The sequence below is a fragment of the Marmota flaviventris genome, chromosome 11 (assembly GCF_047511675.1).
Source record: "Marmota flaviventris isolate mMarFla1 chromosome 11, mMarFla1.hap1, whole genome shotgun sequence".
NCBI classification, from domain to species: domain Eukaryota; kingdom Metazoa; phylum Chordata; class Mammalia; order Rodentia; family Sciuridae; genus Marmota; species Marmota flaviventris.
The window spans coordinates 38,370,389-38,658,746 of NC_092508.1; the positions used below are offsets into that span (position 1 = coordinate 38,370,389).

At 37.2% G+C, this 288,358-nt stretch overlaps 1 protein-coding gene and 1 pseudogene across 1 annotated transcript; both read right to left on the bottom strand.

The window, feature by feature from the left end:
• Window positions 1-1,312: 1,312 nt before the first annotated feature.
• On the bottom strand, window positions 1,313-137,060 carry Ccdc150 (coiled-coil domain containing 150). Its single transcript, XM_027925000.2, has 27 exons — window positions 136,950-137,060; window positions 130,389-130,552; window positions 126,105-126,325; window positions 125,809-125,987; window positions 123,796-123,864; window positions 110,319-110,435; window positions 108,972-109,101; window positions 105,676-105,719; window positions 103,571-103,663; window positions 101,635-101,742; window positions 101,010-101,134; window positions 100,578-100,755; window positions 99,956-100,024; window positions 65,663-65,776; window positions 54,258-54,341; window positions 42,009-42,116; window positions 36,668-36,796; window positions 35,135-35,304; window positions 33,853-33,946; window positions 32,908-33,077; window positions 29,188-29,314; window positions 9,881-10,075; window positions 9,365-9,433; window positions 9,117-9,278; window positions 8,293-8,379; window positions 2,478-2,597; window positions 1,313-1,782 (listed from the first exon to the last, which is right to left on the bottom strand). The coding sequence occupies exons 1-27, from the start codon at window positions 136,959-136,961 to the stop codon at window positions 1,669-1,671; spliced, it is 3,252 nt and encodes a 1,083-aa protein (XP_027780801.2). The 5' UTR covers window positions 136,962-137,060; the 3' UTR covers window positions 1,313-1,668.
• An 8,697-nt stretch (window positions 137,061-145,757) lies between these two features.
• On the bottom strand, window positions 145,758-146,608 carry LOC114083735 (RAF proto-oncogene serine/threonine-protein kinase-like; annotated as a pseudogene).
• Between the last annotated feature and the right edge of the window lie 141,750 nt (window positions 146,609-288,358).

Below are 288,358 nucleotides of genomic sequence, written 5' to 3' on the forward strand. Positions count from 1 at the left end.
GGCAGGTTAGGCATCTGGTAAGAATCCTATTCCCTGCTTCCAAGATGGTGCCTTGTTGCTGATGTCCTCTGTAAGGGCTCAATGCTCTGTCATTATATGGGGGAAGGTAGAAAGGCAAAAAAGAACTATGCTAATTACCTCCAGCCTTTTCATGAGGGTTCTGCCCTCATTACTTAACCATTTTCCCAAAGGCCCCATCTCTTAATACCACCCCAATGAGGATTAAATTGCAACATGAATTATGGAGGGGACACATTCACACCATAGTATCAAAGTAATTATAAATAATTAAATAGTCACAATTTTTTTTCTAACCAGAGAGGTTAGAAAATAGTTGTTTAATGTTTGTTGTTCAGTCTGAAATGCTTCTATGGAGCTGCTGTCCTGGGATACGAAGACCAAAAGGGAGAACAAAGAATAAAATGTTCCCACCTTCTGGGAAGAGATTGATTGTTTGAAAGCCATGGTAACAAGCAGTTATCAACACCAATTTTAAACTTGTCCATTAGATCAGTGACAACTTGCTCTAGTGTATATGCTTTTACATGGCTGAACAATGACAGTCTCTCACTTCTGAAAGTCAGACAAACATGGCTCTGAATGCCCATTCAATGAACAATAGTATCACCTAACCAAGTATACACTACAGATAGTAGAACCTACCCAAGCTTCTGAAAGTCTTCAAATCCTTGAATTCCATGTTCCTCCCAATCCTGTATGAGATAAACAGTGTGCTCTGCTCTGGGAGGAAATAGGCCTGAATAACATAGTTCTCTCTTTTACTATACAGTAAACAGTACATTAAGTTTTACCCTTTTGTTTCAGGTAGTGAGTGGTGGGCTCTTCAACCTTTGACAGTCTTACATTTGATATTTCCATCAAATATATAATTGTATTATATAACAAACTAATTTCCACCAAATTACATAATCATAAACTTCATTTAGGTCTTCATATCAGCAGCTACCATTACTTAAATATTAAAATAGGCATTATACCAACTCATTTATATACCTTAGGTCTGCATCACCTAATCCAGCACTCAATATCTGACAAAGTTCAACTTATTAATTAATACTGTAAGGGAAATCTACATTGATCAGGCAGTTTCCTTAAATGGAGCATACTGACATGCTTTTAAAAAAGCTTTCTTTTAATGATCTAGGAAGTTGTAAATATAAACTTTGAGATATGTTATTTAAGAACATAGGTATTAGTCTTATTAAAGACAACACTGGTGATTACTCAGTATAGAAATGTACATGTTTATAAAGCAATGGAAGAGTTTTTATCATTTTCCAGGTGACTTTTTCCAGGAATGATCTACTGGATATGAGACTAGTACTGACTCAAAGTATTATATCATTTAACACCTCACTAAATACTTTTTGATAGAATGTAATAAGAAATAGCCAAATATCATGCAATGGCATTTCCTATTATACAATAAACTGAATTTATTGGGTGGAAAATAGGGAAAGGGACAAAGATAGGGTGGTTCTGTAGTGATTATAAAGGTTTGTAAAACATTAACTAAGGTCCAAAATCTTCAGCCCACATCAAAGACTTCACATTCTTATGACTGTACAAACAGGCCAGCCCTAGTTGTGTGGCTTGCAGAATCATGGAGGTGTAGCTGCACATGAAGAAGTTCCTTTGTCAAGGACATCACTTCCTCTCTACCTCAGAATGACACTTCTTGGGCATGAATCCAAGATTCTGTTTAGCCTCCCATCGATGCAGAGCAGATTGATTAGAAAAATCATGTCTTGTATCTTGATCCTGTTGAAAAGAAAGTACATTTGTCTGTTCTGAGTACAGTGCTTAGCACCTAATGGCCTCTGTGAATGTCATTTAATTCATCTGGTAAGGTGGTCCTAACCTAGACATTAGAAATAAGGTATAACTTATTTTTTTAAATACTTATTTTTTAGTTTTAGGTGGACACAATATCTTACTTACATTTATGTGGTGCTAAGGATCAAACCCAGTGCCTCATGCATGGTAGGTGAGCACTCTACCGTTGAGTCACAATCCTAGCCCCTAACTTATTTTTATTATCATTGTAGTTATATATAATATTGGGGTTCATTTTTATATAATTATAAAACATGGAATATAATTTATTCCACATCAGTCCCCAGTACATCCCCTGTCTGCCTCCCTCCTCCCTCTCCCTGTTCCCTTTCCTCTACTCTACTAGGCTTTCTTCTATTTATTTATAGCTTGTTTTAAATTAGTACATTATAGATACACATAAAGGTGAAATTCACTATGGTATATTCATACAGGAGAGTTTGGTCAGACTTATTCCACCATTCCTCTCTTTGGAGAAAAAAATCAGTTCGTTGGTTTATTAGAAGTAGTTTAAAGAAATCTAAAGATTAATAAAAGAGTAGCTAGATGATATAAGACTTCTGTAATTTGAAGTTTGAGAAGGTATAAACTTGAAATTGTTTAAGGCATCTTAACCTTACCTCTTCTAGCCATATGTCTTCCCGGGGAAGCCTCTGCAACCGATTTTTTGTCAATTCAAGTTGCAGGCCATCAAACTTGCACTGAAACCAGCGGTGAGCTTCTTGCAGGTTAGCTGTTATCTGAATACAGGTTTTTTTTTTTTTTTCTATTAGTTTTACAGACTTTTACCTAGATAAAGACCTAAGTTCTGACTGCAAGGTCCTTGTAAACTATTCATACATACAATACGCTTAACAACCGATTAAATAAGAGTAATTTCTAAATGAGGGCTAAAGGAATGCATACAGGCTCACTGCTCTTCATGCACTTGTTAATGATTCCAGGACATCCCTCACCTGAATCTGGATTTCCCTCATCTAGCAAGGTATCTGACACAGAGTAAGTCCTCAAGAAGTATGCACTGCTGTCTACCTATCGCAGATTAGTTAGGTCAATATAGGGGGCACACTATAGGAAGCTAAGAAAACTGAACTCAGTGTTATTTAACTTTTAGAAACTACAAAGCTAAGATGTCTTCCAGGTCCATTTGTGCATCTTGATAACAACTATAATTCCACTTTTCCCAAACCAAACTTCTCTTTCTCTAGCATCTACCAGGAATGGAAGAAAAGGTACTCGAAATAGCTTTGTATAAGACATCTATTGTATGATGAATGAGAAGGAGCTAACACTCAGAGATATCTATTAGAATAAAATAATTATTGTGTGGATGTGGTAACTGATAGGGAAGTTACCTAAGTGCACATAGTCAGTGTCATAGTTGGCACTCAAACTCGGGTCTCTCAGAGTACATACTATTCCTAATATACCATTCTACAAATCATGTTGTGATTCAGTGGCTACAAAAGGAACAATGATAAAATGACAGCAGTGATACTTTAAAAATGTCTGTTTTCTAAATCTAGAAAATAAAGGGTGGTTGTGGGAGAACTATAACCTCAAAGAGCCTTCCTAGATCTAAAAATGTATGATTTAAAACACTTTCAAATAGGCCAATTTAAGTTTATTTTTAATTTGTTCTTTTTAGTTATATGTGACAATAGAATTTATTTTTATATAGTTACACAAGCATAGAATAATATCTTATTCTAAATAGGATGTATACAATGTTCAGATTCACTGTGGTGTATTTACATATGAACATAGGAAAGTTATGTCAGATTCATTTCACTGTCTTCTCTATTCCTATCTACCCTCCTTCTCTTCATTCCCCTTTATCTAATCCAATGAACTTCATTCATTCTTTCCCTACCCACCCACCATATTGTGGTTAGCACCCATATATAACAGAGACCATTCAATCTTTGATTTTTTGAGATTGTCTTATTTCATTTAGCATGATAGTATCCAGATTCATCCACTTACTGGCAAATGCAATAATTTAATTCTTCTTTATGGCTGAGTAATATTCTATTGTATATACACTATAATTTCTTTATCCATTCATCTGTTGATGGGCATCTAGGTTGGTTCCATAACACAGCTATTGTAAATTGAGCTGCTACAAATGTTGATATGGCTGTGTCACTATAGTATGCTGATTTTAACTCCTTTGTATTTATACTAAGGAGTGAGATAACTGGGTCAAAAGGTGGTTCCATTCAAAGTTGAGGAATCTCCATACTGCTTTCCAGAGTGGTTGTACTAATTTACAGACTCTCCAACAATTTATGAGTGTATCCTTTCCACCAAATCCTCACCAACATTTATTGTTACTTGTATTCTTGAAAATTGCTGTTCTGATTGGAGTTAAGGTTAAAACAGGATAGTTTTACTTTACATTGCTAGAGATGTTGAACATCTCTTGTTTACATACGTTTGTTGACTATATTTCTTCTTTTGAGAAGTGTCTATCATCCATTCATCATTCAATAGCATATTTTTTAGTATCAAGGTGTTTGAGTAGCTTCTTTTTTATTTTATCGTTGATTTCTAATTTTATTCTATTATGATTTGATAGAATGCAAGGTATTTTGTGTGTGCGTGTGTGTGTCCGTGTGTGTGTTTATTAAGAGTTGCTCTGTGGCCTAAGATAGTCTATTTTAGAGAATGATCCATGTTCTGCTGAGAAGTATGGTCAGTCACTGATGAATGAATATATGTCTTGTAAGTCTAAATTATTAATTGAATTATTCAGTTCTCTAGCTTCTTTATTACTTTTTAAAAATAATATCTATTTAGTGATGAGAGAGGCCTGCTAATGTCATTAAGCATTGTGTTGTTGTCTATTTGATTCTTGATATTGAGAAGAGTTTGATGTATACAGATGTTCCATTGTTTGGGGCATAAATATTTATGACTGGTATGTCTTACTGATGTGTAATTTCATTAAGCAGTATGAAATGACCTTCTTTGTGGCTTCTGATTAATTTTGGCTTGAAGTCTTCTTTAACTGATATGAGAATAGAAACCTCTATTTGTTTATAAGATCCATGTGAATGATATGTTTTTTCCCATCCTTTCGCCTTCAGTCTGTGGATGTCTTTGCTTATGAAGTCATTCTCTTGGAGACAGCATACTGCTGAGTCTTATTTTTTAATCCAATCTTCCAGCTTACGTCTTTTGATTGATGAGCTTAGGCCATTTACATTCAATGTTATTATTGAGGGATGATTTTTACTCCTGTAATTTTATTTCTAATTTTTAATTGTATTAGTTTCCTCCTTGGATCAACTATTCTTCTAGCATACTTCCTCCATATGCTGGTTTATAATTTTATTTTTCATTTCTTCTTCATGAAATATTTTATTCATGCTTGTAGTGTAGGCTTTGTAGTTGTGACTCCTTTTCTTTATTGTGCAAAGTTTTTACTTCATCTTCAATTCTGAAGCTTCATTTTGCTGGGTGAATATTCCATATTCGTCTCCATATTGAGCTTGATACATATTATTCCAAGACCTCCTAGCTTCGAGAGGTGTAGGTTGAGAAATCAGCTGAGATCTGAATTGCTTTATGCTTGAATGTGACCTGTTGTTTCTCTATAGTAGCTTTAAAATTCTATCCTGATTCTGTATATTAGTCATTTTCATAATAATGTGCCTCGGTGTGAGTCTGTTGTAATTTTATACACATGGAGTCCTGTTTGCCTCCTTTATTTGATTTCCCATTTATTCTTAAGAGTTGGGAAATTTTCTGATGTTATTTCATTAAAAATATTGTGCATTCCTTTGGTTTGTATTTTAGAGCCATCATCTATTCCAGTGATTCTTAAATTTGGCCTTTTCATGTTATCTTGTATTTTCTGAAAATTCTGTTCATAGTCTCCTAACATTTTTTCATAGGCAACTTTATTTTCAAGACTACATATTTTGTCTTAGTTGTCTGAAACTCTGTCTTTCAAGTAGTCTAGTCTATTGGTGATGCTTTCCATTGAATTTTTAATTTGGCTTATTGATTTCTTCATTTTGAGGATTTCCATTTGATTCTTTTTCAGAATCTCTCTTTATTGAAGTGATCTTTCACTTCCTGTATTTTCTCTCTGATTTCATTCCCTACATCATCTTTTACTTTGCAAATCAGTTTAGTTATAAACTTTCTAAATTTTTTTCTGTAACATTTCCCCCACTGTGTTATAGTGGATTCTCATATTGAGGTATTTTGTATTGGGATGGTTTGTTCCCTTGCTTTTTCACTTTGTTTGTGTGTTTACCCATTTATCAGTATGAACTGGAGGTGGCAGAGTTCCTACCTTATGAACTCAGTATCCCTGAAGGTTTCTAGCACCTCATGGTTTAGGGGGACACAAATAATAACAACCACCAATGTAAACAATATATAGCATTAAACTAAAAACTTAGTACCTATTATGACATCTACCATGTTAATTGGTATAATAGGCAATTACCAAAATTAAAACGATAAGTTTGCAAAAGGGTTTGCTATTTCAAAAGTGAACAGAAAGAATGTTGAAGAGATATAGGATGTGATTATGAGGGAGGAGGAAAGAAAGTAGAAATAAAAAATTAAAGGAAGAGTAAAAGAGAGAGCAATAGAATTTGGCTGTTAGCCAAAGAAAAGAGAAAGAAAGTAAAGAGAAATAGACAAGGAAAAAAAAGAAACTAACCCAAAACATACTAATCAAAAACCCTACCCCTCAAAAGACAGTCATGAAAAATAACTACCTTCAAAAAATGCTAGAAATGAGAAAAGGGACAAATATAAATGTCCATGAATAATTTAGTACACAAGCAAACAATAAAAAAAAAGTTCTTGATGAAAACTTAAGGAATTGTTTCTATTGTGGTGGTTAAAAATCATCAATGAGAATATATGTTTGTTGACTGTTCCCAAATGTCTTTCTTTCCATATGTACCACGCACAACAATGCTAGCATACTAGCTGCAAATCCTCGCCTCTTTTTGTGTTGCTCATCTAGTTGCCAGTTGGAGTTCAAAAATTCTTGGCTTCCCTTGTGGCAGTATGAGGTGGAGTGGGTTGAAGAGCTGTTCTCCACTCTCACGATGGGATCACTGTAGAATTCTGTGAGAGGAGTTCCTATCGATGGAGGTCCTGAAGGTAGGGCTTAGGTCTAGTTAGGCCCCAGGTGCTACACTGAATGGTGATTGGTCTGAGAATTTTAAATCAGAACACCTCCAGGGTCTGGCAGCTGCTGATCCATGCTGGGAGAATGAACCCCAGGAGTCTCCCCTGGGCCACACTTATGCAGTGGAGGAGCCAATCCTGCACCACCTATGCCACATGCAGATTTCACCCTTTCTGGCCTTGGGCTCAGTCCCCAAGCACAGTCACTCCTGCCCATCTGAATTTCCTGCCCACCCCAGCTGATCCTGCAAGTCAATAGACTCAAAGAGGGAGAGGGACCCAGAATCTCTCAGGTTTCAACAACCTGAATTCCCCCAGGTAAAACATTCTCGAGGCCTGAATTTCTCCTGGTCTCCTAGGCACACTCTTGAGTCATGTGGTAGGCATCAGGCAAGCCTGACTTTCAGACCCAGCTCAGATTTTCCAGGTCCAGGCTCCTAGATTTGCTCCCATAGCTTCCAGCCACCACAGCACAGTGAAAAGATGGCTCCTGCCTTGGCTCTCTGTGGACCACCAGGAGACACACAGCATCTTTGTCACACAAGGCTAATAGTGTGGCACACTTTCGGATCAGTCTGCCAGTGTCCTTGATCTCTGATTTCTCCATACCAAGACACACCACTGTGCCACCTGAAATGCAGGTTCTCTTAGTTCCCTTCCCTGCTTTGCCCACAGTGTATTAGCTCTGGCAGCCACTAGCACTGGCAGGGCTTTCTTCTTTTATTTTATTATATCCAACCTTCTGAGTCTCCAAGCTGTTCTGAGAGTCCAGCATTAAATCCCAGTAAAATCCCTCTTTCACCCACCTCACTGAGCTATTTATCTGCTATCTTGGTCTCACACCACAGAGTAGCTTGGAAAGCAACCTTGTTTCCTCTGCGATCTTCCCAGTCCTCCCCCAATTTACGTTTAGAACAGAGAAAGCAAATTCACATATTAGGACATACTTTATGCTTCTAGTTATTGATATAACAAAGAATTTCCAATTTTCTTAATTCAAGTCAAATAATGCAGTAAAATCAACACACATGGTGGTCTTCCCTTATATTTAGTGGTCAAAACTTAGAGACTTCAACATTCAATTAATATCTTAGTATTCTATTACCTATTATCAAGACATAGACTCTTAATCTAAAAACTACTTATTTTTTACAATAGAGACTTTACTTAGTAAATTATTGGTTCTTGCCTGTTGTACTCATGACAACTGATGAACTCACTTGTGTGTTTCAAGGCTATTGTCTAAGTCTTTATGGCTATGGGCTGGCTCACCTGTTCTGATTCCACACTGGCTTCTTTCAATTTGTTCTCCGTTGCCTCTTTACATTTCTTCAGGTGTCTAACAGTTTCTCCCAATTCCTGAAGATGTGAGAAAGATTTTTAAAAACATCCCATGTACCATATAAAAGAACTTTCAAATATGTAATACAGCAACCAAATTATGAAAGTAGTATTTTAGTATTCTATACACTTTTGAATTTCAGGTGCTACCAAAATACAAGATACAAATTTATCACTAGTCTAATTCACACTCTTCAATACGTATATTGTTACAGATTCTGATCTGAATTATGAATTCTGCTGCGAGAAAGTGATTAATGTCTCTTTTCAGAATTGGAGAGATACCTTTCATAGTAGACAATCCCTATTGGAAGACAAGAATTCAATGCTCTCTTGAAGTACCTTTGTAGCAATATAATGTCACACTTTTTTACTAGGTTAGGAATAGCTAAAATTCCTATAATAGCAACAGGTATGCATCTATGTTATAGAGAAGAATCAATGGGTATATGTTTCCTAAAGACTATGAAATCCACTTCAGAAGTCTGACTACTTAGTAACTGATATTTTACAAATGTGAACTCTAGCTTTTCTTTAAAAGTAAACACTTATTAAATTGAAAATGGAAAACATTTGCCATATTCCAAGCTCAGGCTTCTTCCTAGGTATTACTCTTCTAAGAACTTAACTAAGATGAACAAATTTTAAATATGTTTTCTACTACCGAATCTAGAAAACCTAGATGCTATAATGCTGGTTTTAGGCACAGGCCATCTGCTCATAATCTTTGAAAAGAATCTTAAGAAACCTTTTACCTGACACCGATTTTCTAATTCCTGCCTCATTTTCTGCTCTGCTATTAGTCGCAGCTCTTGCTGTTTATTCCGTGCTGAAGTTTCATATTGGCTCTTGGCTAACAGCTGCATCTCTTTCTGCAGGTTACTCATTTCAGATACGAATCTCTGGATACTCAATGACTGGCAGAGAACAAATAGGAAGATATTTAGTGTATCTAAGTTGGAATTTTGTAATGAATAGTAAACAGATTGTAGAAATCATCTACCTGTTCATAGTTTTTTTTCTGATATTGATCCTTAATTAGCTCCATTTGCCTCAATTCTGTTTCTATTTGCTGAAAGTAAATGTAGAAATAACATTAAAAAAAAGATGATCAATGGGAAAAGCAGCTTTTTCTTTTTGCCTTTAAATGACAGAATCCCATATGAGAACCAAGGTTTTATAACTTTGGTTCCTGTTGGGCTCTTTCCTATGTGGCTTACTGACCCGCAAAGAGCAAAGTGCAGTACAATCAACACAGAGAAGACAGATGGGGAGCCAGAATGTGACACTGGCAGCTAATAAGAAACCAAACATTTACAGAGATACATCTCCACTAAAATAGAGATGGTCCCACAAAGGCAATTTGCCCACTTCCCAGTTGTGGCTGTAAAATCTCAGAGGATACATGCTCTGTTAAGGCTCTAAAATCTTTCTTTCTTAGACTCCCATGACTGTCTGGATCTTCATAGCACACTAAGAAAGTGAGGGGAGACTTAGGGACATAGAATGTCTCAGACACCTTCATTCTCTCTACATTCTGAGCATTATTCATCTTAGTGGATAAGTGGAGTTTTATTTGGGCCTTTTGATTCTTTATTTTCTCCTTGTTACTGTTCAGTGTTTTTTCCAGCTCTGCAAGTTTCTGCCGCAGCTCTCTGTTGGTTCGGGATACCTCCACTGATCTGAAGTTGGCTTCATCAAGGGCTTTCTTCAGCTTAGGACACAAAGGAAAAAATTGGAACATTTTTACCTACCATTTGGTAAGAGAAGCTTGTTTAGTTTTGTTCTTATATTTTGCTGTCTTTTAAAAAGGAGAATAAGCAACATGATAATGATGTTGGAGTAAGCAGATTTATAGAGCAACAGATCAAGTGATTTTCATAATTTTAAATACTAAAGAATAAAATATTTCTTACAATAGATAAAGAACATACATGTATATTCCTTGTTCGCAGTTAAAGATCATGACTTTGGAGTCAGACAGACTCCTAAGTTCAACTCTGAGCTTCACTATTTACTATCTGAGTAATTTGGGGCAATTAACTTTCTCAAGCCTCAGGTTCATCAACCTAAAAGTATGAAAAAGATATTCATAAATCTAAATTAAATAATAAAATGTAGAGAAAGAATGTGAAGCCTGGTACACAATAATTATTGCCATTCTGTCATTTGCAGTCTCATGTCTTGAGAAGTGAAAATAAATTATATGGTAATTTATCATTAAACTTGTCAGCTGTCAACTTCACTGCATATGTTTTTATAATATTTCTTTTTGAAGCCCAAGTCTAGCTCAAAAAACAAGCTGGGCAAACCTATGCTGCATGACAGAGAGTGTGCCAAAGTGACCAGGAGAAAAATCAAGCATGGATAGAGGTTTACACAGGGTAATACTGGTTGAGGAAACCCACTTGGCTTCCCTCTCCCCTTCTAATCATGCTGCTTTCAGGACCCACTGGGAAGAGAAATGCCTGACCAGGAATTCAAAAGAGTAGAGGTGGGAGAGATTGAATTTGGAGACTGAATCTGAGACCAGGAATTGTGAGGTATGCAGGCAATCTAGTGGGCTAAGAACAGGCTCCTACACTACACGAATAGAACCCAAAAGACATTCCAGGGATGCAATCATCCAGCATGGCATGGCAATTGCTGGGCACTGGAGGTGTGCTGACTTAAAATCTCCAGACCAACTGGCATTCAGCAAAGAGATTGAAGTATACCTAAGTCTATACCCCACCCTCTAGGCGATACCACTCCTGGATTAACCCTCTCACCCTAGAAACCCCACCCACTTAACTGCTAAGAAGTGAAGCTGAGAAGCGGAAGATGGCGGCGAGGGGAGTGCATTGCCCCCGTGTGCTGCGTCACTGTGTGGGATTATGACGAGTCAGGACGGCTAAAGGCTATCTTGACAGTAATTTCCAGCAATAGTGGGGTGCTCCGGAACCTGGAGGAAGGATTTCCATCGCACGAGGATCGGCTACGGGGACTCAAACGCGAGAGATTTGTCGCACGGAGGGTAAAACTGCTTCCTCAGCAAATCGCCCCGCGGCTAGAGTCTTCAGCGTGCGCTGGGAAACGAGGAGATAGCGACGCAGGGATACAGCGCTGCAGTTTCTGCCAGCCGTGCAAGCACCGTACTCAGTGCTGAATTTTGGGTTCGAGACGGGGGAAGGAAGCGGTCCATTTCGGTTCTCTGCACCGGTCAGACCACAGAGGAGGCCAGCAGCCACCATCTTGGAGAGCTGACGTCACCATCCCTGTTTTCGACTGACTGCAGCTCATTCAGCCATAGAACAGGTAATTTCAGGCTGCCATTCGCCTGCGGCTTGCAGACAGATTACTCAGGCTCAGTGCCTGAGTGCTTCTTGGAGCCTGCTCTTATCAGAGCATACACTGAGCATGGAGCGGCCGAGTTCCGGCTCCCGGAACTGCCCTGGCCCAGGGCTAAGGAGCCCGCGGAAATTGCTTCTTGGACCCTGCTCCTATCAGAGCATACACCAAGCACGGAGCGGCGGAGTTCCGGCTCCCGGAACTGCCCTGGCCCAGGGCTAAGGAGCCCGCGGAAACTGCTTCTCGGTCCGGGTCCTGCTGAGGGCCGGTCAGGACTCACCCGTTGCTTTGGTTACCCGGCAAAGGGAACGAAATGCTGCCATTCGCATAGGATACCAACATGGCAGAGATCTGATGTCATCAGAAAGCGGCGGAGGAGAGAACTTCATCAATACCAGCAGCGACAGAAACAGTTGGTCTCCTGGTAGGGAGGGTGAGTCACAGACACCCGAGTCGCTCTCGATTTGTCGTCGAGCCAGAGGGGAGGAGCCGGGCCGCCACCCGCGCCCGGAGCAGGCCCAGTGCCTCGCCGGCGTGGTGATCGTGTGACCCCAATTGGAGAGGGGGCGGAGCGGAGCCACCACCCGCGCCCGCAAGGTGGACAGACCCGCGACCCAGTGGTACACGGGCGTGGTAGGAGGGGCAGGGCAGAGACGCCGCCCGCGCCTGCAAGGTAAGCAGACCTGCGACAGACTGGCGGGTCAGGCCCAGCGGCCTGCCAGCGTGGTACACACGTCACCCCAATTGGAGTAGGGGCAGAGCAGAGCCTTTGCCCGCTCCCGGATCAGGCCCCACCGGTGTGGTGGTCACGTGACCCCAATTGGAGTGGGGGCAGAGCGGAACCGCCACCCGTGCCCGCAGGGTGAGCAGACCTGCGACCAACCTGCAGATCAGGCCCAGCGGTCCGCAGGCGTGGTAGGAGGGGCAGGGCAGAGCTGCCGCCCGCGCCTGCAAGGTAGGCAGACCTGCGACAGACCGGCGGATCAGGCCCAGGAGCCTGCCGGCGTGGTACACACGTCACCCCAATTGGAGTAGGGGCAGAGCAGAGTCGCCGCCCGGGCCAGGAACAGGTCCAGCAACCTGCCGGCGTGGTAGTCACGACACCCCAATTGGAGTAGGGGCAGAGCAGAGCCGCCACCCGTGCCTGAAAGGTGGGCAGACCTGTGACCGACCAGTGGGTCAGGCCCAGTGGCCTGCCGGTGCGACAGACACGTCACCCCATTTGGAGTAGGGGCAGAGCAGAGCCGCCGCCCACGCCTGCAGGGTAGGCAGACCTGCAACCGACAGGCGGATCAGGCCCGGTGGCCTGCCGGCGTGGTACACTCGTCACCCCAATTGGAGTAGGGGCAGAACAGAGCCGCCGCCTGCGCCCGGAACAGGCCCAGTGACCTGCCGGCGTGGTAGTCACGACACCCCAATTGGAGTAAGGAGAGAGCAGAGCCGCTGCCTGCGCCTGCAAGGTAGGCAGACCGCCGCCCGACCCTGCAAGGGAGACTTTTCAACTATACAAGAGCAATATACATATATAGGGGAAAAAAACATTTAAAAAACACAACAGTTTCACCAAGCAGAAAGAAACGCAAGCAGTATGAAAAGACAAGGAAATAAAGGACCACAAGCAATGCAGATCAACTCAACTTTAGAAGAGGTAACAGCTGCAGCAGATGGAATGTCAGATAAAGAATTCAGGATATACATGCTTCAGATGATCTGGAGTATCAAGGAAGACATTAGACAGCAAAATCAGACAATGAAAGATCACTTCGACAATGAATTACACAAACAAATCCAGGAAGCAAAGGATCAACTATACAGGGAGATAGAGGTTACAAAAAACAAACAAACAGAAATCCTAGAAATGCAGGAAGCAATAAACCAACTTAAAAACTCAATGGAGAATACTACCAGCAGAGTAGAACACTTAGAAGATAGAACATCAGACAATGAAGACAAAGTATTTCAACTGGAAAAGAACATAGACAGCTCAGCAAGACTGTTAAGAAACCATGAGCAGAACATCCAAGAAATATGGGATAACATAAAGAGACCAAACTTAAGAGTCATCGGGATACAGGAAGGTACAGAACTATAAACCAAAGGAATGAGCAATCTATTCAATGAAATAATACGAGAAAACTTCCCAGACTTGAAGAATGAGACAGAATCCCAAATCCTAGAAGCCTACAGGACGCCGAATGTGCAAAATCATAAGAGATCCACACCTAGACACATTATAATGAAGATGCCCAACATACAGAATAAGGAGAGAATTTTAAAAGCTACAAGAGAAAGGAAGCACATTACATTTAGGGGTAAGCCAATCAGGATAACAGCTGATCTTTCAACACAGACTCTGAAAGCTAGAAGATCCTGGAATAACATATTTCAAACACTGAAAGAAAATGGGTTCCAACCAAGAATTGTGTATCCAGCGAAATTAAGCTTCAGGATGGAAGATGAATTTAAAACCTTCCACGATAAACAAAAGTTAAAAGAATTTGCAGCTAGAAAACCATCTCTTCAAAACATCCTCGGCAAAACATTACAGGAAGAAGAAATGGAAAATAACAATGAAAACCAACAGTGGGAGGTAGGACAGTAAAGGGTGGGGGGGAATAATCAAAGAGGAAAACAAACCATGTTTAGTAACAGAAATAAACAAATATGGCTGGAAGAACAACCCATATCTCAATAATAACCCTAAATGTTAATGGCTTAAACTCACCAATTAAGAGACACAGGCTAGTAGAATGGATCACAAAACAAGACCCAACAATATGCTGCCTACAGGAGACGCATTTGATAGGAAAAGACATACATAGGCTGAAGGTGAAAGGTTGGGAAAAATCATATCACTCATATGGACTTCGGAAATAAGCAGGAGTGTCCATACTCATATCAAATAAAATAGATTTCAAGCCAAAGTTAATCAAAAGGGATAAAGAGGGACACTACATACTGCTTAAGGGAACCATACACCAACAAGACATAACAATCATAAATATATATGCCCCAAACAATGGTGCAGCTATGTTCATCAAACAAACTCTTCTCAAGTTCAAGAGTCTAATAGACCACCATACAATAATCATGGGAGACTTCAACACACTTCTCTCGCCACTGGACAGATCTTCCAAACAAAAGTTGAATAAGGAAACTATAGAACTCAATAACACAATTAATGACCTAGACTTAATTGACATATATAGAATATACCACCCAACATCAAGCAGTTACACTTTTTTATCAGCAGCACATGGATCCTTCTCAAAAATAGATCATATATTATGTCACAGGGCAACTCTTAGACAATATAAAGGAGTAGAGATAATACCATGCATCTTATCTGATCATAATGGAATGAAACTGAAAATCAACAATAAAAGAAGGAAGGAAAAAGCATACATAACTTGGGTAATGAACAATAGGTTACTGAATGATCAATGGGTTATAGAAGACATCAAGGAGGAAATTAAAAAATTGTTAGAGATAAATGAAAACACAGACACAACATATCGGAATCTATGGGACACATTGAAAGCAGTTCTAAGAGGAAAATTCATTGCTTGCAGTTCATTCCTTAAAAAAAGAAAAAAACAACAAATAAATGATCTCATACTTCATCTCAAAATCCTAGAAAAAGAAGAGCAAAACAACAGCAAAAGAAGTAGAAGGCAAGAAATAATTAAAATCAGAGCTGAAATTAATGAAATCGAAACAAAAGAAACAATTGAAAAAATTGACAAAACTAAAAGTTGGTTCTTTGAAAAAATAAACAAAATCGACAGACCCTTAGCCATGCTAGCGAAGAGAAGAAGAGAGAGAACTCAAATTACTAGCATACGGGATGAAAAAGGCAATATCACAACAGACACTTCAGAAATACAGAAGATAATCAAAAATTATTTTGAATCCTTATACTCCAATAAATTAGAAGATAGTGAAGGCATAGATAAATTTCTTAAGTCATATGATCTGCCCAGATTGAGTCAGGAGGATATAGACAACCTAAACAGACCAATATCAATTGAGGAAATAGAAGAAACCATCAAAAGACTACCAACTAAGAAAAGCCCAGGACTGGATGGGTATACAGCAGAGTTTTACAAAACCTTTAAAGAGGAAATAACACCAATACTTTTCAAGCTACTTAAGGAAATAGAAAAAGAGGGAGAACTTCCAAATTCATTCTACGAGGCCAACATCACCCTGATACCTAAACCAGACAAAGACACTTCAAAGAAAGAAAACTACAGACCAATATCTCTAATGAACCTAGATGCAAAAATCCTCAATAAAATTCTGGCGAATCGGATACAAAAACATATCAAAAAAATTGTGCACCATGATCAAGTAGATTTCATCCCTGGGATGCAAGGCTGGTTCAATATACGGAAATCAATAAATGTTATTCACCACATCAATAGACTTAAAAATAAGAACCATATGATCATCTCGATAGATGCGGAAAAAGCATTCGACAAAGTACAGCACCCCTTTATGTTCAAAACTCTAGAAAAACTAGGGATAACAGGAACATACCTCAATATTGTAAAAGCAATTTATGCTAAGCCTCAGGCTAGCATCATTCTGAATGGAGAAAAATTGAAGGCATTTCCTCTAAAATCTGGAACAAGACAGGGATGCCCTCTCTCTCCACTTCTGTTCAACATAGTTCTCGAAACACTGGCCAGAGCAATTACATAGACGAAAGAAATTAAAGGCATAAAAATAGGAAAAGAAGAACTTAAATTATCACTATTTGCAGGTGACATGATTCTATACCTAGCAGACCCAAAAGGGTCTACAAAGAAACTATTAGAGCTAATAAATGAATTCAGCAAAGTGGCAGGATATAAAATCAACACGCATAAATCAAAGGCATTCCTGTATATCAGCGACAAATCCTCTGAAATGGAAATGAGGACAACCACTCCATTCACAATATCTTCAAAAAAAAATAAAATACTTGGGAATCAACCTAACAAAAGAGGTGAAAGACTTATACAATGAAAACTACAGAACCCTAAAGAGAGAAATAGAAGAAGATCTTAGAAGATGGAAAAATATACCCTGTTCATGGATAGGCAGAACTAACATCATCAAAATGGCGATATTACCCAAAGTTCTCTACAGGTTTAATGCAATGCCAATCAAAATCCCAACGGCATTTCTTGTAGAAATAGAGAAAGCAATCATGAAATTCATATGGAAAAATAAAAGACCCAGAATAGCAAAAACAATGCTAAGCAGGAAGTGTGAATCAGGCGGTATAGCGATACCAGACTTCAAACTATACTACAGAGCAATAGTAACAAAAACAGCATGGTACTGGTACCAAAACAGGCGGGTGGACCAATGGTACAGAACAGAGGACACAGAAACCAATCCACAAAACTACAACTATCTTATAATTGATAAAGGGGCTAAAAGCATGCAATGGAGGAAGGAAAGCATCTTCAACAAATGGTGCTGGGAAAACTGGAAATCCATATGCAACAAAATGAAACTGAATCCCTTTCTCTCGCCATGCACAAAAGTTAATTCAAAATGGATCAAGGAGCTTGATATCAAATCAGAGACACGCCGTCTGATAGAAGAAAAAGTTGGCTATGATCTACATTCGGTGGGGTCGGGATCCAAATTCCTCAATAGGACACCCATAGCACAAAAGTTAATAAATAGAATCAACAAATGGGACCTACTCAAACTAAAAAGTTTTTTCTCAGCAAAAGAAACAATAAGAGAGGTAAATAGGGAGCCTACACCCTGGGAACAAATCTTTACTCCTCACACTTCAGATAGAGCCCTAATATCCAGAGTATACAAAGAACTCAAAAAATTAGACAATAAGAAAATAAACAACCCAATCAACAAATGGGCCAAGGAACTGAACAGACACTTCTCAGAGGAGGACATACAGTCAATCAACAAGTACATGAAAAAATGCTCACCATCTTTAGCTGTCAGAGAAATGCAAATCAAAACCACCCTAAGATACCATCTCACTCCAGTAAGATTGGCAGCCATTATGAAGTCAAACAACAACAAGTGCTGGCGAGGATGTGGGGAAAAGGGTACACTTGTACATTGCTGGTGGGACTGCAAATTGGTGCAGCCAATTTGGAAAGCAGTATGGAGATTTCTTGGAAAGCTGGGAATGGAACCACCATTTGACCCAGCTATTCCCCTTCTCGGTCTATTCCCTAAAGACCTAAAAAGAGCATGCTACAGGGACACTGCTACATCGATGTTCATAGCAGCACAGTTCACAATAGCAAGACTGTGGAACCAACCTAGATGCCCTTCAATAGACGAATGGATAAAAAAAAATGTGGCATTTATACACAATGGAGTATTACTCTGCATTAAAAAATGACAAAATCATAGAATTTGCAGGGAAATGGATGGCATTAGAGCAGATTATGCTAAGTGAAGCTAGCCAATCCCTAAAAAACAAATGCCAGATGTCTTCTTTGATATAAGGAGAGTAACTAATAACAGAGTAGGGACGAAGAGCATGAGAAGAAGATTAACATTAAACAGGGATGAGAGGTGGGAGGGAAAGGGAGAGAGAAGGGAAATTGCATGGAAATGGAAGGAGACCCTCAGGGTTATACAAAAGTACATACAAGAGGAAGTGAGGGGAAAGGGAAAAATAATACAAGGGGGAGAAATGAATGACAGTAGAGGGGGTAGAGAGAGAAGAGGGGAGGGGAGGGGAGGGGAGGGGAGGGGAGGGGAGGGGGGATAGTAGAGGATAGGAAAGGCAGCAGAACACAACAGACACTAGTATGGCAATGTGTAAATCAATGGATTAGTAACTGATGTAGTTCTGCAATCTGTATATTGGGTAAAAATGGGAGTTCATAACCCACTTGAATCAAAGTGTGAAATATGATATATCAAGAAATTTGTAATGTTTTGAACAACCAACAATAAAAAATTAAAAAAAAAAAGAAGTGAAGCTGAGAAACTTTTGAACTCCAAAGGAAACAACTGTCAATTTTTCCTCGAGATCGTTTTAGTTTTTACCTTTCCTTTTTTTTTCTCTCACATTTCTATCATTTTTGAAACCAATTATTTTTCATGCATCAGTTTATTGAGGAATAGGATGTATGAACAGTATATTTGTTTTGTATTCTTTATTTTTACTTTTTTCTATTTTTCATTTTAAAAAATTTTTATTTTATACATATTTTTTCTCTTATATGTTTTCCTTGATTTTCTTTCTCTTTTCTCCTGCTAACAGCCAATCTCTGTTATTCCCTCTTTCACTCTTCCTATAATTTTTAACTTCTATCTCCTCTCTTACTTTCTCATAAACATCAAACCTTACACAACTTCTGTTCTTTGTCCACCACCTGAAATTGTAAACTCTTTTGCAAACTTACTGTTTTTACTGTAGGCAATAACTAAAATTATCATTTCTGTTTATTGTGACAAAACTATAGACATCACAGTAGGAGCTATTTGGTTTAAGGCTGTATATTGTTTGCATTGGTTGCTGTTAATATTGGTCTTCCCCTTAAAGGTGTGGTCCTGGAAGCCTTCAGGGACACTATAAATCTACAAGGTAGAAAATGTACTGCCTAAGATCTACACTGATAGATGGGTAGACACAAAATCAGGATAAGAAAAGGGAATTTCCCTAAATAAACTAAGATGCTCCATTAATAGAATCCATTGATCCACAGTAGAAGAAATGTCTGAAAAGTTGTTTAGAGTGTACAGGGTTAAACTGATCCATGAGGTAAAGGACGATGTAAAGAATAAAATCAGAGATAAAATTCAGGAGGTGAACAATCACTTCAATAAAGAGATAGGGATTCTGAAAAAAAATCAAGCAGAAATCCTCAAAATGAAGGAATCAATAAACCAAATTAAAAATTCAATAGGAAGAATCATCAACAGACTAGACCACTTGGAAGACAGAATTTCAGCCAAGGAAGATGAAATATATAATCTTAAAAATAAAGTTGAGGGCTGGGGCTATAGCTCAGTGGCAAAACACTTGCTTAGCATGTGTGAGGCACTGAGTTCAATTCTCAGCACCACATAAAAATAAAGAAACAAAATAAAGGTATGCTGTTCATCTACAACTACAAAAAAAAATAAAGTTGAACATAGAGGATGTTAAGATATCTTGAAGAGAACTTCCAAGAGATATGGGATAGCATAAAAACACCAAATTAAGATTTATCAGGGTACATGAAGATGTGGAGATACAAAGCATGATCTTTTCAATGTAATAATATCAGAAAATTTACCAAATTGTAAGAAATGAAATAGAAAATCAAATACAGGAGGCTTACAGGACACCAAATGTACAAAATTACAACAGACCAAAAAACTTTATTATGAAGACGTATATCATACACAATAAAGATAGAATTTTAAAGACTGGGAGAAAAAATGTCAAATTACAGTGTAGAGGTAAACCAATCCAGATCTCAGCTGATTTCTCAATCCAGACCTTCAAAGCTAGGATGTCCTGGAATAACATATACCAAGCTATGAAAGAAAATGGATGCCAATCAAGAATGCTATACCCAGCAAAATTAAGCTTCAGAATTGACGATGAAATAAAAACCTTCCATAATAAACAAAAGTTTAAAAAAATTTACAACTAGAACACCTGCACTACAGAACATTCTCAGCAAAATATTCCATGAAGATGAAATCAGTGGAGAAACTAATACAAATTAAAAACCAGAAATAAATAAAAATGATAGGGAATAAAGATCTGTTTTCAATAACAACCTTGAATGCAAATAGCCTAAATTCATCAATCAAAAGACACAGATTGGAAGACTGGATTACGAAACAAGACCCAACAATATGCTGTCTCCAAAGAACCTCACAGAAAAAGACATCCACAGACTAAAGGTGAAATAATGGGAAAAACAATATCACTCATATAGATCACCTAAACAACAGGGGTTTCTATTATTATATCAGACAAAATAGACTTCAAGCCAGGGTTAATCAGAAGGGACAAAGAAAGTCATTTCATAGTGCTTAAGGTAATTATACATCAACAAGACATAACAATTATAAATATTTATGCCCCAAACAATGGCGCTTCTACATAAATCAAACAAACACTTCACAATTTCAAGAATCAAATAGACCACAATACAATAATTTTGGGTGACTTTAACACACCTCTCTCACCACCAAATAGATCCATCAAACAAAAAGGAAACTATAGAACTAAATAATACAATCAATAATTTAGACTTAACAGGCAATATAGAGTATCTCATCAATAAATTATAGAATTCACTTTTTTCTCAGCAGCACACATATCTTATGCCACAAAGCAACTCTCAGCAAATAGAAAAAAAACCAGAGAATTCTTGCATTCTATCAGATCATAATGGAATGAAATTATATATCAACAATAAAAGAAAAAATAGAAGCTATTCTAACACCTGGTGACTAAATAATACATTACTGAATGACAAATGGATAGCAGAAGAAATCAGGTATGAAATTTAAAAAAAACTTAGAAGTAAATGAGAATAGTGACACAATATATCAAAATCTCTGGGACACTATGAAGCAGTGGTAAGAGGAAAATTCATTGCATTGAGCTCATTTATTAAAACAATGGAAAAATCAACAAATAAATAACCTAATATTACATCTCAAAGCCCTAGAAAAAGAAGAACCACCACCAAAAGCAGTAGAAGACAGGAAATAATTAAAATGAGAGCTGAAATCAATGACATTGAAACAAAAGAAACAATTAAAAAAATTGTCAAAACAAAAGGTTAATTTTTGAAAAAATAAAATCAATAAACCCTTAGCTACACTAAAGAAGAGAGACAGAAAATTCAAATTACTAAAATTTGTGATGAAAAAGGAAATATGATGGACACTTCAGTAGTCTGAAATACAGACAAAATCAGAAACTATTTTGAAAATCTGTACTCCAATAAGATAGAAAATCTTGAAGATATTGAGAAATTTCTAGAGACATATGACCTACTCAAACTGAATCAGGAAGACAATCACAATCTGAACAGATCATTTTCAAGCAGTGAAACAGAAAATGCCATCTAAAGCCTAAAACTAAGAAAAGCTCAGGACCAGATGGATTCTCAGTCAAGTTCTACCAGACCTTCAAAGAAGAACACCTAAATCCTCCTCAAATTATTTCATGAAATAAAAAAGGAGGGAACCCTTCAAAACTCATTCTATGAACTAGTATCATTCTGATACCAAAACCAGACAAAGACACATCAAGGAAAGAAAACTTCAGACCAATACCCATGATGAAGTTATGTAAAAATTCTCAATAAGATTCTGATAAATCATACATAAAAACATATTTAAAAGATAGTGCACCACAATCAAGTGAGGTTCATCCCAGGGATGCAAGGTTAGTTCAACATATGGAAATCATTAAATCACATCAATAGACTTAAAGACAAGAATCATATGATTCTCTCAACAGATGCAGAGAAAGCATTTGACAAAATACAGCATCCCTTCATGTTCAAAACACTAGGAAAACTAGAGATAGAATGAATATACCTCAACACTGTAAAAGCTATATATGTTTACCTAAGGCCAACATGATTTCAAATGGAGAAAAGTTGTTCTAAAAATTTTTCTAAAAACTAGCAAAAGATTATTCTAAAAACTAGAACAAGACAAGGATGCTCTCTTTCACCACTTCTATTCAACATAGTCATGGAAACTCTAGCCAGAGCAATTAGGCAAAGGAAAGAAATTAAAGGGATATGAACAGGAAAAGAAGAACTCAAACTATCCCTATTTGCTGATGATATTTTTCTATATTTAAAAGAACCCCCCAAAAAAAATTCCACTAGAAAACTTTTAGAACTTATAAACGAATTCAGCAAAGTAGCAGGATATAATATTAATACCCATAAATCAAATATATTCCTATACATCAGTGATGAATCTACTGAAAGAGAAATTAGGAAAACTACCCCATTCACATTAGCCTGAAAAAGAATAAAACACTTGGGAATCAGTCTAACAGAAGAGGTTAAAGATCTCTCAATCAACAAGTACATGAAAAAATTCTGACCATCTCTAGCAGTCAGAGAAATGCAAATCAAAACCACCCTAAGATACCATCTCACTCCAGTAAGATTGGCAGCCATTATGAAGTCAAACAACAACAAGTGCTGGCGAGGATGTGGGGAAAAGGGTACACTTGTACATTGCTGGTGGGACTGCAAATTGGTGCAGCCAATTTGGAAAGCAGTATGGAGATTTCTTGGAAAGCTGGGAATGGAACCACCATTTGACCCAGCTATTCCCCTTCTCGGTCTATTCCCTAAAGACCTAAAAAGAACATGCTACAGGGACAGGCTACATTAATGTTCATAGCAGCACAATTCACAATAGCAAGACTGTGGAACCAACCTAGATGCCCTTCAATAGACGAATGGATAAAAAAAATGTGGCATTTATACACAATGGAGTATTACTCTGCATTAAAAAATGACAAAATCATAGAATTTGCAGGGAAATGGATGGCATTAGAGCAGATTATGCTAAGTGAAGCTAGCCAATCCCTAAAAAACAAATGCCAAATGTCTTCTTTGATATAAGGAGAGTAACTGGGAACAGAGTAGGGACAAAGAGCATGAGAAGAAGATTAACATTAAACAGGGATGAGAGGTGGGAGGGAAAGGGAGAGAGAAGGGAAATTGCATGGAAATGGAAGGAGACCCTCAGGGTTATACAAAAGTACATACAAGAGGAAGTGAGGGGAAAGGGAAAAATAATACAAGGGGGAGAAATGAATGACAGTAGAGGGGGTAGAGAGAGAAGAGGGGAGGGGAGGGGAGGGGAGGGGGGATAGTAGAGGATAGGAAAGGCAGCAGAACACAACAGACACTAGTATGGCAATATGTAAATCAATGGATGTGTAACTGATGTGATTCTGCAATCTGTATACGGGGTAAAAATGGGAGTTCATAACCCACTTGAATCAAAGTGTGAAATATGATGTATCAAGAACTATGTAATGTTTTGAACAACCAACAATAAAAATTAAAAAAAAATCAATTTCAATGCAAAAAAAAAAAAAAAGAAAACTATAGAATGCTAAAGAAGGAAACTGAAGAAGACCTTAGAATATGGAAAATTCTCCCATGTTCTTGGAAAGGCAGAATTCACATTGTCAATATGGCCATATTAACAAAAGTGCTATACAGATTTAATGCAATTCCTGTTAAAATCCCAATGACGTTCCTCAGAGAAACAGAAAAGGTAGTCATGAAATTTATTTGGAAAATTAAGAGGCCCAGGAAAGCCAAAGCAATTCTTAGCAAGAAAAGTGAAGCAAGAGGGGCTGGGGTTGTGGCTTAGTGGTAGTGTGCTCGCCTAGCATGCATGAGGCATTGGGTTCAATCCTCAGCACCATACAGAAATAAAATGTTGTGTCCACTAAAACTAAAAAATAAAAATTTTTTAAAAAGTGAAGCAGGAGGCGTCATAATACCAGACCTTAAATTATAACAAAGACCTAACACAAACAGCATGGTAATGGCATCAAAACAGACACATAGACCAATGGTACAATAGAGAAGACACAGAGACAAACCTACATAAATACAGTTATCTCATACTAGACAAAATGCACCATAAACATACATTGGATAAAAGATAGCTTCTTCAACAAGTGATGCTGAGATAACTGGAAATCCATATGCAGCAAAATGAAATTAAACCCCTATCTCTCACCCTGCACAAAACTCAACTCAAAGTGGAGCAAAGACTTAGGCACTAGGATCAGAGACCCTGTGCCCAAATCTATCTATATCATGTTGGCTTGGGGACTGACTTTCTCAACAAGACTCCTAAAGCACAAGAAGTAAAATCAACAATCAATAAGTGGAATGAAATCAAATTAAAAAGCTTCTTCTTAGCAAAGGAAATAATCAAGAATGTGAAGAGAGAGCCTACAGAATGGGAGAAAATCTTTGCTGTCTACACCTCACATAGAACATTTCATATATTTGTTGACTAATTGTATAGAATAAATTGGACATTAATATCCTATGTGCATATATGCTTACATGACCAATGTAATTCTACATCATGTACAACCAGAAGAATGAGCAGTTATAATCCACATATGTATAATAGGTCAAAATACATTCTACTATCATGTAAAACTAATTAGAATAAAAAATACTGTTTTTTGTTCATAAGGATTTGGTTAAGCTTTTCTCATGGAAAAATAGTGCGGTGATTACTGAAATACTTTTGTGAGTCTCCTTTTTCATAATTTTTTTAAGTCAATGCTAATTACAGTTTAAAAAGAAGAGGCAGCTGAGAGATGAAGTGAGATGATAGAAAGGTGATATTCTCTAGGATGGTAGTGCTGAACACAAGAAATGAAGTGAAAAAGTGAAGATTACCTGTACCATTTCTCTCCATACTAGTTTCTTCCTTTAGATCTTAACTTTACAGTCTTCTATCAGCACCCAACCAACTCCCTGTTAGAATTCCACTATTACCTTAACCGCAGCTTTGTCTAAAGCTAGAAGAGCCTCAAAACCAATTAAAGGCATAAAAATAGGAAAAGAAGAACTTAAATTATCACTATTTGCAGATGACATGATTCTATACCTAGAAAATCCAAAAGGGTCTACAAAGAAACTACTAGAACTAATAAATGAATTCAGCAAAGTGGCAGGATATAAAATCAACACGCATAAATCAAAGGCATTCCTGTATATCAGCAACAAAACTTCTGAAATGGAAATGAGGACAACCACTCCATTCACAATATCCTCAAAAAAAATAAAATACTTGGGAATCAACCTAACAAAAGAGGTGAAAGATTTATACAATGAAAACTACAGAACCCTAAAGAGAGAAATAGAAGAAGATCTTAGAAGATGGAAAAATATACCCTGTTCATGGATAGGCAGAACTAACATCATCAAAATGGCGATATTACCCAAAGTTCTCTACAGGTTTAATGCAATGCCAATCAAAATCCCAACGGCATTTCTTGTAGAAATAGAGAAAGCAATCATGAAATTCATATGGAAAAACAAAAGACCCAGAATAGCAAAAGCAATTCTAAGCAGGAAGTGTGAATCTGGAGGTATAGCGATACCAGATTTCAAACTGTACTACAGAGCAATAGTAACAAAAACAGCATGGTACTGGTACCAAAACAGGCAGGTGGACCAATGGTACAGAATAGAGGACACAGAGACCAATCCACAAAATTACAACTTTCTTATATTTGATAAAGGGGCTAAAAGCATGCAATGGAGGAAGGATAGCATCTTCAACAAATGGTGCTGGGAAAACTGGAAATCCATATGCAGCAAAATGAAGCTGAACCCCTTTCTCTCGCCATGCACAAAAGTTAACTCTAAATGGATCAAAAAGCTTGATATCAAATCAGAGACTCTGCACCTGATAGAAGAAAAAGTTGGCTCCGATCTACATGTTGTGGGGTCGGGCTCCAAATTCCTTAATAGGACGCCCATAGCCCAAGAGTTAATAACAAGAATAAACAAATGGGACTTACTTAAACTAAAAAGTTTTTTCTGAAACAATAAGAGAGATAAATAGGGAGCCTACATCCTGGGAACAAATTTTTACCCCTCACACTTCAGATAGAGCCCTAATATCCAGAATATGCAAAGAACTCAAAAAATTAAACAATAAGATAACAAATAACCCAATCAACAAATGGGCCAAGGACCTGAACAGACACTTCTCAGAGGAGGACATACAATCCATCAACAAGTACATGAAAAAATGCTCACCATCTCTAGCAAGAGAAATGCAAATCAAAACCACCCTAAGATACCATATCTCACTCCAGTAAGATTGGCAGCCATTATGAAGTCAAACAACAATAAGTGCTGGCGAGGATGTGGGGAAAAGGGTACACTTGTACACTGCTGGTGGGACTGCAAATTGGTGTGGCCAATTTGGAAAGCAGTATGGAGATTCCTGGGAAAGCTGGGAATGGAACCACCATTTGACCCAGCTATCGCCCTTCTCGGACTCTTCCCTGCGGACCTTAAAAGAGCATACTATAGGGATACTGCCACATCAATGATCATAGCAGCACAATTCACAATAGCTAGACTGTGGAACCAACTTAGATGCCCTTCAACAGATGAATGGATAAAAAAAAAATGTGGCATTTATACACAATGGAGTATTACACAGCACTAAAAAATGACAAAATCATGGAATTTGCAGGGAAATGGATGGCATTAGAACAGATTATGCTAAGTGAAGCTAGCCAATCCTTAAAAAACAAATGCCAAATGTCTTCTTTGATATAAGGAGAGCAACTAAGAACAGAGCAGGGAGGAAGAGCATGAGGAAAAGATTAACATTAAACAGAGACGAGTGGTGGGAGGGAAAGGGAGAGAGAAGGGAAACTGTATGGAAATGGAAGGAGACCCTCAATGTTACACAAAATTACATATAATAGGTTGTGAGGGGAAAGCGGGGGAAAACAAGGGGGAGAAATGAATTACAGTAGATGGGGTAGAGAGAGAAGATGGGAGGGGAGGGGAGGGGGGATAGTAGGGGATAGGAAAGGTAGCAGAATACAACAGTCACTAATAATGCATTATGTAAAAATGTGAATGTGTAACGGATGTGATTCTGCAATTTGCATTTGGGGTAAAAATGGGAGTTCATAACCCACTTGAATCAAATGTATGAAAGATGATATGTCATGAGCTTTGTAATGTTTTGAACAACCAATAAAAAAAAAAGAGCCTCAAAACCACTACTCACTTTATACTAATTTTAAGCAGCATGATAATTACTTCACAAATACTTTTCAATTTAATTCTTAAAACAAACCTGGACCATAGTTGTGATGATTTCTATTTTGTGACTGGAGAAACTAATACTCAAAAGTTAAGTCACTAAAGAATAAATTAACACACAGCTAATGAGGGGCACTGCACATGACCCACTGCTGTTTCTACCTGCTCACTCATGTCACATTTTCACTGTTCCCAGGGAGGTCTTCTTACAACTTCACCATCTCATTGACCCTTGTTGTTAAAGGATTTCAGTTTTATAAGCATTCTGAACAAAAATCTCTGACTAAAGATACATTTTTACACTTAGTGCATTTTTTTTGTTTTCCACTTAATATGCTCATTATAATATTTATATTTATGTAGCATTTTGCAATTTATAAAACCATTCTATATATCTATATTGGCTTGTTAATGAGATCTGTCAATGACAATTACTGAATCTAACAAATTTGGAAAAACTCACACCAGCCATCTTAATCAAATCTTGGAATTGTTTAATTTCTTCCTCTTCATGTTCATTATACATTTAATGTCTGACTATTTTTCTATTAAAATGGCTTTACGGGCTGGGGCTAGGGCTGGTTCAGCGGCAGGGCGTTTGCTTAGCATGCATGAGGCACTGGGTTTGATCCTCAGCACCACAAACAAATAAACAAATAAAATAAAGACATTCTCTTCATCTACAACCACAAAAAACAAATTTAAAGAAAGGCTTTCTGACTTAATCTTTCTAAATTTTCAGGAGAACTATTTGGGTTGGCCCTAATCATCCATTACCCAAATTAACTGCCATGGTTTTCTTGTATTTCCAGGCCTAGAGTTCCTCTGCCGTCTTCCCTACTCTGTACTGCTGTCACATTAACTCTTAAAATTGTTCTTATATAACCTCTTTGCTCAGAAACCTATATCACTCCATTTTCACCTAACAGTTCACACTGAATTGTCTAGCAGGTGAGGCCAACAGTCACCTGGCTGCCTATGCTCACCACTCTCCCTCTAACATTTCCTAAATGTCTGGTCAGAGGGGCTCCTTCTAATTTGCTTATGTCCTGTTGGTTTTTCTAACTCAGCTTTACATGGGTTCCTATAGACAGTGTCCAGCCCTGCCTTTCCACCAAACTCAAAGCTATACTTTCATTAAGTTTCCTATCTTCTAGCGCCAGCCTAAAATAAACTTTGTTACTTTGAATTCCTCCAAAACTGTACATTTCCTCTAGCTATCCTAGAAAGGTTCTCTGATGTCTTCCCTGTTTGTCTCATGTCCAGAGTGGAGATCACAATTAAACCAGGGTTATTTAGCACAGAGCAGGGACTATATCTCCTACCGCTTGATTCTGTGGCTCTCTGGAGAAGGTGGATGCACAATGGATGCTGGTTAAGTGAACTGAGATGTGACTGGGTTTCCATCAAAGGCAGTCTCCTCATTCCTCTGTCTGGCTCAGTTATTGCTCTCTGCTGTAAAAGTTCTCCTCAAGGCATTCCTTCCCAGGGCAGAGAACTGTATATCAGAAAGTGTAGCTTTACAAACAGCATAGAGATGGCTAAATTATATCTCACTTGCTGACCAGAGGGGAATGAGAAGAGCCAGAGAACAAATGCAGTCATCCTCTGAAATCCTTCAGCTGGCTATCCTCTTAAAAGGCATTCACCTAGAGGGAAGCTTTGTCACTTGACTTCATACCTCAGTACTTTCCCGTTGTGCTGCCTTCTTTGCAGTGTCTCTCTCAGTTTGAAACTGTTTTTTTAGAGTTTCTATGCGTTCAGCATGCAACTCTGCTTCTACTTTGGACTCCTCAGCCATATGTTCTCTGTTTTGAGGAAGACAGACAATAAATAAGCTTTAGAAACCATCTCAGGAAGCATGAAAGATTTGGAGAGGAATGAACAACTCTCCAAAATGTGTGTGATTTACAAACAAGATCAGTCTTTAGTTGAATCTCATTTGGAATTCATTAAGAGAAAAAAAGGTCCATTTACCTGCAGCATTAAAAACAAAAACCAAATGTCCATCTATATTAAGAGATTCATCAAAAGAGTGAAATAAATCATAGGAAAAATATTAGCAGAAGCAGTCATACTTTGAGACACTTTTCATTTTATCATTTTTTTTTTTGCTATCACCTATTCACTCCTTAAAGTTTTAACTTCAAATTGTTATTATTTCTTTATCTTTGAAGTGAGGGTCTTATATTAGATCAGCATTCTTAACTTGGGTTCCTTGGTCAAGATCCAAGATTTGGCTTTTGAAGATGCTGAAATACCCTGAAATGATATGCAAAATATTATGTGTGGGTGTGAGTTTTTGACTCTTACAAGTATAGGTGACTCCAAGAAAGGTTTAAAAAGAATGGACTCAAACAACAGCTAGGCTTCTTCCAGTTTTAACCTTCTCTTATTTGCCTCCAAATACTAATGCCTTAGTATGGCACTATTCCATGATTATCTGTATTTCTCAAAGAGCAAAAGGAGCCTGCCTTGCCATGAAATCTTCCTTTCCCCACTCTCCTCCTGAGCATCTTTTGTGTTTATTTGGATTACATACCCACATTCCTCATGTGCCTCTAAAAGTACCTCTGCTAATGGACTCAGCTAGTCTACTTGGCTTGGTCTATAGAATGAGACCTGCAGGAGACAACTGCAACTGTGCCCCACCCTTACTTCCTGGTCCTCAGGTGGGAACATGGCAATCAACTTCGGCACATCATCTCAAAAAAGTTGCTGACACTTGTTCTAATGGCACCACATAAACAGATGGGAGATCCGAAGTCAAGGGAGATGACTATTTTGTTATTTATTACATACCCACATTCCTCCCCACCCACACCAATCTAAAAAATGGACAAAAAAATACATGGAGTTCCATAAAGGGAACAAACCATTATTTGTGTAGCAGGTATTGTCTTTTTATTTTCTTAACAACTTTCTAAATTGTCTTTAAATTTATTGTGCTTATTCTAGCAAAGTGATGAAGACTAGAGGTTTTAGAGTCAGCCTGCTGCTGCCTAGATCTAAATCCCAACTCTAACAAGATGATATGTGATCTTGTTATAGTAAATCATCTTTCCATGCCTGTTTCCTTATCTGTAAAATGGGAATAACAACAGTACCTAGCATCAAATAGTCACAGTAAAAAAGGAAGTGCTCAGCACAATACATGTCAGCTACTATTATCTAGTCCTAAAAATTCTAATTTTTATTAAATGTAATTTGTATTTTTCAAATGCAATTTGAGTTTTTATTAACTTTAATTTAAATTTAATTTTTAAAATTAATTTTCCTTTTACCCTCAACTTTCATATCCATCTCCAACTCTGAAACATAACATAAAATCTACCCTCTTAACAAAGTTTAAGCAATATAGTACAGCACTGTAAACTACAGGCACTATGTTATATACATCTCTAGAACTTATTCAATTTGCTTTTAATTTCTTCTAAGAAAAATATCAGACCATCCACCACTGGTTCTCTGAATAATGAACCACCTTCTTTTCCTTTCCTTCTGATCTCAGAGGAAGAAATGCATAACCTCAATTTCAATGATAACCCCTCTACTTTTCTTTGTTCTCATTTTTCTCCATTTCTATAAGATTCTTTCCCCTACTCTTCAATCATGCTCCAGTTCCTCCTATCCTAAAACAAGACCCTAGCAGAATAACTTTTCTTCATCTACTACTTTTCTTCATGAACTACTATTCAATCTTTCTTTTCACCATTGCCTTTTCTCATCAATCACTTATTCCTTTTAATTTTCTAGATGGACAAAAACTGACTAACTGAAGGATGCTCAGCAGGTACCAGTTGCAAAGATTAATGCTCTGTCTCTGGTCTCATTGTTTTTGCCACTCTTGTAGCATCTGACTCATTTCTGCCTACAGTGACTCTATATCCTCCAAATTCTTTCCTTGCCTCTATAAATGCTTCCTTTCTGACTTTTGTTCCTTCCCCCTGAAATGTAGTGGATCCCCCAAGTTCTGACCTTGGTTCACTTCCTAGACTTCTTTCTGGGCACACTAACCCACCCAAAGACATCAGCTTTCATCTTTGTAAAGTATGAATTTCAACTTCTAACTTCTTGTCAAAATTGGGCTTCCATTTCTCAGTCTAAAAATTCTACCTCAAAACCAACATGTCTAAAACACAATCTACCAAACTTGGTCTTTCTTCCTGCATAATTTCAAGAGGCTGACAGGTCTTATGTGAAGCATGATGAAAACATGAACTATTAAACAGTGACATAAAGGTAAATTCTGAAGCAAATGCTGCAAGGAGACCTCTGACTTTCAGTTCACCCTTTTCCTCTAAATGATCCAGCTATGATCATTTTAGCAGTAGGAGGAGGGATTATATTTTATGGTTACCTGGAGCATTTTCAGGGTTTGAAATAATTTATTAGCTATCTAAACCCTATCTACCTAAGTTGTCATTGAGAGTTCTGGGTTTTTGTTTTATTTTGGTTTTGGTACTGGGAACTGATCCCAGGGGCACTGTATTATTGAACTATATCCCTAGCCCTTATTATTTTAATTTGAGATAGAGTTTTGCAAAGTTGTTGAGACTGATCTCGAACTTGTGATCCCCCTGCTTCACCCTCCCAAACTGCTAGGATTTCTGGTGTACACCACTGTGCCTGGCTACTGAGGGGTTTTTAAGTGATTTGGCCAACCACTACATAAACAATATTGTTTTAACTAATTCTGAGTAGTCTTGAGGCAGTAATTGTTAACATTTTATCAGAATATAAAATTTGCACAGATCACATATATGAAAAATACCTTGTTCTGCTTCAGTTCATTCCTGTCTCCTATATCAACATGTACACTAACTGAAAAGAACAAAGATCTACATGCATACTGCATTTAGCTTAGGTATAAATTTTCATTTAATAATATTAGTATCTAAATCATATTTACCTAGGTTTTAACTTAAGACAAAACTTAAGTGGTTTGTCCTGAACTTGATGGGCTTGATCTAACTAATTTCATGTCAAAATTGAAAATAATTAATGGTTCAACATCTACTTAGATGGAATTGTTCCATTCTAGTCTTACCTAGACTGCTTATTCCTTGTCCAAATCATGCTTCAAAAGGATGCATAAGCTTGGAAGAAACAATGTAAGAATCCTTTCCAATCAATATTATTTAATTTTTTTTTAACCTTCACATAAGGAAGCAGCTTGACCTGACCATGGGAGAAGGAAGAGATGAAAAGGAGAACCAAATGGGCATGCGCCAGCCAGCTGTTATCTGCTGGTGATCAGCTAGGCTTGGTTTTTTACTATGGTTTTACTTGAGTACTAGCTCAAAGTAGGAGAAAAGCATTTAACTGGCTTATGTAAATGAACTGGTCTTACTCTTCCAGAGGCTCTTTCCCAAGTTTACTGTGACTATATTGCCCTTACTTGAAGGTTTCCAAATTCTGCCGCTCAAGTTCTTTTTTTTCCAATTTTTCTTGAATGTGATCTAGCTTACATTGCAGATGATTATTTGTCTGAAGAGCTTGCTCCAGGCTCAAGGCCAATTTCCTGTTGTCTTCTCTTGCTATTTCTAGAGCTTTGTGTAGAGGCTCCATCTGAAAGAGAGGAGTGTTTTTAATGCCATTATAATAGATGCAAGAAGCCCATTACATTCCTTACACTGTATCCTCAAGTGCCATTGAAATAATTAGTTGGAACGAGGAACAGGTTTCCAGGTGCCTGGAATATAAGTGAACATATTTATTAGAGATTGCTTAGGAGACTCTTAGAAGGCAATGGGAAGGCTATGCTGCAGTGATCATCAGAGAGCTTTGGAAAATAGAGCCAGCTTAATTTCTCAAAAATTGTAACTAAAATTCCTCTTCCCAATCCTATCACCTTCTGGTTTCATTCCCTAGGAGAGATAAAAACTGGCAACTATTTCTTGTATATTCTTCCAAAAAGACTTATTTATATAAAATATCCATGCATATTTTATATATATTCATATGCATAGATACATATTTATGTATGTGCACACATGTTTGTGTTTCCTTATTAACAGTGGGATCATTCCAGCTATTTTTGAGATTATGTTATGTTTCTAAGTCTTTTAGTTTCTGAAATCATTTGTGCATTAAGTGAAAAGATGTGGACTATACAAGACAAAGAATATTAGTCATAATTATGTTCCTGGATTGCCAATAAGTGACTCATTGTGAGGCTTAAAATTAGGTTCATTTCCAATTTTTAAGTATGTCACTGCTTAAAAACTCAGACTTGAGTGAAAAAGAAATTTACTTGATTTTTTCACTTAATTTTTCTCAAACAGCAACATCCTAATAAAATAAAATAGCTCAGTATTTTCATCTTTAAACACCTGGCCCTTACCTCACTGCTGTGCTGTGCATCCACAACAAGCATTCTGGCCTGCCACTGGTCCACTTCAGCTTCTAGCTTCTGCACCCTCTGTTGATTTAGAGCCCTAAAAATAAAAAGCCCAAGAGTGATTCTAGATTAGAATCATCTAAGAATTATACCATTTGGAGTTTCAGGACACTTTTCTTCTAAGACGCTCAAAGAGCGTCATATGTAGTAGGTCACAAATGCTCAAAATACCTGAGTTGGTAAATGACAATTACAGTCTCAGCTTCAGAGAAATAAACTAAGGCTCCTAAGGAATTAGATAACTTGTCCCATCTATGGTTCAACTTGGCTTGATGCATTAAGCTATCAATATATGTTTCTGAATAACTCATAGGCTGGTAATTTTACACTACCTATATCACTAATTGTTAAAAAAACTCATCACTTTTATTAGGATTATTTTGCTGATGAGATTTTTGATTCTAAATACAAAGTTCCTTAGAAATTTATTGTGAATGGCAAACAATATTTTTAATATTGTCCTCTTGACTTTTGGTTTTACTTCAAAGATAATATATTTTCACAATATGTAAAAAAATATAAGCACAATGAAGAAAGTAGAATCCATTTATTCTCTCACAACACAGAGGCAACTTGCACCACTAATACATACAATGTATTTTAGAAGCCCTGTTATACTCAGGCCATTTGTTCTTTAACCTAAAAGGAAAATTTTATATAATTTTTAAAACAAAGAAGAGCTTATTTGTAAAACAAGGCTAGAAGTAGTTAGTTCTCAGAATAGTTCACCCAAAATAATTTTTAATCTTGAAACAGGATAGTAATAAATAAATAATTCAAACTAAAGTAGTCAAATACATATATATATTTTCTTTTTCCCAGTTGCTGAGGATCAAAAGTAGGGCCTCATGCATGGTTGGAGAGTGCTCCACCACTGAGCTACAACCCCAGTCCAGCTTTAATTATCTCAGTAATACTATTACTATTCATAGAGCCAAGAGAAGAATTAGGTTTAAATTAGAAAGTAACAAAGGAAAAACAGCAATGCAGCATGACTTTCAAGGATACATACTTCTTCACATAACAACAAAACATGGCCATTTTGAATTTTTAGAAGTTATGTTCACTTCTAATTCCAGGTTTCCCCCAATTTGCTAGATCTTTAAAGAAAATTTTAGTAGTCTTTCATGAGGGAAGTGATAAAAAGTGACTTCATGTTCTCTCTGGACATTCCTTTATAGTACACAATGCAGCAATATGGGGGACAGAAAATAATCACAGGTACCTTTCTTTCTTGAGGCCTGCAATCTCTGAATCCCTTCGCCCAAGCTCTATCTGTACTTTCTCTAAAGCACCTTGCATCTTACTATGAGAAGCCAGCACATTTTCCAACATGATTGTAACTTTGCAGTTGTCTTCTTTAGCCTCTGCTAATTGTCGCTGAAAGTTTCCTACCTAAAAGAAAATGAAACAAGACAAATACTCTTGATCCTTTCTGATTACACTTGTGTGTCTCATTACTCCTAGGAGAGAGTATGGAGAGCAGGTATGGTAGAACACTAAAATGAATAACTAAAATACATTATATTTTTATATTTCTTAAGTTATTGTGACTTTGAGAAAAAGCAAAGTAGACCCCTGATCCTACAGAAAACATGGTAGACTACTATCACTACACAGCACACACATTAACCAGAGATGATAAGGTTGACAAATTCGTGAGTTCAGAGGTGTTCCCAGGTGGTATGCTTAGCTGTCTTCTGATGGGGTCAGAAGAGAACACATCTGAAATCCATCAGAATTATCTCTTTTTCTAGACTGCAAGAGAAATTGGAAGCTGTTGAAGAAAGATATAGCTCACAGCCCTCTGCAGAGAGGCAAAATCTAGTATCTGCTCTCAAGAAGTTTGGAATGTGGTCAGATAAATGGACAAAGAAAATGTGATACATATATATGCAGGATAATATTATTCAGCAATAAAAATAATGAAATTCTATTATTTGCAACAACATGGTGGAACTGGGGGACATTAAGTGAAATAAATCAAGCACAGAAAGACAAATACTTTATGTTCTCACTTACATGTGGAAGCTAAGAAGTTGATCTCACAAAAGCATAGAATATTGGTTACCAAAGCCTGGGAAGAATGAGGGGGAATGTGGATGGAGATGGGATGGTTAACAGTTCAGGAGTACAGCCAGATAGGAGAAAAAACTCCTAATGTACTAAGCACAACAGGTAATTATGGTTGACAAAAACTAGTTGAAATACATAGGATTTTGAATGTTCCCAACACAAAGAAATGATAAATGTCTGAGGTAACAGAGATCTTAATTACCTCAATCTTATTATTATATATTGTATACATGTCATACAGAATGGCACAAATATATACAATTACAGTGTATCAATTAAAAATAAAAATGTTTTAAAAAAGCAAAGTTTGGGATGTGACTTCTGTTCCCACTAAGCACACACCATAGGAATGTTAAAGAGAAAGCATCATAGTACTGTTATATCACATTAACGAAACAAAAGTATGAATGTTATTATTACCAAGGTCAGATGAATTTTAATAGGAAAAATTAAGACTTTTGATTCTTTCAAGACAGTTAAAAAACATTGGAGTTACATGACATATCTTTAAGGGAAATATTTAAAACCATAATGAAGTTATCTTCTATAAAAAGAACTCTTCCTCTGATTACTTCTCATTCCTTTTACTAACAGATACAAGAAGATCAGTAATACGGCTCGTGAAAGCTTTAATAAGCACTTCATCTTAGTGACAAACTTTCAGAACAGAGAGATGCCTTGCCTTCTTATTTTCCCTATCCTCCAAAGCCTCCAAGTTCCCTTTCAACTTATGACTCTCTTGCAGGGCTGTATCTCGACACTTCACTGCTTGAGATAGCTCTTCTTCATTTTTTTCAAGAATGGATTTCACCTTAATAGAAAAATAGAAACAATAATTTTCTAAAATACCATAAATCAATGATGAGAATAAGGCACAGCAATTTAAAAACCAAACTGAAGATGCTTAATTAAACTTTTATTCATTAGTATAAATAAATTCCATCTTTATTAGCTGTTTATCCCTTTATAGAAAACTGCAAAATAACAACAACAACAACAAAAATCTGTGTGAAAAAACACAGGTAAACCTAACATATTAGTCACTCCCTATGAAAACATATGAATAGAAATAGTAAGATTATGAAGACAAAATGTAAAATGATTATCATGGAACTTCTTTTTGAAAATGTAAATGCATAAATTAATATAATAAAAGACAAGACAAATAAATAATAAATAGTTCTATAAACCAGGTAGAAGTCTTAGAATTTTATATTCTTGAAACACTCCCAGTGGAGTCACACCATCATTTTAGATAATCACACTATTTTAAATATTACTTTAGCCAGGCACAGTGGCACAATAATCCCAGCAGCTTGGGAGGCTGAGTTAGGAGGATCATGAGGTCAAAGCCAGTCTTAGCAACTTTGCAAGGCCTTAAACAACTTAGCAAGACTGTCTCAAAATAAAATATAAAAAAAGAGCTGGGGACATGGCTCAATGGTTGAGCTCTCCAGGATTCAATCAATCCCTGATGCCAAAAGAAAAAACAAAAACAAAAACCTTTTTAATCTCAAATTATAGGGTTACATAATATTTGAAAAATAGTATAAAAAGTTTTTTGTAGTTCCATAGCAAAATTGGCTTATTATTATTATTATTATTAACTAGATTACAGAATTCAATCAGTTTTCACCATTTTTTAACTTTTCATGCACCTGTGTGTGTCCCAGAGGTGCATGTGCACACACATATTGGACTGTTCCATACACATGCTTATGTGACCACCACCATAATCATGATAAGAACCCTTCCATCATCACTTCTTCCTTTCTACTACCTCTACAGTTCTGACAAGAATATTAAACATTTTGATATAATAAATATTTGAACAGGTAACACATTCATATTCTTTTAGAACTGTTACTGAGGTATAATTGACACAATAAGCTCCATATATATAAAATGTACAATCTGAGAAGTTTTGACTTGTATAAACCCTTGAAATCATAATAAAAATAGTGAACATTTTCATTACCCCAAAAGTTTCTTTATGTCCTTTTGTAATCTCCCCCTTTATTTCTCCCTGTTTTCTCAACCCAACCCAAGGCAAGCTCTGATCTGTTTTCAGTCACAATAGTTTGCATTTCCTAGAATTTGATATAAATGGAGTCATTGTTATGTACTCTTTCATAGTTATTTTGAGATTTATTCAATTTATTGCATGCATCAATAGTTCATTCCTTTCTGTTGCTTAGTATTCTATCTAGATATATCTCAATTTACTTAACTATTTACCTCTTGTATACTTGAGTTGTTTCCAGATCTAAGCTATTACAAATAGAGCTGCTGAGAACACTTGGGTACAAGTCTTTGTATAGACATATTCTTTCATTTTTTAATGGGAAATACTTTGGAGTGAACCAACTTAGATTCACATGGTGGTAGCATGCCTTGCGTTTTTTAAAAAGTAGCAAACTACCTTCCAAAGTGGTTGTGCTATTTTACATTCCCATCAGCAATGTATCAGAGTTAGTTGTTCTACATCCTAACACTTGGTATGATAACTTGGTATGAAAAATTTTAGAACTTCTTATAGGTGTATGGTAATATCTCACTGAATTTCCCTAATGGTGGATGTTTAATAACTTTCAAGTGCTTATCTATCATCATTCATGTATCTTTTTTTGAAATATCTGTTTGATATTTTACCCATTCTTGTTACTGGGTTGTTTCCCTAATGAATTTTGAGATTTTTAAAAAACCCATTCTAGAGAAAAGACCTTAACCACAAAAGTGGTTTGTAAATATTTCCTCCCAGTCTGTTGATTATTTCTTTATTTCTCTTAATGCCTTCGAAGAATGCACATGTCAATTCTAATAAAGTACAATTTACCACTTTTGTCCCTTTATTGATTATAATTTTCCCTTTATTGATTATAATTTTTGTTCCCTGATTCCCCTGGTACTGAGAATCAAACCTAGAGCCTCATGCATGCTAGGCAAGTGCTCTACCATAGAACCAACCCTCTGGATCACACTTCTGATGTTAAATTTAAGAAATTTTTGCGTAACCCAAGATCACAAAGATGTCTTTTTACGTTTTCTTCTAGCTTTATAGTTTTAGAGTTTACATTTAGATCTATGATCCATTTTCAATTAATTTTTATATATGTTGTGAAGTATGGATAAAATAGTTTTCATTTTTACACATGGATATCCAATTATTCTAGCACAATTTGTTGAAAAGACCATTCTTCCTTAGCTTTTAGTTTTATTTAAAATGAAATATATCCATAAGTTAACTATTTGACATATAGCACATTCACCTTATTTTTTTAATGTACAAAAAAATGTAAAAAAAATCTCTCAGCCATAGTTTCCTTCCTCAAAAATTTTGCCAGCTTATTATAAACATAATGCATATACAAATAAATATGCATGTATATATTGTTTATTTCCCTACCCTTTTTGCATGCAAACAGTAAAATACTATCTATTTATTTCTGAACCTTGTTTTAACCTAATAATATACATATCTTGAAGTAGATTACAAGCTAAGATACATGTGATTTATCTAGCCAGTCTCATTGATTGGATTCTGGTTGCTTGCAGCCTTTTGCTATTCATCAACAACTCTTCAGTAAGTAATCTTTAAACAAGTCATGTGTATAAGCTACTAAATATGAAAGGAAAAATCCTAGAAGTTAAATTGTGAGATCTAATTTTGTCACAATTATTACCAAGTTGTACTCCATAGGAATTTGTACCATTTATGCTCCCAACAGCAACCAAGAATGTCTTTTTCCCACACCTTTCTCAACATGTTTATATATCCTTAAAATTTAACCTGCAACATTTAAAATACTTTAACTTTTTCTGTAAGGATTACAGAATAGTGCAAAGAAGCCAATTCATTGGTTCTAAAGATCTATTGATTTTTTTTCCTAAAAAATAATACGTTTTAATTTTTTAAATTTTACCAGTGTTTACAAGATATATTTACACACACACACACACACACACACACAAACAATATTGCTAACGAAACTGTTTACACAAAGTATCTAAATAGTAGTCTACTTCATAAGATCATCTATAGTATTTTTTATTTTTAAACTTCCAGCAAAGATGGATGCTCTAATAAGTTCTCTCTGGAAAGTACATACCAATGTTCAATTTCATGGGGATTTTTGGATTAATGTATTTCTATTTTTTTAATATTTATTTTATAGTTGGACAAAATACCTTTATTTCACTCATTTATTTTTTACATGGTGCTGAGGATCGAACCCAGGGTCTTGCGCGTGCGAGACGAGCGCTCTATCGCTGAGCCACAACCCCAGCCCCTATTTCTATTTTTAAATCATGACTTATTCAAGCATTTTAGCTCAAATGTTGAGATTAGTTAGAAATTTTGAATTTTTAAAAACTCAATTAGATTTATAAAAACTCAATTGTAACTCAAGCCAAATTTTCTATGCCCAAATGAAAATTAGCTGATGGCCAAGAATGGTTTCAAAATTTACATCAGTTTTTATTATTTGTTAAGAACCAATTTATTTGTTGTTATGCATATCTTTAAGTATTATCTTCCTAGATTGTTACTGCTTTCTTCATTATTATATAAATCTGAAGTTTCCCTAAGATTTTATTTGTGTTCTTCACTTACCAAATCCTGTTTAAAACAATTTGGTGATTCATCATTTAGTAAGGGTCTTGAGGCAAGAATGTCTATTTTGCCTTCTAATCTTCCCTCCATAGTTTTAATAGCATTCAAAAGTGTCTTTAGAGAGATTCTGGAGTCTCCAATCTCCTGAGATGTTCTCACAGAAGGCAGTGTAGGTGCAAAACTCACACGGCGTGTGGAGTTTGGAAGAACACTGGGCAAACCAACTGTTGAAGTTCTCTCCTTTACATTATTTACATAAGACCTAGAGCTTTCAAGGGATTTTGAAGACGCTGGCCTCTCTGGAGATTTCCTTCTTCTTGGTGGCATCACCATTTATAAACAAAATAAAAAATTAACTAAATTTAGTGCTATTTTTCAAGGAATTGTTTCTCTCAGAGAAACAGCAATAAAAAGCAGCAGCCAAAATAAAAAAAAAAAACGTTTGGAAATGTGTTCCTTTGCTTTCAGAATGAAGAGATCACACTGTAAAGTATGACCTAGTAAAGAAATAGGCCTTAAACCAAATTTCCTGTAGGAGAGCGTATCTAATGAGGTCACTCTTACAACTTTGTGACCTCATCACTCATCAGTAGAGCAAGTAGCTAGAACTCCATGAGTATTCCACCGGAAGACATATTCTAGTACCTTGGTTACAGGGGGTCCATACACACAAATATTGTAGATACAGAAATCATACATGCTTACACCTAGAGTTGAAGATTTTTAAAATAACCTAATAATCTGTAATCATTAAAAGAACCACTTTCTTTTGGTAACACATTCCTGGGTTAAGTTCTTCACTAAATATTTTATATATTTTGCTTGTTTAATTAATTTGTTGAAATGTTATGTGACCTACAAAGGTTGCTGATAAGAAAACATCTTCACTATTAATACCTCTTTCAGGTGAGCTTCTGACTGTTGCAGGTATACCTTGTTGGCACTGAGTTCTGAGTTTGCCTATCACTCAAAAAACAGATACTTGTTCCTCCCATCTGCTAAGATTTTTTAGGCTCAAATTAAAAAAAAAACACTTCCTTTATGAAAGCATTTACCAATGCTTCCAATCATATTAATGCTTTCTATGCAGGCTCATTAATCTATATTTTTTCTGAAAGGCATAACTTTCTATTCTATAATAAGGTTTATTAAGAACATTCATAAACATCCTTAGAAGCAAGTTGAATGTCTTGATTCTGCTTCAGGCACCTTTATAATATGAATTCCTCTATGGCCTAGTAGAATCTTGTACACAGTAGTGCTTAAAAATGTTTGTTGAATCAAGATTGGATATTCATCCTTCTGGAATTGTATGGTAAAGTAGGGAAAAGGGCATCAAACAATTTCTTAAAAACTAAAACAACAGAACAGCAATCAGACAGCAATCAGCTTTTGAAGTTATTAAACATACATGAGCATATTTGGCCTCTAGAGCCTTATTCAGCTTGCATAGATGTTCATTCTGTAAACTGGTTTCAGTAAAACACTGAAGTTGTTCTTCTAGCTGTTTAACTTTTGCCTAGAAAGAACATAGAAAAATAGTGAACTTCATAATTTCCAAGAAGAGGAGATGTAAGTTTTGCAAAAAAATTAACAGAGGACACTTGAAACTTTCAAAAAAAAATCTTCAAGTTTTTCTAATCATGCAAAGAATTCTATTTCAACTCACAGTTAAAAGTATATTATAGCCATTTAAATGTACTGAGATAACTCATTTGGTTTCTATTGCTCATGGAAAATACAAATCGATATGATATATAAACTTAACAGTGAGATTTTGTATTTAATATATTTCAATTTTAAAGGAATTTTAGTACCTGGCATTCAAAAACCTTTGAATATGGATAATTAGCATTGTCAATGTGCAAGAAATAGAAATACATTCTTGTTTTTTACTGACAAAGAATTAGAAAAGTTGAATAATTGGAATTCAATTCCATTATATTTTAAAACTAACTCATAAGGATAACTATACATATTTCTCTTTTAAAATTATCTTGTGGGATAAAAATAATATATACTTACAAATATGCAAATTCTGTAATTTGCCATATTTTCTTCCTCTTAGCCCTCTTATATAAAAGAACAATTAACATTACTGAGCCTATCCGTGAATCAACAAATATGTATCCAAATTTTTTTGTTTTGTTTTGTTTTTGATACCAGGACTGAACTCAGGGGCACTAGATCACTGAGCCACATCCCCAGCCCTTATCCATATTTTTAAATTTATAAATGTTATTTAATATTTTCTTGATATTTTATTTGCTATCTGTGGACAGCAAACACCCTTTTGGCTGTAGCTATTAGATTTTCAGGAATTGTTAAAAATTTGAGTGCTAATAGGGTAGAAAAAAGCTTTGTCTTAGGAAATCTCTTTTTTAATTTTTTATTGGTTCATAAGTTATACATAACATTATGATTTATTTTGAGATAATTATAAATGCATGGAGTTAAATCTCCAGTATTTTACTTACCCTCCCTGTTTCCTTTTCTCTAGTCTACTGAAGATCTATTTTATATTATTAAAAAAATTAGTGTCTTCTGGGTATACATAATATGATTCACTGTAATATATTCATATAATGTATACTGGTAAGTTAGGTTCAAACATTCCACTGATTTTTCCATTATCCTGTCATTCCTCCTTCTCAATTCCCTTCTTCTACCTCCCCTGATCTTTTAGACTACCTTCCATATATCAGAGGAAACATTCAACCTTTGATTTTTGGAGTCTGGCTTAGGAAATCTCTCTTATTTCATCAGCAGAATACTTGTTTCTTTCACCTTTGTCAGTTTCTGCCAATCTCTTCCACAGTATACAGTAGAAAACGTGTGCTGTGGCTCTCCAAATCATTAGTAAAAATTAATCATGGTTTTCACTTAAGGATAAGAATTAAAATGGTATCTCTAAAGAGAGGTATTGATTCAACAATTATCTATTTTAAATATAAACCACTGTTAGTCCACAGAACCCAAGGAAAAATGAACTGTATGACTAAGAAGACTTTAATGTTTGCCTCTCTTCAAGTAATACAAAGTCCTATTCCCCAATAATACTTAAATAATTCATCCTACTTGATCCCGTAAGTGCCCAATAAAATGCCTTGAAACTCCAGACAGCATGTTCTTATTCATAAAGCACTTTGATATTTATATGGAGTCTCTCACTTGGCAAAAATTAACTCAGGACATTCAAAATGGGAAGAAACAAAGAAGAATGGGTCCGAAGCAAATAAATACTGCTGCCTCTCAGAGGCATGGTGTTTCTGTGATCATTAAAATCCAAGCAGTTTCTATAACTGTCTTATCAGCCAGTCTTAGGAATAGAAATAATTTAGGTCAAGGTCATACGCTCATATTGTTTCAACTGGTCTAAATATATACATATGTATATAACTCTAATTATATTAACAATAGAGAAACAGATAACTAAGAAATGGAGGGTGGATACAAGATGGCGGGCGGAATAGAGGTAGTCCTGATTCTGGCTGCTCTGTGGCAGGAAACCAAGAAAGCAGACAGCTTATCCACAAGGTCTTGCCTAGACAGAATACAACATCTCAGAGAGTGTGAGAAGACCCCTATACAGCAGATTTTCACAGAATTCACCAGTGCTGCAACCACATGTGCAGAAATCAGAGCCTCTGCGTTTGGGTAAGTTTCTAGACTCCAGACCCAAACCACAGTTCTAGCTCATGCAAAACTCACAAATGGCTTAGCAAAATCACCTATCAGCACCTCTGCACAACTCCAGACTGCTCTCCGTTCCCACGCAGGTCAGTCAGCTGCTACTGATCCACAGCACAAGACCATCCCGCAGCTGTCCCCACATCACCAGACACGCTGGAAGCAGACCAACTCCATCTTGGAAAACCTTCCTCGCCATTTTTGGTGGGCATGGCTATCAGATGGGATCACCATTTGAGCAGGTACCTGATTTCCAATTCCCCGCCCCTCCCCAGAGGCGATATCTCAGCACGTGGCCACCCAACACAAAAACAGGTCTCAGTTGGACAGGAGTGCAGTTCCAACAGGGCGCTGCCCACCTGGTGTGAGCCTGGGGTGAGAGGTCCTGAAGGTGGGACCTGATAAGAAAGAGATGGGAGGGGACTAAAGTCTGGAGCATAACAAAGAGACCAGGATCTGTGAAATCTCCAGACAAGAGAGAGAGACCATAGCGGGGGCTCAAGTCAGATGAGTGGTCACAAAAAAAGACACGTGAGGTGCTATTTCCCTGCTGGAACTGGTGGGCGGCACTCCCGGCTTCCAGACGCTCCACACCAGGTCCAGTCTTCTCACCCTGGTTACCTATACCATCCTGAGGGCAGAGACACCAGCTTAAAACAGACAACTCCACCTACTGGATGAGAAGAGAAGAAGGAAAGAAAAGGATCTCTAAGAGTATTTTTTTTTCCTCCTCCTTCTACTTTTTCTTCTTTCTCTTCTACCCTTCTATCCTCTGGCCTTCACATCCCCGATATATGTATATACAAGAACTTTGCATAAAATAGGACTTTGAGGATTGAGTCACCTGAATTATACAATATAGAGGGGTTGCATAAGCCTCTTTTTTTCTTTCATTCTTTCCCTTTTTTTCTCTTTCCTCTTCTTTCACCCTCTAAATTTTACTAATTTTACATCCTATATTTTTCTAAATACAGAAGTGTTTGTTTTATGTACTCTACTATCTACCCACGTACTTGTCTACCCTAAATTACTCCCTCTCTATTCCCCTGCTACTAACCATCTTCATTAGATTTCTCCTCCACATTCCCTAAGATGTAGTATCTCTATACCCTCACATCTTTTCCCCTCAACATATTGTCCTATGCCTGACCCCCAGTTCATTGTCCACTGCCAGAATGTAAATCTTTTAATGAAACTACTGATTATATTTTAAATAATAATTGAATCCAACATTTCTGGACATGAGACTAAACTGTAAGTATCTTAATAACAACAATTTGTTCATAGGTGATATATTGTTGATATTGGGACCTGTTAACATTGTCCTTCCCCATAAAGGAGGGATCCTGGAACCCTACAAGAGCCCTACAAATCCATAGGATAAAAACAATAACACACCAGATCCACAGAGCTGGAAAGGAAGACACATGAGCAACATGAAAAGACAATGGAAGAAAGTACCACAAACAAATCAAGTCAACATATCATTGGCAGCATTGGCAGCTACAGCAGAAAAAATGACAGAAAAAGATTTCAGGACATACATGGTTAAAATGTTTTGGGATTGCAAAGAAGACATAAAACAACAAATATAGGCAGTGAAAGATCACTTCGACAATGAGCTACATACACAAATCTAAGAAGCAAAAGATCACCTCAAAAGGGAGATAGAGGTTCTTAAAAAAACGAACAAACAAACAAACAACAACAAAAAAAAAAACCAGAAATCATTGAAATGAAAGAAATAAAAAACCAAATTAAAAATTCAAATGAAAGCATCACCAACAGAGTAGACCACTTAGAAGATAGGATATCAGACAATAAAGATAAAATAAATCATCTTGAAAAGAACACTGACCACACAGCGAAAATGATAAGAAACCATGAGCAGAACATTCAAGAATGGGATAGCATAAAAAGACCAAATTTAAAAGGTATTGGGATAGAGAAAGGTACAGAGATCCAAACAAAAGAATGAACAATCTATTCAATGAAATAATATCAGAAAACTTTCCAAACATGAAGAATGAATTGGAAATCCAAATTCAAGAAGCCTACAGACGGCAAATGTACAAAATCACAACAGATTCACAACAAGGCACATTATAATGAAAATGCCCAACATACAGAATAAGGAGAGAATTTTAAAAGCCACAAGAGAAAGAAATCAGATTACATATAGAATAAAACCAATTAGGATAATGGCAGAGTTTTCAACACAGACACTGAAAGCTAGAAGATCCTGGAACAACATATTTCAAGCTCTGAAAGATAATGGGTGCCAACCAAGAATCTTGTATCCAGCAAAATTAAGCTTTAGATTTGAAGATGAAGTAAAAACCTTCCATGATAAACAAAAGTTAAAAGAATTTATAGTTAGAAAATTGGCACTACAGAAATATTGGCAAAATATTTCATGAAGTGGAAATGAAAAACAGCAATGAAAATCAGCAGAGGGACGTAGTACACTAAAGAAAAAACTAATCAAAGAGGAAAACCAAGTCAAGTTAAATAAAAAAATAAACAAATATGGCTGGAAATACAAACCATGTCTCAATAGTAACCCTAAATGTTAATGGCTTAAACTCACTAATCAAAAGACATATGCTAGCAGATTGCATTAAAAAAAAAAAACAAAAAACAACAACAACAACAAACCAATATGCTGCCTCCAGGAAACTCATCTGATAGGAAAAGACATACACAGACTGAAGGGGAAAGGTTGGGAAAAATCATACCCCTCACATGGACTGTGGAAGCAAGCAGGGGTTATCATACTCATATCAAATAAAGTAGATTTCAAGCCAAGGTTAATCAAAAGGGATAAAGAGGGACACTACATACTGCTCAAGGGAACCATACACCAACAAGAAATAACAATCATAAATATATATGCCTCAAACAATGGTGCAGCTATGCTCATCAAACAAACTCTTCTTAGGTTCAGGAATCAAACTGACCACAACACAATAATCTTGGGTGATTTTAACATACCTCTCTCACTACTGGATAGATTTTTCAAACAAAAATTGAATAAAGACACTACAGAACACAATAACATAATCAATAACTTAGACTTAACTAACATATAGAATATTTCAACCTGCATCAAGTGGATACACGTTCTTCTCAGCAGCACTTGGGTCCTTCTCTAAAACAGACCATTGTGGGAAACCAACCTTACACGTGACTGAGTCACACTCCTCGGCTGGGTGCTGTGGCGCTCAGTTGCAGAAATGTGGCAGAGCTTTCCCCACCCTTCTTGGGTTCGAGGGCCGGTGTCTCGTGCATGGGTGTGTCTTGCTTTACCCGTGGGTGAAGCTATGCTCACCTGTTCCTTTGTAATATAACCCCTTGCTCTGTTTAGGATAGAATCTTCCTTGGAAGTGCCTTGTGTGTGTCCCCTTCTCTTACTGTGCTCTTGGGTGTGGCCTACCCAGGTGTCAGTCAACCTGCTGACAGTGGAAATCATGAAGATAGACTCAGCCCCCTGAAACCTAAACTCTTGCCTCATTTGAATAGCTTCTTCTCAATAAAAGGGGTCAGCACATGCTCTCGCTCTCTCTTCCTGCGGACCCTTAAGGTCAGAGGAGCCGTCACAGTGATCCCAAAGAAAAAGGTATTTGTGTCTCTTGTGTGGTTATTTCGTGCAGCCCAGTCAGCCCAGTTTACCTGGAGTGACTCCCTCCTGAGCCTTTTAGTCGCGAAAACAGAAACCCGGTAGACCATATACTATGTCACAAAGCAACTCTTAGCAAATACAAAAAAGTAAAGATGCTATGATGCATTTTATCATATCATAATGGAATGAAATTGAACATCAATTACAAAATAAAAAATAAAAATTTCTCCATTACCTGGAGGCTAAACAATATGCTACTAAATGAACAATGGGTTACAGAAGACATCAAGGAGGAGATTAAAAAATTCTTACAGGTAAATGAGAACACAGACACAACATATTAAAATCTCTGGGAAACTATGAAAGCAATACTAAGAGGAAAATTCATTGCATGGAGTTCATTCCTTAAAAGAAGAAAAAGTCAACAAATAAAATGACTTCACACTACATCTCAAAGCTCTAGAAAAAGAAAAACAAATCAGCAGCAAAAGCAGTGAAAGGCAAGAAATAATTAAAATTAGAGCTGAAATCAATGAATTCTAAACAAAAGAAACAACTGAAAAAATTGACAAAACAAAAAGTTAGTTCTTTGAAAAAATAAATAAAATTGACAGACCCTTAGCCACGCTAATGAAGAGAAGGAGGGAGAGAACTCAAATTACCAGCATACATGATAAAAAAGGTAATATCACAACAGACACCACAGAAATATAGAGGATAATTACAAATTATTTTGAAATCTTATACTTCAATAAAATAGAAGACATTGAAGGCATCGACAAATTTCTTAAGTCATACGATTTATCCAGATTGAGCCAGGAAGATATACACAATTTAAACAGAGCAATATCAAGTGAGGAAATATAAGAAACCATCAAAAGCTTACCAACCAAGAAAAGCCCAGGACTGGATGGATACACAGCCGACTTCTACAAGACCTTTAAAGAAGAACTAATACAATATTCTTCAATTTACTTCAGGAAACAGAAAAAGAGGCAGTAATTCCAAACTCATTCTATGAGGCCAATATCACCCTGATCCCCAAACCAGGCAAAGACACATCAAAGAAAGAAAATTTCAGCCCAATATGTCTATTGAACATAGATGCAAAAATTCTCAATAATATTCTGGCTAATTGAATACAAAAACATATCAAAAAGATTGTGCACTATAATCAAAAGGATTCATCCCAGGGATACAAGGTTGGTTCAACATATGAAAATCAATAAATGTAATTCATCACATCAATAGACTTAAAGATAAGAATCATATGATCATCTCAATAGATGCAGAAAAAGCACTGAACAAAATACAGCACCCCTTTATGTTCAAAACACTAGAAAAAATGGGGATAACAGGAACATATGTCAACATTGTAACGGCTATCTACACTAAGTCTAAGACCAACATCATTCTAAATGGAGAAAAATTGAAGGCATTCCCTCTAAAAACTGGAACAAGATAGGGATGCCCTTTTTCACCACTTCTATTTAACATAGTTCTTAAAACACTGGCCAGATCAATTAGACGAAAGAATTCAAAGGGATATGTATAGAGAAAGAACTTAAATTAGCACTATTTGCTGATGATATGATTCTATACCTAGAAGACCCAAAAAATTCCACCAGAACACTTCTAGAACTAGTAAATGAATTCAGCAAAGTAGCAGGATATAAAATCAACACCCATAAATGAAAGGCATTTCTGTGTATCAGTGACAAAGTCTCTGAGAAGGAAATGAGGAAAACTACCCCATTCACAATAGCCTCAAAAAAAAAAAAAAAAGATTTGGGAAACAACTTAATGAAAGAGGTGAAAGATCTATACAACGAAAGCTACCAAACCCTAAAGACAGAAATCAAAGAAGACCTTAGAAGATGGAAAGATCTATCTTGCTCTTGGATAGGCAGAATTAATATTACCAAAATGACCATACTACCAAAAGCACTATACAGATTTAATGCAATTCCGATCAAAATTCCAATGGCATTCCTCATAGAATTAGAAAAAGCAATCATGAAATTCATCTGAAAAATAAGAGACCCAGAATGGCTAAAGCAATCCTTAGCAAGAAGAGTTAAACAGGTGGCATCGCTATACCAGATCTTAAACTATACTACAGAGCAATAGTAACAAAAACAGCATGGTACTGGTAGACCAAGACCAAGACTGGTAGACCAATGGTACAGAATAGAGGACACAGAGACTAACCCACACAATTACAATTATTTTATATTAGACAAAGTTGCCAAGAACATGCATTGGAGAAAAGATAGCCTCTTCAACAAATGGTGTTGGAAAAACTGGAAATCCATATGCAACAAAATGAAATTAAACCCCTATTTCTCACCATGCACAAAACTAAACTCAAAATGAATCAAGGACCTAGGAATTAAACCAGAGACTCTGCATCTAATAGAAAAAAAAGTAGGCCCTAATTTTCGTCATGTGGGATTAGGCATCAACTTCCTTAATATGACTCCTATAGCTTAAGAATTAAAACCAAGAATCAATAAATGGGATGGAACCAAACTAAAAAGTTTCTTCTCAGCAAAAGAAACAATCTGTGAGGTAAAGAGAGAGCCCACATCCTGGGAGCAAATTTTTTCCCCTCACACATCAGATAGTTCTTTATATACCCTAGAGATTAGTGCTGTATCTGATGTCAGGATGATATACACAATTTAGACAGACCAATCAAATGATGAAATAGAAGATGCCATCAGAAGCCTATCAACCAAGAAAAGCCCAGGACTGGATAGATACACAGCCAAATTCTACAAGACCTTTAAAGAAGAACTAATAGGGTATATAAAGAACTTAAAAAAATAAACACCAAAAGAACAAATAACCTGATCAATAAATGGGCCAAGGACCTGAACAGACATTTCTCAGAAGAGGATATACAATCAATCAACAAATATATGAAAAAATGCTCATCATCTGTAGCAATCAGAGAAATGCAAGTCAAAACTACTCTAAGATATCATCTCACTCCAGTCAGAATGGCAGCTATTATGAAGACAAACAACAATAAGTATTGGCGAGGATGTGGGGAAAAAGGTACACTCATACATTGCTGGTAGGACTGCAAATTGGTACAGCCAATATGGAAAGCAGTATGGAGATTCCTTGGAAAATTGGGAATGGAACTACCATTTGACCAGCTATCCCTCTTCTCGGACTATACCCAAAGGACTTAAAATCAGCATACTACAGGGACACAGCCACATCAATGTTTATAGCAGTGCAATTCACAATAGCTAAATTGTGGAGCTAAACTAGATGCCCTTCAGTGGATGAATGGATAAAAAAAATGTGGTATATATACACAATGGAATTTTACTCAACAATAAAAGAGAATAAAATCATGGCATTTGCAGCTAACTGGATGGTGTTGGAGAAGATAATGCTAAGTGAAGTTAGCCAATCCCCAAAACACAAATGCTGAATGTTTTCTCTGATATAAGGAGGCTGACTCATAGTGGAGTAGGGAGGGGGAGCATGGAAGGATTAGATGAATTCTAGATAGGGAAGAGGGGTGGGAGGGGAAGGGAGGGGGCAGGGGATCAGCAAGAATGGTGGAATGTGACATTATCCAAAGTACACGTATGAAGAATCAAATTGGGTGTCAACATACTTTATATATAAACAGAAACATGAAAAATTGTGATATATTTGTATACTAAGAATTGTAATGCAAAAAAGTACATGTATAAAGGCATGGATTGGCGTGAACATATTCTATATACAAAGATATGAAAATTGTACTCTATATGTGTAATAAGAATTGTAATGCATCCCACTGTCGTGTATTTAAAAAAATAAAATCAATAATACTAAAAAAATAGAAAAAAAAGAAATGGAAAGGAACTCTTCTTTAGACTGTTTATAATGCAAATATTCTAAAATAATACAATTAAAATTCCTAGGTTTTTTTCCTTCAATATATACTGTAAATTCGAAGTACAGTAGGACATACCAATAACCTTAGCTTATTTATAGTTTGAAATGAGCTTCAGCATTAACCCATTATGTCCCGTCATTCTATATGTAGTTTTTATACAGGGCCCTATATATGGAATGCCAGGACATAATAGGTTAAAACAACAGGAATGGTCAAAGTTATGCATTTTAATAAATGTATGAAAATAGACTTAAGAACTGATAATTTCAATATAGCATATTTTTTTCTTTTAAGGCCTTTATCTAATATTCATATAATGGTACAACATGCATGCAGCAATGCAAAACAAAGAACCAGCACGACAAATATGAATAATAAAACTCACTACTAAAATGTTGGGTTAAAGAAGCAGGACATTAAAAAGTATGTATTGTGTGATTATGTGAAGTGAAAGCATAGGTAAAATTAATCTGAGGTGTTGGAAGTCAGGATGGTAATTAACCATGTTGGTGATAGTTATTGGAAGAAGGTTCTGGATGTTGGGAATGTGCCGTTTCTTGATCTGAGTGTTAATTTTAATTTGTAAAAAGTTCATCAGGCTGGGTCCCATGTTCTTTTCAGTATATACATTATAGTTCAAGAAAAAGTTTACTAAAACATAAAACAAACCCTTATCTAATCTGTAATTTAAGTTCACAATTGCAGTTGCTTACAAGGGCCAGTCTGCTAACATGTTTGAATCCAGGTGTTGATGTAAGTGATGCAACCAATGGCAGATTATTGCAAGGCTAAGCGACTCAAACTGGCACGTTTAAAAATGATTTTATAAAGTGTTGGAACTCTTTCAGACATATATGATAATATCCCATCTACCCATCATTCAAATTAAAATAAAATATTACCAGATCAATTGAAACCTCTGGACTGGGTGTGTAGCTCAGTGGTAGAACACTTGCCTGACTTCAGGCCCTAGGTTTGATCCTAATATCTCCCCTGACACACACACACAAAACAAAAAAAAACAAAAAAAAAAAAAAAACCACCAATCCAGTAGCACCCATTCTAACCCAATCTCCCCCTCATCCTAGAGTTAATTACAATGCTGGATTTGGATTTGGTATTCATCATTCTCAGTTTAAAAATCTTACTATATATGTATCTCTAAATAGTATATAGTATGAGATTCATCCATGTTAACATATGTAACTCTAATGCACCTGTTTAATATATCTGTATATACACTGCTTTTAAAACTGGCATAACTACTTTTAGGAGAAATCCAGTAAATCTTAAGATACTATATGACCACTAATTTAGATAATCTTTTGGATATGAGTACATGAGACATTTAGAAGAATTCATCATATCAGCATCTGGGGAGCTTTAAAAAGTATCAGAGTTTAGACTAGCCCCTAAAATTCTGTCTTAGTTGCTCTGGGTTGGAATTCTAGACATGGGGATTTTTTATTCTTACATTTTACTAAGAAAAAACTGAACATACAGAAAATTTGACAGAATTTTACTAAGAGCATGCTTTAGGGTCCACCAACCAAATTCAACCATTATTTTTTGCTTTTACTTATCACATATCTATCCATCTATCATTCTCCCTATCAATCCATTAATGTATTTTTTTCCCTAGGATGCATTTAAAAAAAGTGGCAAACATGATGCACGTTCCAGAGCTCAGACATCTTAAACTCTCCCTAGGTGATGATGATGTGTACTAGGCTTAGAACCACTGATGTAGACATTGGTGTTTCCACTGCAGTGGGCTAAAGACAAGCTTAGTTACATCTGTAGCAAGCTTTTGCTCCAAAGATGGCGCGGGCCATGCTTCTGTTCCAGTACTAACTTCCCCATGCCCCGAGACAGCGGCAGGAAGAGCCGCCCAATGGTGAGCCCTGCTGACCCTCATGATCATTACCCAACAATCAGAAAGCACCCTGTGCCAATACCCTGCTGTGTTGAACCGCTCCCGGCTCTAAAATGTGCAAAGCTGCTCCTCAATAGGTAGATGCCATGGGGGTAAAATGCACAATCAGAAAAAGAACAGTATCATCACTTTCACTTAAGTCTATTCTATTGTCTCTGAGGCCCAATTGTCAGAGTTATTTCTTTTTAGATGTTTTATAAAAATTCATGAAAAAAAGAAAGCATAGGACCTCTATATTTTCAGTGAGTGACGAGGCATAAAATAACTACAGTAAGTCTTCAAATCATCACAAAATTTGTAAAGATTGTCACTGCATTAGGCTTCAGTATTATGTGAATTGAATATGAACAGAAGTCATCTGGATATTAAGGAAGCCACAAACAGGGAGGTTCAAAGACTACAGAATTAGTAAACAATAGGGTAGGTCTTCTAAAAATCCAGCAATATTTAGTTTTACAATTAGTATCTTTAAAAATCATATAAAATATGAAAATAAATCTCATACCTGGAGTTTTCCCTTTTCATAGGCCAGTTTATTTTTACTCTCAGTAATTTTTCCCAAGACATTTTCCACCTTTTGCTCAGCAAGCTGATAATGTAAACACAGGTATCAGTACCTCTTGGCATAGAAAGGAATAAGCATTTTCTTTTGGGGAAAAAAAAGTACTAGTACCCTTACTACTTCCATAGTATTAAGATCAAGATTCATATTTATTTGTTATTGCTGCCTTCTAGTCTCTCCCTAGATAACTGGTCTCAGTGCTAACAAGCAACACATAAGGAGACTTGCTGATTAAAGTATAGAGCCTTAAGAGCCCCAGAGTTTGTTGTTCCTTGTACATTGCTGTTGTTGTTATTTTGCTATGTTAGTTATTTCTTAGCTGTGATCCAAGCCAGATATGGTGTGGTTATATCAGTGGTTGCAGGTACTCTACCACCAGGGGTACTCTACCACTAAGTTACATTCCCAGCCCCTTTAATTTTTTATTTTGAGTCAGGATCTCATTAAGTTGCCCAGACTGTCCTAGGATTTGTAATCCTCCTGCCTCAGCCTCCTCACTTGCTGGAATTACAGGTGTATGCCACTATGGCTTGCTATAATTTCTTTTCAAAGATTAAAAAAAAAATCTATGTGTTGCTCCCACTAAAAGAAAGTATTTTTCTAAAAGCAATGTGTTGAGAGCCACAGCCGAAGGGGCCCCAGCAAACTTCCAGCTGCCAGCAATCCAGCTGCCGGCTGATGATTGGCTCACAGCGGCCCCAGCAACATCTAGCTGATTGGCTCCTCGGCCCCAGCAACATCTAGCTGATTGGCTCCTCTGCGGTGATGCTCATTGGACTGTTTCCCTGCCCTTTCAGACCACGGAGCTGCTCATTGGGGGACTTTTTGGCTCTGCCCACGTGACCCAGCCAATCGGCCTCAAGAGCAGGAGGATTGTGGGAGGTGGAGAGAAGCTTGTGGGGGGAGAGACAGGCTTGTGGAAAGCCGGTGGTGGCAGTTGAGGCTCTGAGGGGTTTTTCCTGAGATGCTGTTTGTTTGGCGTCTTTGGTTCTAAAAATAAAGTTAGTTTCTTTTGACAAGTGGCTCCTGATTGTGCCCAGCCAGACTGCGGCATCTGGTGGCTCGCACCGGGAGCGACTGAGGGTAAGTGAACTGCTCGCCCCTGAGGGCAGGGCGAGAGGATGGGTAGCCATTTTAAGATTCTTCTTTTGTTATTTTGTTTCACTTTTGTTTTAAGTTGCCTGTCCCTGGAGATGAGTGAGACGGAAGAAAAACCGCTCACATCTGAGGAAAAACTATTTACGTCTGAGGAACAGATAGGGAGAAAGGACGAATGCACATGTCAGGAGGATAGAAAGGCTATAATGACTTTTTGTTGTTCCCTTTTTATTTCATTCTGTCTCGGTTTTGTTTGGCGTCATCTTGTTGGGTTGTATTATAGTAGAAATACGGGATCAGAAATTAGTAAAAAACAAACTGAAAGAGTGTTAAGTAAATTGTTAGAGGAAGGAGGCATCCCAGTAAAATCAATAGCAGTCAGGGCATACGTTGATACAATACAAAAATGTAGCCCATGGCTTTTTAAGGAGGAGTTGTTAAATATATCACAATGGAACCATCATGGTGAAGATTTAAAAAGAATAGAAAAGAAAAGCCCAGGGACTCTGCCAGTTGGCACATTGCCATTGTGGACGTTCATATCTTGTTTGCTTAGTCCAAAGCCTTCAGTTCAGACAATGGTAGAGGAAGGAGAAGACATAATGATTCAAGTAAAAGAGAAGGTCTCTCAAGTTAGTCAGACAGAGGAAAAGATTCAAGTAAAAAAGAAGGTCTCTCAAGTTAGTCAGACAGAGGAAAAGATTCAAGTAAAAGAGAAGGCCTCTCAAGTTAGTCAGACAGAGAAAGAAAGTGTAAAACAGAAAAAGCCATCAGGGGGAAAGTTACAACAGGAGATTGCTACTAACACCTTTCTATCACCAGAGGGTGTAAGTGTCCAACCAACAGCACCACCTCTACAGGAGACTGCTACTAACACCTTTCTATCACCAGAGGACGTAAGTGTCCAACTAACAAGGCCACCTCCATATGCTGGGAGGTCCCCAACCCCCGCAGTTGATAGTTGGGATCCTGAGACAAGATCTCAAATATTAACATGCCCTGTATTTGAGGCAGGAGGGCAGCGATTTTACCAAGTTTTAAATTTCAAAACAGTGAAGCAGCTAAAAGAGGCTGTAACAACCTATGGTCCTCAAGCACCCTTCACTGTAAGCTTGGTCGAATCCATTAACAACTTGAACATGACGCCAGCAGATTGGGCTAATATGTGTAAAGCTGTGCTAAATGGAGGACAATACCTGTTATGGAAGGTTGCCAATGAGGAATTTTGCAAGGAGACGGCTAGGCGAAATGCAGCAGCTGGTTATCCTCAGAGAAATCTAGATATGTTGTTAGGAAAGGGACCTTATGAGGATCAGCAGCAACAAATTGCATATGATCCTGGCGTATACGCACAAATTGCTGCAGATGCAATTAAGGCATGGAAGACTTTACAAGGACATGGAGGTTTACAAGGTCAATTATCTAAGGTAATACAAGGAGCTAATGAACCTTATGCTGAATTTGTAGATAGGCTTATTCAAACAGCTACCAGAGTTTTTGGGAATACAGAACAAGCAATGCCATTACTAAAACACCTGGCTTATGAGCAAGCGAATCGTTGGTGCAGAGATATCATTAGACCATGGAAACATGAAGATTTAAACACATATATTAAATTATGTAGAGACATTAATGAACAAGAGCAAGTCGTGGCAGCTGCAGTAAAACAGGCTTTAGATGCCAGAGACATTAATGAACAAGGGCAAATTGTGGCAGCTGCAGTAAAACAGGCTTTAGATGCCAGGCCAAGAACATGCTACAATTGTGAACAAACAGGACATTTTAAAAGGAATTGCCCCATTGGAGGAGGGTTTAACAAAACTAGGTATCCAAGGAGTAGAATACCAGGTATTTGCCCACGATGCCGTAGAGGGAGACATTGGGCTAATGAATGCCGTTCTCAAACCACCATAGAGGGTACTCCATTATCAAAAAACGAACAAGGACCAGGTGTTTATCCACGATATCGTGGAGAAAGGCATCAGGCTCCATTGCCAAAAAATGGACAAGGGGGCCCAATGCTCCGGGGCCCAAAACCACAAATATACGGAGCACTGGAGGAACCCAGCAACCCCATCAGGGTAGTGCCCAGGACACATTGTCCATCAGATCCCTCATCAGACAAACCAGAGGGAGCGCAGGGTTGGACATCTGCGCCTCCGCCAGAGCAGTACTAACTCCAGAGATGGGAGTTCAAATCATTCCCACAGGGGTGAAAGGACCTCTTCCCAAAGGAACAGTAGGCTTATTATTGGGACGCAGCTCTTCTACTCTAAAAGGACTTATGATAAGTCCTGGGGTAATTGATCCCGATTATGAAGGTGAAATAAAAATTATAGCCAGTTCTCCAAAGGGTATATCAGTAATTTCACCAGGAGATAGAATAGCACAGTTACTAATAATACCCAGCCTACATGATAAATTTTCCAGTCGTACTGTAGAAAGAGGTTCCAAGGGATTAGGTTCCACAGGTGTAGATTGGGCTATGCTGTCTTTAAATTTAGATTCTCGCCCCATGCTAAAACTAAATATTCAAGGACATGAATTTAATGGGCTACTGGATACAGGTGCAGACCTTAGCATCATCTCTCGTCAAGAATGGCCAAAACATTGGCCATTACAACAAGCCACTCAAACGCTTCGAGGCCTAGGAGTGGCGACTAATCCCCATAGAAGTGCAATGGTATTAGATTGGAAGGATCCTGAAGGATGTGAAGGAACTATACAGCCATATATATTGGATCATCTTCCCGTAAATTTATGGGGACGAGATGTCCTAGATCAATTAGGTTTGACATTAACAAATAACATCAACCAAAATGCACCCACTATTATGACTAGACAAGGTTTTAGGAAAGGAAAAAGATTAGAAAAACAAGAACAAGGTATAGCAGCACCAATACAAATAGATCAAGGAACAGACAGACATGGGTTGGATTTTCAGAAAGGGCCACTGAGACAATAAAAATTACTTGGAAATCAGAAAGACCAGTATGGGTTCCTCAGTGGCCCCTGACTAAAGAAAAGATACAAGCAGCCCATGACCTGGTCAAACAACAATTAGCAGAAGGACATATACAACCTTCTGTATCTCCCCATAATACTCCCATTTTTGTCATCAAAAAGAAATCTGGTAAATGGAGATTATTGCAAGATTTAAGAGCCATTAATAATGAGATGGTTATTATGGGACCTGCTCAATCAGGGATTCCTCAGTTGTCTGCTTTGCCAAAAACCTGGTATGTTTTAGTTATAGATATTAAAGATTGTTTTTTTTCAATTCCAATTCATCCTGAGGATAGTCCACGTTTTGCATTTACTATCCCTGCACTGAATCATGAAGGTCCTGATCAGAGATATGAATGGAAAGTACTCCCTCAAGGGATGGCTAACAGCCCAACTATGTGTCAAATTTATGTTAACAAAGCAATCCAGCCACTTAGAAATCAAAATCCTGAACTACAAATATTTCACTATATGGATGATGTATTATTAGCACACAAAGATAAAAACACATTGCTAGAATGTTATGCCACACTTACAAACTTATTAAAAAATTATAATCTAGAGATAGCAATAGATAAAGTACAATTAAATTTTCCAATTAATTATTTAGGAGTTCTATTATCCTCAACCATGGTCCGTCCACCAAAAATTCAAATACGAGTAGATCAACTCAAATCACTTAATGACTTTCAAAAGTTATTAGGAGACATAAATTGGATAAGGCCTTATTTAGGTATACCAACAGGAGAGTTGGGACCTTTATTTGATATCCTAAAAGGTCCATCAGATCCAAATTCACCCCGAATGTTAACGCCTGAAGCAAGAAAGGCATTAAAAATCATTGAAACATATATGGAAAATATGCATTTGGATAGAATTGATATAAGTTTGCCTTTATTATTTATTGTACTACCAACAAAAAATATTCCTACAGGAGTATTTTGGCAAGAAGGTCCATTATTATGGATACATTTATCTTATTCTCCTAACACTATTCTTACTAGGTATCCTGAGGCTGTAGGACAATTAATACTCAAAGGAATAAAAGCAGCAAAGGGAGTGTTTGGAATTTCTCCCAATAAAATTATTACTCCATATACTATGAATCAAATTGATGAGTTAGCTAATGAGTTAAATACTTGGGCAATAATCATGTGCAAATCTAATGTTTCATTTGATAACCACTTACCATCTAATCCTTTATTGTCTTTTTGGTCATTGCATCCTGTAATTTTTCCAAAAATGACAAGAAAAACACCTATCATGAATGCTCCAAATATATTCACTGATGGGTCAAATAATGGTACAGCAGCAGTAGTTACCCCTGATCAAACTTTTACATTTTTAGTACCCAAACAATCAGCTCAAAAGGTAGAGCTTAATGCAGTTTTACAAGCTTTTGTGATGTTTAAAGATTCTGTATTTAATTTATTTTCTGATAGTCAGTATGTAGTTAATGCTATAGTATCTCTTGAAGATGCTGGTAGGATTTCCCCTTCTTCTACTGTTTTCTCTTTGCTTTCCACTATACAAAGTCTAATCTGGGACAGAAAAGATCCATTCTTTATAGGACATATCGGGGCACATACAGGATTGCCTGGAGCCCTTAGTTTGGGCAATGATTTAGCAGATAAAACTACACATGACATACATATTTTCTCTACACTAGAAGAAGCTATAAATTTTCATAAAAAGTTCCATGTCAATGCTAATACTTTACAAAAGCGTTTTAAAATAACTAAGGAACAAGCTAGACAAATAATAAAACAATGTCAAAATTGTGTGACCTTTTTACCACAAGTTAATCTTGGAGTCAATCCTAGAGGATTGATACCTAACCATATTTGGCAGATGGACATCACACACTTGCCAGAATTTGGAAAATTAAAATATTTGCATGTTACAGTTGATACTTCTTCTGGATTTTTGATGGGCTCCCTTCATGCCGGAGAAAAAACTAAAGATGTTATAGCTCATTGCTTACAAAATTTTGCCACTGTGGGTGTTCCAAAACAGTTAAAAACAGATAATGCCCCTGGTTATACTTCTACCTCTTTTAAACAATTTTGCTCAACATTTGGCATTACTCATATAACAGGAATCCCATACAATCCACAGGGACAAGGCATAGTTGAAAGAGCTCATCAAACTATTAAAATGTACTTATTTAAGCAAAAAGAAGGAATTGGGAAGGGGTATATATTCCCCAAAGATAAACTTAAAATAACCCTTTTTACTCTAAACTTTTTAAATTTGGATTCATCAGGACTTAGTGCTGCGGAAAGGCATATGTGTCCAAAAAATGTACATAAGCCCAAGGTACTTTGGAAGGATATTCTAACAGGACAATGGAAAGGTCCTGACCCAGTAATTGTCTGGAGTCGGGGGTCTGTTTGTGTGTTTCCACAGGGAGAACAGCAGCCGATTTGGATTCCAGAGAGATTAACCAAGGTCCTGACCCAGTGATTGTCTGGAGTCGGGGGTCTGTTTATGTGTTTCCACAGGGAGAACAGCAGCCGATTTGGATTCCAGAAAGATTAACTAAAGCGATTTCTACAGACCAAAAAGAAGATGATTTGGCTCAAATCCATAACAACTGATATCCAAAACTCCAGTTTGGCTATTCTTACATCTGCAACAGAACCAGGATGCTTTTTTCAATATCTATTTTATTATTGCCCTTTGCCATATCATGAAGTTCTATTTTGTTTTTTGAGCTCATACAGACCTAGGTTAATGTTTTGCTGATCAGTTCTATTTTTTGACTATAGAGTTTTTAAACATTGCAATGGAGATTTCACCTGTAAAAAGTTATAAGGCCTTTACTATAATGTTATGTGTTGTATGTATTATGTTATGTGTGCACACTTGTGTTTTGTGTTATATGTTTGAATGTCCATATATCATATATGATGAGCGCTCATGATAAAATGGATCCAAATATTTTTTTTTTCACGTGATTTATATGGTTTAATTTATATTGGGTAAACAACTGTTGAGGATTGTTTTAATATGTAAACAAAAAAGAAGGTTAACAGATCTGTTTGTTTACTTTCACCTTTCCTTTTCATTATATTTAATAATTCTCTTAAAGACAATGTAAATTGTTAAGAAAATTGTTTTCTTTTAGTGCCTTCTGTAATGTTACATAATTTTTTCTTTAGCCATTATTGCCAGAATTCCTATCTTCATCCCAGTGCTGGTGAAGTCAAAGATAAAACCAATCTACACCTTCTACAATAGCCATCACTGAACTGCTTGCAGAACTTGCCTGGACACATTGTGAGCTCACCTGTATGCATTTTGAACTATCTGTTGGTGCAGCGACTTGTGGTAGTGTTGGGGTATTTTTGCTGATGATGTCACCGGTGGTACAATTTTTCAAAGGAGCCCTCAATTGGCTTAATGTCATGGCATTTTGCATCCTCCTCTACTAGTGATGGTCTAAAATTTGGGGGCCAACAGAGGTGAGGCAAAGAACCTCACCCCCCCACTGGTGCAAAGGCCTATCCACAAGTATAGCTGTATGCTGGACCGGTAGTCAGTGACGGGTATGATCCAATTGCAGTGGTACCAACCTAAGACAGGAGGCTGACGCCTAGAGGTCAGTTCATCCGATGACGGGTAAGGACCATATGTTGAATTGGACTGCCTAACAGGCACGGTCCCTAAGCCACATGCTTGTTGTTTAAACAGAGAGGGGGAGATGTTGAGAGCCACAGCCGAAGGGGCCCCAGCAAACTTCCAGCTGCCAGCAATCCAGCTGCCGGCTGATGATTGGCTCACAGCGGCCCCAGCAACATCTAGCTGATTGGCTCCTCGGCCCCAGCAACATCTAGCTGATTGGCTCCTCTGCGGTGATGCTCATTGGACTGTTTCCCTGCCCTTTCAGACCACGGAGCTGCTCATTGGGGGACTTTTTGGCTCTGCCCACGTGACCCAGCCAATCGGCCTCAAGAGCAGGAGGATTGTGGGAGGTGGAGAGAAGCTTGTGGGGGGAGAGACAGGCTTGTGGAAAGCCGGTGGTGGCAGTTGAGGCTCTGAGGGGTTTTTCCTGAGATGCTGTTTGTTTGGCGTGTTTGGTTCTAAAAATAAAGTTAGTTTCTTTTGACAAGTGGCTCCTGATTGTGCCCAGCCAGACTGCGGCACAATGAGACAACTAAAATATTGGTTTCAAAATAATCTAAGGGATGGACTGGGGTTGTGGCTCAATAGAGCACTGGCCTGGCATGTGTGAGACACTGGGTTCGATCTTGAGCACCCACATACAAATAAATAAATAAATAAAGACATTGTGTTCATTTAAAACTAAAAAAAAATTTAAAAATAACCTAAGGGAAATGAAGTGTGTTATTAATGATATCATAAAATTAGCTAGTCATTAACTAACATTCTGTTTGTGAAAGATATACAGCCCCTTTTTCTATTTTGGAAACTATGATCCAAAAATCATTCCATAAATGAAACATAGTTTAGGATTATATTTTGACCAACTCTTCAGTCACAAATAAGTTATGAGGTCAATATGTTACAAAAATAAAACTACAACAAAAACTTCATTATTTAAAAGTCAGTTTCAAGTTCTATAAATTAAGTTTTCCCAATGTGCTATAAAGTATACAGCATATTAAAAAATAAGAACTAGATCCAACCTAAAATATGATTGCTATAACAAATATAAAACATTCAAAAATAACTTCATTTATCTTCTTGGAATATGGAAAGGTTTTTTTTGGGGGGGGTTGTTTTGTTTTAATAATATAGATGATCTTGGTCTCCTGTAAAAGGGGTCCAGGAAGTTTTTAAACATGGCACTTTTTTCCCCTCAATAAAATTCCCTTTTATGCAAAGGGATAGAGAAATTCTATTAATATTTAAATACACTTTAAAGATAATTATTTCCCCTTTTTGCCACCAAAGAGAATGCCAACATAATAAGACTAAATAAAGTCAAAATGTAACAACATTTGACACAGGGTCACTTATTTAAAATCATGACAAAGAGAATTGTTACCAGTTGCTAAGGCACTTACTTATTGTTTACAGATTATTTAAATAGGCCCTGTACTTTAATCAATCAGAGACTGGAAATTAGAAACTACTTAAATGAGTGAACACTTTGGATTCTGAGTTGTACAAAGAAAAATGTCAATGTTTAGATTATATCTTTCAATTCAGAAACACAAGGATATTGCAGGAACAACCACAGAAGAATTATCTTAAGATATGAAAGGTAGGTTGTCATGGATCCACAGTGCTATGGTTTGTGATCTGGAATGCTCCCCAAAGGCCCATGTGTTGAAGGCTTGGTCACCAGCTAGTGGCATTAATGGGAAGTGGTGGAACCTTTAGGAGGTAGGAGCTAGTGGAGGGAAGTTAGGTCACTGGGAGTGTGCCCAATGAAGTGGTTACTGTGAACCTGGCCCTTCCTGTCTCTTTTTGCTTTCCAGCCATGAAGAGGTAAGTAACTCTTCTGCCATATGTACTGCCTTGCCACAGACCCAAAGCAATAAGCCAACTAACCATGGACTAAAATCTCTAAAATGGTGATCCAAAATAATTTTTTTCTCCTTTAAGTTGATTATCTCAAGTATTTTGTCATAGTGATGGAAAGCTAACACAAAGAGTAAGTCACAAAACACTTTCTAAAAATATGTATGTATGTATATGTGTGTGTGTGTGTGTGTGTATTTTTTTTTCTTTTTGTGGTCTTGGGGATCATATCCAAAACCTTATGCATCTAGGCAGGTGTTCTACCAAGGAGCCATCCTAGCCCTAAAATAATTTTTTGAACTATAAAAAAGTTAGCAGACACTGTTGAAAGAATATATAAAATGAATGAGATATTGGCATATAAAGTAACTTTATAAGCAGAATTTAAGCAAGAATTTTAGTGAAAATATGACATAGGCCTCAGCAGCAGATTGAACCAACTTTGATACAGTTGAATTTCAAATTATTAAAGTTCTATTGCATAGGGAACTGTATTTCTATTTGGTGCTACTATTTAACAATGTGTGGTTAAAATGCAAAAGAGAAGTAGGGAACAATCATTCAACTTGAGTTCAGGAATAGTAACTTTCCTACTACATTTGGATTTTTTCTTACTGTAGTTGCCTGCTTAACTGCCTGTGGTAATGGACTTAAATTGCATTATCACTGAAGGCTAAAGTGGCAAAAATAAACCTAATATTAGAATATGTGAAAGAAAAAGGAGAGAGAATAATATTTATTCATGTATACTACATGTAAGGGCTCATGATGGGCAATTAGCACTCAAGATGACAATCCTTACAGCCTGGCCAGATATGCGACTGACTCTGTACTTTATTTGATCAATGTTTCCTAATATGCATTAGGCATTATGCTAGAAGAAAGGAGTATAAAGGTGGATGGATAACTTCTATTCTTTTATTAGAAGAGATTGAAAGTAGATACATAAAGAGGTTAGTTTCTAATCAATGTGGTAATTATTCTAACCCTCTCTGCATTGAAGGTTAAAGATCATAGCCCCAAATTGAAACCTAGGCTTAAAATCCATGAAAATGTAAGATAATTTACTTAGTTTATATAAATTCTTCTTAGTTGAAGTAATCAGCAGTTTACGACAGGCTTAAAATTTAGTTCATATAAGAGACTCATATCAGGACTTTATATGAAAATTTTCAAAACTGATTTGCATGTTATAAAAATAACAACTAATTCCTTTTCAAGTATTCAAAAACACAAAAATTATTATAAGAAAAATTATTAACTTGTTAACAGAATGATCATCTCTTTAATTCCCCCCACTTAGAGATGTTTTAAGAACTCTACCATTTATTTATAATGAACTAACATCATCAAATATCTTCTAGAAAACAGATATATTACTGATTACATAATGGAAGAAACTGACAGGGGAAAACACAAGATTCTTCCTCAATTTATGGGAGAGAAAATATTTTGAAACATCAGCTATAGTTGTGCTTTTTAGATTATACATCATCTGTGTAGGTGGTCATTTAGTAACTACCTTAAATTCTTGCTTTCTTAAATCTTCTATTGTTTGAAAACTACAGATATGTCTGCCATATTTATCCCATTATTCAGGATTTATGATAATTACTAATACATGCACACACGCATGCACACACACACACACACACATACACACACCAGAGAAAACCTATCTCCTGACTTTGGATTTTTAAAAAACTCATTAGTCATTATTTTCTAACTCAGACTGACCTTTTCATACCCACCCCATGGTATTCAGAAGTGGCTCGCTGAAGTTCCAGAGAAGCTATTTGATCTGCCAGGTTCTTATTTTCTTCTACTAATGCCTGCAGATTTTGGTTTAATGCATTTATGTCTGCCTTTGAAAAATAAGAGGAGAAAAGAAACTATTTATGCCATATCCATAAATATAATCTTATTTCTAAAATGACAGTTCTAACTTGTGCAAATGTTCAAGTAGCTCGTGCAAATATTCCTCGAGTCTAAGTGTGGAGATTTGACAAGTCAGTCTGATAGCTCTATAGTGTTCTAAACAGTTTGTGTTTTTATTTTCTTTTTAATTCTTTCTGCTTTACTAGTTGTTTTCAGTAGGAGGGTTACCCCACATGATACAGCTTACCTTTACTAGAAGTGAAAGTCCTCCTGGTACTTAGTATTTGCTTAAAGATTAATTTGAGCTTATGAATGTAGATGCAGAAATCCTCAATGAAATATTAGTAAAACAAATCCAGCAATATTCAAAAAAGGATATAAGACCTATGTGGTTATCCTGGTAAAGTTAGTTGAATATTCATCATCAATTAGTACCATCTACCACATCAATAAATTACAGAAGAAAAACTATTCGACCATCTCAATAAAGAATAAGCATTTCAAAAAAAATTCAACACTGATACATAATTTAGATATTAACAAACTAGAAGTGAAACAATCACTTCTACCTGATTAAAACATACCTACAAAAATCCTACAGTTGATATCATTCTTAATAGTGAAAGATTAATTGCCACCTCCCCTGCCAAGACTGGGAAAAAGACACGGATATCTACTCTCACTATTTCTATTCAGCATTATAAGGAGGCCATAGCTGTTGCAATAAAGCAAGAAAAAGTAATAAAAACCATTCATACTGAAAAGGCAGAAATAAAGAGCTGGGCATGTAGCTCAGTGGAAAGTACATACCATGTAAAAAATAATCTAAAAAAAATGAAATGACTACGCTAGTATTAGACATTAAGATTGAAAATTGGTGAGATAAATGAGTATATTAAAATACTCTCATCCAGAATATTTATAAATATATTCATTTAACAACAGAGTCCAAAAATATATGAAGCCTAAAATGACAGAGTTGAAAGGAGAAATAATTTATTTAAGCATAACTGGAAATTTCAATATCCCACCTATGAATAACTGATAAAACAACTAGACAAAAGCTCAATGAGGAAATAGAAAACTTGTACAACACTATAAACTAAATAGACCTAACAAAACATCTAGAGAATAATCCTCCAACAAGAGCAGAATATACATTTTTTTAAAGTGCTTATAAAACATTCTCCATAAAACAACTCTCAATAAATTTAAAAGAACCAAAATGATGCTAAGTATGTCCTCCAACCATAGTGGAATAAAACTGAAATCAATAAAACAGAGAAATCTGGGAAATTCACATATATAAGGAAATAAACAAAGTTTTAAACAACCAATAGGTTAAAAAAGAAATCTCAAGGGAAGTTAAAGAATAATTTGAAACGAATAAAAAACACAAGATAACAAAACTCCTGGTATGCAGTCCAGAGAAGAAAGTTGATAGCTATAAATGTCTATATTTTTTTAAAAAGAGTACTTCTCAAAGCATTAACCTAAGCTTATCTTAGAAAACTAGAACAAAAAAAGAACAAGTTAAAGACAGAAGATGCAAATAATAAATATTAGAACATAAATAAAGAAGAGAAAAACAATAAAGAACATTAATAAAGCCTAGATGAAACAGTTGACTAAGCTAATCAAGAAAAAAAAAGAGAACACAAATTACTAAAATTAGCAGTAAATCTTGTACGTCAATGTTCATAGAAGCATTATTCACAATAACCAAAAGATAGAAACCATTCACAAGTCTATCAACTGCTGAATGGGAAAGCAAAATGCAGCATATATATATAGCATATATATATATATATTTTTAAATATTATGCAGCCTTTAAAAGGAAGGGAATTCTGGCATATGCTACAGCATGAATGAACTTTGAAAGTATTATGCTAAGTGAAACAAACCAGACACAAAAGGACAGATGTTGGGTAATTCATATGTTCAGTATCTGGACGAGGCCAACTCATGGAGACTGAAAGGAGAACAGAGGTTGTTGGGGTCTTCGGGGAGGGGCATTATAGTTTAATGGGTACAGAGTTTCTGTTGTATGTTGTAAAAGTTATGGAAATGAACAGCGGTGCTGGTGGCACAACATTGTGAATGTCTTTAATGTCATTGAATTGTATACTTAAAAAGGGTTAAATGGTAAATTTTATGTGGTGTTTTATCACAATTTGTTTTAAACTATAAAAACAAAGAACAGATTGCCAGGGACTAAGGATAAAGCAGAATGAGGGAATTTGGGCAGAGGAGGGGTGATGGAACTATTCTGTATCTTGATTGTCTTAATGGTCACATGACTATTCTTTTATCCAAATGCAAAGAACTGTGTATCAAAAAGAATGAATTTTACTCCGTGTAAATTTAAAAATGCTTTTTAAAAAGATAGAGGTGCTCCTAAATAAATAAATAAATAAAATTAGCAGTAAAATAAAGGACATTACTACAGAATGAAGGGAAAAAAATAAAGGACTATTCCAATCAACTGCATACCAACAAGTTAGGTAGCCTAGATGAAACAGAAAAATTCTTAGAATATGTAATCTACCGAAAGTGACAAAAGAAAAACAAATCTAAAGAGATCTACAAGATGCTAAATCAGCAATAATTTAAAACAGAAGAACAATAACAAAAAAAATCTCTGAACCAGATGATTTTCAGTGATAAATGTTACAAAACTCTAGAAGAATTAATACCAACTGCATAAACTCTCACAAAAACAGAAAAATACACTTACCAATCATTTTAGAAGGCCAATATTGTCAAACAAAATTGACATTACAAAAGAAAAGAAAGCCACAGAACAATATCATTATGAATGAATACAAATGGAAAAAAATCTCAACAAAATACTAGAAAGCCAAATCCAACAAGATACAAATAGCCTTATTCATCATGAAGTTTATCTAAGCTTCATTAATGTAATCTTAGTTAAGAATTTAAAATCAATGTAATTGCATTCTTCAGCTTTTTGTCAGTGTGACAAAATACCTGACAGAAACCAACTTTAAGGAGGAAAGATCTATTTTGGCTAACAGTTTGAGAGGATTCAATCCATGGTCACTTGCCTCCATTGTTTCTGGGTCTGTGATAAGACAGGACCACCATGGCAGGGAGCATGGTGAAGCAAAGCTGCTCACTTCCTGGCAGCCAGGAAGTAGAGAAGGGGTGGGAAAGGACCAGGGACAAAATAAGCCCTTCATAGTCATGACCCCATGACCTTCTTCCTCTAATTAGGCTCCAACTTTCAAATGTTTCTGCCACATTCAACAGTACCATCAGCTGAAACTAAGCCTTTAGCAAATGACTTTTCAGGAACATTTAAGACCCAAACCTTAAGTTTTAATGTACCATAGTAATAGAATAAAAGAAAAAGTCCACAAGATTATCTCAATGAACTTAGAAAAACTATTTGACAAAATTCAGCATACTTTCATGGCAAAAATTCCCAACAAATGAAGAATAGAAGGAGATTTCCTCATTTTTATAAAAGTGTCTACAAAAAAAAAAAAAACCAAGCAAAAAACACACACAGCTAACATGATCTTAATGTCAACAAGCTAAAAGTTTTCAACTAACAACAGGAACAAGACAAGAATGTCTGCTCTAAACCATTTCTTTCTTTTTTTTTTTTTAAAGAGAGAGAGAGAGAATATTTTTTAATATTTATTTTTTTTAGCTTTTTGGCAGATACAACATCTTTGTTTGTATGTGGTGCTGAGGATCGAACCAGGGCCGCATGCATGCCAGCGCACTACCGCTTGAGCCACATCCCCAGCCCCTGCTCTAAACCATTTCTATTCAACACTGTACTGGAGGTTCTAGTCAAGGCAATTATATAAGGCAAAGAAATAAAAGCAGCAAAATTTGAAATAATAAATGAAGAGAAAACTCAAATTACTAAAATACAAGATGAAAAAGGAAATATCACAAAGAACATGCTTGAAATACAGAGGATAATTAGACTATTTTGAAAATTTACATTCTAATAAAATAGAAAATATCAAAGACATCGACAAATTTCTAGAAACATATGACCTACTCAAACTGAATGAGGAGGTCATACATGATTTAAACAGATCAGTTTCAAATCATGAAATAGAAAACACCATCAAAAGCCTACCAACCAAAAAAAGCCCAGGACCAAATGTATTCTCAGCCGAATTCTACAAGATTTTCAAAGAAGAATTAACACCAATACTCCTCAAAGTATTCCATGAAATAGAAAAGGAGAGAACCCTTCCAAATTTATTCTATGAGGCTAAAATCACCAATACCAAAACCAGACAAAGACAAATCAAGGAAAGAAAACTTCAGACCAATATCCCTGATGAACACAGATGAAAAAATACTCAATAAAATTCTGGCAAATTGCATACAAAAACATATTAAAAAGATATTGCACCACGATCAAGTGAGATTCATTCCAGGGATGCAGAGGTGGTTCATATATGGAAATCAATAAACATATTTCATCATATTATAGACTTACAAACAAGAATCATGTGATCATCTCAATAGATGCAGAAAAAGCATTCAACAAAATACAGCACACCTTCATGTTCAAAACAATATAAAAACTAGGGACAGCAGGAACATACCTCGACATTGTAAAAGCTATATATGCTAAACCAAAGGCCAGCATCATTCTAAAGGGAGAAAAATTGAAAGCATTCCTGCTAAAAACTGGAGTAAGACAAGGATGTCCTCTTTCACCATTTCTGTTCAATATCATCCTTGAAACTCTAGCCAGAGCAATTAAAGGGATACAAATAGGTAAAGAAAAACTCAAACTATCACTATTTGCAATGACATGATCCTGTACCTACAAGATCCAAAAAATACCACCAGAAAACTTCTAGAACTAATAAATGAATTCAGCAAAGTAACAAGATATAAAATCAACACCCATAAATCAAATGCATTCCTATACATCAGCAATGAATCCCCTGAAAGAGAAATTAGAAAAACTAATCCATTCATAATAGCCTCAAAATACAAACAAACAAACAAAAACCTGAGAATAAATCTAACAAAAGAGAAGAAAGACCCCTACAATGAAAACTACATAACACTAAAGAAAGAAATTGAAGAAACCTCAGAAGATGGAAAGATCTCCCATGCTCCTGGATAGGTAGAGTTAATATTGTCAAAATGGCCATCCTACCAAAAGTGTTATACAGATTTAATTCCATTCCTATTAAAAATACCAATGAAAATTCTTCATAGAAATAGAAAAAACAATCATAAAATTTATTTGGAAAAATAAGAGACCCAGAATAGCTAAAGCAATCCTCAGCAAAAGTGAAGCAGGAAGCAAAACATACCAGACCTTAAACTATACTACAAAGCTATAGTAACAAAAATGGCATGGTATTGGCACCAAAATAGACTTGTAGACCAATGGTACAGAATAGAGGACACAGAGACAAACCTACATAAATACGGTTATCTCATACTGGACAAGGGTGCCAAAAATATCCACTGGAGAAAAGACAGGCTATTCAACAAATGGTGCTGGCAAAACTGACAAATTAAATTAAACCTCTATTTCTCACCCTGCACAAAAAATTAACTCGAAGTGGATCAAAGACTTAGGCACTAGAACAGAGACCCTGCAGCTATTCGGAAAAAAAAGGCTGAAATATTCACCACGTCAGTCTAGGAGATGATTTCCTTAACAGGATTCCTAAAGCACAAGAAGTAAAATCAAGAACCAATAAATGGGATGGGTTCAAACTAACAAGCTTCTTCTCAGCAAAGGACACATTTAATAATGTCAGGAGAGAGCCTACAGATTAGGGGAAAAAACTTTACCACATGCACCTCCAATAAAGCATTAATCTCTAGGATATATAAAGAACTTAAAATACTTAACACCAAAAACCCCAAATAACCCAGTCAATAATGGGCTAAAGAACTGAACTGACACTTCTCAGAAGAAGAAATACAACTGATCAACAAATATATAAAAAAATTTTCAACATCTTGAGCAATTAGAGAAATGCAAATCAAAACTACTCAAAGTTTTCTCATTCCTGTCAGAATGGCACTATCAAGAATACAGTCAAGAATAAATGTTTGCGAGGATGTGGTGAAAAGGCACCCTCAAACATTGCTGGTGGGACTGCAAATTGCTGCAACCACTATGGAAAGCAGTATGGAGATTCCTCAGAAAATTGGGACTGGAACCACCATTTGATCCAGCTAAGCTACTTCTTGATTTATACCCAAGGGACTTAAAATCAGCATACTATAGTGACGTAGCCACATCAAAGTTTATAGCAGCTCAACTCACAATAGCTAGACTATGGAACCAATCAAGATGTCTCTCAATAGATGAATGGATAAAGAAAATGTGGTATATATACTCAATGGAATACTATTCAGCTTTAAAGAAGAGTGAAATTAGGGCATTTGACAGTAAATGGTTGGAGTTGGAGAATATCATGCTAAGTGAAATAAGCCAATCCCACAAAACCAAAAGCCGAATGTTTTCTCTAATATGTGGATGCTAATTCACAATAAAGCGGGGGGCATTAGGGAAGAAAAGTGTTACCTTAAATTAGGTAGAGGGAAGTAATGGGAGGGGAGGGGTGGGGATATGGGGATAGGAAAGATAGTAGAATGAAACAGACATTATTACTGTAGGTATATATGTGACTACATGACCAATATGATTCTACAACATGTACAGTCAGAAAAATGAGAAATTATATTCCATCTATGTATGATATATCAAAGTGCATAAATGCATTCTACTATCATATATAACTAATTAAAACAAATAAAAATTTTTTAAAAGAATAAAGTAAAATTACTTTTTTTCTTTGTATCTATAAAATATACAACTTATTGTATAAGATTGAAATATTCCCCAAATTGACCTATACATTCAATGATTCCAACTTCCTTTTCTTTTTTGATATCAGGGATTGAACTCGGAGGTGCTTTATCACTGAGCTATATCCCCAACCGTTTATTTTTATTTTGAGAGAGGGTTTGCTAAGTTTCTAAGGACTTCACCAAGTTGCTGAGGCTAGCCTCTAATATGCAATCCTCCTGCCTCAGCCTCTTGAGTCACTGGGATTACAGGTGTGCTCTTCCACACCTGGCATGGAAAGGCTGATCCTAAATTGATATGGAAATGTAAGGAATCAGAACAGCCAAAACAGTCCTGAAAAAACAAAATTAGAATACTTGCACATCTTGATGTCTAACCTTCCTATAAAACTATAGTAATCAATACTGTATGGTACTGGCATAAGAATGGACAATGTAAGAAAACTGGAAGTCCATGAATGAAGTCATACCTCTATGATTGATTTTGACAGGAAGCCAAGACTATCCAATAGAAAGAATCATCTTTTCTACAGATGGTTCTAGAACAACTGAATATCCAAAGGCAAAATAATGCATGAATCCCTCTCTTATACCATACACAAAATTAACTCAAAATCACAGATCCAAATGTAATAAGTAAAACTAAAAAAAAAGTTTAAATTAAAAAAGCTAGTCTAAAAGTCTTTGTGACTTGGATTAGGCAAATATTTCTCAAAGTGATAAAATAAAGTTACCTTGACCTAGCAGTTAAACTCCAAGGATATATATAAGACAACTAAAAATATGGGTCATGAAAAAATTGAGTATAAATGTTCATAGAATTATTAATATCTCAAAAATGGAAACAACCTGAATGCCTATCAACTGATAGATTTTTTAAAAAGGTACTAGAACAATCAGCTATCCATCTGAAATTAGAATGAACCTTAAAATAGACCTTACATGATATGCAAAAATTAAGTCAAAATGGATAACAGGTGTAGGGAGCCACAATGAAGGACCATACCCTTCCAGTCTTGATGCCTCAGATTCTGACCAACCACTGCATTCACTATGGCTTGGGTGGGGTCTGGCTCAGATATCAAGGGGTCATCTTTGTGAGATGGGCCCCTAGGGCGAAGTTACACTCATCTGTCCGCCCTTTTTTTTTTTTCCTTTGGATACAACTTTGTCAGAATAAGAGTCCTCCGGATAAAAGCTCACTTCTGAACGTGCTGTCCCTCTTGCCAGCCTCTTGTGACTTTCTCTTGCTCTCCCTTTTGGGGAGCCTGAGGCCAAGAGGAGGGAAACTGTCCTGAAGCTTATGTAAAGGTAAATTTTGTCTGTTTTATCTGGTGTCCCTGCAAATTCACACAAGCCATCTTAAGTTCAGCTGCCTGCACTGGTCAGGGGCAGAAAATAGGTCTAATGATAAACTGTAAGACTTCTAGAGGAAAACAAATAACATCTTGGTCATCTTAGGACAGGCAAAGCTTCTTAGAGATGATATGAAAAAGTATGGTCCAGGGCTGGGGTTGTGGCTCAGTAGTAGAGCACTTGCCCAGCACATGTAAAGCACTGGGTTCAATCCTCAGCACCATATATATATATATATATATATATATATATATATATATATATATATATATATTAAAAGCTATTATGCTTCTCTATAAAAATTTTTTTAAAGTATGGTCCATAAAATTTTTTAAATTGATAATTAGGATTCATCAAATTTAAAACTTCTGCACTTCAAAGGAAAAGAAGTCATAAAATGTAAGAAAATATTTATAAGACACATATCTGACACAAATTTGCATATATACAAATAGTAAGAATGTTTTTACTTAATATGAGAATATGTTTTAAAATTTCTGAAAATTCAGCAAGAAAACAAATTAAAAATGGATTAAAAAATGGTTTGAGTAGATGCTCCAATGCGTAATAGTAAATAAGCATATGAAAAGATACTATTATTAGTTATTGGAAAAACATAAATTACAACTACAATGACAATACATTAATCCAAGAGCTGAAAATATCATATGTTCGTGGGTATGGAGAGAATCTGGAACTCATAAATTCCTGGTTGGGATGCAAGATTGTATAGATCCTTTGAAAAACAGTTGAATACTTTCCTATTGTATTAAACATATATTTTGAAAGAATCCAAAATCTAACTCTTGATATTTACTAAGAGAAATAAGAATATATATGTGAATATTTATAGAGGCCTTATTCATAATTGCCAGAATCTAGAAACAACCAAATGCTCTTCAATTGGTGAATGGATAAAGAATCTCATACATCCATATGTGAATACAAACTGTTGATACATATGGTATGAATAAATCTCAAACACCTGATGATAAGTGAAAGAAGTTAGATTGAAATGTCACATACTGTGTGACTCCATTTATATGACATTCAGAAAAACATTATTATAGGAACAGAAAAAGAAATCAGTGATTTCTAGGGACAGGGGTTAGAGGAAAGGAAGAGGGAACACAAAATAACTTTTTAAAAAATTAATTAATTTTTTATTCCAATATGCTATATATGACAGAATGAATTACAATTCATATTATACATATAGAGAACAATTTTTCACATCTCTGATTGAATACAAAGTATATTCACACCATTCATGTCTCCATTCATGTACTTAGAGTAATGATTTCCATCTCATTCCACCATCTTTTTTATCCCCATTCCGCTCCCTTCCCCTCTCATCCCCTTTCCCTATCTAGAGTTCATCTATTCCTCCCATGCTCCCTCTCCCAACCTCACTATGAATCAGACTCCTTATATCAAAGAAAACATTTAGGATTTGGTTTTTTGGGATTGGCTAACTTCACTTAGCATTATGTTCTCCAACTCCATCCATTTACCTGCAAATGCCATGATTTTATTCTCTTTTATTGCTGAGTAATATTCCATTGTGTATATGTACCACAGTTTCTTTATCCATTCATCTACTGAAGGGCATCTAGGTAGGTTGGTTCCACAGATTAGTTATTGTGAATTGTGCTGTAACAAATATTGATGTGGCTGTATCCCTGTAGTATGCAATGTTTAAGTCCTTTGGGTATAGAATGAGGAGTGGGATAACTAGGTCAAATGGTGGTTCCATTCCCAGTTTTCCAAGGAATTACCATACTGCTTTCCATATTGGTTGCACCAACTTGCAGTTATACCAGCAGTGCATGAGTGTACCTTTTCCCCCACATTGTTGTTTGAATTCACAATAGTTGCCATTCTGAGTGAATGAGATGAAATCTTAGTTTTGATTTGCATTTCTCTAATTGCTAGAGATGTTGAACATTTTTTTTATATATTTGTTGATTGATTGTATATCCTCTTTTGAGAAGTGTCTGCTCAGTTCCTTGGTCCATTTATTGATTGGGTTATTTGTTTTTTGGTGTTTAGCTTTTTGAGTTGTTTATATATCCTAGAGATTAGTGCTCTATTTGATGTACTTGTGGTAAAAATTTGCTCCCATACTGTAGGCTCTCTATTCACTTCACTGATTGTTTCTTTTGAGAAGAAGCTTTTTAGTTTGAATCCATCCCATTTATTGATTCTTGGTTTTAATTCTTGTGATACAGGAGTCTTATTAAGGAAGTTGGGGCCTACCCCAACATGATAGAGATTTGGGCTTTTTCCTTCCATTAGGCACCAGGTCTCTGGTTTAATTCCTAGATCCTTGATCCACTTGGAGTTGAGTTTTGTGCATGGTGAGAGACAGAGGTTTAATTTCATTTAACACAAAATAACTTGTTAGAAATGTTCTATATTTTGGTTGTGGTAGTGGTTACATAGTGATGCATATTTGTCAAAACTCAGAACTGTACACAAAGAAGAGTGAATTTCACTGTATGTAAATTTTGGCAATAAAACTGACTTTAAAATACACAATAAAAATTAATTTCGATTTGAAAAGTGGACTCTGTGTAAGCATTATCATTTGGCTTAATAGAATCTAATAACCAAGTATCTTTTAGCCCCATGAAGTCAACATGTGGTCTACATTAAAACAAATGAAATCAGTCAAAACAACAATGCTATATTTTTATCACAAATGTTTTCCCAGCATTTTCCTTAGCCATTTTTAAATTTTTTATGATTTTCAAGTAAAAAGTTTTAATGAATTTTGTAGTAGCCACCAACTTTCCCAATTTAAACACCATAGTGAGGCCAAAGTGACACCAGGAAAATCTTTGCCATGGAAAGTCAGTTTCATTTAAGGATTTTTAGGGTGGGTCATTTTCATATCACTAGATATGAATGAATATTATCACAGGGGGTACTTGCCAGCCTGGTGGAAGCTGTGATTTTAGGCTCCAAATTCAGATTTTTCTTCACCCTCCAATTTTATAATCATTATTTCACATATAAAATATAGTAATATGAATGTTGTTTTTGCAAAAATAAAAAAAAAACAGCAACAACAAGACAGTAAAAGCTTGATAACTTTATTCAAATTCATAGTCTAGGATTAAAATTCCTGATGCTCTGGATATATATTCTAGATGACAGTGATGCATGATATTTATTTTCTTTAAACTTTGAAACACAAACAGCAATGTTTTAAAAACTAGGTTTTTAAAATTTTTTAATAAGGATTTTATTTATTTCTCTGGATATTCTACTTTTTAAGAACCAAGAAAATGGTACCTTGGAAAGATCCAGGACAGGTGAATAGAGTACCCTGCTTACCACTGTCACAGGGAACCAAGACAACAATGGAAAAAATAATTTCTAAGAGTGACTAAGGGAGAACTGTAGAAATCAGAAGGGAAGTGATGGGAACCTAAATAGTACAGAGTCAGAAAGAAAATGGAGGGAAAGGAAAAAGCAAATTTCAACTTCAACCTGGGCTCCCTGGCCGGGGGTGGGGGGTTGGAGAGGTGGGGTGGAATATCCTCACATTGCCAGAAAAGTACCAGCAACCACCATCATAGCAGGAGAACGATAGTCCTAACTACAAGAGAATTTCACAATCCTCACAAGCTTTGAACCTAATTTGGGGAGCTGGCTGGTCTCACATCAACTGTTCTGCTCCAAAGAAAGAATTCATACTGAGTCCTCCCAAACTCACAGAACACAAGCTGCTATAACAGTCACTAATAGGTAACATTCTGTCTTAGAGTCTAGTGGTTTGTTCCCTGACAATCGCATGGGCTGATGTGTGCCTTCCAGGCAGAAGACAGATCCCTCAGCGTCTCATAGCTTTATAATCAATGGCTGCCAAAGCCACAGCCCTAGCTACACTCACATTCACTCCAATAGAACTTGGGAAAATCTTCTCCCCAGTCTATTAACTTGAGACTATGGCAGCTAGTACAAAACCTTGGCATCATATGTGCCACAAAATTTAGGGAGGTCCCATCTATGCATTGTAGCTCCAGAATTATGGCTACCACTACCACAAGCCACAGATATAATAGCACTTGTTCCACATGACTTGGGGACAGTGCTGTTAATGTCCTGCAACACCCAGACCAAGAATAACAAAGCCAAAAGCCCTGACACCACCTGCATTCACTTTATGGGATCTAAGGAGGGTCTCTTCCACTTCCTATGCCTCTGAGATTGTGGAGAGCAGTGACTCAAGCTCCAACATCACATGCATAATAGTGTGGGAACTAGAGAGGGTTTCCTCCACAATTAATGGCCTTCAAACTACTTTAGGGGCTGGGGATGTGGCTCAAGTGGTAGCGTGCTCACCTGGCATGCGTGCGGCCGGGGTTCGATCCTCAGCACCACATACAAACAAATATGTCCGCCGAAAACTAAAATATAAATATTAAAAATTCTTTCTCTCTCTCTACAAAAAAAAAAAAAAAAAAAAACTACTTTAGGACCTGGTCCCATCCTTGATCCTCAGGGCTCCAGAAATGTAATTTCAAGCACCACAAGCCCCAGTGCCAACTGTGATTGCAGCACGGGACCAAGGGAAGTTCTTCTTTGAGTTCCCAACTTCAAGTCCATGGTTGTTGGTACCACAGATGCAGGCAACCCCTGTGTTCATCTGACAAAACCTGAAGAAGATATAAACCCATCCCATAATTCCAGAACTGTGGCTGCTGATACCATAGACCCTGAAGTATCCTGCATTCATTCTGAGGAACTTTGGAAAGGTTCTGTTTGAATTCTTGGCTCCAGGACTGTGACTATTAGTGTCAAAACCTTGGTGTTACCTTGCTTGCCCGATGGGACCTAGGACAGTTTTGTCTATACCCTGCACCACTAAGCCCACAGATGCTGCTGTTATAAGGCTCAGTGTCACTGGTAGTCAACTCTGTGGGGTCTGAGGACATGCATTTTTAGAAGCCTACATCCATTTCATAGTCATATAACTACTTTCATGAACCACTGAAGTCTACACTATTGTGGCACTTACATACATTGCTGACATCAATTGCAGCTGAAAAAAATCACGAATAGCAGAAATCCTCAAAATGAAGGAATTAATAACCTAATTAAAAATTCATTGGAAAGCTTCACCAACAGAGCAGACCATTGTCTTCAGGTAATGAAGACAAAATATATAATCTTGAAAATAAAGTTGACCATGGAGAAAATATTTTAAGAGACCATGAACAGAACTTCCAAGAAATATGGGATAACCTGAAAAGACAAAATTTAAGATTTATCAGGATAGATGAAGGTTCAGAGATACAAACTAAAAGAATACACAATCTTTTCAATGAAATAAAATCTGAAAATATTCTAAAACTAAGAAATGAAATGAAAAATCAGATACAGGAGGCATACAGGCTCCCAAATATACAAAACAATAACATACCTACACCAAGGCACATCATTATGAAGATGCCTAACATATAGAATAAGGATAGAATTTTAAAGGCTACCAGAGTAAAACAGGTCACATTTAGAAGGAAACCAATCCGGATCTCAGCTTATTTCTAAATTCTCACCCTCAAAGCTTTGAGGTCTTGGAATAACATATATCAAAAGCTCTGAAAAAAAAAAAATGGATGCCAACTAAGAATCCTATACCCAGCAAAATTAAACTTCAAAACTGACCATGAAATAAAAAAATCTCCCATAATGAAAAAAGTTAAAAAAATTCACAACTAAAAAGTCTGCATTAGAAATTAAAGATTAAAGTGAAAAACAGTAAAGGAAGGAACTACACTACAAGAGCCAACCAAGGGAAAAATAATTCAAATTAAAAACCAGACACAAATCAAAATAAATGGAATAAAATAATTTCTCAATAATAACTTTGGACATAAATGGTCTAACCTCATCAATCAAAAGACAGATCAGCAGACTGAATAAAAAAAAAGACCCATCTATATGCTGTCTCCAAAAGACTCACCTCATAGGCAAAGACATCCAAAGCCTGAAGGTAAAAGTATGGGAAAAGACATCATTCAGATGGGCCTTGTAAACAAGCAGGGGTTTCTATCCTCATATCAGACAAAGTGGACTTGGAGTCAAAGTTAATCAGAAGGGTTTTAAAGAAGGACATTTCATACTGCTTAAGGGAATATACATCAAGAAGACATACCAATTATAAATATTTATGGCCCAAACAATAGAGCATCTATGTACATCAAACAAGCCCTTCCCAATTTTAAGCCTCAAATAGACCACACATTAATAATACTGGGTGACTTTAATATGCCTCATTCATCACTGGCTAGATCTTGCAAAAAAAATGAATAAAGAAGCTACAGAGTTAAAAAATACAGTTGATAATTTAGGTATAACAGACATATACAGAATATTTCATCCATCGATGACTGAATACATTTTCTTCTTAGTAGCACATGGATCCTTCTCTAAAACAGACCATATATTAGGCCACAAAGCAACTCTTGGCAAATACAAAAAAAGAAACAGAGATCATATCTTGTATTCTATTGGCTCATAATGAAATAAAAATTAGAAATAAATGATAAAATAAAAAATAGAAGCTACTCTAATACCTGAAAATGAAACAATGACCAATGAATAGATAAAGAAATCAGAATTGAAATTAAAAAAAAAAAATTAGAGGTAAATAAAAATAGTGACACAACATATCAAAAACTCTGGGACACTATAAAGGTGGTTCTAAGAGGAAAGTTCATTGTACTGAGCTCATTCGTTAAAAGAATAGAAAAATCGACAAATAAATAATGTAATATTATAGGTCAAAGCCCTAGAAATAGAAAAACAAATCAACATCAAAAGCAGTAGAAGATAGCAAACAATAAAATCTGAGTTGACATCATAAAAGCTATCTATGCTAAGCCCCAGGCCAACATCATTTTAAATGGAGAAAAATTGAAAATATTCCCTCTAAAAACTGGAACAAGATACAGATGCCCTCTTTCACCACTTCTATTTAACATAGTTCTTGAAACACTGGCCAGAACAATTAGACAAAAGAAATTAAAGGGATACAGATAGATAAAGAACAACTCAAAGTAGCATTATTTGCCAACAATATGATTCTATACCTAGAAGACCCAAAAAATTCCACCAGAAAACTTCTAGAACTAGTAAATGAATTCAGTGATGTAGCAGGATACAAAATCAACACCCATAAATCAAAGGCATTTCTGTACATCAGTGAAAAAATCCTCTGAAAGGGAAACAAGGAAAACTACCCATTTACAATAGCATCCCAAAAAACCCAAAACACTTGGGAATCAACAAAAGAGGTGAAATACCTCTACAACTAAAACTACAGAATGCTAAAGAAAGAAATTAATGAAGACCTTAGAAGATGGAAAGATCTACCTTGCTCTTGGATAGGCAGAATTAATATTATCAAAATGACCATACTACCAAAAGCACTATACAGATTTAATGCAATTCCGATCAAAATCCCAAAGGCATTCCTCATAGAAATAGAAAAAGCAGTCATGAAATTCATCTCAAAAAATAAGAGACCCAGAATAGCTACAGCAATCCTTAGCAAGAAGAGTGAAGGAGGTGGCATAACTATGCCACGCCTTAAACTATGCACAGAGCAAAAGTAACAAAAACAGCATGGTATTGGCACCAAAACAGACTGGTAGACCAATGGTACAGCATAGAGGACACAACAACTAACTCACATAATTACAGTTATCTTATATGAGACAAAGGTGCCAACACATGAATTGGAGAAAAGATAGCCTCTTCAACAAATGATGAAAAACTGGAAATCCACATGCAACAAAATGGGAAAAATGGAAATCCACATGCAACAAAATGAAATTAAATCCCTATCTCTCACCATGCACAAAACTCAAAGTGGACCAAGGACCGAGGAATTAGACCAGAGACCCTGTATCTAATAGAAGAAAGAGGAGGCCCAAATCTCCATCATATGGGATTAGGCCCTGACTTCATTAATAAGACTCTTATAGCACAAGAATTAAAATCAAGAATCAATAAATGGGATGGATTCAAATTAAAAAGCTTTTTCTTAGCAAAAGAAACAATCAGTGAAGTGAATGGAGAGTCTATAGAATGGGAGCAAATATTTACTACTTGCACATCAGATAGTGCACTCATCTCTAGGGTATATAAAGAACTCAAAAACCTCAACAACAACAACAAAAAACCCAAATAACCCAATCAATAAATGGGTCAAGGAATTGAACAGACACTTCTCCAAAGAAGATATGCAATCAAATGTAGGCCCAACTCTCCATCATGTCGGCTTACGAATCTACTTTCCCAACAAGACTCCTAAAGCACAAGAAGTAAAATCATGAATCAATAAATGGGATAGAATCAAACTAAAAATGCTGCTTCACAGCAAAGGAAACAATTAAGAACATAAATAGAATAGGAGAAAATCTTTTAACACCTGCATCTCAGAGCATTAATCTCCAGGATATATAAAGAACTCAAAAAACTTTGCACCCAAACCCCCTAAATAACCTAATCCATAAATGGGACTGAACAGACAATTCACAGAAGAAATATTATTGGTGAACAAATATCTGAAAAAAAAAATGTTGAACATGTCTAGCAATTAGAGAAATGCAAACTAAAACTATACTGAGATTCCATCTCACTCCAGTCAAGAATGGCAATTATCAAGAAGACAAGTAATATAAATGTTGGTGAGGATGTTGGGAAAAAGGTATACTAGTGGACTGAAAGTTAGTACAACCACTAAGGAAAGCAGCATGAAGATTCCTCAGGGAAACTTGGAATGAAACCACCATTTGTCCCAGTTATCCCATTCCTCCTTATATAACCAAAGAACTTAAAATCATCATACTGCAGTGATGCAGCTTCATCGACATTTTTAGCAGCTCAGTTCACAATAGCTAAGATATGGAACCAACCTAGACGCCCTTCAACAGATGAATGAATAAAGAAATTGTGGTAGATATACACAACAGAATATTACTAAGCCATAAAGAAGAATGAAATTATGACATTTTCTGGTAAATGGATGAATTGGAGACTATCATGCTAAGTGAAATACACCAATTCCCCCAAAACAAAGGTTGAATGTTCTAATATGTGGTTACTAACATAGAATAGAGAAGTTCATTAGATTAGACAAAGAGGAATAAAAGAAATGGAGGGGGATAGGAACTGAAAACACAGTAGAATGAATCAGACATAAATTTCCTATGTTCATATATGAATACATGAACAGTAGCATACGTACAACCACCAGAATGGGAAGTTATATTCCATATATGTATACCATGTTAAAATATACTCTACTGTCATATATATCTAAACAAAATAAAAAAATTATATAGAGGCTACTTTTGAGCTCACCTATAAATTTTGTCTAAAAAAGGTATTCCATAAAATTGGAAGAGGTGACTGGTTACACTAGATACACAAACATCAATGTAAACATAAAAAGTATGAAAGCAAGTATGACACTTCCAAAGGAACACAATAATTCTTTATAGAAGAACTTGAAGAAAATCTGCAAAAACCTGAAAAAGAATTTTAAATAATAATTCTGGAAAAATGAGTAAGATGCATGAGCTCACAAACAATTAATACAAAGAAATGAGAAAACATCTTAGGTACATCTTAGGTAATCCCAGTGACTCAGGAGGTGAAGCAGGAGGATCTCAAATTTGAGGTCAGTTGTGGCAACTTTGTCACCCTGCCTCCAAATAAAAAAAAAATAAAAAAGGGATAAGGATATAGCTCAGTAATGCAGCATTCTTGAATTCAGTCCCTAGTATGCAGGGAAAAAAAGTCAAGATATGAGTGGGATACTGACCAAAAAAAATCATGAAAAAGAACCAACTAAAAATCCACAACAGATTAGAATAGAACAAAGAATTCCTAACCTTTAGGAATGGTCTTTTGAATTAACTCAGTAAGACTGGGAAAAAAAAGAAAGAAAGGAAGAAAAAATTAAAACCTGTTTTACAAAATAGCTGAAAACATATTACTCAGCTATAAAGAAGAATGAAATTATGGCATTTGCCAGGAAGTGGATGAAACTGGAGACTATGATGCTAAGTGAAATAAACCAATCCCAAAAAACTAATGGCAAATATTCTCTCAGATATGCAGATGCATACTCATAATAGGATAGCAGGAGGGAAGAATATAAGTTCATTGGACTCGATAAAGGGGAATGAAGAGAAGTGGGAGGGGACGGGAATAGGAAAGACAGTAGAATGAATTGGATATAACTTTTCTATGTTTATATATGAATTCATGACCAGTGTAACTAACTTCACAATATATACAACCACAAGAATGGGAAGTTATACTCCATGTATGTAAAATATGTAAAAATACATTCTACTGTCATGTATAACTAAAAAGAACAAATAAAACATTTTTTTAAAAAGCTGAAAACTTCCCAAATATTCAAATAGATATGAATTCAAAGGCAAGAAAAGGTCCCCATTTACATTTATCCAAAAGAGAGCCTCACCAAGGAATATTATAGTCAAGATGTCAAAAATCTAAGATACAATCATATTTCACCTTACAATTGTCACAACTCTGCTTTTCAAGACCAAAGATTAGTTTATAATCTCATTGTGTAATCATCACAAGGCATAATTCTGATCATCATGCTGCTTAAAAGGGAAACAGAACAAAAAATATCTAAAGTTCAAGAAAGGTCTTTTGAAATAATTGGATTCATAGAGCAGCATGGTATTTACAGTGGCATATGGATGTATATTTGTCTTCTCATGCATTGTGAGCTATAAGCCTATGAGTCTCATTACATGCACATGGTCAATATATTTCTTTTTTTTTTTTTTTTTTTTTTTTTGCGGGGGGAGGGCAGTGTACCAGGGATTGAACTCAGGAGCACTTGACCACTAAGCCTCATCGCCCTATTTTTTGTATTTTTAAATTTAGAGACAGGGTTTCACTGAGTTGTTTAGTGCTTGGCTTTTTGCTGAGGCTGCCTTTGAACTTGTGATCCTTCTGTCTCAGCCTCCCAAGCTGCTGGGATTACAGACATGCACCACTGCTCCTGGCCAGTCAATATATTTCTGAAAGTCAACTTGCATGGTTTTGTTAGAATGTTAAGCACTAACAGTAAGCACATGCTATAAAAGAGTGGTACTGAGAACAGTATCTGATAATGAAAAAAGGACAATGGTGCACAAAACAAATGACAGAGGCACACAATCTCCAGACACTGATTAAATTTTTTAAGTTCCAACTTTGTGACACCATAGTAATTATTCTCAAGTGTAATGTTTTAACTATAATGCACACATCAATAACAATTAATGTTTCCTTTTATCAGACCTGAAAAATGTTCACTAAACTAACATGAAGAAATTAAGTGCATCATATGGACTCTTCAATCTTTTTATTTTTATTGTTAATGAACCATTAACGTTTTGCTTATATCTGACAGCAGAATGCTTTATAATTCTTATTACCCATATAGAGCACAATTTTTCATATCTCTGGTTGTATATAAGGTATGTTCACACCAATTCGTGTCTTCATACATGTACTTTGGATAATGATGTCCATCACATTCCACCATCCTTGCTAACCCCCAGCCCCTTCCTTTCCTTTCCCACCCCTCTGGCCTATCTAGAATTTGTCTATTCCTCCAATGCTCCTCCTTCCTACCCCACTATGAATCAGCTTCCTTATATCAAAGAAAACATTCGACATTTGGTTTTGGGGGATTGGCTAACTTTAGCATTATCTTTTTAACTCCATCCATTTACCTGCAAATGCCATGATTTTATTCTTTTTTATTGCTGAGTAATATTTCATTGTGTATATATGTCACATTTTTTTATCCATTCATCTATTGAAGGGCATCTAGGTTGATTCCACAGTTTAGCTATTGTAAATTGTGCTGCTAAAAACATTGATGTGGCTCTGTCCCTGTAATATGCTGTTTTTAAGTCCTTTGGGTATAGTCCGAGAAGAGGGATAGCTGGGTCAAATGGTAGTTCCATTCCCAATTTTCCAAGAAATCTCCATACTGCTTTTCATATTGGCTACACCAATTTGCAGTCCCACCCAGCAGTGTATGCGTGTACCATTTTCCCCACATCCTCACCAACACTTATTGTTGTTTGTATGCATAATAGCTACCATTCTGACTGGAGTGAGAAGAAATCTTAGAGAAATGCAAATCAAAACCACTCTAATTGCTAGTAATGATGAACATTTTTTTCATGTATTTGTTGACTGATTGTACATCATCTTCTGATGATGTGTCTCTTCAGGCCCTTGGCCCATTTATTGATTGGGTTATTTGATTTTTTGGTGTTTAGCTTTTTGAGTTCTTCATATACCCTAGAGATTAGTGCTCTATCTGATGTGTGAGAGGTAAAGATTTGCTCCCAGGATGTAGGCTCACTATTTACCTCAGAGATTGTTTCTAGAATGCTGAGAAGAAACTTTTTAGTTTGAGTCTGGTTGTATTCCTTAGGTTGTATTCCTAAGTCCATGATCCGCTTTGAGTTTTGTGCAAGGTGAGAGATAGGGGTTTAATTTGATTTTGTTGCATATGGCTTTCTAGTTTTCCCAGCACCATTTGTTGAAGAGGCTATCTTTTCTCCAATGCATGTTCTTGGTAACTTTGTCTAATATAAAATAATTGTAGTTTTGTGGGTTAGTCTCTGTGTCCTCTATTCTGTACCATTGGTCTACCAGGCTGTTTTGGTGCCAATATCATGCCGTTTTTGTTACTACTGCTCTGTAGTATAGTTTAAGGTCTGGTATAGCGATGCCACCTGCTTTACTCTTCTTGTAAGGATTGCTTTAGCCATTCTGGGTCTCTTATTTTTCTAGATGAATTTCATGATTATTTTTTCTAATTCTATGAGGAATGCCATTGGAATTTTGATTGGAATTGCATTAAATCTGTATAGTGCTTTTGGTAGTATGGTCATTTTGATAATATTAATTCTGCCTACTCAAGAGCAAGGCAGATCTTTCCATCTTCTAAGTTCTTCTTTGATTTCTTTCCTTAGGGTTCTGTAATTTTCATTATATAGATCTTTCACCTCTTTCCAAAGAGATCAATTTCAAGTGATGAAATAGCAGACACCATCAAAAGTCTACCAACCAAGAAAAGCCCAAGACCAGATGGATACACAGCCAAGTTCCACAAGACCTTTAAAGAAGAACTAATACCAATACTCTTCAATTTATTTCAGGAAATAGAAAAAGGCAGCACTTCCAAACTCATTCTATGAGGCCAATATGACTCTGATTCCAAACCAGGCAAAGACACATCAAATGAAGAAAACTTCGGACCAGTATCTCTAATGAACATAGATGCAAAAATTCTCCATAAAATTCTGGCAAACCAAATACAAAAACATATCAAAAAGATTATGCACGATTAAGTGGGATTCATCCCAGGGATGCAAGGTTAGTTCAACATATAGAAATCAATAAATGTCAGTCATCACATCAATAGACTTAAAGAATCATACGATCATCTCAATAGATGCAGAAAAAGCACTGGACAAAATACAGCACCCTTTATGTTCAAAACACTAGAAAAACAAGGGATAACAGGAACAACATTGTAAAGGCTATCTATGCTAAGCCTCAGGCCAACATCATTCTAAATGGAGAAAAATTGTAGGCATTCCCTCTAAAAACTGGAATAAGACAGGGATGCCCTATTTTACTACTTATATTTAACATAATTCTTGAAACACTGTCCAGGGCAATTAGACAGATGAAAGGAAAAAAAGGGATACACATAGGAAAAGAGGAACTCAAACTGGCACTATTTGCTGATGATATGATTTGCTGATGATATGATTGTATACCTGGAAGACCCTAAAAGTTCCACCAGAAAACTTCTAGCACTAGTAAATGAATTCAGCAAAGTAGTAGGATATAAAATCTATACCCATAAATCAAAGGCATTTCTGTATATCAGTGACACATCCTCAGAAAGGGAAATGAGGAAAACTACGCCATTTCCAATAGCCTCAAAAAAATAATAACTTATTTATTTATATGTGGTGCTGAGAATCAAACTCAATAGCTCACATATGAAAGGCAAGCGCTCTACCACTGAGCCATAATCCCAGCCCAGCTATTCAATTTTGATGTACATTTGTGAGTATTCTATGTATCCTAATATTATTCCAAAGATAGTTTAGTAATATATTATTTTAACATAGTAGCATGATTTTTTAAAAAAAGCTCTACATAATGCCTGCACCTCGGTTTTTTGTAAAAAATTTTTTCAAAAAATTTGTGATGATTATGGGATAAAATAGGAAATTCTAAAAATACCAAGAGAAAAGCATCTAATGACATATAAAGGAATGTCCATTAGAATAATAGCAGATTTCTTGGCTGAAATATTACAAACCAGAACAGGATGAAATGATATATTCATAGTCTTGAAAGAAAAAACCCTGCCAACCAAGAACCCTATACACAGAAAAACTTCTCTTCAGAAATGAAGAAGAAATAGTTTTTCCCAGATAAACAGAAACTTAGGGAATTCACCATGAGACCAGCTCTACAAGGATTGCTTAAGGGAGTCCTAATCTAGAAACAAAAGAACAATAACCACCATCATGAAAACACATATAAGTGTACAAAACACACTAAAAGAATAGAAACATGAAAAAGAGAAGAGAATCAAACTTACAAAGACAAATTACAAGAGAAGTAGAAAGGAACAAGGAATATATAAAACAAAACAAATGAAGAAAACAACAAAATGACAGGAGCAAGTTTGTGCCTGTTAATAACTGTGTTAATTACAGTGGCTGTGACCAAATACCCGAGAAAATCAACTTAGACAAGGAAATATTTATTTTGGCTCATTGTTTCAGGGGTTCAGCTCCTGATCTCTTGGTTCTGTTGATTCTGGGACTGTAGTGAAGCAGAACATCAAGGCAGGGATGGAATGACAAAGTTAGAGCTGCTCACTTCATGGCAGATCACCTAAGAATGGAAGAGAAGGGGGAGTAAAAGAGAGAAAGAACACATGAAAAGCATGTGTGAGGGAAAAAAATATACTTTTAAAAAGGCATACACCCGGCTTCTTGGAGCCTGCTCTTATCAGAGCATACACCGAGCATGGAGCGGCAGAGTTCCGGCTCCCGGAACTGCCCTGGCCCAGGGCTAAGGAGCCCTCGGAAACTGCTTCTTGGAGCCAGCTCTTATCAGAGCATACACCGAGCACGGAGCGGCCGAGTTCCGGCTCCCGGAACTGCTCTGGCCAAGGGCTAAGGAGCCCGCGGAAACTGCTTCTCGGTCCGGGTCCTGCTGAGGGCCGGTCAGGACTCACTCGTTGCTTTGGATACCCGGCAAAGGGAACGAAATGCTGCCATTCGCATAGGATACCAACATGGCAGAGATCTGATGTCATCAGAAAGCGGCGGAGGAGAGAACTTCATCAATACCAGCGGCGACAGAAACAGTTGGTCTCCTGGTAGGGAGGGTGAGGCACAGACACCCGAGTCTCTCTCGATTTGTCGTCGAGCCAGAGTGGAGGAGCCGGGCCACCGCCTGCGCCCGGAGCAGGCCCAGCGGCTCGCCAGTGTGGTGGTCTCGTGACCCCAATTGGAGAGGGGGGCGGAGCGGAGCCGCCACCCGCGCCTGCAAGGTGGGCAGACCTGCGACCCAGTGGTACACGGGCGTGGTAGGAGGGGCAGAGCAGAGCCGCCGCCCGCGCCTGCAAGGTAAGCAGACCTGCGACAGACTGGCGGGTCAGGCCCGGTGGCCTGCCAGCACGGTACACTCATCACCCCAATTGGAGTAGGGGCAGAGCAGAGGAGCCGCCCGTGCCAGGAACAGGCCCAGCGACCTCCCGGCGTGGTAGTCACGACACCCCAACTGGAGTAGGGGCAGAGCAGAGCCGCCGCCCGTGCCCGCAAGGTAGGCAGACCTGCGACCGACCGGTAGAACAGGCCCAGCGGCCGGCCAGGGTGGTAGGCACGTCACACCAATTGGAGTAGGAACAGAACAGAGCCTTCGCCCACGCCCGGAACAGGCCCAGCGGTCCGCGGGTGTGGTAGACAAGTCACACCAATTGGAGGGGGGGCAGAGCAGAGCCGACGCCCGCGCCTGCAAGGTAGGCAGACCGCCGCCTGACCCTGCAAGGGAGACTTTTCAACTATACAAGAGCAATATACATATATAGGGGAAAAAAACATTTAAAAAACACAACAGTTTCACCAAGCAGAAAGAAACGCAAGCAGTATGAAAAGACAAGGAAAGAAAGGACCACAAGCAATGCAGGTCAACTCAACTTTAGAAGAGGTAACAGCTGCAGCAGATGGAATGTCAGATAAAGAATTCAGGATATACATGCTTCAGATGATCTGGAGTATCAAGGAAGACATTAGACAGCAAAATCAGACCATGAAAGATCACTTCGACAATAAATTACACAAACAAATCCAGGAAGCAAAGGATCAACTATACAGGGAGATAGAGGTTATAAAAAACAAACAAACAGAAATCCTAGAAATGCAGGAAGCAATAAACCAACTTAAAAACTCAATGGAGAATACTACCAGCAGAGTAGAACACTTAGAAGATAGAACATCAGACAATGAAGACAAAGTATTTCAACTGGAAAAGAACATAGACAGCTCAGCAAGACTGTTAAGGAACCATGAGCAGAACATCCAAGAAATATGGGGTAACATTAAGAGACCAAACTTAAGAGTCATTGGGATACAGGAAGGTACAGAACTTCAAACCAAAGGAATGAGCAATCTATTCAATGAAATAATACGAGAAAACTTCCCAGACTTGAAGAATGAGACAGAATCCCAAATCCTAGAAGCCTACAGGACGCCGAATGTGCAAAATCATAAGAGATCCACACCTAGACACATGATAATGAAGATGCCCAACATACAGAATAAGGAGAGAATTTTAAAAGCTACAAGAGAAAGGAAGCACATTACATTTGGGGTAAGCCAATCAGGATAACAGCTGATCTTTCAACACAGACTCTGAAAGCTAGAAGATCCTGGAATAACATATTTCAAACACTGAAAGAAAATGGGTTCCAACCAAGAATTGTGTATCCAGCGAAATTAAGCTTCAGGATGGAAGATGAAATTAAAACCTTCCATGATAAACAAAAGTTAAAAGAATTTGCAGCTAGAAAACCATCTCTTCAAAACATCCTCGGCAAAACATTACAGGAAGAGGAAATGGAAAATAACAATGAAAACCAACAGTGGGAGGTAGGACAGTAAAGGGGGGAAAATAATCAAAGAGGAAAACAAACCATGTTTAGTAACATAAATAAACAAATATGGCTGGAAGAACAACCCATATCTCAATAATAACCCTAAATGTTAATGGCTTAAACTCACCAATTAAGAGACACAGGCTAGTAGAATGGATCACAAAACAAGACCCAACAATATGCTGCCTACAGGAGACACATTTGATAGGAAAAGACATACATAGGCTGAAGGTGAAAGGTTGGGAAAAATCATATCACTCATATGGACTTCGGAAATAAGCAGGAGTGTCCATACTCATATCAAATAAAATAGATTTCAAGCCAAAGTTAATCAAAAGGGATAAAGTGGGACACTACATACTGCTTAAGGGAAACATACACCAACAAGACATAACAATCATAAATATATATGCCCCAAACAATGGTGCAGCTATGTTCACCAAACAAACTCTTCTCAAGTCAAGAGTCTAATAGACTACCATACAATAATCATGGGAGACTTCAACACACCTCTCTCGCCACTGGACAGATCTTCCAAACAAAAATTGAATAAGGAAACTATAGAACTCAATAACACAATTAATAACCTAGACTTAATTGACATATATAGAATATACCACCCAACATCAAGCAGTTACACTTTTTTCTCAGCAGCACATGGATCCTTCTCAAAAATAGATCATATATTATGTCACAGGGCAACTCTTAGACAATATAAAGGAGTAGAGATAATACCATGCATCTTATCTGATCATAATGGAATGAAACTGAAAATCAACAATAAAAGAAGGAAGGAAAAAGCATACATCACTTGGAGAATGAACAATAGGTTACTGAATGATCAATGGGTTATAGAAGACATCAAGGAGGAAATTAAAAAATTCTTAGAGATAAATGAAAACACAGACACAACATATCGGAATCTTTGGGACACATTGAAAGCAGTTCTAAGAGGAAAATTCATTGCTTGGAGTTCATTCCTTAAAAAAAGAAAAAAACAACAAATAAATGATCTCATACTTCATCTCAAAATCCTAGAAAAAGAAGAGCAAAACAACAGCAAAAGAAGTAGAAGGCAAGAAATAATTAAAATCAGAGCTGAAATTAATGAAATCGAAACAAAAGAAACAATTGAAAAAATTGACAAAACTAAAAGTTGGTTTTTTGAAAAATAAAAAAAACAAAATCAACAGACCCTTAGCCATGCTAGCGAAGAGAAGAAGAGAGAGAACTCAAATTACTAGCATACGGGATGAAAAAGGCAATATCACAACTGACACTTCAGAAATACAGAAGATAATCAAAAATTATTTTGAATCCTTATACTCCAATAAATTAGAAGATAGTGAAGGCATAGATAAATTTCTTAAGTCATATGATCTGCCCAGATTGAGTCAGGAGGATATAGACAACCTAAACAGACCAATATCAATTGAGGAAATAGAAGAAACCATCAAAAGACTACCAACTAAGAAAAGCCCAGGACCGGATGGGTATACAGCAGAGTTTTACAAAACCTTTAAAGAGGAACTAATACCAATACTTTTCAAGCTACTTCAGGAAATAGAAAAAGAGGGAGAACTTCCAAATTCATTCTACGAGGCCAACATCACCCTGATACCTAAACCAGACAAAGACACCTCAAAGAAAGAAAACTACAGACCAATATCTCTAATGAACCTAGATGCAAAAATCCTCAATAAAATTCTGGCGAATCGGATACAAAAACATATCAAAAAAATTGTGCACCATGATCAAGTAGGATTCATCCCTGGGATGCAAGGCTGGTTCAATATACGGAAATCAATAAATGTTATTCACCACATCAATAGACTCAAAAATAAGAACCATATGATCATCTCGATAGATGCGGAAAAAGCATTCGACAAAGTACAGCATCCCTTTATGTTCAAAACTCTAGAAAAACTATGGATAACAGAAACATACCTCAATATTGTAAAAGCAATTTATGCTAAGCCTCAGGCTAGCATCATTCTGAATGGAGAAAAATTGAAGGCATTCCCTCTAAAATCTGGAACAAGACAGGGATGCCCTCTCTCTCCACTTCTGTTCAACATACTTCTCGAAACACTGGCCAGAGCAATTAGACAGACGAAAGAAATTAAAGGCATAAAAATAGGAAAAGAAGAACTTAAAAATTATCACTATTTGCTGGTGACATGATTCTATACCTAGCAGACCCAAAGGGGTCTACAAAGAAACTATTAGAGCTAATAAATGAATTCAGCAAAGTGGCAGGATATAAAATCAACACGCATAAATCAAAGGCATTCCTGTATATCAGCGACAAATCCTCTGAAATGGAAATGAGGACAACCACTCCATTCACAATATCTTCAAAAAAAATAAAATACTTGGGAATCAACCTAACAAAAGAGGTGAAAGACTTATACAATGAAAGCTACAGAACCCTAAAGAGAGAAATAGAAGAAGATCTTAGAAGATGGAAAAATATACCCTGTTCATGGATAGGCAGAACTAACATCATCAAAATGGCGATATTACCCAAAGTTCTCTATAGGTTTAATGCAATGCCAATCAAAATCCCAACGGCATTTCTTGTAGAAATAGAGAAAGCAATCATGAAATTCATATGGAAAAATAAAAGACCCAGAATAGCAAAAACAATGCTAAGCAGGAAGTGTGAATCAGGCGGTATAGCGATACCAGACTTCAAACTATACTACAGAGCAATAGTAACAACAACAGCATGGTACTGGTACCAAAACAGGCGGGTGGACTAATGGTACAGAACAGAGGACACAGAAACCAATCCACAAAACTACAACTACCTTATATTTGATAAAGGGGCTAAAAGCATGCAATGGAGGAAGGATAGCATCTTCAACAAATGGTGCTGGGAAAACTGGAAATCCATAAGCAACAAAATGAAACTGAATCCCTTTCTCTCGCCATGCACAAAGGTTAATTCAAAATGGATCAAGGAGCTTGATATCAAATCAGAGACACGCCGTCTGATAGAAGAAAAAGTTGGCTACGATCTACATACGGTGGGGTCGGGCTCCAAATTCCTCAATAGGACACCCATAGCACAAAAGTTAATAACTAGAATCAACAAATGGGACTTACTCAAACTAAAAAGTTTTTTCACAGCAAAAGAAACAATAAGAGAGGTAAATAGGGAGCCTACATCCTGGGAACAAATCTTTACTCCTCACACTTCAGATAGAGCCCTAATATCCAGAGTATACAAAGAACTCAAAAAATTAGACAATAAGAAAACAAACAACCCAATCAACAAATGGGCCAAGGACCTGAACAGACACTTCTCAGAGGAGGACATACAATCAATCAACAAGTACATGAAAAAATGCTCACCATCTCTAGCAGTCAGAGAAATGCAAATCAAAACCACCCTAAGATACCATCTCACTCCAGTAAGATTGGCAGTCATTATGAAGTCTAACAACAACAAGTGCTGGCGAGGATGTGGGGAAAAGGGTACACTTGTACATTGCTGGTGGGGCTGCAAATTGGTGCAGCCAATTTGGAAAGCAGTATGGAGATTTCTTGGAAAGCTGGGAATGGAACCACCATTTGACCCAGCTATTCCCCTTCTCGGTCTATTCCCTAAAGACCTGAAAAGAACATGCTACAGGGACACCGCTACATCGATGTTCATAGCAGCACAATTCACAATAGCAAGACTGTGGAACCAACCTAGATGCCCTTCAATAGACGAATGGATAAAAAAAATGTGGCATTTATACACAATAGAGTATTACTCTGCATTAAAAAATGACAAAATCATAGAATTTGCAGGGAAATGGATGGCATTAGAGCAGATTATGCTAAGTGAAGCTAGCCAATCCCTAAAAAACAAATGCCAAACGTCTTATTTGATATAAGGAGAGTAACTAAGAACAGAGTAGGGACGAAGAGCAAGAGAAGAAGATTAACATTAAACAGGGATGAGAGGTGGGAGGGAAAGGGAGAGAGAAGGGAAATTGCATGGAAATGGAAGGAGACCCTCAGGGTTATACAAAAGTACATACAAGAGGAAGTGAGGGGAAAGGGAAAAATAATACAAGGGGGAGAAATGAATGACAGTAGAGGGGGTAGAGAGAGAAGAGGGGAGGGGAGGGGAGGGGAGGGGGGATAGTAGAGGATAGGAAAGGCAGCAGAACACAACAGACACTAGTATGGCAATATGTAAATCAATGGATGTGTAACTGATGTGATTCTGCAATCTGTATACGGGGTAAAAATGGGAGTTCATAACCCACTTGAATCAAAGTGTGAAATATGATATATCAAGAAATTTGTAATGTTTTGAACAACCAACAATAAAAAATTAAAAAAAAAAAAAGGCATACACCCAGTGACCTACTTCCTATAACTAGGCCCAACTTCCTATAGTTTCCACTACCTCCCAATAGCACCATTATGTTGGTACCCAGCTTTTAATCCATGAACTTTGGATTAAAAGACATTTAAGATTCAAACCACAGGGTTGGGGTTGTAGGTCACTAATAGAGCATTTACCTAGCAAATGTGAGGCATTGTGTTTGATCCTCAGCACCACATAAATATAAATAAGTAAAATAATAAAAATATCCAAACCATAAAAATAACCTTGAATATAAATGAACTAATCAATCAAAAGACAGACTGGCTGAATGGATTAAAAACAAACAAGATCCAACTATATGATGCCTATAAGAAACTCACTTCATTGGTATAGATACACACAATGAAATGAAAAAGATATACTATGCAAACAAAAACCAAAACTGAGGACGGGTAGTTATACTCATCAGATGAAGCTGATTTTCAACCAAAAACTATTAAAAAATTGAAATTAAAGGGCTATGAATAGGAACAAAAGAACTCAAACTATCATTATTTGCCAATGACATGATTCCATATTTAGAGGATCCAAAAAAAAATTCCACCAGAAAACTTCTAGAATTAATAAATGAATTCAGCAAAGTAGCAGGATATAAAATCAATTCCCATAAATCAAATGCATTTCTATACATCAGTGAGGAAAGCTCTGAAAGAGAAATTATGAAAACTACCCCAATTCAAAATAATCTCAACAAACAAACAAACTTGGGAATCAATTTAACTAAAGAGGTGAAAGACCTATACAATGTAAACTACAGAACACTAAAGAGAGAAACTGAATAAGACCTCAGAAGATGGAAAGACCTCCCATGTTCTTGGATAGGCCATTATTGTCGAAATGGCCATAGTACCAAAAGTATTATACAGATTTAATGCAATTGCAATTAAGATCCCAACAACATTCCTCATAGAAACAGAAAAAGCAATCATGAAATTCATTTGGAAAAGAGACCCAGAATAGCCAAAATAATCCTTAGCAAGAAGAGTGGAGCAGGTGGCATCATTATACCAGACCTTAAACTATACTACAGAGCTATAGTAACAAAAACAGCATGGTATTGGCACCAAAATAGACATGTAGATCAATGGTACAGAATAAAAGACACAGAGACAAACCCAGATAAATACAGTTATCTTGTACTAGACAAAGGCACTGAAAATATACCTTGGAGAAAAGATAGCCTCTTCAACAAATGGTGCTGGGAAAACTGGAAGTCCATATTCAGCAAAATTAAATTAAGGCCCTATCTCTCATCATGCACAAAACTGAACTCAAAGTGGATCAAGGGCCTAGAAATTAGATCAGAAACACTGTGCCTAACAGAAGAAAAAGTAGTCCCAAATCTTCATTATGTCAGATTAGTTCCTGAGTTCCTTAACCAGACTCCTAAAGTGCAAGAGATAAAATCAAGAATCAATAAATGGGATGGATTCAAACTAAAAAGCTTCTTCTAAGCAAAGGAAATGATCAATAATGTAAAGAGAGAGCCCTCAGGGTGGGAGAACTTCTTTACTACACGAACATCAGACAAAACACTAATTTCCAGGATATATAAAGAACTCAAAAAACTTAACACCAAAACAGCAAATAACCAAGGCTTGGGCTGTAGCTCAGTGATAAAGTGCTTGCCTCTCATGTGTGAGGCAATGGGTTTGATCCTCAACACTACATAAAAATAAGCAAATAAAATAAAGGTATTCTGTCCATCTAACACTACATAAAAAAAAAAAAGCAAATAACCCAATCAATAAATGGGCTAAGGAACTGAACAGACACTTCTCAGAAGAAGATATACAATTGATCAACCAATATATGAAAAAAAATGTTCAACACCTCTAACAATTAGAGAAATAAAATCAAAATTACTCAAGATTTCATCTCACTCCAGTCAGAATGGCAATTATCACGAATACAAGCAAGAATAAGTGCTGGTGAGGATGTAGGGCAAAAGGTACACTCATACATTGCTGGTGGCCTACTGCAAATTGGTGCAACCACTCTGGAAAGCAGTATGGAGATTCCTTAGAAAACTTAGAATGCAATCACCATTCAACTCAGCTATTCCACTCCTCAGTCTATACCCAAACGACTTAAAATCAGCATATTATAGTAACACACCCACATCAATGTTTATAGCAGCTCAATTCACAATAATTAATCTGTGGAACCAATCTAGATGTCCTTCAATAGATGAATGGACAAAGAAACTGTGGTATATATACACAATGCCATATTACTCAGCATTAAAAGAAAATAAAAGGGCTGGGGTTGTGGATCAGTGGTAGAGTGCTTGCCTAGAATGCATGAGGCACTGGGTTCAATCCCCAGCACCACATAAAAAACTAAATAAACCAAATAAAGGTAATGAGTCCATATACAACTAAAAATATTTTTTAAAAAGAGAAGAAAATATGGCATTGCAGGTAAATGGATACAGCTGGAGAATATCATGCTAAGCAAAATAAGCCAATCCCCCAAGACCAAAGGCCAAATGTTCTCTCTGATAAGTAGATGCTGATCCATAATGGGGGGAGGAGGCATGGGAATAATGGAGGAACTTTGGATTGGGCAAAGAGGAGACTTGGAGGGGGGAAACATGGGGTAGGTAAGATGACAGAATGAGAATGATGTCATTACCCTAGGTAGATGTATGCCTGCACAAATGATGTGACTGCATAGTGTACAATCAGAGAAATAAAAAGTTATGCTCCATTTGTGTACAATGAAGTGAAATGCATTCTGTTGTCATACAAATTTTTTAAAATTTAAAAGAGTTTTAAAAAGTATAAAAATTAATTCATTATATATTCATAAAAGAATTCATCAAGAAGTTATAGCAATTGTAAATATATATATGCACTAGACTTCCCAAATATATAAATATAAAACAAATATTATATATAAAGGGAGTGACAGGCTCCAATATAATAATAGTTAGGTACTTCTACACCCTACAGTCCTCAATAGACAGATCAACCTTACAGAAAATCAATTAAAAAACCATAGTTAAATCATACTATAGAGCAAATGTGCTTAGCAGACATTTACAGAATATTTTTCCAACAGCAGCAGAATATTATATTTTTCTTATCATTACATGGAACATTTTCCAGGATAAATCATGGCAGGTGACAAATAAAGTCTCAATAAATGAAAAAAAATTAAATTGTCTCTGTATCTCCTTAGACTATAACAGAATAAACATATAAATCAACAAGAATAATGGAAAGTTAAAAAAACTTAGAAATTGAACAATATGTTGCTAAATGATTTAAGTATAATTGATGAGATTAAATGGGAAATCAATGTCTTGAAAAATGAAAATCAAAGCACATCAAAATCTGAGATATAGCAAAAGCAAATAGAAATATATAAATAAATATATATAAATAAATATGTGAATATAAATAAATGCATGCATCAAAAAATATTTCAAATAATTTTTAGTGTACCTCAAGGACTTAGAAAAGAAAAATCAAATTCCAAATTAGTAGAAGTAAAGAAATAATGAACAGAAATAAATAAAACCAAAACTAAAAACACACATACAAAATTTAACGAATCAGAGTTGGTATTTCAAAAAGACAAAAATTACACACCTTTAACTACACTAACCAGCAAAGAGAGAAACAAACAATAAAAAAATAAACAAATGAAAAAAGAGCCATTACAACTGATATCACAGAAATACAAATACATTTCCAAATGTTTTGAGAAAAAGAATACAACATTCTTGATATGTACAAATATTGATGTTTGAAGAAATGGAAGTGCTTATTCCCCTGATTTGATCATTACACATTGTACACATGTACTAAATTACCATAATGTACCCAATAAAGATGTACCAATATTATGTCTTACATTTTTGAAAAAATTTTAAAAAGAGAAAGAGAAAAGGGTACCTCCAAGATAGAGTGGCAGGTGCTAATAGGTACTTAAGAACCCTAAATTAGTTTTTTCTTTTTTTAAACCAGCAGTGTCTGCAATCATCCCTTTGCCTCTTACAGGCCCTTTAGCTCACTCTCAGGGAACTTTCTGGCTAAAATACTCAGGGAACACTAAGGCCAGAGGCAGTGAAGACTCACTAGCAAACTCTATATGTTCAATAAGCAAAGGTCCCCCAGAAACACCCTTTTGCAATAGTGACTAGAATGTTCCAAGTGGCATCAGTTTTGCGACTCCCTTTCCCCCTACAACTTGGTAATCAAAAAATCTCCCATCTCCTAATTAAGATAAGCTGATATGGTAGGCAGCAATCAGAAGGAAATGAAATACAGTGAAATATCAACAAATAAAATGTGGAATACCTTGTTTTTAGCTAATTCCTTTTCCCAATTGCTTTTCTCTTGTGCTATTTCTTTTTCAGTTTTATTAACCTGCCCAAGGGGGAAAAGAAATGGGTCAATTTTACAGCAGTTGACAGGCTCTACTATATCAGACACATCCTGCATATTAGTTAATACCTACACTGCAGAGATATCACATCCTCTCAGAAAAGGGGCCAATCAGGGAGTCTCTGAGGCAGAGCAGACTTCACAAAGAGCCCTGCAAGTAGAAAGACACGCCTGCATGTCAGACTCTGCTGATTCCTTCCTAACTAGGAAAAAAGGGCTCTTTCCTTTAACCTCCACTGTCCCACTCCTTCAGGGAAAATAAATTTTTAAAATCTGACCCCTTAACTAACAGGAGGATGTGTGAATTATTAGTTGATATTTACTGATGCTATATAAGGTATACTGCACTATTAGGCCCAGATGACTTCACATGTCAAAATGCACAGATTAGCCACCTAAAGATTTCTTTAATGAGCAACTCAGAAAACCTGCTCTGAATTTTCTTTCTTTTTATGTCTTTTGCACTTAGAGTAGAATTTTAAAACAGTATAATCACACTGCAAGCAGGAGGTAATATAAATCTGCTTTTCCCTACCTCTTTCTGAAATCTTTCATTCTCCTCTAGCAGACACTTCTTCTCTTGTATTGATGCTTCCAGTTCACCTCGCAATCTTGTAATAGTTGATTCTAGAAGCTCTTTTTGTGCAGCTGTTCTTTTCTCAGCATCCTGTGCTTTCTGGATACACTGGTTATGCTCAAGGATTAAATGGTCCCTGCACAAAGAGAACAAGGAGACATGAAAGTTAAATGAGAGTTCTGCTTTAATAGAATAATTAAGTGTTCTTATAGAACATAACTCTCGCCTAAGAGCAGTTACCACAATGTTCTAACAAAACTTATTGTTGAAGGCAGCATCTTTATTTTATCTTTGTGGCTGGCCCAGAAATCACAGAATTAAACATTTTCATTAAAGAAATTCAAGTGCAAGAATGAAAGATACATAGGAAATTGCCAGTAATTTACTTACAGATGTGTTTGGAGTTGGGTTTTTTCATTCTGAACTGTGTATAGTTCATTTGTGATGCTGGCATGGGCTGCATCCAGCAGTAAGTTCTGTTCTTGAAATGTCTGCGTCATCATTTTTTGCTCTACCTGAGTGTTAGGAGTAATTTTATAAGTTGAGATGCCATTTAATAGGGTATATTTTCAGAATAACTGATTAAAGATACCAAACTAACTTATAATATACAAGTTTTATCTCCATAAATAAAATCTCTTTTAATAGAATTTAATGTCTCAGCTTTCTCATTGTTCCACCCTGAGTTGACTACAGTTCTATAGTTTTATACCTCTACTAGCCAATAATCAAGAGGCACTGTTTACCCAGCCTGCTGCAAATTCTGTAAAACTCCTAACACCAATACCTATTTAAAAGTTATGATATTTGAAAAGAAACCATGAAAAAGTACTAAGTGTAAGGCCAAATCATTCCTCTGATGAAAACTGGAAACTAATAAAAAATAATAATACTTCAATAAACTTTTGAAATCATTTAAATATTTTATTTATTTAGTTGGCAATGTACATTTTCTGACCTCTTAGGTTGGCTTTCTGCTGCTTCTAGCAGAAGTTCACTAGTGTTAAATGAGTACCTGCAGAATGGCTTGGTGGTCAGCAATAATCTTGGCATTTTCCACAGTAGCATTCTGAAGCATACTGCTTAGCTCTGAGCACTTTCTACTCAGTTGGTCATTTGAAACCTAAGACAACATACACAGCAAGTCACAGATCTCCTCGATAAAAAAATTATTTCACTTATATATCATTACTTTTAATGATTGCATAGTATCTCACTATATGGGTGATTCTAATTTATTTAACCTATTTCCAATTAATATTTCACTGCTTTATAGAGTATTTTAAAATATCTGGAGTCAAAATCCTAAAAAATTCTAAATTAAAAGGAGAGATTTGTTGATTAGGTGGAGCAACTAAGGCATCTGGCAATTTACTTATCTGTTTTTCATAATTTTGATCACTGATCAATTAGTGCAAGACATCTGCAGAATGGAATTTACAATGTATGTATACCCAGATAATCTTTTTTAAATTGATTTCTATCACTACATGATGAGCATTCAGAAATATTTAGCTAGTAACATGAAATATCTAAGTTCCTTTGCCACCAAAGATAGTACTGAATTTACTATGATGAGGTTAATCTTTTAGAATGAAACAAAAACCTTGTGATACAGATCAGACATGTAATTTGTTGAGAATTCTTATTGCTACTGGGGATCAAACCCAGGGCCTCATACATGCTAGAGAAATGTTCTATTGCTGAGCTACACATCTCCAGCACTAGTTAATAATTCTCATCTTTTCATATTTTGAAATTTATATTATGAAAAACGTTCCTTTGAATTTTGAGCTATTTTTGCAAGGTAGATTTGGCAAGGACCTTGTGTTTTAATGAACAAGTTCTTCAAGGATAAGGGCATATCACTTTGAAGGAGAAATAGGAAAAATAAATAAAATGTTTAAGATAAATGAAAGATGATCTAGCAAGTATACTGTACTATGCCATACAGTGGTTAGGAACACTTTAGGAGGCATGTTAAAAGTCATAACCAGATGTACAAACTATTCATCAAGGAATACCTAGGAGTGAGACACATGGAGAACACTTGCTCCTTGAAAAAATAGTTCTTCCCCCCTTTAAAGCCAGATTGCCTGAGCTCAAATTCCAACTGTCACTTAATAGCTACACTATTAGTACTTTTTGTGTGTCAGCTTCCTTATGATGTAGCTAATAGTTTCTATTTCATAGTACTATTCTACCAATTATGATTTGTTAGAAATATTTGGTGCTAATAATTGTGCCTAGAACGTGGGATGGGTTCAGAAAAAAATGTTAACTACTATTAGTATAGAAAAGTGGTAGTAGATATTATTATTTTATAAAGACATATTTGTATTTTCTTTATTATAAAGAAAGCACAGTACACTATGATCCTTACATTGTAGTAATCAAATTGTACCAACATAAAAGTTATTCTGAGTGATAAACTCTATTTCTTGGGCTCTGTGATAACTCTAGTTTTCCTGTATATGTGATGATTATCTAAAATGTACATGTGTTTATTAATATAGATAAAGTATCAGCTAAATTTGGGAACAACCACCTCACTGAGAATGATTACACCTAACTCCAAAATCCAATAAACATTAGTTCAGTTCCGACTGTGTTATTTGCTATAGAAGATACAAAGTATAATATTTAGCCCTTGTCATTGAAATGCTTTTTTAAGTTCATTGTAGAGAGGTATTCATATTTAACAACTAAATTAGAAAGCAAACTGTAAACTAGTGCATGATTTAGTGATAGATCTTATATATTATTATGTCACAGAAATTTGGAGATCAAAATGAAAACTACAGTTATTTTGATAATGCATCATAGATGAAACAGATCTTATGAAAGTAAATAGTTTGATGATATATATAGTATACATTTATATAATCAAGATTAACCTTGGTTCTTTAATTGAACAAAATTAAATAACATTTAAAACAGTGAATATCTACCTGTGTTTTTGCTGATGCTTCATGAAGGGATAATATTTCAGACTTCAAATATGTGTTTTCTTCATGTTCCTTGTTGAAAGACATTTGCATGTTCTATTGGAATTTAAAAAAATTCCCTTTTTCACATGTACAAGATATCATATATATCTCTATAAAAATACCTATCTGTATTCTGGCCAGTACTTGTTCAAGTTTTCCAATGAGATACATGTGTATTTGTCTTACACAAATTATTAAAAATCTTAGTATTTTCAACTCCCAAACTTCTCTTTATTTTTAAATTATTTATCAAAACTGTTTATACAAAATAAGATACTATTATACACCTATTAGAATAGTAAAAATCCAGAACAATGACAGCACCAAATGTTGGTAAGGATATAAAGCAACAGGCACTCTCATTCATTGTTGGTTGGAAAGAAAAATGACAAAGCCACTTTGGAAGATAGTTTGGTAATTTCTTACAAACTCAAATTATTATTACCATATATGATACAGCAATCACGCTCCTTGGTGTTTACCCAAAAGAGCTGAAAACTTATGTCCACAAAAAACCTGCCCATAGTTATGTTTATATTGCTATATTTATAGCATCTTTATTCATAATTAAAAAACTTAAAATACTAAGTGAAAGAAGCCAGTCTAAAAAGGCTACATGTACTATATGATTCCAACTATATGATATTCTTGAAAAGGCAAATCTATGAAGACAGTAAAAAGATCAGCTGTTCCAAGGGGAGGGGTAATGAATAGATAAAGTACAGAAGATTTTTAGGACGGTGAAAGTACTCTGTATGATTCTATAATAGTGAATATATGTCATCATACATTTGTCTAAATCCATAAAATGTACAAGAGTGAAATCTAATGTAAATTACAGACTTTGCTATGTCAATATAGTCATCAATTTGTAATAATTTACCAGTCCAAAGAGCATGTAGATAATAAGGGAGGCATGTATAGAGGCAGGAGGGTACCTGGGAAATCTCTATAGCTTCTGATCAATTTTGCTAGAAACCGAAAACAGCTCTAAAAATATGGTCTATTTTTTTTTTTAAAAAAACTATTTGTTAAGTTTATTCTCACAATGGGATTCCAATCAGAAAGAACTCCTTAAACTATAACCTAAATATTACTAATATCCTTATATCAAGAAAGTTCTACTCTATGATTGCAGACTTCTTATATTGCATATGCATTTTTTTCCTATTAGCAATAAGCTCTTGCAATTTAAAAGGTGTACATTCAAGGATTATTTAAGAGACATTTCATCAAGAACTACCTGGAAGTGGAGGCTGGAAGGGGGTAATCACAAACTAGTTTTCTTGAGATAGTAGAGTGACAGTGATGTGAGTTGTAGGTTGGGCTTTCTCTACCAGCTACTTGTAGAACGGGAAAGAACATAGTATAAATTTTCTCACTACAGAGAAAAACACTTTTCTACTTTTCCAGGAGAAGCATTTCAGGAAAGGTAAACATCACACAACACAGGATGAGATAGCACCCGAAAAAAAATTCCAAATGGGATCCTCATCATCAAGAGATTAATTTCAAAGTGTAATAAAGCTATAAAAAAGTTTATATTTTTAAAGTTATGGTAAAGTAAATATGAAAATTACCATTATAACTATTTTTAGTAGTACAGTTCAGTAGAAATGAATACATTGACACTGCTATGTATTTATATTTCTTAAATTTCATTGAAATTTTTTAATAGTTTATAAATTGGCAAAATCCACAAATATCTCATCATATTTGCCAATTCACCTTTTTAAAAAAAATTTTTGTAGTTGTAGATGGACAGAATGACTATGTTTAATTTGTTTTTTATTTTTATGTGGTGCTGAGGATCAAACCCAGTGCCTCATGCATGCTAAGCAAGTGCTCTGCCACTGAGCTACAGCCCCAGCCCTAGCCCCAATTCACCTTTTCAAACTATAATAACTTGCAAGAAATGATTACTTAGTTCCTAATACCTAGTGTTATCCAGAATATGCAACTTATTTATCTAAATTTTTTTCCTAAAGTTTTTAAGATAAACAATAAGGACTGTAAAAAACAACATGAATGAGAAAATATGACTTAGTAAACAGAGGAAAACTTACCTTATTGTCTTCGACCAACTTGGAAATGAGGTCATCTCTAGAAACTAAAAACAAAAATCCATATAATTATGACAATAATAACTTACTACACTGAAAACACAAGATATTTTCCTCCTCAGAAACTAAGTTTTTTAATCAATATTTTGTGAAAGAAGAATTCAAAGATTCTATTCTGATTTTCATAGGCCAAAAACTATTATAAAATCATCAATAAACTAGTCTATAGTCATTTACAGTGGTAAATGAGACAACATTTTATCTACTCAATGCATTGATGATGAGTCTGAGGGATGTTAAACCAGGAAGAGGGCTGAACAGAAGTTTTTTGTTGGAGAGATCACAGAAGTTTTTTGTTGGAGAGATTCAATAAAGGCAGGAAGATCAGTGTAAAACAGTGAGAGCTGGCTCTCTTAGGATAACAACAGGGCTGCAGAGGAAAAATGGACTTATGAAATAGTAAACAGAGAGGACTGTCAGGACTTGGTGGTTATCAGTAGGGTAAATGCAATAGAGGAGTCAAAGAGAATCTATCGCATTCGAACTTGGGATGCAGGACCCGTCAACTGTGAAATACAGGGCAAAGAGAATGTTTAGAGGCTAGAATGGGTAAAAATGAATAAACTCTTAAGTTTTCCATATGCTCTGATGCATCTGAAGAGCATTCAAATATACATGTTTAGTTGGCAGTAAGATACTGGTCTAACAAGGTATGATGGTACACAACTATAACACCAGATACTCAGGAAGTTAAGGCAGAAAGTTCAAGGCAAGCCTGGGCAACTTAGAAAGACTTTATCTCAAAATAAAAATTTTTTAAAGGGCTGGGAATGTAGCTTAGCAGTAGAGTGCTTCTCTGGTATGAACAAGGACCTGGGTTCAATGTCTACCACCTCAAAAAATAAAATAAAAAGATACGAGTCTGGAGCTCAGAAGGGATTTTATGTGGGGGGAAAGACATTTGAAACCACTCAGGAGCATAGGCAATAAAAAGAAAATAAAAAGCAGAAAATTGGGGAACAGTTTGGCATTATACACTTTAGTCAAAAAATATAAACTTTCACCTGTGTGGTGGCGCATCCCTGTAAACCCAGGGTCTTGAGAGGCTGAGGCAGGAGGATTACAAGTTTAAGGGCCACCTCAGCAACTTAGTGAGGCCCTAAGCAATCTAGCAAAACCCTGTCTCAAAATAAAAAATAAAAAGGGGTTGGGATGTGGCTCAGTGGTATAGCGTCCCTGGGTTCAATCACCAGTTACCAAAAACAAACTTTTCTGAGAGTAATTAGACTTTGTAGATACTGCCAAAAAATATTTTAGTTTTTTTTTTACTTCAATGCTAAAGTCAGAAAATTATGAAAACTGACATTTTATATAGGATATACCTTATAAAAACCATACTTTTTGAATACATAAATCCATAACTCATTAAACTCTAATTAAAATGTGTGAAGAATCAAAAAGATAGACTATATGACCTATTTTGAAAGTTCTACTAATCAAAGAATGACAGAGGAGTGTTTATCTTGGGAGAACAATTTAATCACTTTAAGTAATAGGTATATAAATTTTTGTTACTACATGAAGTTAAAAAATTACATTTTAAAATTCATTGAAAATATTTAAAGGCATTTTTATTAATCCAGTTAGAATAACTATTTGTACCTTAAAGTAATAAAATTACTTATAGTAAAAAGTCTAGAATTAAAAATTCAGCACATAATTGATATTCATACTATATTCATATTTTCCTCATGTTAGTATGAATTACCATTGTTTTAACCTTCCTTTTTTTAATGGTCTTCACATATTCTTTACAAAATTAAACAATAAAGCATTAACCAATGTGAAAGCAACATTTTTAAAAAACCTCAATAAGATAGCCAACTAAAAGAAAGATCTGCAGTTTAGTCCCAGCTATTCTATTTGCTGTGTTATTGGGTTCAGTCTCTCTGATCTTTTTATTCTTCTGTGTAATAGGTATATTTTCTTATCTTTCTGAAAAGACTGCTGTAAGGCTCAACTGAGATAATATGGAAGCATCATAAAATGCAACATACATTTTTGTAGGCACATGATTATAAGAAGACAGAAGGTTTTCTTGGGCCATTGCCAGAGAACTTCATATAGTAATTCATTACCTAACAACTTTAAGGAAAGTTATTTTCCACTAAAAAGAGTAAATCAAATGGTGGGCATAGTGGCACATGCCCATAATCCCAGCTACTCCAAAGGGTGAAAACAAGAGGCTTGCAAGTTCAAGGCCAGCCTTGGCAACTTAATGAGACCCCATCTTAAAAAAAAAAAAAAAAGAGAGATAGGGATGTAGCTCAGTGGTAGAGCACTTGCCTAGCATGTACAATGCCCATGGGTTCAATTCCCAGTAACACACACACACACACACACAAAGTGGAACTAGAAAAATCAAAACATTGATCAGATTACTCTTTGCTTTATTTTTTATAATTTTCTTTTCCTTTATGCTATTCCCTTGCCCCAATACAGCAAGAGAGCAGAGAAGGTGCAACAGAAGGAATACGGGACTTAAAGGGTTAAAAGATCCAGGTTTAGGCTTCGCTTTGCCATTTCTTTGTTCAAATAATTTTGAATAGCCGTGGCTAGCTTTGAGTATTAAATAATTTTTGTAAAAACCATGATACACATGACTCTTCATGATTTCTATAGTTGAAACTACTTAAAAATTGCTTTACAATGACATATTAACAAAATGGTAAGACAAAGAGCTGATGAGTTAGAAGCAGCATGATTGAGTACCTATACTCAGGATCAAATCTAGGCTCTTCCATTTACCAGCTGTGTCACTCATCTCTATAAAATGAGGGAAACAGTCTAAATACTATTTAAGTATCTGACAACTACCCATCTCTACAAATATAGGTTAACCAAAACATATTGATAACCTGAAGAATGGAGAGTTTGACATGAGGAATTGACAGAATCTGTAGTTAGCAAGAACAGACTTATTTCCTTATTAATATTTTATTATCCAGTATTCAATCTAAATATCTGGAAACCAAATGTTCCCAAGTACCCAAACACTTAAATAAGAAGGGAAAATAATGTAAAAGAATAGTTTACAACAAATAGGGTGCTAATTTTATTACCAACATTGATTTTTGTTTCAGTGTTATAGGTAGAAAAGAAATCAGCAGTTACTTACATACAGAACTGTGGGAAATGCCAGTAACACTGGCTACTTCAAGAATTTGGGATCATAGGAGTTTTTGCATGAAATCTCAAAGTACTAACAAAAGTGTGACTTCTAGCATCTATGTTCATACTTAGATCAGACTTGAGCTGTGAGATAGCCATCTCCAACTCTTCTTTTTTCTGTTGCTCCTGTGCCAGTAGTTCTTGGGTGGCCTGTATAGAACTGCGTAAGGCAACACAGTTTTGCTGCAAAATGTGCACCTGAAATTGTAAAAGAAAAACTCATTTTCTGTGAAGATTTCTAATAAATGACCTTATAGAACTTGTGGAAGGCAGAATTTCCAACCTCAATGTCACTGAAGAGAAAAGAGGAGTATTTAATATGTTGTCACAGTTAAAATCTCAACAGAAGCTGGGCATGGTGGCTTATGTCTGTTACCCAGTGATTGGGGAGGCTGAAACAGGAGGATCCCAAATTCAAGAACAGCCTTAGCAACTTATGAGACCCTTTCTCAAAATAAAACAAACAAATAAGAAGGATTGGGGATAAATCACAGTGGTATAGCGCTCGTGTGTTTAATACCCAGTACGGTCCCCCATGCCCCCCCAAAAAACCACTCAACAGAATGCAGTGCCTTATAACAGAGCTGTCCAATAGAACTTCTGTGCATTCTTCAACACAATAGTCACTAGCCACAAGAGGCTAATGAGCAGGTACAATGTGGCCAGAGTGAGGAATTGAATTTAAATAGCTTAAGTGGCTAATGACTATCACACAGGCAGTAAAAGTTACAGCAAAAAAGAACCATTTCTAAATTCCTTAAGTAGAATCCTTTTAATAATTCTGCTGTTAATGGCAGTCATTGGTTAAAATATTAAAAATTATAAAATCTAATTATGGGTATTAAATATGAAAATACAATTGCCCTGGGTAGTTAGAATTTAAAGTATTCTAACGTACATATAGATATTTCAAATACTACAATGAAGGCAAAAATATTGTGTTAAAATTATAAATGAAATCAGCAGTGTAAATACATTCTTGATTGTTTTACTTATTAACATTCTTTGAATGTTAACATTGTTAGTTCAGGTTAGTCTTTATTTTCTATCCAGATCATATACATAGCCCAGCGCAATGCCTTTCAAAATCAATGCCTGTAGTAAAGACTGCTTGGTGTAGAAGAAAGATATTGTACCAGGAGTTAGGAGTTCACCTCTATAATACCTGAAACAAATTAATTTCTCTGGTGCTTCACATTCTCATTCATAAATGAAGAGTATTACAATACATAATATTAGAGTCCTTTCTTATTTTGCACTAATTTTTTAAAAATCATACTAAGAATGCTAATAGGTCACTAAAGAAAACTAAACAATAAATCTAGAAGAAATTAGCAAAATAAAAAGTTTATTGATGAAGTTATCAGTTTTTCTTTTTTTTATTTCCCTAATATAAATAAGGAGAAGAAATCTACCTGTTTCCGTTCTTCTTCCACTGTTGATCCCATTTCCTGTATTTTGAGTAGCATGACTGATTCAGATTTCTCAAGAGATTCCCTGAAGTGCTTCTCCTGAGCCAGTTGTCTCCTTAGCTATAGAACAATACTGCAGTTAGCAAGACCAATTGAACATATGTCTAATGAACAGCAAAGTTACCATGAAAAGTTTCCCAGACATGTTATCTCATCCCCAAATGTTCTTCTTTCATTTATGACTACTCAGAAACATGCTGGTTTCTCCCTGATGGATGGCTTTCTAGGAAACAGTCAAACTGGGTTGCTCTCATCTTCATACTGTTAAGTCTGTTTTCCAAATTGTCTGTTAAGACCCAATAGAGGAAGCTGGAAGCAGCACTTAGGAAAAGGAAAATAGTAGACCAGAATGGAAAGAAATTAGAGCACACAGCCAAGTAGTAAGGATAAGTATTGCTTCATGGAATGTTGCATGTATGCAATTCATGTCCTGCAATGGATTGTAATAAAAAAAGTTTAAAAAACACAAATACCAGATTTCAGTAACATATTATTTCTGAATTTTCTGAATTTTTGTCAACTCTTATTTTCTCATATTTTGATACTTTTATATATTTTAATCTATTGTACTATAGCCATGCCTCTAAAAGCTATTTCAATTATTTTGTAATTTAAAGGTCTAAATAATGTAGCAACTTTTAAGGAGAAGACAAGACTGATACTCATTGAGAACCTGTGCACTGTGGTATTGTGACATAAGATATATATTATATTTGGTCTCTGCTCCTGGCTCTTGGCATGCAGCTACTAAAACCTTTAGGATCTCCAGGTAAGGGCATCTTTCATATGTTATGACATGATTATGAGATGACTGTGGCTGGGGTCCCCTACATAGCTTCAGCATAGAGGCTGGTCAGAAAGGCATGATCAGTGATTTAGAAACTTTGGTCCTACCTGCCAGCCTCTGGGAAGGTGAGGGGGCTGAAGGTTGAGTTGATCATTAGTGACCAATGATGTAATAAAACATGCCTAAGTAATGAAGCCTCAACAAAAACTCAAGAGAGCCAAGTTTTAAGAGCTTACAGATAGCTGAACACCTGCAGGTGACTAGAGGGGGTGCTGGGAGAGAGCTCAGAAGCTCTACCTCATTTCTCACATGCCTTGCCTATGCATCTGTTCCCTGGCTGTTCATCTGTATTCTCTGTAACACAGGTGCAGTATTCCTCATTCAAAATGCTTGGGACATAACTCTCTATCATATCAGCCTAGGAACCAATTCTCTCAAAAAGCACAAGAAGTAAAATCAAGAATTAATAAATGGGCTGCTATCAAACTAAAAAGTTTCTACACAACAAAGGAAACAATCAAGAACATGAAGAGAGAACCTACAGAATGGGAAAAAATCTTCACCACCTGTACCTCAGATAGAGCATTAATCTCCAGGATATATAAAGAACTCAAAAACACAATAAAAAAACACCAGATAACCTAATCAATAAATGGACAAAAGAACTGAACAGGCACTTCATAGAAGAATAAATACAAGAAGTCGTTTTCGATTGATCGCAGCTCATTCAGCCATAGAATGGGTAATTTCAGGCTGCCATTCGCCTGCGGCTTGCAGACAAATTACTCAGGCTCAGTGCTAAATAGCCCGCGGAAACTGCTTCTTGGAGCCTGCTCTTATCAGAGCATGCACCGAGCACGGAGCGGCCGAGTTCCGGCTCCCGGAACTGCTCTGGCCCAGGGCTAAGGAGCCCGCGGAAACTGCTTCTCGGTCCGGGTCCTGCTGAGTACTGTGGAGGTAAATACCAACCGAGCCTTTGTGGGCAGTGGCAACGGGACTGAGACGGGGCTTGTGAGGGCCGGTCAGAACACACCCGTTGCTTTGGTCACCCGGCAAAGGGAACGAAATGCTGCCATTCGCATGGGATACCAACATGGCAGAGATCTGATGTAATCAGAAAGCGGCGGAGGAGAGAACTTCATCAATACCAGTGGCGACAGAAACAGTTGGTCTCCTGGTAGGGAGGGTGAGTCACAGACACCCGAGTCTTTCTTGCTTTGTGGTCGAGCCTGAGGGGAGGAGCGGGGCCGCCGCCTGCGCCCGGAGCACGCCCAGCAGCTCGACGGCGTGGTGGTCGTGTGACCCCAATGGGAGTGGGGGCGGAGCGGAGCCGCCACCTGCGCCTGCAAGGTGGGCAGACCTGCAACAGACCAGCAGGACAGGCCCAGTGGACCGCGGGCGTGGTAGGAGGGGCAGGGCAGAGCCGCCGCCCACGCCTGCAAGGTAGGCAGACCTGCAACAGACCAGCAGATCAGGCCCACCGGCCTGCGAGCGTGGTACACAGGTCACCCCAACTGGAGTAGGGGCAGAGCAGAGCCTTCGCCCGAGCCCAGATCAGGCCCAGCAGCCCGCCAGTGTGGTGGTCACGTGACCCCAATTGGAGTGGGGGCAGAGCGGAGCCGCCACCCGTGCCCGCAGGGTGGGCAGACCTGCGACCAACCTGCAGAACAGGCCCAGTGGTCCGCGGACGTGGTAGGAGGGGCAGGGCAGAGCCGCCGCCCGCGCCTGCAAGGTAGGCAGACCTGCGACAGACCGGCGGATCAGGCCCAGAGGCCTGCTGGCGTGGTACACACATCACCCCAATTGGAGTAGGGGCAGAGCAGAGCCGCTGCCCGCGCCCGGAACAGGCCCAGCGACCTCCCGGCGTGGTAGTCACGACACCCCAATTGGAGTAGGGGCAGAGCAGAGTCGCCACCCGTGCCCGAAAGGTGGGCAGACCTGCGACCGACCAGTGGAACAGGCCCATTGGCCTGCCGGCGCGACAGACACATCAACCCATTTGGAGTAGGGGCAGAGCAGAGCCGCCGCCCATGCCCACAAGGTAGGCAGACCTGCGACCGACCTGTGGAACAGGCCCAGCGGCCGGCCGGGGTGGTAGGCACGTCATCCCAATTGGAGTAGGAGCAGAGCAGAGCCTTCGCCCGCGCCCAGAACAGGCCCAGCAGTCCGCGGGTGTGGTAGACAAATCACACCAATTGGAGGAGGGGCAGAACAGAGCCGCCGCCCGCGCCTGCAGGGTAGGCAGACCTGCAACCAACCGGCGGATCAGGCCCGGTGGCCTGCCGGCGTGCTACACACGTCACCCCAATTGGAGTAGGGGCAAAGCAGAGCCGCCGCCCGCGCCCAGAACAGGCCCAGTGACCTCCCGGCGTGGTAGGCACGACACCCCAATTGGAGTAGGGGCAGAGCAGAGCCGCCACCCGCGCCCAAAAGTTAGGCAGACCTGCGACCGACCAGCAGAACAGGCCCAGAGGCCTGCCGGTGCAACAGACACGTCACCCCATTTGGAGTAGGGGCAGAGCAGAGCGGCCGCCCGTGCCCGCAAGGTAGGCAGACCTGCAACCGACCGGTGGAACAGGCCCAGCGGCTGGCCGGGGTGGTAGGCACGTCACCCCAGTTGGAGTAGGAGCAGAGCAGAGCCATTGCCCGCGCCCAGAACAGGCCCAGCGGTCTGCGGGTGTGGTAGACAAGTCACACCAATTGGAGGAGGGGCAAAGCAGAGCCGCCGCCCGCGCCGGCAAGGTTGGCAGACCTGCAACCGACCGGCGGATCAGGCCCTGTGGCCTGCCGGCGTGGTATACACATCACCCCAATTGGAGTAGAGGCAGAGCAGAGCTTTCGCCCGCGCCCGGGTCAGGCCCAGAAACCCGCCGGCACGGTAGTCACGTCACCCCAATTGGAGTAAGGGCAGAGCAGAGCCGCCTCCCGCGCCCGGAATAAGCCCAGCGACCCGCCGGCGTGGTAGACACGTCACCCCAATTGGAGTAAGGGCTGAGGAGAGCTGCCGCCCGCGCCTGCAAGGTAGGCAGACCGCCGCCCGACCCTGCAAGGGAGACTTTTCAACTATACAAGAGCAATATACATATATAGGGGAAAAAAACATTTAAAAAACACAACAGTTTCACCAAGCAGAAAGAAACGCAAGCAGTATGAAAAGACAAGGAAAGAAAGGACCACAAGCAATGCAGGTCAACTCAACTTTAGAAGAGGTAACAGCTGCAGCAGATGGAATGTCAGATAAAGAATTCAGGATATACATGCTTCAGATGATCTGGAGTATCAAGGAAGACATTAGACAGCAAAATCAGACAATGAAAGATCACTTCGACAATGAATTACACAAACAAATCCAGGAAGCAAAAGATCAACTATACAGGGAGATAGAGGTTATAAAAAACAAACAAACAGAAATCCTAGAAATGCAGGAAACAATAAACCAACTTAAAAACTCAATTGAGAATACTACCAGCAGAGTAGAACACTTAGAAGATAGAACATCAGACAATGAAGACAAAGTATTTCAACTTGAAAAGAACATAGACAGCTCAGCAAGACTGTTAAGAAACCATGAGCAGAACATCCAAGAAATATGGGATAACATTAAGAGACCAAACTTAAGAGTCATTGGGATACAGGAAGGTATAGAACTCCATACCAAAGGAATGAGCAATTTATTCAATGAAATAATACGAGAAAACTTCCCAGACTTGAAGAATGAGACAGAATCCCAAATTCTAGAAGCCTGCAGGACGCCGAATGTGCAAAATCATAAGAGATCCACACCTAGACACATTATAATGAAGATGCCCAACATACAGAATAAGGAGAGAATTTTAAAAGCTACAAGAGAAAGGAAGCACATTACATTTAGGGGTAAGCCAATCAGGATAACAGCTGATCTTTCAACACAGACTCTGAAAGCTAGAAAATCCTGGAATAACATATTTCAAACACTGAAAGAAAATGGGTTCCAACCAAGAATTGTGTATCCAGCGAAATTAACCTTCAGGATGGAAGATGAAATTAAAACCTTCCACGATAAACAAAAGTTAAAAGAATTTGCAGCTAGAAAACCATCTCTTCAAAACATCCTCGGCAAAACATTACAGGAAGAGGAAATGGAAAATAACAATGAAAACCAACAGTGGGAGGTAGGACAGTAAAGGGGGGGAAAATAATCAAAGAGGAAAACAAACCATGTTTAGTAACAGAAATAAACAAATATGGCTGGAAGAACAACCCATATCTCAATAATAACCCTAAATGTTAATGGCTTAAACTCACCAATTCAGAGACACAGGCTATTAGAATGGATCACAAAACAAGACCCAACAATATGGATCCATCTCAAAAATAGATCATATATTATGTCACAGGGCAACTCTTAGACAATATAAAGGAGTAGAGATAATACCATGCATCTTATCTGATCATAATGGAATGAAACTGAAAATCAACGATAAAAGAAGGAAGGAAAAAGCATGCATCACTTGGAGAATGAACAATAGGCAACTGAATGATCAATGGGTTATAGAAGACATCAAGGAGGAAATTAAAAAATTCTTAGAGATAAATGAAAACACAGACACAACATATCGGAATCTATGGGACACATTGAAAGCAGTTCTAAGAGGAAAATTCATTGCTTGGAGTTCATTCCTTAAAAAAAGAAAAAAACCAACAAATAAATGATCTCATACTTCATCTCAAAATCCTAGAAAAAGAAGAGCAAAACAACAGCAAAAGAAGTAGAACAAGAAATAATTAAAATCAGAGCTGAAATTAATGAAATCGAAACAAAAGAAACAATTGAAAAACAAAACTAAAAGTTGGTTCTTTGAAAAAATAAATAAAATCGACAGACCCTTAGCCATGCTAGCGAAGAGAAGAAGAGAGAGAACTCAAATTACTAGCATACGGGATGAAAAAGGCAATATCACAACAGACACTTCAGAAATACAGAAAATAATCAAAAATTATTTTGAATCCTTATACTCCAATAAATTAGAAGATAGTGAAGGCATAGATAAATTTCTTAAGTCATATGATCTGCCCAGATTGAGTCAGGAGGATATAGACAACCTAAACAGACCAATATCAATTGAGGAAATAGAAGAAACCATCAAAAGACTACCAACTAAGAAAAGCCCAGGACCGGATGGGTATACAGCAGAGTTTTACAAAACCTTTAAAGAGGAACTAACACCAATACTTTTCAAGCTACTTCAGGAAATAGAAAAAGAGGGAGAACTTCCAAATTCATTCTACAAGGCCAACATCACCCTGATACCTAAACCAGACAAAGACACTTCAAAGAAAGAAAACTACAGACCAATATCTCTAATGAACCTAGATGCAAAAATCCTCAATAAAATTCTGGCGAATCGGATACAAAAACATGTCAAAAAAATTGTGCACCATGATCAAGTAGATTTCATCCCTGGGATGCAAGGCTGGTTCAATATAAGGAAATCAATAAATGTTATTCACCACATCAATAGACTTAAAAAAAGAACCATATGATCATCTCGATAGATGCGGAAAAAGCATTCGACAAAGTACAGCATCCCTTTATGTTCAAAACTCTAGAAAAACTATGGATAACAGGAACATACCTCAATATTGTAAAAGCAATCTATGCTAAGCCTCAGGCTAGCATCATTCTGAATGGAGAAAAATTGAAGGCATTCCCTCTAAAATCTGGAACAAGACAGGGATGCCCTCTCTCTCCACTTCTGTTCAACATACTTCTCGAAACACTGGCCAGAGCAATTAGACAGACGAAAGAAATTAAAGGCATAAAAATAGGAAAAGAAGAACTTAAAAATTATCACTATTTGCAGGTGACATGATTCTATACCTAGCAGACCCAAAGGGGTCTACAAAGAAACTATTAGAGCTAATAAATGAATTCAGCAAAGTGGCAGGATATAAAATCAACACGCATAAATCAAAGGCATTCCTGTATATCAGCGACAAATCCTCTGAAATGGAAATGAGGACAACCACTCCATTCACAATATCTTCAAAAAAAATAAAATACTTGGGAATCAACCTAACAAAAGAGGTGAAAGACTTATACAATGAAAGCTACAGAACCCTAAAGAGAGAAATAGAAGAAGATCTTAGAAGATGGAAAAATATACCCTGTTCATGGATAGGCAGAACTAACATCATCAAAATGGCGATATTACCCAAAGTTCTCTATAGGTTTAATGCAATGCCAATCAAAATCCCAACGGCATTTCTTGTAGAAATAGAGAAAGCAATCATGAAATTCATATGGAAAAATAAAAGACCCAGAATAGCAAAAACAATGCTAAGCAGGAAGTGTGAATCAGGCGGTATAGCGATACCAGACTTCAAACTATACTACAGAGCAATAGTAACAAAAACAGCATGGTACTGGTACCAAAACAGGCGGGTGGACCAATGGTACAGAATAGAGGACACAGAAACCAATCCACAACACTACAACTATCTTATATTTGATAAAGGGGCTAAAGGCATGCAATGGAGGAAGGATAGCATCTTCAACAAATGGTGCTGGGAAAACTGGAAATTCATATGCAACAAAATGAAACTGAATCCCTTTCTCTCACCATGCACAAAAGTTAATTCAAAATGGATCAAGGAGCTTGATATCAAATCAGAGACACGCCATCTGATAGAAGAAAAAGGTGGCTACGATCTACATACTGTGGGGTCGGGCTCCAAATTCCTCAATAGGACACCCATAGCACAAAAGTTAATAACTAGAATCAACAAATGGGACCTACTCAAACTAAAAATTTTTTCACAGGAAAAGAAACAATAAGAGAGGTAAATAGGAAGCCTACATCCTGGGAACAAATCTTTACTCCTCACACTTCAGATAGAGCCCTAATATCCAGAGTATACAAAGAACTCAAAAAATTAGACAATAAGAGAACAAACAACCCAATCAACAAATGGGCCAAGGACCTGAACAGACACTTCTCAGAGGAGGACATACAATCAATCAACAAGTACATGAAAAAATGCTCACCATCTCTAGCAGTCAGAGAAATGCAAATCAAAACCACCCTAAGATACCATCTCACTCCAGTAAGATTGGCAGCCATTATGAAGTCAAACAACAACAAGCGCTGTCGAGGATGTGGGGAAAAGGGTACACTTGTACATTGCTGGTGGGACTGCAAATTGGTGCGGCCAATTTGGAAAGCAGTATGGAGATTTCTTGGAAAGCTGGGAATGGAACCACCATTTGACCCAGCTATTCCCCTTCTCGGTCTATTCCCTAAAGACCTAAAAAGAGCATGCTACAGGGACACTGCTACATCGATGTTCATAGCAGCACAATTCACAATAGCAAGACTGTGGAACCAACCTAGATGCCCTTCAATAGACGAATGGATAAAAAAATGTGGCATTTATACACAATAGAGTATTACTCTGCATTAAAAAATGACAAAATCATAGAATTTGCAGGGAAATGGATGGCATTAGAGCAGATTATGCTAAGTGAAGCTAGCCAATCCCTAAAAAACAAATGCCAAATGTCTTCTTTGATATAAGGAGAGTAACCAAGAACAGAGTAGGGACGAAGAGCATGAGAAGAAGTTTAACATTAAACAGGGATGAGAGGTGGGAGGGAAAGGGAGAGAGAAGGGAAATTGCATGGAAATGGAGGGAGACCCTCAGGGTTATACAAAAGTACATACAAGAGGAAGTGAGGGGAAAGGGAAAAATAATACAAGGGGGAGAAATGAATGACAGTAGAGGAGGTAGAGAGAGAAGAGGGGAGGGGAGGGGAGGGAAGGGGAGGGGAGGGGAGGGGAGGGGGATAGTAGAGGATAAGAAAGGCAGCAGAATACAACAGACACTAGTATGGCAATATGTAAATCAATGGAGTGTAACTAATGTGATTCTGCAATCTGTATATGGGGTAAAAATTGGAGTTCATAACCCACTTGAATCAAAGTGTGAAATATGATATATCAAGAACTATGTAATGTTTTGAACAACCAACAATAAAAAATTAAAAAAAAATACAAGAAGTCAACAAATATATGAAAAAATGTTCAACATCTCTAGCAATAGAGAAATGCAAATTAAAACTACACTGAGATTCCATCTTACTTCAGTCAGAATGGCAATTATCAAAAAGACAAGTAACAATAAATGTTCGCAAGAATGTGAGGGAAAAGGTATACACTATATTGCTGGTGGGACTGAAAATCGTTGCAACCACTAGGGAAAGCAGAATGGAGAGTCCTCTGGAAACTTGGAATGGAACCACCATTTGACTCAGTTATCCCACTCCTCAGCATATACCCAAAAGATGTAAAATCAACATACTATAGTGACACAGCCACATCAGTGTTTATAACAGCTCAATTCACAATAGCTAAGCTATGGAATCAACCTAGGTGCACTTTAACAGATGAACCGATAAAGAAAATGTGGTACATATCCACAATGGAATATTACTCAGCCATAAAGAAGAATGAAATTCTGTCATTTGTTGGTAAATGGATAAACTGGAGACCATCATGCTAAGTAAAATAAGCTAATCCCCAAAAAATCAAAGGCTGTATATTCTCTCTGATATGTGGATGCTGACTCACAATAGGTAGGGGCACAGGAATGGGAGGTTCACCAGACTAGACAATGTCACCCACATCCTGCGCGGGCGACAGAAGTAAGGCCACTCCGGGTGAATTGGGCTGGGAACGAAAAAACCACACAAACACGAAAATATCTTTTTCTCAATTGTGGTGGTCAGGAAGGCTCTGCAACCTCAAAGATCAGCTCCAACACTGGAAAGAGGGCAAGGAGAGCAAGAGAGGCAAGCAAAAGAGTGAGCACACCTGAACCCCTCCCACCATTTATTGGGGAAAAGCTATTCATTGAATATTCCACCCAAATAAGGCAAGAGATTGGGTTTCAAAGGGTGGCGTCTTGCTTAGCAATGTCTTGTGGTCAGAAGGTTGACTGACATCTTGGAAAGCCACACCCACCTCAGGTGCTGTGTGGGATCACAGTAAAGGAGAAAAAAGGCACACATGCGACACACAGCCCAATTAGGCAGCAACATCAGGCCAGTCCCCTCATACCACTCAAATGCACATAGCTCACACACAGAGCCCATGGATAGCTCGCAACAGGACAGGACAGAGTCAAGGGAAGGGAGGGGTATGGGAATGGGAAAGACAAGAGAATGAATCAGACATAACTTTCCTATGTTCATACATAAATACATGATCAGTGTAACTCCACATCATGTATAACCACAAAAAATTGGAAGCTATACTCCATGTATGTATGTCAAAATACATTCTACTGTCATGTAACTAAAAAGAATTTTAAAAATTTTTAAAAAGACAAGTTGCAGATTGGCAGATAATACTTGCATAACAAATATTTCATGAAGAACCTGTACCTATTATCTGTTGCTATAACAAAACCCCTGAGGTTAAATAATGTATAAAGGAATGAGATTTATCTAGTTCATAGTTTTGGAGACTGAAAGTCCAAGATTGGATGGCCCCATATGTTCAACATCTGTGTGGGGCAGATGGCATCACAATAGAAGAAATGCTTTTAGAAAGATCACACAGCAAGAGAGAAAGCCAGAGAGATCTGGGGTCAGGCTCACTCTTTTGTATAACAATCTGACTCTCTGAGGAACTGTGAGATCTGCATTAATCTCTTCCAAGCATGGTGTCCCCAGTGACCTAAACACCTTCCATAGATCCCACCTCTTAAAGTCCTGACTATCTCCTTATATCATGATACTGGAGATCAAGTTCCAACACATGCACCTTCAAAAATACACTCAAATTATATCCAAACCAAAGAATATTCAAAATATATAAAGAACTCTAAAAACTCCATATTAAAAAAACTTAGTTACAAAATGAAAAAAAGATCAGATACCAAAGAGGATATACAGGCAAATAAGCCTATGAAAAGGTCCTCAATGTTAAATATCATTAGGGAATTGCAAATTAAGACACAATACCAATACACACCTATTAAATGGCAAACAGTCCTGGCTGGTGGGTATCAATTATTTTGTGTGGGGGGATGGCAGTTTCTTAGAAAGCTAAACATAGGCTTACTATACAATCCAGCAATTATACTCCTAGGTTATTTACTCATATGAGTTGAAATCATATGCCACACAAAAACGTACACACACATATTTATAGTAGCTTTATTCATAATTTCCAATGATTGTTATCAACTAAGACATCTTTTAATAGACAAGTGCATGAACAAACTGTGGTACATACAATGCAGTATTTTTCAGGAATAAAAAGATATGAACTATCAAGCAATGAAAAGACATGAAGGAACTTTGAATGCATATGCTAAGTGGAAGAAAGGCAGTCCAAAAAGGGTACATACTGTATTACTCCAACTATAACAAAACTATAAATACTCTCTAAAAACAATGTTTGCCAGGGACTAGAGGGACAGGCAGAAGCTTTGAGTATGCAGACCACAGTGCCTCTTTAGAGCAGTGAAACTATTGTTTCTGACCCTGTAAGGTAGATAGATGGCATTATGTAGCACATTCATACATTGTTGGTGGGACACTTTATTGTGTACCCACTCTGGAAAGCAGTATGGAGATTCTTCAAAAGAATAGGAATAGAACTAACATATGACCCATCTATACCACTCTTTGGTATTTATCCAAAAGAACTAAAATCATGCTGTAGTAATACAGCCACTACAGCATATTATAGTAATAGCAGCACAACTCACAATAGCCAATTTATGAAACCAGCCTAGACCTGTCAACATATGAATGGATAAAGAAAATGTAGTATATATACAAAATGGAGTTTTATTCAGCCATAAAGAATAAAATTATAGTATTTGCCGGTAAATGGACAGAAGTGGAAACAACCATGATGAATGAAATAAGCCAGACTCAGAAATAAAGGATTGAATATTTTCTCTCATATGCAAAAACAGAGCAAAATAGGGGTGGGGGGAGATGGGGAATCCCATGAAAACAGAAGGGAGATCAGTGGAGCAGAGGAAAGGGATTGAGGGAAAGGGATGAGGGATGGGGAAGGGAGAAATGGTGGAATGAAATTGAATAAATAATGCTGTGTACATATATGAATATACCAAAGTGAATTTCACTTCATGTATATTTATAAAGAACTACTTAAAAAAAAAACTATAAGTAAATGGAAGGAAAACCAGTAGAGTAGAAAAAGGAGGCCAGGGGAAATGGGGAAGGGAAAAAGTTAGGGAAAGGAGAAGTACTGGGAAATTAATTGGAGCAAATTAGTCCACACATGTATGATTATGTCAAAATGAATCTCAATATTATAAATAACTATCGTGCACTAATAAAAACATTAAAAAAGAGAACTGTATAGAACCATAAGTGAAGTCTAATATAAACTACGGACTTTAAATAGTGAATCAATACTGGTTTATCAAATGTCAAAAACATACCATTCTAATGCAATAATATTAATACAACCAGAGAAGTGAAAAATTGTGCTCCATTTGTGTACAATGAATCGAAGACCATTCTTCTGTCATGTATAACTGATTAGAATAAAAATAAATAGATAATATTAATATAAGAAATTGGGAGTGGAGAGGAGTAAATGGGAACTCTGTTTTCTGCACAATTTTCTTTCTTTCTTTCTTTTTTTGCAGTAATGGGGATTGAACCCAGGGGTGCTCTCTACCAGGAGCTGAGATATGGTCTCACTAAGTTGCCCATGCTGGCCTTGTTGCTATTCCACCTGCCTCAGCTGGCTCTGCACAATTTTTCTATAAACTAAAAACTGCTCTAAACTATTAAAATATCTAAAAAAATAAAAAATATTTTTAACTATGAATAATCATGCTTTTATTATTAATTACTGGTAAATAAAGTTCTCTATGGAAGACAGTTTTAAAGATAGCAATATTTACCAACTGAAGAACTATCATCTATAATTTTTAAAAAAGTTTTGCATGAGAAATTTCCTAAAAAGTGTGTTTACTTCTCTGGTTTAAATAAAAGAATCTTTTAAATATAATTTGACCTTTTTAATTTGGACTAATACCTATTACTATTCTGTCAGGGATTACTGGGATTGTAAGGCCACTATATGATATACTGATTAGTAATTCTTCACTCTTCTGTTTTTAGCTGCAAATTTTTAGCCCTACAGTTTTTAGCAGTCACTCACGTGGTAATTCCCAGAACTTAAGCTGAAATTCAGGTTTCTAGATAAAATTAAATGACCTGTCTTATTAAAAAACTTTTTATGTTAAACACAATTTTGGATTAAAAGGCCTTTCTATGAAAGTGTCCACTTAATTGTTGTAGTATATGGGCAATAACATGAAAATGAGCAACCATATGTGGTAACTATTTCCTTCTTAGGTCAGAGGGCATTTATTTATCATGTCCAGTTTTATGGCAGTATTGAGACAAAAGGAAGTCTGTATTGCCAAGTAAAGGCAGACACTTTCACCTAAATTACATGGGGTGTATTTTTAGTATTCCTATTACATAGTCACATATTTTCTTCTTCAAAGGATTCTTTTCATTCTCTAAACTTTCTTGATTTCCCCTTTGCAATTCCAACGCCTCTGCCACCCTTCGGCATCTTTTTGTCTTACCTCCTGAATTTTAAGGTTCATTTTACGTTTTGTGGTCTTCAGTTCTTCTTCAATAATAGCTGCAGTATCCTAAAAAATAGGAAAAGAGGTTTTAAATAATCTAAAATGACAGGAATGATTTTCTCTATGGATTATCAGTTCAAATCAAGGCATTTTCCCAACATATTAAAAATAAAAACTATCTTTAATATGCTTATAAATATTCCTTATAAGTCTGAAGTAATTATTACATAAGATTTTATTACTTTGATTCACAGTGTCTATCATTTCACCTTTTAGATCATAAATAGTGATTAATCACACCCACCTTTCATGTAAAATTCAACAGAGGACAAGCTGGTAAATAATAGATATTTTTCTTATAGGGGAAATTTTCTAAGAATGATTTTGTCTAGCTTTAAATATTGTTCATGCTTAGGAGTTGAGGATGAAAACCATAGCTTCCATTACTTATTCTCTTCTTTATTATTAATGATAGTGGCACCACAATCCTAGATGTAAAATCTCAGACTCATTTTTGTCTTCTTTCCTACCTTATATCTCTACCTAATACCATATTTTACAATATCTTTCTTCACAATGTATCTCTTACCTCTTTCCTTTCAAAATGTCACAACCCCCAGTCAGACTTAATTTTTCTCAAGCCAAATAATGCAATAGATTCCTAATTGGTTTTCCTGCCTCTGATCTCCTTTCTCCATAATCAATAATGTATAATACCCCCAAATTAGCTTTTCCTATTTTTCTTTGTGATTTCTTAAACCCTTCCCACAGGCTCAGCCCAACTATTGATTATTCTATATGTTGATGACATTATTCTTGATATTCTCTACAATGTGTTCCCTAGCTAATGCCCAACTTATTTCCCACAAATTCTCATCCCTGTCAGGCTAGTTTATATATTTCACCCTAACTGCACCTGGAAGAAAGATGTAGGTTGAAACATGGGCTTCAGGAAGAAGATGAGCATGTGGTAATCTTGGACAAGTGACTTCTCCCTGCGTCCCAATAGTCTTATTGTTAAAAATAGGAATAGTAATATCCTACTTCATAAGGCCTTGCAAAATAGTATCTTGAATATCTATTATACTGCTTGGTCCCTGGAAAGAAAACAATACTCTGAGTTTCTTTTCCCAGCAGACCCTACTCTTTGCTGTCTCTGTGTGTGTTCTTGGAAATGTTCTTATCCCTCCACTTTGCCTTCGCAAGGTTCAGCTTCAGTCCTAGCTCTTTCCTGAAGCCTACCTAATCTCGTTAGATAAGGGATTTCTCACTTCTCAAATACACTGAATACAAAGGCCTTACTCTGCAATATTCATTTATTGTCTTAGACTGTCTTCTAGCATTTCCTACATTTATTTTTCACTATTTATCATTATATGCCTTGTTCTCCCAACTAGCATACAAGCTCTTGAAGAGCACACACTACCTCATACCTCTGGATGCTGTCTATTGTACAGGGTAAGGACTCTATTTAAAAAAAAAAATCAGGCTAGGGTGGAGCGCTTATTTTGGCTCAGTGGTTGAGTGCTTGCCTAGTACATGTGACGCACTGGGTTCAATCCCCAGCACCACATAAGAATAAATAAACAAAATAAAGCTATTTAAAACAATGATACCATGTTTTTTTAAAAAACAAACAAACAAAAAAAAAAACCACTGACAGCACACAGTGATTTTAGTTATCAATGCACGTAAATGTCAAATGCTAAGAATCCTCACATCAACACAAACTATTTGTTTGGAATTGGGGATTGAAGCCAGGGGCACTTTATCATTGGGCTACATCTCCAGCCATTTTTATTTTTCATTGTGAGACAGTTTCTCACTGTTTCTGAGGCTGACCTCAAACTTGTGATCCTCCTGCCTCTGCCTCCAGAGTTGCTGAGATTACAGGAATGCACCGCCATGACTAGAAACAGCTACTACTTTTAAAATCAGTTTTATGGGTCTGCTATTTCCTCCAGCTAATATACAAGAGTAAGTTTATACTTCAGAACTCTGGACTCAAACCTTTGTCTCTGAGGCAACTTCCACAGGGGCAGTCAAACTCTGCACTTCATCTTGTGCCTTGTCCTCTTCCTCTCTTACACCTTTCAGTTGTTGGCGCAAGTTCATCACTTCAAGATGCAACAGCTTCAGGTCCTTAGAATGTTCCTCCTGAATTGTGTTCAATCGATCCTTGAGAAAAGCTACCAGGCAGCACAAGAGGGGCATCAACAGTAGAAAGAAGGTCAGCCAAGGAAAAGAATCATAAACACATCAAGTACCCAACAGGATCAAATTTCTGATGATTCTCTTCCATATACCTGTTTTCTGTGGATTCAAATCCTTTTCAGTTTGCATGCGAAAGATATTCATCTTCAAGGACTGAATGAGGCTTTCCAGATGGCACATTCGATTTACCAGAAACTCACAGTTCTTCCATAAAAAATCTGTTTTTCCTGAACAAATTACTTCATTCTTGATAGGACCAAAGAGTTTCTGGCTGGAAGGCTCTTCTAAACCCTTTGGAGGTTCCAAATGGCCTCTGGACAAAGATCCAATACAACAATATTATGCAACGTTATTTGTAGTATGTTAATCCCAACCATTGAGTCAATGTAATCTTCCTAATAAGTAGAGAGTGACATCAGCAACACAGCAGAATAGGAAGCTCTTAACTCTCCCTCCACCTATGAAGGCACTAAATAAACATCTATACACACATTAATTCCCTGTAACAGAAAGTCAGAAATGAGTTGAGAGATAGTTATAAATAAGTCTGAAAAAATATCCACATCAAATGAATAGGAAAAACTGAAGCACAGTTGGGCACAAATGCCACCTGGGGAACTGCATGCTATAGTTAGGAAGGATTCCCCAACCCTAGCTTCTCCCTGATGGCACAGGATTTAGACTACACTTATAGCACTTTAACTCTAAGGCTCCCCATGGTGTGGCTCTTAATTCACCTAGCTCTAAGAGCAGCTGGGATTAAGTATATATATCTCTCCAGACCACAGAACAAAGTGGAGACATTATATGGGTGTGTGCACACTTCCAGGGATTATACACCTTCCAGATATATATATATATATATATATATACACACACATATATATATATCTCCCTGGATCACAGAATGAAGTATAAGTTTTTATGGGCATGCACAAAATTCCACAGCTTAATCCCTCAGGATCAAAGCAAAGAAAGGGACTAAAACTTAAAAGCTCCCAGTTTCTCTGTGAAAGGAATGTGCTAGAATACTCTGCCACTCTGTACTCTGATTAAAGACTGAAGATAACACAAATAAATGGAAAGATATCCTGGATTCATGATTAGAAGAATTAATATTGTTAAAATATCTACACTATCCAAAGCAATCTACTTAGTCAATGAAATCCCTATTAAAATCCTAATGACATTTTTCACAGAAATAGAAAAAAAAAAAACCCTTGAATTCATATGGAACAACAAAAGATCTATATATATAACTAAAGCAATCTTGAGAACAAAGCCGAAGACATCACACTATCTGATTTCAAACTACATAACAAAGTTGCAGGGTACTAGCATAAAAAGACACATCAAATAGGATGGCCCAGAAATAAACCCACACATTTATGGTACGTGGATTTTTGACAAAGGTACCCAGAATACACAATGGCAAAACAATAATCTTTTTGAAAAAAAAAAATGGACTAGGGAAACTAGCTTTCCACACACAGAAAAATGAAATTGGACCCTTGATTCACACCATGTGCAAAAAAAATTTATTAAAGACTTCAATATAGACCTGAAACTAAAACTACTAGAAGAAAATACAGGGGAAATCTCTGGTTTTGGTCTTGGCAATGGTTTCTTGGATGTGATTCCCACAGCACAGGAAACCAAAGCAGACAGACAGATGGGTTTGCATCAAACTACAAAGCTTCTGCACAGCAAAGGAAGCAAAAACATGAAGAAACAGCCCACACTGGAAAAAACATTTGCAAATCATAATCTGGTAAGGGCCTAATATTCAAAATACATGAAGAACTCAAACAACTCACCAGAAAGAAAATAAATAATTTGGTTAAAAAATGGACAAAGAAAATGAATAGACATTTCTCCAAAGATGACATTCAAATGGCCAATAGGGATATGAAAAAGTACTCATCCTTACTTGTCATCAGGTAAATGCAAATTAAAACCAGTGAGATATCATCTCACACTTGTTAGAATGGCTATTATCAAAAAGATGAAAGAAAACTATATTGATGAAGATGTGGAGAAAACTGTCAAAATTGTTAGTGAAATCTATATATTTGTACATCAATTTTCTAAAACAGTTCCTCAAAAAAACTAAAAATAGCATTAACATATGATTCAGCAATTCCACTTTGGGTATTTATCCAAAGTAATTGGAATCAGTATGTTGAAAAGCTATCTGAACTCCCAGGTTCGATGCAGCATTATTCACAATAGCCAAGATATGGAAACAACCTGAGAACCCATCAACAGATGAAGGGATAAAGAAAATATGAAACACACACAGTACAGAATATTATTCAGTCATTAAAAAAGGATGAAATTCTATCATTTGTGACCGAATGAATGAATCCTGAGGACATTATGCTAAGTGAAGTTAAGCTAGGTACAGAAGACCATATAATCTCACATCTTAAATTTTAAAAAGCCAACTCATAGCAGTGTTGAATAGTGATTATTAGTGGCTGGGGTTGGGGATACAGACAAGGAATAAGGAGATGTTAATCACAGGGTATAAAGTTTTAATCAGATAGGAGGAATAAGTTGTTTTTGCAATGCTTGGGATTGAATCCAAAGTTCATACATGCTAGGCAAGTGCTCTATCACTGAACTAAATTTCTAGCCCCTAGGTCTAATTGTTTTTCTTTTTCCTTTTATTTTTTTTTTGTTGTTGAGGGATTAGAGGAACAAGTTCTAATAATCAATTGTACAGCATTGGTGACTATAGTTAATAATTATGTCTTTTCTTTATCAAAACGGATAAAAGAGGGCTGGGGTTGTGGCTCAGTGGTGAGCGCTTGCCCAGCATGTGTGAGGCCCTGGGTTCGATCCTCAGCACCACATAAAAATAAATAAATAAAGTTATTGTGTCCAACTACAACTAAAAAATAAATATTTAAAAAAATAAACCAACAAAATGTATAATATTTTAAATTTTCTTACCACAAAGAAATAAGTAGATGAGGTGATAGATGTTAATTAGCTTGATTTAATCATCCCACAATGGATGTATGTATCATAACATCACAGTATACCCCATTTTTGTGAATGCTTATATTTTATATTGCCTCAACATCACTTTTAAGCTTAACTTTCTCATACCAGAAGCAGTGCCCTGTCACACTTGACAGTTTCCAATATTCTAACACACCTGAATGGCTCCAGCTGGTGGCCAGAGATAAAAATGCAGAAGTATCTCTTCTGCCTAATGGACTGAGCTCCCTGCTTTCTTTATGCTTCCTTTAAACAGACCATTCACATATCTGCCCACAAACTTCTCAGTCACAAGATGACCTCCTGGAACTAGTGCCTGCTTGCTTTAAATCTACCAAATAAAAGATCCCTGCAGGAAGTGTGTTTGGATAACACCTGGCTCCTATAACCAAATGGGTCCACAGGCTCTTTCTTATTAGCTTCTCCAAACTCAAATACAGAGAAAACTATTGGTTAATGAGGATGAACATAATGTGGGATGAATAAAGATCACTTTTTAGTGCTGGTTTATTTTAATCTGGACTTTTTATAAACTTTTTTTGTTACATCAAAACAAGTGATACTTATTAGATAATTCTATAATGGTAAACTAAGAATTAAAGTTTATATTCTATATTGACATATATATATGTTAATATAAACATAGTCACATTTTTAGAAAAATTTTAAACAAAGTCATAATAACATTCCTATTTTCTAACATACTTGACATTGTACCAAATGCTGTTATCTTTTAATGCTGAAGTTATTTATTCAATAGGTATTGTAATACCAACTATATTAATTTTATCTTAATGAGAGAAACTCAGGTGTTTTTTTTTTTTTTAAAGAAATCATACCAACACATTCAATACTGTCTGTGTAAGCACACAGATTTCTTAGACTGTTGATAATTCAACTTTAAAGTCAACAACTTCTTCAGTATTAGGAGAAAAACAATTCAGTTCTTTTGTGAGTACCTAATTCTAAATTATGAAATATTTAAAACCCCTGAAAAAAATGAAGACTAAATTAATGGCATAAAGTAACATTTTATATTTTTTTCTTAACTGATTTTAAAATAAAAACTAAAAATGTTTTTAATTACATGAAAAATTACATTTTATTTTTAATCATACATTGAAGGAGAAAGGATTATCAGTTTTCATACTTAACACATTTTAAATAACAGTACAGAGGAATGGTGACGGCTCTATCACAGAATAACAACTCTATCTTGCATATATTTTCTAATTAATATTCAAATAGTCATCTCTCAATTCTTTTATAAATATCTATTTCATTGACTATACCACAGTGACTCCCTATTACTAAGCAGTGAAGCAAAATTCATCATAAAACAGATCTAGTTCACTTTTTTTCATTACCTTTTTTCACCATAGTTCAACATAATTAAGTCATCCCTCAGAGAACTGGTCTGTTCTTCTACTATTCTCATCCTTTGCTGAAGGACTGTGAATGTTTCAGAAGCTGTAGAGTCGATGTGGGTTGGAGAGAGGATTGGCCTACGTATTGTAGTTTCCATACGCTCCTACGATTAAAGTCACAATGTTAGTGTGGCAGATTCTATTATTTTTCAAAATTGTATACATCCCTCCTATCAGAATATTAATCACTGTCCTGTTGAACTCAGGTGTAGCCATGTATTCTGCTTTGATTAAATGTGGGTAGAAGCTTTAAGAACCAGCTGTTGTTCATCATCTCTTTTCCAACATCCCAAATAGAGCCTGTTCCATATACCAGGGTCATGTTCCTACATAAGTGGAGTATAACCTAGATAGCAGAAAGAAAAGCTTTTAAACCCCTAGGGCTGGTTCTGCTGCCAAAAACAGTGCTGGAGTTGAAGCCATTGATTGTTTGGGTAGGGTGAAAAGGTGGGGGCAGGGGGATAACAAGGAAAAGACACCAAATGAGTTTCTCTCCATTTTATTTTCTGTCTCCTACTGTTCCAATACTGCTGACCTAGAAATAAACCAGACTTACGGTGGGGAGAAAAAGTAGGGAAAACAGGTTAAGGGGGCTTGTGAGACACAGTTGGCTCCTCTGTCCTCTTTCCAAAGGCAGTTGAAAAGTTTACCTGCTCAGCATACCCCCTAAAGGTGGCACATTCATGTGATACATCCTGCCTGGCTTTAGACAGAAGTTTGTAAAAGGGCTTTGGGGATTCTTTAGTTTTTCTGGTTAAAAAAAAAAAAAAAGGCCAGAAACAATGGCACCTGACCCTTCCTTTTCCTCCTATGATGCCCAGAGCTCTCCTTCAGATCTTCATGCAGTGCCTCACACTTAAATATAAACAAAGAGCCAGGGATCACCAGTAACTGAAAAACAAGGAAAAAGCCAGGGCGGCTCAGCTTAACCTGATATTTTTGGCAAAATCAGTAATCTCCAAACTCTGCTCATGTGAGGATAAATAAAATTATTTTTTGTTTTAGTCACTTCTAAAACATGGTAGTCTCAGGCAAAAGTTGGTGGGAAAACAAATAAAAGGAAGAGGTCAAGAACAAACAGTGTGGGGTGAAAAAGGACAATTTCTGTGAAACTTGTTAGGCCCAGGTAGCTGGTTCTTTAATATAAAGAACTGCCCATATTCAGAAGCCAAACATATAATACTAATACAAATATAGCAGAAGTCTACCTTTAGAAAAAGATATAGGAAATGGAATAGAAATTTTCTCCACATAGGATGCAGATTTTCACCTCAAATTTTTTAATGTAATAGTTGAAATGTCTAGTTTTGTTGATATTTCCCTAAGAAAGGTACTTATGATCTGCATAAAATACTTACATTTATTTATAATGAGTGTACACACATTCAGCCTTAAAAATAAAACAGAAAACAATTCAAATTCAGCTGTTTCATTTGCTTAAAAAAGAGTGTTTACATGCTGGGGTAGGAATTTGGCACCCATCTAACCCTGTTCCAGACTAGAGCTTCTCAGGCTTCCAGAGAAGAAAACTACTCTAGAACAAAAAGGAAGAACCAACTTGACCCCCAGCCTCTGTGGGGAAGGTGGTTTAATTACAGGCCTGTAATTTCAGCAACTGGGGAGGCTAAGGCAGGAGGATCACAAGTTCAAGGCCAGCCTCAGTAACTCAGCAAGACCCTCAACAACTCAGCAAGATCCAGTCTCAAAATAAAAAATAAAGGGTTGGGGATAAAGCTCAGTTGTGAAGTACCACTGGATTTAGTTCCCAGTATAAAAAAAGGCGGGGGGGGGGGGGGGGGGTGGGGAGAGCGGAATTCAGCCTAAGAAAGGCGAGATCAAGATGACTGGAAACCGACTGGCAGTAGGCAGGAGACAAAGCTTTTAAATGAAATAACATGGGGCTGTCCTTGAAATAGTCTCTTAGTCATTGAGGATCTTCTTCAGGTAGTAAGGAAACTGCTGACTCAAGTAAACAAGTCAATCTAGCTTTCGGGAGATTTATTAAAACAGGGCTCACGGTTAGTTGAAAACCCTTTCTCTCTCATCCCACTTGCCTCACCCCACCAAGAACAAACAAAAAACAATGTCAAGCAAGCTCAGGAGAGCCCTTGGAAGAAAGACAGGGAACAGTGATTGCTGATAGCTAAAGAAGGACAGCCTTAAAAGTCATTAGGGAGAGTCCCTGAGTATCTGGGAAGCTGTCAAAAGAAGTGCAAAATAAGGACTTGGTATCCAATACACTCATCTGTTGAGTCAGATTTAAAAATCACAGAGATTTGCATTTTCACTGCAGTTACTTATCTGGTAAGTCTAAAGGAGGAGCACCACGGCAAAAATGCCATCCCCCACACAAACACAATCCATTGGCCACTTAATAGATCCTTATAACTGAGTCTAAGAAGTACAGTCTTACAATAAATATTTTAATTATTAATATTCCAGCAACGAAAAAATAGAATTAACAAATTTGTGCTTTGCCAATTTTGAAAAGGAGTAAATATTGAATGTGGCCTTAAACCTAAGTCCTGATGCTTGGCAGTAACAATAAAAATACAAAGATACAAATTTTTATTTAAAAAAATTCATTCACATGAATAAATATTATCAAATGAATCTAGTTCTGTTTCAGTGTTTAGGGAGAGTATTTCCAAAGAGCTTCTAGGCAGTTAACTTCATGGAAAGCATGCCATGAGAAAGACAAATGTGGTACAGAATAGAGGACACAGAAACCAATCCACAAAACTACAACTATCTTATATTTGATAAAGGAGCTAAAAGCATGCAATGGAGAAAGGATAGCATCTTCAACAAATGGTGCTGGGAAAACTGGAAATCCATATGCAACAAAATGAAACTGAATCCCTTTCTCTTGCCATGCACAAAAGTTAATTCAAAATGGATCAAGGAGCTTGATATCAAATCAGAGACACGGCGTCTGATAGAAGAAAAAGTTGGCTACGATCTACATACTGTGGGGTTGGGCTCCAAATTCCTCAATAGGACACCCATAGCACAAGAGTTAATAACTAGAATCAACAAATGGGACCTACTCAAACTAAAAAGTTTTTTCTCAGCAAAAGAAACAATAAGAGAGGTAAATAGGGAGCCTACATCCTGGGAACAAATCTTTACTCCTCACACTTCAGATAGAGCCCTAATATCCAGAGTATACAAAGAACTCAAAAAATTAGACAATAAGATAACAAATAACCCAATCAACAAATGGGCCAAGGACCTAAACAGACACTTCTCAGGAGGACATACAATCAATCAACAAGTACATGAAAAAATGCTCACCATCTCTAGCAGTCAGAGAAATGCAAATCAAAACCACCCTAAGATACCATCTCACTCCAGTAAGACTGGCAGCCATTATGAAGTCAAACAACAAGTGCTGGCGAGGATGTGGGGAAAAGGGTACACTTGTACATTGCTGGTGGGACTGTAAATTGGTGCAGCCAATTTGGAAAGCAGTATGGAGATTTCTTGGAAAGCTGGGAATGGAACCACCATTTGACCCAGCTATTCCCCTTCTCGGTCTATTCCCTAAAGACCTAAAAAGAGCATGCTACAGGGACACTGCTACATTGATGTTCATAGCAGCACAATTCACAATAGCAAGACTGTGGAACCAACCTAGATGCCCTTCAATAGACGAATGGATAAAAAAATGTGGCATTTATACACAATAGAGTATTACTCTGCATTAAAAAATGACAAAATCATAGAATTTGCAGGGAAATGGATGGCATTAGAGCAGATTATGCTAAGTGAAGCTAGCCAATCCCTAAAAAACAAATGCCAAATGTCTTCTTTGATATAAGGAGAGTAACTAAGAACAGAGTAGGGACGAAGAGCATGAGAAGAAGATTAACATTAAACACGGATGAGAGGTGGGAGGGAAAGGGAGAAGGGAAATTGCATGGAAATGGAAGGAGACCCTCAGGGTTATACAAAAGTACATACAAGAGGAAGTGAGGGGAAAGGGAAAAATAATACAAGGGGGAGAAATGAATGACAGTAGAGGGGGTAGAGAGAGAAGAGGGGAGGGGAGGGGGGATAGTAGAGGATAGGAAAGGCAGCAGAATACAACAGACACTAATATGGCAATATATAAATCAATGGATGTGTAACTGATGTGATTCTGCAATCTGTATATGGGGTAAAAATGGGAGTTCATAACCCACTTGAATCAAAGTGTGAAATATGATATATCAAGAACTATGTAATGTTTTGAACAACCAACAATAAAAATTTTAAAAAAATAAACAACTCATTCTGACTCCCAAAAAAAAAAAAAAAGAAATACATTAGTAAAAGCCAGATGACTTTGAAAGGAAAACACTTGTTTCTGTGCATACAAAACCTACACCTAGCAACTGCTATAACCATGTGCTGTTGGTTCCAAAATAACAATAAGTACTCAATATTGTTTATCACAACCACCTGAAAATAGTTCAATGATATTATCTTCATTCACTCATACTTCTATCAACTATTTCCTGAATGTTTAACATGAACCAGACACTGTTATAGGTACTGGGGAATTCAGCAAGTGAACAAAACAGACAGAACTCTGCCCTTGTGGAGTTTATATTCTAATTGGACAAGATAGACTCGAAGTAAAATAGTTGTTTGTAGGTGATAAAATACTATAGAGAAAAATAAAGAGAACGGGATAGAGGCTGCAGTCCAGATTTCAATTTTAAAGAGTGGGCAAAGAAAGTCCCTCACTGAGATATCTGAGCAAACACCTGTAAAGAAGGTCAGGCATGAGCTATATGAATATCTTGAGGACAGAAAGTCCAGAAAGAGCAAATACTAAGTACGAAAACACTGTATTAGAATATCTGATGAATCCATAAATGGTAAGGAGATAGTTTTGATCACAGACAAATGAATGAAGGAGAGAATAGTGAGAGATGAGGTCAAAGGGATAATAACAGGAAATCACACAGGGCCTTGAACACCCTTGTAAAGGTTTGGCTTTCGCTCAGCAACTCAGAACCCTGAGATGATTTAGAGCTAAGGATTGTTGTGACCTAATTTACCTTTTAACTCAATCCCCCTGGCTCTTCCACCCACTAAGCGTAGTAGATGGCAAGGGCAAAAAATAGAGGAGATGCTATAGGTTTTTGGCCTGAGTAACAGGAAGGATGGTATTGCCATTGAGACAACAGAAACCTATTAAGAATCCATTTGGGGGTTGGTATTGTGGCTCAGTGGTAGAGCACTTGCCTAGGGTGTGTGAGGCACTGGATTCAATCTTCAGCACCACATAAAAATAAATAAAGGTATTGTGCTCATCTAACTAAAAAAAAAAATTAAAAAACTAATTTTGATCAAGTTTGGTGGGGCACACCTGTGATTTCAGTGACTTGGGAGGTTGAGGCAGGAAGATTCCAAGTTTGAGGGTTTACTTAGTAGATCCTAAGCAACTTAGCAAGGCCCTGTCTCAAAAATTGCTGGGATATGGCTCAGTAGTAAAACACCCCTGGGTTCAATCCCCTGTACCAAAAAAAAAAAAAAAAAAGAAAAAGAAAGAAAGAAAGAAAAAAGCCATTTTGGGGGAAGACAGAGAGTTGGCTTGGAATTTTTTAAATTAAAAACAGGTAAGATGCCCAGTGCATGATTGAATGTCTGGATCTGGAGTTCAGGGGGGAGGTGTGGCCTGAAGACATAAATTTTTAAGTTAATTCTGCATGGTGCATAAAATCATAAGACTGGATAAGAAACAAAGTATTAAAGGACCTGAGCACTCAGAGATAAAACCAGGTACATGATGTACATGTCCAAAACAGATTAATGTGAACATCTCCAAAGCCAGGTTAGATTCTTTATCATTTTTCTGTCTTTAGAGTCTAACACAGTCCTGGAATATTATGGGTGGCAAACAGGAGGGCAGTTCAATACAAACATAACGAATGTCTACTATATCCTAGCAGGATATTCTTTTTGCATGACTAGGAATTGAACCCAGGGCCTCCCGCATGCCAGGGAAGCACTCTGCCACTGAGATACACCCTCAGCCCTTAAATATTTTTTGAGACAAGTTTTCGTTAAGTTGTGGAGGTTGCCCTCAAACTTGGAATCCTCCCACCTTCTGAGTCGCTGGGATTACAGGCATGCACCAGCGCCCCAGGCCTGACACCTACCTATAGTCTAGTAAGTAGGCCGGGGAGAATAACCAGTGGGGGAAAACAACAACAAACATTAACATCGAAATGGCCTTCCCAGGAACCTATAACCTCCAACCCAACTCATAAAAAAAGATGGAACTGGGCTTAGCTAGGGGCTTTGGTGGCTAGCCTCTTCCCTCCGCTGGAGTCAGGGCAATGCAAATTTAGCTCTTAAAGGACGTTCACAGGCATCGAATGCAGAAATGCCTGAAATCCGGGGAGCGGGGCGGGACTCCGCCTGTGGGGAAAAGGGCGTCAGGGAAAGATGATGGTGGCCTTGTCCGAGCCATCGGTTTCTCCCTCCGGGGCCCGGCAGCCTCACCCCGGAGTCCATCTGCCCGCTGATGGCGGTGTCCTGCTGCAAGCAGGCCGGTTTCCATGGAACTAACACTGCACTTCAAACCAACCCGCTCGCTGGCGGGGTAGCTCCGGTACTCAAGCGCAGGTGTAGCAGGGCATGCTGGGAAGTGCAGTTCTCAAGGCCCAGCAGGGCCCTCCTCCCGGGGCGGGACCCAGGCCGGAATCCCGCGACGCGTGGGGAAACGTGCAGACTCGTAGCCCGGATGACGACAGGCTCCATTGTGTTCGCGAGCGGGGCTCGCCGGGATATGTAGTTTCCGCTCTCTCCCGGCGGACTTTGCCGGGGGAATCGGCTGTGTTACATTAATTTCGGCAAACCCTCGCCCTGCAGCATACCCGAGTCCGAGATTAGAAAATGCTTTTAGTTGTAGGAGGACTAAAGTTATCAAGTAAATTCTGAACGATAGAAAAATAATAGATTTTTGTTTACGAGCATTTAAAAAAATGGTTAAAAAAAAACAACCCAAATTTCTTGTTAAAGGAAAAGAATAATTCCCTCTTCGTCGTTCGTGATGGTGAGATGGAGAGTAAACCACATAGAGTCTGTTCTCTTGTCTTTTCATTTCTTTGGCCCAAGTTATTTCTTGCCTTGACAGGTAAGTGAATAGGTATTTCTAAATCCTCGCATAAGTAGTTTAAAACGAGAAAGCAGTGATAAGACTGCAGACGTTTCTGAGTTTTGCTTTAAAAGCATGTATTTGCGTTCAGTGAAAAGCCTTTTATGATGAAAAGTCAGCACGGCTTTGCATTAGGTCGCTGGACAGAACTCTTTGTTACCACCGTCAGGACAATTATAAGCTCTTCTCGCATCTCCCTGAGAACACAGCTGAAAATCCCTTGGACCCTCTAATAAATTGAGTCAGATCCGAAATGAGTCCTCGTTTAGTTAGCAGGTGTCTGACTGAATTGATCTGGCTATTCTGATTCTTCTTAGAGCGGAGCCCCATGAGCTGGAGAGACTAACCGAGGAGCCTCAGCTGTTAAGACATAATCATCTTACTGAGTCCATCCAGCGATAGAAAAATGAGCACCGCATATGTAATTCAGATGAAGGGACCAAATAAAGCTTTCAATATGGAAAGTAGAGATGTATTTTAAAACGTCAATGCAAAAACATTTTTTTTTCAGAATGTATAGTTCCTCTTGCAATGACCTCTGATATATCTTTGGAACTAGGAGATGAGGGACACGTGTATGCACTTCATAGATAAAACTCAGGCTTCTTTGTGATGAGGATTTCACCTTCTCCTCAGATCTCCATATTAAGCAGCAGACAGCCAGAATGATTAAATATCGTGTTTTTCATTTCTTTTTCCCTATCACCATCTGGCAAACCATATAAAATCTTAAGTGAAATGATTACAAGTTTGAAAAAAGAATCTGAAGTCTTCAATAAATTAATTCATTCACCAGAGAATCCATCTCTGGATACTTGAGAATTCATTATATACAAAGTCTGATTTTATGTGGGTTGCAGTGGCATACGCCTGTAATCCCAGCTACTCAGGAGATTGAAACAAAAGGATTGCAAGTTGGAGGTTAGCCTGGTCAATTTAGGGAGACCCTGTCTCAAACTTTAAAAAAAAAAAAAAAGTTAAGCGTTCCTGTGACTCACTTAGTGGTAGAGTACCCCTAGGTTTAATCCTAAGTACCATACATCACACAGAAGTCTGATTTTATTTCTTTTAAATGATCAGACATATTGACTCCCCCTACACATACTACCATTTCCCTCTTGATTTCAATTGATAGTTTTCAAACATGTTCTCCTTCCTAAAAGATTACTTCACTCATAAAAACCCTAGAGATTTCATAAGGACCACATCTTCTTTCACTAAATTACTACAATTGCCTCCTAACTGGTTTTCCTTTCACCCTTTCCAATGCATCCTTTGTATAACTACTAGAATTGTCTTTTAAAAATTATAAATCTGATTATCTTAGCCCTTACTTACCATTTAATAGTTTCTCTCATTGAACTAATAGTTTTCTATTGAATAAGATGAAGACCAAACTGCTAATAGCTGTGGACTAATTCACCAGCCTCCTCTATATCTACTCCCAGGGGAACCCTAAACTCAAGCCTACTTAGGTAGCATAGCATGTCTTTGAGCTTGCAGGAACTGTTCACTCTGCCAGCCTTGCCCTTCCTGGTGTTAGTCCGTGAACTCAAGAGAAACTCAGTCTCTTCTGTGAAGTCATTCTCTTCCCTCCCTAAGTAATTTGTAATAGTATATCTTATATTTCCTTCAGTAGACTGTAAACTATTTTAGGACAGAAATTTTGTTATTTTTGTTTTCAATACCAAGTACAGTGCCTGGAACTTAGTTGGATATGGTGATGCACACCTATAATCCCAACTACTTGAGAGGCTGAGGGCAGGAGGATCCCAAGTTGGAGGCCCACCTGGACAATTTAGCAAGACCCTGTTTTAAAAGTTAAAAAGGCTGAAAGCACCCCTGAGTTTAATTCCCAGGACTGTAAAAACAAAAAACAAAAACAAACAAACAAACAAACAAAAAAAACAGAAACAAGGATTTGGAGAATTTTCTTAGTTATCTTTTTGTAGGGCAGAAAAACACATCTGCCTTCTTGTAGAGCTGCCATTGATTTGACATTGCAGTGATACAAATAGCAGCAAAGTTACCTGCATCCACTTCCCCTTGGAGTTGTAAATGTGGTTTGTGGACAATGAAATGCAAGCATTAAAAAAAGTCAAAGTCTTCATATTTCATTGGTACAATGGGAGAATAAGAATGGCAAATTCAGGACTGGAGATGTAGCTCAGGAGTGGAACATGAGGCAAGCCCTGGTTCAATCCCAGCATTGCAAAAAAAAAGTTTACCAACTAGTTTCTACTTATGTGGATGATTCAAATCTTTTGGTAAAATATTGGTTCTAGGATTTGGAGGGTTGGGGATTTAGCTCAGTGGCAGAGCACTTGCCTAGCATGTACAAGGCCCTGAGTCTGGTCCTCAGCCCTGAGGTGGGGGAAGAGGAGGGAGACAAAATACAAAATACAAAAAAAAAAAAAAAACAACAACAACCCAGAAACAAGGATTTGGAGAATTTTCTTAGTTATCTACTCCCCATTACAGTGCTGGGATCAAACCAACATGACAAGATTCCATTTCCTCCTGTTATCTATTCCACTCTGACAACAGCAGTGGGGCACGAGGGAAATTTCAGTACGTAACTAGTAGATGAGAAATATATTAACTCCACACAATGGAATATCATATGTGTATAGAAGAAAATAAGGAAATATAGATGATGGTATGAAGATGTTTAGTATATCATTCTTAAGATTTTCTGTATATCTAAGATTTTTTTATCATTAAAAGTTGGAAGAGAAGAATCCCTGTATTTGCATGGAAAGTTCTACAAGACATATTTAAGTTTAAAAAGCAACATATTATACAACAAATAGGATAAGAATTTTGTATTTGCACAAATAAGCACTGGGAGAATTCACAGGGAAACAAAAGTACCTTTTATTACCTGTGTAGGTAGGGTAACCACATAATTTTTCATCCAAACCAAGATAGTTTTTACAAACTTTCTATTATGAGACAATCTTAGATTAACAGAAGAGTTGTATAAACAGCACAAGATTCCTGTATACCCTCTCTGCAGCTTCCAGCGGTGTTAGCATCTTAATATAATCAAGGTACAATTATCAAAACACAGAATCTAAACAAACTTTTGGGTTTCTCCTATGTGTCCACTAATGTTCTAATATTATTCTGGGATATGATCCAGGATTCTACATCGTGTTTACTTGTTTTGTACTCTTCTTCAGTCATTTTTTGTCTTTTATACCCTTGGAATTTTTGAAGAGGTCTGGTCAGTTATTTTGTAAGTTGTCCCTCAACTTTGATTCATCATGATTTTTCATGATTAGATTGAAGTTATTCATTTGTGAAAGGATACCACAGAAGTGATGTTGTATCCTTCTCAGAGCATAATATTCCAAGAATCCTTGGTTCCTTTTTATTAAAGAATGGTATTTAGAAGCAAAAAATCTTAATGCTAGGGTGTCACTGCTTCTAGTTCCTCTCAGGAGATAGTGTATATACAACCCTAGAATATGCATAAACATCTGTGTAGATTTCTGTATCTCTGTGTGTGTAGATATATAATATTTACACATATCTATGTAAATGTGTTTATATAATTAAACAAAGCATGAGTTCATATTGATACTCCTATTCAAATCCAGCACCATAGAGTTTATTCTAATCTTTGTCCTTAATTTTAACTAACTTCTTTCTCTAACTGTAAGACACCTGGTTCTCATTATCTAGGATATATTTACTAGTTTGTTCAAATTGAAATACATATAAAGTAGTCTTGCAAATTTCTAATCAATACATCAAGCCATCAATAATAACCTGTAACATGCATTTAATTTAAATTTTTAAAATTGCTATGAGAAATGGATTTGTAACTAGAGCATATTGCTTGAGTACAGTTCTTTTAGTATCCAGTCAAAATAGTTTTCCAGAGTTGCTTAGGTCAGCCCCTTTTTTCACCACGAGCTTCAGTGTGGCTATTTGATTTATTTGTAATATGGTCAGATTCACTTGGCCCCATCCATATTCTATCTTATATTCTACCCACATTCCGGTTTATTTTATTTAATTTACATATAGGAAAATTCAACTTCTGTGGTATACAGTGCTATGGGTTTTGACAAATCTATAGTCTTACAGCTAGTTACCTTCACAACTGCATATAGAACAGTATCGTTGCTTCCAAAACTCCATCATATTTCTCTTTAGAGTGGACCTCTTCCCCTACTTCCCAATCTCTGGTAATCACTAATACGTTTTCGATACCTAATAATTTTTCTTTTTTTAATATCATATTAATGAAGTTGAACCTGGCTTATTTCATTGTTAAGATGCATTTAACATTTGTTCATGTTATTGCATGAGTCAAAAGCTTATTTTTGTTGCAGAGTAACATTCAACTATATGTATGTACCACAGTTTATTTAGTCATTCATTAGTTGAAAAACATCTGGGTTGTTTCCAGTTTGGGACAATTGTGAATAAAGCTGCTATAAAAAAAATCTACTTACAGGTTTTTGTATGAAAATAAGTATTTCATTTCTTTTGGCCAAATACCTAGGAGTGGTGCTTGATTATATGTATGTAGTGTGTGTTTAACTTTGTAAGAAACTATGAAACTGCTTTTGAAAGTGGCTGTACCATCTTGTATATCCATCAACAATGTGTGATAGTACCAGTTGCTCCTTATTTTTATCCCCACTTGATATTTTCAGGTTTTATTTTTCCATCATTTGAATAGGTGTGTGATGATATCTTGTGGTTGAATATACATCTCTCCAGTGGCTAAGATGTTTGACATATTTTCATATGCTTTTTTATATGTGTGTGTATTTTCTTTAACACGGAGTACCTTTTCATACCTTTCAAACATTTTTAAAATGGATGATTTGTTTTCTTCCGGACTATGAGTCTATTTCTAGACCTTTTGTCAGGTCCATTGATTTATATGTATACCTCTCCATCAGTGCTAGACTGTTTGTGGTAACTATAGCAATTCTTGAATAGTCAGGAAATATAGAATCCATGGGAAATTGGTTCCAGAACCCCCCACAGGTACCAAAATCTGGTGATTCCCAAATCCCTTATATATAAAATGGTGTAATGTTTGCACGTAACCTGCCTAAAACCCCTGCCTAATATACTTTATTTAAATCATCTCTAGATAGCTTATAATGCAATGTAAATGCTATATAAATAGTTAATGTATTGTGTTGTGTTCAGAATAATGACAAGATAAAAGTCTGTGCATGATCAGAGGCAAGCTTTTTTCCTTAATATTTTCCACCCCTGGCTCATTGAATCCACAGATGTGGAACCCATGGATACAGAGGGCTTCCTGTATAGTTTTCTGACTTTTTTCTTTTTCACATTTGGTTAGGATATACTAATTTCTTTGCCTTTCCCCAGAAATTTTAGAATCAACTTACTTATACCTATAAAAACTCTTCTAGAATCTTGATTGGGATTACGTGAATCTATCCTTCTATTGAATGAGAATTCTTTAAAATTATTTTATTAACTGAGGAACCATCATAACTATATCTTGTCAGATGCTTTAAAAACAAAATTAAAACCCAAATTATTGGGGCCAGGATTGTGGTTCGGTGGTAGAGTGCTTGCCTAGCATATATGAGGCACTGGGTTTGATCCTAGCACCACATTAAAATAATAATAATAATAATAATAAATAAAATAAAGTATTGTGTCCATCTACAACTTTAAAAAACCCAAATCATCAAGAAAACTTGTATTTCTGGCTTCCTTGCATACACAGTTATATGACTAGAGAGAAAGGGTAGTCCCTGAAAGATCAAGTTCAACATTATGGGAAGTTGCTTCAGAGAGGATCAAAACAAAAAGGTGGAGCACTGTGTCCGGAAAGTCACCCATGATCACTGTACACCTCAGGCTGTGAAAGACAGTTCTATAGTACCAGAGCAGGCTCCTCTGGGAAGCATATTTCTGTAGTCCTGGGTTGTTCAGTGAGTTGAGTGCAGAACTGTTTGGCGCTGCATCATCATCTCTGAAAAGAAGCCTATTTCCACACAGAAATCTTTGGGGAATATTATTCTGCCTACTGCAGGGGTCTTCCCAGATCTTGTCTCTTGCCATACTACCAGACCTGCAAACATTTGGTTATGTAGCCCTATTCTGTGGGTAGTGGTTTTTAAATAGGCTCACACATTCTGATATGCTTTTGATACTCTTTTCTTCAAGAGGAATGTAGTTTCTCTCCCCTTGAGTGTGGGCTAGACATAGTAACTAATGAATAGAAAGAACATGGTGGAAGTGATGTGGGTTACTTCTGAGATTAAGTCATAAGACAGAGTAGGTTCTACCTTGCTCTCTCCAGGACATTCATTCTGGATGAAACCAGCTGCCATGTTGTGAGGATACCCAAGCAGTCCTATGGGGAAGCTCACACTGCAAGGAACCGAAGCCTCCTGCCAAGAGCCATTTGAGTGTGCCATGTTAGAAGTGAACCTTCCCGCACCAGTCAGTCCTTGAGAGCACTACCTCCCTGACTGACATCTTGACACAACTTCATGAGAAGATCCTGAGCCAGAACCACTCTTTTAAACTTCTCCCAGATTCCAGTAGAAACCATAAAACAGTAAATTCTTCTTGTTTTAAGATGCTAAGTTTTGAGGTAATTTGTTGTATAGTAATAGATAATACATATGTGGATTTAGTGGCTTGATTCCCATACAGGTTACCACTTTTTTGTTTTTAATTTGTTCTAATTAGCTATACATGACAGTAGAATGCATTTTGACGCTTTTTACATAGATGGAGTATAACTTCTAATTATTCTGGTTGAACATGGTATAGAATCTCACTAGTCATGTCATTATATATGTACATAGAGTAACGAAGTCTTCTTCAGCTGGTTGCAGTGATGCATGCCTATAATCTCAGTGGCTCAGGAGGCTGAGGCAGGAGGATCCAGAGTTCAAAGTCAGCCTCAGCAAAAGCAAGGTTTTAAGCAACTCAGTGAGATCCTGTCTCTAAAATACAAAATAGGGCTGAGGATGTGGCTCAGTGTCCAAGTGCCCCTGAGTTCAATACCCAGTACCCCCCTTCCAAATAATATCTGATTCATTCTACTATCTTTCCTATCCCCAAACCCCCTCCCTTCACTCACCTCTGCCTAATCCAAAGCACCTCTATTTTTCTCTAGCCACCCCCCCTCCATTGTGAATTATTCTCTGCATATCAGAAAAAAACGATTCTGCCTTTGGTTTTTTGAGATTATCACTTAGCATGTTATTCTCCAGCTCCATCCATTTACTGGCAAATACCATAATTTCATTCTTCTTTAGGCTCAGTAATAGTCCAATGTGTATATATACCACATTTTCTTTTTTTTTAAGAGAGAGAGAATTTTTTAATATTTATTTATTTAGTTTTCGGTGGACACATCTTTATTTTATTTTTTATGTAGTGCTGAGGATCGAACCCAGCGCCCCATGCATGCCATGCGAGTGTGTTACCGCTTGAGCCACATCCCCAGCCCCCCACATTTTCTTTATCCATTCATCTGTTAAAGGGCATCTAGGTTGGTTCTATGGTTTAGCTATTGTGAATTGAACTGCTATAAACATTGACATGGCTGCGTCACTGTAGTATGCTGATTTTAAGTCCTTTGCAGATTACCACTCTTTTGATCTCTAGAACTATGTATTATTTTGTCTGTTCTTGAATTTGACATAATTGGAATCATACATGATGCATTCTTTAGCTCAAAATTTAAAAAAATTAATAAACCGGTTTGCAAAATCCCATGTGTCCCCACATCAGGGCTATTCTGCTCACAACATTTACTTACTCTCCAGTAACTTATTTTTACCCTAAAAGTCCTCATTTAGCTGATGGTTGGAGCCCAGCTCTTGTACAGCATCCCATGTGCATACCTCCGGAGAGGCTGGGCTCTGGGGCAGGGAGTAGGACAGGTCAATAGGGTGAAAGGCTTCCTTTCCTAGGAACTGAAAGGGTAGAAAAGAAGGCAACACGAAGTGCATAATGTAGAAGGTCCTTAACAACAGCTTCTCCGAAAACACACGGTGTCCCATAAGAAAGCCTGAAGGCTTCCCTTCTTTCTGGGGCCTGAGTGCAAGTGCAGAGTCAACTAGAGGACCAGCAGCATTGGGGCATGGTCACTGTGCAAGCACTGATATCTCAGTGTGGGCTGTTCAGTGCAGGGATGGCCCAGAAGTACTCCAGTTGACTTTCAGTAGGGAGTGTTGGAGCAACTCAATGGAAGACAGGATCTGGGAAAAGAGAGATCTTTCTTCCTTCATTTGCTTCACACAGTTGGCCACCAGCCTCTTCATTGCTTTGGGCCAATTCATGTACAGCTTGCTAAGGTCTAGGGAGGCACTACGTGAAGGTGATCTGATCTCAGTTCCTGATGGAGTAGGGAAGCTCCCCCATCATCAGCTCATAGTGGACAACACCACAGGGTAGACATCTGATTGGAAGCTGAATGGGTTATTATCCTGCATTTGTATCAACTCTGGAACCAACACAACATAGAGCGGGTAGGTTGTTTGATCTGCTGAGAACCACTCCAGCGTGACTTTATTGTCTCTAAACCAAAATCTTCAATTTTCACTGTTAAGTCAGAATAAGTACCTCTTGGTAAAGAAGCCAGGCAGTTTACATCTGACTTGTGACTTGGATTTTGTGACTCTGTGGATGATGTTCTTTGCATGCAAGTAGTACATTCCCCAAGCCATCTGCCAGGCAATGTCAGTTAGTTGTAATATCTAGAATTTAGTCTCCTAGACATGCAGGTGTTTGTAAAGGCTGCTGCCTCATACCACTAGGTCATAATTGCCAGGTTTTCCTTTGTCATATACCCCATGAAGAACAGGATGTTCATGTGTTATGATTTGCTCAGGACAGTGACCTTGTTCTTGAAGGACTTGAACTGCTCTGGGGTTAGGTCAACAACTGTTAGGATCTTGACTGCAACATCTCAGTACCACTTGCCCTTATAAACGGTTCCAAAGGAGCCTGATCCAATGCCAGTAGAGACCATTACTTTACTGGCTCTATTTCCTAATAAAAGCTTAAATCTGTCTGTGAGGCCTTATTTTGTTTTTCTCCTGGGTCCTGATCCTGGAGCCTTCACTCTCAGTGCTGGCAACAGGGTTTTAGGCTGTGACCAATCTGTTGGGCTCTGATTGTTGGAGCTGCTGGACAGGGCGGAATGTGAGGCTGATACACTGTGACTTTGAATTGCATCCTCAGTCATCCTGCTGTCCACAAGTAAGATGGTGCTGACCATGTGGACATTAGTGTGGATGTTAACCTCTGCCTCTGGGAGAGGAAGCCTTCATACGGGGGTGCTGGAATTGTTGAAAATGAAGGAATGGGGCATGTAAAATATCTGGAGGGAGCTAACAGACTGTCACAGCTGCACATTGTCAAAGAAGGTAGTGCTGGGGCCCCACTCTCACCAATAGTGGGATTCAGAAACCATAAGAAATGTCTGATATTACTCCAGTCCACACACATAGCAGGTACTTTGGTTTTACAGTGCTCATGAAATTTGTAGACATGAGTCTAACATTGAAATCCATTTAAAGGAACTTCTAACAGATGTCACAAAAGGCAAGCCTCAGGAACATCCTCCAAGCAAAGTTGTATGTTGTGAGGGGAGCATACTTGATGCTCTCCAATCAAAGATGCAGCATCAGTATTCCAAACTAAACTTGCTTTTTTCATCTTTATGTTCATGAAGAAGTCTGAACACTGCACAGTACTCTGGTTGTAGGTCTCTTACCTCGAGGCTTTCATAAGGCAGTCGTGCAAGCTCATTGCACTCTGCACATTGACCACTGTTCTTTGCTTATTTGGCAAGTAAACATGAGAGCCTCAGAGAAGCCTTCTTGTCTCACACTGGTTCTCCTCTAGGATGGTGGTCCCCAAATTGAGGAGAATTTACTCTTAACATTATTGAGTCTTTCAATCCCATGAACACGATAGAGCTCTCCAGTTACTTAGGTCTTGTTTGATTTCTTTGAGTGTTTTATGGTTTTCAACATATATGATATATTCTTACATATATCTAAACTATAGATATAAGTAGTTTTTGCTAAATTTCAAATTTGATTATTTGTTGCTAGCATATAGAAATATAATTGACTATTGTATTTTGATCACTTATCCTGTGACCTTGCTAAACTCCCTTGTGAGTTCTGGGGACTTTTGCTTGTATATTCTTTGGGATTTTCTCCATATACAATCCTGTCATCTGCAAATAAAGATCCTCCCCTCCCATTCTTAATGATTCTATTTTTCTCACGTGTTGCACTGTGGTACTTTCACAGTGTTGAATAGCAGTGGTAAAAAGATAATATCTTTGTCCTGTTTCCATTAAGTATGATGTTAGTTGTAGATTTTTATACTTGTACTTTATCAGTTTAAGACAATTTCCTTCAGTTCCTAATTTGTTAAGAGTGTTTATTGTGAAAACATTTTAATTTGTTGAATAGTATGAAGATAATCATGTTTTATTTTTTCTTTAGTCTGATAATCTGGTGAATTAAATGGGTTTTTCAAAAATTCAATCAACTTGGCATGTCTGGAATAAACACCACTTAATGATTCTGTATTTTCCTTTTTATATATTCTTATTTTACTAATAGTTTAAAAGGAATAATTGTGTGTATGTTTGTGGAAGAATTTAGACTTTATTTTTTTATTATAATACTGTTTAGTTTTAGTGTTAGGATAATGCTAGTCTCATAAAACGCATTGGAAAGTGTTCTTCTTCTCATATTTTCTGAAAGAGGATGTATAGAGCTTTTAAATTTCACCCTTAAAGTTCTTCTAGAATTTGTCATTAAAACATATAGGCCTAGAATTTTCTTTGTTGAAAGGTTTTAAGCTATACATTTGATATCTTTAATATTTATAGGACTATAAATGATTTGTTATTTTGTTTTTAGTGAGTTTAGGTAGTTTTTATCTTTTAAGAATTGGTCCACCAAACAATAATAAGTGTTGGAAAGGATGTGGGGAAAATGGTACACTCATACATTGCTGGTGGGACTGCAAATTGGTGCAGCCAATATGGAAAGCAGTATGGAGATTCCTTGGAAATCTGGGAATGGAACCACCATTTGACCCAGCTATCCCTCTCCCCAGACTATACACAAAGGACTTAAAAACAGCATACTACAGGGACACAGCCACATCAGTGTTTATAGCAGCACAATTCACAATAGCTAAACTGTGGAGCCAACCTAGATGCCCTTCAGTAGATGAATGGATTAAAAAATGTGGCATATATACACAATGGAACTTTACTCAGCAATAAAAAAGAATAAAATCATGGCATTTGCAGGTAAATGGATGGAGTTGGAGAAGATAATGCTAAGTGAAGTTAGTCAATCCACAAAAAAACAAATGCCAAATGTTTTCTCTGATATTAGGAGGCTGTCACATAGTAGGGTAAGGAGGGAGAGCATGGGAGCAATAGATGAATTCTAGATAGGGAGATGGGTGGGAGGGAAAGGGAGGGGGCAGGAGATTAGCAAGGATGGTGGAATGAGATGGACATCATTACCACAGTACAGCTATGAAGACACGAATTGGGTGTCAACATACTTTATATACAAACAGAGATATGAAAAATTGTGGTATATATGTGTAATAAGAATTGTAATGCAAAAAAAGTACATGTATAAAGGCATGAATTGGCGTGAACATACTTTATATACAAAGATATGAAAAATTGTGCTCTCTATGTGTAATAAGAATTGTAATGCATTCTGCTGTCATGTATTTAAAAAAAATAAAATCAATTAAATTTAAAAAAATTGGTCCACTTTAAGCTATTTAATTTATGGGCATAGAGTTATTCATAATATAACCTTATTATCCTTTTAATCTCTCTGAGGATTGGTCATGATAGCTCCTCTATCATTTTTAATATCAGTTATATTTGGCTTCTCCCTTTTCCCTCCTTGGTAGTCTGGCTAGAAGTTTATCAATGTTATTGATTTTTTTTAAAACAGCTTTTTGTGTTATTGATTTTGTCTATTGTTTGTTTTCAAGTTAATCAATTTCCCCTAATGTTTATTATTTGCCTTTTTGAAAGGAAAAAGGAGGCACTATTAATAATTAAACCAAAACAAAAAGCATAAACTGGAAATATTCTGGGGAAACCAGGATGTATGGTCATCCTGTCTATGGGATATATGTGGACCAGAAAAAAAGGTAGATGGGAAAATGTGTGGGAATAAAACATCACAGTATTTTGTAACTTTTTATAGAGCAATCAGGATAAAGGCAAAGGAGACTATAGAAATTCTATAGAGGTTATTATTGAGGGTCCTTTTCCTTGAATCCTTTGTCCCCTCTGCATGGTGACTTAGGGATTTCTATTTCACTACAGTTGTATGTGTATGTCTTTAGAACATCTTAAATCTTTTGCACATGATTTTGGCCAAGAAAACCTACACAATATGTGTAAACAGATTTGTAAAAATATTTATAAAGTGGTTGTTTAGAATTCAGTGTCTGAGTAAAATGTTATCATAGCTGCAGTCAGGATGTTGGTTCATTTTTTCCTGAGACTCAGTGGCATTGTTCAATGTTTAATATGTTCTTGAATTCCATGAATCAATAAATCAGATGGCTGGAATGAAATAATTTTGTTTTTGGAAGAAAAAAGGGTTATAACACTATTTCTTCTGTGCATTTGTGAAAAAAATCACTCTCTCTAAAAAACATATGCTTTTCATTTGCACATTCATACATATCTTAAATAACTGACTTGATAAGTTAAATATGAGAAATGCAATGAGATCAATATCCCTAAAATCCTAAGAGAGTTTCTTATTATAGTAATCAAAGATTAATCCAGCCCTTCAAAAGACATGAGCTCTGAGATAACTAAGCTGTTATAGGTCAGTATGACAAGAATGTGTCTCATCAGAAGTGTAGGAAACTTCAGGAGAGTGAAAAAAGTGGAAATCAAACCCCGCCCCCCTCGCCCCCCTCGCCCCCGATGATCAAAAGACCTGACAAGAACAGTTAGAGGAGGAAAAGTTTATTTGGGGGCTTATACTTCAGAGGTCTCAGTCCATAGATGACAGGCTCCATTGCTCTGGGCCCAAAGTGTAACAGCATTGCAGAAGAGTGTAGTTGAAGAAAGTGGCTCAGGACACAGCCAACAGGAGAGAGAGAGAGAGAGAGAGAGAGAGAGAGAGAGAGAGAGAGAGAGAGAGAGAGATCACCACTAATAAAATATATACACCAAAAGTACATGCCCAATGACTCTCCTCCAGCCACACCCTACCTGCCTACATTTACCATCCCATTAATCCATTCACTTGGATTAATGCACTGAATAGGCTAAAACTTTCATAACCCAATCATTTCACCTCTAAAATTTCTTGCCATTTCTCATACATGAGCTTTTGGGAGACACTCATATCTTAACCATAATACTCCCCCCATACATTGAATTAGAAAAAATTAGTTTATAACTCTTATTTTTCAGGATCTGTTCCTTTAATTACAAAGGTTCTCTGATTCCTTTATAGATCTCGATTTTATTTAAATACAGATGGTACTTTATTGTTACAATAGTAGTAACCTTTCTACAGAAAATGAATATTAAGTATATTTCACTAAAACATGTCAATTGAGCTCAAGATAGAAGTTGGAAATCTTGGTGAAATAATTATTAGATGGTAAAAAAATAAACTTATTTAATAAGATTGTTTTATGAAGTAGAATTGTTTTTCTTCTGGCCCTCAACAAATAGAAGAATCCATATCCATAGTACTTTCTCTGTTGCTTCCATATAACTGTCAGTACAGAAGACCCAGAAAGATAGTAAATCAATCAAATTGACAATAAAATAAAATTTCTGCATTAGCTCTGAAGTATCATCTCTTGAAACCTTTGACAGCTTGGCTGGTTTCATTTTCAACCCCCATACACTCTCTTCCTGGAAAGCATCCTGGCTTCTTAAAATAACTGTTCATGGAAAACATTCTTTCTAGCTGCAGTGCTACCACAATACATTTTTTCTTCTTATATAAACTGAACAGCTTAATAAATTCAAAAGGACTAGTATTTTATAATAAAGATCAAGTTTGTATTTACTTTTTCTATAATTGCAGTATTAAAGACTATTTAATATACAGAAAGCTGTATTTGTCCTGGAAAATTAACCCATATACCTGATTCTATTTGCTGTATGATCATATGCAAGTAAAGTTACTTAAACTCACAGTGATTTTCTTTCCATATTTTTAAAATAGAAAAGATTAAGTAAATTAATAAATATCATTTGAAGATAATTATCTGTAAATCTCTCTCATTTTTATAAACTTGGGAGAAAAGTCATTGATGCCATTTTTTCTGAACAATCTTTTGTTTCTTATACAATCTTCTGTAGTAGATAACTAGTGTCTCCCTCTGGGGCAAAGGAGGGGCAGGCTTATTATCAATTATTAAAGGTTTAGGTTCTCTAAGTTCAGGAATTCCCTCCTAAAACACAACCCACTGCAAGTACATTGACCCCTCTGGGCCAATATGTGATATCCCTGTGGGACCTGGGGGCCTTGAGAACTAATGCAAACAAACTCATGCCATTTGTTGTATCATCAGTAACAAAGTACTCTTACCCATGTCTCTACGAAATTGTGGCAGAACAACTTGCTAGCTTGCAGGTAGGGTAAAATCTTGGGCCCTTTTCAGTTCTTTTTCACCCTTTCCAGTTCTTGACACATATATAAGAATCTGAAATATAGAAGATGCTCAACAAATATTGATATTAATATTTACCACAACAACATGTTGTATGTAGCTTCAAAATTTTATCTATCAACCAGGTCCAGTGGCACATGCCTTAATCCCAGTGACTCAGAAGGCTGAGGCAGGAGAGGATTGCAAGTTTGAGGTCAGTCTCACCAATTTATGAAAGCCTTAAGCAACTTAGTGAGACCTTGTCTCAAAAAATAAAAAGGCCTGAGGATGTAGCTCAGTTGTAAATCACTCAGGGTCAATCCCCAGCACCACACCTCTCCAAAATTAATCTATCAATACTTCTAAATATTTTTTTTCTGGCCGAAAATTTCAAGGTTTGAGAAAAGGATGGATATTAATTGTGAAATTATTTGTAATAACAAAAAATTGGAATCAATATAAATGTCTACTTATAAGTTTTTGATTGCCACAAGGTTGCTACCTTATAAAACCACTCTAAAACTTGTGTCATATGCAAATAATCATTTATTCTCCTACAATGTTTATAAGTTCTGTTCTATCTTTCCTCTTCTGGGTCCAAGCAAAACTTTGTGTTTTAAAATTTCCATTTTGTTATTTTTGATAATTTCTATTTTTCAGACAAGAACTTCTATCTTTCCATTCATTTCAAGAGTGTTTACCTTTGCCTCATGGAGTAGGATCCTAATAGCTGGTTTCAAGTCTTTGTGTGATATTTCCAACATTTAAGTCAGGAGTTAGCAATCGTATGAGCCAAATCTAACCTTCTGTCTGCTTTTGTACAGTTCATGAGCAAATAATTGTTTTGTTTCCACAGTTATAATAGTTGGGCCAAATCAAAAGAAGAATAACATTTTGTGATGCGTGAAATTCAAGTTTTGGTTTCCATAAATAAAAGTTTATTGAAACACAGCCATGATTATTTATTTACATATTGTCTGTGACATTTTTGTACTACAATGACAGAATCGAGTCATTGTGACAGAGACCATATGTCCCATATACTATAAAATGTTCTCCTCCCATCTGCCTATTTACAGAAAAATTTTGCTCTTGATCTGGGTTATCTCAGACTTTTCATCTGTTGATTGTCTTTTGCCTTATGAATTGGGCACATTTTTCTGGTTCTTTGTATATTGAGTCATTTTGGAATATACCCTGGAATTTTTTAATATTATACAGTGAGACTCCAAGAACTGTTAAAGTCCTCTGGAGAATGTTAGTTACTTTTTGTTTTAATTGACAATCATCCTCATTTAATTCACACCTCAACTTCTATCTCAGCTTCTGTGAGAAATTGTTCTAACATCATTTTAGTTTTCAAAGGTTTTGCTAGCGCTTTGTATTCATTCTATGTATGCATAGCTTGGGTATAAGCCTGAGACTTGTGTTGATTCATACATAGAATTAAGGGATCCCCTTCCTTCCCCAGCACTGAATTTAATTTTTCTCATATTTTCTACAACTCCAAAGGGACCCCCTTCTCCAGTCAGAAATATGGGATTTTACTCAGGGGTATACCTGCCAATGCTATTGTTCAGTTATGCACTATTAGAGTTACCCGTATGTCAAATCCAGCAGATAAAGGGGTGTGGGAATAAGGACAACTCATGCCCTTCTTCAAGTTGTGAGTCCTCTCCACAATCCATCTGCTACATTATTTTCCAGAGTCCTCAGGTAATTGCATATTGTCCAGAGGTTTTATTTGTATAAGTTTTTAGCTACTGTAGATAAAGGATAGAGATTTCTAGAGAATAAACATACATTAAACAATGCCTTAACAATCCTTATGGTGATATTTTGGTAAAAGTTTTGCTCCAAAAATTTGAAATTTCTTGGGATTAAGAATATGCAAGGGCTGGGGTTGTGGCTCAGTGATAAAGCGCTCACCTAGCGCATGTGAGGCCCTGGGTTTTATCTTCAGCATCACATAAAAATAAATAGAATAAAGGTATTGTGTCCAACTACAACTAAAAAATAAATATTAAAAAATATGCAAAAGGCAATATCATGGTAGGCTTACTCAGGACCATTAATACTCATGAATCCTGAGAACCTCTATTAGAATAGAGCAGGTGGATGAATTCCTGTGATAAAAGCAAGTTAACCTGAATGGAGAGGAAATCTAAGTGGACTCACAGTATTTATTGTTATATTTGATATAAGAAATTGTATGGCCAATGAACTGAACTCTAGTTTACAAGTGAAAAGGGGGGAAGAATAAAAGAGTGCTTTGCATGTCCAGGAGTAGGGTTAGTGTGGTGGAAAAACTAATGCTCCTTCCCTCCAAAAGCTGTCCATATCCTAATCCCTGAAACCTGTGAATGTTACCTTACACAGCAAAAGGGTCTTGAAGATTAAGATAAGAATCTTAAGATGCAGAGATTATCTGTGTTACCTGGTACAGATGTAATTATAAGGTTTTTTTCTCTTAATATCCCAAATATAAGGGTTTATAACAAAAAGAGGGAGGCAAAGTGCAGAATCATAGAAGTGATGTTAAGAAGAGAAGAGAGACTATAGTCACATAATATTATAGTATATTGGTATAATTATTTTTTATTATTATTAGTTGTTACTCTCTTACTGTGCCTAATTATAAATTAAAGTCTATCATAGATATGTATGGAAAAAAACAGTATATATAGAATTTGGCACTATGCTTAATTTTAGGCATTTACTGGGGGTCTTGGAACATATCCCCCACAGAAAAAGGGGGACTACTATATCCCTCTGGCTCTTGATATTCTGTGCATAAATATTCCCAGATAGCCATTGGTAGTGGGGAGGGTGAATGGGTAGAAAAGAGTACATTAATTAAAAAAAACATTATTTGACTCTGTTTCTCAAGACATTAGTCTCAGGACATTAGCCTGATGAAGCTAATGGTTAAAAGAATCATACATAAGGGGGAAAAATATGACTTTGACTTTGGGAACTCACAATCTGAGATTCAGTTTCTTTATCTGCAATATGGGGGTGTGATGGCTAAAATAAATTTGAATTATAAAAACTCTTATCATTTCCTTTAGTTTATAATGGAAAGAATGTTCTGAGCTAATTGTTCCATTTCTTTCTATTTATCTATCTTTAGGCTTTTTAACTGGGTGATTAGCTTCAATATTTTCCTGTAATGGCAGCTGAAATGTTATTGCTGACCTCCTGACCTCCGTCTCACAGAGTGCCAGTGGTTTTATTTATTGCCTTCATTCTTCCTGACCTCTCTGGAGTATATGACATCATCCAATGACTCTTATTCTTTAGGGCATACTCCACTTGAGTTTTAGGAAAGAACATTTTGAGTCAAGCACAATCCAACTCATATCTTCAAAACTGAGCTATAAACTTGACTGCAATCTCATGGGAGCTGGACACAATTCAGATCTATGACTCTCAAATATGGCTGTTTTTGTAACCATGGTTTGTTTGCAGTGCTGTCTGTCTGGGTGACTATGAGACTCCCTGTGGCAGACACATGCCAATTTCCTTCACCCCTTATGAGTAGCTTCATTACATTCTTGAAACTCAATCCTAGAAAAGCAAAACAACAACAACAACCAAACCAAACCAAACCAAACAAAAAAACCCTTAAACACTATTTGGAGTCTTTCTCTTCCCAAGATGATTGACAGTGAAAATAACCGTGTTCATCATAATATATCTGGGATAACAACGTAATAACACAGACCACAGTATCCATTATCCGTTTGGGAGATACCCAACAGCAGCAGGATTGCAACCTTAAATGTCTCCCTTCCAAGTAGAAGAGACCAAAAATAGTTTTTTTAAAAAACTGTATTTATTTTTTTAGTTGTAGTTGGACATAAGACCTTTATTCCATTCATTTATTTTTATGTGGTGCTGAGGATCGAACACAGGGCCCGCGCATGCTAGGCAAGCCAGCGCTCTACCGCTGAGCCACAATCCCAGCCCCTAGTTTTATTTTTTTTAAATATATTTTTAGTTGCTGATTGAACTTTATTTTATTTGCTTATTTATATGTTGTGCTGGGAATTGAATGCAGTGCCTCACACGTATGAGACAAGCACTCTACTGCTGAGCTACAACTCCAGCTCCCCCCCAAAATAATTTTTAAACATTTTTCAAGCCTGTGTTAGACATCAGCAATTTGGTTCAAAGTGAGTTTGAACAAACCCAGTCTGAATCTTTTTTTGACCTCTTTTCCAGTGTGAGATGAAAAAAAAAATCTGTATATGCTTCCATTAGTTCTTAGGATTACAAGACCGGGTCTGTGATAACTGCTTAAATGAGAGCAGTCATCTCAACAAAAATCAGCAACATTTTTCAGGCATCGGCTGCCCGAAAAATTGTATTCCTCCTGACTTAGCCTTCTGAGTCACTGGGATTTATAGGTGTGTGCCACCATGCCCAGCCACAGGGCAGTTTAAATGCACGCTCAAAACAGAGAAAAATGCATGATCACAAATGCCATTTAGCTTCTTAGACCTCAAAGCAGACACTTAGATGCCCCAAACTACATTCCCTTATCCAGTACAAGTGTGGTTAACAATTACAAACAGTGCCAGTGTTCAAACTCAACTGTGAGCTGTGAATCTCTCTGCCTCTTACCTCAGGGCTTCCTCTGAAGCTATAGAAAGTCATGTAGCCCAAGCAGGTTTAGCTGGAAAATGTGCGGAAGGAGTTTGGGGAAGGTAGTAGTTAACACTCCTGGGAACAACCTCAGCCAATTTTGGTAAAAAGAGAGTGAAGAGCCCACCAATTCTTTAGTGAGACAATTCTGGGTACATTCAACATGATTCTTCAGAAAGTTCCAAGTGGAATCAAATTCTAGTTGCCCACAACTCAACGAGATACTCTTTTTTGGCTCTTCTCTGTTTCACTTTGTCTACCCCTTTATTTCAGCTTCTTGGAACCACTTCCTAAATAAACACTACCTATACTCAAGTCCTTGTCTCAAATTCAAATACTGGGAAAACCCAAACTAAGAATCACAACACTCCAATATCTATGCTGATTTATGTGGGCTCCAGTTTTCTTTAATGAAATTAGGTATTTTATGTATTTAAGTGATTGTTTTCAAACTAAAACAAAAACAAAAAAAAGACTTGTATCAAAGCTGCATTAAATTCTCATCATCTTCCAATACACAAAACTGATTGCAGCTCTGAGATGACATTGCGCCTTATCCCCAATTCTCTATCTCCATCACTGCTTCGAGGTGTTAGACTTAAACTGAGCCAAGATTCAAGCTCAAAGAAGCATGTTCAATATCCTAGTTCTTTCTTCAAAGAGGAAGCACCTCTAATAAACATTCCTTACAAATGGGAGCGTAGTCCGGAGATGAGGCAGAGGAAAGACTACTTTCCTATTTTACTTCTTGTTTCAGGAGTCTATACCATCTCCGTGTACAGTTGATAACTGCACTTTCTCTCAACTTCTGTATATATAAGAAGTGTGAGCTGATTTAGTTCAGCCATTTATTGCTTGGGTTGGACACGGTCTTAGTCTATTTTCTGTTGCTAATAGCAAAATACCACAGACTGGGTAAGATATAAAGAAAAGAGGTTTATTTTGATTCATGCTTCTGATCCAAGATGAAAAAGGCCATATCTTGTGTTGGCTTTCTTAAGACAGGGATTATATACGTGTGTATATTCTGGTCGCTCCCTCTCTCCTCTTATAAAGTCACCAGTATCCAATCATGCAGGTTCCACCCTGATGACCTTATCTAATTTCAGTCATCTCCCCACCTCTAAACACCATAGTCTGACTAGATTTCTACCCTCTTAATTACTCACAATGGGAATTAAAGTACATAATAAATTTTAGAGGAGATAACCTTATTCAACTATAACAGATGCTATGCTATGTAAACTGTAGTGGGAACAGATTAACAAGGCATAGTTCTATATGATAAGGGGCTCCCTATCTTGTAAGAGAGACTGAGATGCAAACAAAAGAAGTCCTCAAAGCTCAGTGAGCACATGAAGTGGCATCTAATTTAGAAGTGTGTCTAGATAATGAGGTCTGAGAAAGTCTGTGGAGAATGATGCCCAAGTTAAATAAAAGAGATGAATTGAAATTATCCAGTTGAGTAAGGACAGAAAGGGACCCCAATAAGAGGAACAGCCTAAGCAAGTGTATTAGGTGGTAAGAAAGCAAGATGCAGGTGGGAATTGAAATGCAGTGTGATTAGAGCAGAATGGTGAGAAATGAAAGTATGAGTAGGGAGTTCCAAGCCTGAATTTTGTCAGTAAGCCACTAAAGGAATTTACTTAGGGAATGAAATGGTTATATTTGGGATTATTCAGAGAGATGAATGTGGTTGTCCTTTGAGACTGGGTTGGAAATAGTGAAGAATGGAGGTAGAGACCCTCATTAAAAGGCTATGGCTGTATCCAGGGAAATAAAGCACAAAGACATATGACTTACTTCTTTGACACTGAAATGTGTGTGTGTATAACATGTACTTATAGTCCGTAGGGTGTAGTTTGGAAATTGCTCAACTTGGAAGCTATTTGGCAGGCAAAAATAATGGTGCACAGAGACTAGTTGAATGGGGAGAGGAAAAAGAGGGAAGAATTCAGGATGGGCTTGATCAACAAGGTAGAATATGGAGTAATTTTAGGGACAAGAAAGGAGGAAGAGAATGAGACTTTGGGGTGTATTACTTATCTATTGCTGTGTAAGCAATTTCCACAAACAACACATTTCCTATCTCAAAAGTTTCTATGGGAAAGGGCTTTGAGCATGATTTAGTTGGGTCCTTTGCTTAGAGCCTCACAAGGCTGCACTCAACGTTATGTCCAAACTGCATTGTCATCAGCTGACAGCTCATGTCGTGTGGTTGTAGGACAAGTGCTCCAGTTTCTTGATGGTCAACTACCTTCAGCTCCTTGAGACCACCTACGGTTCCTAGAGGTTAGCCACAGTTTCTTGCCATGTGAGCTTCCCCAACATGACTACTAATTTTATTAAACCAGCAAGGAGAGTCTCTAAAGCAAGTCTGCTGGCAAGATGGAATCTCATATAGCATGGTGTAATAGGAGTGATGTCTTACCTCCTTTGATGTATTCCACTGTTGAGAAGTCAGCCACAGGTCCTGACTATACTTGTGGGAAGGGGCTTACACAAAGGTGCGAACACCATCAGGGATCAAGGGACCATTTTAGAATGTGTCAGTCACAGGGCTGGAAGATGAGTTCAGCAGGGACATGCTGAGTTTCATGTAACATCCAAATAAGGATCATTGTTATATTTGGGTCTAGAACCAGAAGATAAATTTAGGGATAGAATTATAAATTCAGATTCCACATACAAATGGCAGTTACAATGTTCAAAGTATATGAGATTGCACAGGGAGAATGTACACAGAGGAATGTAGATATCTGTGGAGATGGAGAGGCATTAAATATCCTCTATAAACTTGGGGGCAACCAAGCTGTTCCTCATACTTCTCATGTTCACAGTCAAATAAAATTCTTTTCTATTTTCTCCACATTTATTCCCTTACTTCGTTTGCTTTGCTTTGTATTTTCATTTATTTCTGGACAGTACTCTTAAATGAAGGAATTAAAATTAGAGATAGTACCTTAATAAACATTGTAATTAATCCCCAGTGAAGGAGAACTACTTCTAGGGTATTTCATGATCTATTTTTGTTTCCTCCCATTAATATCATTTCAAACTTTTGAACAATTTATTTCACTCTAAATGGCCTTTCACTTACCTTAGATAATATGAAAACCAAAAATAATTGAAATAGTCTCAAAGTAATTAGAAACCTTAGAACATTTCTAATAGTAATTTAAAAGAGTAAGAAATGAACATGTAGTTATTGACATGTTTAACAAATTAATTTGGGCAATCTTGTTGAAGGGTAATAAATAAAGGAAAAAACAACTGTGCTAAAATATTCAATAAAATTACAACAGCATAGCTGGTCTAGTTTTATAGATTTAGAAATGAGAATTTACAAGAAAATTGTAAATTGTATAATTTACAAATTATATAATTAGGTAATAATGTTAGTTCTTTCATTAGATACCAAATTATCAAAAAAGTTGAAAAGAAGGGATATTGGGCTGAGTAAGGTGATGCCTGCCTGTAATCTCAGAGACTTGGGAGACTGAGGCAGGAGGATTGCAATCTGGGCAACTTAGCAAGACTTCTCAAAATAAAAAATAAAACAGGTGGGGGATATAGCTCAGTGGTAAAGTAGCCCTGAGTCCCCTGAGTTCAAGCCCTAGTACCACGAACAATGGGAGGGGGAGTATTGTGGTGACAGCTAAGGGGTGTGGAGTTTCTTTGGGGAATAATGAAAATGTTTGAAATTGGTTGTGATGATGGATGCATAACTCAGTGAACATAGTAAGATTCATTAAATTACATACTTTTAATGATAAAGTATATGGTATTTGAATTGTATCACAATAAAACCATTAAACAGAGAAAAGTGGGCAAAATGTTTATTTGCTAACAGCTTGTTTCAGTTGCCATATCGTTGTTCCTTACCAGGAATAAGGGGAAGGGTGAAGGGCAAGGGGAAGGATGGAATTCTTAGCAATTCAGAAGTTGCTCAGTTGACAGGAGGTCAGAACTTCTGCTCCTATGCTGCACATAATACATATGATATAATATGCACACATACATATATGCAGCTACATTGTATATATGTAAATTATATGTAATATATAATAATATTTAATATATAAATATAAATGTATTTTTTTTTTTTGTACAGAGGTGTGCACACTTTCAAAGAACAACAAGACATGGTAAAACATCCAGGGAGTAGTAACAGTGGGAAGTCCTTAACTCATTTGAACTTGAAGGGGCAAAGGGAAGGTGTAATGTTTCCAGAGCATGGTGTGAATTATTATATATATACACGCACACACACACACATACACATATACCCCTTTCTTCAAGAACTCTGGAATTAATCATTCTTTCTCCAAATTCATATTGGCAAACAACTGTAGTGTTCAGATATAAAACTTCTAATTTAGTAACTTTAATTTTTAATTTATAGTTGGATGGAAGAAAATAGTTTATATATCACTATAAAATTAGACTTATGTACTTGATAATAAATGCAAAACAATTGTATTCCTTATTGACTGACTTCCCAGATCCATTTTCTATCTGTCTCTTCTTTTCTGTGCCACAAGAAACTGGCTTTTTTGAGCTCTCCTGGATTCTGGTTGGTTTTGTCCCATGGAAGGCACAGACAGGAGAGATTAGAGGAGGGAGGGAAGAGAACCTGGCATTTGTTTTCTCTCTTGAGCTTTGGTTTAGGCCGCAACTGGGATCCTCTGATTCCTCTCCTGCAGATCTAAGCTCTTGTTATACCCCTGACCCACAGTTGCCACTCACACCATGCTCTGAAAACATTACTTCTTCCCTTGGCCCCTTGAAGTTCAGATATGTTCAGTACTTCCCACTGCTACCACTCCCTGGATGTTTTACCACATCTTCTTGTTCTTTGAAAGTGTGCACACCTCTGTAATCAATCCCTTCATTATGTCTCTTGTTATTTTCTATCTGGTTAACACTTTGAATATACTATCAGGTTCTTGCTGGGATCTCAACTGATTGAACTATACTATATCTTGTATCTGAATCTGTACCATGAAGAAAAAACGTTATCCCAAAACAACAAAAGCAAAAACCACAAAAAGGATGGGAATGATACACACTGACTTCAACATGGTGGTTATTTCTGAGAAAGAGAGGATAGGAGTGAAGTGGGAATTAGGATGTTTTTAGCTAGACCTAAATTGCTTCATTCTGAGAATGGTGTTTAACTTTAGAAAAACAAAATCTAAAATACATATGGAAAATTGCTAATCCTTGTTTCGTCTCAGTTATGGAAATGTAGATGTCTCTTTCCAGTATTTTTGAAAATTAAATGAGATAAAATTAATTCTATTTCAAAAAGAGTAAGAACCTACCCTGAATAACAGGTTAGTATATAAATAAATGGGAATTTGGTGTAAATGACTAAGGAAGGCAAAATGGAAACTGAGTCTTTAAGGTCTTGGACTGCTTACACAAAAAATATAGGCTACTCTATGTATATAACAAAGATAAGCTCCCACTTTTCTCATGAGATGGTTAAAATTCTATTTCCAGGTTATCAGAGAAGTCGCTTAAGAAACTGCTCTGCTGATTACTTATTTTTTCTAGACCTCCTCTGAATTCACATGCTTTGACACTTTATTTTTACCTTCCCTGGGTTTTAGCCATGTTGTTTATGTAGAATGGGCTCCATGCCTATTTGCTGAGGAGATCCTGATAGGCATAAATCAAACCAATCAACCTATCACAACCATGGTGATAGATTCAGAAACATGCACTTAACCTAAACAGAATCAGTGCGACCTAGGGCAATCTTGTAAGGCCTTTAGGAAAGGAGGTTGTAGAAAATAAGGAATGAGGAAGATGAGAACATGGCAGCTGTCTTGCTACCATAGGAGTAGCCAACCTGATCATGAAGCCCAAGGGAGGGAGAGTCAGCTGGTTCCTGGTATTCTAGTTTTTCCTGAAGTCGTGGTGAGCTTTGTGCAGCCCTAACTGAAGGTTTTAGTTATAGGGGCCTATGTACCTTTTTATTTCTTTTTTTAATTAAATTTAGATTGATAGCCCAAATAATACAGTGTCAGGGGCTGCCATGAACAGGAGCTGAGCATGTAGGAGCTGACCACGACCCTTAGCCTTGAGTGATGGAGGTGTGTAACTGACTTCCCTTAGAACTGGCTTCCACTGAGCAAGGAATTACAGCTCTGGGAGTAGGCATCACCCAATGGGACTGGGCTATACCTCCCCTGAAACCCAATCTCTTGCCTCATTTGGGTGGAACTTTCTTGAGTGTCTTTCCTCGATAAATAGGGCTTCAGGCGTGCTTGCTCTCTCTCTCTTTGGCCAACCTCCCTTGCCTCCCTTGTGGGAGCTGGGGCTGAGAAGCCGTTGCTGAACCCCAAGAGAAAATATTTTCTCTGTCTCTGTGTGAGCATTTAGTGCCAGCCCAATTCACCTGGAGTGACTCTGACTGATTTAGTCACGTGTTGCAGCAATACAGAGATACATAGTGCCCTGTGACTCAACAAATACTCTCAGACCAACTGACATGGTAGATTTGCCAGAGTAGGTTGTCATTGTCAGGCAAGAATTGTATTTAGCTGAAAATAACATAGTGTACCCAGGATTTTTTTCTGTCATATACAATAAGTTCAGAGTTTGGCAGTTCAGGGTGATACAATGTCCCTGCAAAGACCACTTTTTGCTTCTTTATCCTAGATATGCATCACACCTCCAGTGTTAACCTCAGGGTCCAAAGTAGCTATTGAACTCCAGACATAATGTCTGTATTTGAGAAAGAAGGAAAAAAGGGAAAGAACAAAAGAATGTACTAATGTACTTTATAGCTAAATCCATGTTTTGTAATTATTCATCCTAGAAGGGGCTCTGACCTAAAGATCATTGACTAAAATTTAATATTATATCTGGAAAAGAAGCCTGCAGATGAAATATTTTAGCTGGAGATAAAGCTACCTGTGGTAGATTAAATAATGGCCCCCAAATCCCTGAAATCTGAGAACATGTTACACCACATGGCAAAATCAATTTTACTAATGTGATTACTTAAGGATTCTGAGGTAGGAAGATTATGCTGAATTATCCAGGTGGGACCAAATGTAATCACAAAAGCCCCCACCATCCCCATAAAAGAGTAGGAATTGTTCAAGTGAGAAGAGAGCTCCTGTAGGGTGAGAGAGGACTTAATAGGGATTGCTACTTAAATATATTAGTCTAGGGGCTTATGTAGCTGCTGGGTAAGAGCATTGGTCAATATCTATTCTAATCAGGTATGGGGAAAGTGTTAAAGCTATTGGTTCAGCCTGCAACATTCTGATTGGTTAGCTCTTGACTCTATAGCCTTCACTCAGGTCTGTCTAGCTTCCTATTTCCTGCCAAAGGAGGAAACAAAGGGGACAAAGGAGATGGCTGGAATGTTTGGAATACTTCTACAGGTTAATCTCATGGAATGGTCTTTACATTTAGAGAAGTCATTATGGGGCTTATTTCTTCAACTGTCTGCCTATTTTACTATCTACCTTATCTTATTCATTTCCCTCCACTGAAGAGGTGCCCCTAACAGCTGTTAGGGGGATTGGATGATGATTGTTCTGATTACTACAAGCTGAAAAGGGGAATTGAAAGGTGATGGCAGTCAGGGTCCTCATGCAAAGGCCTATGTAAAGGCTCCCAGTAGATGGGGGTTTCATTTTGAATTCCATCTATATGACCATTTGTAGTTTGGGTATCTTGCCTATCAGGGCAGTCCAGAGGTCCATGGTGATGGTTGGTAAATGACTGGACAAGATGAACATAGAGCAGGGATCATGCCTTCTGACCAATCCTGGATGAGTACCCAAAAAAGGAAACCAGATTTTCAGCTTCTGCTGTTATTACAGCAGACCCCAACCGCCTGTCAGTGCCTTCTTCCTGGGTTCTTGTCTCATGAATTCAGAGAATGAAATCCATGGATGAGGAAGAGTGAGTGGAAAAGAGTAGGATTTATTTAAGTGAGAAGAAAAGAGATAGAGCTCCTACAGAACAAGAGGGCACCCAAAGGTGCCCACAAAGGTCTTTATAAGAAAAAGGCAAGAGGATTGAAAGCAAAACAAGGAGATGGGACAATGGAAATAGAGGTTGGAGTGATGAGATCTAAAGGTGAAAGAAGGAGTCACAAGCCACAGAATATAGGTGACCTCTAGAAACTGGAAAATATAGAAGGCAGGCCTACTGACACCCTGACTTCAGTCCAGTGAAACTGATTTCAGACTTCTGACCTTCAGAACTACAAGATAATAAGTTTGCTGATTTTAAGCCACTAAATCCAAAATAACTTGTTACAGCTACACAGGAAACTAAAACAGTATCTCAGGTGAAATCAGCATTCTCTTACCAAGGAAAGAGGCTCTATCAGTTTCTTTGGAGTGGAAAATGAAAAAAAAAAAATGTCTGGAGTGTTGTGCCCTCTCTAGACATATTATTGCTTGGGGACAGCAAGTTTACAAGATTATTACCATCACATTCTTCCAATTATAAAAGTATAGTTCATATAAACAGAATTGTTTTAAATCAATGTCCTTTAATTTGGATCCATACTTAGCTGCAAAGTTCCCACATTGTTATTTCATCAATTCTCATAGAAGACTTTTTTTTTTTTGACAGTGGTAGTAGGGTGGCAGAAAGGTATAATAACATCTTGTAATTGCCACTGCTTTTGTTAACAAAAGGAGAAAATGTATTTGCAACTGAATTTCAAAGAGTGGATTAGAAAGTTTTTATTTGTATTAGAAAACTTCCCACTGAAAGTCTGATTGTCATGAATACAATGGTTACAAAAAGGATACTTGGAAAATTTAATCACAATGTAATTTTCAATGTTATTGATACATACTAAGCATTTTTGACAACTTTTATGTCAAACTTCTCTGAAAGAAGTCATAATGAACCAGAATTCTTCCCAAAAAGGAGACAGCTATGAAGGTTTTCCTCTTTCTTTTGACAGCTGGTTGGTGAGAAAAATTTTGTTATAAATAAACTAAGCCAGAACAAGCAAATGCCTAAAATAACAAACTACTATCACTATGAGAAACAATTATATAATAATACTCAGAGGAAATGATATTTTCTTTAGAAGAATCCAGGAAAAATGGAGTAATTTTTTTTTTTAATTCTCTATTGCAGGGTTTCTTTAATGCTCATTAGTGACGTTTCTGAATGCGGTTTAAACAAAGTCTCTCTGGCATGGCAACTGTTGCCAGGTAGGGCTTAGCTTCCTAGGGAGTTCACAGAGGAAAGAAGCTGCTTTTAATCAACAAGCTGGAGGAGCCATATGTAGCCTGTGGGCTGAGCACATAATGCTTGGTTCCACAAGTCAATATCCAGGCAAAATAAACAAAAATCAAAATGACCACAGTGAGATCTCTCTCCACATGTGAGCCTGAGGGAAATGCTGGCCTGTAAGTTTGGGGCTGGTTGGCACCATGTTTCTTATGGCCTTGGGTTTGTCTTTCTCCAATAGTGTGAACCCTTAGCATAGCATGAAAGTTACCATTTTAACCAATTCTATATATACAGTTCAGTGACATTGAGTACATTCACACTATTGTGCAACTGTCACCACCATTCGTCTCCAGACCTTTATCTTTTTAAACTCAAACACTGGACCCATTAAACCATGACTCCTCATTTCTCCCTTTCCCCAGCTCTGGAAATTACCATTTTACTTTCTGTCTATGAATTTGAGTATTCTAGGTACTCACAGAGATCATACAGGATTCATCCTATTATCCTACTTATTTCATTTAACCTAATGTTTTCAAGATTCATCCTTGTTGCAATGTGTGTCAGAATTTTCTTCTTTTCTAAGGATGAATATGTATGAATGTGCCATGTTTTATTTATCCATTCTGATGCACATTGAGGTTGTTTCCACCTTTTAGCTATTGAGGATTATACTGCTATGGACACTGGCATATACATATCAGTTGAAATGGGAAAGTAGACTTTAAATGAGTGAGGATACTGTCTTAGAAATTGTTTGACAAGAAGGTGGGAGGCTGTCATAGTCTGTTTGGGCTACTATAATAAAATATCATAAATTGGGTAGCTTATAAACAACATAAATTTGTTTCTCACAGTTCTAAAGGCTGAAATAACTGTCCAAGATCAAGGCACCAGCAGACTATCTGTTAAAAGCCAAATTTTCTGGTTCATTGTGGGTGCCTTCTAGTTGCATCTTTACTTGGTAAAAGGAACAGACTTCTGGGGACTTTGTAACAAAGCTCTTTCCCTTATAACCTAGTCACTTCCTATAGACCCCTCCAAATGCTATCACATTGAGGATTAAGTTTCAACACATGAATTTTGGAGGGGACACAAACATTCAGACAGTAGCAGAGACTCTAAGTGTAGAGACTATCATGAGCCATCCATGGGCTGTGTGTGTGAGCTATGCACATTGGAACTATTTGAGGGGACTGGTCTAGCATTGCATGCTGATTGGGCTGTGCGATGCAAGTGTGCCTTTCCTTTCACTTTGCCTGTGATCCCACACAGCACCTGAGATGGGTGTGACTTGCCAATATGTCAATCAATCTGCTGACCACAAGACATCACAAAGCAAGACTCCACCTTGGAAACATTATCCCCTGCCTCATTTGGTGAAGAAGATTCCATCTAATCTCCTTTGTGAGTCCCCCCTATAAAAATAAAGAGATTCTGGGTGCACATTCTCTTTCCCTCTTAAGGTCACAGAGTCATCCTACCCACTATCTGAGACTTATGTCTGTGTGTTGCATGATTTGCTTATCTTAATGTTGCAGCCAGCTCTTTTGAACTCAGCTCCTCTTGTCAGCATGGGCAGCCGGCCAGAAGAGACTTTGAGTCCGTATGTGTGGGGTGAGATTCTAAGCACATATGTGGTTAGGAATAAGCTCCTCTCATGTATCAAAAAGGCACATAAATAGTGTCTGAGGAGAAGACCTCAATGGAACTCACTCTAGAAACAGCCCAGCCTAAGAAATGATTTCTATGCATTTTTTTTTTAAATGGGACCAGAGTACTTTCTTCTAGAAGAATGTGGTGTTTCACCTGAGAGACATCCAACAAGATGAAGATGTAAAATAGTTGCGATGTTGGACATTCATATTTGAGATAATGTCATGATAGAAGCTTTCAGTACTGTCAAATGATACCCCATGTGAGAAGCATATTTTGGTGTTATTTGATCAGTGGGTCTACAGCATTATCCAAAAGAGGGTAAGCTCTTATGCTAAAAGTAGTACTGGTAAATTTTAAAACATTTTATCCAAGTGTGATATAAATATAAAAGTCCATCCCGATTAAAAATGTACAGCTCAATAAATTTTCATGAATTGATCTACCTTTGGAGCTAGCTAGCACTCAGTTTCTCAGAATCTCACCTAATGGCTCTATTTCAACCATAAACTTCCCAACGGAGGTAATCACTATTCTGACTTCTAAATGGCCTTGATTAGCTTTATTTGTTTTGTACTTGCATAAATGGCTGCATACAATTTATCTGTCTTCTTTTACTCAACATAATGCTTGTGAGATTCACTCATATTGTAATTTAGTTGTAGTTTGTTCATTTCCATTATTGTTTAGTATTCCATGTGGGTTTTTTTTTTTCCTGTTTTAGACACATACCTGAAGTGTGCAAATCCATTTCATATGTCAACATAAATTCATAGGAAAATCCCTTAAAATGTCCAATGCCTCTAGTTCTAACTCTGAGCAACTGAGCTAAAACATCTAATCTGTAATTTGAGTCTCGAGATTATATTATCCACCAAAAGGCAGGACCCTGAGCTGATTGCTTAATGGTTCTATTGCCAGAGATTCTCTTCTATCTATAGGTTTAAAACGGTACTTTGGAAGTATAACTCAGCATCCTATGAGTGTGTTTGATGGCAAGAGAGTCTCTATGGTTCTGTTATTTCCAGGTAAATTGATAAAAATGAAATTTTTGAACTTTCAAAACAAAGAAACTCTCAGTAAAGCTAGGTCTGAAATGATCTGACAGCAATTGATTTGAACTCTGTTGACCTGAACTCTATTGATCAGAACCGTAAAGACAGTCCAAATATAATTCTAACTGTGTCTGAATCTATCATTTTTCAAAATGTGAGTATCCCGAAAAAGAATGCCAGTCAAGAACCAAGTGGAAAATAGAAAGCATGCTGAGCTGGAATGTTATAGGGAATGTCATAAAAAGTCTATTCACAGAGGCTTGGCAGGGTTAAGAAAACTAACAAGGAATGTTGAGGCACCCAAGCAATAATGGGAAAAGCTATTATTATCCACAAGTACAAAGGGTCAAGGAAAAGGCATGTCCCTGGAGTCCAGGAAGAGATGAGGAGAGCAAGGTGAGTTGCCTGACCGTGTGTGTGTGTGTGTGTGTGTGTGTGTGTGTGTGTGTGTGTGGTGGTGGTGGTGGTGGTGGTGGTGGTGGTGGTGAGGCTCTGCTGGAACTGCATCTCCAAGTCAAGGAAGGAGGGAGTGTGTATGTATTGGGGGTAGGGAGGACCCCAACCTTTCTCTTTCCTTCTTCTCCATATCTTTTAGTGCAGAGCACAAGGGAGCCTTTGAGAAGTCCACATGGATATGCCTCCAGGACCCAAAGCAACAGCAGAAGGCAACACAGGTCTCTAGAGGGTTGGCTTAGCATAGAGAGAAATCTAGTGTCAAAGTGTTATAGGGCTGGGTTCTCCTGGGAAACTGAGGCAGCACAAAGACACCTCCACACACAAACACCAATTCTTGCGCTAAGTCAGTAAGATTTCAGACACGTCACTTAGAGTAAAAGGCAATGGGTTTATTAGAAGAGGTGGGAAAGTTAAAAAAGGGACACTGTCAAGGGAGAGAGTTGGTCCTCTCAGATGGTAGAGTTGTGCCTCTCCTGCACTCCAATTTTATTGGGGATCCCAGAGAATTTTTCCAGAGAGTCCTGCTTAGTTCCACCTCTTGACTTGTGACTGACATCAAGATGATATCAGACTTATAAGTCCCCACAGCTATGACAACTCTAGGTCACTTTGACCCATTCTGACCAGTTCTGATTGGATTTTTAACCATAAATTCTTACAGATTTTATGGTTAGGAGGAATTATTCTTATCTCCCAGAGTTTCAGGATATGGTTTTGTCAAAATGGTCACAAAAGTCTCCCCCTTCAGGGAAAGAACTTGGGTTCTTCTTATCAACATTATTTTGGGCCTACATTTCTCTTGCAGATAACAGGTAGTTTGCTGAGGGATGCGACATATGTCGTCCAATTAAGCCAGGCAGGACTGCAGGTAAATTGCTTATTGGAAAAGAAAGCATGTTAACATCAACACAAATGGATGTGTAACTGATGTGATTCTGCAATCTGTGTATGGGGTGAAGGTGGGAGTTCATAACCCACTTGAATCAAAGTGTGGAATATGATATGTCAAGAAATTTGTAATGTTTTGAACAACCCACAATAAAAAATTTAAAAAAAAAATTTGTGTAAAAAAAAAGGAAAATAAGAAAAATGTGAGAGTTGAGATGTTCCCAGTGAGGTATTGGGAAGGAAAATGAAATGCATTTGTCTTGGAAGGACCAAAAGAAAAGATGCCTCTCTTGTTTATCCCTTTAACAATCTTTGGTGTAAATTTCCGGTTTACAGGGTGAGTGAGAAAGAGACCACTTCTTTCATGAGTGTACAGGTGTTTTCCTTAATGCCCCCTCACTAGACTTCGGGAAAGAGGGAGCCTGAAAAAGTCCACAGAACAAAGTCCTTCAAATCAGAGTTGGGTCTGTCTGAGGATAAGCCATTTAAACAACATGAACCTCATTGTCCTCTGTGGCAGAGAAAATATAACAATTTGTAAAGAGAAAAGAATGTTATAATAAATGTTAAGAAAAAAAAAAAACATCAACACAGTGGGCCTGTTTTATAGAATTATTCCCTTAACCTCTTGTTCCTATCACTTGTGTCTGTCTACCCTCTATCAAAGGATGTTTTATGTATTACACTGGCCCCCAGGACATGGGTGAAAAGTAGCACTTAAAAGGGCACCATGATTAAACTTTTTGTATTATATTTCTAGGACCTCATCCCTACTTTAACTTCAAAATGTATTTTCTATGCTTCTGTTTCACTTTAAATCTTCTTAGATTAATTACTGTATCACCTTTGTGTGACCTTGAACTAGAGCACAACACAAACTTCTTGGCACAAGTTTCAATAATGATATAGCTTCTGGGAATGTTGGCTTTTCTTTGGCCAATGTTCACCCACAGTCTTCTCAACAAACATAATCATGTTTAGGGTTGGAATTTTAAGTCAAGCTGCCTTATTTCCTCATTAACAAGAAAAATATGCAAAATATATAATTCAGATTTTCAGAGCATTCACATTTCTTAGATATATAACCCAAATATTGTCATTTGGAGGGATCTCTTTCCATATCTTTAAGTTTATTTTGGCTCTTCAGCTCAATAAATTGGGAAAATATGTATTCTGTCAACAAGTGATATAGGCCTCTTCCTATATGTTACTGAAAATGCTAAAAGGGGTGAAAGTATTAAGAAAGATGCTGAAAAGATGAAAAAAAAAAAAAGACCTATAGAGCAGAGGAAGAGGATCAGGGAGAGGGGGGAGGGGGGGAAATGGGAAATACTGGGGAATGAAATGGAGTATATTATGTTATTGCATATTTGAATATGTCACAGTGAACCCCACTATTATATATAGTTATATGTATTAAAAGACACTTTAAAACATTGCTACATCCCTCATCCCCCCACCCAATACTATAAGAAAGTAAAAAACTAAGAAGGAAAATATTTGAGCCAATGCAAAAGAGATCCAAGCAGGTGAGTGATTTGAATGAGAGTGGGATGAGTTTTATGTGTTTTAAAACTTAAAAAATAATTCAAAAGCTGTATTATTTTGACCAAAGAGATAATATGCCATGTGGAAAAAACACTTGATGAGGAGTCAGACACTTGGTGCTAGCCTTGGCAAATGACTTAGTCTTTCTGTGCTTCAATTTCCTTACCTATTAAGTTGGAATAAAGATGGAACTAATTCCTCAAATGAGAAGTTATATTCTGAAGTTTATGGAGAAATTCAATATCCTTTGCCAATATCACCAATGGGTGATATTTTTAGAAGATCTCTTGATTTAGTGTCCCTCATTAGTGAGTAGACCTCTTTCTCACCAGCCTTATCTCCTTTAGGGTTTAGCAACCAGGCTGGGATTGGGATGGAGCACATGCTATAAAGGCAGGAGGCCCTCCAAAGGCTCTACTTCCAGCCAGAGGAAGTCCCAGGGAGACAGGAAGAAGACATAAAAGGAAAGACCAATTATGGTGGGTCACAGAAGAAGCAGCCAGTCAGAGATAGGAGAGGCCCACAGTCTGACAGATGTATACTTCCAAATAGTTGGACTTTGAGCTAGAAGGGTGGACATGTTAGGACAGGGACTCTTGCTTTTGATTTATAAAGGTTAGTAAGAATTTCTTCATAGGATGTCCTAGCACCAGCCAAGGGGCCACTGCATCAAAGTAAATTCAGGAGGCACAGAGCTGGATTAGGCAGAGAGAAACCCTGGGTTTGACTGTACTGAGCCTAGACTATGCAATAGATGACACATAGGACTGAAATTCAGAGGAGTCTGTAGCAGCATGTAGTAGCTATGAGGAGGCCAACTCAGCCAGGGAGCAACACTGGGCTCAGTGCTAGCCAAGAGATCAAAGCTGAGTCATGGTAGCCACTGGCTTCATTCTGCAGCCACTAGCTGAATACCTAGAGGTAAGACCAGTCAACTTCCTGCAGTCCAGGCAGCCCAGATGGCCACTCCTCAAGGGAGGCCCTCAACCCAAGGATACCATGTGGACATCTGGATTCATCAACCCAGCTCCTGTCATGTTACAGCATCAGCCACCAATGCAACATTTCCTCCCAAGCATAGCTTGGAGTGGGGAGAAAATGTCAGAGATCCAGCCTTTTTAAATGAAAAAAGGAAAAAAAAAAGTTGAGAATTAGTTTAAAGAAACTCTTTAAACTATTAAGCAAAATTAGTTTTTACTGATATGGCTTTTTTGTTTAGATTTTAAAAAATGTTTTTGTTATGAAACAGGAAAGATCAAATCAAAGTTAAAAAAATAAAAAGTAACTAAAAGCAAGTAACGTCAAAAAAGTATTGATAGCTATAATACCTTTGCAATGGAATCACAAATGTCCTCAATATACACTCATATCTTTGTATTAGTCCCAAAACTATTGACCTTTTTTGAATATATGAATGAATAAAGCTCATAAAAATAATGTATTATAAACAAAACAATCCGTAGTGGGGGAAAAGTGATTCTTTTTTTTTTTTTTGTGGTACTGGGAATTTAACCCACAGGTCCTTTATGACTAAACTGCATCCTCAGCTCCTCAGCTCTTTTTATTTTGTGGCAGAGTCTAAGTTGCCCAGGCTAGCCTGGAACTTTGTATCCTCCTGCCTCAACCTCCCAAATTGCAGGGATTACAAGGGTGTACCACTGCACTTCTCAACAAATTATTCTTAAAATACAAAAACAACAACAACAAAAAACTATAGTAGCCTGAGGCTATTTAGTTTAGGTGCAAAACCACTTATATCTACAAGTTGCTAAGTGAATCATAGCATGGTAAACAAGTGGTAGCTACTATGAAAATAATGTGTTGATTATGTTTGATCTATTTCCTTTAAAAAGAAATTTGTAATATATTTCAGAATATATTTTGGCATTCAAATGGATGTCCTTTGGTCATGCCTCCAATTTTCTAGTTACAATGGCTATTTATTCATTCCCTTATGATGGTTGATAGAAAGAATACCATAGAAATGGATATTTTAAAGCAATACTGTGCTCAAATTAGTAATTTTTTCAATTGGATGCTCCTACTTCTTGAATGCTATACAGATTAGACCAAAGAGTATCAAGTTCAATTGGGGACAGATCCAGATTTTCTGGGGCCAGAAGATTATAAAATTCAGATCATCCTTTAAAAAAAAAAAGACCCACATTACAAATACAAAAGGAATTAGAAAAGACAATTCTTATTTTAAATTAAAAATCACAAGTTGGGTTCTGTGTCGAATGCCTGTAATCCCAGCTGCTCAGGAGTTTGAGGCAGGAAGATCCTGAGTTCAAAGCCAGCCTCCACAATTTAGTGAGGCCCTAAGCAACTCAGCGAGACCCTGTCTCTAAATAAAATATAAAAATGGCTGGGGATGTGACTCAGTGGTTAAGTACCCCTGGGTTCAATCCCCAATACCAAATTTAAAAAAATCACAACAAATGATACATTTGAAAAACTCACAATGATTCTGAAAATTAATGAACTGCCTGATATAACTGTGTGAGACTTTTTTTCCTATGTATTTTGGGTTTATATTCTGATTTCTTATTTTTTTTTACCTGAAAATGGTTTTGTCACTTTATGTTCTATAGAATTAAAAGATATTTTTACCTTTCCATTAACAAAGTTGATAAAATTTGTTTTTATTATTGATAGTTAAGAAGAGTTTATTTTCAGTGCACAGCTCACTCTTGGCAAAGTTACATATATTTTTAAGATTTTTTTTGGTCAAATTTGGAAAATTCCTATGAAATTTCTTTCACATGTAAAGAATAAGAGGTGGGAAGATTTTCCACAGAAATTTTGGACCCAGAGATTTCAAATATCATTAATCTATTTACAACACACTTCAGTGAGAGGTCCTAAAGTCTACAATTGTTTGGTGATATGATTTCCAACTTTTTACTTTTGTGTCATAATACCAAGTAGCACAGGTGACTGTAAGCCTTCAAGCAATTGGAATAGGTGTCACTATAGAATGGGCTGCACGTGCCCAGGTACCATGTGATTTTATTGCAGCTTCCCTTTGGCCAGATCCCCCAAATGGTCTCTGGAACTATTCCAATTCTTCCAGACATGAAGGGAATTATGACAAATAGGAAGTTAGGCTGAAAAGAGACAGCAGTCTTTTCTTAGTTTGGGCTGCTATAATGAAATATAATAAACTGGGTGGCTTATAACAACAGAAATTTACTTATTATGAAGGCTAGAAGTCTGAGATCAGGTGTCAGCATGGCTGGGTTCTTGTGAGGATTCTCTTCTGTTTGCAGAACTACCATCTTTTCTTTATATCCTCATGTGGTAGTAAGAGTGTGAGAGAACTCTCCAGGGTTCCTTTTATAAGGCCACTCACAAGGGTTCCACATTCATGATGTAATCACGTCCCAAAGCCCCCCAACTCCTGATGCTATCTTTTTGGGGTTAGGAATTTTGGGGAACACACACATTCAGTCCACTACAAACCTCTTGAGAGGATCTTATTTTTGAAGCTTTTACAAAAGCATAAGACCACATGTACTTGTTTCTAGTACCCCTCTTGTGATACTGGAAGGTGTGCTAAGTTTAAGTTGCTTGGAATCTGCCTTTGGGTTTAGCTTTGGACACTGTGCTTCAGAAGCACATCCATAGAAAGGTGCTAACTTAGGATGATGAAGGGTCAAGACATTATCATATGATAAGCAGTTAAAGCCCATGCAAAATCTTGGAAAAGTGACAATTCAAGTGGCTCACGTGTGTGTCTCTAGTGTTTCAAGTCTTGTTAGGTGGAAGAAGTATTTGGAAACAATAAAGAATCACTTTTTAATTTCCTAATGATAGGCCAGTTTCAATGCAGAATTGACCAGTTTATGACATACTGAGTTCCTTATGAGAGTGGGTCAAGAAAAGAATCTAACCTTTACACACTTTTGCAAGTCTAATTTTTTTTTTTAAACTGGGGATTGAACCTAGGGATGTTTTACTATTGAGCCACATCCTCAGTCCTTTTTACTTTTTATTTTGAGACAGAGTCTTGCTAAATTGTTGGGATTGGCCTGGAGCTTTGCATTCCTCCTACCTCAGCCTCTGGAGTTGCTGGGATTACAGGCATGTGTCACCACACATGGTACAACTCTCAAATTTTAGGATGATTTTGCTATTAATTTTATTTGGTGCCTTAGTCACAATGGTTGATATGTTGATAGTCTTAAGGAAGTTGGGGCTGCTTTCTAAGTAGGGATTTTTTTTTTTAAACTAGGGCAGTGATAGTCATCCACTTTACCTCTTTGATGTTTATAATTTTTAGTTTAAAGATACATCATAGGGCTGGGGTTGTGGCTCAGAGGTAGAACGCTCACCTACCATACATGAGGCTCTAGGTTCTATCCTCAGAACCACATAAAAATAAATAAAGGTATTGTTTCCATTTACTAAAAAAATAAAAAAGGATACATTGTAATATAATGATTAATCAATATAGGAGGCTAAGGATTGCAGGGGAGGGATTTCCAGGTCTAAATTATAGAAAGACTATCACATGGGATTCCTATTTTTGGGGTAGAAACTGGAATTGGACCTTGGGTCAGGAGGAATTCATCAATGATTCTTGGGATCATAGATTCAGGTGACTAAGGAGTCAGGGCTGTTTTGTGACATGTGACAGAACACAAATGAAACTGGCTTGAGGAAATAAAAAGAGATAATTTATTGGTTGCAGGAGTAGAGCTCATTGCAGACACATTTGCCTCCTAAAGGTCAGACATCTTCATCCTCTCTTCCTCAACTTTTCTTCCTTTAAAGTCAGCTTCACTGGCATGCACTAGTAGTCACTGTTCCACTAGTTTATATCTTTCTAGTCTAGTTATCCCAGAGTTTGGTTTTCTGAAGTGATCCCACAACAGCCCCAGACTGAGATTCTGAACCAAAATGCCTATCCCAGAACCAATAACTGTGGTCTGGAATATGATGATGACTGGCTAGTCCTGGGGAGGGAGAGTGGGAGGTGTCAGTCTCTTGGAACCACAAAGAATCATTGTGGGGGAGGGGGAAGGGCAGCTCCCATAAGAAATATAAACCACTGTTACCAGAAAATGAAGTGGGCAGGGATGGATAACACTGAGCACTCATACTTAAAAATCCCCAAAGAATGAGTATCCATTATTTGGGAGAAGATGTGTTTTTGAACTATCTTCATTAGGCATACTTAAACTGCAAAATCGAGTAAATCTTTCCCATATCTGGAGCGATACCATTCAAGGAGTGGGGCAGGGGGAGGGCAGTGGCCTTACATTTCAACATTTTTCTTTTTTCCCCCCAAGTGGGAATGAATCAATGAAGAGGTTACAGAAGTACATTCAAAGCCGAAAGCATTCATCTGACAATTTTAAATTTTAGTGCCCTCTTAAGCAAAGGATCTCGGAACACTTTGAATAATACATTTTTTCATTTTGACCACACCCTGTGCAGGTGACATAACTATTACCGTTTTGTTCTCGCAGTTGGGGAAACCGAGGCACGACACCCCCTTATTCAGCTTTCTGGTAGGTTTTAGGAATAGTCCTCCCCACATGACCTCAGAGGGTCTCCTTCACCCTCGGAAGCGTCCCTAGAAATCCTCCTGTCCTTTGGCTTCCCAGGAGGAAAGCAGCTCAGGCTCCGCCGCAGCCCTGGGACTCGTCCTCCGCCCAGCTGCACCCGCCCTGCTCTAGCGCACCTTCCTCAGTGAAGTCCGGCTGACCAAGGTCTGGCTGTCTTTCCTGTCCTTTCCCCCCCATTTCCCTTCCACGGGTCCCCGACGTTCAGGCAGCCCTCAGCCAAGCGCCCTCAAGGCGGTGCGGGCAGATGCTGCCACGGCGTCTAGCAGGATGGGCGCCGGCACCGCTGGAGGTGAGCGGGCCCGGGCGCTGGATTGGGGTTGGGGCGGGAGGAAGGTGCTGACCGGAGGGAGGCCGGCGAGGAGCAGCGAGAGGGAGGCGACGCAGGCGGGTCGGCTCGCTGCTCGCGGGCGACGCCTGGAGAGCGAGCGGCCCGGAGCCTGGAGCTGCGGGGCCGCTCGGGGACGCGCAGCGCTCGGTCGTGAAGCTCCCGGCGGCGCCCGGAGCCCCGGCGCCCTCCCGAGCGCGGGCGGGAGACATGGCTTCGCGCGTCCCCGCCGCCACCGCTGCTGACTCGACACAATCGGCGGGTCGCGCGGGGGGCGCGGCGTAACCCGGGGGTGGGTGGCGGCGCGGAGCCTCCTCGGGAGCTCTGAGTCTCGTTGGCGAGCAAGGAAGATGCCAGCACAAAGGCTAGCGGAGACCCGGCCCGCTGCGGAGGGTGGCGGGAAGAGCCGCTGAGGGGCGCGCCGGGCGCGCTTTGCTCGGCGCTGTCTCTGATCACTGCCCTGGGTCGCAGGGTCGGGACGGCAGTGCAGGGTCCCTTGGCTCTGTCATAGCGGACGCCGCAGCCCGGAGCTGCAGGCGACGCGCGGCGGCATCTCCCGCCGCCTGCTTTCTCCGCGGCGCGCACGGACCAGCCAGAGAGCGCCGGAGCGGCGGGTCGGGGCGACTGCGGGGGCGCCCTCCCGCCCGGCCGCCGGGTCCCACCTGCAGCCCGTGGCGGCGGGCGCCGAGCCCAGGTGAGTGCCCTGCCGGTGCCCAGCCTTCGCGCCGCAGGTATCGGACAGCGGGAGGTGGCTTTGTTTTCCTCGCTCGCGCCCCGGCGCGGTCATTCATTTGACATTCTGCTTCCGCTGCCTTGAAACCCGGGTGAGAGGCACCGGGACGTGTCTGATGGTTTGCTTATCCCGAGAAGCTGGGACTTTTGGGTTTATTTGAGCATCACTCAAGGGACAGGAGGCTTCATTTCCTTTTTGGTCTGGAATGTGTTGTGAACATCCTCTGCTGGAGCTTGGGGCCTGGAGAAAACCGGGGCTGCAGATTTAGACGTAGACGTTTCGGAGGACGTGCAACTGCAGAGGTCTGACTCTTTCATGCCTTGTCTTCTCCATTAGCAGTGCTTAGCTGCTTTTCGTTCATTGTGATTAATTTTAGGAACATCTGTATAGACGCATTTATTTCTGTTCGACTTGGAAGTCTTTAGAGTCATCACAGCTCACAAATAGAGTTGTAGCATTCGGTCAATATTAAACTTGGAGAAGGAAAACATCGTGATCATTATATAGACTGAGCTGGACGGCAGGCAAACTTCACCGGGGCCTTTAACCTTCCTGAATAAGATTTCTGCTTTCGATGTCCTAGAGTTATGCACACTCTTGAGTTCTCATAGAACATATACCTTTGTCAAAGTGTAAAACTTGTCTTTTTTGAATAGTTTCTATAGTTTGTCATTTAGAAGAAAAAAAATACTTTAGAATAATCAACAGGGTCTTCTATTCGACTTGGTGAAATTTGGTGTATTATTTTAAATATGATTTTCTTTTTACTAATTCTCCTATTCCCTCAAGGGCTCATTTCTTCTGTTGCCTAGAGAGAGCCTCTCTCTCTTTTCTCCAAACAGATGGCTGTAGGTTCCAAGAGGCTATCTTTAAAATGACACATTACTTACAAACAAAGAAAGCTCTTAAGTTTGTCTTTGGAGTTATTAAAACAAGAGACCTGATCTGGATGGTGATATTATTAATGGTGTGAAAATCTGGAGCTTGCTAATCTGTTTGGTCATCAGAAGATTCCTGCAGAGATTGTTTATATAGTGTGGGAGACAGATGGCATCCCTAGCAGACAAGAGAAGCCAGGCATAAAGGGTCATTGTATTCTTGAGAAATTATCTACTTCACTGTTGGGAGGTGGGGTAGAATGGGATGGAAGATGAGAAAGAGATAATTTTGATCTCTCAAAGGAAACATTAATAACTTCACTATCCAGCAGCCTGAACAGTTATTCATTTTTTTTCTTTCTTTGAAGGTTTACAAAGTCATCATTGAGCTATTTGTTTTGATTATTACATTAGCACATTTTCGTCTTAATTGTGGTTATGTGAAACAGTATAAATAGACTAGCAAAAATGCTTTTGAACTTAAAAGTATCCTAACACTCTTGGGGATAACCAGTCATAGCTCTTGTACATAATGGCCCTTAGACTCATAGCATTTACTAGCGGGAAGAACTTTAATCTGCATTAGTTTGAACGCAGTTTCCTTTACCTACTCTATGACAGGTGGATCCCTAACCCCTACCTTTTGCCCCTAGACTGTCAGTTATAGGCAGAACCCTGATTCTATGATGATTGACCAGCCTCAGACATTTGGCTTACCATTGCCTCCATCACAGTTTGGGGGACCTTTTGGCAATGAATCTTTATGAAGGACTGTGATGTCAGTGAGGAAATCAAAGTCATTCTGAACATTTGAGAGTCACCTGGAGGTTTCTGCTCCTACCACCACCGTAGATTATTTATGCGCTGTAGATTGCAACTAGATCATAAAATTGGTTTTCCCTCTTTGTGAATGCAAGGGAAAAGATTTCAGTAAATTTATATTCACCAGCCATAGGACTAAATTTAATGAACATGAGTAGTGTTTCACCGCTCTGAACAGGAGGCATGGAATAGAAGCAAGCGTTGGTATTTTTCAATGTGATTTTGGGAGAAAAACATACTTTCTTACTCTTTTGAAAGACTTTGTGTCATTGATCTCAGCAAAGAAACCAATTAACCTGTAGTTAAAGACAGATGCTATGGCCTTTTCTTCTGGATGAAATGTGTTTTGTAGGAGAGGTGGCTTTTATTATGTGTCCTGACATCAACAAATGATCTAATATTTAAAATATTTGTTAAATCCATGGCTGGTGTCTTGGCCATCTCTGTTGCCAAATGTTTCTTCAAGAGAAACCAGAGGTTTCTGGCCTGGGGCTTGGTGGGCCTGGCATGGGTCCACATTTTAGTGTACTACTGCCCGTTTTCTTGGGGTTAAAAATAAATAAATAAAATGGAATCAGTTTTGCATGGTGAATTGGATATGGAATAGCAGTATAGAATAAAAACCATTTTGTTGGCAAATTCCAGGCCTGTCCTGAGAGACAAGACTATATTTGAATTTGGTTGATCCAACAGGGGCAGGGGTTGCTTGTTTATACATAGGAGGTCTTTTGTTATCAGGCTATGAATTAGAGATTAGAAGGGTGACCAGACCTTGTTGTTTACCAGTGCCAGTTTATTCCTGCTGACCCCTCTTAGTGATCAAAAGTGCACCCCTTTCAATCATTTATGGTAAATTATATGATCACCCTAAGAATTAAGGAATCCTGACCATCTTCTTCATCACCCCTCTCCTGATCCCAGGTTTTGAGTCTTGCCTCATTTCAGTCTTTTATTTGTGAAATGCAAAGAGAGACAATCGGAAAAATTTAAACTGGAAGAAATGCATAAGGAAAAAAGAAGTTGTAGGGAAGGCAGAAAAATGGGATAATTGCTTATCATCAATATTTACATATAGGAAATAAAATAGTTTTATTCTTAAGTAATTGTCTATTGTGGCAATAAGCCCATGTTATTATTGTCTCCAAGCACAATTAGAAGTAGCTCTTGTCCTTTTATTTGGGGCTGACACGAATGAGGACAACTCCTGTGATTCAGGAGAGCAGTTTCTACAAAACCTGTTTGCAGACCAGATGGTTATGTGGCACCTGCAAATATGAATGCAGGTTTCACGATCCAGTGTTTGGTACAGTTCTTAGATAGTTACTGAGTGTCCAGAACACAATTGTTGTTGTGAAGACTTGATTCCATGTTCTCTTAGTTTGCAAGCTCTCTGGGCCATGAGGATAATAGAGGGCTTTTGTTTTCTGTACTGTCTTCCTCCAGTTGGATTTGGGTTTCAACTTTTCCACCAGTCATGTTGCAGAGAAGGAGAATTGGTGTGTCTGTTCACACATGAAGATTTTCTAAGGGGTTTTCTGCAGGTGAGGGTTTGGGTTCTATACCAAAGCTAGATATCTGAAGCTTGTGACACTTGCCTCTGCAATGGTAGCTGTGCTCCTTTGCTAAACAATTGCCGTAATAGTTCACTTGCATTACTGGTCTGCAGGTGTTACAATTAATTATGGCTGTCACTTTTGCAGCATTCAGTCCACTAAAGTCCTCAAAAGCTTGGTCAGCATGACTGAAAGAGAAGAAATTATGTATCTCCTTTATAAGTAGGATGACTATATAATTTTTTTGTCCAGTCAAGGACATTTTTGAAAGTGAAATGATTATAACTGGAAGGTTACCATATCAACTATCCCAGGAAAACTACCCTGTTTTGTCGTCCCATGACCCAAATCATTAGTTTTTCTGAAGACTATTCACATGATGGAAAAATGTGCTTAGTTTCTTCTGGATTTGTTCACCTTACATGCACACACACACATACACACACATGCACACACGAGTACACAGGCAAACATTGATCATGTATCTACGTTATGTGTATTGTGTCATTGATATAACCATGTAAGGTGTAGTTATTAGAAAATTGTGGCCTTCATCATATGTTCATGGATTTACTTTTTAACCTAATTCTCTGCATCTAGCTTCTCCAAACTTTTAATCATCCCCTGTCCTTGTCTAGTTTTAACATGGTTCTTTTTTAATTCTCTTGCTTAAAAACCTTTGAAGGCTATGATTTTCTCTTTATTTCTCGAAGATTGATACGCAGGATAATGGTAAGAAAGGAATAGCCATGAAAACATTTCATTTGTTCAACTCATATTTGTTGGATTTCCATGAATTAGTGTCTTATCTGGGTGTAGGGGTATACCAACTAATGAAACGAACATCCCTGACCTTGTGGAGGTTTCATTCTACTTGAGGCAAGGGATAGATAATGAGCCAAATAAATAAGTACATTTTATAGCATGGTAGAAGGAGATAAATGCTTTGGAAGAAAGAGAAAGCAGAACAGGATACCTATGGATAAGTAGGATTTATAGAGAAAAAAGCAAAGACTTGAAAAGAAGTAAGAGAAATTACTTATGCGGATGCCTGAGGGAGAGAGTTGCAGGTAGAGAGGACAGCTAGTGTGACTGCCCGGAGGTGGGAATGTGTTTGGATGTGTTCAAAGATTCACAAGAAGACCAGCATGATGAGCTGAAGTGACCCAGTGGGAGTCAGAAATGAGCTCAGGAAGGTGATGAGGGATAGAGCTTGGAAGGCCTTGAGATATGACAGTGATTATGATTCTAGTCAATATCCCGTTACGTTCTTATAAGGTTATCATAACATTAAAGATTGTATTTGTGCTATAAAAAGTATACTGGTTAGTGTATATAGCTTACATTTAATTAATGGTCCATTTCATGTTGGTTAATAACATATGTTCTGTATCTTTAGCTTATTACTTATTAAAATATTTTTGGTGTTACTGTTCTTCAGTTGTATTCCCATTTCACAAAAATGGATCAGTAGTTTAAAGATGGTTCATTGATATGTAAAAATAGTAATGAAGACACAGGTTGAGCATCACTAATCCAAAAGTCTGATATCTGAAATGCTCTGAAATCTGGAAGTTTTTGAGCATTGATATATCACAGGTTGAATATCACACACCATGAAACTTTGTTTCCTGCAAAAAATTATTAAAAATTGTATATAAATAGTTGTTAGGCCACATAGATAAGGTGCAAACAAATCAAATGAATTTTGTGTTTAGATATGGGTCCTGTCCTCAGTATATCTCATTATATACATGAAATTGTTTCAAAATCTGAAAAATATCAGAAATTCAATCATTTTTATAGTCCCAAGCATTTCAGATAAGGGCTGCTCAAACCTGCAGTAATGTAAATGTCCCAGTTCACAATGCCATAAATATACTTAGGGAACTGAAGCCCCTGCAAATATAAAATATGAATCTGTATGTATGCAGACAAGGGAATCTGTGATAATGACAATCTCAAGACAGTAGTTGAAAATGAAGAGTGTAAATGGAAATATGACAATGACTATTTTAAAGTTGGTTTTTATGGGCTCACCATCCATTTACTTCTGATCTTTATCAGGAGCCAATCCTTAATTGTTGCCTGTTATGAAACTTTGTCCAATTGTGGCATGAAGCCATGGATGTTTTTGTGTCATTTTCAAACAAAGCACAGTGGCTTCTCTGTTATACTATTGAAGTTTTCTAGGACAAGCATGAATAATGCTTTCCTTTACGAAATTAATGTATTGTATTGCTAAAGGTGGATAAGAGGCTGTAACTCTACTAGCTTCATTAAAGGATGCTTGTAGCACAAATAAGTATGAATCATCTTATTGAACAGATGCTTGGAAAATCAGCTGGACAGGTAAAGATGAACATTATCCTTAGAGAGAAACCAGAAGTTATTGACAAAATTTCTTTGTCAAATGATATGGTGTAGAGTGGATATTTTGTCAAATATCAGTGGAGTAGAGTGTGGAAGAGTGATTACTACCAAGTACAAACTGGCAGGTATCACTTTGGTTGGAAGAAACCACCCATGTCATAGAGAAAATGAATCAGCTTTTGGCATTTTTTCAGGAAGGAATGCTTGGTGATGCTTTGTTCCTTTATCACTGAAAATGTGTGCTATAAGGAAAGAGATTTTTCTTTTGATTAACCATTATTTATGAGATTGGAAAAGTTGCTCATGGGACAGGGCTGGCAGAGCACTGGTTTGGGGGACAGATAAGAAAGTGACGACTTTGTGAAGAAAAGATGTCAATCCACAGAGAAATTGTAGTGCCTTCTGATTTTGAGGAAATTCCAAAAGAAAGAGCAAAGACTGTGGATATAGCCAAATTGTGGCCTCTGAATTTATGCTGGCCAGTGAGTGTAAGACTGCTTCTCCGTGGTGACATATGCTGATTGAATAGGGGACAGCTGTTTGTATAATATTTTATCTTTGGAATGAGATATTTATGGAGCAAGAAAAATATTTCTTTGTGACACCACTTAAAAATGATTTCTGTTAAATCTAGTAGAGTACCTCAGTAATATGCTTTGCCCATAGTAGTGACCCTTTGCAAGGGCAGGGAAAGAAGGGAGAGAAGCTAACAAATAAAAATATACCACAGTACTTGACTGTGACATTTTCCATCAGAGAGTTGGAGGTCCACATTAACCATATAGGTATAAGGAAGTACTATTTTCAGTAATAGATAGTCCTTAAAATAATAATGCATATGATCTCTTAGTGACCCACTGGAGAAATAGGAGCTCAAAATAATAGCACTTAGACCTAGTAAATTTTGGGAGAGGGTAAAAATGGTATTTGAGAGCAGGTAGAGAGCCACGGTGGGTAGAATCTGTGCTTTTAGGATTTTGGAATAATATGCTGATGGCAGGGGGTTCAGGTAGGGGAAAAATGGGAACTCTTGACATTTGGACATGATCTTATATTTTTGCCTTATATTTCATTTTGTTTCAAATGAACTTGTCACTCAAAAATTTTCAGGACATGATCTATATTGTCTTTGGTCAACCTACAAAAAAACTGAATGATCACTAAGAGTCTTATAATCATCCTGGATTCTCTCTGCATAGACCTTTATCACTTTCTCTCTCCCTCCCTTTCCTTCTTTTCTTCTTCCTTTTGTCTTTTTTTCTCTCAACCTTTGTTATTTCCTTCTTTAAGCCATTGAGCTGGCATCTTTAATCTAAAAAAGACATTAAGAGCTCAGAACCTGTACCATCATGTCTGGCAGATAGATACGTTATCCAGGGCAAGAGGAAAAGGGCCCTGGGGAAGGAAAATTCTGTAGCTTCCTCAGCCAAACCCTTCTAATGTGTAATATCCAATTAAAGCACATATTTATATCTAAACCTGTATTCTTTCATACAGACCATTTCTTCTCCCACTTTGAACTATAATGAAAGTGGAGTAATGGTCTCTGGTCTAATAACTCTTTAATTGTGATGGCCACTGTTTAATGCTAGAACAGAAGTCATTTGTGCATTATTCATGGGACAAACATTGAGAGCCTTAGATGTGCCAGGCTGTATGCTAAGTGGTGGGTATAAAAGGTTAATATTCAGACACAGCCCTGCCTACATAAAACAGATAGTCTAGACGGAAACAGGTAATGAAGATATGAAAACAAGCATATAAGTGCAAAGCAAACACCGCCAAATGGTTAACATTTGTTCAATCTGGTATTGGTATATGGTTACTGTTATATTAACTTATCACCTATATAAACTTCTGAATATAAATTAGAAATATTTTGTAAGTAAAAAATGGAAAAATAAAGCAAAATTGGAAGTGTGATAAGTCCCTATGGGAGGGGGGTCCTGTTAGAGAATAGTGTGTGACTGAGGCTTCTTTTAGGTGGAGTTGTCAGAGAGAACCTGAAGTGTCACTCATCACTCACTATGTATGAGGGGTGAGGATAGTCTGGACAAGTTTCAGAGAAGAGTCACAAAGACGACTAATGACTAAGTTGAAAATAAGACTTATGAGAATAGTCTATGAGAACACTAAGTACTAGGGATGCTGAGCAGCAGCAGAAAGCCTAACCTGATGCAATGAGCAAGGTTTTTTTTTTTTATGTATAGGCATTTTACACATCCACTGTCCCCATGGTCAACAGCAGGCAAGGCAAGTGACTCTGGTAAAGAATTACATGTTGGAGGAGAACTGGAATTTTGTCTTGTAGTTGAAGAAAAGCCACAGAGAACCTGCAAGGCAAATTAGTGAGCCTTCCTGTAAAGAAATATATTATCCAGGAATTTTTACAGGTGATCATCACCTCCTTAGGAGGTAGTTTCTGTGCTTTCTTTACTCAGTATGGGATGGTGGTGTGTGAGGCACTCTGGTTTACTTCAGACGGGTCTTCTTTTCATCCCGTTAATACCCATGCTCATCTCTACTTCAGTACTTTTACCACAGCAAACACCTGGAATGAGCACCCGTTCTACTTACTCTTCATGTCTCTATTGCCCTTTGATAAACAACTTAGAAACACTGTTTTTTTAAAAAAATTTATTTATTCTAATTTGTTATATATGACTGCAGAGTACAATTCAATTCATATTACACAAATAGAGCACAATTTTTCATGCCTCTGCTTGTATACAAAGTAGAGTCACACCATTTGTGTTTTAATACATGTACTTAGGGTAAGGATGTCTGTCTCATTCCACTGTCTTTCCTACCCTCATACCCTGTCCCTTCCTCTCCCTCCCCTTTGCCCTATCTAAAGTTCATTTATTCCTCCCATGCTGCCCCACTCCATCCCCATTATGAATCAGCATCCTTATATCAGAGAAAACATTTGGCATTTGTTTTTTTGGAATTGGTCTAGTTCACTTAGAATTATATTCTCCAACTCCATCCATTTACCTGTAAAAGCCATGATTTTATTGTCTTTTAATGCTGAGTAATATTCCATTGTGTGTATATATACCACATTTTCTTTATCCATTCATCCACTGAAGGGTGTCTAGGTTGGTTCCACAATTTAGCTATTGTGAATTGTACTGCTATGAATATTGATGTGGCTGCATCACTGTAATATGCTGTTTTTAAGTCCTTTGGGTATAGACCAAGGAGTGGGATAGCTGGGTCAAATGGTGGTCCCATTCCCAGTTTTCCAAGGAATCTTCTTACTGCTTTCCAAATTGGCTGCACCAGTTTGCATCCCACCAGCAGTGTATGAGTGTACCTTTCCCCAACATCCTCGCCAACACTTATTGTTGTTTGTATTCTTGATAGCTGCCATTCTGACTGGAGTGAGATGAAATCTTACAGTGGTTTTGATTTGCATTTCTCTAATTGCTAGAGATATTGAACATTTTTTCATGTATTTGTTGATTGATTATATGTCTTCTTCTGAGAAGTGTCTGTTTAGTTCCTTGGCCTATTTATTGATTGGGTTATTTGGTTTTTTGGTGTTAGGATTTTTGAGCTCTTTATATATCCTAGAAATTAGTGCTCTATCTGATGTACCTGTGGTAAAAATTTGCTCCCATTCTGTAGGCTCTCCATTTACTTTACTGATTGTTTCTTTTGCTGAGAAGAAGCTTTTTAGTTTGAATCCATACCATTTATTGATTCTTGGTTTTAATTCTTGCGCTATAGGAGTCTTATTAAGGAAGTTGGGGCCTAATCCAACATGATGGAGATTTGGGCCTACTTTTTCTTCTATTAGGCATCAGGTCTCTGGTTTCATTCCTAGGTCCTTGGTCCACTTTGAGTTGAGTTTTGTGCATGGTGAGAGATAGGGGCTTAATTTTATTTTATTGCATATGGATTTCCAGTAGAAATAGTGGTTTTTATCATTTTATTCTCAGCCTCCTCTCTTGAAGAATATGATACATCTAGAAGTCTATGTAGCTTCCTTTGTTGGTGCCTGACAGTAAGGGTGAGGGTGGGCTGGATATCCTCATCTGGGAGTAGGTGGGGAACTGAGTTTAGTTTGATGTTCCCAGATGCTCATATATCACCTCCTTGGGATGCTATTTTTATAACAATTAAGATGTTAATAATCTGTTGTTTTAGATGGTGCACCAGTTATTTTGTTTCACCTTCCTTAAAATCCACCTGAATTTTAAGCACTCTGAAAACGTGGAAACTTTCTAAAGTCTCTGTGTAATGCCCAGTATTGATCATGTAGAGAATATACAATAATCAATGCCTAATGGCTAAAGGAAACATGTGTTTCTTTCTCATGGAACACTATGAAAGGCAGTTATTTATACAAATCAAATATTAAGTTGGCACAGGATGCCAAAAATTTAACATTTTTATAGTTTTAAAATGAGAGAAAGTAAAGTCTTGGAGATCTGATTCATTCAGCTGCTTCTGATCTCAGAAACCTTCTTCCTTTGTAAGTCATCTCTTTGCTATTGGAAGTGTAGTCTACAGACCAGCAGCATCTGCATCACTGGGACACTTGTTAGAAATGTAGAATCTTAGGCTCTATACCAGACCAGAATTAGAATCTGTGTTTTTTAATACACATTAAAGCTTTTATTTATTTGTTTTAATTGGTATATAAAACATAATTGTATACATCAATGGGGGTAGCTTGAGGTTTTGATATATGTACATTGTATAATGTTAAAAATACATATCTCCTTGAACATTTATCATTTTTCGGATGAAAGCTTTCAAAATCTTTGCTTGCAAGAGTTGTAATGTATTGTGTATTACGTTATCTTTAGTCACCCTAATTTCTTGCTCCTACTGTAACTTAGTACACATCGATCAAGTTTTCCCCATCCCTTCCTTCTTCTCTCTCCTCCACCTCTCCAAACTTTTCCAAACTCTTCCCACAAACCAGTTCCAAAGGCTTCTGACTTCTGAATCACATGGTCAGATATCATCACAGCAAATACTCCACTTCTCAGTACCAATGTTCTGTGTTAATCAAACTTTTCATCACTGTGACTAAAATACCTGGCATACACAACTTAAAGGAAGGAAGATTTCTTTTGTTCCACGTTTTTGGAGGTTTCGATCCATGATAGGTAGGCTCCTTGCTTTGGGCCTGAAGCTACAGAGAACAGCATAACTGAAAGGTGTGGCAGAAAAACAGGCCAGGCATAGGATATGCCCTTCCAGGGCATACCTCTTGTGATCTGCTTCCACTAATTAGGCCCCACCTCCTGCAGTATCCATCACCTCACAGTAGTACATTCAGCCACCAAAGGATTAATCCACTGATATGATCAGAGCCCTCATGATCCAATCACTTCCCAGAAGCCCCACTCATGGACATTGCTGCATCTACAAATGATGCTTTGGAGGACATTTCAGATCCAAACCAAAACCTTACGTTTTCAGTTCTCTGAGTATATACCTAGGAGTGGAATTGTGGATCATATTGATGTTTATCATTTTGAGCACCTGCCAAACAGTTTTCGAAAGTGGGTGCTCCATTTTACATTCCAGTCAGCAATGGACGAGGATTCCAATTTTTCCACATCCTTGCCAATACTGCTTTTCTTTTTGCCATCCCAGTGGGTTTGAAGTAGTACGTCATTGTGATTTGGCTTTGCATTTCTGTAATGACTACTGGTGAGCATCTTTTCATGAGTTTATTGGCCATTTCATATCTCTTTTGCAGAAGTGTCTTTTCAAATTCTGTACTAATTTAAAAAACTGGGTTATTTGTCTTTCTGTTGTTGAGTAGTAAGAATTCTTTACATATTCCGGGTATTAGACCCTTATGAAATATATGATTTGCAAATATTTTCTCCCATTCTGTAGATTGTCTTTTCACTTTCTCAGTAGTGTCCTGTGAAGCACAAAAGTTTGCTTTGTGGGATCCAATTTCTCTTTTTTAAGGTCCCTTGTGCTTTTGGTTTCATACCTATCCTTGCTTATCTTTTGTCATATTTTTCTATCCATTATGGAGATTTGGATAATGATGTCTCAGTTTTTTGCTCTTGTAGTTTATAACCCTGTTTTTAGGTATATACAGGATTATAATCATGTTTTTCCTTTTGACTTTACCCTTTTATCATTATAAAATATCCTTTGCCTCTAGTAACAATTTTTATTGTAAAGTCTATTTTGTCTGATAATCACATTGTCACTTCAAGTCTTTTTTCATTACTGTTTGTATGGTGTATTAGTTTTCCAGTGCTGCCATTACAACTACCACAGACTGAGTAACTTAAAAAAAAAAAAAAACAAACAGAAATCTATTTTCTCACTGTTATGGAGGCTAGCGAGTATCAAGAAGTCTGATTTCCTCTGAGGCCTCTCTCTTTTGCTTGTAGATAGCCCCCTTCTTGCTGTGTCTTCTAGAAGTCTGTACTCTCTGTGTATGTCTCTAATGTTTTCTCTATGTCCAGATTTCCTCTTATAATGATGCCAGTCAGATTGTATTAGGACTTACCCTGTGACCTCCTTTTAATATATAATGTTTTAAAGGCCTTATCTCCAAAATTAGGAACATTCTTAAATAATGAGGGTTAAGGCTTAGAAATATGAGTTTTAAGGGACCAAACCCAGCCCATAATACATGGTATATTGCATTTTTAAACTTTCCTCTTATTTGTTTCTCTGAATGTTAAGAATTTCTTGTAGATAGAATTTAGTTGGATTATTTAAGAAATGTATTTTGCCCATTCTCTGCCTTTGGCTGAAGTGTTTGATTCATTTACATTTAATGTGATTATTAATAATCAGATGGGATTAATCTCTGCTCCTCTGCTGTTTTCTATGTCTGTGTCTTGTTGTTTTTCAATTTTTCCATTATTATCTTGTCTTGTGTACCTTGCTTTATGTTAAATATACATTTTCTAGTGCATTCTGCTTTGAAACAGCAACAAGGATACACTAGAAAAAATATATTTTTATAGGCCTTTGTGCTGTCATTCCTGATGATGTTGTTACGATATTGAGTTATTTTAATAGTTATTCTTGAGGTTACAATTAAAATTTTACCTTTAAATGGTCAAGTTAAAATCAATTTCAATTTCAGAAGTGTATGACTTCACTCCAATATAGTTCCATTGTTTCCTTTCATATTATACAAATTATATCTTTAACATTAAAACCTTATCACCACACTTTTATAATTATTAATTTATGCAGTTTTTTTTATCAGATTTTCAAAGGTGTTATAGACAAAAATGCATTTATACTGTCCTTTACATTGAACTATGTAGTTAACTTTACTGATGAATTTGAGTTAGTATTTGGTGGTATTTTTCCCCATTTAGGTTTCAAGGACTTCCTTTAGTATTTCTTGTGAGATGCATTTGGCATTAACATTCTCTCAGGCTTGGATTATCTGAGAATTCTCCTTCATTTTTTAATAGCACAGTTTTGCTGAATGTAGAAGTCTTGGTTGAACTTTTATTTCAGTGATTTTTGAGTGTGTTATCCTATTGCCTTTTGACCTCTGTGATTTTCAATGAGAAATTAATTCTTAATCTTATTGAGATCCCTTGTGCAATATTTTTTGTTGCTGTTTTCAAGCTTGTCTTTTGATATTTTGACTACTTTTAAAGTTAATTCTTCTTAGAGTCTGTTGAACTTCTTTGATGTATAGGTCAATGTTTTTCTTCAAACTTAGAAAGTTCTTGGGCACTATTTCTTCAAACACTTTTCTGTCCCTTTCTCTGTTCTCCTTTGGGAACTTCCAGTGTGAAGATGTTGATATGCTTTTCGGTGTCCCACAGGTCTCTGAGGTTCTGCTAACTTTTTCTCATTCTTTTTCTTTTTGTTCCTATGACTACATAATCTCAATTGATATATTTTCAAATTTGTTGATTCTTTTGTCTGCCTGTTCAAATTTGCTGTTGAACTTCTCTAGTGAATTTCCCACTTAAGTTATTGTGTTTTTCAAGTCCACTGTTTTTTGTTTCTTTTAAAAATATTTTTATCTACATATTGATATTCTTTGTTGAAACATTGTGCTTGCACTTTTAATTCTTTTTTTTTTAAAAAATTTTGTTTTGGTACTGCTGTTAATTGAACTTGGAGCCTAGCACCTACTAGGGAAAGTGCTCTACCACTGAGCTACATCCTCAAACTTCCTTTAATTCTTTATGCCTGATTTGCTTAAGTTATTTGAATGTGTTTCGCACATGAAGTCTTTCACATATAAAGTCTTTATCCAGTTAAGTTCAACATTTGCTATCTTTGCAACATTTTTGTTTGCTTTATTTCCTGTGAATAGGCTGTACTTCCTTGTCTGTGTGTCTTGTATGTTTTTGTTGAAAAGTAGACATTTCAAATAATATAATGTGACATCAGGTTTCCTCCCTCTTTATGGTTTGCTACTTTTGCCTTTTGTTGTTGTTGTTTGTTTCTCTGGACCAATTCTGCAGTCTGTATTCATTGTCATGTGTAGCTCCTGAAGCCTCTACTTAGTTACATTAGCAATCAGCTAATAATTTGTGTTATGATTTGGATTTGGAATATCCCCCAAAGGCTTGTGTTTTGTAAAGTTGGTCTCCAATACAGTGATGTCCAGGGGAGAGGCTTTTGGGGAGTGATTGGATTATGAAGACTGTAACCTCCACAGTGGACTAATCCAGTTTTTGGATTATTGATTTGAATGAACTACTAGAAGGAGGTAAGAACTCTAGGCAGGTGGGGGGTATGGTTGGAGGAATTAGGTCACTAAGGGTGTGCCCTGGTAGTGTATTGTTTGATTACTGTAGTTTTGTGATGTCTTGAGTTCAGGAATTGTAATGCTTCTAATTTTGTTCAAGATTGCTTTGATGATCAGGGTCTCCCATATGAATTTTAGGATTGCTTTTTCTATTTCTGTAAAGAATGCTATTGGAGGCTGAGCATGGTGGTGCACCCCTGTAATCCCAGCAGCTCCGGAGGCTAAGGCATGAGGATTGCGAGTTCAAAGGCAGCCTCAGCAAAAGCAAAACTCTGAGTAACTCAATGAGACCCTGTCTCTAATAAAATACAAAATAGGGCTGGGGATATGGCTCAGTGGCCGAGTGCTCCTGAGTTCAATCCCTGGTACTCCCCCCCAACAAAAACAACAATGAAACCAAACCAAACCAAACCAAACCCAGAAGAATGCTATTGGATTTTTATTTTTTATTTTTGGTAAAAGTTGTATTGAATCTGAAGATCTCCTTGGATAGCATGGATATTTTAACAATATTTTTCTTCCAATCTCTGATCATGGGATGTCTTTGCAATTATCTGTCTTCTTTAATTTTCTTTATTAAAATTTTATAATTTTAACTGTATTTTTTAAACTTCTAGTATTGTATTCTTTTTGTTCCTATTGTAAATGTAATTGTTTTAATTTCTTTTCAAGATGGTAATGATAAGTACATTCACATTGTGGTGCGACCAATTTCTATGTTGCCAAGGCTAGTCTTGAACTAGGCTCCAAAAATTCAAAAATTTGTTGATTTATATATTTCAACTTTACTGAATTTGTTTATTTGTTCTTACAGTGTTTTGTTGTTGTTGCTGTTGAATCTATGATTGTATTTGGACATGTCTTGTGCAAACAGATATAATTTTACTTTTTCATTTCTAATTTGGATGCTTTTTTTTTCTTGTCTAATTGCTTTGCTTTGCCTGCCTCTTGTTTGCCACAGCTGGCATTGCTGCTCAGGCAACTGCAGGATTAAGCAATTGCAGCTGATTGTTTTCAACAAATGCTGTGGGGAAGGGCTTTTTCTCTTGAGTGGGCACTGATTCAGGTCCAGTAAAGATAGGTACTAAGGATGGATTTTTCCCAGGTAACCACCGGGTCATATAATGACAATTTTATGGAATGGGAACATTTTGGGAAGCTACAAACTGATTGTGCTCTGTACAGGGGCTGTTAGAGTGCTGTTTTTCAAAGTTACCATGGCTTTAAGGATACTAGTTTCAAGGGTGTCATGATGCCATGGAGAAATGCTGAAAATAGGACAAATTAAAAAGCCTTAGAGTTCACTGTTCTTACTCAGCCATATTTCTTGAGTAAAATATCCTCACAATGCTGCAAACCTGTTGTCAATTTTCAGAATTATGAAAACACTAATTTTTGACGATTTTTCCCAGTGTTTTTATTGACTTTTATAGAGAAGAAAATTTCTAGAGATTCTTACCTGACCATTCTGGAAGTATTTTTCTCCCTATTGAATTCTGAGACTGCTTGCTGATATAATTATTTTAAATTTTGTCACGCAGTTTTTATTTTTTAAGTCTGTGTGCCAATGAATATTTTTTTGGGGGTGGGTACCAGGGATTGAATTCAGGGGTACTCAACCACTAAGCTACATCCCCAGCCCTATTTTGTATGTTTTTATTTAGAGACAGGGTCTCACTGAGTTGCTTAGTACCTCGTTTTTGCTAAGGCTGGCTTTGAACTCATGATCCTCCTGCCTCAGCTTCCTGAACTGCTGAAATTACAGGTGTACAACACTGTGCCCAGCGAATTTTTCTTTTTTAAAAGACAAGGTCTTGCTATGTTGCTAAGGCTAGTCTTGAACTAGGCTCCAAAAATTCAGCCCTGTCTAAGCTTCCTGAGTAGTTGGGATTGCAGGTGTATGCCACATGCTCAGTGAAAAAAAGTTAATTGTGGTGAAATATACATGTCTTAGTTTTAGCTGCTATAATTAAATGCCAATAAGCATTTATTGTTTAAACCAATAAGCGGCTTAAACAACAAATATTTATCACATTTCTGGAGGTTAGAAATCTAAGATCAGGCTGCCAGCAGTTTTGAGTTCTTGCCAAGGGTCCTGTTCCTGATTTACAAGTGGCTGTCTTCTTGCTCGTCTTAACATAGCAGAAAGGGATTCTTCTCCTAAGGGCACTATTATTATTATTAGTGAGGATTCCACCCTCATGACCTAATTACCTCCCAATACTACTCTAAATACTGCCACATTGAGAGTAGAGTTTCAACGTATAATTTTTGAAGATGCACAAATATTCAGTCTATTTGAATAGACAAAATAAAATTTATAATCTTAACCCTTTTTAAATGTACAGGATGGTAATGATAAGTCCATTCACATTGTGGTGGGACCAATCTCTAGAATTCCTTTCATCTTGGAAAGATAAAACTCTATATCCACTAAACAAAATGCTTCTTTCTTCCAGTTCTTGGAAACTAACATTCCATTTTCTGCCTTTATGAACCTGACTACTCTAGGTAGTGCACACATATAGAATTGTGTTCCATATTTATCATTTTGCAACTTGCTTATTTCATTTAGCACAGTCCTCTCAAGATTCACTCACGTTGTATCAAGGGTCAAAGTCTCCTTTTTTAAGACTGAGTAATGTTTCCTGGTATACAGCACATTCTGTTTATCCATTCATCCCTTGATAGACAATTGTGTTGTTTCCATCTTCTAGATTTTGTGAATAATATTTCCATGAACACAATTTACAAATATGTCTTGTAGACTCTGTTTTCAATTCTTTTGAGTATATAATTGGTTTCTTTTTGATATGGAAATCAAAAGATGTGGAAATATCATTAACATATACTAACCTGTTAAAAAAATCTACAGAAATATCATTAACATATACTAACCTGTTAAAAAAACTATCAAATGGACTGTCAGAATGGCAATTAATTTGATAGTTTTTTTACTAGGTTAGTGCATGTTAATTATTTTCTTAAATTTTGCTGTGTAAATTATTCAGCAGATATGAACAAGTATTCTTTTCTGTTTGTTTCCAACATTAGACAATACTTGTTCTGTTTTTCGGGTGATACGGTTTAAAAATTACTAAGTGGCATGAAGCCATGTTGGGGTTAGAAAAATGAGTAAATCACCAAGTTAAATGTAATCTGACTTCTGATTCCTAATTGGACCTTTAAATTACTGTGTTTTATTATTTTTTGTTTAAATTACATGGTATAAGGATAAGAATTATTATAGTTCTTTTGATTAAGCAAATAATAGAATTTTACAGTCAAAATTTCATTGGTAATAGGTTATTGGGAAAATGTATTTAGGGAAAGAGTTACAGTCTATTCACTGAGGTAGATGTCAGTGGCCTTACATTCTTCTATCCAGCGAATAAACTCAAAATCTGCACCATGTAGGGAGAAAACGCAAATCTGTGCAGTAAACTGAATGAAGAAGAATCTGGGAAGATGGAGCTCACTTGCACTTTCTAAAGGAACAACAGTTAGATTATTTCCCTAACATATTGAATATGCCAGTTTTCAATAAAATCCAGAAATAATTTTTTTATGTGAAATCTCCTTATTTTAAAAAGGGTACAAGTGCAGTGGCTCATGCATGTAACCCCAGTTGCTTGGGAGGCTGAGATATGAAGATAGCAAGTTAAAAGCCAGACTCAGCAACTTAGCAAGACCCTGTCTCAAAATGAAAAAATAAAAAAGGGCTGAAGATGTGGCTCAGTGGTTAAGCATACTGGTTATAAAAAAAGGGAGAAAATAATTTAAACATTTAATAGAACACTTGGATATCCAACCAGATAAGTTTGCAAGCAGGATTCATGATCCTAATAGATATCAAGAAATTTGTGGATTCAGAGTAGTCAGTTTGAGAGATACCACATAAATGACATATTCATAGTAATATGATAAATTGGATTAACATGATTATGATAATAATATTTCTACTGTTGGAAAGGTCCATAAGGATCATTCTGTGTATTCATTTTTGTTTAGTTAAAAAACCAGAATCTGACGAAGTTAAGTGACTTCACTTTTGTTAAGACTCTTGGAATGATGCACAGCAAGCTGAGGGATAACAGTACCAGCTCCTCCTTTTTTGTGGGGGAGGGCACTGGGAATTAAACTAGGCCACTGAGCCACATCCCCAGCCCTATTTTGTATTTGTGAATTTTATTTAGACACAGGGTCTCATTGAGTTGCTTAGCACTTTGTTTTTGCTAAGGCTTGCTTTGAACTTGCGATTCTCCTGCCTCAGCTTCCCTAGATGCTGAAGTTACAGGCATGTGCCACCTTACCCAGCTCAGTTCCTCCTTCTTAAAATGTGTTTGGATGACTCTTGCATTTTTATTTACAATAAGTTAGATTTATATAGAATTTTCCTGTGTGCTTTTAAATGTTCTCTTCAGAGATCATCACAATCACCAATTGCAGGTGCTATTCTCATTTGGTGAAAGTAGAAACTGAGTCCTGAAGAAGTTTCATAACTTTTTCAAGTTCACACAGCTAGTTGGTAATAGTGTATCCATTATAGTTTCTTCTGTATCCTAGCACTCAATTATACTGGGACAAGGCACTGGTGAGTTGGTCCTGGGCAGTCTGGGATGTGATGTCACTCCAACCTTAGTGACAGATATGATAATAGGATCTAGTCCCCTTACTTGTAAATTTTCCCATTATGGCAGGAAGAAAAATAATACAACAAAATAAATGTTTCTCAAGGGGGGAAAAAGTGCTGAATAGATCAAATGGATTAAAAAAAATAGTCACATGGAAAAAAGTAGACAGAAGGCATTTCTTGGATAATTTTTGGTGTTTATTTATCAAGGAGAAGTTGACATTTAAGACAGCTTTTATTTCTGTATTATTTCTTAGTTTTTTGTTTAGTGCTTTGTTAGGCTCTTTGTTTTCTTGCATTTAATTTTATTCATACCTCTAGTCTCCTTTTGTGGGAGGTGGGAGTGGGCGAAACTAAGTACTGTTGAGATTTTAAGTTGGCAGCACTCTCTGAAATACTTTTAGGAACTATGGTTTTATATAATGAGAATACAAAAATAACTATCATAACATAGAGAATTTTAATTTAGGTATATGAGTGTACTTATGATTCCCCCCCTCCAATTTTTTTAAAGAAACAAACACCCAACTTGACCTTGAATGAAATTCTATTGGCTTCTAAGCTGAATTTGGAAATGAAAAGATAATAAGAGAACATGTGTAGCAAAATAGGCAACATATACATAAAGCAATTCAGCATTTCTAAAGGAGGTATGTTCTAAATGTATTTTAATTGTTTTATTTTTAGATACATATAATAGTAAAATGAAACAAAAGATCTTCTGAATGACTTTGATATATAAAATTAAAAAATTATTTTATTCCAAGTTTTAAGACATGAAACATTCCATTTCTCAATTTTCAAAATGGGAGAAGACTTTAGTCCTTTCTGTTTTAATTCCCATTTAGGGAGGAAGGAAATTATCTAGAAACAGATTTATTAAGACCTCTTACTGGTGATACTGCATAAGGTGAAGAACATCATTAGTTCCCAGGATTTTTTTTTTTGTGTGTGTGTGTGTGACATGGCCCATATAAGTACTTGATAATTAATTCTGATTGAACACCTAGAATTTCAGAAATATCTTATTCCTGTACTTTCCTTCCATCTTCCTTAGAGAAATAGCATCTACAGATATGTGGTTCAGTCTGCCTTCCAGGTAGTCTCAGGTGAACAGGTTTGCCAACTATTCTACTATGACAAACAAGGGGCACTAGTTGATGACCCTTTTCAGTTAGCAACATCTACTTTCTTTTTACAAGGCCAGTACCTTATAATTTATATTATGATTTTATATTTATGTAGCTTTACCACCCCACTTCTGGTGCCAGTTTCTTTGATTGGGTGAACTAAGCTATTATCATAGACACTTCTCCAAAACATAGTGGCCCAGTAAAGCTAGAGCTTATTCTTTTTTTTTTTTATTATTAGTTGTTCAAAACATTACAAAGTTCTTGACATATCATATTTCATACATTTGATTCAAGCGGATTATGACCTCCCATTTTTACCCTATATACATATTGCAGATTCACATTGGTTACACATCCACTTTTTTACCTACTGCCATACTCGTGTATGTTGTATTCTGCTGCCTTTCCTATCCTCTACTATCCCCCCCCTTCTCTCCCCTCCCCTCCCCTCCCTTCTCATCTTCTCTCCCTACCCCATCTAATGTAATTCATTTCTCTCTCTTGTTTTTTTCCCCCCTTTCTTCTCACTTCCTCTTATATGTAATTTTGAATAACAATGAGTAGAGCTTATTCTTATCTAATCGTCTTTCTAGCGTTTCTCTCTTATTTCTCCTTTAGGTAGATGGATGTTTCTGGATGGATAAGCCCTTTGAGCACAGTTTTAAATTTTTATTTTTAAATTTTATTTAATTTTTATTTTTAACACACTCTTTTTAATTCATTGCTCTGCCAGCCCCTCTGGGACATTATCATTCACACAATCGAAGCTATCCCCCTTCCTCATTTGTGTTCCAGCCAGTGAGAAGGGAGAGAATCACTTGACACGGAAAATGCATGTGTTCCTTCCACCCATGTTCCACTGGTGAGAATTCAGTCTTATGACAACCTCAAGACTGACTGGGAATTTGGCACATGCATTTTCTCTGGAAGGCCATGGGCCCACCGGTCCAGCTGAAACTTGTTACTAGGAAAGAAGGAGAGATTCACTTTTGGGAAAGACCTAGCAATGTGGCACCGTTAATTACTGAATGTCTCTGAATCTTAGTTTTTTCATATCTAAAATGTATACGCATCTCAGAGGGTTGTCTTGAGGCTTAGATAAGGGAATACATAGAAGTTGAAGTTTCTGGCATAATAAAATAATCTTAATAAATTTAGCTTTTAACTCTGAAGAGAGTTTTCTAATGACACGAGTAATGATTTCTTTTTCTGTTATTTAATGCTTAAATAACTTGTAAGCAATGCTTACTTCAGGAAAATTATACTATATTAACGAGTAAAAGGCATTGAACAAAATACATGGAGACTATGCTTATAGAACCATAACATGTAATGTTTTTTTAAAAACATATTTTTAAAAAAGTATTATTAACGGAGTAACCTTTAACACTGTTTCTTAGAATGGTTTTAATGTAGATAAAACATAAGTAGGTTTTGAGGTAAGTAGTCCATTAGAGTAATTTAATTTCATTTGCAAACATTTTAGATTTTTTTTTCTTTTAAAATGGGTCATCGCTAGAAGCAATTCATTTATTTGGCATGATATTCTTAGCATATGGATTTGCTGCAGAAGTGAGAATTCTAAAATGCCCATGTAATTTTAAACATTGTTTCCTGGTATTTGGTGGGGGTGGGGTGGATAGCTATAAAACCTCTTACTAGCTTAAAGAAAAACAAGAGCTTAATACAAAAGTAGAGATAATTTACTAGTATTTTTAATGCTTTAGTTTGAAAGTAAGGAAAGTAATCTAGCATTGTGGCTATTTAGGTGTGCACTGTATATTATTTGCTTTTGGCAGCTATGCTAAACATTTAAATCTGAGGCAAAGTATTCTTTAATCTTTCAGGGCTTATTATTATTACTATTAATTTATTTTTTTGGTACCAGAGATTGAACCTATGGATGCTTAATCACTGAGCCACATCTCCAGCCCTTTTTATTTTTCATTTTGACACAGGATCTTGCTAAGTTGCCCAGGGTCTTTCTGAGGCTGGCTTTGAACTTGCAGTCCTCATGCCTCAGCCCCCTTCAATTATTGTTATTTTTAGTACAGAGATAACTTTACTTTAGGCTTTGGTTCCCTAACTTAGTAATTTCAGCCTATCAATTCTTAAGGACAATTCATCCCTTCTTTTTTATTCTAATTTGTTATATATGACAGCAGAATGCAATACAATTCATATTACACATATAGAGTACAGTTTTTCATATCTCTGGTTGTACACAAAGTATATTCACACCATTCGTGTCTTCATACATGCACTTAGGGTAATGATGTCCATCTGATTCTGCAGTCTTTCCTACCACCATGCCCCCTCCCTCATCCATTTTTTTTTAAAAAAAAAAAACAGTTCTCAGATGAATCCAGTGTTTGACCAATAAATAAAAATGAAATGTGACTCGGATCACATTCAGGGTGCCACTAGTGTTGTGAAATTCTGTGTTAATATGGTGAAAGCAGAGTCTGTATCCATTGTTTTAAAGATGAAGAAACTGACCTTTAAATCTGTTCATTAGTTCCCTACTATCTTTAATGATAAGAACATAAAAAAATACAAATGTGTTAAAGAACTTGTAAGTTAATTTTTAAAGAAAAATTAGCATCTGCAAAGCATGTTCATTTGTTGCATAAGAATCCTTCCTTGGTTTGCTATTTTTTTGGGGCAAAATACTGAAAGAGAATATGTGTGCCATCTGCTCTATCATCATCAATTTTAGATCAGACCCTCCAAATTTAGATTGATTTCTCACTAATTTAACCTGCAGCTTTTGGTAATTTTTTTCCCCTTGATCTCTGGAATAGTTGCTGGCTTATTTTGTGGGTGAGGTTGAGAGGGTCTTTAAATGGAGTTATATGGAGACAGGATCACTGCAGCCACTAGCCTTGTAATGATTTAAGTAGGACTCCATTGTGAGCTTGGTGGACATCATTGAGCAAGCCAAAGACAGCTTTGAATTAAAAAAAAAATAGAAATAAATTATCACTCAACTTTTAATGTACTGTGTACTACACTATCTTGCTTATTAAACTTTTACTTGATACTTATATTTTATGTTTGAATATATTTTTGTTGTGATTTGAATACATCCAGAATGTTGAATACATAATGTGTGGGACTGGAACTTGTATGAAACTCCAAGGATAAGTCAGTATTCAAAAGTTCTGTAGGGGTAGGCATGAGGGTGAGCAGTGTGATATTATTATTATTATTATTATTTTAAATTTTAGGCACAAGGGGATCAAGATCAGGATCTTACAAATGCTAGACAAGTCCTATATTACTAAGCCACATTTCCAGCCCTATTTAAATTTTATTTTTTGAGAAACAGTCTTGTTGTGTTGCCCAGGCTGGCCTTAAATTTGCAATCCTGCTTTGTCCTCTCCAGGAGTTCGGATTATAGATGTGTGCCACCCTAGTTGGCAAGGAATATAAATTTATAAAAGAAAAGAAATGTTAAGAGGCAAAAAGGAAAAATTTAACTAATGTTTATTTTTTTCCCTCTTAGGCAGGTGGCATATGAATGTAATTCCAGTTACTTGGAAGGCTGAGGCAAGGAGAATCACAGATTTGAGGCCAGCCTGGGCAAAATATCTCAAAATAAAAAATAAAAAAAGGTCTAGGGATGTAGCTCAGTGATAGAGTATCCCCAGGTTCAACCCCTAGCATTAGAGTAAAAAAAAAAAGAAAGAAAGAAAGAAAGAACAACGTATTTTTCTCTTTCCCCAATCTTTCATTTTGAAAAATTTCTAAATGTTAGAATAAGATAAAGAAACATTCAAAATTATCTTCACGGTTAATCAATTGTTAACATTCTTTTACTTTGATTTCTCTTTTTTTCCCCTGAACATTTTATAAATAAATTGTGTGTGCCATTAAACATCACCCCTAAATATCCACACTTCCTAAGAATAAAGACATTCTTCTGCCATCTCTAATATTATTATTGTTGTTTTTGGATTTTAACCTAATTAACCATAATTCAATGAATATCTGTTTTGGTTTGGATGTAAAGTGTTCCCCAAAAACTCATTTGTGAGACAATGCAAGGTAGAGGTGAGATGATTGAGTTATGAGAGCCTTAACCCAATCAGTGAATTAATCCCCTGTTAGGGATTAGCTGACTGGTAACTGAGCACAACAGGTAGGGTGTGGCTGGAGGAGGTGGGTCATTGGGGTCGTGCCTTTGGGGTGTATATTTTGTAGGCAAGTGGAGTCTTCCTCCCTCCCTCTCTCTCTCCTTCCTGGTGTGATGTCTTGAGCTGCTTTCCTCCACCACATCTTCCGCCATGATATTCTGTCTCACCTTGAGCCCTGAGAAATGGAGCTGTCTGTGGACTGTAGACCTCTGAAACTGTGAGCCCCCAAATAAATGTTTTCTTCTCTAAAATTGTTCTTATCAGGTCTTTAGACACAGCAGTGAAAAAGCTGACTAAAACAATATCTCATGTATATTTTATGTTAAAATTATCCCACACTTTTTTTTAAGGTACAGTAAAATTTCATGCATCTCATTTATGTCATGTCTCTTAATTTCTTTTTAATCTAGAAAAATTCCCATGCCTTTTATTTTGTTTTAGGATGATAGAGTTGAAGAATTTAGACCCACTGCAGAATGTTCTGGATTTGTCTGCTTTTTACCCAATTTTTACATTCAGGCTTGGTGGCTCAGGTGATATTACTTACTGCATCCCATTTAGAGGCCCAGGAAGTCTGATCATCCTGCTATTGATTGTGCAGTGAGTTCACTTGGTTAAGTGGTAAATCCTGCAGTTTCCCCTGAACAAGTGCATGAGCTCTTTTATGATTAGTAGGTAAACTGCCCAGTGATGCTTGAGATAATGTGAATATTCCATTCCCTAACAGTCATTCCCCAGGTACTAATAGCATTCACAGGTGATTCTTGCTTGAATTAATTGTATTGGTGGTTGCAAAGGGATTATTTTCTGTCATTCCCTTTTCATCTAACAGATAGCTTTCTGCAAGAGTTTTCCTCCTGTGTCCCTATACTATATATATTTTTTTAAGTTATTTATGTTTTAGTTGTAGTTGGACACAATACCTTTATTTTACTTATTTATTTTTATGTGGTGCTGAGGGATCCAACCCAGGTCCTCGAATGTCCCAGGTGAGTGCTCTACCTCTGAGCCACAACCCCAGTCCCCCCATATTATCTTAATACAGACTCATGGATTTTTAGATTAAATGTGATATAATGGAATATCAACATTGCACTTACGAAAGTACAGTTTGTCCAAATCTGGCCAGTGGGTCCCTTTTAGGCCAGCTTCTATATTCTTCACACATAACTCCTATAGTCTTTGAGCACTTCTTTGTTTTCATTCATATATTTTTTATGTGACTAAGATAAAGTTATAATGTTTATTTATAATAAGGTAAGTAAAGTAGCATAGACATTTTACAGAATTTCCTTCTTTCATTGTTTGATGGAAGGTTCTCTTATTCTGTGATTTCAGTGATGTATCTATAATTTTGACTTATTGAATATTATAAGCATACCACGAGGACAATTTTTAGCATGTTACTCAAAGCTGGTCCTTTTCTGATTTATGACTCAGAATAGAAATTCCAAGTCCTGCCTCCTGGAACCCTCAGCAGTCCCAGAGATGCACAATAACATGGATGCTTAAGGTGGGGTAAAAAGCTGTCCTTACGTGTACTTCTGCCTCTCCTCCTCCCCTACACCTTGAAAATACAATGATAAGGCTGTGTTTATTGGAGTTCATTGTCCATTATCTTTCCCAAATTTTAATTGGAAAAGCCTCAATTGCTTCACAGCCTCCATTTTACCTCTTTTATATATTTCTAACCTCTTTAAGCATTGCCATTGAAAACAGTTTAAATAAATAAAGCATAAAAGGAAAACGCTCTTAAACTTTAAGTGCTGGGAATTTATCAGGAGTAGGTTTTGAGTTGAATCCTTTTTTTTGTAAAGTTCAGATATAAGCGACTTCTTTGTACTTTTAAAGCACATATAAGAATGGTAGTTTGGAGGTTAGGGCTGCAGCTCAGTGACAGAGTGCTTGCCAAGCATGTGTGAAGCACTGGGTTCCATCCTCAGCACCACATAAAAATAAACAAATAAAGGCATTCTGTCCGTTTACAACAACAACAACAACAACAAAAATGGTAGTTTCAGGATATGTCACTTTTGGTGTTGTTTCTAATTTGCTTGGAGGTTGGGGGGCATTTGTGGGGGTGGGAAAGGGAAGGAACTTTAAAGGAACCTCAGACCAGGCTGACATGTATTCCATTAGTCCATTGTCTTGGGCTCTTCCATTCAACCATCTGGGAGGCCACTTAGCAAATTATTATTTAGGTTCCATTTCTTTTTTTCTTCTTGGTTTTTAAAAAATAAATGACAGTGGGATGCATCACAATTCTTATTACACGTATAGAGCACAATTTTTTCATATCTCTGGTTGTATATAAAGTATGTTCACACCAATTCGTGTCTTCATACATGTACTTTGGATAATGATGTTCATCACATTCCACCATCCTTTCTAACTCCCTACCCTAATCCTTCCCCTCCCACCCCTCTGCCCTATTTAGAGTTTGTCTGTTCCTCCCATGCTCCCCCTCTCTACACACTGTGAGTCAGTCACCATATATCGGAAAAAACATTCAGCATTTGTTTTTTTGGGATTGGCTAACTTCACTTAGCATTATCTTCTCCAACGCCATCCATTTACTTGCAAATGCCATGATTTTGTTCTCTTTTATTGCTGAGTAATATTCCATTGTGTATATATGCCACATTTTTTAATCCATTCATTCACTGAAGGGCATCTAGGTTGGGTCCAGTTTAGCTATTGTGAATTGTGCTGCTATAAACATTCATGTGACTATGTCCCTGTAGAACACTGTTCTTAAGTCCTTTGGGTATCGACCGAGGAGAGGGATAGCTGGGTCAAATGGTGGTTCCATTCCCAGGTTTCCAAGGAATCTCCATACTACTTTCCATATTGGCTGCACCAATTTGCAGTCCCACTAGCAATGTATGAGTATACCTTTTTTCCCACATCCTTGCCAACACTTATTGTTGTTTGTCTTCATAATAGCTGCCATTCTGACTGAAGTGAGATGGTATCTTAGAGTAGTTTTGATTTGCATTTATCTAATTGCTAGAGATGATGAGCATTTTTTCATATATTTGTTGATTAATTGTGTATCCTCTTCTGAGAAATGTCTGTTCAGGTCCTTGGCCCATTTATCGATTGGTTATTTGTTCTTTTGGTGTTTATCTTTTTTAAAAAAATATTTTAATATTTATTTTTTCGACAGACACAACATCTTTGTTTGTATGTGGTGCTGAGGATCGAACCCGGGCCGCACACATGCCAGGCGAGCACGCTACTGCTTGAGCCACATCCCCAGCCCCTGTGTTTATCTTTTTGAATTCTGTATATACCCTAGAGATTAGTGTTCTATCTGATATCAGAATGATATACACAATTTAAACATACTAACATCAAGTGATGAAATAAAAGATGCCATCAGAAGCCTACCAACCAAGAAAAGCCCAGGATTAGATGGATACACAGCCAAATTTTATAAGACCTTTAAAGAAGAACTAATACCAATACTCTTCATTTTATTTCAGGAAATAGAAAAAGAGGCAGCACTTCCAAACTTATTCTATGAGGCCAATATTACCCTGATTCCAAAATCAGGCAAAGACACATTAAAGAAAGAAAACTTCAGACCAATATCTCTAATGAACATAGATGCAAAAATTCTCAATAAAATTCTGGCAAATCAAATACAAAAACATATCAAAAAGATCGTATACCATGATCAAGTGGGATTCATCCCAGGGATGCAAGTTTGGTTCAACATATGGAAATCAATAAGTATAATTCATCACATCGATAGCCACAAAGATAAAAATCATATGATCATCTCAATAGATGCAGAAAAAGCATTTGACAAAATACAGCACCCCTTCATGTTCAAATCACTAGAAAAACTAGGGATAACAGGAACATATCTCAACATTGTATCTACACTAAGCCCCAGGCCAACATCATTCTACGGAGAAAAATTGAAGGTATTCCCTCTAAAAATGCCCTCTTTTACCACTTCTACTTAATATAGCTCTTGAAACACTGGCCAGAGCAATTAGATGAAATAAATTAAATGGATATGTATAGGAAAAGAAGAACTTAAAATAGCACTATTTGCTGATGATATAATTCTATACTTAGAAGACCCAAAAAGCTCTACCAGAAAACTTCTAGAACTAATAAATGAATTCATCAAAGTAGCAGGATATAAAATAAAATCAACACCCATAAATCAAAGGCATTTCTGTATATCAGTGACAAATCCTCTGAGAGGGAAATGAGGAAAACTACCCCATTTACAATAGCCTCAAAAAAATAATAAAGTACTTGGGAATCAACTTAATGAAAGAGGTAAAAGATCTATACAATGAAAACTACAAAACCCTAAAGAAATAAATCAAAGAAGACCTTAGAAGATGGAAAGATCTACCTTGCTCTTGGATAGGCAGAATTAATATTATCAAAATGATCATACTACCAAAAGCACTATTCAGATTTAATGCAATTCTGATCAAAATCTTAATGGCATTCCTCATAGAAATAGAAAAAGCAATCATGAAATTCATTGGAAGAGACCATAATAGCTAAAGCAGTCCTTAGCCGGAAGAGTGAAGCAGGTGGCATCACTATACCAGACCTTAAACTATACTTCAGAGCAATAGTAACAAAACCAGCATGGTATTGGCAGAAAAACAGACTGGTAGACCAATGGTACAGAATAGAGGACACAGAGACTAACCCACAAAATAACAGTTATCTTATATTAGACAAAGGTGCCAAAAATATTCATTGGAGAAAAGATAGCCTCTTCAACAAATGGTGCTGGGAAAACTGGAAATCCATATGCAACAAAACGAAATGAAACCCCTATCTCTCACCATGTACAAAACTCAAAATGGATCAAGGACCTAGGAATTAAACCAAAGACTCTGCATCTAATAGAAGAAAAAGTAGGCCCAAATCTCCATCTTGTTGGATTAGGCCCCAATTTTCTTAATAAGACTCCTATAGTACCAGAATTAAAGCCAAGAATCAATAAATGGGATGGATTCAAACTAAAAAGTTTCTTCTAAGCAAAAGAAACAATCTGTGAGGTGAATAGAGAGCCTACATCTTTAGGCTCCATTTATGTGTTCTTGGCCATAAGAATGTTTTTGGAGACTCAATACCTTGTTGAAATCTGGATATATTGTCAAAAGCATTGTCACAGCCTGCCATTCTCAAAACCCTGTTAAAAAGTAAATAAAATATTAGGTATACCTTATTTCTGAGCAAAACCATGCTGTTTTCTACTGAATGCCTGTTTTTATTGTCTTTAAGTTCATACAAACTACCTATTCCATAATTCATTTTAAAGGTTTGCAGGGTGGGACATCAAGCTCTGTGATTGTCAGAATCTACCCCTTCTCTATCCTCTGACATCTGTCCTTTTGCTGCAGTCAGATGTTGGCTGTTCTCTGGGTAAGGCAACACTCTGATCACAAAGTCATTGTATGGACCTCTTTTATGAGTAAATCATTCTTTGGACCCATCAAGAAAATATCTGCAGAATCCATTTTGAGAAAAGCTGACTTAAGAAACTAATTTTTCTGGAAATGTCTCAATTATTATGTAAAAGTGAAGTCTTATCATTGAACCAGTTTCTCTCTGTGTGTGTGTGTGCATGTGTGTGTACACATACACATGCATGTTTTTAGATTATAAAAAATATTGAAAGGCTCTAGGGATTGCTTAAAGCTCAGTTTCCTGGGATAGGGATGGCATCACTGGCACATGGGAATCTCACTCATGGTATAGCAGAGAGATGTTTGCTGCAAAAAGGTAGCAAAAGCAGCATCACATGCAAGAAGCAGCATCACCTAGGCCCTTATTAGAAATGCAGACTCAGGTCCTGCTTCAGCCATAGTGAATCAGAATCTGCATTGTGACATCATCTGCAGGTGGTTCCTATACAAATTAGGTTTGAGAAGCCCTGGAAATAATTTGTATGAGGCTGTCTGTTCCTGCACCTTAATGGTTGAGAGATACAGGCTCGTCTTGTGACGCAGCTGCAGAGATACTAAATAGCATACTCAGTAGCACTTGGAATCCTTTTAGAGTGAAAAGACTTCAGATATTTGTTGTAAGCCATTGCCTTGATAGATGTAGACCTTCTTATACTACTTCTTCCAAGAAGGTTAAGGGAGATGTTTCCAAATGCCAGGAACTCAATTTTCAGAAAGTGATTTTTGTTTTTTTTTGGGGGGTGGGTACTGAAGATTGAACCCTAGGCAGCTTTGCCAGTAACTACATCCTTAGCCCTTTTTTATTTTGAGGCAGGGGCTAAGTTGCTCTGGGCCTCATTGATTTTTTTTTTTTTTTAATTTTTTATTGTTGGCTGTTCAAAACATTACATAGTTCTTGATATATCATATTTCACAATTTGATTCAAGTGGGTTATGAGCTCCCATTTTTACCCCATATACAGATTGCAGAATCACGTCAGTTACACATCCATTGATTTACATATTGCCATACTAGTGTCTGTTGTATTCTGCTGTCTTTCCTATCCTCTACTATCCCCCCTCCCCTCCCCTCCCCTCCCCTCCCCTCTTCTCTCTCTGCCCCCTTTACTGACATTCGTTTGTCCCCCTTGTATTATTTTTCCCCTTCCCCTCACTTCCTCTTGTATGTACTTTTGTATACCTCTGAGGGTCTCCTTCCATTTCCATGCATTTTCCCTTCTCTCTCCCTTTCCCTCCCACCTCTCATCCCTGTTTAATGTTAATCTTCTTCTCATGCTCTTCGACCCTACTCTGTTCTTAGCTACTCTCCTTATATCAAAGAAGACATTAGACATTTGTTTTTTAGGGATTGGCTAGCTTCACTTAGCATAATCTGCTCTAATGCCATCCATTTCCCTGTAAATTCTATGATTTTGTCATTTTTTAATGCAGAGTAATACTCCATTGTGTATAAATGCCACATTTTTTTTATCCATTCATCCATTGAAGGGCATCTAGGTTGGTTCCACAGTCTAGCTATTGTGAATTGTGCTGCTATGAACATCGATGTAGCAGTGTCCCTGTAGCATGCTCTTTTTAGGTCTTTAGGGAATAGACCGAGAAGGGGAATAGCTGGGTCAAATGGTGGCTCCATTCCCAGCTTTCCAAGAAATCTCCATACTGCTTTCCAAATTGGCTGCACCAATTTGCAGTCCCACCAGCAATGTACAAGTGTACCCTTTTCCCCACATCCTCGCCAGCACTTGTTGTTGTTTGACTTCATAATGGCTGCCAATCTAACTGGAGTGAGATGGTATCTTAGGGTGGTTTTGATTTGCATTTCTCTGACTGCTAGAGATGGTGAGCATTTTTTCATGTACTTGTTGATTGACTGTATGTCCTCCTCTGAGAAGTGTCTGTTCAGGTCCTTGGCCCATTTGTTGATTGGGTTGTTTGTTCTCTTATTGTCTAATTTTTTGAGCTCTTTGTATACTCTGGATATTAGGGCTCTATCTGAGGTGTGAGGAGTAAAGATTTGTTCCCAGGATGTAGGCTCTCTATTTACCTCTCTTATTGTATCTTTTGCTGAGAAAAAACTTTTTAGTTTGAGTAAGTCCCATTTGTTGATTCTAGTTATTAACTTTTGTGCTATGGGTGTCCTATTGAGGAATTTGGAGCCCGACCCCACCGACTGTAGATCGTAGCCAACTTTCTCTTCTATCAGACGGCGCGTCTCTGATTTGATATCAAGCTCCTTGATCCATTTTGAATTAACTTTTGTGCATGGCGAGAGAAAGGGATTCAGTTTCATTTTGTTGCATATGGATTTCCAGTTTTCCCAGCACCATTTGTTGAAGATGCTATCCTTCCTCCATTGCATGCTTTTAGCCCCTTTATCAAATATAAGATAGTTGTAGTTTTGTGGATTGGTTTCTGTGTCCTCTATTCTGTACCATTGGTCCACCCGCCTGTTTTGGTACCAGTACCATGCTGTTTTTGTTACTATTGCTCTGTAATATAGTTTGAAGTCTGGTATCGCTATACCGCCTGATTCACACTTCCTGCTTAGCATTGTTTTTGCTATTCTGGGTCTTTTATTTTTCCATATGAATTTCATGATTGCTTTCTCTATTTCTACAAGAAATGCCGTTGGGATTTTGATTGGCATTGCATTAAACCTATAGAGAACTTTTGGTAATATCGCCATTTTGATGATGTTAGTTCTGCCTATCCATGAACAGGGTATATTTTTCCATCTTCTAAGATCTTCTTCTATTTCTCTCTTTAGGGTTCTGTAGTTTTCATTGTATAAGTCTTTCACCTCTTTTGTTAGGTTGATTCCCAAGTATTTTATTTTTTTTGAAGATATTGTGAATGGAGTGGTTGTCCTCATTTCCATTTCAGAGGATTTGTCGCTGATATACAGGAATGCCTTTGATTTATGCGTGTTGATTTTATATCCTGCCACTTTGCTGAATTCATTTATTAGCTCTAATAGTTTCTTTGTAGACCCTTTTGGGTCTGCTAGGTATAGAATCATGTCATCTGCAAATAGTGATAATTTAAGTTCTTCTTTTCCTATTTTGATGCCTTTAATTTCTTTCGTCTGTCTAATTGCTCCGGCCAGTGTTTCGAGAACTATGTTGAACAGAAGTGGTGAGAGAGGGCATCCCTGTCTTGTTCCAGATTTTAGAGGGAATGCCTTCAATTTTTCTCCATTCAGAATGATGCTAGCCTGAGGCTTAGCATAGATTGCTTTTACAATATTGAGGTATGTTCCTGTTATCCCTAGTTTTTCTAGAGTTTTGAACATAAAGGGATGCTGTACTTTGTCGAATGCTTTTTCCGCATCTATCGAGATGATCATATGGTTCTTATTTTTAAGTCTATTGATGTGGTGAATAACATTTATTGATTTCCTTATATTGAACCAGCCTTGCATCCCAGGGATGAAAAAATTGACAAAACTAAAAGTTGGTTCTTTGAAAAAATAAACAAAATCGACAGACCCTTAGCCATGCTAGCGAAGAGAAGAAGAGAGAGATCTCAAATCACTAACATACGGGATGAAAGAGGCAATATCACAACAGACACTTCAGAAATACAGAAGATAATCAAAAATTATTTTGAATCCTTATACTCCAATAAATTAGAAGATAGTGAAGGCATAGATAAATTTCTTAAGTCATATGATCTGCCCAGATTGAGTCAGGAGGATATAGACAACCTAAACAGACCAATATCAATTGAGGAAATAGAAGAAACCATCAAAAGACTACCAACTAAGAAAAGCCCAGGACCGGATGGGTATACAGCAGAGTTTTACAAAACCTTTAAAGAGGAACTAATACCAATACTTTTCAAGCTACTTCGGGAAATAGAAAAAGAGGGAGAACTTCCAAATTCATTCTACGAGGCCAACATCACCCTGATACCTAAACCAGACAAAGACACTTCAAAGAAAGAAAACTACAGACCAATATCTCTAATGAACCTAGATGCAAAAATCCTCAATAAAATTCTGGCCACTCGGATACAAAGGCACATCAAAAAAATTGTGCACCATGATCAAGTAGGATTCATCCCTGGGATGCCTCATTGATTTGCTGAGACTGACCACGAACTTTCGATTCTCCTGCTTCAGCCACCCCAGTTGCTGCGATTACTGGTCAGAAAGTAGTTTGTGTTAGAGTGCTCAAAACCTTCCCTCCCCTTTCCTGCTTTGTACATTCTTTCTGTCACAGTATTAGCTAACTTATTATTCTTCAATGTGCCTCTGTTTGCATCCTCACTGAGTTGGCTCCCAGGGTACAGTAGAGTGGCCCTTTTGTTCCATGACACTGTAGGGCGGGGGTGGAGGTCTTGTGTAAACCTATGAAAAGCAATTGGCTGAACCTTAGATGTGATATCTCACATTAGCCACTGGATTTAGAATTAGCTGTATGTAGTTTGAATCCTACTAGTAGTTATTTTATCTCTGACTTTTGAGTTTCATAATGGTAAAAATAGGGTTACTTTATTTCTCCCAGGGTTGTTGTGAAGCTCTATTGAGAGGATATATTTAGAGCCTAATACAGTGCCTCCTGGTACGTACTCTGTGTAAGTATACATCAGTATTTACATTTTATGTATTAAATTATTTCTTACCAGTTATTTTCATGCCTGTGCAAACTACCCCGAGCAGCAACTTAAGTAGCTTCTGATAGTTTTGCCTATTAAATATGTTTCCAAGTGATTCTTTGACAGGCAATTGTCATCTTGTGTTAGGGCCACCTTGGCAGACACTGGCCTCCAGAGACACAGTGCTTTCTACTGGTAGACTCATCAGCTGTATCAAGGTCAGCAGGGATTACATGTCCAAAAGACTGAGAATATTCCATTTTTCATGGAGGATGGGCCAACCTGTCAGTCAGAGTCAAAGAAAAGAAAGTATATGTTTAAAACAATAGTGTGTGATGAAGATGGCTATGGTGAATTAATCATGTTCAGATGGTTGCAGTATGTGGAATTCCTTTCCATGAAGAAGGCTACAAAGACAGACACTGGACTTAAAAATGTATGCTCATGCCGTTCATTCCCTGGAAAGGACATTTTTCTTCATATTTTAGAAATGACATATTGTTGAGTGTAAGTTTCTTGGAATTCAGAACCCTGCTTGCATCAGGAGACTAGAAGGTGTGGCACGGAATCCCTAATTTATCAATGTCCTAATGTGAATATTAGATCATATTTAAGTCTCTTCTCTTTCTTTGAATCTGAATCTAGAATCTAAGTTTGAACTTGGAGGCTCTGTTTTAGATATTAATGTAAAGCCTTGATTATTTTTAACTTTAATGATCGATGTTTGGAAAAGGCTAGAAAAATAATTTTAATCAGCTTTAAAAAATTACTGGATGAAGAATATTTTTTTGATCAAATTACATCCATTCATCTTTAAAAATGAGGACAATAGTCGTACCTACTTCAAGGATTAGTATTTACCTCAAAGGATAAATTAAGTAATATGTATAAAATGCTTGTATACTACTTGGCACAACATAAGCACATTTTTAATAGTGTTATACATTATAACTTTTTGTTATTAGTTTCTTTTATTATAAAACAGAAATGTTCATTGTGGAAAATGTAAAATAAAACAATGAAAATAAAAATCACCATAAACTCTCCATTTAATAACTTATATCAACATTTTAGTACATCTATCCAATCTTTTCTCTATTTCCATGTAGAAATATGTTTACAGAAGGAAAACAATTATGCTGGTTCAACCCCTGTTTTTTTCATTTATTATATATTTGTAATATTTTCTCATAGTTTGACTGCTTATATCACATAATTTCAATGATGTTTTATTTTATGTATGCTTTAAAATTTGTTTCTTCTATTGTTAGGAATTTATGTTGTTTTTAGTCTTTTTAAATTTTTTTTTAATTAGTAACTCTCCAGTGAAAACATTTTTCCTTTCTTGGGCTAAGTTCCTGGAAGAGGAATTGCTGAGTTGAAGTTACTGAATAAACTTTTGTATATGTTGCAAAAATTCCTTCCAGGAAAATTATACAGATTTATATTTCTATTGGAATAAAGTTTAGTGTTTACTCCTTCTAACACTAAGCATTATAATTTCTTAAAATTATTAATTTTATAGGTAAAATATTTTTGTATAAAATGTATCTTTATTTCCTAATGATTAGAACACTTTTATGTTTGGAAACTATGTTATTGTAAGACTGCTTTTCTATGACCTTTGAACAATTTTGAAGGGTTATTGATTATGAAATGCTCTTTGTTTATCTTGTGATCTCATTTATAAAAGGAATCTAAAAAAGGCAAAATCATAGAAACTGAGTAGAAAGTTGGTTACGGAGTTGGTGGGTGGGGGAAAAGAGGAGCTGTTGATCAAAGGGTACTTTCATTTATAAAATGAATAAGTCCTGGAGATGTAACATATAGCATGGTAACTATAGTACTACTAGAGCATCCTACACTTGAAATTTTTTAAAACAGTAGGTCTTAAGTATTCTGACCAGCAAATACTCTAACTATGTAAAGAGATGGATATTTTAGATTGCCAGATTGTGGTAATCATTTCAATTGTATACATTTGTCAAAGTATTGTATACACCTTAAATGTGTAAAGTTATCATGTATCAATTATACCTAAATAACATTGGGGGAAAAAAAGAAAATAGATCTTAATTTGTTTTAAGTTCACAAATGAAATTAAAACTGTATTCAAAGTGTTCTGAAGGCGAGAGAAATGGTGATATAAAAAGTCTACAGGGTGAACTCCAGTTGGGAAGGACCAGGAAGGCTTTCCTGAGGGAGTAGCTTTGAATTAAACTCTGAAGGAAGATTGTAGTTAAGTCACAATAAGGAGGTGGTGGAGGGAGGTATTTCAGGCTGAATCAGAGGCCATTGCAGCTAAAACAGGGATCAAGGTGAAGCAGGATTATGTCTGGAGAGGAATTTTGACATCAGACTATGTTAGGTCTTGTAGGTCTTATATGTATTTTGGTTTTTAAAAAGCAATGGAATACCACTAATGCGATTTAAGCAGTGTGTTCCAAGTAGATAACATGATTTTTTTATTTTTAAAGAATATTTACCTCTTTAATCCTTTTGGAGTTTATTCTTATGGGGACTACAAATTTTCTTTCCAAGTAGTTAATCATAGTCTGCACTCTTTACTGAATGGTCCTTTCTTTTCCCATTGATCTGAAATGTACTCATAGTGAACATAGTGAAATTTTATATGTAACTTGTGTTTTTTGCAGTAAATGTTTTGACAGGACCTGTGTGCTGTGGTCTCCCCACCACCCTTCCAAATTCATGTGTTGAGATCCTGACCCTCAACACAATGGTATTAGGAGGTGATACTTTGGGAGGTGTACATCATGACAGTGCAGCCCTAGAGGGCTGCCTTGTCCCTTCCACCTTGAGGCATAGTAAGAAGGTGCTATCTATAAAATAGAGAGGCACTGTCACCTCAAAGCCATCTGCCAGTGCTTTGATCTTGGACTTTCCAGCCTTCAGAATGTTGAGAAATAAATTTCTGTTGTTTATAAGCTACCCTGGTTTTTGTTATGGCAGCTCAAACAGACAAGATTCTTACTTGTTTTTTCTTAGCCTTACACAAGTGCAAGTCTATTAATTCCTAGTACAGGAAATATTTATCATTATTCCAGGTGACTTTGTAGGTTTTACAATCCACTTTGTCCTTTTTAACTGGAAGATAGAGTGCTGTGCACACCCTAGAGCCAGCTGTTTTTCCATGGTCTATCGGTCATGGATCTGTTGACCAAAGCAGGGTTTTTGTGATCTCTCATTTCTGTTACCTTTTTGTGAGGGTAGGGATTCATTCTTTCATGATGTGAAAACACTACAAACAATTTACATGCCAATAGTTTTGTCCTTGACAGAGCCTACTGCTCATTGTTCTTCTAGGTCAAACTTCTCCAGGGATCAGTTTAATATTTGTGGATTGAAGTGCCCTGGGTCTCTCTTGCATGTTGAGAAGTAAAGTCAGTTGAAAGTAAAGTGGAACTGGTACCAGAAAGGAAGTACTGACATCTGCGGAAGTTCCCAGCTATTTTTTGAGGGAATAGTTTGCTTCCATTTATTGTGTAAGACCCAGATTCTAGGAGGTAGAATGCATATTTTGGAGATGTGAAGGGAATTCTTCTACTTGATTGTCCCCCTTGTCCTTTGGTGTAGGTCTCGGGTCTTTAAATGAGCTTTAGTCCACAGATATTTCCTTGTTTTTTTGATAGGTCTCTCTGCCACCTGTGAAGTTGCCAGGATGGTGACAATGTCCATGAGATGAAAGGCAATGAGTTAATCATGAGTTACTTGGTTTTTGCAATAGTAATTCAGAAATCTTAAAAAAAAAAAAAAAAAAAAAAAAACCCTTCTGCCCCTATCTGAGATGTCTTGTAAATCTCCTAGTCAAACAATCCCTTGGCTTCTGTGCCACCTGGGGCTGAATCATTTTGCTGAGTGAGATGTCCACTTTACTGACTGAAGACTTTCTCACTGGTTACATGGGAATGATACTATCATATAAATATGTTTTAAGGCTTGCCTGGGTTGGATGTTGATGATCTTTTAGTGTGTGGGGCATCATTTTGATTAAATGTGAAGTTCTATAAGTAGAACCCTTTGGTTTAGTGAGCCATCAGCCTGAAGATTTCTCAGACAGTTGTTTGTAAACTAGAGTTTAAATGCAAATGTCTCCTACACCAACAATTTGCTGCAATTTTCTACCATGTTTTCTTGGTCACTGCTTCATCCTTTTAAGGAGGCTGATGGCAGTTGGGTAGTGCCTAGAAGTATAATTTTGTTGAAGAGTGTAGTGCAAACACCTATTACCATTTGTAATGCTCTAGTTACTTGGCAACTTATTTACCGTCTGTATTCTCAGTAGTCTGTAAGTAGTAGCATATCTGTTTTACTCTACATTGGGGGCCCAGAGCCTTGTGCAGAATCTGGTGTTTCATTCATATTTGCTGAATGAATAAATGAACTTGAGATTTTCCGTAACCTTCAAGTTACTGGGAAGTTATATAGACTTACATTTATGGATTTGTTGGCTAACCTGCAATTTGGATTAACTGGTTCCAAAATCTCTTCTAGATATAGTAAATTACCAAATGCAATCCCTACATTGGGCACAATTTGAACAATATAGTATTTTTGCAAAATAATTAGATGTGAAAGGAGTTTTCCCAAGAGGGACAAACATGATTATTACCTTCTAGCTTACCTAAATCTGATTCCTAGAAAGTAGTTATAGAAAAGCATAAAAGCCTGTGAGAAAGGATTAGATTTTATTCTCTTTGGACCTAACCATCCAGACTTTTTGGGGTCTGGGGCTCAACCACCTCTTTCTGGGTCGTTAAGCAGTCTAGGTAATGGAAACAGTTTTGGGGAGGTGGGCTAGAGATGTGGAGAGTTTCTTTGTTGTTTATTGTTTTTGTTTCTAGGGTGCAATACTGAAGTTATAAATCAAAGCCAGGATTTATGGTCAAAGAAGGCTTCTTGGAGGATGTGCCACTGACCAAGAGAAGAGATATGTGACAGAACATGTTCATATTCTCCAAACAAAGTAATCCTCAGGCCCTTGGCTGCTAGAAATCCTTCTAGATTCCCTCTAGGCAGGTTTCTGGTTCACTTTCATGACAACTATTTCTTATTTTTTCTTTTATTCTCAAAATTTCCATTCAATCTCTGTCTCACTTGCAGAAAATGACCTCACCTCCAACTTCAGAGAAAACATACAATCCATTAGCAGAGATATCTTAGCTTTAATGATAAAGTACAGAGGATAGTCCAAACCAGTTTCTTTTATTGTTCCCTAAATCACAAGCTCAACTCCTAGCATGATCACCTTGAGAGGCAAAGGGAAACTCCTCATCTCTCCCTCTTGTCTGTGGTTCTTTTAAGTGTCTCCAATCCTGTATGTGCCCCAGGTTCCCTCCCACCTTCCTCTGAAGCTGGCCCAGAGTCTCCATAACATTCTTATCCTGGATTTACCTCCAGCATAAAGGGTAACAGACAGAATAGCAACAAGGAGGCAGATCTTTTCTCAATGTTTTATATATATATAAAATAATTTTGGGCTGAAATATTGGTTTCCTGCATCTGTGTCTCAAGGACAGACATTGCTTGGTCTCCCTTTATGTACAGGACCTAGTGCTGTACCCATCTCATATAAGGCTCTGGGTAATGTGTGACTTTACCAGGATAGGGAGAGAAGGGTGAGAAGTGACTTGGGGTGATGCATTGTCATGTAGTGGAGGAGCAGAGTGTTCAGAAGTGATAGTCCATAGTTAAAAATGCTTTGGAAAAGAAAATTAAGAGTGAGAAGTATTGCATAAGGGAGGCAGAAAGTCACTGATGACTTGCAGAGGAGAGTTTCAGGTAAGATTTGTTTTCTGAAGTCAGAATACAGAAGCTTAGGAGAGGAATGCATGACTCAGTATTACTCTGTTTCTCAAAATTTAGAGTCATTTGCAACTCTTATTGACTCTTCCAAATCAGTGAGTAATTAGTGTACAGCTAAGTTTAAAAGGAATTAATAATCATGTTTACCATTTAAGCAAAGTTATCAGATACTGTATTTAGATGACTTAAATTGTGTAGTACCACAGAGATGTAAATCTTTCTTTATGTAGTATATATGGGGAAATTATACATATATAATGAAGTATATTAATCCAGGCATTTGTGTGTTTTGAACTATCATCTGGAATAAGATTTTGGCGCTAAATGGAAACAACTTCTGCTAGGTTGTGTCTACAGAAATTAGTCTTTTCACTTCCTGGAGGAGAGTGATTCAAAAACAGTTGTGTTTTCCATAGTCTGTCACTTTCTAACAATAGCTTGACTTTTTTTTTTTTTTAACTTTAAGGTCTTACACAAACTTTTCTGAACAATAAATATCTAATTACTATTTCTTTTTCCTTAAGTTCCTCAGCCTCTGTCCTTGGCTACAGGTTATTACATTTCTTCCTAATAAAGTGAAGAACACATGTCTCTTAGTTGTTTTCATTGTGAGATTTAACTTTTTTGGTCCCAGAGGTATTGCATTTCTTTGGCTCCTTCTTAACTTACTCAGCCTATGGAGTTGTTTAACAGCTCTGTTGTGATGGAGCTGCGAGGAGCATTTGGATTTCACTTCATTTTCTAGTTGCCCTCGGAGACATTGGGATGTGTACTAGGCAAAAACACACACAGTTTTCATCCTGATTGGAAGCTTGAATGTTTAGTACTATCTTGTGTACATGACAACAATAAGGCATGGAAGATTTAAATCTTCATTGATCTTATAAGAAATTCTTTTTTAGTCATTAATCTTCTTGGTTGTAACCAAAGTTCTTTTAGCATCTTTATAGTTGACTTTATTTGTACAGTTGACTTAAGCTATAACATATTGCCAATGCAGAAGATAAGATTTGGTGGTTTTCATTGATCAAATATATACCTTCACCAAAGAGATTAAATAGATGCCTAATAAATTATTGTAAACTCTTATAATGGAATTCTACATTGACATTGAAAATTAGGCTGTGAAGAAAAATTTATTGTCACAAGAAAGTCTGCAGTATACACATACACAAACATATGTAGGTATATAATATATTATAGATTATTATATATATATATAATTTTTTCATGGTGCTGGGGATTAATCCAGGGTATTATGCATACTAAGCACACAGTCTACCATTGAACTACATACTCAGCCTCCTGCAACATATTTATGGCTTTATGAAGCCTGTGTATTTATGAATTAAAAAGAAAAATCTAAAAATATATGTTAAAATGTTAATAATATATCTCTCAGTGTTAGAAATAAAGGTGGTTTTTCCCTTTAAGATTTGTGTAGTCTGAAAGTAGTTTTGAAAGAAAAAGGTGATTTCTTATTTGTAGAATTTTCAATGAAAACTTCATGTCGATAATAGTTTCTTAATTTCTTTTTGCTTAGCTTATTTTTATTTTCTCATACATCTGAAATGACAGAGAACAACTTCCCAATTATGATTCATTTTGTAGGGGAGTCACATCACTGTTGGAATTTGTATTCAAGTTGGGATCAGAAAATAAACTGATCATAAGGACTAGGAAGTGAAGTGTGTATGGAAACTTTCATACAGAAATTAGGATCTATGCTTAGAATATCAAGATAAATATAGAAGGCCAGTCTACCTGTGTATGATCTGGGTATTAATCAGTGGATGATTTAACCAAACCAGTGATAGATTCCAGCCTAGAATTGCAGACTGACACACAATTCAGAAAGATAGGAAGGGAAAGTCAGAACACTGAGCAATCTCAACTTGAACTGACAAAGGAGCGCGTCTTCTTTGATTGTTAGAAACCCAACAAGAACTGGGCCAGCCTCTGAGGTCAAGGTAGCCCACTCGGTTATACTGCTGTCTCTCCTTTAAGGACTGGTGCTCATCATGGAAGCCTGTCTCTCAAATGACTGAATCATACCCTCTTCACTTTACCTGGTGATTCACACAGCTTGGTGGAAGTGGTTTATGGGGCAGCGCAGCTTAGAATACCATGGCATTGTCTGAAATATATCAGATTGAGTGGTAAATACTCTTAGCTATGAGTATTATTTCTTTTTCACTTTCTCTGTGAAAATGTCTTTAGAGATGATGTTGAAGAAATTGCTTGTATTATCATCTGTCTATCCAGAAGCTTTAAACAAAAAGTGTATTTTTACAAGATAAAAACTATAAGAGTAAGTTTTAGAGTAGTTTCTATGTATAGATAGAACTTTTCTGTAGATGTGAAAGGATGTGGGAATATTAGGGAAACAGGAAAAATGTAGTTTTGACCAGCTAAATTAGATTTAGAGTAATGCAATATTCTCTGACACCATTTAAATACATTGATGTAAATAGATGAGTGAATGTATTATAAACATCTTGAGTGAAGGAAGACATAAATAATATTACAATGTAATTTAACTCATGTGCAGTTACAAAGTAAGCAAAACCAAACTTTATTGTTTGGGATACATTTTGAAGTGATAAAACTATAAAGGAAATGGAGTAAGTCGTTTTTCTAAAAGTAATCATGATAGTGACGCATCATGAGTGAAGGATGGTTGTGTGACTCAGGGGGGCATGTGGGGCTCGAGGCTGCCCACAAAGCTGTGTTCTTTGACCTGACTGGCAGTTCCATGGGTGCTCACTTCATAATTATTTCTTACGTGGTAGATTTTAGTTCTTAAGTATTTTCTCTATTTGTTGTATTACAACAAATACAACAAATATGTTTTGAAGGGGTGTGATGACTGTTATAGTGAGTACACACTCTAGTATGAGATTTAAAGAGCTTCTAAGGTTGTTATTGGGTTGAATTATGTCCCACTAAAATATATATATTGTACCTCAGAATGTGGCCTTATCTGGAGATAGGGTCTTTGTAGAGGTAATCAAATTAAAATGAGGTAATTAGGGTAGACCCTAATCCAGCATAACTGGAATACTTATAAGAAGGGAAAATTTGGACAGAGAGACACATGTAGAGGGAGGAAGATGTGATGTGGAGAGCCACAGGATGAAGGTGGCCATCTACCAGCCAAGGAGAGAGGCCTGGAACATATCCTTCTCTCACAAGCCTTAGAAGCAACCAAACAAGACCAATACTTTGATTATGAACTTCTGGCCTCCAGAACTGGATGACAGTACAGATCTGTCACTTGGGTCACTCAGTCTGTGGTATTTGTTATGGCAGCCCTATCAAAGTAACACAGTTTGGAAGACCAATAAAGACTTCATCTTTTAATCAGTGTCTTTGCCTATTACAATGACCTGTTTTGGTTTTTTTTTTCAAAGTAGAGCATGGACAGCTACTTTTATCATGTGATTTAGGAATTTTTAATTAAGGTGAATGAAGAAGGCCAGGAGCAAGGGTGTGGTTTATCCTCAGGTCAAACAGATTTTGTGTAATGTAATAGTTATCTAACCGTCTTTCTAAGATTTGGTATTTTTTCCCCTTTTTTGTAAACCTTTGATTTTTGTAAGACTTGATAGTGTATTTCTTATTGATATTATTTAAGTAATGAGTTGCTTTCCTAAATTAAATTCATCTATGCTGTGAGAAACAGATCATTCAGATTTCCTCAGGTGATGGGAACCAGGCAGGAAAGAAGTTCCCCAAATGATGTAATACAGTAGAATCCCACTTAGTTGCATCTAGTTGCTGGTATGAGGTTAGTTTCTTTGCTGCCTTTGTAGCTAGGCATGAATCATGTGGTAAAACCTAGCCAATGGGAAAAGCATGCCCTCCATCTCTTTCCTTTCTTCTGCGGACTGGGAGATGGTGGGACTTGAAGCATCCATGGAACTAGAAGGTGGAAGCCCTTCCAGCCTGAACTGGATGTGAAATGGAAAACACAAACAAGTACACCCTTGTTCAAGCCACTTAACCTTTCAGTTTCTTCCCAGTAGCTCCTGAGTCTACACACCAACTAATGCACCCAGTTGTTGGAGGTAGGTGGGGACTATAGAGCTCCCACCAACACCCCCACCCTAGTCAAGAAAATAAATGTTTTTTTTTTTTCTTTTGGTAAGAGGACACAAAACTATACCTACAACTTATTTTGTAAGTTTGATAGAGTCTCTGTGTCTGCCCTTTTAGGTATTTCTTGTTTTGCTTGAAGAATTTGATTGAGGCAAAAATGACATGTTGTAGAGACAAACTTACAGTTGGCATTGGATAACCAGAATCTTACAAATAAACTGTGCCTGAGTGTAGAATCCAGTCTGTAGACCTCTTCCTGAGACCAGCCTTTTGAACTCCTTTATGGAACAGTGAGGCGCCCCAAAAGAATTCCTAGTCAATTCAAAAGTCAATTTTCAATAATAAAGGTCTATTTCTAATATCCACCATGATAGCTGACAACCTCATCTCTCCATTGTAAATATAGCTGAAAACTTATAACAGCTGTCTCTTAATGTGGCCTTTTTGTGAATTGACCATTCATACTATTATATGAAGAAAATTGGGACCACACATGAGCTATAATACTTCTCTGATACTTAGTTTCTTGCCAAGCCTTCCCCTTATCTTTCTCTGCAGTATTATATGCTTCCTTCTGCCTAGAGTCCTCATAATTTTTGCTTATTTTTGGTATCTTCTGCTTTAGTATTTCAGTTTTTATTTTCTCTCTCTGCCTGTCCTTCTGCTGACAGCTGTCTCTGTGCAAATTGCATTTATATACCTTGAGAGAGGATCTTGTTGAGTTGCTTAATCACTGTTCATTATACTTCATCTTTCCTGGGGCTGGACTCTGCTCTCACATCTGGCCACCTTGAAGGTGTCTTTCTCATGTCCAATGGGCAAAGCTCTGACTTGTAGTCAGAGTTATAGGATCTGTTTCACAGAGGTTGAAAACTTGTGTACAAGAAACTGTTTCTGGACCCTTTGTTTTTGAAAGGAAGGTAGACCCCACACTTTGGAGATTCCTTTTCAATGCTTTCTTTGATGCTTGAAACAAAATGGTAACATAAAGGCCACAAACCAGATATTCTGGTAAAATTCTGTAAGTTAGTTAAATCCACTCAACTGGTGTTTATGGAGAGTTTGCTAGACACTGTGCTAGACTAGTCATCAAGTCATCCAGAGCAGCACCTACTGAGGCAAGGTGGAAATAAGTGAGCAGAAAGCAAGTATTTGCTTCTCTCTGTGGCAAGGGTTAATTAGGACAGGGAGCTGGGAAATGGATTAGGGGGAGTCCTTAGCGGGTCTAACCACACACAGGATTTGTGCTTAAAAAGAATAAAAAGAATATACTACAGTCTTTACGTGTATAACTAGTAGTGGTAAAAGGTGCAAAAATTATAAAAACACACGCACTTTTGTCCTGTGACTTTCTAAAATCAGTGACTATAAATAACTCCTTGTGCCTGAAAATATGTGGGTTTAAAAAACCCACTTTCATTAAAGTATAAGAAGTATTTGTTTCCCTTAATTGAAAATAACATTGATGTATCTTGATGCTTGGAAACTATCAAATGTGTCATTTTACTACAGTAAATGATTTTTTGATGCTAGAATTTACTGGAAGGAGTTCATTGCATTTTATTTGGAGGATTTATGAGTTCTCTTGGGGGCACTATAGAATTTAATAATCTATTAAGTGGTTTTTGATTACTCTCGGTACTAAGGATCCAATGATGCATCCCCTTAAGAACTTGGGAACAAGGGAAATCAGATTGCCCTCTGAGAGTTAAATTTTAAAGTTGTAAATGGAGCAGAGACAGAATGACTATGGGCCTGCCAGACTGATTGAATGTAAGAACACAGTTTAAGAAAGAATGTGTCAGTGGCAAGTGGGATTGGTTAAGTGTCAAAGTACAGAAGGATACCTAAGGAGGGTCCTGGCTGGTCCTGGCATAGGTTCAGATGCCTTAAGCTACTTCAAACTAATGCTGCTTGAATATTTAGAACATATTATAAATTTATCATAGTACAGTTCCATTTTCTCTACCAAAACACTCTTGTATTAATTTTTTTTTCTGCAAGAGATAAAAATCCACTTGAAAGAGGCTCAAGTAAAGGAGAAGGAATTCATTGCCTCTCAGAAATGAAAGTTCAAAGAGTACCCTCGTCTCAGCATAGCTTGACTGACATTAAAGGATATTGTCAGGCCATGTGTCTCCGTCTCTTCATTCTGTTCACCTGTTGGGCTTCATTTTCAGTCACTGCCAGAGTGGCCTTCTGCAAGTCCCAGCTCATATCCTCACAGTTTAGTGATCCTGCTAATTACTGGGAGAATTTTGGCCCTGGAATTGGCCTGTCCTGGAACATGTCCCATCAACCATTCAAACTGTATGTTCTCCTAATGAATGAGTAGTTCCCAGAAGTAAAATTTTGTAACCAGAATAAAATGGAATGGATTCAAATAGGTGGAAATGACAGGCTTCTTTTGTAGTTCTGTTGTCTGATTTCCATGTGATGTGCCCACAGTGTAGCAGTTCTTCCTGTAAATTAATACACTGACATTGTGCGTATGTGTGTTTGTGTATGTGTGCGAGCAGTCACACCTACATACCCACCCACGTGTAGCTCTTATGAGTTACACTAAAGCAAATTTGCCCCTGAGGAGAGGGTCTACTCTGAATGTGGCAACTAATCAGTTTCCAACAACGCCCAAACTGGACTTGGGCAAAGCAAGGTATGATGGAGGAGACCCTGTGGGATCCACTTTCCCATGCTGTTCCCCATTGTTCCTTTTCAATTCCCATGCAGATTAACACATTGTGTGTGTGGTATGCCAGTTTTTAAAAATGGCATGGCAACAGGAAGATGTGAATTACCACAACAGATCAGCCTTGTCATCTAGCCAGCTTTGTATTTAATATAAATACTCTCTAGGGATCTCTCATTTGACTTGCTGTTTGAGAAGCAGCACTATTATTTTTTCTATTCCTACAACATGCTGTGCAAATATGACTTTGGATGGAATTCGTTTTCCAGAAATGGTACCTGTGGAATTGTGAGGTAATTTTGCAACTGTGGGCTGAGACTCTCTGGAGTGGTGAAAGCAATGTGAAGTGGGATTTGTGGGCGTAATCTGTGAGAGGAGGAGTGATGGCTGTTTCTGTTCTTCCTTTCTCTTTCACAGAGAAGGGCTCATGTTTCTTAGCTCAAGGACAAAATGGACCTTGCTAACCACTCTAGTCCACCCCAGATGGTAAGCATTTTACTCTGGCCTTTTAGGGTCTGTGATGCTCAGAGAGGGAAGCCAACTTGAGTTGGGAAATTGGGCCTACTGGAGACTGGGTTTGAGGCCTGCCCTCCTACAGAGTCCTGTGTTAGAGCTTGGGTGAGGAGCAAGGCCACATTTCCTGTCTTGAACCAAATGGTGCTGTGCCATTTCTCCTGAGGAAAACTGCTCACTTTCCTATGGCTGACTGTGCTTTTTGTAGTGCCAACTTTGAGAGCTGTTGAGGTCATCAGTTGGCCCCCTTCATCTCTCTACCCTCTTTGCCTGGCAAAGTCCTGAAATGTAGGAGCATGGGGCTGCTCGCTGGGTGGGTGAATTGAATGCTCTGGGAAGTCTGCCTAAGGCCCCTAGATATTTTATTACCAATTCACCAGAAGAAAAGTTCCTAAACCATGCTTTAGAATATAAAGGATGTAATTAAATACTAAGAACGAAGTGATATTAAAGTTAAATTTCTATCATCACCTCTGCATCTGCATGTCATATCAATATTAATAGTTTATGTTTTTGTAGGGCATTTTATATTGAGCATTTAACTCATGTACACATTTACATATATATATTAAAATCATTATAGTATTATCAGGTATATATATATATATACACACACACACACACACACACACATATATACATATATATATGTATGTATACACACACGTACAGGGAGAGAGAGAGAGAGAGAGAGAGAGAGAAAGAGAGAATCTCCTTTAATTCTAAGGAGTTAAACATCTAGGCAATGTTTTTCATTTGTATATTTGTATTTAACTTAACTGTTCTTTTAAAAATAAATTTTTTTAGTTGTAGATGGAAATAATGCCTTTATTTTATTTATTTATTTTTATGTGGCGCTGAGGATCAAACCCAGTGCCTTATATGTGCAAGGCAAGCGCTCTGCCACTAAATTACAACCCTACCCCTTCACTTAACTATTAATGTCTAAAATATTTTCTTAATTATAGCAATATTTGATTATAGTCTAGAATCTGAAAAATATGGAAAAGCACAAAGGAAAAATAAAAATCACTGAAATGCCACTTCTCAGTGATAGCAACTACTAATATTTAACAAACTTCCTGTCATCATTTTTTTTCTGTTTGTGTGTTATAACTTTGAATTTTGAGGCTGGATTTTCTATAGATATATTACACATCTCTCCCTTTCTATCCTTCCTTTGTGTCTCTGTCTCTTTCCACTAAATTTTATACTTAAGATAATATGATTTTTTATATATATATATATATATATATATATATATATATTTAGTTGTAATCAGACACAATCCCTTTATTTTATTTTTATGTGGTGGTGAGGATTGAAACCAGCACCTCGCATGTGCTAGGTCAGTGCTCTACCGCTGAGCCACAACCCCAGCCCCAAGATGATATGATTTTTATACACACTTATATGCATGGATTATCCCTAGGTGGACATGGAAGAGGCCATCAAAAGTCATTGCTTCTGTGGAGGGGTGTAGGTGGTTGCGGGAAAATGACTGTGAAACTTATTTTTCAATATTTACCCAATGGTGTTGCTATGGGTATATATGATATGATTTATATACAAATATGATTTTTATACAAATATGAACAAAATACCTAAAAAATCCTATTATGAATCGTTTCCTATGGCAGTATGTATTTTATTCAAAGCACAAGTTTTAACTGCCACTTAATTTTCTTACAGTTGTTTTTCATGTCATGGATTCTGAACTTTCAATTTAGGGGTTGCCTTCCTTTGTGTCCAATGTGGTTTTTTTTTTTTTTTTTTGTGGTGCCAGGGATTGAACCCAGGGCCTTGTGCATGCGAGGCAGGCATTCTACCAACTGAGCTATGTATGTCCCCAGCTCCAATGTGTTTTTTTTTTTTTTTTTTTTTTAAAGAGAGAGAGAGAGAGGGAGAGAGAGAATTTTTTAATGTTTTATTTTTTAGTTTTCGGCGGACACAACATCTTTGTTTGTATGTGGTGCTGAGGATCGAACCCGGGCCACACGCATGCCAGGCGAGCGCGTTACCGCTTGAGCCACATCCCCAGCCCTCCAATGTGGTTTTAATTCCACACAGTCATCTTATTCTTTCTTGTTCACCATGCTGCCCTTTTATTTGGGCTTTCTTCATATAGTTTCTTTTAAATTTGGTCTGTTTCTTTATGTTTATAGAATATAGAGATAAAATCTCTCCCCCACCCCTTTGTAATTATTCCTTTAGGCAGAAGTTGAATGGTTTTTTGAAAAGATCTTCAGGTTTTGGAAGGAATTTGTTTTAGTAGCTACAGTCTTCTCCTAGTTTCTGGGACTTGTAGTTTTAGGATGAAAACAGAAACTCTTTACATGTTTTATTATGGGGATCTTTCACCAGTCATAAAAAGGCGATGAGAGCTTTCTGTGTGCACATCCCCCAGTCTTCTGATAACAGGAATGAGGTCTTCCCGTGAGGCTGTATCTGCTTACTGGCTGTATCTGCTTACTGGCGTTCCTGATGGCTTTCAGGTACCAGTCATACTCCTAATGCTTCCTCTGTGATTTTCAGTGATTTCTTCAATAGAGAAGGTGGAAAGTACTCAAAGACTCTTACAAAGCAATCTGAGATAAGAATTCTAGATTTTTGAGATTTTCTTCAATTCCTTGACTACTTTTAGTTTGATGGAAATATTTCTAGTTACTTGCCTTTACCAGACCTTTCAGACTCATCTAACTTGTTTTCCATTGTTGTTATTACTCTTTCTTATGCTTTCAAATTTCTGTGGTTTTCTCAATATTAAATTATACTATTAAATGATTATATATATATAAATTATATAATTACATTCCTTAATTACAATAACAAGTAGAGGTAACATGATCAGATTTGGGAGCAAATGCAACTAGCTTTGGGGTGCAAACAACTCAGCTGGTGGGAACAGAGGTTCACAGGCAGTGAGGGCAGCTCTTGGGGGTCCAGCAGGCATCACTCAGTATATTTGATGGAGGAAATGAACAGTGACTGGTTAAGTGAAGGTTGGCTGAGAGAAGGTTGGAAAGAGAATTTTCAGCATGAAGATACTGAAGGATCTTCACGATTGGTGAAAGCACATCAATAAATTGAGGATGTTTTCATTTTTAGTCTCTGGCCATAAAATTAAATTTCCAAGATTATTTTTCTTTCTCGTGTCTGATATTCCCATCATGTCAATAGGATGACCAGTCATTTATTCGTGTGAGTGTTCTAAGTAAAAAGTTTAGTGGTTAAGCATATTGTGCTTCCTCAGAGTGATTCTATTCTCTGTTGCAGAATCATTTATGACAGAAGATGATGTTTGAAATTTGTATTCTTTAGGCACATGTGCTTCCTTTCTTATTCTTGATTACTAAATTTTGATCAATTTCATTACCATGAACAGATTCCTTTAGGGGACTAATTTAAAGACTAATAAGTAAATCATTAATGGAAGAGCAACTACTTGCTCTTGATTTTTAAAGCCTTAAAGGAATAACAATCATGTTAATAGAAATATTTATTAACAGTTTACCAAAAGCTCTCACATATTATTTCTCTCTCCACCCTTCCCACCTCCTGTGAGGAGGGATAGAGCAGGTATAAGCTTCATTTTACACAATCCTAAAATGAGCCTCAGAGTATTTCTACCAATCCATCTTTAGTCTCAGCTTAAGACTGTAGGGTACTTGTATTTCTGGACTTCTGCTACTATTCATGCCATTTGGGCAAGAGTTCCTGACATTTGGAACTAAAACAATTAAATGGACTCACCCGTTTCAGACTACCACGTCTCACTTTTGGAAGGACTCGGTTTCTTTGTTCAGGGATATTTAGAAAACCCTTCATCTTTCCTACCTTCAGAGAGTACTTCAGCTCCAAGGAAACTGCTGTGGAGGTGGGTTGATTTGGCGTAGAGGAGACGTCTAGTTCCTAAGTGAGTACTAAACTTTTATTTCTGGTATGTTTTGATGAGCAGCCTGAAAGCTGGCTTCTGTTCTCTCTCTAATCACCAAAGTTGTTCTTCATATAAAAATGAAGGTACTGGGAGGGGGGAACTTATGCAAGTAAAAGCAAAAGTGTCAGAATGTGTTGGCTCATTGCATAGTTTTAAAAATGAAAGGTTTTTAATAAGACCAGTAATTTTTTTCCTAAATATTCAAGGCTGGGTATGGAGGGGGACTGGCGAAATTTGTGACTAACCAGGCTCCATGGTGGCTGCACTGATATGGAAGTAATCCAAGTTGGAGTCTTAAGTTGCCCATAAATGCACTGTGGGGCTGTTGTGGAGAACTCCTTTTTACACGGCCAAAATGAATCCTGGGCTGCCGTGCTCACCAGCAAATGGCCCTTTTTACTGCCCTCACATCATTCATTGTTTGCTTCATTCACACATTCCTAAAATGAACCCCAGAACTGCCTGGATGGGGCCTGGGATTCTGAACTTTTAAACAAACTCTCCAAGTGTTCATAAAATTTGACAACCACTGCCTCCTTTGTATTCTCCCCTGTTTTATTATGGAAAGTTGGGATGCAGGATAAATTTGTTTATGGAAGGGGGTGAGAGGTTAAAGGGACAATCTCTGTAAGGTAGAAAGACAATTGAAGATTTTGATCATCTCTGTTACACTCCCAATACTGTTCAGCCACACCTTAGCTTGGCCTGTTCTCTGCCCTGGTTCATGCTGTCCCTGGTTTTCTGAGAAGTCTTTTCATAATCACAATCATCTGTGCCTGTCTGTTCTCCTTGGCAGGCCAACAGCTTTGCCATCTCCTGACCTCCAGCTTCAATTGGGTTATAAACCTTTGGGATCTCGCTAGCTGGTCTCTAGGTTGGATGTTTGAGTTCCTCTTGGATCTGTTGCCTTCCTTCCAGAGCCTTCCCTCTTCCCACCTCCCACTGTGTTCCCTATGTATACAGCAAGTTCCCAAATTCCAAACGGAATTGTTTCCTGGAAGCAGAAGGCCTGTGATGTGGAGGAAGAGGAAAAATAACACGTTTTCTTCCTTCTCTCACTAGTAGTTTTCTTTCTTCTTTTGAGGGTAGAAGTGATTTTAGGTGAAACTGAACAGAAAGGATTTGGTGTCTGCTCCCTCCTTTGCTTTACTAGTTCTGCCATTTCTGGTCTCCATGCGGGTAGATCCAGCTATGCGATATGGGTGATGTGTGTCCTTGATAAATTCAGAGACCTCCAGACTTGTTCAGTTACAGCTGCTGCTGTCTTCCATCCAGCACCACCACTGAAGCAGCCCTCAAAGATCAGATGAGTCGCAGTAACCTTTGGCTTGTGGTTTTTTGCTGTTTGTTCAAGTAGTACAGCGGCCACTGGAAGTAACTAACCCTGTAGCTCTCAACCCCTAGTTTAGAAAGTGGAAGGTCACTTGCCCTGTGAATGTAGAATCTCCCTTTTTCCTTCAAACTGAAGGCGACTCTTGTGTGTGTTTATGTGTGTGTGTGTGTGTGTGTGTGTGTGTGTGAACAAAATGGCAGATTCTACAGGCTCTCAAGAAAAAAGATTTTTATTCCTTCTTTCTGCTTATCAGTACACTAATGTTAGAAGTAGCTGGGTAGAGGTACTAGACAGAAGGGGTTTGATGAGGGTGAACCTACAGCTTTTAAGATTTCTGGGCATTAGACACATACTCTGGAAAACCAGTGCTCATTGAGGTTTCTGGTCTTTCTAGCCTGGCTCTTTTATGTGGTTCTGTGGCCTCTATTGTAGTAGTCCCTTATGCAGAATGCCATCACAGTGGTCACAGTTCAGACTAACTCACCATGTACATATGTGTGCCAGGAAAACTAATGAACTCAGAATAAGACAAAGGCAGAAGGTCCCATACATCTGATGGGCATCATTTGTCCCTAAGATCTACTAATCATCAGCTTTTTCAGTGTATTTCTATAGTTGCCCTTGCCCATTTAGAAAAAAATAGGTATTTGTTTTCCAAACCTGGAGCTTTTAGGATGCCAGAGCGATCTTAAGGATCTACGACACCTTTCCATATTGTTCTAAGGTGCTCCAGAATTACTAAGCCTCAATCATTCGATTTTTTTTTTCTGCCACTTATTTAAATAAGTGTTAGGATAGAGAGCAGTCTGGTTATATTATCCCTAGTCTAGTGATCCCTCTGGAGTTAGTTGGACTTTTTTTAAACTAGTAATGCTTGTTGACTCATATCTGTGATTGATGACACTGAGGTGGTGTGTTGTAGTGAAACAAGCAGTTTCAGACATTCTGGAAAAAAGTGAAGGGACAATATAAATGAATTTATGGTAGTTTGTTCTTGAGGTGTAATCTTCTAATCTGTTTCTGTTTTCTCTGACTTTTCTTCTGCTGCTTCTGAAATCATAGCATTCTTACATTTCCAAAGTGGCAAATAGTGACTAGGGATGGGTGAGGAGAGGGGAGGGGAGCTGCCATGCATGCATTTAGGGTCAACTGTGCCACAGACATTAGACTTAGGCATATGGTCAGGGGGTCAGGGAAGCTGATGCAGCATCTCACGTAATAGGCTCTAAGTGCCACATGTTTGAGACTTATAATTAAATTGCCTTATAATTTGTCTTTAGCAAGTCTCATCTTTCAATATTGTCATGCAAGGCGTTATACCAACTCACCAAGTCTCTACCTGTGGCAGGTAAATTGGATGTGTTTGGGGTTTCATATATTTAGAATCTGTCCTTTCCGATGCATCTTATTGGAAGCACCATGAAGTAACAAATCTAGGCTGGTAACTCTCTGTATTTCTCACACTGATGGCAAAGACCACCATTAGTTTGGTACTGTACTGACCTTGATTTTGTGTTTCTTCAGTTAGAGTCTTTGCCAACTCTGTATAAGCAGCACTGATTTCCACCAACTGGGAAATCTATTTTTCCTTCCTTTGGCAGTGCTATGAGAAATGAAGCTGATGAAGCTTTAAATATAACTTTTTTTGGGGGCTAGCTTTCTTAGCAGTTGAAGGAGAATGGTTTTTCTTTTCCCCTTTATATCAATGAGTTGTTTTCCTCCTTGTCTTTTTGTTGTACACATGGATACAGACTGAAGGGGATATGCATTTGTGGGGGAGCTACCTACTTAGTTACCTTCATCTTTGCCATTTCAAAACTTTCTCCAGTTGGAAGTAGGGAACGAGCAGTTGCAATAGGATTTGATTTTTGTATCTTGGGCATTGTGGCGAGATGGTTTTCCCTGCCCTCGTTCCTGCTAGTCAACTCTGCCTTGCCAGTTGCAGCCACTGGGGAAGAGATACTGACCACATGTATCTTTCACAGAGGAGACTGGCAGGACAAGTGCTGTCTGAGGCTTGGCAGGCAGTTGTGTTAAGCAGGTTCTTGGGAGCTACTTTTAGCTCTTTGAAAAATTTATATCTCAAAGCCCCAAATCTCCCTCATGCGTCACAGCAGCTGGCCTACATTCACCAGAATATGCAGCCTCTCTTCTGATATTTATGGGAGGTGGAGTGAGGCATAAAAGAATAGAAGAGGATTTAGCTGTCATTTCAACTCCTGTTCTCATTTCTAAGGCTTGAAATGAGTTTGCCACTGTCCTTTGGTGTGTATTCTTTAAAAAGGAGAAAATTAACCAACTCCCCACTGGTGTTTCACACTCACTGAATTGAGATCTTACAGTATGTTGCTACTAGATAATTTATACCTGTTTATTAATGTTGACATATGAGCAGTTCAGTGCATATGGCAAGAAAGAGCTGTATAATTTAAGAACAAAGTAAAGATTTTTTGCCGCATATGGACAGGAGGCCTTCAAACACACAGAAGACTCATTTACAGCCAGACTGAAACCGTGGTCAGGAAGTTAATCTATGAATAGGACTGTAAATAGCCAGTGACAAAGGATATTAAAGGTTATACATCCTAATTTCAACTTGTCTGATTTAATTTAGTTTAGGACACACAAAAGTAAGAACTTCTTAATAGACATGTATTATCAGTACAAGCAAATAAAATCAGGATTCTGGGAATAGTATGCAACAGAAAATCAGGGAGCAGTAATAGAAAACAAATCAAATCCCCAGCCCAGCTGATAGCTCATGAACAGTATCAAAGTATCACTGGGACAGATAGATCATGGCAACGAAGTTATCAATCACATATAATAATCATTTCCTATAAGGCTAATATTATATTTCATTCCCAAGCAAAATTGGTTTCCTGTTCTTAATACAAAGCAAAATGGAAGTGATGATAAAGCATTCATTTTGTGCACTTAATTAAATTCTAGAATCAAGCAGTGACCTCATAACTATTTTATAGTTAGGTAAGTTGAGCCAGAACAAAGTCAGCCTGCTTGAGGGTGACAGTAATAGAGCCATTTGCCTAATTAAACACATTGCTAATGGAAAATCAGGAATGAAATTGCATCTGTATACTCTTTTTCCGGTGTCATGGACAAGGCTGAATATGATTTTGCTGAGATTAAGGAATAGGAGCTCTTCTATCCTCCAGCCTGCAAATTGAAAGGGAAAGCAGAAGGGTGGAAAGGGGAGAGGGAGGGAGGGACACAGGGAGGAGGGGGGGAGAGAGACACACAGAGAGAGAGAGAGAGAGAGGGAGAGAGAGAGAGGGAGAGAGAGAGAATGATTGGTCTTTTAGCTTCTGTATTCAAAGGTCACTTGTGATGGTTGAATTTGCTTCCTATTATGGAAGGGGTTCTGTAATAACAATAGATGTTAATGGGCTTGACACTTATCACTGGAAGAAGAGAGGTCATTGGTTGTTAATTCCCAACTAATGTAGTGATCTTTTCTGTAGTTTCTTTACAGACGATAAGTTGACCTCAGTTTGAACATTTTCATGGCATTATAGTATATTAGTTTGCCAAAAAATCAGCCGACCATCCGTGATTGCTAGCAAGAATGAAAATATAGTAGCTAAGCATTTGTCATGGTCTTAAAACACACATGGCTGAGATGCAACTCAATCAAGTCTTATCTAGAGTATAGATAGTAATACAGCACCCAGTGGATTACATGCTGTGGATATGTACGAAATTAGAGCTAAGAAAACTATATGTTAGCTAACTTTCCTCAGCTTCCTTAAATATTTTGAATACATATACATGTATACACACACACACAAGCATATATATATATATATATATATATATATATATATATATATATATACACATACATATGCATATATGTTTGGGTGGTGCTAGGGACCAAAACATGACCTCATGCTTCCTAAGCATGCACTTTACCTATGACCTACTCCTCCAGCCTTGAGTATGTTTACTTTCTTTCTTTTTTTTGGGGGGGGCATACCAGGAATTGAACTCAGGGGCACTCGACCACTGAGCCACCTCCTCAGCCCTATTTTGTATTTTATATAGAGATAGGATCTCACTGAGTTGCGTAGTGCCTTGCTTTTGCTAAGGCTAGCTTTGAACTCGCAATTCTTTCTGCCTCAGCCTCTTGAGCTGCTGAGATTACAGGTGTGTGCCACTGCATCAGGCTATATTTTCTTAATAAGATGTTTTGAAGGGCAATCTAGACAGGAAGGTTCACTAAACCATGACAAATTATGTAAAGTTAATCTGTTTCTTCTTCCTCTTCTACTTTTGTACCTCTACTTTGTTCTCCTCTTCTCCTTATCCTTATTAATGTTATTATAAGTAAAGTAAGATAAAATAAAATGTGGAGCAGTATCTAGATTTTAGCAAGTAATTGGCAAGACATTTCCAGATGCCACTGTGGAAGAATGTGTTGAATGATCCTGTTAAATGCTGTCACTTACAGAGCACAGTGCTAGGTGCCACCAAAGCCTTCAGGGAGCTTATTGGGTTCCCAAGGAAAGAGACTATTAAAAAGCTGGGGCAATAAATGGCAAGGGGGGTACAGGGGCATCTATTGGAGTATATGATGGACATTTAATGGACCATCAAAATTAGGGATAACCTCTCCTTGAAGGTGGTCTTTAAGCTCAATCTTGACATCAGTAGTTAGGGGGGTTAACATTTGAAGGTGGTAGAGGATTTGAGGCATAGGAAATAGCAACTGCAAAGAATCAAGAGGTGATATAGCATGGTTTGTTCACAGACCTGAAAAAAATTTAACATGCTAAATGCATTCATTAAAGTACAACTAAGCTGTTGTAACAAAACCACATGAAATTATAGTAGCTCCAAAAGAGACAGAAATTTATTTCCTCTCATGAAATTGTCTAGAATTTGTGACAAGCCAGAGTGGACAGGAAGCTCTGCTCCTGAAGGACATTCTGGAATTCAAACTTTTTTTAAAAAAATTGATCACTCATTTCACTAATGAAATATCATTTATGGCATCCCTTATACTGATTAATGAACCACTGATATGTAAAATAATAGCTGGGAGTCAGAGAGACGTCTGCTGTTGGATGGAATAGTTATCAAGGGGAATGGAACCCAGTATTGAGTTTAGAGATAATCTCACAGAGGATGTGAGAACTGAAGAAGCTGGCCAGAATGAAGATTAGGAGGTGGGAGAGTTCCAGGCAGGGGCCAAAATATGTGCAAAGCACTCATGGTAAGAGGGAGTGGAGTGTATTTAAGGAACTGAAAAACACTGGATGTGGCATTGGGGCCTAATCTAGGATCCTGAAGCAAAGAGATCACAAATTATAATGACTCAAATAAGACAGAAGTTTATTTTTGCCTCATAGAATAGTTAGGATTTGGTATGGTTAATTTTTGCATAGTGGACACCTGAATAGGTCTTTGCAATGCTAATGGGTGAATTCCTAATTGAGAAATTGGAACCATTAACTCTTTGCCCCTTATTTTAAATGATCTATCTAGCCATCCATCCATTTATCATTTTACCATCTCATTATAGTTTAAGGTAAATGGTAAGACAGCTCCCCAAATCATGTTAAATTCTGGATTTGTCCAAAGGTTAATATAATACCATTGGCAAGAGAGAATTGGGTTTGCAATACACAAATGTGGCTCTGATTTTAATGCGTGAATAACTAGGCAGGCAAAATGGAAGGCTGGGCAGCCAGGAAGGTTACTGTTATCATCCACACGAGAAAGGATATGGTCTGGACCTTCAGGGATGGTCATCTAATAAGCATAATATAGATAACAGGTATAACTTCAAGGAGAGAACTTTGGTAGGAATTAACTATTTTAATCTATTGCTATCTGGGCCTGAACTTTATAACCTTGTATGAGTCTCAAGAATTAAAAAAAATTCACATGGTTATTTAAATGAGGATTCAAAAGTGAAATATTTATTAGGGCTTGCTTAAAATAAAGAAACTAAATAAATAAAATAGACCTGCTGCAATAGTCAAATGTTAAGGGGAACTGCGGGGCACATGTTCCTTCTGAAGAAGACATGTCTATTCATCCAAGTGTTGCCATTTGTAAATAAGAATTCCTTGTTGCCAGATCAATGATTTTTCTTTTGTAAAAAGTATTGAATATTAGTATGAAATTTTCTAATTTTTAAGTGTAAAAATTACATATACAAATAAGAATGCAAATATACCAACAGAATAGGCTAATGTGGTAAGAGCCAAGCAAAACAGATCTACGAGTGGGATTTGGTTTATCTGGGTTTACTCGTGACATCTGCTGTAGGTCCTAGGGTAGGCTGATAATGAAGAAATTCAATCATATAGTGGCCAAAAGAATAGACATGCATATTTCTCATGTGCCAGTTTAGTGAGTGGACGAGGTGGCCTTTCATGGTCAGGTTCTGTCTGAATTGTCCTCTGGTGTGGTGCTGTTCATCTGCATGGTGGTAGTGGGGTCATTCCCATGTCTGGATTCTAGCCCTCTACATGGGGTGAGAGAACATGGGTGAGCATGCCTGAAGGCCCTGGTCATATATTCATAACAAGTTCTAATAGCAGTTTAAAATAAATAAATGTATAGTTCTTTTAGCATACTTCCCTGTTAATTTTTTTAAAAATTCCTTTTAGCTTTTTGAACCTGGTATTAGTATTTGATAGGTGAAGAAATAATAAGGTGGGTTGTAATTTGCTCAAGATCATAAAGATAATTAGTGACAGAAAGATTAGAATCCATCTCGACTATCTTTTAATAATAATAAAATACCTTTAAATATATTTGGAGTAATGCATTTGAATTCCTGTTGCCAAACAAAATTAAGTCACTCACCAAAGTGTGAAGGGAGATGGCAACATGTATTTTCCATCATGGATGTTTTATTTCCCTTCCAAAGTTTCATTCTTGATCACTATGTTATCCCATGGGGGAATCCACAGAGTAGCTACTAGGCTGGTTTTGCTCAGGAAGTACCAGAACATTTTTTCTGTCTTAAAAGTTACAGTTTAATTGTATGCAGGAACATTGATTCCCTATGGTGTGGTTTCTACATGTGGTTATAGACCTTCAACCTCATTCAATTTCTAGTTTCTGAGGAAACGATTGAAGAGTGGCATGGCTAGAATTGCTCTCATTAGTAAAATTGCTGTCCTGGTTTGGAGTAACCACAACCTCTGCACAGATAAATGAAATCTCATTTGACAGCTTTTGGGGTATTTCACTAGAGCAGATTAGAGAAAGCCACAGAATTTCCAGATACTTGACCACCCTCATTCATTTTTACCTCAGCCTTTGAATGAAATATTTAAATGGTGAATTTGGAGTCCTGGGGAATGAAAGGCCATCGGGATGTGGAATTCTCTCTCTTCTTGCTTTTGTTATAATTAGGAAAAGAACCAGGCATGATCACATAATTGTGACTGCTCGGATGAAGAATGAGCAGAACAATGAAGCAGTGATGTTTTGACAATGCTTTGGATCTGCACAATAGAAAAGCCTTCTTTTTTGTTTTGTTTTGTTTCTTATTCTGAAGGGGCATGGTGTTCTGGTTGGTGGATCCTGGGATTATAATGCCAGGATGCCAGGGTTCTAGCGCCAGAGCTCTGCCACCAACCCTCAGCACTGATTTGAAAATCTATTAGCTTTTGGTTGCTTCAGGCAACAAATGATTTTTAAATGGGGAGGCTGAGTAGGTTTTGCCTCTCATGTGGAGGACAGGATGGTGGTGATGTTGCTTTTATGCAATTTAATTTACATAATTAAAAATAATACATTTGACTTCTGTTTTTCATTAATTAGTTAATTTCCAATAATACAGGCATCAATGTTAACTTCACATTTAACTGGTAATTCATCTCACTTTTATGTAATTGAATGGTTTAAAGAGATGTAGTTAAAAATCCAGATCCTATTTATTGAGGGAAGATTTTAGCATATTAAGTAAGGACCCAAATGATCTCCTAGTAAGTATAGAAACACTAATCAAAGATAACACCACCATTATAGTCATCGTCACCTCAATCATCTTTCAAACCCTTGCTATGGGTCTCATTTTCTAGAAAAGAAAATAAAGTTTGAGGGCAAAAACAATTCAATCATTTACAGTCTCTATAAACAACAATTTAAGGAATTGTTATCATTAAATTGTTGGAATGTCCAAATTCTCAAAAATGGAGTCCTGATAATCTTTATGTTTGTGAGCTTTCTTCAAGTATTAATTTATATGACTGTCTACATAATTTTAACCAGGACATAAAAATCACTTAATATGTTTCTTAAGCTTTTTCATTGAACTTTCTGACTCCCTGGTCATTTTAGCTGTCACTCTTGGTTGGAGGCTGTTTAACACCTAAGGTAGAAAGATGGTGGCCTTAAAGAAAATGAAAAAGTTTCTGGAGCTGAAGAAATTTAGACTATAGCTTGTTTTTTTTAAAAAATGGAAAAGCATGTGCTGGAGTTTGAGCAGAATCTGAAAGTGATCAGACTAGGTAAAGAGATATTGGTCATCCTCGCCAACAACTGGCCAGCTTTGAGGAAACAGAGTACTTACTATGCCTTGTAGGTCAAAACTGGCATCCAGCTGGTGGTAGTAACACTGAATTGGGCACAACATGGGGAAAAAATAAGAGCATGTACACTGGCTATCCTTGATCCAGGTGATTCTGGTATCATTGATGCTGCCAGAACAGGTTGGTAAAAAGTAAACCATGCAAAATTCTTCTGTAATTCTTTTTCTTTTTTTTTTAATCTTCTGTAATTCTTGCCAGAGCTTGTTAAACACAAAACCAAAACCCAAGCAACCCCATAAAACTCCCCTTTTCCCACTGAACTCTGAGGAGAGGTCTCTAAACTCCCAGGGGCTTGAGGTAAGGGTCAAAGTGTGCTAATCCAAGTTTGAAGTTTCTCTGAAATTCACGATTTAAAAATTCATACAGGTGTAGTATTCTGGTTTATAATATGTCTTTTAATATGAAAATGTTTTGAATTCTACAACATTGGGTAAAATTTGACATCAGGATAGTTTTTCTTGTGGTTTGCAGTGGCCATACCATTGACTCAGGCCCAGAGTATGAGCTCCCAAGTTTGGCAAGTTTATGTTGTGTACAGTGGTTGGGTTAAAATGACAGGGTTAAAGTGGCTTATTAATATTCATATATATATATATATATATATATATATATATATATATATATATTTGAAACTTATTGGAAGGAAAAAATTTTAATAATTAATCTCCATTAGAAGTTTTTTTTTTTTGCATAAAATCAGTTATGCAATGACAACTGATTGAAAAAAATCGATGGTACATTTTTCTTTTAAGTCCTCACTTTCATAGTGGGGATACCTCTTACTGTATCCCCACTATGAGAGATGGAGCTGGACAGGGAAACATTTTGAAGTGACAGGCGTGGATCTGATGCTTGTCTGACTACTTGCCAGCTCTCTGAGCTTGAGCCAGTTGCTAATACTGTACCCACAAAAGAGCTTTGATTTTTTTTTCATATGTAAAATGGAATGATAATATCTACTATATTCGATTGCTGTGAGGATGATATGACATAATGCTTTTCTCCTGGCCTGAACCCTTCCTAATCTTCTTATGTGCCCAAAGGTCACTGGATTTTTGTAGGAATATGAGTGAAATTAAGCCATGGATAGGAGAGTTGGTCTTAGCTTTCTACTATATATAGATCCTAAACCCATACTGTTTTAGCTACCATTCTCCTGTTCACAGTTATGTTTTCTAAACTTATAATTTCAAGTCTTAAGTATGATGAATTATTATGCTTGCATTTTCTTCATGCAAACTGAAAATTCCTCTAATTAGGTTAAATTTCCTCTGACTCCTTATTTACTACCCTGCTTAACTTAGGGGCATCAATATATGTTAGTCATTAAAAGCTACAGTTGAAAAACCATCTTGAATATTGTAGTACAAATGGATTTTGGTTTTGCATGATTATTAGGTTCTTTGTTTTATAAACATCTGTAACATCAGGTAATTTTCTTACCAGATTATAACAAAAAGCAGGTTTCAGACTTCATGAAATAAACATATTAATAAACGTTATTAGTGTATAGATATAAAATGGTCATATATCCTGTTTATATGTATGTAGACACAAAACAGTCATATAACCTGTTCTAAGCATGAACAGGTTGTATGATTCACAAAACAGGTTGTATGATTTTGGATATGAGAGACCTATAACAATATTACAAAAAAGACTGGAAAACAGAGAAAAGATGGGGGGAAAGCCCACAGCTCTATTGCTGTGTTAGTGCAGCAGATTTCAGTCTTTCTTCATCTTATCCCATTCACATATAAAACTTGTCTTCTTTCCCTTTCTATTGTATATTGCTGAAATTCAATTAACACACACATTGAAAAAAGCCTGAGGGGTAAACCACATGCTGTCTGAGGGGTGCCAAAGGGAAAGGATTGCCTTGAAGGATTCTAACAAGGACTTACAGAGGCTGCCTTTGCTAAAAGCACTGACTCTTCACTGGGCCTGTAGATGCTCAATGAACAAATGAAGGCAGAATAAGTTTTGGTATTTCTGCCTTCATTTTTTATCTGTCTCTTCTGTTATCTTAAACTTTGAGTCAGATTGCTGCTCAGGTCTGCACAAATGTCTTGTCCCCCTTTAAGACTGATGACACCAAGATAAGCACAACTAAGGTATTTTATGATTTGTAGGGACATTCACCTGCCAGCTTTTATTACCCATCCTCTTTTTGATCCCCATGAGCATTGCCCACAAGTCTCCAGGCGCTGTCCTGCACCTTCCCGGGGCAGCAGAGCTCTGCAGGCTGATTACCCCATGAGGAGACTACTGCTCCCTGAGCAGGAGTAATCATCTCATGGGAACCAAATTGCTCCCTGTTCCAGGATCACAGGCTGATAGATAAACATCCCTCAGAGCAAATGAAGATTGTCCCCTGAGTGGCAGAAATTTCCTTGACTCTGATAACACGGGGTTACCAGAACTGAGATAATAGTCAACAGACCACAGTTTGGCCCAGACTGTTTTAATTTTTCATACCTCCTGTCCCCTGCCCCAATTCTTCCTTTATTTAAACCTAAAGCTCCTGTCTGTACCCTGAAAGAGAGGGCTTAAATACTTCATCTCACTTGTCTTCCCAATATGACCATATTGCTTGAAGTTCCTTTCCTACTTCTCATTTCTTTTTCTGTTTGGTTTTGGGGGCTAGTGGCTGGACCTGATTTGTTGAGACTTCTGGAGTTGGGCCTCTGGCCTAGGTTCCTGCTAACAGGATTATCCCATGGGGTTTACTTGAGCCATGCTTTGAGGAGTAATTATGGGAAATGATGAGCCCATAATTATTTTAGCAACAGCTGTCCTCCCCAGCTTTTGGTGAAGGGGGATTGTGGATGATTGGGGATGGTTAGGAGTGTCTTAGGACAGAACACTTTTCATACATTTTCACCTTATATGAGTACTGTTTCTGCTACTGATTACCTAAAATTTTCTATTTACTTACTTTTTATTTAATTTAAGGACGTGTATTTTAAAAGGCAACTCTGCACCATTATTATGTGATTAAGAGAAGCTAACTGTAACAATCATAGTGAAAACAAAACAATGTAATTAACTTCTGGTTGGGTATGGATAGTTGCTAGATGCTTTCAGCCAAATCTCTGCTTTTGGTTCAAATGGAAGATTAGCAAGGGTTGAAGATTTTATTAAAGGCAACCTGTTATTAAACAGAGACTTTATTTCAGTAGAACTGTTGGAACAAAATTCTTACATTGTATGTGTGGTAATTCAGTTTGAAAGTAATTTAGTATAAATGATGTGATCCTTGCCTCGTTTTCTTCCTTAGGTGGTTAGGTATAATTTCAAATATCCTAATAAGGAATTAATGCCTTCAATATTGAATAATATTGGATATTTAGTTTTTTGTTTGTTTGGTGCTGGGGACTGAACTCAGGGCCTCACGCATGCCAGGCAAAAACTCTACCACCGAGCCACATCCCCAGCCCAGCATTGAATATTTAGAACTGAAGATATAGAAATTGATTTTAGAGGATTTAATGAGCATAAGATATGTTAGGAATATATATATATATATTTTTAATATATGAAATGAGTGCATATTGTATGAATGAGCTATGATAAGCCTCAGAGTCGCCACTGTTGCAGTGTCCCCAGTGCAAGCGCTGACTTGTTCTATCATCAGGTGTCTCTCCAGGAGCAAGTCTCTCATGTTAGATAATTGTAGGAAGTAACTGAGGAAGAAATTGGGACTTCCTTGAGCTGTTGAACAGTTTTGGTGCCTGCTGGATATTAAGTGTACCTTTGGCTGAATTTTGTCCATGATATGTGATGGGTAACCTGTCGCATGCTTGTGACCATAGGCTATATCAACTATACCTGACTTGATTGATGCTCACTAACAGACCCAGATCTCTTCTGAACAGGTCAGACAACAGTGCCTTTCTTCCTGTCTGATTCAGTGTAATTTAATGTTAGTCTGTTACCAAGCAACACATCCTGAATTTCAGAAAATATGACCCTAGGGAAAGCTATGATTGCATAATTCTGGCTGGGTTTCTAACAATCTAGGGTAGATGAGTATTTCACAAATAATCAGTACAGGAGGCCCAATTTTTCTTTTTCAAACTTTAATTTCCTATACATTGTGGATTGATGCTATGAATTACCAGAAAAAGAAAGTAAAAGCCACAATACAAAATATGGGCCCAGACTTTTAGTGTTAGATTTCAATAAATAACAAGAATAAACATAATAGGAAAAAATTTAAAAATTATAATTAGAGAAACTACATTCATGTTCCTTGAAAACTGTATGTATGTATAGGCAATTGATGTAGAGAACTGTCATGCATTCTTAATCTTGTTGTCCTAGAATTGTAACTAAAATAGTTTTAAGTGAAATAATTATATGTTTATATGCACACTTTGAACATATACTACCTATGTCCATATATAAAGGTTTTAATGCCAGCAATGAGCTTACTTCCTGTTTGTTAACAAACATAATCTAGGTTAGACTGCTGTTAGTGCTGCTCACAGAACATAATGTTTACCTAACAGTGTTTCAGGGTTTGTTTTAATAATACTCATAGTAGAGAACTCACTGTTGCAGAGGGATAACAGAAATGGAAGAAGTGATTTTTAAAGCAATTTCAACAGCTCAAGATATTCATTTGAAACTTGTATCCAATGCAAAGATATATTTTTTTTTAACAATTAATCTTCCATTCTTTCTTAGTAACAATTTTAAACAATTTTTATAGTAAATAATTTGTCTCTTGAAAAAATAAATGATTTCTGGGTTTTATATAGTTATATGTATTGGAGTATGTTTCCACTGCACATTATGGACATGTCACTCATGCTACCTGTGTTCCACCCCATGAGTTTGATAGTGCCCTAACTGGTCTATGACCTGTTCAATGAGCCAAGTCCATGGATCACAGGCTTGGATGCCAGAGCAATGTCAAAATGCTAGAAAGCTTTCTAACTACTTGCTCTTTCTTTCTGTGTTTATTGCATAGATCAGTACCAAACCATCTGCTACCAGGCACTGGTCTGTGGACCACTCTGAGCTGTACTGATGTGAATGATGCTTTTTACTCCATCTTTCCACATACAACTTTATCTAAATCATTCTCAATCATACCAGGAACTCAGAGTTTTACTTCTGTAGCTTCTTACTATGTTCATTTTTCCTACAGTTTAATTTTTCTTTGTTTAATTCTATACTGTTTTTTTTTTATTGCAGTACTGGTGATTAAACCCAGGGCCTTGCACATGCTATGCAAGCACTGTACCATTGAGCTACACCCCCAGCCCTTTTATTTTATTTTGAGACAGAGTCTTGCAGAGTTTCCCAGGCTGGTCTCAAATTTATGATTCTCCTATTTTAGCCTCCCAAGTTGCTGGAATTACAGGTGTATGCCACCATACAAGACTTACATTATTTTCTAATAGTTTATAAGACTTTTTTGCTAACTAAGAATGTATGCTTTTTGAGGACAGGGTCTTAGCATTGTACTGCACATGTGGTGAAGGCTTATAGAATACTCTTTAGGTGTATCACTATAAAAGGTCAAACACCACTAGCAAGCACCCTTGTAGTAGATTTACATTTAAAGACAGCAAAATTTGCATACAAAATGTAAGACATTATAAAATGTACTATCATATCTTCAATTATGCATTCCTAAAGCACACAGGAATTTTGGAGGCTTAAAGAATAAAGGTCAAGAATAGTGGAGTAGATTGTTTTATAGCTTTTTGTTTCCTTGGTTTAAAATATTTTGTTAATGGCATATTAAAAAGTAAAGCCAGTTGAAGGGTTAATTAGGAAGAAAAATCTTTGTGTCTGGCTAACTGATGTAAAATATTAAAGGAAGATTGCACAGGGGTGATCCTTAAACTTCCTTGATTTAACTCATATAGTCTTTAATGTTTTACATGAAGTAAATCCAGATTTGTAGCTTTTCTTTTCTTTCTTTCTTGTTCTTTTTTTTTTGTCCCCACGTATCTTCTGTCAGCACAGGTGGAATAATAGTTGCTCTCTGCCTGCTTCCAGGTCCCTACCATGCCCACTTTTCATGCAGGGTGTGTGCACTGCTCTCCTCATTAATTTTCTTCTCCTGCATGGCCCTTGAAGCATTGGAGTTTGTGACATTTAGTACAGAGTAATGCATTAAAGTCTGTACTCCTCAGAATGTTCAGTGATCGGTGCCTGATGAGGATATTATCAGAAAGAGAATCCATTACCTGAAGGAGAGTCCATAAGTTTCATGAAGAGGGATGTCATTATCCCTGGAGCCCTGGATGCCAACTCCCTTGATTCTCAGCCTGCTCCACCATCACATTTCTGCTCAGCACTCCAATCCTCTCCACTCCCTCTCCTCTGACCTCTCTAGAAGCCTCTTTGCTGTAGCCTCAGCTGTCCACCTGCTTCTCACAGATTTTCCCTTGGATTACAATTTTCTCATGAAATACTAACTTTGTAATAATTCTAGTTGTGAATTTGTGTGTCTTCCTTGTTTTGGAATGTTCTTTTATAGTGCTGTTTGTCTCTTCAGTCATACCTACTTGTTGTGTGCTTACTTATTTAATACCAGAATATAAGCTCTATGATAGCTCATCTTTGCTTTGTTCATCACTGAATTGTTGACTCCTACTTTCATGTCCTGGCACATGACAGGCACTGACACATTTGCTGGATGAATGAAATGAAGTTATTGGTTCACTAGCCTTGAGGATAAATTGTGGAATTAATTTGTACTGCTGCAGTGTGCAATACAGCATTCAGTCTTAATTTACAGTCCATTTCTGTTTTAATGATTCCAGAAAATGAATGGAAATACAAATTAATGTTTTCTTTCTTTTTATTTATTTTTATTCTGGTGCTGGGGATCAAACCCTGGACCTTGTTCCTGCTAAGTACATGCTGTACCACTGAGTTCTACCCCCAGCCTTGATGTTTTCTTAAGTTTATTGAATGACAATTTTAGTGTTTTGATTTTTATATTTAGTAATTTAATATTTCATAACTCTAAAAATAATTTATTTGCTGTGACTGTGTCATTGACAGTGAGAATACAAAGCCTAATTTTTAGAGATATTCAAGAGAGTAGGGGCGAAGTCCTCACAATTCTCTCTACTAAATTGCTGGTGGTTATAATTCTGAGGGGAAAAATAAGTCAGCATTAAATTAGTTTCATACTACTAATTAAAACTTCAGTGCTACAAAATAATTAGAACTGCTTTTCCAAAAACTCTTTTGGGTTTTTGATCACATCATGAAAAAAGTAGATGGTTAAGTTAAAAAAAAAATGTGTGCATACACATGCGCACACACACACACACACACACACACATTCTCTATATTTGTGGAAAATAGCTGTTAAAATGCTACTTTATCCATATGCAACAAAATGAAACTGAATCCCTTTCTCTCGCCATGCACAAAAGTTAACTCAAAATGGATCAAGGAGCTTGATATCAAATAAGAGACACGGCGTCTGATAGAAGAAAAAGTTGGCTACGATCTACATACTGTGGGGTCGGGGCCCAAATTCCTCAATAGAACACCCATAGCACAAGAGTTAATAACTAGAATCAACAAATGGGACTTACTCAAACTAAAAAGTTTTTTCTCAGCAAAAGAAACAATAAGAGAGGTAAATAGGGAGCCTACATCCTGGGAACAAATCTTTACTCCTCACACTTCAGATAGAGCCCTAATATCCAGAGTATACAAAGAACTCAAAAAATTAAACAATAAGAAAACAAATAACCCAATCAATAAATGGGCCAAGGACCTGAACAGACACTTCTCAGAGGAGGACATACAACCAATCAACAAGTACATGAAAAATGCTCACCATCTCTAGCAGTCAGAGAAATGCAAATCAAAACCACCCTAAGATACCATCTCACTCCAGTAAGATTGGCAGCCATTATGAAGTCAAACAACAACAAGTGATGGCGAGGATGTGGGGAAAAGGGTACACTTGTACATTGCTAGTGGGACTGCAAATTGGTGTGGCCAATTTGGAAAGCAGTATGGAGATTTCTTGGAAAGCTGGGAATGGAACCACCATTTGACCCAGCTATTGCCCTTCTTGGAGTATTCCCTGAAGACCTAAAAAGAGCATGCTACAGGGACACTGCTACATTGATGTTCATAGCAGCACAATTCACAATAGCAAGACTGTGGAACCAACCTAGATGCCCTTCAATAGACGAATGGATAAAAAAAATGTGGCATTTATACACAATGGAGTATTACTCTGCATTAAAAAATGACAAAATCATGGAATTTGCAGGGAAATGGATGCATTAGAGCAGATTATGCTAAGTGAAGCTAGCCAATCCCTAAAAAACAAATGCCAAATGTTTTCTTTGATATAAGGAGAGTAACTAAGAACAGAGTAGGGAGGAAGAGCATGAGAAGAAGATTAACATTAAACAGGGATGAGAGGTGGGAGGGAAAGGGAGAGAGAAGGGAAATTGCATGGAAATGGAATGAGACCCTCATGGTTATACAAAATTACATACAAGAGGAAGTGAGGGGAAAGGGAAAAAAAAACAAGGGGGAGAAATGAATTACAGTAGATGGGGTAGAGAGAGAAGAGGGGAGGGGGGATAGTAGAGGATAGGAAAGGCAGCAGAGTACAACAGACACTAGTATGGCAATATGTAAATCAGTGGATGTGTAACCGATGTGATTCTGCAATCTGTATACGGGGTAAAAATGGGAGTTCATAACCCACTTGAATCAAAGTGTGAAATATGATATATCAAGAACTATGTAATGTTTTGAACAACCAACAATAAAAATTAAAAAAAAATCCAAAATTAAAAAAAAAATGCTACTTTAAAAAAATCAGTGTTTTTAGTGTTGAGGAATGGAAGGATTTTATTTTTTAAATTATGAAATACATGACTGGGATTGTAGGTCAGTGGTTGAGTGCTTGCCTTGTCTGAGTGAGGCTCTGGGTTCCATCCTCAGCACCATATTTTAAAAAAAATCAATAAATTATGAAATATAATAATTAAGGGCATCTTCTGAAAGAAAATCCCATAATCCTATTGCAGCATTCCGCCCCCCCCCCCACATTTGAGCTGGAAGCTTATTTATACAATTAATGATTTATTTTTGTTCCTGAGTTTGGTAAAACTGTTTTTTTTAAACAGAATAATAGTTGTGGTTATTTGAAAGCTGAGGTGAAAATATTCATAACAAGAAATCCTGTAGGAAATAATGGAGTTCTCTTCAGGAATGGGGGAGATGGAGGAGGAATGAGGGTGCTCATCCCCTACCAAGAGGCCTTGGGGGAATGAAGGGAAAGATGCAGAAGAAGGAAGGTTGGGGAGGGATATTCTGGAAGGATCTGGGTGCGCATCCTCACAAATATTAGTGGGAGGCTGGATAAAGGGATAAAATCTGCTAAAGAACCAAAATACTGTTCTTTCTTTTTATACCCCCACCTACTCATCCTACACAGAACTCTCCCGTGCACATGGAAGCTTTTTATAGCCCAAGAACTTTGAAAGTCAAACCTTCCCTGCCCATCAGATGCAGTGAAAATCCAGTAGCTTTCTTCGGCCAACTCTTACATCGTGATCTTGAAGAAAATGTTTAGCAGTTTGTATTTTAGTTATACCATAGGGAAGGGTGGAAATATTTAGCTTCTTTGTCTTGAGCCTACCCAGAGATGGATGGCTGCAAGCTTCCGTATTTGACACAAGCTGGCTTATGAGCTGTTCTTCTCCTCTCCCCTTTGCAGTTTTAGTATAGGGGCAAAAAAACAGGTTAGAAAAAGTAGGTCAAGAGAGTTAACTGAAGAAAAGTAAAGTAGCACATTTATGTCTCCTTCCATTTTACAGAAAGCAGCGCTGTTTTAGGGGCAGTTTCAGAGGGATTAAAAATAACTGTTTGTTTAAAGTAGTCCACTCCCCCACATACATAAATTGTACAAATGGCACAAGCAAACAGCATTTAAAATACACTAGCTTATTATAAAATTTCCCAGGATGATTTAAAACAATGATCCAGGTTTCCAGCACTTATTGAGGTCAAAAAGGAATGTTAATGTCACAGGAGAAAAGTAGCTGGATAAATGCTTCAGTGGGCTGCTCTTAAACTTTTCTGACTGGTATAAGAGGTTTTCCACAATGTGGCTGGGAGAACACTCCTCATAATATAATAATATAATTTAGAGTGAGTTAATTTGGAATCCAACATGTATTTTTCCCCCCAAAACAATATTTTAATTCAGTGATAGAAATGCAGCTCTGGACTTGGAATCAGATTTAGATTCTTCTAAGTCAGTGTTTTTCAATCTCATCATTGTTGGCATTTTGGATCAAATAATGATTTGCTGTAGTGTGATGTCCTCTGCATTTATTGTAAGATGTTTAACAGCACCCCTGGCCTCCAGATACCAGATGACAGTATCAGCTACCCCAGTCATGATAATCGAAAATGTCCCTTGGGGGTCAGTATTATTATTCCTGGTTGGGAACCACTGTGTGAGCACTAATCTAACATCCTGGTCATGTTACCCAGCACCTCTCAGCCTATTGGATACTACTTATCTTAAAAGAGATAACTGATGGTTTTGAATGTGCTTTGTTGCCTATCTGCACGTGTCTGTATTTATACCTGTTCATACATGTGTATATAGTTAATATAGACATAAACGGATCCCCTCTATTGAGCCATTTTTTTTGAGGGGGGTACCAGGAATTGAACTCAGGGGCACTTGCCCACTGAGCCACATTCCCAGCCCTATTTTGTATGTTATTTAGATAAAGGGTCTCACTAAGTTTCTTAGTGCCTTGCTTTTGCTGAAGCTGGCTTTGAACTCGTGATTCTGCTGTCTCAGCCTCACCAGCTGCTGGGATTCAGGTGTGTGCCACCAAGCTATTCTTTTATTCTAATATTCCACTAAAAATTCCAGATGCCATTTCAATATTCCATTTATTTCTGGAATAAAACCTGTGATGATATATTGTTCTTCAAAATCTTTTCCATATTAGATTTTCTGATATTATATTTTAGATTTTTTTCTACCTGGGCTCTTATACCTGAGCTTGCCTGTAACACTGTTTCTCAAAAATATGGTCCATGTGCCAGCACTGGGTACTGGCAGAATGTGAGCTACCCTTAGGTATGTGCAGATAAACATTGAGAAAATTATATTAGGCATGCAATTAGCTTAATTACTTTGACAAGCGATTCTGGTTTTCCATTCATGGTAGTGATATCAATTTATTTTTTAGAATAGACAACTTATATAGACATTGAATAATAATTAGATATACTGTATATAGGTGGTATCTGGAAATGTCAAAAATCCTGAAAGTGGTTCCCAAATGACAGAGGCTTAGGGACCACTGGTCTATAAAATAAGGGTAGGGGGAGTGTGCATGTGGAAAGTGGGGGATATGTATGCACACTTGTGCACATGTGACAGGGAAAGGGATGGGGCTGGGAAGGAGGACCTTATGGCAATCTTTTTATGGTTTGTTTTGCAGATTCTGTGTGCCTCATAAATGTTCAGAAGCTTTCCATATAGGGGTTATTTGTTCTTCAAAGGGTTGATGGAATTCATCTGTAAAGCCATCTGGATCCCTGCCCCCCCCCCCTTTTTTAGATTTTCTGTTTTAAAAATAACTTTTCTATTTTACCTCAGAGTTATTGGTCTATGCAGTATTTTCACCTCTTTTTGACTTGGAATGCTTCTTTTAAAACACACATTAGATCATATCATATCCTCTTGTGTCCCTCCTCACTGAACTTGAACATTTCCTTTCCCCTTGACACACCTCTCTCCATTCTTCTCTGAACACTGTGTTGGAAGAAGCACCCCATTTTCTTTGTCTCCCCCCTTAACCATCTCCACTTTTCTTCATAGCACATATCACCAGATGATAATTATATATACATATATTTATATTTCTACCACATTACTCTATTACCAAAGGAAACCTCCACAATGGGAGGGACTTTATCTGTTTTATTGGCTGTGAATACCCCAGTGCTTGGCTTGTAGAAGGTCCTCAATACACATTTGTTGAATGAATCAATGCATATATATTCCCAGAAATTCATCCATTTGGGTCAACGTTTCAAATATCTTGGTACAAACCTGTACTATTCTCTTAATATTAAGTTAACAATTAAGACTCCTTACTTTAAATGTTGCTTATATTTGTGTTTATCCTCTTCCAAAAAAGTAGACTAGCTTGTGATTTGCCTTATTTATTGGTTTTCAAAGTATCATCTTTTGATTTATTAATCAAGTCTAGTTTCTTTGTTTTTTTCTTTCAATGCTGGTTTTGTCTTTATTAATTTTCTCTGCTGTCTTGGTTTTTAAGAATTCTTTTTAATGTTCTTATTAAACAATACATATATCAATGAGTATGCTTATCGATAAACATTTTATTATTGTTATTTTGGGTTGGTTTTTAAAAGCTGATCCTTCCAGAGTAGAGGCGTCTGTGACTGTTTTGACAATGGAAGTCCCGGGATGGGTGGCTTTGCAGTGGAGGTCGCATGAAGATCAGAGCAAAGCCTTTGGTGGGAAAAGGACTTAATTTTTAAAAATATAATTTAATATGTTTGAAATTTTTGTGTTTGTGTTTTTGTCCCTCTGAGATGGGCTGACCTGGCTCTGTGCAGGGTCTTAATGGATACCAGAACCTTCCACCTTTTTTGTTTCTTCCACCTGATTCTTCTGGACTGTGAACTCTGCTGTTACAGGTGGACACTACTTCCTGCAACTTGAGAGCACTGGGCCTCTCTCTGGCCTTCCCATTGCTGCCCTTGGCAGTTTAGGTGGAGAAACATGAGGGTGGGGGTAGGAGTGGGGATCATCTAGTGGCATCAGGATATTGTGCTTCTTCCTCTCTCTCCTGGCTCCTCTTTTCCACTTTACTTTCAATACTTGACTGATATTGAAAATTTGATTCTGTAACAAATGTTCTGAACACACTTCTGCTCTTAGAGTTGGGCAAGAGGCCCTTCTGACTTCTGGTTTCTTTTGTCTTATTTCTCTTAAGGCAAGAAAGAAAGGCATGTATCCATCTGGAACCTGCATCCTCTTTTCTAGAACACCTTCCAAGTATTCTGGGTACATAATTTCCCTGATGAACTTGCTGAGGCCACTTCGTGGGGTTTCTATTGAGGACAGACTGGGAAGTCACTAGGCCCCAGGGGTGTCCAAGGAGTATCTTTTTGCAGAATGCATCAGTGGATCTCAATGAGCTGGCTTCAGGGTCCACAAATATTGCAGAGGTGAGGCCCCTCGTGCTGCTGTATGGGGATGCAATGAGAAGGGTACCTGGAACCTCTGCCACCCTTGTGTTTTGGCTAGAATTCTCAGTTCTAACCTGGCCTTTCAAGCTATTATGTAGCTCAAGATAGAAAAATAGAGTGCATTCATTAGCTTCATTTATAATCCATATTTAGACATGATTGTAAACCTCCATTTGTACTCTGGCCCTGAACTTTGCAAGTGCTAGGTAGGGGTGGGCCTGCTGAGAACCCTGTCCCATTCCCATGCTTTCCTGACTGTTGGCATTGGGATAAGCCAGGCTAAGTCAAGAGCATGCCCTTCCCCCAGTACAGAAGCCCATGGGGCAGGGACTCGTTCTGCTTTTGCTCACCATTGTTCCTTAGAACAATGCCAGGCATAAATTGCTGAAGGAAAGAAGGAAAAGTCATGGGATCTGAGCAGTTGTAGAAGGGAGGGAATTATCCAGAAGCAGAGGGAAGAAAAGGGAAGTACCTTTTCTTACTGACACCATTGGGCTGTGATTACGTGCAATAGGCTGAAGAGTCAGTGTTCCAAGGTGCTGTCCAGTGTTCATTTCCTTCTTGGATCACATCAAGTTTGAATTTTTTTTTTGTGTGTGTGTGTATTTATTTAGGGACCCTTAGGGGAATCTTACAGTGTATTCTGGTCTGACTTTGTATTGGTAGCATATTTTCTTTTTGAGGGAAGGGAATTCCATGATAATTTTCTAATTTGAATTTTCACTACAAATATCCGTTATAGGATGATATGTAGTTTATTTAGTTTGGAGGAAGCAAATAAACAAATCGAACAAGGAAACAAACCGAACTCCAGACTACCAATGTTGGTTAAGGGAAGGCAATTAAATAAGAAATACATTGTAGAACAAACAAACCTATTGTGATTGTTATTGATTACTGAATATTTTAAAGCAAAATGAGTATATTATATTTTCTGACAATCTTTTTTCATATATATAACCAGCACAATTTTGAAAGCATTTTGAAAATAAAACTGTGAGCTAGAGTCAAGGAAAGTCAAGATTTTCAAAGAACTCTTAATGTGACTTGAATGTTAAGTTTGCAATCTAAAGCCTTTCCTTTGGGGGGAATGTACTAGAGGATAATGTGAAGTGGGATTCATCTTGTGTCTTGGTTCCTTTTTTGGGAATGTACAGTGACTTGAGGTTTATAAAATTGTTCTAAAATGCTTTTGTTTCTGGCTTTGGAAAAAAAATCATCCAACAAAGTCTATCAAATGCTCGAGAGAAGTATAAATGTTCTTATTTCCAAATCAGAACATATTAGTTTCCTTTTACATTTAATTAGAAGTAAACCCAAATCATTTTGAAAGGAAAGCGTGGAAACCAGAGATGGGCTAGCGAGAAATGAAAGATGGAGACTAGGCAGAGATGCCTGCGAGAGTTTATTTGTCAGAGCTGACAAATAAAGGCCATCTCTCCATAGATGGAGAGAGGCAAAACAGACTGGGGGTTCCGGACTTTTATGGGGCAGGCTCAGGGATTAGAGCCAGGTGGGTCCTAATATGGTTAAGGGTTGGGTTGGTTATGAGGGTGTGGTGAGCCTTTCTCAGAAAAGGCCTTGGGAGGGAAAGTGAGTTTTTTTTTGTAAAATGGCTTGGTTGTCACTTAGGATGGCTGTCTAGATGCTAAGCAAGGACCTTACAATTTAATGTCTGGATAGATTGTAGTATCTGTGGGTTTAGATTTTTGAGAGTCTTCTACATTTTAAAACAGCATCTTAAAAAAATAGAAAGCAGAAGAAACTCTGTGCTTCCAAAATACAAAACATGAAAAACTTGGGCTTGTGATACAAATTTGAGAATTGGTAAGCCGTTCCTATGACAACATGTCTTTTTTTTGAAGTTAGTTTCCATAATTGTAGCATCACCTCCAGTTGTTTCTTTAAATCTATGCAAGGAGAGTTGCCCCTTTGAAAGAAAACAGACCTTGAAAATATTAGTTACCTTTTATAATATGATTTTAAAAATTATTAGGATATTTAGGGTTTTCATAAAAAAAAACCAGACTTTAAATGTGTTTCTGCTATTACTACTAGATTACTGTTGATTACATGAAAATCCTGTGTTATTACACTTTTAATTTCTGAAAATAATCACCTCCTGAACAAGAGTGAAGTAGATAGTGTCATTATACTGTTATTTATACTCATTTTATCTTTCTTCTTTATCCTACTCTATCTTTTATGTTTCAACCAAAAAAATCTTTGATTTTGGAAATGATTTAACTCAGCCAATTAGGGCAGGAAAACAAGGATGTTCTCCCTGTTGGAACCTTGTCTGCCATCTGTGGGCCTTGTGTCCCTCCAATGAAGCCTGCTTTGACCTTCGTTTCTGCTGTGTTGAGTCCTCGGTAGGTTTTTGACTTTGTTTACAGAGATTGGAGCAGAGGACTAAAAGGAGAAGTAGCAGAGGAATGTGGATAAGGCTTGGCCAATTACATTATAGCAGTCTGTAAATTGTTTTTGGAATTTTTCTGTTCTGTGAAACCCGAAAATCTTCCATTCAATCTTATAGTGTGATTTAACATGCAATTAATATGTTAACATTTGGTTCTCCCTGCAGCAATGGGAATTGTTTCTGTGCTCACATCCTTTAATGGTGAAAGCCTTTATGTACCAATGACTCTAAGTATGACCAATCTACTGTTGGTGCCTGTGTTGCCTTGAAGTCATGGGACTGGGAACTGAGCTCTGGATTTTCCCTGAAAGTTGATATGCAAAGTGTTGGATCTTAGTTTAAGAAACAACAACAACAACAATTTGGGGAAGCTTCTGGCATTGTCTAGAGCCCCTTTTCCATGTACTCAATCATTTGATTCTCAGGAGTTGGAGTCAGTGGTATGTAGTATGATTCATTCAGAAATATTAGTGATGAACAACGGGTTTACATCATCTTCCATCTTTTTTCCCTCAAAGAGGGACATTTTGGAGGTGCTTGAGACTAAAACAAAGTATGTTGTAGAACTTTAAGTAAAATGGAATCCAAGACTCATTCCATCTGTTTTTCTATAAAAGAGTAGAAATGTAACACCCATGGGAGCTTCCTTATAACAAAGTCAGGTCTATCTGAAAGGTCATGAAAACAATGAAGTCAAAAGTTAGCCTTTGAAAAGATTAGCAAAATTAATGATAAAATGTGTCTGAAACTGTCTGTAGATTCTAAGAATAAACCTAGCATCATTTTCTAAGTTAAACCCTCATCTAAATAGCTGATTTCCTCTTATATTTTCAGGTCTTTGCAAGGTCTCCTTGATTTAAAACTGTTAGATGAAAAAGACATTATTTACATTTATAGCATAAATTATTTACATTATCGGGATATGTTTAAATTAGCAAACTAGCATTGATTTAAAAAATTAAGGATGCTGAATGCAGCAAAGTTCCAGTAAAACTAATGCACTTATATCCTACAGTCAGAATGAATTTAAACTTTTCTTTTTTTGAAAGCAGTTTGTCAGTACATTATGAGAATATTAAATAATATATGACCTTTTAATTTTCATTTCTGGATCCTATTCTAAGAAATAATAAGAAATCCATAAAAACTTTTTTTTTTTTATGGTGCTGGGAATTGAACCCAGGGCCTTGTGCATACAAGGCAAGTACTCTACTAACTGAACTATATCCCCAGCCCCAAACTTTTATCCATAAAAATGTTCACTATAATATTCATAAAAATGAAAAAAAAATAAATAAAAGAGGATCTTTGCGCTATTCCCAATGAATAGGACTGGCTAGACCAATGATGATGTAGTCTTGCAATGAGGTAGTTATGTAGCTTTTTAAAATGACAATGCTGAAATTTCTAATTAAATAAAAAAAATTAGAATGGGAAAAACAAAAACAAATTCTAAGATTTATACAACTTTCAAATATTAGTAGTGACAGTAGCTTTTGAAGTTCCAGGATACTTTCATTTCCTTGGTAGGCTGGTGCTTTGTCATCGCCTAACAGAGGTCTTGTAATTCATTTAATTAAGCCAGTGTTTATTTATTTCCTATCTACTGTGACAAGTGTTGAGCTGGGCTTGAGATACAAAGCCTTAGAACTACAGTATTTGAATGCAACCTTGATATTTACTCCTAAATGTTGACTAGCAAGCTAAAGGATTCTAGTCAAATGTCACAGCTTAGATTCCTTTCATAGGTGAGAGGCTTTGTTTGCTTTAGGAATCAAGGTGGTACAAACCAAAGTTCAGCAGAAAAGAGGCTGGGAAGTAAAAATTATCTTAGGAAATCTGAAGTGGACTATTTGATCCTACTAATTTCAGCATACATATTCTGGGGGAAACTATAAATCCTAGAATTGGGATTTGGAAGTAAAACTTGATACTCTTTTTGATGTTGTATCCTCATTTCTCCCTCTTTGGACTCCTGTAAACAAAGTCTGGTTTGCATCAGTCTGTGCTCTCAAGTGGTTAATATTCTGTCCTCCTGACTTGTTGAGAGTTTCTTAAGACAGGTATCAGGACCAACTCATCTTCTGTTATTCTCCCCCAAGCCTTCCTACTGTCTGGTAAATACTAGGTACTCAATAAATGTTAGGAAAAATGAATTAATGTTATATTTATAGTTAAAGGTTATGACAAATAATTGATGGATGAGGAAAACCTGGTTAGTATTTGAGAAATGTACAACAATCATGTCCTCCACAGTGCTGTCATTCTTTTGGGGGAACTTTCAGGAAGAATGTTTACTTCTTTTTCACAGGCCAGCAAGGTTAATAGTATTCCATACCTACTATCTCACAAGGACTTAACAATTTGAGACATTATGAAGCAACATAAGCTCCTAGGAAGAAAAGTGTTATGCATATCTGAATTGGAAATTTGGTTATTTTTAACTCTAGTGGGAGTTCAATGGCAAATGAAGAGTGAAAAAGGGCTTGGGATTTGGATGAAAACATGCTGTAAAAAGAATATGAGCTATATGTGTGATAATTATAAAAATGTTTGAGATTAGTCATCCTGATGAAATATAAACATATAAGAATTACTATGTATGTAAGTGTGCATAATTAATGTAGGTATTATATATACAAAGATACATACATATAGTTGTCTCTTGGTACCTATGGGGGTTACTAGGACTCTCTTGGATACCCGACTGCAGATGCTCAAGTCCCTTATATTAAATGGGGTAGTATTTACATATGACTGATGTCCATCTCCCATATATTTTTAGTCATATCTAGATTACATATAATAAATACTGCAATGTAAATACTAGATAGTTAGCTATACTGTATAACTTAGGGTATAATGGGAAGAAAAGGAAATCTGTACATGATTGATACAGATGCAGTGATTTAAAAAAATTTCAATCTGTAGTTTTGTTGAGTGTATGGATTTGGAATCTGTAGATAAGAGGGCCAATTGTGTATTTGGAAAAAATTGATTAAGGTTTCAGTACCAGTGTACTACAGTTGTGATGAAAGGAAGATGTACCAAAAACATCAGTATAGGTAGGTATAGTAGTATGTGCCTGTAATCCCAGCTATGCAGGAGGCTGAGGCAGGAGAATCATGAGTTTGAGCTGACTGGCCACATAGTGAGATCCCATCTCAAAAAAGGCATTAATATGTATTCTCTGAGTCTTACCTTTTAAATACTGTATTAGTCTCTGGGGCTAGGGTGGCCCAAGGGCTTTCTATTTTCTAAGTGATGCAGCATGTGTGCACACACACAATACACAAATTTTTAAAAATTGTAAGCATGTGCTATAGGAATCTCAGCCAGTTTTTTTTTTTTTTAAAGCGGGTCTAGAATTAGTATTTTCAGTTGCTATATGTAGTTATTGAAAACTCTTGTGCTGCCAAACATGAGGTGGGAAGGAGATCATTTTATTATTGGAATTTCTTATTTTATAAGTAAAAAGCCTGATAAAGCATATGCGTCTTCCTTTCTTACACTAAAACCTTCAGAAGCATCTCTTGTCTATAGAATAAAGTTCAAAATCTGTTTTTGTTTTTGTTTCTTGTAGCAGGGATTTAACCCAGAGGTGCTTTACCACAGAGCCATATCCCAGCCGTTTTTTATTTTTTAGACAGAGTCTCACTAAGTTGCTTAGGGATTCACTAAGTTGCTGAGGCTGTCCTCAAACTTGCAATCCTCTTGCTGTAGCCTTCTAAATTGCTGGGATTACAGGTGCATCAGTACGTTCCATGTTTTTTTTCTTCTTCTTCACTTTTACAGTCTGTTTTCCTTTCTGCCCTACTACTCAGCATCATGAATTGTATATAGCTAAACTGTTTTCCTTTTTCCTGCCTCTTTATTTCTGCAGTGTGCCATGTGCTAAGCATCTTTCTAATATTGTTTCATAAAATCCTAATGTCAACTGGGAGTTGTTTTTCTCAATTGGGTTCATTATTTGTCTAGTGAGCGTTGTCTAGTGACCTGTCCTTTCTCGCCACCTAGAATGCATTTTTGACTCAGTCTCTGTATTTGTAAATCCCGGCTGTCACCATCTATCTGAACTGGTGATCTATGCTGGGTTCACAAAATCTGTCTATTCAATAACCTAAGAAAACGGTGAAGAAAGTACACAAAGACATAGAAGTAACTTTTCAAAATTCAGGGATGGCTCTGTGACCTTAGGGGTCCATGGAAAGAGAGAGAGCCACTGGAATTCTTTGTTCTTATATAGGGGACACACAAGGGGAGGTTCCATGGAACATTCCATCCCCAAAGGGCAAAGGGGTAGGATTACAAAGTGTAACTCAGCCCCACAGGGTGGTGCCTACTCCTGGAGCCATGCCTCATTATCCAAGCAGGGGTAAAAGTCCAATGTATTGCGGGATGCAATAATTGTTCAGTACCCCTTTACTCAGGACTTAAAGGTGTGTACATACCTCCTGTCCAGAGTGGCTCCCAACACCCAGCCATTCTAGAGGCCCAGTTCATATGGGAGTTCTTCCCTAAGTCTTTTTTTTTTAAATTTATTTATTTATTTGAGTTTGTTGTACATGACAGCAGAATGCATTTCAATTCATAGCACAGATATAGAGCACAGTTTTTCATGTCTCTGGTTGTTCACAAAGTAGAGTTACACTATTCGTGTTTTCATACATGTACTACCCTAAGTCTTTTCTATAGGTGTTCTCTCTCTCTCCCTCTCTCTAACAATTCATCACTGTTTTTATCTCTTTAGAAGCATCCATCACAATTCACAGTATATTATAGTATTTTTATGTTACATGTCTCACCTTTACCCCTGGTTCACAAGCTGAGAATAAAGACTGAGCTGTATGGTATTCTACAGATTTTTATTGGTCATTGGGATGTACCTAGTACCATGTTTTGCCTTTTCATGCAGTCATTTTATTTCACACTCCCAGCATTGCTGGGTGGAAGAAATCATCTGTATTTTACAGAGGGGCAGGATGGGTAAGTGATTTGGGGGATCATAGAGCAGGTGCACAGCCAGGATTTGTAATGAGAATCTTCACTCTGAGTCCGGAGCTCTTTCCACCGTGTACAGATGCCTCATCAAATCCTCAGCAGAGTGAGTAGCCTTGCAGCTGGGAAGCTCGCAAGCACGCTCTGTCAAATGAATAAATATGAATCATCTTAATAGTCACTAAGAATTCAGAGTTCTGCATACAGAAAATGCCCTGGGAAATTTCAGTAGTCTTAAACATTTGGATTTCACATATTCAGTTGTGTATCTTGACTCCTGAGCTTCCAAAAGTATCATGAACTCAAGTGGACACTCCTCAGTTGGCCTACCCTTCCCTTCTACGCTCTGTTGTTGTAAATGGCAGTGTTATCTACCCCATGGACCCCCTAAATCTGGGAATCTTTCCAAATTTGTCCTTCTGTAACTGCTCTCTCCTCTTCCCCTATCTAATTGAATACTGGGTTCTGGAAATTCTGCTTCATATCAATATCCCTTAGATCTGTTCCCACTCTCTTGCTAATTGAGTTGCTGCAGTTGTCTTCAAGTTTTCTTTTCTCAGTCTCATCCTCCACATTGCCCCTGGAATGCTCTTCCTAACAGGAAAATTTGATCATATCACTACACAGGTAGAAATTCCTTTTCGGGTCCCTTGACCCCCATTGCCAGCTCATCAGCTTTATGATTCGGATTCTCTCTGTCCCTCTTGGCAACACAGAACCGTTTTCCTGAGCAAGTCCTGCTGGCAGACTTGCATGCCTTTATGCTTGAGATTTTTTTTTTTCTTGAAATGCTTCTTCTTACCTGATGAATCCCTTTCAGACTGAACTTAAAAGCCATGATTTTGAGACACTGCTGAATCCCTGGAGCGGGTTGGTCATGCCCGCTGTTTCTAGCTCAGTTCAGACTAACAGTTAAGTGGTAGTAGGTGGACTTACATGACTGTTTCCTAGGAGCAACTTGTCTTTGTGGTCAGTATTGGGCACTGAAGAGTCAATGAATGCTTGTATTGGTAGTTAATTCCTAACAGATTTTTTCTTCCTTCCCTGAACTTTAAGAAATAACATTGACTATTGTTTAAATTTCACTGCAGTCTCACTCATCTCTTGACCCAAATTTATCTTTTGAAAAGTATTCAAAGAACCTGGGAATATTCCTTCTTCTGTCTCTAACTTACATAAAGGTCAATTAGGTCTCTGACAGACAAGAGAAACAGTATTTTTAAAAATAATTAAATAAAATTTTAAAAGCTGTTCATTTTTTCATTTCTTTCTTTCTTTCTTTTTTTTTTTTTTTTGGTACTGAGGATTTAACCCAGGGGTACTTAACCACTGAGGCACGTCCCCAGCTCATTATTTTATTTTAAGAAAGAGTTTTGTTGAGTTACTTAGGGCCTTGCTAACTTTCTGAGGCTGTCTTTGAACTTGTAATCCTCCTGCCTCAGCCTCCAGAGTTGCTAGGATTGTAGGTGTGGGCCACTGTGCCTGGCCATTTGATTACTTTTTTGGTGACTTGGTATACTTACTGTTTTTGAACTTTTAAGTTTACTATGAAGGTACAGCATACTATCTTAAAAAAATAGACATTTTGAAAAAGAAATGGTCAGTACCCAATACTCTGACATTCCTATTTTATTATTTGAAAAATAATTGGATTGAGAATTTAGATACCCAGAGATTCATTAGTTAAAAAAAAAAGGTTGGCGGTGGTGGTGGGGGGGGCTGCAATTGTGGCTCAGTGGTAGAGTGCTCACCTAGCATGTGTGAGGCACTGAGTTTGATCCTCAGCAGCACATAAAAATGAAGATATTGTGTACCTACAACCAAAAAATTAAAAAAAAAGGATTTCCTTTAATGTTTACTCAGTGGTAAAGATATCTGAATTTCTAAATTTCTGTTTATTATATGTCATCTAATTCTGATCTTATTGGAAACATTCAGGCAGATTCATTTGAAGTAACTTCACTGTGCTCATTTAATCATTCATCCTTATTTTTTCCCCTTGTAACTTTACAGAAGGGTTTTTTTCTTTTTTTTTTTGAGTCAAGATATTATTTTAGTTACATTGTTGCTCTTCAGCTTCACAAACTTGAGAAGTCTTTGTTGTTTTTGTCAATAAAATTAATCTGCTGGATTTTTTAAATAAAACTTTTGTTGAAGTCACAATTTCTCTACTAACTTCAAAGGCATGTAACGCAAGATCAAAGATGACAAGAGCAGTAACAGGAGTGACAACTCTTACTTGCTGCTACTGATATTCATCTCTTTTGAGTAGACTTTTCTCCCCCCAATTTTTCTTTTAAATTCAAGATAGAGAACACTTTGATAATAAAAAATGACATTAATCTTGAATCTTTTGGCATCTCTTCCATTGAATCAGAATTGCTTTCTCATAGCTTATATTAGAAAGATGTCCAATATACTAAAGCAAACCAGAAAAACAAAATGTCCTGGGAAGTTGCAGCAGTCTTAAACTTTTGGATTTCATACATCCACTTGTATATCTGACATCTCAAGCTTCCAAAAGCATCTTAGTTCTCTTGCATTAGTACCTGAGATAAAAAATACATTTTATCTGCGTTCCTTCCCCTACTTCTTTTGTTCCCAGTCCTTTGGCCTCTAAGGATGAATTAGTAGAGTTTAATACTAATTTCATTTTGATAATCTAGTCTGACATTTTGTGGACTATGTAATTTTTTTCCTTTTTAGTTTTTCATAAGTTGCTTGCAGGCTTGGGCATTCCGATGGCACCGGACATTCCCCAGTGGTTTGTGGAGTAACTTTCACTTGACATTTTTAGTAAGGGGCAGAGATCATAACTGCATTTAGTGGTCCTGCATCACGGGAAGCTATGGTCTGGGAAGGTGGTCCATCCTATGTCTTGCCTGTTTGGTAACAAAGGGACACTCAACCTTGCTGATCATGGTAGACCCTTTGTATCCTGAACATTCTGTGATGATCTGCAAGTTTTGTACTAAGTTTTGTACTTTGTATCCTGAACATTCTGTGATGATCTGCAAGTTTTGTACTGTTACATACTTTGAAACATAAATGTTTGCTTCATTCTCTTTACTTTGAAACATTTTTGACAATGCTAAATAGTTTTTCTTGAGAGATTATATATTTTTATTTTAAGCATTAATTGTATACTACTTTCAAATAAGGTTTTATTTTAGGCTTGAAATATTAAAATTTCACTTAGACTTGAAGCTATATCCCACCTATTTCAGAAAAAAATCTTCACAAAGATCTCTCTTAGTTCTGTTAATATCATATTGACTTCTTGGGAGAGGCTAATCTGGAATCATCATGTATTTATTTCTTATAATTATTACCTTTGCTTTAAAAGTCAATCATTTAATTTTTTGTTTGTTTCATTTGGTTTTAGTTGTAGGCTTTTCAGAGCTTAAATAAAATATTTTCCAAAGAGGGTCCACCCTGAAAGGCAAATGGAGTGTGCCAGGTCATGGACACCTCTGTCATTTTTTGATTTGGGCATCTCCATTAGTGTAGGGCTGCTAACGTTCTCTTGCTTTGCCATGGTTGGAGTGGAGAGTGGTGTGGACAAAAGAGCTCCTGTGTGGAAATCACACATCTTTGGCTTTGAAATTTGTGTTTGCCCTGGTTGTGTAAACCTGTTGGAGTCCCTTGGCCACCTGCTCCTCAATTACCACATTCCCCTTGGCTCCCTGGATCCTCTCTCTTTGTAGTATTCTCTGCTGATGTTTCTTAGATACAATAATGGAGTATCATCCAGGAACAGAAGAAAGCAGGAGCTAATGCACACCAGTTTACCTTTTCCTGTGCCAGGTCCCCATGTCTCTTGGGTACATGTCTTCATTAACAGGACCCAGTCCCCAAAGCTGGGGACCAAATGGATGAGCCATCCTAGACTTAAAATAGCAATGGCAAAGGAGTATGTGAGAGGTATGTTTGGGACAGGCTTTGAGGTTGGCCCCCTAACATTCTGGAATATTTTATTAATTGTTTAGAGGAAAGGATTGAATTTGGGGTATGTTAACCTTGTGGGACCTTCATTACAGCATGGATCCCTGATGTGGGTACTTTTGATCTTTCTTCTGGTCACTCATTAGTCTCTGTTGAATTTAACTGTGTTCTTCCAACACACTCCTGAATTATAACAGTGTCTTTGAGAATAAAATAGCTTTGAGGACCATAAAAGAAAAGTAGTACTTTGTTCCAGAAAATGATAGCTTTGTTATGATAGGGTGATTATATCTCCCTCTTTCAGTTCTTGGAAAAACTTCTCACAGCTTCTAGCATAGCCTAAAAACAAAGCACCATTTAAAGAAGTATGTTCAGTATTCCTATCTAAAGCCCTACCTATTTTCAGCCTCGTGCTGTCCTCTGGGTAATGAAGCAAACCAATGCCAGGGACTCATCACTTCTGTGAATTCCATGTTTCTTGAGATCATCTCCCTGTATTAGTATACCAAAAAACTTTTTAAAATTAGAATAAAATATAACTAACTCTTAAATTCCTAAACCTCTTAAGTTTATTTTACTTAATATACAAGTTTGGATACAATGTAGTCTGTAATATTTTACCCTTTAGTTTTTAACCTAATTCTGTATGTATGCACTTTCATGCATTGAATTTTTAAGCTTCTGTTTATTGAATGATTACTTTTTGTTGGCACTGAGTTTTTGTATTATACCCGATTATCATCTTATTTGATTTAATTTCTATAGTAGTCTATAAAAGTTAGATACCATTTTGACCTTAAAAGTCTTGGTTATTGTATAAAAATAAGAAAATTCTGAAAAAAAAGAAAAAGAAAATAAAAGCTTTTGGAATACAATCATTTAGAGACAATATTTCAGAGCATTAATTTTCTCATTTCCCCAGGGTTTTACAGATACAGGTAGGTTCAATGTGGACAGCAAATGAATGCGGGAGGGGAATATTCTTTGTGGCAAAATTACGATCTTTTTGTGTATGTCATTTTGAAATGTACCTTTTATTGTTTGAAAATGTGTGGTGGAATAAACATTCTTCTCATGCCATTAAATAATCTTCTACAACATTATTTTAATAACTTCTCCTGCTTATTTTAAAGAGAATAAGCCTCAGTCATTCAGTTAGTCAATTCAGAAAGATAAGGAAGAAATAGCGTGTCACTATTTTGTGTCTACGCTTTGAAATTTTTTCCTTCTATTCTTGATCGGCTTTAAAAGAGCTCTTTACATGGAGGTGGAGATATTTAAAAGGATTATAAGCTGACATGCTTTAACTTCGTAGTTTTTAGTATAAGTGAGGAAGTATTTTGTTGTTTTGAATATTTGAAAGATTTAATCCTGTTTCTTATATAATGTGCTCTAGAGGAATGGGATTATAAGAGACTCCATGGAGAAGCTGATTTATATGCTCGTAGGTCTGTTGCTCAATGTGATAATAACTCTGTTGAATACTTCCCAATCTCAGAATATGCACATGTAGTTCCTCCTTTTGAAAAGGAAAAAACACTAAATGGGATTTCAGAAACATCAGTCTTTGAAGCTATCTCAATTGTTAATTTGTAGTTCTAAGACTATGACTTAGTATAATTCAAAAATAAAATTTGTTCATGTCTCCTAGACAGTTAATTGAAGGATATAAAATGTCCCAGAAGACCTGAGGACTCTTGTTAGGGGTGGTGCACTCAGGGCAGATGTCACTGATACTGTGCTTTTGGGAATACACCCTGGTAAATGCATTGATCTGGTAGACTGTTATTTTTCATATGGAAATTTTATCTCATAGCAATATCAAAATGTTTGAGCTGCATTTAGGATCAGTGCTACGTTTTTGAGATGATTTAATTCATCAAGTCTTTGGCCTCCATGTGTGTCAAAGCAAATTCTCTGACAGCATTGCTTGGTGTGGGATTATACAGTTTTCTGGAGACCCTTCTTCTGGGATGATGTCCCAGTGGGCCAGCTTTCTTCTCTGGAGAGAGGTATGGTTTCACATCAGGGTTAAGGTCTTGATATCAGTGCATTGGAACATTTGTAAGAAAGGTCTGGATAGGGATAAATTTTTCCAGAAATAAACAGGGGGGCCTTTCTTGATGCTGACCTAGTATTATCACCCAAAGATAGATGACTTAATTACCCATCTGATGTGGCACCACTTCAGCAATAATAGCAATTTATTTATCCTTATTTGAGGATTTAATGCCAGCCTTGCTTTCCTAATGTTAGTGAGTAGAGGTAAAGCTGCTTAAATTTCTTTGTATTTATATTTGGAATCACACAGATGAGAGGTGGACACCACAGATTTCTATTCTTGTGTAATAGGATGATGGGTCCTAGTCTTTGTTACCAGGTTAAAATATTCTATTCATTAAGTCTCTCTAAAAATAGAGCAGAGTTTGCAATAATAATCAAGGGTGCTTCATCTTGTGTGTCCTCTTCCCATTTCTGTCCCTTCCAAGGCCGCCACCCATCCTGGGGGCTCGAGATAATGCTCACTGTTGCCACTTGTTTTATTTTTCCTGCTAGGAACACTCATGTGTATAATGCTGGCAGATGCTTGAGCCTGAGGGTTTTCTAGAATCATGGTTTTTCTCTGAGGCTGCTGCAGGGGTTTCATCTGCAGCATATGACTGTGTGAAGCTTGGCCACCCGTACTGCACTGGGACCTCATGAGAAGCTCTCTCTAACTCCTTAGCACCACTGGCCAACATTAAAGTTAGGAAGTAAGCATACAGCTCAACGGGGAGGCTCTGGAAAGGCAGATGATGCCGTTAACTCTGCACACAACAATGTCAGCATCCCATGTGATGCTCCTGTTGGAACTTCCAAGGCCACTTCTCACTTCTTGAGCTGCTCTTTGTCCTTTTGTGAAGTGTCTCTCCTCTCTGTATCTCCCAACATCACCCCACTTTCTCTCTCTCAACAAAAGACCATAGGCACTGAGGTCTGGGCTGGTGTTTGCCCTCAAAAGAGATGAATTACCACTGGGATGGCAGAACTCCATGGGGTCACAATCTGCATGTAGAATATCACCAGGTCCTTTATAAAATCCATAAGAACTGCATGTTTGCCTTGCTCTTTCTGTGTGATATGGATGGGGAAATTTTAGTTTCTGTTGGTAAGAGATGGAAATAGTGTGGTGTGATAGAAGATAGCTCATTCTGAATTACTCAGGCATTTGTCCTTCCGTGTTTGAGAGTTTCTTCTTTTTACCCCTTTTACTAATTTTTGGACTTTTTCTTTCATTTTCCTAGTTATCTTTCTCCCTCACATTTTTGGTCACTTTTTTCTTCTTAAAATTCATTTTTAATTTTTTAATTAACTAGTTTTTTAAACCTTGATTTTTATGATGATGAGTCATCTCCTTACTTTCCTTTTATCGTCTCCCTGGACAGTTTCTGCCCATTGGCTTTCCCAGACACATCTTTCTTAGTCCCCTTGTTACGTGTTGATGTTTGCTATGGTCTTATGTATTGAAAATTTATCACCAGTGTGACAGTATGAAGAGGTGGGGCCCTTGGAGATGGAACACATAGGACTGGATTATTGTCATATAAAAGAGCTGGATGGGACTGACTTGGGCCCCTTTTCTCTTTTATTCTTTTGTCTTTTGCTGGGTGAAGACACAGCTACAGAGTGTCATGTTAGAAGCAGAGAGATGTAAGACCCTCACCAGACACCAATTTTGCCATCACTTTAATCTTGGACTTTGAGACTCCGTGACTGTGAGAAATGAATTTTTTTAAAAATTAACAATCCAGTCTTGATATTTTGTTATAAAAGAACAGATGGACTAAGATGGTGTTCTGCCCTCTTCTGTCCTTGACCTCATCCTTTTCTCCTCCTGGTTTCAACTCTGTGTTGTGCTCCCATTTCAGTTTTTCTTATACCACACCTCTCTTACACTCAACATGCCCCAGGTGAAGCTCATCATTTTCTCTCTTTCAATTGCTATGTCTCTTGTGATCTTGCTCTTTAAAAAATGGGGAGTTGTTCTGGACCTTCCTCCTCTCAGTGACTACACACTATCACTTGGCTTTTCCTCCTTAATAATGGATGATTGTCTTCTATCCCCAACCTCCATGCTGAATTGAGCCCCATTGCCCCACTTATAACTTAGAATCCTGCGATAGAACTTCTGATAGTTTTTGCTCTTGCCACCCACCCAAAGTACAGCCAGAGGACTGCTTATCACATTGAGTATATAACTTTCATACTTGAATCCCTCAATTGCTCCTATAGTTTTCAAGATGAAATTGGAGCTCTGGAACGTACATTTAAAGCCCTTTAGACTTGGTTTCTCTGTGTTTCATCAGTCTTCTAGGTTGCTGTTTTGCTACCCACTTTCCCTCATCCCACAAACAGGCTCTACATATGCACATGTACACACACAGGTGCACACACGTAGATGCAGAAATGCATACGCACATGTGAGCACACACACATATGCTCTCACTCCATTGCCAATGTACCCTGTACACTTTCCTAAATATACCATACTTTCTTATTTTCTTGTTTCTGATTGCTTTTCCTTTACGTTTCCACCTCGCTATCTTCCCTTAACACTCAGAATAGGCATTGTGAAAAAATTACCCAATATTCTGAGTTTGATTCTCTTTATTTTGTGCATCCGTACTTCCATCACTATGGCCACAGCCCCTTTATAACATCTGCCATTCTGCCTTGTAGTGATTTTCGTATTTGTTTGCTCCTTATCTCCACTGACTGTAAATTCATCAAGGGAATAGTCCTCTTCATTCATTCAACAAATATTTGAGTGCCTACTATGTTCCTGACCTTGATCCAGTTACTATAACATAATGGGTAGTGACTGGCAAATAGTCGAATATCAGTGAATGTTTGGCAAATTACAGTCTGGAAAAAGATTCTCATCCTCAGAAGTAAAATGATCTTGAAATATATATCAAACTCATAGCAGTGTTAATCTTTCGAACTCATAGCAGGGATTACTATTTTATTTATACTTTTCCTGTTTATCTTTCATGTGTGTAGTAATCATGTTACTTTCATAATTAGGCAAAAAAAAAAAAAAAAACCTTTAAAATGATAAAATGAATTGTAAGGGAAAATGGTCATCAATTATATATTTTTAAATGATAAAACAAGCAGATTACAAAACAATACATACAGAAAGAATTCAGTTTTGTTTTACAGATATTAAAAAAGAGGACCTTAGAAAGAAATTAACCCTTGCCTATATGGACAAATGATTATTGATAAAAGTGCCAAAGTCATCAATGGAGAAAAGAATAGTCTTCAAAAAAAATGGCAATAAGGCTGGATATCTAGTGTTTGAGAAAACTGGATATCCATATTCAAAAGAATAAAGTTGGGCCCATAAATACTGCATCATATGCAAAAATTTCAAAATGTGTTAAAGATTTAAATATGAGACCTGAAACATAAGACTCTTAGATGAAGACATAGAGAAAGCTTTGTGACATTGATTTCTTGGATATGACATCAAATGCATAGACAACACAAGCAAAAATAGACAGATGGGACTTAAAACTTTAAAATCTTTTTAATTTTTTTTTTTTTAACATCAAGCTTGAAACCTTCTATGCAGCAAGGGAAGCAATACAGTAAAAAGGCAGCCTATGGGGTCTGGGGTTGTGGCTCAGTGGTAGAGCACTCGCCTAGCATGTGCAAGGCCCTGGGTTCAATCCTCAGCACCACATAAGAAATAAATAAAATAAGGGTATAAAAATTTTTAAAAAGGCAGCCTATGGAATGGGAGAAATGGAATGGGAGAAAGTATTTACAAACCATGTATCTGATAAAGGTTTAATATCCAGACTATAAAACAAACTTGTAACTGAACAACAACATACAATTTGATTAAAAATGAACAAAGGGCATGAATGGACATTTGTCCAAAGAATATATATAAGTGGCCAAAAAGCATATGAAAGGATGCTCAATATTGCTAATCATCAGGGAAAAGCAAATCAAAACCACAGTGAGGTATCACCTTCTGCATATTAGGATGGCCACTATCAAAACAAAACCAAACAATTATAGCAACCCAGAAAACAGCAAATGCTGACGAGGATGTGAGAAATTGGAACACTTTTGCACTGTTGGTGAGAATGTAAAATGGTGCAGCTATGGAAAATGCTATGAGTATTCCTCAAAAAATTAAAAATAAATTACCAAATGATCCAACAATCCTACTTCAGGGTATATATATATCCAGTAGAATGGAAAACAGAATCTAAAAGGGGTATTTGCACATCCATGTTCACTGAAATATTAGTTTCAATAGCCAAGAGGTAGAAGCAACCTAAATGTCCACTGATTGACAAATGGATAAAGAAAATGTAGCATTTACACATAATAGAATAGTATGCAGCATTAAGAAGAAGTCAATCCTTTCACATTTTATAACAAATGAACCTTGTGAATATTATGCTAAGTTTAATAAGCGAGTCACAAAAAGATAAATATGCAATGATTCCTTTTCCATGAGGAATTTAATACAGTCAAACTCTTAGAAAATAGAATGGTGTTACCAGGGACTAGGGGATCAATGGGTATTTCAGTTTTATAAAATGAAAAAGTATTCGAGATCTGTCATATACAATATACTTAGGTTAATGCTCCTCTACAAAACACTTAGATTGGTAAAGATGGTAAATTTTATGTTATGTGTTTTTAAAATCATAATAAAAGAGGTTCTTAGGTAATGTTCTTCAAATTTAGAATAGTAATTGACTAGAGTTGTTCTAAGAAAGACCCATCAAGTCTAGGAACACCCCGTTCTCTAAGGATCCAAATACTTGGGATTCCTTTACTTCTCCTCCATGGACACACAGACCTGCACTAATACAAGGAGGAACCACAAGAGACCAAGGACTGATCACCCCTCATGAGGAGAAAAAGGATGTGGGGCTTTAGGCATGTAAATGTCCATATAAGAGAATCCAGTTCCAATACTCACTTTCCTGTGGAACTGGATGGACTGGGAGTCCTGAGCCAGACCCAAGTTGAAGGTCTGTTTTGTTGTATAGCCTTCTGGATACAGTGCTGCCTGCCTATCCAGAAGGCTGTAAGTAGTGGGCTGCAACTCCTGCCTTTCATTACAAAGAGCTTTGTCCTGGGGTTGCAAACTGACTGACAATTCCTGGTTTGGTTGCTGTTCATGGAATTCATACATCATTATACTCTTTGCACCATACTTTTGAGCCAAACAGGCATTCTCTGAATCCTGCTTACCAGGCTGGCTACCTGTTTATATCTTGCCAAAACGTGCCATCTGCTATCATTCATACTACATAAAGTTTAGGATTGCTGACATGAAGAAAATGTGGCCTGATTCATAGAGAATGTCTGTCTTCTTCCTCTTTTGTGGCCTGGTATATAGTGTAGACAGGACTCAGAGTTGACCTGAATGCAGCTGCACAAGAATGGCTCTGTGACTTCAGTGGTAGGTCAAGTTCTTGGTCCTTCTTGCCCCCTCCCCGTCAAAGATTACTAGAATTCATTTATAAATCTGTAGTTTGTCCTGGAGTTTAGGCCATTCCAAAATCTGACACCATATAGTACTTCTGTTATCATAAGTAATAGTCTTGATGGCTTGTGAGTGGTGTGGTGTACAATTGTGCTACTCTCTTCAGAATCCTCAGTAATTAGACAAGGACAGCTTTCCACAAACTGGACTGGTCTCTTCTTCCAGAATTTTCCTGTCTGCTTCTCTTATTTCCTGCTTTACACCTGTGATTCTCAGGCTGCACTGTGCACTAAACCACCTTAGAATCTTTAAAACACTACAGATACCCAGGTTCCATCCTGAACAGCCTATTTTAATGGGTCCGAAGTGAGCCCATCTTCTGTTCCTCCAGCTCCTGCCCTGGAATTCTTAGGTGCAGCCAGGATGAGAACCACTGCCTTTTGCACCTGCTGTGCTTCATGCCCACTAGAAGGAATTTCTTACTCTTCTTTGAACTCGAACACTGAACCTGCCATAGCCCCCAACAAATAGCAAATAGCTACCACTTCAAAATCTGCATATTAGTGACTAAAAGTGGCTGTTAGGGAAATGCAAGGGCCCAGATGCCATTACAAAATTTATAATGCAGTTGGCATTCTTGCTGGAATCATTGCAACATGTGCAGGTTTGTTACTGAGAGAGAACATGCTGAACAGTAAGATCCATAATCCTCAGTCTTTACCCATTTCAGCATCTGTGCTTTCGAAGACTTCATGAACTATTGGATGCAAACAAGTGGATTTATTAAATTTGGCGGGGGGTGGGGCACTGGAGATTGAACTCAGTGGCCACTGAGCTACATCCCCAGCCCTATTTTGTATTTATTTAGAGACAGGGTCTCACTGAGTTGCTTAGTGCCTCACTTTTGCTGAGACTGGCTTCGAACTTATGATCCTCCCATCTCAGCCTCCTGAGCTGCTGGGATTATATACGTGTGCCACTGGGCCAGGCTCAAACAATTTGATTTATAAGGAAAGATTTAAGTAACTAATGGCATTAATAATAATAATGATAGCTACATTTGTTGAGTGCTGTTTGCTACATTGTTTAAAAGCATTGTATACTTTCATATGTGCAATATTTAAAAGGTACTTTATACCAATTATCTCATTTAATCCCCACAAAAACCCAGTGTTAGATACTGTTACCTTAATTTTACAAATGAGATGCTGTCATACACTCTCATATATGTATGTATACATATACATTTACCTGTTATTCATATATATATTTATGTATATTTGTATATACACTCACATATTCCTTCCTGCATATAATCATTTAAAAGAGCCATAAATCATTTAAAGGAGCAGAAAAAGGTATTCAATTTTTTAAAAATAAATTTTTTTAGTTGTAGATGGATATGATACCTTTATTTTATTTATTTGTTTTTATGTGGTGCTGAAGATTGAACTTAGTGTCTCGAGCATGCTAGGAAACACTGCACCACTGAGCCACATCCCCAAACCCCTTAATTTTTCAACGTGATAATATTGATGATTAACATGTTCATCCAAAAGACCATGAGATAAATGAAAACATTTTTTTCATATGATCTAGAGTTAGATGTTTAAATTCATATTCTGGCTTTGAATTTAGCTTGGGTAAACTTTTAGCAAGTGTTTTAACCCTTCTAATCTCAGTTTCCTCATTAGCAAAATAGAGACAACAATGTCTAGTCATTAGTTTGTTGAAAGCACAAAATATGATTATATTGGTAAAATTTTTTGAACAATGAATGGCATATAACATCAGCTGATTTATTGTTGTTATTAAATGCTGTGTCTCATCCCCAGGTGCTTATTTATCTTTAGCAACTGAACACATTATTTTAATTTATAGTTTTTCTTCCAACAATCTCTCTGTTATGTCTGACATTGGACTCCCATCTATTGACTGTTGAGCTCTAGGGTGGCAGCTTGCTTTACCCAAGAATCACAGAGCAATATGGCTGGATGGGGAAGGGTACAATGTCATGTCAGATGATGGTGATCAGAAAATATCAAGTAGGTAAAAAAATGGGAAGGTTTTTGAAATGTTGGGTTTTGCACATATTCTTTGGAAAACAAACCAATTTATCAAGAATAACAGGCCTAAAACCTAATTTTTGCTTCAGAGAAAAAGTTATTCTTTGAAGCAATTTGTTTTTAGCTTCTTTTTCATCCACCCCTAAGTACCCATTGATTTCAGAAGAATAATTTGTAACATTCTATCATTTCTGCTAATAAGTGATTTTGTTAGGGTTTGTAACTGAAGAGCTTTTTGTAATGAACTCTTGATTTGCATATCAAGCCTGTTTTATGGAGTTAGCTGGATGCTAAATTGACATGAAGCTTTATAAATGTAATGAACATTTATTTAGCATTCCCTAACTGGCAGGTCCTGTGCTTCAGTACCTTGCATGTTATTTCATTCAAACTTTAGAAAGACTCAGTGATAAGGGTGTAGTTATCAACATTTGACCAAGGAGAAAGGTGAGCCTCAACAAGGTTAAGGGGTTTGTCTAGAGACACACAGTCCATATTTGCAGAGCTGGGACTCAAACTAGGGCTGTCTGTCCTCAGATCACATGCTTTTAACCATTATAACAGATTGCAATTCAACATATATTCATGTATTAAGAGTTTGGAAATGGAAAATAAAATTTTAAACTGGTTATGTCTCTTCCTTTGTGAATAAACTAGTATGATTTTTATAATACTAAAGTAGAAAATCATCTATTATTGTCAAAAGACTTTGATCTTTTAACTAAGATAGCTTTGAAGGTGTTTTTAATTGCTAAATTATGTGAATTATATGAATATGAGATCTAGTGGATACACGAGATTATAATTTGCATTATAATAAGATGGTCAGAGTATTTCCTTTCAAACCACCTCACTCACTCTGAAATCAGTTACCTGATCACATCTCGGTGAAAAGCAGTACCTTGGATCCACTACTACCAGCTGCATGAGACATTATCTGTGAATTGAAGATTCTTTTACTTACATTCCAGGTTTGTTGGGAAGATCCAGTAGTTAGTAGAAACTAACTACTACTAGTTAGTAGAAACTAACTTCTTGTAGAATACTTGGGTGTGCCAGACATGTCATTCACATTCCCTGAATGTCGGTTTATAGAACAAGGAGACAGACTGTATGAAGGGAGGAGTAATTCTAAGAGCAGGCCTTCAAGAGATGTCACATTGGCTGCAGTCTGAAGTCCCCTTCAAGTATAGAAGCTTTAACTTGAATATGCTAGATAAAGGAGCTGTTGCTTAGTTTGATTTCCTTGTAATGTGTTCAGATGTATAGGGGAGCAAATAGTCTTATCTCTTATCCATTTTTAAAATAATATTTTCTTCTGATTATAAGATAATTGTTGTAATAAAGCATGACACAGTAATATGTTAACCTAGAATCCCACCACTGGTCTGATATTTATTTAGCCAGGCCTTTTTAAAGAAATGTATGTCCTCTATATCAATATAAATGTACCTATAGATAGAATAGTCATTGGGCATTAAGTCAAGTATGCACCTTCCCCAAATCCCTTGACTCAGTCATAAAAGAAGATATTAGAAGATTCTATGTGTGTAACATGGGACAGAGTGTTTAGTGCACATAAAAGAGAACCCCAGAGCTAGCCAGAAGCAAAAAACAAAACATAACAAACAAACAAAAAACAAAGGGAAAGTAGCTGCCTTGGCATGCAAACCATCCTGCTTTAAAGAGAGCTCAAAATCAAGGTGAATTCTAGAATGTTCCAGTTCACCTTCAGGATTTACTCATTTTATTTTACTATCAAGCTTTAATAACTTTCAAATATTTTGACAGATTTGCTGTGTGCAACTTCATCTTAAGATTATATTCTAAAATGAGGTCATAAGTGAAAGTCATATCTGAAATACATGCAATGTAGTTAAAAACTGTGTGGTCATTGTAATACTGCTTTGGACAATTTTTGTGCCTGAAACTTAATTATAGAATTTAACAATTTCCTCTATCATTAAATATTTTTAGTGAGTATTTAGTATCCTCTCTTTGGAATGTGCCATAAGTTCTTTAACAAGGGCCTTGGGAGTTAAGGTTGCCTCCATATTTTGGTGTTATAAATCCTATCATGAATATAAGAGTACTCAAATTGTTACGCACATCTTTGAGGGGAAATTCCTACTCATGGAATTATATATAGGTCAGAAAAGTAATGTTTTGAGGTGAATAATTTGGCATGAGTTACTAGATTGCCTTCAGAAATGTACTATGTTCCCTTACTTCGATCATTATTGATATTTTAAAAGTAATTAAATCATTGTTTTCATGACATTAAGTTTTGGGTTGGTTTATTATGTAATGAAATAACTTAATATCCCCGTCCCCCCTGAGTCTACAGTGAATACAATGTAGGGCTTAATGGAGGAATAAAAGGAATAAGGAAATTCAAGACTATTGAGTTGCAGGACTGAGAGGATATTAACGAGGCCCTTAACGTGATTTTTATGACCTGGGCATTCTGGTAATGTATTTACTGACACCATACTCCCTGGGACCTGGAAATGTGTAATTAACACTAGATGGCCGCAGATCCAAGTGATTAAGCCTACTTCCTAAAAGAAGGAAATGACACTACCTTACAGTAGATTTAGAGTATGGAGAACAACTGGAGCTTTCTTTCAGGTATTTCTTGGATCGATCTAAATTGTGTGTGTTTGGTGCTGTTCATGGCCTTGTTGCTATCACAGCCTGTGAGTTTTGGGAGACTGAACTGGTGGGTAGTGATTGGGATGAAGAATGGTCGTTCATTGTGCAAGATGGAAGCTCTAGGATGCAGTCTTAGAGACTGAGGTTTTCATTCCTTCTTATATGGCTACTTTCTTTCCTTTTTTCCACTCTTTGCCTTCAAAATGGCTGCAAGATTTATCAGGTATTGTTCATGGTTCATTAGACTTGATATCTGTTAATTTTTTTTCCTTCATTTGCTACACATATGTGACTAACATGTGAAAATCATGATGAAAAATGAAGTACAGTGAGATTCATGAAGCAATGATAGTGTTCCAGTCTCTTTAGTATTTCTTTTTTCTTTTTATTATGTTTTGGGGGGTCCCAGGGATTGAATTCAGGGGCACTCGACCACTGAGTCATATCCCCAGCACTATTTTGTATTTTATTTAGAGATGGGGTCTCACTGAGTTGCTTAGTGCCTCTTTAATATTTCTAATGCCCATCCTAGTGCCTGGCCCAGAATAGGTATATGTTCTGGGCTGAGTGGTGTCCTCCCCTAATTCATATGTTGAAGTCCTAAGCCCCAAAACCTCAGAATGGGCTGTATTTGGAAAGAGGTCTAAAAGAATTAAGTTACAAAGTTCACTAAGGTGGACACATACATACACAGAGGGAAGAATGGGAAGGGAGAAGATGGCCATCTGCAAACCAAGGTGAGAAGCCTCAAAAGAAACCAACCCTGCTGATACCTGTCTTGTAGCCTTTAGAAATGTAAGAAGATGTATTTCTGTTGTTCAAGCCACCTAGTCTGTGGGACTTTGCTGAGGTTCCCTGAGCAAATTAAAACAGTATGCTGTGAACATTTGTTGAATTAATGATTATTTTTTGAATTCCTTTGCTGAATTTTGAAAAAAAAATTACCATTGTTTCTGAATGGCTTTAATTGGGTTGTGACATTTCTTAGTGAAAATTTTCAATATGGCAAGGCAGTCATCTTGCTTATTCTAGAAAGGTATAGATAAACCTTGCCAATAGGGATTCAATGAAGAAATTGAGGGATAAAGAGACAGTTCTTCACTGAAGGCCCTTATATCAGCCTTAACTTGGTAAACTCTTTGCTTCAATGACCTTTCCTTCGGTTCAAGTCCAACATACATTTCATTGATTTGTTTGTGCTTTCTTTTTTCTTCCCTGACTTTCTTCTGGCTATTAGCCTGCTTTTATTTGAGAATTCTCTAAGATTTGCATCTTCAATTTAAAAGGATTAAATTTATTCTGAAAGGTATTGCCCATTAGGTAATTTAAAAAAAACACATTAATGTAAATGTGAAATAAGCACCCACCTAAGGGAAATGATAGGCATTTCAATTAACACTATGAAAACATTAATTTCTTTTCCTGACTTTACAAGAAGTTTTTTTCTATCTCCATTTCCTAAAGGAGTGATATGAGAGCACTCTGTGTATTATGAGGTGTTCAGTGTGTTCTGCTCATTTTTTCAAATGACCTTAACCCCTCACTTGGCTCTCCTCTGCCCTGCACACCATTTCTATGTTAAGAATTTATCTCATTGTGTTCCAGTCACTGGTGGACTTACCTGTAGGCTCCTTGATGGTGAGAATGGCATTCTGTTGGAATTTCAGCTCGCCCCTGACTCTGCCCAGTACCTCCCATGTTAAGTAGCTGCTTTCTGTATACTTAAATGAGTGAAGGAGGTGTTTGGGAGATGTGCAAATACTTTGGGTCATGAAGGTGAGTCTCTGTGTAAATTGCTTCATAAACACTCTATACAGTAGCCAAGTTGTCTGAAATAGTTTAGAAGTGTTAGATCATTATAGGCGCTATATTAGATTTTCTCCAGTAAAAATAGAACCAATTGGATATATATTTATAGATTAGATTTTTCATAAGGTATTGATTCACAGGATTGCAGAAGCTGAGAAGTCTAGTTTTCTGCCATTTATGTCCTGTAAAACCAGGGAAACCTGTGGTTTTATACAAGACAGTAGACCTTAGAACATGGTGAGGGTTGGTGAGAGCAGGAGAAGCTGAAGCCCCAGCTTAATGAGACAGAGAGATAGAATTCACCCTTCTTCCACCTTTGTTCTATTTGAGCCCTCAACAGACTGCATCATGCCCACTCACATTGGTAGGGGGGATTGTCTTGATTCAGTCCACTGATTCAAATGCCAATCTTTTCCAGAAAAAAAAAATCACAGATATTTTCCAAAATAAGGCTTTACCAACTATTTTATCCCAGTCAAGTTGACAAAGTAAAATTATCCATAACAGATATATTTGTATGTTAAAATGAGGTTCATTAAACTGAGAAAGTTAAATAACCAGTGTAAAGACACATTGTAAACTTACTCTGAGATTTATGAATAGGGTGTAAGGTAATTATGCTGTACTTGCGGCTAAGTATTTTAAAAAATGAAATGAAATTATCTCAGTGCTCATAAGATTATCTCTTTTATTCTATAATAACAGGCATCCTTGCTCTCACAATAATATGAAAATATTTAGTATGAGTCAAAAAATGACACTGTTATTATAAACTGCTTACTTATAGCTTGCTCTGGCAATGTCTTAAAAAGACAATAATACAAACCTCTCTCTTTAACAGACTGATCTCGACTGATAATTAGATATCTTTAATACTCCCATCAGATCCTCAGCTTAGTTATTGGAGACCTAATATATATATATATACACACACACAAAAAAACATCTGTGATAATGCCAGAGGCAAGATGCCACAGTTGTGAGACATTCTAACACACATATAGGATATTTACAGATACTAAATTTGAAGTACTAGAACAAAGGAGAAGTGAATATTGTTTGCATAGGTGAGGAAGTTGATGCTCATGGAGACGGTGACATGCTCAAGTGCACATAGCTAGCAGCTGGTGGACTAGGAGCCTGAACTTGTTTTCTTGTTTTTAGTGCCCTGACCTTTCCACCAGCCTTACCTTTCCAAAATAAATAACTTATTTATAAGAAGAATAGTTCCTGAATTTAATCCCCGAGTGGAATTATATATATAGTCACTGCATTAATATTAGTCATGGATTAGATTAATGCAGTGATTACATACCCAATTCCATTAACATTAGCTAACACCAATAGCTTCTAAATTATCAAGATAGGCTTTAACCTAGATGAAATAACAAAGTGCATAATAATGAGGTTTTAATTCATTTTATATTAAAATAAATTGATTTGAAAATATACAAACAAATCTCCCAACCTATGAAACCTTCTCCACTTCTCCCTCCTTCAAATATTGCTGTATAACCAGGATGGTGAACAAGAAAGCTTAGTTCACATGGTTGTCCTGTGTTTTACCTTAACCCTGAACTAACAAAAGCCACCCCCCAAAATCTTCCTTCTTAAACTTCAAGGTAGAGTTGAATGGAATAAATTATTATTGTTTTTATTTAAAGGGCATATGTTACTATTGCTATTATTTAAATGCTTAGATTTCAGAGCTTCTTAGAAATGATTTTTACCAGGTTGGGGATATGGTTCAGTGACAGAGCATTTGCCTATCAAGCATGTGCAAGGCCCTGGGTTCAGTCCCGAGTACTATAAGAAAAAAGAACATGGTCTTTAACCTAGAGAAGTATGTGGCATAAAAGAGAAAATTGAAAGAGTCCATGAAATGTTTTGACTTTTAGTATTTTAATGAATTGTATGGTGGGTAGGGGGGACATGTGGAATTGGATGTTTGTTTCAATTTTCAAGTCCTTATGGAGGATGTGGATCTGAGTTGTGAATAAGTATTATGGTAGCAGGGAGGTGGCATAAGTGCTTAAGGGTAGGTGCTCTAGGGTCTGACTTCCCATATTCAAATTCCAACACTGCCCCATACTAACTGTTCAACCTTTAAGTTACTTAAACTCACTGGGTTTCAGTTTTCTTGTCTACAAAATGGTAAAAATCATTCGTGATACCACTCATGGATTGTGAAAGTGGAAGGCAGGGAGAATAATGCCTGGTATATAGGGCACACTCAGAGTGCCCTATAGCTATCATGATGTACAATGTTGAGGTAGAATTGTTGTATGGCAGATAATTTGGGGAAGTTGATAACAGCCAGCTCCTGGTTATCAGGTTGTGGTGACAATAACTCAATTCCCAGGATGACAACTGACTTGTTTTGGGCTTTTGGAATATTGGACAGAATCAGACCTACCTGGGTGCATACCTTGCCATTTACCTAAACTTCAGTTTCTTTGTAGGTCATTGTGAGACCTAAACAAGACCCTTCAGTTCAACAAATAAATATTGAGAGTCTACTGTGCACATTGATTGGTTTCAATACTTTCTGCCCTAGAGGAGTTTGAGTAAATATCACTGCTTCAGGACAAAGTACGTAAAAAGCCAGCATGGTGCTCAACAAATAGTAGTTCTTCAATAGATACTAATTATCATCTTTTCTTCAGGGTCTTTCTTTATCCAGGGATCTTTATAAGACCAGATTAGTGCTGTGTTTGCCGTGTATCTATCAGGGCAGGGGTTGGAAAACTTCTTCTGTAAAGGGCTAAATAGTAAATATGGTCGGCTTTGCTGGTCATATTGTCTCTTTTGCAATTACTCAGCTCTGCTGTTGTAGGGAGAAAGCAGCAATAGACAATACAAAAATGGGTACATAGGACTGCATTTCACTAAAATTTTTATTTGCAACAACAGGCAGCTAGGAGATAACTGAGATGAGCTGACCCTTTCCAGGTTGAATTATAGTGGGTAGGCCTATGAGGAATCTGGATTTTGACCACTGACCTGAATGTGCTTTATTCACAGTATGTCAACTCATAAAAACAATGCCTGGCGCTGGGGTGGTGGCTTGCCTAGCATGTGTGAGGCCTAGAGTTTGATTCTCAGCACCGCATATAATAAAATAAAGGTCCATTAACAACTAAAAATATTAAAAACAAAAAACACTGCCTGGAGGAGGAAGTTTTATTTTGAAAAAAGTCATATGTGTGAGCCTTCCTGAAATGGGGTAAACCTGGGTGTGTGAGAGATGAGACAGGCAGAGTGGTGGGGTCCTACAGAGGGGTGGTGTAGAGTCTAATATGTTGGGAAGCTTTATAGGAGAGTTGTAAGAAAGGGGGTGAAGTGGTAAGAGCAGATAGGATAGCTATAAATGCCAACCACATTAAAGAAGTTGGCATGAAGGTAGGTGAAAGAAAGAGGAAGGGTTTTTCTAAGTAGAAATGGTAAAATGGATCAAAATGGCAACCCAGACATTTGACTGAATGTTACAGATTCGTGGGTGTTGGGTTCACAAAGGATTTTAGAGGTTGGATAGTTTAGTCCTATTTTAGTGATAAGGTTATTGAGGCTCAGAGAGTGGCAGTGGTTTGAGTGAATTTCAACCTCCCTTAGTGGAGAGCTGGCTCTCCAGATTTCCTCTCCATTGTACATTTCAGCTGCAGGATCCTAGGGCTTGAAGGACTGAGATGATGATTTGCTCTCCATCTCCAGTGCTACTTTCCTAAATTGCAGTTAGCCTCCCTGTCCCATTTCCAGGGTAGTGTTTCTATAGCCAGTGAGGAGGCATGACAGCAATTTTAGCCTGATTATCTTTTGAGACCACCCTTTAGGCTTTGATATGGTTGGGGCTGACATTTGCTGGGACTTCTAACAAATACTTGTCTTTATATGCCATGGCAATTAGCATGGAGTTTCTAGGACAGGTAGAAGCCCAGGCTCCAAACAGGTCTCACTTGTCAGCATGCTGAGATGAAGTCCTGCTTATGTTCAGGCTGTACTTTTGTGATATTTATCTACAGATGTGGATTTCAATCTTTTTCAGTTTCCTGAAAACTCTTGTGCCTCTAGATGCATTTTTATAGCCCTGACTGCCATCCACAATGGGTTTAAAGTGGGTCATCCTTCAACACAAATGGATAATGACTCAATTTTACAGTTAAATTTCAGAGAATAGAATTGAAGAAAGGAAAGGAATTGAAGGAGTGCTCTGGCTTGGCTAAGGGTATCTCATCTAACATGTTACAATCTCTAAAGCCTGTACAGAGTATTGTCTGTAGCAGAGTTCTTAACGAAATGAATGGATTTGGCATTGGATTGGCTCATGTACAAACAACTATGCTAGAATAAAAGATCATATTTAGCCTTTAAGAATGTGCTGGACCTTATGCTAATAGATTACGAATATCAACATTACTATTGTTATTTCACTAGATGTTAGATAATAATAACCTGTGGCTCTTGTACATACAATTTAAATGTCTGTTTGGCAACTCAAATTTGTGTTATAATAATATTAGAATTTATAGTAGCATTAGTCATTTGAGTATCCAATTTAATAGTCTTGAAACATTTTGAATAGTTATTACTGTGAAAATAGTGTCAGGAACTGTAAGTCCACTGCCTTAGGATGGTATCTGATGGTTTTCTCTCTTCTATTTAAAATCATGCCTTTTAAGCTAAAAGGGTCTTTAGAGATTTTATAATTCAGCCTCTTGACATTTCAGATATAGAAGTTGGGGCCTGGAGAGGTTAAGTCATTTAGCTGGAATCTTACATTGGTAATTAGTAGCAGAACTGTAAGAAACCACCCAGGTCTTTTCCTGAGAAGTCAGGAGTAATTAGGATTTCTGGTTTGAAAGGAACAGGTTTTAAGAATAGTGTCACTGTCTCTACACTAGTTTGCCCAAGTCTGTTTTTGTATTTTCTCCAGATCCTGACATTAAGCCAGCCTTACTTGCTGTTCCTAATCATTATTTTTTGTAAGAATTAAATGTGCAGAGCACCAAGTAGGTGGCCTTGGAGGAATCAAAAAAGTGCAAGGAAGTCTCTGATCTTAAGAATTTTCCAAGTGCTCCACCTTCTCTCTCCTGAAAGGGAGAAAGGGTCAGGATTCCAGCAGAAGACTTGCAAGGTGCTTCTGTAGCCTGCAGGCCAGGATCAGTAGGAGACAGTGAATCCTACTTGAATTTTTGTTGAATCCCAGAACCCACAGCACAAACTTGGAGTAGAAGAAGCAGAAGCATAGACTTGCTGTTTCTTGGAGTTGGGGAGTGCCTGGATCCTTCAGGGGTGAATTAAGAAGTGACTGTATGAATCAAAGAGATTTTATTCAAAAAGGCTTAGCCAAAGCCAGGCATGGTGGCTGTTATGGTTTAGATGTGCTGTCCCCCAAAAGCCAATGTGTGAGACAACACAAGAAGGTTTGGAGGAGAAATGATTAGGTTATACTCTTAACCTAATCACTGAATTAATCCCCCATTATAGATCGACATCTGCTTATCAGAGAAAACATTTGGCTTTCGGTTTTTTGGGGTTTGGCTTATTTCATTTAGCATTATATTCTCCAGCTCTATCCATTTACCGGCAAATGCCATAATTTCATTCTTCTTTATCCATTGTGGATATGTACCACATTTTCTTTATCCATTCATCTTTTGAAGGGCACCTAGGTTGGTTCCATAGCTTAGCTATTGTGAATTAAGCTGCTATAAACATTGCTGTGGCTGCATCATTGTAGTATGCTGATTTTAAGTCCCTTTATTATAAACTGAGGAGTGTGATAACTGCGTCAAATGGTAGTTCCACTCCAAATTTTCTAAGGAATCTCCATACTGCTTTCCAGAGTTGTTGCACTAGCCATGTATGGGTGTACCTTTTCCCCCACATCCTCGCTAACACTTATTATTGCTTGTATTCTTGATAATTGCCATTCTAACTGGAGTGAGATGGAATCTTAGAGTAGTTTTGATTTGCACTTGCAATGGACTTCTTAATCTGTTGGAAAAAAAAGTCTAGGCAGCATAGGATTCAGGTGGTGGCATGGATATTGCTGGTGGGTTTTAGTAAAATTTATTGTGATAATCGGGAGCAGAATGCAGAGTAGAAAGATTAGAAAAACTTGAACTTGAAAGACAGAAGTAAAACTGGGGTTAAGGAAGTTGTAGTTGTTAAAGACATTACTGCCACTAAAGAAATGCTAAAGACTGTGCTCAGAGACAATAGGAAAGATGGCTTGAGGGCATCTCAGGAGCTGGCAAGGCCACACTCATCTCTGGCTTGAGGGAGTAAAAGTGAAAATTCTGCCTTTCCTATCAAAGGCAGCAGAATACAACATACACTTGTATGGCAGTATGTAAAAAAGTGGATGTGTAACCGATGTGATTCTGCAATATGTATACGGGGTAAAAATGGGAGTTCATAATCTGCTTGAATCAAATGTATGAAATATGTCAAGAGCTTTGTAATGTTTTGAACAACTAATAATAAAAAAAAGACAAAAAAAAGTGAAAATTCTCTTGAGAAGAGACCAGTAAAGAAGTATAGGAAGTTTTTATCAATGTCCTCAGCCACCCAGACACTCAGAGGATGCTGCAGCCAAGGGTCCCTAGAGGCTTGGCTACTGTTAAAGATGGCCTTAGACCTTGGTGTCAATCATGTGCTGCTGGTTCTGCAGCAATGCAGGATGCTGGAGTTAAGGGATCATGGAGGTTTCCCCGGAGATTTCAAAGGAAGGCTTTGGAAGGCAGGCAAAGTAAGCATGGTCGGAGTCCTTGCAGGCACTCCCTGAGAAGTCAAGGTGTAAAGATTTGAGGGGGAAATCTGAAGCTGCAGTGGAGACTCCCAAGATTAAGAACAATTGGCAGTAATGTGGGACATTGTCCTAGGAAAGCTTCAGGAATTGAGCAGAGACAAGCCAACAGAGAGTCACTTGGGCTGCAACCAACAAGGCCATGGGGATGGAGCTACACAAGCCCTTTGGAGAGAACATCATGATGCCATGCGCCCCAGATGCCAGACATGGAGCTACAAGACTTGTTTTCCCAGCTGGATTTTGGTCTTGCTTTTGTCTTATCCTTTCTTTCTATACCCCTAATTTTGTGAATGGAAATGTTTGTTCTGTACCTTTATATATTCGATAATTGTAAGTTGCTTTTAATTTTATAGGAGCTCACAATTTGAGACTGCCTTGAGCCTCAGAGAAGACTTTGGACTTGGACTTTGAGCAATCTTGGAACTGTTGAGACTATGGGACTCTCAGGAATGGACTAAATGTGTTTGGGATTGTCAGATGCGTGTGAGCTTTGCGGGGCCAGAGGCAGAATGTTATGGTTTGGATATGAGGTATCCCCCAAAAGCTCATGTGTGAGACAATGCAAGAAGGTTTAGAGGAGAAATGATTGGGTTACAGCCTTAACCTAATCACTGAAGTAAGCCCATTAACTGAGTGGTGACTGGAGGCAGATGGGGTGTGGCTGGAGGAAGTGTTCATTGCTGGTGTGGCTATGGGGCATATATTTGCATCTGGCACAAGGAGTCTCTCTCTGCTTCTTGATCACCATGTGAACTGCTTCCCTCTGCCACACTCCTCTACCATGATGTTTGACATCACCTTAAGTCCCAAGGAATGGAACATGCCTTCTATGGACTAAGACCTCTGAAATTGTGATCCCTAAATAAACCTTTCCTCCTTTACAATTGTTCTGGTTGGGTCCTTTCATCACAGCAGCAAAAAAGCTGACTAAAACAGTGGCACATACCTGTAATCTCAGAGAACTGGGAGGCTGAGGTAGGAGGATTACAAATTCCAGGCCTGCCTTGGGAACTTAGTGAGGCCCTCAATTAATTAGCAGGTAATTTGGCAAGCCCTTGTCTCAAAATAAATAAATAAATAAATAATTTGAAAAGGGGGGGCTGGGGATGTAGCTCAGTGGTAAGCACCCCTGGGCCCAGTCCTCAGTACCAAAAAAGAAAGAAAAATAGCTTAGCCTAGGAGATGAATCTTTTTCTTGGTATTCCTTGATTCTTGGGATATACTACTCTTCAAGTCCATAGGGTAATATAGGACAGGAACAGAGATTTGTGAATTTGGTAGCTGGGAGAATGGTAGCAGCATAGAGTGATTATTTGAGGAAGGATTGAGGATGTGAGTGGTGAGTTCCTAATAAGCGCTCTCCTGCAGGCTTCACGGTGTGTTAAGCAGCCTTGGAACCAGGCTGGCATTTCATGCAGATTCTGTGCAGGGTCACCTAAGGCCTCATGCATGCTGGGCAAGCATTCTAACACTGCACTACATCTCCAGCCCTTATAATACAAATTCTAAAGGAAAAGCTAAGTCTTGGTCACTTAAAAGTGTGTGGTATATGGAAGAGATAAGAGTGACCTGGTTAACCATGAGTTGACCATGCTGAATGAGATCGCTGCAAGGCTTTAAGCAGTTCCTCATCAGCTTACTAGTGACAGACATTGAACAGGTGCTTACTGGGAGCCAGACACTTTCTCATGTCACCTCTCATCATCTTCTGATAATTTAATGAAGTTCCAAATATTATATAATAATAATAAATATTATTATTTCCCACCTTAGAGAAAGAACATGCAGTCATTAGAGCCTATCCCAGTTTTTGGTGCCTAGTTGCACAAGATATTTGGAATCGTACAATATGATCCCAAAGCTCATATTCTTTATCCTTATGCAAGGTACATGCCTAGCTTGGGCTCCTCACCTCTGGCCTGGGCATTTTCAGTCCAGTAGCTGGTGGCAGGGGGAGTCCTATGCCTGTGGATGCTGCACACTTAGGCCAAGTCTTGGGCAAGGTCCTTTGGTGCCTAAGAAGGGCTGTACTGTCTTGGTGAGTAATTCTTGTGCTCTGGAGAGTGTGATATTAAAAAGCAAACAAAAACGCACCATGACTAGGTAAGAGAAAGATCAGGGAAGAAGGGGGGGAATTTTTATACAATGTTTCCTCCCCCTCTGCAGAAAATACCAAGACCCACAGATGTCTGAAACCACAGAGTATACCAATCTTATGTTTTTCCTGTTCATCCAGAACAAGGAGGAACACTCAGCCTTTCACTGAAAGAAAGCACTATACAGCCTCTCTCTGGAATATTAGAATTGTCAGATTGCTACTCTTGTTCTTTGGTGTCATTATAAGTAAAAAGAAGGGTTCTGAACAAAAGCACAGAACCTTGGAGGTTGGTCTGGTAGCTGAGATAGCTCCTAAGACACTATGGGGTGGATAGCGTGTGTACCTTGTAAATGCAGTGCCGCAAGAAGAGGTGATTCACACCCTGGGCAGGATGGAGTGGGACAGTGTGAGATTTCATCACACTATTTAGAACAGCCTGAAGTTTAAGTTTTATGAATTGTTTATTTCTGGAATTTTCCATTTAATAGTTTTGGACCATGACTGACCATGGGTAATTTTTTTTTTATTGGTTGTTCAAAACATTACAAAGCTCATGACATATCATCTTTCATACATTTGACTCAAGTGACCATGGGTAATTAACACTTCAGAAAGCAAAACTGTGGGTCAGGGGAATGGCTATTGTATTTAAGTTCCTTTAATGACACTTTCCCCCACTGTTTTAACAAGGAACCCCCCGTTTTTGTTTTGTATCAAGTTCTGCAAACCCCTGAAGAGAAGGCATAGAGAGGGAAGGAAATTGCCATTGTGCAGAGGGCTTTCTCTACAGGGAGGGAAATGTGGTCAGTTTACTTGGATTCTTATAGGAACAAAGACTGCTTCAGCTGTCTCAGCTCAGGTTCTGTCCATGTTGTAAAGTCATCTAAATCCCATTTTCTTTGATTTTAGTGTTCACCACAATAATCTTCAGATTATGATTTGTCTTTCTTGTAGTTTAGCTATGGGAGAGAGAGTGTGGTGATCAGGTGATCTTTGTTTTCTAATTCCTACTGTAGTTTTTTTAAAAGTCATCTAGCTAATTGGCATTTTGATTTTTTTGTATGCTTGTTTTATGAAATGCCAACTTTGAAAACACA

Bases quoted from the DNA above. Each gene is read 5' to 3' on its own strand.
- Ccdc150 (XM_027925000.2), bottom strand. The intron at 35,305-36,667 runs GCAAGGCATCTC...ATTTTCTTTTAG, and splicing joins AGGATAGGGAAAATAAGAAG to GTAGGAAACTTTCAGCGACA. The intron at 1,783-2,477 runs GTAAGGTTAAGA...TCTTTTCAACAG, and splicing joins AAGACATATGGCTAGAAGAG to GATCAAGATACAAGACATGA.